General features: G+C 40.5%; 4 protein-coding genes across 5 annotated transcripts; 1 reads left to right on the plus strand and 3 right to left on the minus strand.

Moving 5' to 3' along the window:
* The first annotated feature begins 18,763 nt into the window (after window positions 1-18,763).
* On the plus strand, window positions 18,764-56,605 carry NEURL1B (neuralized E3 ubiquitin protein ligase 1B). 2 transcript variants are annotated; one of them, XM_053464707.1, is made up of 5 exons: window positions 18,764-18,996; window positions 47,275-47,835; window positions 52,751-53,455; window positions 55,544-55,663; window positions 56,305-56,605. In XM_053464707.1, exons 1-5 carry the CDS (start codon window positions 18,966-18,968, stop codon window positions 56,547-56,549), a joined length of 1,662 nt encoding a protein of 553 aa, XP_053320682.1. In that variant the 5' UTR covers window positions 18,764-18,965; the 3' UTR covers window positions 56,550-56,605. The 2 variants fall into 2 exon arrangements, with proteins under 2 accessions (XP_053320682.1, XP_053320683.1); XM_053464708.1 differs by having other exon boundaries at window positions 52,751-52,972.
* A 9,126-nt stretch (window positions 56,606-65,731) lies between these two features.
* SH3PXD2B (SH3 and PX domains 2B) lies at window positions 65,732-132,406 on the minus strand. Its single transcript, XM_053464706.1, has 13 exons — window positions 132,121-132,406; window positions 113,147-113,227; window positions 101,628-101,703; window positions 93,313-93,389; window positions 84,842-84,933; window positions 75,950-75,975; window positions 71,046-71,180; window positions 70,788-70,892; window positions 69,768-69,885; window positions 69,174-69,400; window positions 68,885-68,934; window positions 68,595-68,720; window positions 65,732-67,366 (listed from the first exon to the last, which is right to left on the minus strand). Exons 1-13 carry the CDS (start codon window positions 132,190-132,192, stop codon window positions 65,837-65,839), a joined length of 2,715 nt encoding a protein of 904 aa, XP_053320681.1. The 5' UTR covers window positions 132,193-132,406; the 3' UTR covers window positions 65,732-65,836.
* A 4,036-nt stretch (window positions 132,407-136,442) lies between these two features.
* Window positions 136,443-183,567, minus strand: STK10 (serine/threonine kinase 10). Its single transcript, XM_053464705.1, has 19 exons — window positions 183,309-183,567; window positions 169,568-169,732; window positions 159,763-159,811; window positions 159,012-159,161; window positions 148,722-148,794; window positions 148,403-148,597; window positions 147,601-147,682; window positions 146,564-146,695; window positions 145,759-146,304; window positions 142,621-142,751; window positions 142,258-142,381; window positions 141,785-141,964; window positions 141,539-141,631; window positions 140,532-140,661; window positions 140,045-140,169; window positions 138,737-138,925; window positions 137,893-138,018; window positions 137,468-137,581; window positions 136,443-137,339 (listed from the first exon to the last, which is right to left on the minus strand). The coding sequence occupies exons 1-19, from the start codon at window positions 183,462-183,464 to the stop codon at window positions 137,202-137,204; spliced, it is 2,898 nt and encodes a 965-aa protein (XP_053320680.1). The 5' UTR covers window positions 183,465-183,567; the 3' UTR covers window positions 136,443-137,201.
* A 9,537-nt stretch (window positions 183,568-193,104) lies between these two features.
* On the minus strand, window positions 193,105-230,806 carry UBTD2 (ubiquitin domain containing 2). The gene is made up of 3 exons (XM_053464709.1): window positions 230,516-230,806; window positions 202,819-203,055; window positions 193,105-193,647 (listed from the first exon to the last, which is right to left on the minus strand). The coding sequence occupies exons 1-3, from the start codon at window positions 230,583-230,585 to the stop codon at window positions 193,250-193,252; spliced, it is 705 nt and encodes a 234-aa protein (XP_053320684.1). The 5' UTR covers window positions 230,586-230,806; the 3' UTR covers window positions 193,105-193,249.
* Between the last annotated feature and the right edge of the window lie 57,552 nt (window positions 230,807-288,358).

Below are 288,358 nucleotides of genomic sequence, written 5' to 3' on the forward strand. Positions count from 1 at the left end.
AAATTACGACACCAGGGATTTAACCTATGGTGGCTGTTTAATAAATGCATAAAATGTAAACTCCACTATGTGATGGTTTGGGATTGTGACATATTCACTCTTATATAGGATTATTTCTATAAAACAAAAAAACCTTTCTTGACCTCTTGGATATTGACGTGGGATTTTGGCACTGCCTATTAATGTGGACTATCAAAAACAGCACATTTTGTTTTAAATTGTTGTTTTAGTGATATATTCAATGAAATAAGGACGTTGTGACCTAGTCTGGACAATATGTGAGGAAAGAAATTTTACTAATTTAGTCTAAAAGTGATAGTGGCTAAGACAAAATGTATAAAGACAGAATTCTTGTCTCAATTCACGCTTCCTGTTCTCATCTACAAGTCCTTGGGAACTCTTGGTCCAGTGTTTTCTTAAGAGATAGAAATCAGCATTAACATATTTTTATTTCCTTTTTTTTCAAGTGTGTTTTTTTTTTTGTCCAAAACGATTTGAATTGATTTTTTTTTTTTTTATTTGTGCTTAAGGTTCCTCTTTCATTACTGATAATCCCCCGATTGTTATTTTAGTGTGTCTCTCATTTCCCTAGCTCTTCAGTCATGTATCATTTAGCTATTTAAAATAGCTATCCAGCATGGAGGCAGATAATGTTAAAGCTGTTTTAATGTATCAATAAAGTATGGTAACAATTCTGACAACTCTATGAATAAGGGAACTATGAACTGTGCATAATTCATACAACTGATACACCTAGTTATAAAGAACTTAAATGGGCATTATGATTCAAAAAAGTTGATTGGATTCATTGCAAGGTGTTGTGTGTTTGTATGCACCCAAAGATTGAGATTGTTAGTTTTATGGTAAAAATAGGGGCAGTGACTTCTGGGATGCAATTTTCTCTTAAACTTGTACACAGTGGTTTAGGAACATTGTCAGTAGATGGCCATTTCAAGGATAATGTCTCGATAAGTATAACGATTTCCTCTTTTTACTAAAGGTGGGCTGTTTCGATAGTTATGTGAGCTTTGCAGGTGACTGCCCTAGACAGAGGCCCAGAAGGTAATTAAGTTAAGCATCAAGTACACCAAAGAATGTATCTTAAAAAATTATACCATAAGTAGCCCTGGTAACTATAATGCTCGGTTAGTCTTTGGCTGATTTTGATGGCAATATCATAGGAGGTATAGTCCCACAACAGCCAAGAGCTACATTTAGGCTACTGCGCATAAGGCCAGCGGAGTAAATACTTAGTTAGATGAGTAGCTTAGCCATGTGGACGATATAATGAAAGGGGCGGGGCCAATCTTCAGCGTAACTGCAGGGAGGGACTGTTAATCAGGGGCGGGGCTGATTGTCAGTGTGACTGCAGGGAGGGACTGGGAAGTAGTAACTGCAATCTACAACCACTGTATAGTTTTTAGACCCCAAATTTTTCTAAAAAAGGTGCGTCTTATACATGGGGAAATACGGTACTTGTTGTCGTCTGTATTTAGCTTTCCCTCTTGCAGCTAAACTACAATGACTTGTCCTGGGAATCACAGACAGACGTCAACCACAGCTTTCTAAGATTGTAACTATATGATGTAGGGCACTGACTGACACCTTTGTTTTCCATTAGGTTCTAATCAAGACTCATGCTGTACTCCACAGGTCCTTACGATGGGTAAGTGGTCTTATAAATTATTATAACAATGCAATTTTTCTACAGCCACAATAACTCCAGATCAGTACTGTAACCTCATAATTTGTATCTTTTCCTATAAATTGTGAGGCTTTATCATGGTAGAATGTTAGAGAAGTCAGTGGTTATACTATTCTCACCATAGATAATGACACCTCTCACTAACTTATTTAAATTTGAATTTTTACCATTTCCAAAAATTAGGCAGACTTCCAACTAAAAAGAATGCTGTTTGAATTCTGCCTTAATTTTATAGAAGGCTTGGGGAAACTGCCAGTTATTTGCATGGAAGGATTTAGTTGGGCAGAAATCTATGTATAATAACAACAAAAATGACATGTTATATACAGTGCTGTGAAAAAGTATGTCCCCCCCCCAACATTCTCCTTTTGGGATTTTTTGGTCGAGGGAAGTTGCCCAGGCCTTAAATAGCAAAGCAGCCAAAGGTTATCATACTACCACCATCGTGTTTGACTGTAGGTATGATGTTTTTTTTTGTGTAATGCAGGATTAGCTTTACTCCAGATGTAATGGGACCCATGTGTTCCAAAAAGTTACACTTTTGACTCATCAGTCCGCATAATATTATCCCAAAAGTTATGAGGGTGAATTAAATGTTTTTGGCAAATGTGAGAGAAGCCTTTTTTTGGTCAGCAGTGGTTTTCGCCTTGGATGCCATTTTGCACACTTTCTTACTGTGAATTGTGAAAACTGACCATAAGTGAGGCCTGCGGTTCTTTACATGTTAGTCTGGGTTTTTTTGTGACCTCCTCGATGAGTCGTTTATGCGTTCTTGGAGGGATTCTGGTAGGCTGGCCACTCTCGGGAAGGTTAACCACTGTTCCAAGTTTTCTCCATTTGTAGATAATGGCTCTCTCTCATAGTTTGCTAGAGACCCAGAGCCTTAGAAAAGTCCCAGAGCCTTCCCAGGCTGATAGTCAATGGCTTTGTTTCTCATCTGTTCTTGAATTTCTTTAGATGCCGGCATCATGTGCTGCTTTTTGAGATCTTTTAGCCTACTTCCCTTTGTAAGACAGGTTCTATTTAATTGAGGTTTAGATTCACCAGGGCTGTAATCTTGCCTAGGTGTGTCTAGTGAAATTGAACCCAATTATATTAGATTAATTGGTTGATTTAGTAACTATGGGGGAATTACTTTTTCACATAGTGCCAGGAAGGGTTGGAGAGCTTTTCTCCTTCTATACAAGCAATCATCCATTTAAAATCTGCCTTTCGTGTTTACCCGAGTTTCCTTTGTCTTTAAAATTGGTTTAAAATTCTGAAACATTTAAGTGTAACAAAAAATGCAAAAATAGAAGGGAACCAAATGGACATTTTTTCACAGCACTGTACATAAAGCAAGTCTTGCAATGTACTCTGTGTGTGAAACTACTGAATAAATGGAAATGTTCAGAGATCACAATAAAAGATAATTGAAGACGCGTATGTAAAATCATACGTAATTGTGTGGGAGTTTGCTAAGAGACTGTTTATATCAAGAAATGATGACTGCATATCTTTAAACCATCTATTGATTAATATTGCATTAAATACGAGGGGTACAGCAGCTTTTGGTTAACTGAAAGTCAATATCTGCCGGTGCCCACACTCACTCTCATTTACATGTGTAAGAAATTATGACTCTCTTACAGGGTTATTCTTTTAGGGAATGTGTGACGAATAAAGCACAAATACAAGCGTATAGAAAAAAGTATATTAATATTGGATTAGGTCACTGTTACAGGTTGTAAAACATAACATATACAAAACATTTGTTAAAAACATAAAACAAAAGAGATACTTAAGCACATTCTTGGGAAACCTCTCTCAGCTCACAGGCTTCTCCCAGATGCCATCTAGCGCAACTACGATCTGAGTTTTTTTTTATGTTATTTCTTATTTATCTCTATGGATTTACCTCTTTCTGACTATCAAACTGGCTCCCAGATTTGTCTTTCTGGCTCTGAACGTGCATACAAAGTTGTCCAGCATTGTCATTCAAATGTTATATAGTAACACAGTAAGGCTGAAAAAGACATAGGCCCATTCAGTTCAACATTTCTAAGATATCCTTAATTGCATTAAGCCAGATTTACTCAAAACCCCTATTTAACGCACCAACCAATTTTATCCAGAGAGGGGCGGGGAAAAAACATTTTGGATTCACCAACTATGCACAAATGATTATCTTTAATTAGGTGAATTAATAGACTTTTTTTCATAATTATTCCTGGCAGTGTACATCTGGTTCCAAGAAGACCATTATTGACAACACACGTGTCCATATCCTGGAATTAAAGTCATTAGTGCTGCTATCTGAATTGTACTTTGTCCAAGAATTTTTTGTTGTTGTCTCTATGAGTGGAAATGGTTCAATCAGGGATGGAACATGCCATGTCTTAAAGTCGTTGGCAACTGACTGTCCTTTAAGCCATACACAAACATGTTCTCTGGGCCAAATGACACTAAGAGGGATGAATAAGGAAACAGCTTGGATTCCTTACCAGTCAAGGCCAGTTCAGCAGCCTCCTCTAAAGGAGCACACTCCATCAGCATCTGAAGATCCTGCTTCCTCTTACACTAAAGCGTTTGTTTCTTTCCTGACCTCAGACCCAGGCATCCTGTGCTTGTCAAAAGGAGTGGAGCATTTGCACTTGCTGCATTTCACAATAAAGAAAAACTTGTGGGTGGCAAGTTTGCTAAGAAAATTGTCACGTACAAAGAACATTTAACCTGCTGCCTGCCAAACAAACATAGAACCTGATAGCCAAAGAAAACAGCTTCCCACAAAGATTTCAATTAGTGTCCAAAGAATGGATCTTGAGTTATTACAGCATATGGGAACAAAAGACCGCCAAAGACAGCTAGATCATAGCAACAAATATTACAGTAAGGGAGTTTAAACACGCTTACTGATTAAGTCTTTATATCACGGAAAACAGGACCGGTTAAGGCTTGAGTCTTTGTATCATAGACAGACTAGGTGGGCAAATGGTTCTTATCTGCTTTGAAATTCTGTGTTTCTATACTTTATGGCATTATCAATAATTTGAACAGCCATCAGATTGAATAAATTAAAATTAAAGTTTTACCCTGATGAAGACCCCTTTTTGCATGTTGACCTTGAAACAATGCATTTATAATCATTCTGTGTTTAATTTCAATATTGCACTTAACATTATTGCAGAAAAATATCCATAATAAACACTGGACAATAAAATGCTTGGTCTGCCGAGCAATTGTAATTCATCAGAGCTGACTTTGGAAAACTAATATTTTTTTCTATATATCTTAGACATTACACTGGACAATTAGGTTCACAACATTTTGTGTGTGTTTTTTTTTTTAAATAATAATTTATCAGGGAAGAAGCATTTGGAGAGGTCTGTATACAGACCTACGCAGACTATGGTCTCTGTTGAGGGGGCCCAAGTGGCCTCATGTTAAGGATGGCCCTGCCTCCTACTTTATATCAGAGTGGAAGGGAAAGACGAAGACAGATATAACTATCATACCTGGGAACTCTCCGAGTTTGACCCGGATATCTCCGGGTGAAGCACCGGTTCTCCGTGTCAACACCCGAATCCTACGGGTCATGGGGAGTGGGATCTTGACACACCCCACTCCCTACCCATTTCCCCTTTAAATGGGGGGTGTTTCCAGTGATGTCTCAGGGACGCCCACCGAAACCAGAGTGAACGCCCCCTGGGAAGGCTCCGGTTATCCAAGAAGTATCTGTTACACAGGAGATCCTTGGTTCAAACATCTCAACCCTCTCCAGTAGTAGCCTGAGATCAAATAATTTATGGAGGGTCTGTAAAATAAAGCAACTGAAATTGACTCAACTTTTTAAAACAGATGTCTAAACTACATAATAGTAATTCACAATACATTCCTTCTGTATTTGGAAGCATTTTAAAATTGTATATCGTGTTGTAATTGTTATTACAAATTGGCTGTTTGCCAATCTATTCTCTGCCGGCATAGCCCATTCACAGGCAGTCTGTCCGCCAAATGGATTGTGCTACCCGAGGCTAGATTGCAAACACTCGATGCACGGTAAAAACATACAATACCCTGACAGCTACTTGTTTCCATAGTAATGATTTCTAGATTCAATTTGCTTACTATGTACAGAAATAACATCAAAAGATTACAGATGACGACGCTGTACTGTGCAATGCGTATATCATAAACTACCAAATTAGAAACCACGCTGTCATGCAGAGTTAACCTATTCCATGGAACATGAAGGGTTATATTTGAAACATCTCAGTAAGGATAGATTGTGACATGAGGTCCATGGAATTCATGAGGTCCATGGAATTCTGGCCATACCCTGTCATAAACTCAGTAGCCCACTGTAGTAGTGTGGCTTCAAAGGGTACCAGATATGCTGCCATTAAGAGACTGAAAAAGTGTACAGGAAGCAGGCACTGATGACACAAAGTGCAAAGCATGTTCATAGTAATAATATCAGTAATATGCTGAGGGACTAACGCTGGAGAAATAACATGAACATGTTCTCTGAGTTGACAATGTGCTCTTCCCAAAAATAGTAAAGATGATAGGAAATGGTTCAATAGCATCTCAATGGGAAGGTGTGACACTTCAAACAATGGATGTGTAGCACTTATCCAATGCTAATAACATGTGGGATTTGATAAAGCAAAGTCTGGGTAATAGAAAAATGACAAGTTATTAAGTGTGTTGTAAACCGTCTTGGCTCCTCATCCATCTAATATGACTAGAACTGAAGGTGGAATGTTCTGAGACACTACTTGTCGATTATACTAAGAGCATAATGTCTAACATATACATGTGGTCACTATAAAAAAAAAAAAAAAAAAAAAAAAAACCCTGTAAACTTTATTACAGTGTGTAACCAGCTAGGTTTTCCTTTTAATCCTGTAAATAGAAATGTACAATTCAGACAGAAATAACAATATTGTGACACATGTCACACAGGTTGCTGTTATTTCTCACCACACCTCTCTTGATATCTTGCCTTTGCTATTTTAAAATATCAACATAGCCTAATTTAATTACGTTTAAATTAAATTACATTTTATTTATAGACAGCCGTCACATTCTGTAGTGCTAGTATAATGAAAGCGAATACAAAATCACAATAACATTAAAACTGACAATAATGACTAAATTAGCAATAACACATACACACAGATGCTGGTACAGAAGGAGAAGAATGCCATGCTCCTATGCTTTCAGTGCATGAGGAGATTGAGGAGGGAATGAGACAGAAGGTGATGGGCTGCTTGGGTGACCATAATTTGATTGTAGAATAGGTCACCAGAGAAGTCAGCAGCATGAGGATCTCAACAGTGGGGAACAGATGGTTTCTATATGAATGCAGGTTGTGGGTATTATGAGGATATATTGTATGATTCTCTGATTAGGTGGGTTTTAATACACACTTAAAATTAGAATAAGTAGGGGAGAGTCTGGAAGAATGAGGTAGGGATTTCTAGATGATAGCAGGAGCATGGCTAAAGTCCCGGAGATGTAAAAGGGGAAAACATGACAATAGTTGAGAAGAGAAGAAAGTCCTAGCGTGAATAGGGTGGTTAGACATATATTTAGGGGTGAGAGCAGAGATATGGGGGATACAGTGTTAGGGGTTCAGTAGGTAAGCATTAGAAGTTTCTTTGTAGTCTGGCAGATGTGTTCCAAATTGGATTGGAGAAATACAGGAGAGTGGAGGACAGATAGCAGGAGATTGCAATAACCCAGTCACGATATCACAAGGGAATGAATTAGTATTTTATGGTGCATTGTGTGAGGAAATGAATAAGATTTCACAGTTGAAGGCAGCAATATTTTCTGAGTGACTGGATGTCAGTTGTGACGGAGAGAGCAAATTCAAGACTTACACCAAGGCAGCAAACTTGGAATGTTGGGTAGATTGTTTAATTCTCAACTGTAATGGAGATATTGGTAACTTGGAATACAGAACATGGAATAATAACACTTGAATGATGAGAATGATATTTTAACTGTGTAGCTCTTCTGTCCATCACTCTTGATGGCTGTCTATACCTTCTGATATAAACGGCACTTTTCAAAAGGTGCTTAGCTTTTGTAGGAGTGAAAAGCAAAACAAGACTTGTTCCTCATAGTTGGCACCGAGTCTATAATTATAAAAAGGAATCCTGAAAGTTTTTTTATATTTGGTCATAGTCTATTTAACTCTATTAAAGTTGGCTGAAGCAATACGCCAACCGCAGATAAGACAAGTGCTTAACCATAACCCATATACTATGTATATACAATCAATGCTACTGCTGCCAAAACCTTCATATTACAACAGAAGAGGTATAATTAGCTCTTTCCAAATAACTCAACAGCAAGCTGCAACCAAACGGTGGGACCAACACCCTACAAAATAAACAAATACGGGTACCCATGAGGGGAAATGCCAGGTTTTGTAATAACACTAAAGGTGTTTTACAGGAAAGACATAAGTGTGTTACTGATATAACTCCAAACTAAGAGCTCGCTTCCATCAATGCTACCACAAGAAAGAAGTCTATTTATAACCTGCAATGCTACTATTTCTGCTATTTGTTAGAAAAGGAAATGGTCTCTTACGTAGGGTGACCTGATATTCACTTTTTGGGAATAGTCCTCACAATGAGACTTATTTCTTTGGTTACTATTTGTTTTTGAAATTGCTTACTAAAGCCTTTTACCCATAAAGCCTAATTATTTTTAAAAGTAACTTGATTTTTACTTTAAATATGCACCTACTATAATCCATTTTATTACGAAAACCCTTAACAGGGTTTGCTGGAAAGCTTTGATGAGGTACTACCACCCTTCCCATCCCATAATTAGAAAAAAACGCATATACAGTCGACTCTGGATAAATATGTCCACAGTGTAGTCAGCCTTGTATTCCAGAACCATGACACAAACAGCAATGCCACTCTACTGCCATAAGTTAAACATGTGATCAAAATGTGGTTCAAATGTTTATAAACCATAACACTGCAAATTGTCATTTTAAGCCAACACATTGAATTGTTTGTAAACAAGCACCAACATTAACTTACCACTTGTTTATCCATTTATTTTCCGAGCTATCTGGTGTAGGCATAAAACTGTATTGCAACCGCTGCATCCCATGCACAGCAGTCTTCTTCATCACCAGATTCAAGATTCATAAGGGCACATGCCTTGCAGGATTAGAGTTGGCATCATGCCATCAAACATTCATGACCACACAAAAAAGTCTGCACTGCCCAAAATTGCTGAAAATTGGACTTCATATTGGCAATCAGAACCCTGATGGGAACCTGCCACAAATTGTTCCCCCCTACATAATGTAGTAGTACCCTAACATGACAAGACCCTCCCTGGACATCCTATCCCATCTCACACTTTGAAAACCAAGCCACCTTATCATCGCCTTAGAAGGATTGGAAACTCAACCAGACAAAATGTTCTAAGAAGGTAAGACTGCATATACACCCAGAACCTAGTAGATACCCACCTCCCAATCTTCATAATAATATCTTAATAAAGCCCCCACCTAGCGGCCTCCGTAGTTGTCCCAATTCTGAAGGAATGTGTACCATATTCCCATATGGACAGCCCCAAACCCATCAAGTAGCAGTGGAAAATTGCTGTAAACTTGTACCTGGATAAGGAGGACCCATCTGCATGCACCAGCAGTAAGCCCCTATCTTTGGCTGGACCCTCAAAAAACAAACGAAATGCAGACTCAATATTGGTTTTGTCCATTAACTAAACCTTCCCCAAAAATGGGCCACCCTTTCAAAAGAGGTATAAAGCACTGTTCACAATCCTGTCATTAACTGACCGGTCTTTTTGAAATAATATATGAAATGGAATTTGGCACTACCCAAGCAGAGATATCCGCAACCCTGGCAGCTGTGACACCTGAAAGTACCCACCATACCACTCAAATGTACCTCCTTTTTCAAGCTTCTCAGAAACAACACTCGGATTAGCTAAAACTGATTTTAAATTACGAGAACAAACCAGATTACCCCCTTCACGGAAGGGAATACAGTAACCCTCGCGAAACCCATCCAATAATAGCAGTGCCGCCTCCTGATCCGGATACCTAGTCAGCCAGGGCAGCATCATCCCCAGCCTCTTCCCTTTTTGTAGCCTTTTCTCCCTTTTGGCACTTGGACAAAGGGTGGGACCTGTTGCATCCAAGCCGGTGTGCCAGAGACTGCAGAAGTGCTGGGTGCTCCCAAAACGGTCTGTGAAGGAGGCATAACCCACAATCAGGGGAGAGGACGTCGCCATAAGTGCTGCCATATTGTCCTGAGTTCAAGTTAGGGCAAAATGACGGGGTTTTTGGTGACGTCTCTCCCCCATTTGGAGGATCAGGGAGTTATCTAACCACATTTCTAATGTGTGTTTATCTAAACATTTTTCTATGTGTCGAACTGTACAGTTTGGGATTATTTCTGCTTTAACCACTTTTTTTAGTGAGGGTATTTTGTATCCAAAAACCTAGGGCTTTTTTGTATTTTAAAAAAATACAACAGCATACAAATAAGTTTTAAGGAGTTAATGTCAACAGCATGCAGAATAATTACTTAAATATCAAAAATAACTTTATTAATAACCATTCGAATAATACAATGCAAAAGTGTGCAATACATTTATCATTTCAGACAAGCAGAAAAAGAGAGGAATTAGGCTTCAAATGCTAAAGGATATCCCTTTCTAAAGAGTTGCTAGAGGCATTGAAACATTCAACTTCCTGTCCATTGTGTAGATAGCAGAGGATGTATTCAAATGATTGTCAGAGTAACATGTAATATGGATATATTGCAAATATTATACAATAAAGACATTTGTCTTATAAAAGTAAATCCTAAATAGTAGTTAACCTTTCTCTTCCTGGCTTTGGTCCTTGTCTGAAGACTTTTTACTAAACTGCCTATAGCATAATATTAGATGTTTACTTTAAGATGGTAGCATTCTAGGAAGTCAGGAAGCCTACAGCCTTAGATATAACTATGAAATCTATCAGAGACTGTCTGCTTTTTTGATTGCCAGAGCTTTCATCATTAATGCAAACGGAGACCAGACCACAAGAAGTATGATCTGAGGAAGGGTTACCATGGAGACCTAAGGCTGACTCTCAGAATTAACCAGGGATGAAGTTTATTTATATCATTTTTTGTACCTGTGGTTGTATAGATTAAACTTGTGCATTTCTATTCTAATAACGAAATGAAGCTGAAAGCTCTGAACTTTTATTTGAATTTCTTTTTCCACACTCACTCTCTGTCACCCTCTGTTATGCGCTCTCATGCTCTTTGTCGCACTCTACCTTCTCCTTTTATTTAGCTTTCGGGTGCACCCCCAACACATTGCAACTGATATCTTGGGTTCAGTGACCTTTCCGGGCCTAGGCCTACTAGACCTAGGGTGCCAAGTCTAGGGAGGCATTAGTCCCCCTGCTACAAAACCGGGGGGTTGATCTCCCTCTTGGGCGATCAAGCCCCCTGATGTACTGCTGCACAATGAACCTTAAAGTCATGGCAGGCTGGGATATAAAGTCATCTCCTGGTCTGCTATGTAATAAAAGCGTAACCAGCTGCCAGCTGGGGGGAGCGGCTCAAGTTGCCCTCAAGGCCTAGGGCAGCACTCACGTTAAATACACCTTTTACTGCAGACCGACAAGACCGTAAAGCTTGTCTACATCAGTTCCCAGAACTCCCACATTCCTCCAAAAATTAGTATTAATCGAGAAAAAGAGATTTTAATAGTGGGAGATTTCAATTACCCAGGCAATTACTCGTAATACTGAAGCAAGTAGTTCATCTAAGGAGATGATCTAAGTTTTTATTTTCAAATTTCAGGTTCATGGCTCAGTTAGTGACCCCAACTATAAAAGACACCTGTCTGGATCTGATAATAACGATCAATGTAGAAAACTCACAAAATTTAACTAGTAGAGGCTCCACCAAAAACACCAATTTAGGAAGGCCAACTTCACCAGGATTACGGCATCCATGGAGCTCACTGATAGGGATAATTGTTCTCAGGAAAAAATACAGAAGATAAGTGGAATATATTCAAACCAACAAAAACAAAATATACTTATATGCATATTTACAAGAAGCAAACTCACAAATCAACATTATAATTTATTAAGTAGAAATATGCTAATATAAATTACATAACTGATGTTCCATAAAAGGTCAGGTAAAGGCAACAGTTTAAATACTACAAATGTTTTTATATATATATATATATATATATATATATATATATATATATATATATATATATATATATATATATATATATATATATATATATATATATATTAAATGAGGCACTTGGAATGGACAAGCCAGAAAAGGTTTACAAATGAATGGTACATTTATTGCAGCAAACATGTGACTGGCTGACACAAGACAAAGTGATGAAACTGCTAAATAAAGTTAAAATAGATAAACCCCCAGGGCCAGATTGTAAACATCCTCAAGTACTTGGGAAACTTAGCCAAGAAATAGCTAAACTGTTGCTTTTGATCTTCAATCATTCTCTCTTACCTGGCATGGTGCCAAAATATTGGGGAAGTGGTACCAATATTCAAAAAAGAATCAAGATCTTAGCCAGGTAATTATAGACCCGTAAGCTTGACATATCTGGTGGAGAAATTAAAAGAGAAAGTTTGTTAAGGCATAATATCAATTATTATATGTTCTCCAGCAATATTATACATTAGTATGACTCAGCGCTGTTTTATGTTGGACAGATCATAGAAAGAGCTTGTTCATAGACACTTAAAGAATTTTAGCTTAGAACTGCAAAAGGTGTTTCTTTGCACTTAGAATAGTGCAAGACTTTTAGGTGTAAAAAAAATAAATCTGTAATGTAAGAATGCTTTCAAAAATAGACATGTTAATAGTTTATTTTTATCATTTAACAAAGTGAGTGAACAGAAGGAAAATCTAAAGCAATATTTGGTGTGACCACCCTTTGCCTTCAAAACAGCTTCAATTCTTCTAGGTACACATGCAGGGATTTTGTAGGTGTATGATTAAACAAATATACCTAACAAGTGCTAAGGATCATTAATTTAATATGTAGCTTGAAACACAATCATTTACTGAAACAGCTACGTAGGAAGAATAAAACTGGGTGAAGAACAGCCAAACTCAATAAAAAGGCGAGATTGCTGAAGAGAGTTTAATGTCAAAACTCATACACCATGGCAAGATTGAGCACAGCAACAAGACACAAAGTAGTTATACTGCATCAGCAAGGTCTCTACCCAGCAGAAATTCCAAGGCAGTCAGGGTTTTCTAGATGTTCTGTCCAAGCTCTTTTCAAGAAGCACAAAACTGGCAATAGATGAAGTGGTCACCTAAGGAAACTTAGTACAGAAGATGAAGGACACATCATGTTAAGTGCCTTCTCAATCGGAAGATGGCTGGCATTGCCATCAGCTCAGCACTGGCAGAAAACAGTGGGACCCTGGTGTACTTATCTACTGTCTGGTCAGAAGTGGTCTATATGGAAGACTTGTGGCAAAAAAAACATACCTCCGTCATGGAAACAAGACCAGTTGACTCAATTATTCAAGAATACACAGGAACCGGGGTGCAGCAGGTGCTCTGGACTGATAAGTCAAAAATTGAAATATTTTGCTGTACAAGGGGCAGTTTGATTGCTGAAGGGCTGAAGAGTGGTACAAGAATGAGTGTTTGCAGGCAACAATGAAGCATGGTGGAGGTTCCTTGCAAGTTTTGGAATACATTTCTGCAAATGGAGTTGAGGATGTGGCCAGAATGGTCTCCTCAATGCTGAGAAGTACAGGAATATATTTATCAATCATGCAATACAATCATGGAAGCATCCGACTGGCCGCAAATTTATTCTGCAGCATGGAAGCGACCTCAAACATACTGCCAAAGTATGGAGTAAGAAGAACAGTGTGTAGTTCTCTAAAATGTTTGGAACAACCTACCTGCCGAGTTCTTTAAAATACTTTGTGCAACTGTACATAGAAGAATTGATACTGTTTTGAAGGCAAAGGGTGGCCACACCAAATTTGATTTTATTTAGATTTCCCTTCTGTTTACTCACTTAGCATTTTGTTAAATGAAACAGTAAACTATTAACATGTCTATTTTTCCCATAGCTGCCTAAAACCTTTGTACAGTACTGTATGTAAAGTGCACTACCTACAGAGGTATATTATAGAATATAATTGCCTTTAAATGTAGACTGGATATATTTTTCCAAAGAAGAATAAGGTTGATAAGAACATGATCAGTTATAGCTTGAAGAAAGAAATTAAATTACATTTTGGGGTCAAGAAGGATTTTTTTCCCCTTTTTGAGGTACAATAGCTTCAATGAGGGGTTTTGTCTTTTTGTGCAATAGCAGGTTGAACTTTACCGACTTTTTCCAACCTAAATTACTCTGCAGTTTTGACCTCACGTTTGATCTCAATTAGGAGATGGCAAATCAGTTTAAGCCTTAGAAGAAAAACTGGTAGAAAGGATTCCAGGTAAGTAAATGTTTATAAGAGTAAAGTCATATTTTTAAAGCTCTCTGGGCTTTTTTCCATCTGTCATCAGAAAGGAGAGAAGAAAATGCACAGGCCATGGCTGGTTCTCCCACTAGCATAATATATTTTCCTTGTCACTTCTATTTTATTGGAAGAGGTGTGGATAGCTCCCACAGGTGACAGACAACAGAGCCACAAGTGAAATCTCCTGTGCTTGTCATCTTCTATTTCATGCGGAAAGCATGTCCTAGATAGTGTGTGAAGGGCTGCCAACTTTATGATTTCTAGGAGAATATGTCAACAAAGAATAGATGACAGAGAATAAATATAAGCCAGGCAATAAACATGTGTGCCTTACCTGTTACAGGCTATTAATGGCCGTGTGCTAAACCTGTTTAAAGGGAAACAATTGGACTGTCTTATTCAAGCAAGTTAATTGTAGTTTTATTTGACAGAGGACTCTGCTTCTGACTGGATAATGTTCTGCACCCACAATAATGTTGTGGGACAAGGGGGAAACTAAGTATTTATCTCACGGGGAGTAATACCACATTGGTTATACTGTATTAAGCTAAAAATTGTGTTTTGGTTTTAACGGTTAATATTACTTATTAGTATGTTCTTTATAATTAAAACAGAGTGTGGCATTTGCAATCATTCTTGGTTCCTTTATTAATGATGGTGGGCTTAAAGTACTACATTGTAGATTTGGTGTTACAAAAAAAGACTATAGAAAGAATAACTGAACTATTTGAACTGGTGGCTTTTTATCCCTTCCCAGTGACTGTCAACTGATATCATTTCATATACTCCTGGTTACTATTATAATTTATTGTTTTATATCGTGCTGTTATATTTCACAGCGCTGTACGCATGACCTCTAGCAGATGCAATTAATGTTAAATAATGACATGGTCCTTTAACTGCTTCCTTTTCAAAAGGGACACTCTAGCCATCATAACTACATTAATGCATATGACAGCTCAGTGTGCCATTTAACTTGCAAATGCATGATGGAATTGACCAGAATAAAGAATATTTGGTCCACACCATTAGAGGTGGACTACCTGGCCCTGGATGTCTTAAGCACTGCATCACATACATTGTTTAAGAGGGGGAGTTTTACCCAGCTGGGCTCTGTCTCACAATTTTCCCAAACCTAGCTGAACCATGGCTAACCCCACACACTGGCTAACCCCAATATAAATGCTGTATGGATATACACACCATGATGATTGGCCCATTTGGATAGCCTGCTGTCTCAAGTGCCAGGCATCATTGATAGGGGGAGCACTGGGATATCATTTTATTTCCTTGTATTCACCCGTATGGTACAAGCCTCTGGTCTTGCTTACTAAGCACAAACATCTGAATTCTAACCATCCACAAGCAAATACATCTGCCACCTTTAGACATTAAGTGTCTTTCACAAACCGGTACTAACCACCCACATCATAACCACATATACCACAACAATTATACATATGATTTCATAATGCAGCATGAATCGCACATGAATTGTATTGTTGTAATGCATTTGTAGAGCTTTTTGGTGTGGTTTTATTTGTGGGTAATGATGGGACTTGCTGTCATTTAGTTCAGTTGTGCCTCATCATCACCATAAGTAAAGACCTATATGATACCCATGTATATGTGTTGGAACCAAGGTGGCACAGGCAGGCTGTTTGGGGGCAAAGATGGCACAGAACGGCTGTTTTGGGACAAACATGGGACAGGCAGGCTGTTTGGGGCAAAGGTGGAACAAGCAGGTTGTTTGGGCAGAGATGGTACATTAAGGCTGTTTGGGAGACAATGATAGCATAGACAAGCTGCTTTAGGACAAACATAGCACAGACATGCTGTATGGGGAAGAAGGTGGCAAGTCCTATGTATCCAATATGGATGCTGGGTAGGTCCTATGGATGCAGTCTGGGTGCTGGGGCAAGTCCTATTAGTGCAATCTGGGTTTCAGGGCAAGTTCTATGTGCGCACTCTGTGTGCCAGGGCTGGCTTTTAGGGCGTGTGACCTGTGATCTATGTCTGCAATTTAGGGGTTTCCATGCTTTATTTATTTGATCTATTCCTTTAGTTTACATGTGATTTTTCAGTTACTCTATACCTGGCGTCAGGACTTGTTTATCCAAATTGGGAGTGTTGGCTACTATTCTTTAAGGTGCTGCCTATTGACATTACATATGCTAACACATTTGAATAGATACTGACTGGGTAACCAATCTGGTCTTTACAATGAAAGAACAGGAAAGTCTTGTCTAGCTGGTTTAGGAAAAAGAGAAATAAATTCTGCAGTTCTAGAAGCAGCTAGAATAACTTTTCTCACGGTATTTAAATTACATTAATTTGACTCCCACTTGTTTTCAATATGTGGCATGTTAATACTGTGAGTAGGGTACCTAGCAATGTGTGCTAAGAACAGGAAAACGTATATACAGTTTTTCATAGGTAGGTGTTGCTTGTCTGCTGTTCCCAACGTGCACGATAGCTGCATGGGCAGGATGGGATACTGCGGGGTACTAGCCTGAGCTGACGTCAGAAGGGCCGTGCACACAGCCATGGTATTGTTGCGGACGTAGGCACATTTTACTTTTTTTGCGACGGTACATGGCTGACGTAAGGAAGCGTGAAGCCATTCGCGGTATATACACCACCGTTCAAAAGTTTGGGGTCACTTAGCTGTTTTCATGGAAAACAAGGACATTTCTAGCTGTAACATAGTCACAAAAGGGCTTCCTAATGATCAATTAGTCATTTAAACTTACATTTGGATTAGCGAGCACAACGTGCCAGTGGAGCACAGGAGTGATGGGAGTGATAAAGGGTCACTGTGCGCTTCTGAAGACATTCCATTAAAAATCAGCCGTTTCCTTACAAACATTGACAATAACAAAAGGATATAAAAGTAACGGGAAATAACTGGAAATGGATGTAGTCATAAAATGTTTTGACAGCTTTCTTAATGAAAATGTCTAAATCGGTGGTTGGAAAAAACAGTATATATTTTATAATAGCGGAGAAGCATAAATAAAAATTGTCTTACATTATCAACCAATCTCCAAATTATAGTTTAATGAAAAAGAGAAGTTGTGTTTGTTTATTCCTATTCTCTCAAGTTGTTTGTTCACGCACTACAGATAACATCAGGGGTATGGTAGCCTAGAACACTGAGATCTCAAAAAGAACAACTTTTTAATATGTCTGTAAATGTTTCCCCATGGATTATCTGTAAACCTCGGATCCCTCACACAGGTTTGGTGAGTAGTCAACCCATACCAGGTACGCTATTCACCTACTAGACTTGTGTTGTCGCGTTAGGAACGATTAGTATGATCTAACGTGTGACGTCAGGTGCAGATGTCACCACAAGCGTGACAGGCGCCAGGTCACTGTTTCCAAAGCAAAATAGTCAGGGTTGACATGGCCTGTTTGGTGATTTCTGGACTTTGTCTTCCAGATGAGCCTCAAATGAGTCCTAAACTTGAATAGTATTACAGGAGTCAGATGTTGGTGAAAAGTTAGCAGGTACACCAGATGGCTGCGGGGCCAGGTTAGGACTAAAAGCATTAGCTCGTATTTCTACTGCAGTCCTGGTTTGGATACGGAGTGTCAGAATAATGACATGGGCACGTTCACCCTCTACCCGTCCGGTGTGTGAGCAGAGTCACTTGGTCTGGATGCAGAAGATGCAGTTATTGATGCTCTTCTTAGCTTCTTTACAAGAAATGGACCCCATCGCCACTTTCCTAAACGTCGATGGGAATCAAATGGGCCCCAGCCCATCCATGCCATTTACTGTTTGTTACCAAATGCAAACCGATTGATTCTGGTTGCAATTTTGATCAATTGGAAGCCCTTCTTACTGCATAGGACAGTGCAGCATCGGCTACATGCCCATCCAGGGCAACACATAACCAGGGGCAACAAAGCGCCCGCACCTGTACTCCATTGTCCATGACAAGGATAATGGAGGTAAATATTGCTGGTGGGGCATTTATTTAAATGTCCTTCATAAAGAATGTTGGTGTTTACCCTGGCCCATAACACTTTCAACCTAAGACTTGGGTCATCTATCTATCTATCTATCTATCTATCTATATATATTATAGATGGTGGATCTAGTTTCATGCACCTTATGTGTGATTCGTACATGGAAATAAGTTGGATTTAGCCGTGGAGACTTGTGAAAATTGCATAATTCAATGCTGCGTGAAATCTGATGTACTCTGTGTCCTGAGATATAGCAATCAGGGGCAGTACACTCAATATACCCCACGGCGAGTCCCGCACGCATGCATTCCCAGCACCAGTATTTCTGGCTGACACACATTCAGTCCACCCCCGAAAAGCTCATTAACGCTGGGCTGACAAGGGCTGGGCTGCTGCTGCCGCAGGCTAGCTAATGGGCGTGTTCTGTCTGAAGAAGGGGCGTGCACAGCCAGTTGAGGGCGTGTTTTGCCAACGAATGGGCGTGCCTCTGGTAGATGTCCCCGCCCCTCTGTGTTGGAGCGGCGGTGGCCGTACTCGCAGTCATTCGGTCAGGCGTTTGTGCTGCACAGAAGCAGGGAGCTGTGAAACCGGGCTAACCGGGGGATCCGCGCACCGCAGCACAACCCAACGGAGCACCGTGCAGCACCCAGCTTAACCCACAGTGGGAATACAAGGGTTAAATGGACCTTCAGTGCCCAAGGCAGGGCTGTGTCACACCTTCCTGCTTCTGCAACCTCTGTCATGGGGAACACGGCGCACAAAACCCTGCCAGGTGAGGCTCAGGTCTGAAGGGCATCTCCGGGCAGTGCCAGCTCTGGGGTGTGATGGGCACTGGCACGGCCAATCACATGAAGGATATATCCAGGCAACAGGAGATCACTCTCAGCGATGGCATGGCTGTTGGACGGGCTCTGGGCTGCATGTGGTACCGTTCAGTGCAGGGTGATGCCCATACCCGTGCCAAGGCAGGAATACACGACAGTGAGCACATTCAGATGTGCCCATGCTTGCAATAAATCACCTTAGGAATGTACATGCCATTTGATTTGGGAACTGGGTTACTTGACCGGTTTTAACCTTTCCCCAAATGCCAGGGGCTTTTGTACTGTAGTGCATTGAGGCACTTAAGTGGTTAACCATCTGTGTGCCAGATATAGCTTCTGTGTGCCAGATATGGCTTCTGTATGCCACTGTGCCCACCAGTTCACATTGGCAGAGGGGCAATGCGAATTATATAGGAAGTGGCCATGGTGGAGGGGGGCATGATGAGGGGCTCATGCTCAGCATTGAGGGTATTACCCCCCCCCCAGGGGCATATAGACCCAATGTCACACTGTCTACACCCAATATTTGTTGCAAACTAATTATAGGTATTGATTTTGTTTTGAGCGCAGGGATAAAAAACAAAATATTGACCAGAGATCGATACTCTTCGTTGCTTTTAACGAAACAAAATGACAGTATCATAGATGTGTCACCTTTCTTTCCAAGCACACAAGTATAAATAACGAAACAATCAAATGCTACAATGTGACTATGATCCAAAGCATGCGGGGGGGCGGCTCGTGTTCCTTAAAATTCTACCCGTTGGGATTTCATGCCGCTTAATTATCGGTAGGGAGAAACCGGGCTGTGTCCGTGAATTTCATTTAACATTTTAATGCATGCAGCTGATCGGTAGGAGGGACGTTATTTAAATTTTTGTTTTTGTTTTTTTTTAAACGGTCGCTGACGAGTAGACGTTCAACCGTTGTTTTGATAACCTACATGCGATTAACCCCATGCAACCTGTTTTACCTATCTAGACAGGGAATCGTTCTTCATCCTAAAACTTGAGAATTGTCAATTGCCACTGTTTTCCTTTAAATCTTAGGTGGCGTTGAACCCACATGTGCTATGGTTGTGTGATGAGTAATATATATATATATATGATGCTTTGAAATAATTAGATAATATGATGTGCAACACACCTAGGCCATTGTACGGTATGTTCTTTTCGGTGTGTAAAGTAAAGGTGCGATGATTATTTCTTTTCAATTCATTAGTCCTGAGTTTGTATTTCCGAGCCGCTGTTCAGCCTTGAGATTGTTGCTGGGAAACTTGCTGTACTCCAGATAATGCCGGTTTCTGAGCCTTAGCCATGTGGACTAGTAGTTGAGGGCGATGAGAGTTGCACTCCAACAGTACAGGTTGCCAAACCCACTTTTTGTGTTTTTTTTTTTATTGCCGCAGCACTGGGGAACACCTATGGGATCGGCAAAAAAATTTAAATTTGATTTGAAATTTGGCAGCTTATCTCTGTAACTTATTATGATGACCTCATCTGAATCGAATGTGCAATTTGCTTATATGTTCTATATAGATTGGTTCATGGTTGCACACGTATGTGCTGGGGCGACTGTTAATTGCAAGCTCTTAAGACTATGGCATGCTGTCTGTGTTCCTTCATTTGTAATGTGTATTTAAATGCTTAATCTCTATGAATATCTGCCCTTCTACTGCTGCCCCCTTCTTTAAATTCATTTTAATGTTTAAATGGTTTATTTAAAAAATCATAATTGATGTGATCGAAGTATAATTTGCATTGTTACCATTAATTGTGCTCAGTAAAATGAAATTATCATATACAGCTTCCACTTGGATACCCCTTAAGCTAAAAGGCTCTATGCTCTTACATCATTTCTTCTGATTTGTATTTAAAATCTATTACTTGACTCTTGACATATTTTTGGTCTGTTTTATTTATTTACTTTACTTTATTTCGTAATGTTATAATTATGTCCTTACTTTGGTTTGTGGGAAAGATCTACTTGTCTTGATTTTATTTATTTCTATTATATTACATTGTGTGGTTGTAAAGTTGTGGTCTCTCCCCTGCTGCAATATGCGATATTTCATTTGGGGTTTACGTGTATCTGGAGATTACGAAAAGATTAGCGGTTTCAAATAACAGGATTATTTTTGTATATTTGGAAGTCTTTGCCAGTCGTTTTCTTAACCCTTTTGGTGCCAGCCTGTTGTGAAAAATCTGTCAACTGGGGTGCAGAAAGTATTAAATTAAGAATCTAAAGTTCTGATAATGGACTCAATCTATTGTAGAGGCAGATGAAGAATGCTGTATGCCTTTTTATATTTAAATGTCTGAATACAACTAGTTGGGTTTTGGGAGAGATGATTAAGTGTTTGGCCCATCCAGTTTGAGTAATAAAAATGTAACTCTCGGTAGGATGTCTCCTATTATCAAATACATTTATTCCATGAACACTTGGTGTTTGAACATTCATTGTCTTCCTAAGACCCATGGGCAGTTTGTCTTTTTCTGAGAAGTCTTTGTGAGATCGCTGCATATTTGCTTGTTTGAGTATAATAATGACTGGCGATGTCCATGATGTGCCTTTAAAAGGGAAAGAATTCATGGGTGGTAAGTCTTTGGGGTGTAAGAAATTAAATATATTAAAAAAAAACACTTTGCTATATTCAGCCCTTTCCAAAATAAGCGCAAACATCTGCTGTATGTCTAGCATTGGCTGAGATTGGTCATGCCCCTGTGGGACTCGAGAGGGGACAAATGCTGTTAAAACTGTGCGTCTTTGTTCCACGCTCGGTACATAAGTGTACAAAGGAGACAGCTGAGATGTCTAAACCGGAGCAGGGCTGTTGCTCCAGGTTTTCAAGCACAGTACATGTTACCAATCTAATTACAGTTCAAGCATATGATAAGACTTTGTTAGAATAATTCCCCTAGCAGCAGTCACCACCTACCCATTCATCTGTTCCGTTTGGTTACCTTAGAGATAGTCCATAGGATCTTGCATTTAAAGAGATTTTTTTTATATATGTATATATATATGCTTGCTTGAAATGCTTAGAAGAAATCATTTCAGTCGTTTCATGGTAGACACGATCCCCAGATGGTAAAGATATTAGAGGCACTAATGGTACAAGTGATAAAATAAGGCTGAAAAAACTATTTTCTGAAAAAATACAAGTATCGGCTTTTGAAATAATACATGCAGAACTGCATTTGATAGGTTACGTTGATTAATAATGTGATTTTTACAGATAGAACCTCATTTTCAGCTGCAGAGAAGGTTCCATGGAAGATTTGGAGCTTTCTCTGAATATTGTGAAATGAGCTGGATAGGCGGCACTTCTATCATGCGTTTTGATGGTGTAGGATGTGTGTTTTTACATGAAATAAAGAGGCAGACGGCAGCTGAGAAGAGCTTAGTTTCTTAGCACAATAGATGTCCCTGGCAGATGGTCCGTGTTCATGGAGACTGTGCTGTCAGCTGGCCCTTCAGCTGAGCCTCAGACATGCTCTTTAACTCTTCTGCTTTGTGATGTGCAAAATGTGTTTTACCTTGAATAGATATCCAGTCTTAGTAGTAGTACACAGCCGAGAGATTCAAAAAAGCTTTTGTGATTTAAAAAGTCCTAAACTAGGTAAGCCCGTTGGGTTCTTTTCTTCCGTCACTATCTGTGTTGACCTCAGAGGAAGGTATGTCATTCTGCATGCCAATGCAGTTGAAAAGAAAGGTGTATTCATGTTCGGCGTCATTGTTTTAAATGTCTCCTGAGAGCCGTATGACAAGTTAAAGTGCCTCAAGGTAGACAGTATGAGCTTGCACGTGTGTAAATGTTTCGTTGACGGTGTAGCGTTTTTTGGTCTTCGCTGATTAGGCCTAAATCTACAGTGGTATGACTTTTGATGGCTGCAGCATGGTAATATTTGGATATTAAATCTATTCCTAGACACCTTGTTGCCTATTACCCCCCTATTTAAATGTATTTATTACAATTAAAACCTTTAAATATTATTGGTATTATGGTATTACAATTTACACAGCACTTAATACAATACATATATTTAAGGGGTATGACAAGACGAGAATTGACAGACTAAGACAAACCGATACATTAGGTGGAGAGGCTCGGCTCACAAGCTTACAATCTTGAAGGAATGGGGTGACAAACATAAGACACAGAGAAAGGGTGAGAGGTAGTGTGGGGCACAGAGATGTTACACCTTTAAAAGTGTTGAATTATCTCTTTTGTATTTTTAACTGTCTGGCATGTCATGCGTTTTCATTGGTTTATTAAACAAATTTCAATTTGTAGCAATAAACGGAAAGGTAATATTTAGTCTTGGAACATCCAGTACAGTTATATGACCTAGCATCATTTATGGGCCATTACGTATTTGCAGATTGAAAATCAGCAACATGTTTTTCTCCTTATTCATACCTAATGGAAAAAAGAATTGCACTATATATATATATATATATATATATATATTTATTATTATTATATATATATATATATATATATATATATTATTATATATATATTATTATGAAAAATAATGGATACAATATTTTGGTTAACATTTTTAAAAACATTCTTCAGTTTAATTGTTGATTGAATCACAATTCAAATTGGGTGTTTTAAGTACATTTTTCCAGTTTTGATTAGCATTTTATGGTTGTTTATTATATACATATGTACATTAATCTATCCAAATTCATTCCATGATAACACAGCTCTGTGTCAATATATATATATATATATATATATATATATATATATATATATATATATATATATATATATATAATCTGTATGTAGAGATATTTAGCAATATATTTTTTGTGTTTCTGCAATAAAATAGTTTCAGAAATAAAACCTTTTTTGTGGCATTATCAAAGGGTCTGGTATGGAATTAAACTGCGAGCAGAATCATTATTTTGCTTGCTGAGTGTAATGCCTTTAAACCCCAGCATGTTTTCTATACATTTTTTCAGAGTACTTGCAAAACCTGCTTAGATTTATTCAAGCCCTTAGTGTCTCTTCTAACCGTTGTTTGGTTGGGAGATTGCTTTTAATATTTAATCTTCAGTAGCTACATAAAGGCATTTGTCTCCAACTCTGAAGTAATGACATTCCAGCTCCAGGAGATCATTCTCCAACCATTTTGTGCCGAAAATAGGTTACTAGGGAGGGCTCAAACAATGGTCAATATGAAGTCCAAAAGTTCAATACCCCCCTGTTTAGCGTACTTTCATTTAATAATACACTTTAATAACACAGAGGAACAGTGTACCTATTGGAAATTCCCCGGATTCTTTGTCGCCCTCTCCAAAGAATTAAAAGGGAACAAAATTCCAAAAAATATTCATGCAAGTACCTACTATAAAATAAATTGAAATTCCTCTGGTACTTGTGTGGTGCGTGTCAATGTTTCACGTCTGTGTCTGGCTTTTGAAGGTAGTAAGATCTATAACTTCTGCCTCTGAATAATGTAATCTCACAACTGAACATCTACGATCTGGTGGAGATCCAGTCTGACTTGTGTTGTTTACAAATGATTAGGCAATGGGTGTTGTGGTCCAGGAACATCTTACAGAGTTCTTTAGACTCCTTGTTTCATCAGAAATTCCACACGTTGAAGAAGCTTGCAATAATTCGTGGAATGGGTATTCCATGCTTTACCTCATGGCTACTTTGCTCTATTACAATGCCACAAAATCACCAGTTTATATAACTCACACGGTGGCCCGTCGAGGGACCATGGCCTAGCAGGTTTTAAAGCATTCCTAGTTTCACTTGACTCTTGATCCATCATTTTAATATACACCTGAATTCATTAAAAGAAGATTTGTTTGCCTTTGCTTAACAATGGTGGGAAAACTTTGATAAGGGTAGGACTGCCATTTAATTTGTTTTAATTATTGACAAAATATTTAGCAGCAAAACAAAGTAGTTGTTCATAGTCACTTTGGTTTCAAGGGATTGAGGTGAATTCAGCATGAATATTTACTATTTTGAATTACCTTGGTAAGAACATGTATCACCTATCTCCCTAAACCTCTTCGAGTGTCTCCGCGTAACAAATATTTGGAGTGCCATAATAAATGCGGAGCATGCCTAGCCCTCTCTGTTACATCCTGATTGTGGCTCTGAGGAAAAAAATCACAGAAATATCCTTTTGGACTACCATACCATTACAATATTATAAATGAGAATCTACATTTTAGCTAATTAATGTTACTATCAAATATTGACTACACAACCTATAGATTTTTTATGGTTATCCTCTGAATTTTGAAGGGTTTTCATCCAAGAGGCGACATAAATCCAATCAAGTTGTAACTGCTTCTACTTGACGTTATTCCGAGAACGCCTCATTTTTTCGATTGTTCTACTTTCTTAGTAATAAGAAACAACATTAGTTAGTAAAGACATATTTTTTTCTCCTTTTTTGGCCTGCCGTTTAATATAGTTACACGCAATGTACTTTCTTCTTAATCAGAAGCTTGAAGAAAAAGCAGACAAACAATGAGGTTAATTATGAAACGATGCCAGCACAACCATCATAAAATATCAGCGTTGAAGTATTTCTTTGTAAACAGTCTAAACTTAATTAGCAGAAATCCTCATCTCTTCTCAAGACGAAGAGATAACAGGAATCATTTGACTGCCAAAGAACAAATCAATTTCAGGCAAGCAGTACATGTAATCACAGGGATGTAAGCAAACCTAGCGGTTACATACTGGGCAAGAGACGACCAATTAGTGCATTCAGACTAGGCCAAAAGCCATTTTGTGTAATCGCAACTTGATTGGCCACAGGCAGCGTAACGTTACCTTTCTAAACAGAGCTATAAGTACATATAGTATCTTCCCCTACTGTATCATATGGCGCACCATACCGTTTCCATATTTAATGGGGGATTTTCTAGTGAAAGCATTTCTAAGAGACGCATCCTTGTAAACTAGCCACTAGAGAAGAAGCATAAAACATGCCCTTTACTTCTGTTTGTACCATGAAACAAACCAAAGGCGGGTTAATAATCCTTTGTTGGAGGAAGCATTAAAAATGAAAGTACGTCTATGTTATATAAGGATGACACACCTTATAGGATTGGCACCATTGAGGATCATTCAGATGTGTAAAAACACGATTACCCAGCATTCTGCTTTGTTTTACCAAATGAATACACGGGGTTGTGTTTTCTCAAGAACCTGGTGCATGGTGTACATATATCTTCAGGATGCAACAATACATGGCACAATGTTTGGAAGCATTTAGACAGTTATATGATTTATTATTTTGTGTTTAAAGTACAGTATATCCAATGGTTTTGTTCCCAAACTCCATAAAAAATTGGTTGGTTTGTGCCCTATTACAGCGATAGTGGAAGAGGCAACAGCTGGCATGGACTTATTCATCAACCTGTGACTTGAAGGCTTACGATTAGTCTACTGTATTATGTGTAATTCTAGAATGCCACCGGAGATGTCAGCGTAGGATTCAGTCAGTAAGAAATTAGCACATACTGTAGGAGTTTAAGCTCAGCACACAATGTTCACAATTATTATAACTAGACAAATAATATGGAATATCTGTCTGTAAGCATTCACATATACGTTGTCCTTAAAGCCGCTGTTTCAAGTGCTCTGCTGAATTTCACCCCTTTATATCCAAAAACAAAATTCCTAGCAATGCTGAATGCCTGGACCTGTCTCAGAAATTGTTCTTTAACCATGTAAAAACTGCGCTTCATTTGTGTTTCATCTAAGTGGAACAGCATCTTTAATTAAGATAAAACGTGAATGGCATTTCAGTTGAAGCAAGAGGTATCAACCCGACGTGTCATAGATACGAGGCTTCCACTGCCAGCATTAGTCCGTTTCCCCTTTCCACATGTTGGCATGTGGCTTTTGGTCTATTGTAATTGAAAGATCATGTTCCCACTTGATAGAATAGACAAACCAACAGTTGGGATAAGTTTAACAGGCCCCTTGTGGATTACAATTTTAAAGAACTAGCGATGTTGTATGAAAAGTGTTTTATATTAATACAGGGCAGTAAAAAAGCAAAGGAATAAAAAAAAATGCTTTATGCAATCTATATAAACCATACTAGCATTCAAAATAAAAAAAAAAATCACAACTTAGAATATAAGCAAGTCCCACCAACAAATAATGCATATTAAAGTACTTTGAAAGTAGTTTAATACGCATTATTGAGCTGAAAAAAGCACGCATACCTTGAGGAGATGCTGCAGCTTCAGAGCTCACTGCCCATTCTGTGGTCTGATTTTCATGGCAGTTTTGGCTGCCAATCTTTGGCAAGAAAGTGCTTTCATTGAAATCTATTGGAGTATTTTCTGCACATGCCTTTGAAAGGCCTAGTTAGACAGACAGAGGAGGAAGGGAAATGTATAGGGAGCGATTTTGCTGAATCCCTCTGTGCATTTGCAGTGGGGTTTGTTAATTTTAAGGGAACACGGCTACAATATGCATTAATGGGCATGTGATGGCTGTGGACAATAGCTTTATTATTATTGATTAACTCTCTTTTTATATACCTTCTTTATCCAGAAAATAAAAACCCAAGGCCTAGATGTCTGTAAAAAAGGCACGATCCCTGGTACTTGTAATGTAATATTGCGCATATTCAGAAAGATGCCATTTGTCACATTGTCTTCGTGGCAGGATAAATTTAGAAATGTTAGGTGACAGCTGAAAATTCCGTTGGAAGTCTGTACCTAGTGGAAAACGGCGTGTGTCCTCCTAGTGCATCGCTTGAATTCTCAGCGTCATGTGCATTGACCGTGGCTCGTGTTTTCCAATAAGGACGTTTGCTAAGTGTGACAAAGTGTGACATGCTATCACACCCACTTTGTGGGGTTTCATTTGGCCAATGATTCAATCATTGGAGCTGTAAAAATTATTCTGGTGCAACATCATCTGATCACCACAGAAGCCAATAAAATATTGCAATCGGCAAGCGAGTCGTATTGGTTGCTATAGTGATTGGTCCACTATTCACCAGAATCACTTCCCATTCTTCCCATGCATAACACCCATTCTATCAGCTACAACGAGAGTTAGAACTGTGTATGACAGAAGATTGAGCAAGTAGTAGTGATTTTCCAGGAATAAGAACCATCGGGTGTGTATTCAAGTGCAGTGTGTATGGGTGAAGTAGCAGGACTACTACCCCTCTCCAGAGTGAGTCCACTTTACTTATCCTGATTAAAAACAGAACATTCGGCATGGATTGGAATAAATATTTATACAAAAAACATATATATATGCGACTTAAAAAGATCTTATTTTAGTTTCCCTTTACCTAGAGCTTGAGAACAGACTGACAGACCCTGCCACCATTTCCCTGGTTGTCAAAAGCTCGCTTCTTTGGCTCATTAGCATAAAGATCAAGTCAATGGCAATTTTAAAAATAAAAATCGGAAATAACATAATAAGTCTTTTGTTTGCCGCTGCAGGGGCAAGGCGTGTGCACCCGTGCTTTGTGTGGACACAGCAACAGCTTTGATCATTCTCTCTCTCAAATGCCAAGGTTCTTCTGCTTATAAATCAGTGTCATAAGGGATGACGCTTCCTGTTTTCAGACTTGGTGTAAAAAATACATTGCCCCATCTCAACAACGTTTTTGGAAGAGGAAGCTGTCAACATCCTGAACAGTTATTTCATAATTCCACATTGTGACCCATTGTTATCTGGATAGGTTTGAGATTTGGATCGAGAGGTTCTGACACTCTCCCATTTTCAACGTCTTACAGTTCAGCATTGGGGCTTGCCGATTAGAAAACAAGCAATGACAGGGACACCCCAGCCCAAGAAGTTCCGTTGGGCCCAATGCTTACCAGATTTCCCTGTTTTTTTTTGTTTTTTTTACTATTGATTATTTTTTATATTTGATTATCTATGATGGTGTTTTTATTTGGGTGCTTTTTATCTTTGTTGATTTAATGTTTTACATAAATATGTTAATGTAGTTCATTTGTGATGTCAAAGAGGCCTGATGTTGTTTCAGTGGATGTGGCTAGAGGCAGACCTTTGTGAGTATTGATAGATGTGTATGTAATTAAGACATTTAGAAGAAGAAGAATTCATTTTATTTTCACTTTTTTCTGCAGTTTCTTTATTGTGACTTTTAGGACTGTAGACCACTGTGACCAGGCCCGGACTGGGACAAAAAATAGGCCCGGGCATTTAAGCCTGAGCAGCCCATATTTATTTATTTATTTATTTATTATTAAAGCCCACCCTTCATGTACCACCTTTGCATTTAATCATTCACACAAATCATTAACACATTCATTAATGCAGTCTCACAAATCATTCAAGCAATTCATCCTCACATGAATTCATTGTCATACGCATTCACACAATTCATCCACACATTTATTCATTCATTCTCATACGCATTCACACTACCCCCTCTCTTCATCTTATCTGCCCCTTTTCACTATGTAACCCCCACTTCTCAATATGTAGCGCCTTTATCTATCCCCTCCCCCTTTCTCACTATCTAACCCCCCTCTGCCCCTTCTCACTGCACCCACCCCCCTCACCCTACTTACCTTGTTGCCGAAGCAAGCAGCAACTGCGACCGCGCCTGTGGCAGGGCAGGATTGACTTAGGGGCTAATGGAGCTGCAGCTCCAGGCCCCCACCTTAAAATAGGCCCACTCAGGACCGGACTGACTGGTACTATATGGCCGCATTAACGCAGAGCCCCTTAAGCCCGCCGCAACTACCCCCTCCTAACTATCTACCCTCTCCCTCTTTGAAGTTCACTTACCTTTCAGGAGTCCTGTGGTGGGGGTGCAAGGCCTCTGTCTCCCAGCTCTGCCACTGTATGGAACAGTATAGAGTGATGGGAGTTATGATGTACTTTTAGAGCATAATTAGATCATGAAAAAAGACATTGGAAATGGTACAGCATAACACCCATCACTCTCACGCATTTACCAATCCACACATATACCAATCCACACACATACCAATCCACACACATACCAATCCACACATATATACACCAATCCACACATATACACCAATCCACACATATATACACCAATCCACACATAAATCCCAATCCACACATATACACCAATCCACACATATATACCAATCCACACATATATACCAATCCACACATATATACCAATCCACACACATACCAATCCACACACATACCAATCCACACACATACACCAATCCACACATATATACCAATCCACACATATACACCAATCCTCACATATACACCAATCCACACACATATACCAATCCACACACACACTAATCCACACGTATATCAATCCACACATATATACCAATCCACACATATACACCAATCCTCACACACACTAATCCACACGTATATCAATCCACACATATATACCAATCCACACATATACACCAATCCTCACATATATACCAATCCACACATATATACCAATCCACACATATATACCAATCCACACACATATACCAATCCACACACATATACCAATCCACACACATATACCAATCCACACACATATACCAATCCACACACATATACCAATCCACACATATATACCAATCCACACACATATACCAATCCACACACATATACCAATCCACACACATATACCAATCCACACATATACACCAATCCTCACACACACTAATCCACACGTATATCAATCCACACATATATACACCAATCCTCACATATATACCAATCCACACATATATACCAATCCACACATATATACCAATCCACACATATATACCAATCCACACATATATACCAATCCACACACATATACCAATCCACACACATATACCAATCCACACATATATACCAATCCACACATATATACCAATCCACACACATATACCAATCCACACACATATACCAATCCACACACACATATACCAATCCACACACATATACCAATCCACACACATACACCAATCCACACATATATACCAATCCACACACATATACCAATCCACACACATATACCAATCCACACACATATACCAATCCACACACATATACCAATCCACACACATATACCAATCCACACATATATACCAATCCACACATATATACCAATCCACACACATATACCAATCCACACACATATACCAATCCACACACATATACCAATCCACACACATATACCAATCCACACACATATACCAAGCCACACATATATACCAATCCACACATATATACCAAGCCACACATATATACCAATCCACTCTCACTTAATGCTTTCCTACCTTTCCTTTCTTCTTTCAGCTTCTTCAGTTCCTTTCTTCTTTCAGCTTCTTCAGTTCTTCTGTCTTCTCTGTCTTCTTCCGGGTCAGAGGGCGCGGCTTCAGTGCTGTGCGCACAGCAGCTGTTGCCGCGCGGATCACAAGGGAGCGGTATCGGAGGTCTTTAACAGACCTCCGGCTCCCTTGAGTGATTTTAAGCCGGGTTGAACCCGGCTTAAAATCACTCAAGGGAACCGGAGGTCTCTCAAAGACCTCCGATACCGCTCCCTTGCGAGCCTGCTCCTCCAGCGGCGGACATTACTGTCCGTCTCTGGAGGGGTGCCGGGTGCCGCAGGTTGGCGGCACCCAGTGCGGACCGCCCCCCGCCGCCGCCCCCTGGAGGGTGGTCGCACACCCCAAAGGTCGGCCCTGCCCTAAGGGGCCGGGAAGACCCCACCAGGGCCGGCCTTAGGGGTCTGCGGCCGTACAGGGTTTAAATTAAACCATCGGGGCTTTTTTTTTCAACTTAAAAAAACTTTATTTAACATGGAGGATGTTAAATAAAGTTAAAAAAAAACCCCGATGTTTTAATTTAAACCCTGTGCGGTCGCAGACCCGTAAGGCCGGCCTTGGTGGGGACTTCCCGGCCCCTTAGAGTGGCGGACCCGGTCGCAGTTGCGGCGGGCTTAAGGGGCAGGTGCCCCTTATGCCCTGCGTTAATGCGGCCGTAGGTAGGGTAGGGGCCTGGAGCTGCAGCTCCATCAGCCCCTAAGTCAGTGCGGCCCTGCCGTGGCCCGGCCCACCGGGCAAATGCCCGGTGTGCCCGATGGCCAGTCCGGGCCTGACTGTGACTATACATGGGAACTCTCTGAGGTTGACCCAGACTCACCGAGTGCAGCCCTGCTTCCCCTGGTCTCCGGATTAAGTTCATTCTTTCTCTAAGCAAGATACAGGCGTTTGACCGTGCCCACTCCTTGCCCGCTTCCAACTTACACAGTTAATAAAAGCTGACTGAGGCCAGCCCAAATTCATATAGCCGCTACCCAAGAAGAGGTAGAGTTCTTGGTAGCCCACCCTTGGAAGCTTTTAGGTATGCAATACTCATACCCAACAAAAGGCTGCATTTGCTTATAATGGCATCATATGGTTGAAACGTGTTTTGAATGATAATTACTCTTCTGAGAATAAATTCTGTTTTTACAAATATTTGTTGTTTGCACAATCCATTTTTTTTAGTGTTTCTGTCACTAGGAATGCATACGGATTAACCAAATTTAAGTCCTTACTGACAAGCGTATTACATCTCCATTCAGGAATTTGGTGTTAGTAAATATTTGATGCTGCTTTGTGTTTATATGATGTCACAGACAAAGTCGTTGCAAGCTAGTAAAGACTGTAAGTGAGTTCACAAATGCAACGTAACAAATTCTGCTGGCTGTAGCAGTCCGTAACACACGGCGTTAGCCATTATGTGATATTAGTGCTGGTTTATAGGATGTATTGTAAGATTTGGTATTTAATTAAACATTCACATTTTTCTATCTTTGATAAAACACACTCTGTGCCCAGTGAATCTGACAGTACTGATTTCCAGCAGTCAGGTGTAGAACCAGTTTTCTTTTAGCTACTGGCGGCCACATTTTATCCTTGGCATCCACACACATCACCTTTATCATCCCTGTGTACATTGAGCTAGTTATATGCATTGTCTGATGTGAGGAGCGGTTACAGAAGATGTACTCACATGGCATGTTGTCTCCAGAAAGCATGTCCCAGTGTTTAAGATGACCGAATATACTTTTAAGCAGCTATAATGGCAACGCAAAATTACATTGAGGCAACTCCGTGAACTATGTATTTTGAGTTTCCTTAACAAATTTTATTTAAGCAAGCAAATTTGGCACATGTTTACTGCAGAGTGATTTAAGGTTATTCCAGAGAAGCATGAAAATACCTTCCTATACACAACATTCAGAGCTCCTAGGAAATAAGGACGCGGAAAATGGAATGATTATGGTCCAGAGGACAAGTGAGTTGTATCAGTTATAGCTAGAAAATGAAAATCTAGCATTTCATTCAAAATCTCCTGTTTGTGTGTTAAGTTCTGTACCATGATCTCATCCACCTTTGCTTGCCTGCATTGTGTAAATAAACTTTTAACATAGTACCGGAGTAGTCGGCATTCTGGTTGATGTTGAACTGCAGCCCCCCAAGCAGCCCAACCGCTTTCGTGAACTGTTAAAATGCTTTAGGGTAATTCACCTTTTATGCCAGTGACACACATCAGGGGTTGTATCTCTCGGCAGAGCACTGAAGTCGTGATCTAGTAAAGGCTGCCTGCCTTTTTGTCATCTTGTCATGTGCCCTGGCAAGAAAATCAAGCTTGTGAACAGGTTTAAAACTGCAATAAGATTCCCAGAGTAAGGCGGACAAAGTAATTTAGAGTTTGGGAACAGTATCACATGGAAACATCTTATTTTCCCTTTTAGGTGTGCAGGTTGTTGTTGTTGCAGGCTTAGTTCCATGTTGTTTCTAGACCTCTATGATCATATAATATGCAGAAATGTGTTTACATTCAATTAAAGATACCTGCGTGTGGACAAATAATAATGCAGAAAAAACATATTTATCTAAATATAACAAGACATCTTAATACGTGAAAGACACACCTAAGCATGATTAACGATCCAGGCTACATAACAGTGTGGACAAACTCATATGTGGATGATCTAACGCTCTGAACAGGTAGATTGATGCATCAAATTATTATGTAATCCAAAGGAGTCATTCTTGCACGGTACTGTTTGGAGAACAAAATACATTAACCCTTTAAATATGATCTCGGGTTCATAGCGTGGCGCAGTTGGTGGGAGAACAAAAAATATTAGGGGCATGGAAGCAAACCTAGATATTGGTAGTGGAATTCTAGAGCAGTTGGCCTCTACAAGCACATAACACATTTTTATAGTGGTAATGCCTAAAATATGTCAGCTGTTACCAGTGCCGGTCTTTCTTAATGTTGTAAATCTGTTGAATTTGGGAAAATCAAGCATCAATTTGATTTCTGTTTCTGGCCAGTTTTTTTCTTTTACTTATGTTCCCGAGATAAGACTTGTCTTCCCAAGTGTTTATGGTGGAATGGTTATTAACTCCAAGAAACATTTTGTTTAAAGTTCTAGATGCTTTATTGTACGATGCAAATAGGCTTCCACTGATTGATCTCACTTATCCATGTTGAGTGTAGACAGGGACTCATTTATTATTGTATTGCAGATGGCTTAGCTGGATGACTTTCTGTTGACTTTCCAAGGAGTTTTTGGATGCTCATATTTTTAATGCCTTGCATATTGTACAACACGTTGCTGGTCTCTATAAATAAAGCATATTTTTCTTTTAAACCCTTGACATGGCATTGCTCCTGCATTCAGCACTTCACTCCCGCCGCGGTCTGATTGTTTGCTTGGACCTTGCTACTGTCTGCCTGCCGCATGAATAAGCCAGGGGAGTAAAGAATGAAGAATTTGACGGATGCAGAAGGGCAGGACACTGGTAGATGATAGAAAGGCCACCCTGGAAGAGTGTTCTACACAGGGAAGCTTGTGCCAGAATGCTTTTTGTTCAGCGTTGTTTGGGCAAGGCTAGCCAGTAAATGTCTTTGGGATCCCTGCCATATGACTTTCTCTCCACAAGACAAGTTTGTTAGCATTTCATTCTTACGAACCTATTTATATCTACTAGTTTTCGGGACTTTTTCTGGCCCCTGATGGAATGGCATTGCAAAATTGTATGTAATTATACTGATGCTTGCAATAGAGGGTTTAATAGTGACCGGGAAAATAGGGCATGGTCGGTCCCTGTAACAGTAACAGGGTTAATATAAGGTCCCTGTAGCAATGTTACAGGTGCCTATGGCAGTGACAAGGTTAATAGGCCACTACAGGTCTCCGTAGCAATGAATGGATTAATAGAACATTATTGATCTATTTAGGGTTAATAGAACATTACTGATCACTGCAGAGACAGCGTCAAGTAGAAAAACATTATCAGTCCCTGTAGTGAAGAGAGGGTTAATATAACTTTAGAAAGCCGTGTTGTGGTGACAGGGAACATTGCTTGCCTTAGCAGCATAATTTTGGTTTTAGTGTCTGTCTTATATGTTTATCTTTTTTACTTTATACTTCCCCTTTATGTTTTGCTTTACTCAAGCTTAGTACATTTATGAAGTCTGACACTGATTAGTTTCTTTGACTTTATTTAGTTTCCTATATTTTTCCATCTCCTTTTTTTTTTTCGAGCTTTTACTTTTTTTCCTGTAAATGTTGGTTCACCTATTTAACTATAGGAATGTTAGAAGTAAATAGGCAATTATGTCTTTAAATGAACGGTGGTGCAGTATGGAGTTTCAGAAATTCTGAGTTTGTCTAGTTTATATGAATATTGAAGTAAGTATGTTTCTATTCTGATGTTTTTAATGAAACGCATCAACCAAATATATGTTATAAAAAGTATACCTTGGAGCATGCTTAACTAATTGGATCATAATTTTGTAATGTTACCTACATCCCTTAACACCATCACACTCAGGGCATGGGCAATGACTACAATATCACTTACTGTCCATTTTAGAATGAATAAGTAGCAAGAAAGTTAACTACAATACAACACTTCCTTCATCTTTGAGATGTTGGGAGTTCCTTTAACTGATTTGCACTAATTTGAAACCAATATGTAATATTTTAAGCTTTTTTAATCCATCAGGTATAAAAGTCTCTAAACAGAAGGGGCAACTATAAAAAGTAGGAGAATGTACCAGTGGCAAATCATGTTTTTGGGACTTCCTAACCTAGGAATGTTGACCAGATCCACCATGGCTGGTCCAATCATTATCTGTCCTGGCGTAGTAATAGAGATGTTAGGGTGGGGCAGGGAAAAGCATGAGTGACGGAACAATTATCAAATATGTCTTACACCCGGTTAGCTTAAAGGCCCGGGACATCTTTAAGTCAGACCTAGAATGGATCCGTTACTGTGGGACACTTGCCTGTTGTAAATTATTATTGCTTCTTTGTAAGTGTAATCAAACTTCATTGAAATACTTGGCAGCGGTATACTTCATTATATGAATCCATAATCAAGTGCTGCTTGGCACCTGTATATGCTACTGTACTCTGTATCCTGGTTACTATCGCAGGATCTTTTGTATATAAATCTCAATGGCTTGAATAGCTTCCACTGAACCCATTCACCCCCTGGTATTCCTTCAACGTACACAATGGAACATGGCAAGATTCAGAAATAAAATAAAAATTACACAGTACAAATCCTTCTCTAAATATATCCATCTATCTTTAGCCAGTCGTGCAAAAAAAATCCATAAGATGTATAAACACAGTAAAAACCTAATAATCTACATGCATTCAGTTCCATAGTTGCAATTAATTTGATAATGGCAATATGTGCAAGTTGCATAGATAAAACCCTGTACATATGTAAATATTAATGGTTCCAGGTGCCCTATAAGGGTCTATTGTTATAATATGTGACTTCTTATTGGTCTAACATTCCATTTTAAGGACGTTAAAGGAGTATTGCTGTTAACTTGACAAAGGGGGGTTAATACAGCTTGTCCTTAAAATGCAATGTTAGTCCGATAAAAAGATATATTGCAGTGATACATTCTTTTCCAGTTTATACTACTGGACTAACACGGCTAACCAAGATGCACTCTCATTCATTCTCATTCACTCGCTCTCCCTTACGTTCTCTAAATGTTTCCGTACCTTCCTCCCTTATATATATATATAATTTTATTGTTGGGGTCTTTAAAACTGTTAACGGCTACCATCATCTGTTTCTTATTCCTACAACGAGATGGGGTTTATGTATTGTAGGGCAAAATTTTAAAAGTGGTCTTGTCACCATGGCAACAGATGCAATGGTACAATAAACCTGAGGATTAGGTTGAGTTCTGTAGTGACAAAGCTTTGCACCAGAATCACTTTATAGACATTAAATCGACTCACCTTTTGTTTCCAACTGGCTGCTTGTCATTTAACTGGTACAGTTATTCTGCTGATTTTAACACTTTTGTGGAAAAATTCAACATTAGAAGAATAATTCCTAGTAATGTGAAATTATCAGAAATAATTATTTTATCATGTGTTTAATATTGCCTCATTCATAATTTTATTGTTAGGAAAACTTGTCGTGATACATAGGCAGGCACTCATGAGCTGTTGCCATAGAAACTGAAACAAGCTTCTTTTTTAAAAAAAATAAAAAATGTTTCCATGTTGGTTTTATGTGACTGAACCCTCGGACAAAAGAATAAAACAACAGACATGCTAAGGTTTTGTTTAGCATGAAAGTGGTGGAACAGCATCTTTAATATGATATTTTAGCCGTGCAGTTCAGATTTACACTTATTCTCTCGGGCATTGTGGATACGTGATTTGCTTCTCTCAAATTAGATTCCTTTTGTAAACTGTAGCAGGCAATCTAAGCTGGGCAGACAGTAAGCCGAGATGCATTATTAATCAGTTATTTATTACCTTAAAGGCTTTGCATACACTTTAATAATAGAAGCCGTTTTTTTTGGTTTTTTTTCTTTTCCTTTTCTTTTAAATTGTCAGATCCTCTTTGTCTGTCCAAGCGTGTTTTGCTGTGATCATTGTTTCTATACTTCCTTAAGGAGTGTTTTTTTTTTAATTGAGTTTGTGCCTAGACTTTGTATACTTTATGTTAATGAGGGAGTAGAGAGGGTAGGCGAATAATACAGGATCATGTGACCAAGCTGAAATTTATTGGCCATTGAGAACCACGAAAACAAAAACAGCATACTGGGCTGGGAGATTACAGCTTACAATGCCGTTTTGAAAAATGCACTTTTTTTTTTTATAGAATGCCCTCGGGAGCGTTTGCAGATGGCATTCTTTCTTTGAACTACCAGGACGCAGACTGGCAGTTGGGTAGAGACAGTCGCAAATGCTTTATGGTTTAAAGAAAGAGCATTTAAAAATAGAACGTATGAAGTATTCAATTTTGTATGGAGTGGAGCAGTATTTCCTAGCCTCTTACAAATGACTTCCTCCAGCTAGGCACCTCGGTGTTAAACTTATCTTCCAAAAGAACTTCCAATTTAGCTTTCTGCCAAATGCCGTTAAACTCTCAGCCGAGTCTTGTTGTATCCCATGCCTCCAAGGTGTACAAGTATCACAATTTCAGATGGGCTGCACGGAAGTTTTATGATTTATTTTATTTATTATTAATATCCTTATTATTTCTATTTTTACTCTTAAGAAAACCAGCAAACTTTACTTATATTAAAAGTAAAGTTTGCACAACCTTTCCCTTAAAGGTGTAAGAGAAAAAAGCCCCCATTTTTGCCTTCAATTCTTCTCCCTGCTCTTCTTGGTAGAAGCAACTATTGGCAAACGTACAGGAGCTCGCTGTGTCCAAAAGACGTTCTTGCATCCTGGCTGTTAAGGATAACAGTTAAAGGGTTTTTTGAGTTAGCACCTTACAAAAATATGTAATTTTCATGTATGGAAACATTTAATTTTGTGGGTGTAATCATATATAATGGGCTGGCCCAAGGAGCTTCCATGTATAAAGTGGATATAGAGGCAAAGGTGATTATTGTTAGCCTTATTTGCATGCGCCTACCCAGAATCCCCTGTGGTTGTGGCAGCACCATTTCTGAGGGAAAAACAAGCCTTTTGTCTTGTCTGGTGTCTGTAGATAAGTGTTTAATAATACTTCTACTACATATATATAATTATGTAAGAATATACATATATGTCTTTTGCATGTGGATTGAATCTGCCATTTTTTCTACTCAGGTTCATTAATGCGGGATGCTGCATGTCCTTAACAATTAGGGTCATTGCAAAAATACTAGTTGTCCCAATGGAGCGGCACCCCTGTTCACTGGCACAGGATTCACTTTATAGCAGCATGTTGAATGTTCATTCGGAGCAATCTTTTTGGCCAATAGAACTTGTATGTCATTCAGCGCATATACACTGATTGTTCTCATTAGCGAATGTTGCACAGATTCGCTGACAGAAGTAACAACGTAGCTACCAGATGGTACTGTTTCAGAGACAGATGAACATTGAGAACATGCATCTCTCCTACAAGAATTCAGAAGCTAGTTTGAAGCTAGGTTTTCTGTAAGTCTGTGATTGTCTTGCTCCCTTATTTATGATATTTAAAAACCTAGCTTGAACCTTCATCAGTTCTGAAGGCAAGAGGAGGTGAGCCTATAAGGTAGATATGCTTATTAATAGGAGTGATCTGGAAACATGTATATAATTAGGTATTATTGGCAAAGTGAACATGTACAAAGATAGTGTGAACAAAAATATCAAATGTAAAAAATGTAAATACTGTGATAATAATATTGTGGAGCACCCTAGGGCAAGGTATACCCCAAACACTCCGGAGAATAAGAGCTAGGACACAGGTTAGTGAGGATCACCTTCAGAGTGATTACCAGAAATGAGTTTATTTAATAAAAAAATAATAATAATTCTGTAGGAAAAAAAACAATATTTCAACCTACTTGGTTTTATGTATTCGTACCAACCTAGCAGAAAACTCAACTGACAATAATTCAAGATCATGCGACTAAACCAACCGTTGAGCTGCCGTTCCGCTTAGTAGAATTCTATTGAGTTGGACATTGCCTCATATCAAGTTGTTGTGGAGTTGCACTTGAGAACTGTTCAGTTGTGTCAGTAGTTGAGCTGTAGGTTCATGCGGTTGTCTAGTCTGTCAGACTTGTTTTCTTAATGGGGTTATGTGTCAGCTCGCCTCCTCCTCTCGAGATCTATAGTTGATTTTACAAATTGGCACTTGAAAAGTAGAGTTGACTTGGAGCTGAATTGCTCTATTTCAACCATCTGAGCAGTGCTAGAAAAGGAGATTCTACACAAGCCTAAGAAGATTCTACATAACTCAAACATTTTCTGAGTAGACCTACAAATTAGTATTTCTCTCTTTTACTTTTTATGTATTTTTCACTTTTGCACCTGAGCTGTCCTCATGTTCCTAGTAATATCCACAGCCCTCCATTAATCCATGAATTAATTTTTGCATTTTTTAATTGAAAAAAAGAGAAATAATTTGAAATGGATTAAATGAGACTCCGAGGAGATTTCTGAAGATATATGTAAACATTTTAAGATTTTTTTTTTATATAATCTTGAAGCCATACACATCAGTCTGTTATTGCGATTAAACTCTATACTTATGAGTAGATGGCTTGCTCCCAGTATGTAGCAGAAAACACTGGAAAATATTCATTAATTACCACATGACCCCTCAGAGGCAGACATTTTGTCAGATTTCTGAAGCTTACCATCTGTATGAACTCTATCACTTTGGAATCTGTAGTCAAATAGACTGTAATAATCCTGAGAGCATGGGCTCAGAGCTATACTTTGAAGAATCCCACATGAATTGAACTTTGTCTCCATCCAGCATCTGGCAGGATTGGAAGATTCTTGGAAGCTGCTTAAGATGTCCTCTACTATATCCTTTTCATTACGTTTGTGACCTTATGGACACATAATAAGTTAGCAGTAGGCTGGAAGTCAATGTCGTACAACATTTCAGGCCATACGCTGTAAATGGTGAGCCATTCATTTGATAAATTGTACAGTTCAATTTATTTAAGTCCTGACAATTTTAATAACCGGTTTTGTCCTTAATGGAAGCCACCAAATAACAAATCTTAAAAATCTAACTTTTAAGCATTAAAAATATTTTAATGGCCCCTACATGCCAATGGAGTAGCATTTCTCACCTCCTCTTTCTACGTTTCTCCATAATTTGGGTCCAAAAAGTGAGATCCTTGCTGCTCAGTATGGGCACTTGTAGATTTTCGCCGGTTTTTTAGACACGCATTGGAGTACCTGTCAGTGTCTTACACTTTCTAATTGACCTATACTCATAATCTGGAAATCCTGCACTGTTATTGGATTTTGCATATGAAACTAGCCTTACAAAATGAATAGTGTATCACGGCAGTCCTGTGTTGACACTATAACCCAGAGAGTGTGGGATTGTTTTATATATAACTTTGGTTTGCATCCAGCTTATATATCTTCTTACAAACAATACTCCACTTTGTCTCCCTGTGTCTTTAGGGGCTTTTGGCTGATTAGCTGGGATTGACCACAAATATTCACTTACTCATTTCTTCCTCGTTCCCATAGCTTTCCTCTTAACAAGGGGAGGACCCTCTACCAGAAAGATGTTGATTGTCTCCAGTTTAATATGAAAAAGGTGATAACTCATAAGCACATTTTATTTGCAGCCACAATGGCTTACTCAAGTGTGAAAACCGTTACAATTGTATTAACCAACCCGATAAATACAAACATATGCTACGTTAATAACGTAATTTTGTATTGTGGCATTGTGAAGTCAATTCCGCAGATGTTTTTATACTTAAGAGTTGAAGCCTGGAAATATTTTTGTGCCTGCTTGAATACATTTGCATAAAAAAAAATCAGTCTGTTAATTGCTCCAAACGAGAACATGGAGACTATTAAACCAGCTATTGTTTTTCGATTATATGTGAATATTTGATCATATTTTAACTTGGTGAGTGTATTTATTTATTAATTGTGTTGGATTTATATTTTTTCCAAATAAAGACAGTATATATTGCCACTTTCCCTTTAATGCCCAATAGTTACAAGAAGAAATTGGGGTCTTGCTTTTTATTAAACTGTATTTCTATATTTTTAGGTACGGATGACCTTCATTTTAATGTATTTCCTTAAGAAGGAGTACATTTCACATTGCGTAATGTTGGGCTGAGCACATTGCTATCTCCCATACAGTTAAAATGCAGATGGTGTCCCAGAATGACAAAGTACAGCCAGATTTGGGTTTTTCCTGCATCCGGAGTAAGCATGTTGGCGGCAAAATGGCCTTTGATATGAGAGAGGTTTCCTTGCAGCTCTGGTAATAGAGATAAGTGAAGGTATAGCTGAATGGAACTCATTCTCAGTCACACACCTGAGGAGAACACCAGATGCTCCATATCCAGACTATAAAAAAGGATGATCGTTCCGCAAGGAATCATACATTTTGCTAAAAGGTGTATCTTGCATGTTTGTTCAAGGATAGATTAAAATATTACAACAAGTATAAACTGTCATACAGGAGTGAATGTTTGACATTAGCTGAATAGCATATTAAGCAAATTAACCATTTTATAATTTCCTCTGAAGATTTAATCACTTAGAGGCAACATGGAGCCTTTTCTGTTCATATGTCAACAACCTATCAGTACCTAACTGAGCATTCCCTGAAAATTTATATTAGGTGGAACAACAACTTTATGAAGGAGCGTAGAATCCTCAGATTCTATCGCCTTGCGGCTCTTTTTTTTTTTTTTTTTTTGAGTAGTGGGTACGCCAAACAACAAAGGATCTAAAAAAGGGCTTCTTCTAGAAAGGAATTCCATGCTGCCGTGGTGGTCATGAATCATTTGGTTGTAATATAACATTTTGGTGGTGTTTCTAGCCATGCCGTGGATATTGTCTACTCTGCCTCTGATATGACTTAGCTTAAAGAACATTTCTCCTTTGATCTGTTCTTCCTCTTTGGGTTTACTTGGGCTACCTGCTGTAATATCTTAAACCTTACTTGGTCTTTCTTTCTATTGTGACAGCCATATATGTATCTGATGCATAACTATGTTCCTTTACTGTATTAACCTCCAACTCTTCTACTGCAGTGCTATGCATTTTACTATATGACTGTTACATGCTGTGAAGGTTATGATTTTCCATTCGTTTTTATGGGATAACGTGCTATTCATTGTACTATATGATTATGTTAAATACTGGGAAGGTTACAATTTTCCATTCGATTTTATGGGATGACATTGATATATTTTAATGTAAGATACAGGCCTGGGCTGGCCGTCTGGCACACCAGCCAAATGCCCGGTGAGCTGCTGGCTGCCCATGCCACCACTCACCTGGCAGCACCACACACTTTAGCTGTTGGCAACACTTATTCAGATAGATGCTGGCTTTCATGTACCAAGGCAGCCCTGTCATCACCAGCATGGCTTCAGTTTTGGTTTAAGATCTTTCCTTCCTCGATATTTCTCTTTTTTTTAGGAGTTTTCTGGGTATGAGTGTATCAGAGTGTTTCACAGCCCAAAAAATTACAATAATGTGTTCAGAAATTAATCTGAGTAAATAAAATGTTATTTTCCTTCTAAATACCTTAATTGGTCACAAATTTACTGCCATAGCCACACACCCTGAAACATATTTGGCCCTTTGGAATAATGGCATGTACCACAATTATGCATGGACGGTTTGTGCACTCAGATGAGGATAATGTATTTGTTAATCACTTTATTGCATTCACAGCACTATAATGTATTACCATTCCCGTACATTCACACAGTCCCTACTGTATTTGTCAGTTTGGGTAGGGAGTGCCGCAAACACCTGCCGTCCCTTATCTTATCAGCTCGGTAATATAAATTCCCTAAGCACATGACAGAGAATGGGAACAAGCGCAGAACGCATTCTCATTAAGTGATTGCTGGGAAATCAAAAGCATGCGATATTTATTTTTTATTCAGGTTGGTGTAATTAATGTCATTTCCTGTTATTTATACTGTTAATTAAAGAATGGTTGTTCAGATTTTACAGAGCACAGGGTTCCTCATAGGTCAAATTAGGTCAACCAGTAGCTGTTTTTGTACTATAGTATGACCGTTGCAGTCGATTCAATAATGTATGATAACTTGTCTATATAGACAGTTATTATAGTGTGTTATATATTAACTACTCTTTACTGGTTTCATTATATTATTTATTATTTTCACTTGACTCCTATGGAGAGACATTTGAAGGACACGGCGTTTTGAATCCCCGGCTTTACCCAGTGACGGTGAAAACCATTTTCTGTTCTTTCACAGCCTTATCACGGAATGCAGAAGAAAGTCATGTCTATAGATGAAGAAAATAAGCTAATCCAGTTCTTCATTGTTTCTCTTATCACTTGTAGCCCAACCTGCCAGGCATTTCGGTGGATAAAGACTTACCTCCGTAAACGTGTTGACATTTCACTTTCTCTCTGTTTCACCGTACTTTACACAAATATAATGCCTTTGCGCTTAAATAGAAGACTTTTTAAAGGTTTGGAGTCAAGAACCATACATTAAACAGATTTAATATATTAGGACCACCCGTCTCCAATAAGTGCTATTCCGTTTGCCCAATAAATCCATAAAACATTAAACCTTAATTATAATTTAATAAAAAACTTTTGTGCTGCTATGGAACCAGGCTTTTCTTCCACTTTACTTACATGACTAGAGTAAAAAAAAAAGTAATTAATTATTTTGAGACACATGGAATTAAAAGCAATTGTGTTCTTTATTGAATTCTATTTATGAATAATCATCCCTTCCTTTGCCTAGGCATTCTATCCAAATTCCAGGCTTGGGCAAAATATTAATAGAAGGGAAAACTAAAACACTTCTCTAATCTCCAGATTGTAAACTTGCTGTCAGTTCTAGTTTTATCATACCCTTTGAATGTATTATTATTATTTATTGTGTTATATAGCGCCATCATATTCCATAGTGCTGTACAATGGCTATATTATAAGAAGCGCTGCGTAAATTGTTGGCGCTATATAATTAAAAGTCGATAATAGTAATAACACCGCACATAAAGAGCATGTACAAATCAATGAGAATTTTTAAGTCACCTTACCGTTTCAACTGTACATTATACAGGGCCATCTCAGGGACGGCACTTTATAGCGCATAGTAGATTAAAGGAGTCGAAACCCCTCAAGCTTCCCATGAACTCCCACTTTAATGAATAGACCCTTCAGATCATGCCAATATCTAGCCAAACCTTTGTTGTAGTGGAAAATGTCTTTTTTTTTTTTGATCTTTCTAAAAGGCCAGTGAACAAAAAGCAGTCCAGACCTGAATGCCAGCGCGTTACTTGTACATTACTCACATAACCTCATATTGTAGCATTTATTTATTTTTTCTTATCGGCGATAGCACGCTGTGAGATAACGTGAATAACTCACTGTTACATATATCAGCCTGTTCGTTTATTAAATCCTTTATGTGACCGAATAGATGAAATGTGTTTTATGTTTTGTTTTCCTGTAACTTGAAGTAATTTTATCTCTGATTTCTTCTTTTCTTCTTGACCTTATATGAGAGTTCTGCTTAAGCTCTAGCTGAATGGTACTGAGCTTTGCAGCGTACATTCCGAAATAGTCCAGTGGTCCCCCAGCCCCCTCCCTGCCCGTCTCCAGCCGCTTTTAGATGTGTGCCGAGCTAAATATACCAAGTCCACCAACTGTCCATAAGAAGCTGCGTCTGTCTGCACTTTGAGTAACTGTGCACTATCCGGGTGCCCCAAAATTAGAGTGCTTGTGACAGCAGACAATAACTCTTCCTGTTGGTCGTGCCATTTAGCAACAGACACCAGATACATGAGAATACTTTAACATGTCACCCGTTAGTGTCTTCCCTGTCAATGAAGGAATACATATCTTGACGGTCCTTAAAGGTGAGGGTATAGAAATGCTATTATATGAATACTTGTAATCTAGTGGTTGTTCTGTAGAACTTGATGGACTATGACTCTCATGAGCCGTAGCCTGTTGTTGTCCAGATTGGTGGACTCCCAGAAACATGTCAGGTGTACATTTAAATTGCAGCATTACATCCTATATGAAATTGTAAAAAACTAAATTTTTTAACTTTATTTTCTTGGGTTGGATGATAGTTTTGAATCAAATGGAAATATGCATTGGTTGTTTTTCCCTTATGGGGGAAACGGCTTAGTTTCTTTAGAGTTAATGACGTATTGTTTGGCATCTTGAACATCCCTTACCACCCCTTTAGCTCCACCGAGCTAGCGTAGTTTGGCTTATAACCTTGTATCTTCTATCCTCCTGGGTCCAGATGCGATAAGAAAAGTCTTTCCATCTGGAGAAAAGCCGCCGGAAACTTCAGTTCCTGTGTTATTTTAGGAACTCTATGCACAAAGATACTTCCACCTTAAAAAAAAACAAAAGTGAGTTCTCCCTCCAAAGATTTCTCTTACATACTGTAAGTAAATCTGGAATCTAGAGATGCTCACCGGTAAGTTGGTATAGGCCACCATTCTAAGAATTGGACATTGGAGTCATTTTGTGTTGAAATGACCTTTCAGTGGACATTATCATGTGTTTTCCTCATGTTGAATGAAACAAGGGGCTCGTAGCCCTATACAGATATTCAGGTTATCCTTTGTTAAATCAACATTTTTTTTTTAAAAGGAGAGAAAACCAGACAAAGTTTTTGGATGGTTGACATTTTTCATTGGATTTGGAAATGCTTTTTTCCATTCAGATCATCACAACTGCCTACTGTATGAACGATGCTTTTCTGTGTAGAGCTTCCGAGGCTATTGTCATGGTACCTTTTCATGTGCTAATTTCATAGTGATGTAAGAGGTTAAAGGGTTAACATTTTCCAGCACTGCGGAAAAGGAAGGAAGTTAAAGCGCTGATGAACGGCACGTAACTTCCAATTTGGTTGATTTACACTACCTGTCGCCTTTTACATTTCAGCCAAACATACCGTCCTGTGATTGAAAACAAATTCATAATGTATTGTAGGAAATGCTCCACACATACTTCTACTCAGAAAATAACAGTTTAGATCGTCCGGAGGAAAATAAATCGGAAAGTAAACCCCAAACTACCTTTAACCACTAAACTACCTGTGGGGTTTTTCCTGGGAAAGGGAGTGATCAATGCATTGTGTCCTAGGACACCAGCTGTTTTTTAAAGAGTTAAATGACTTTGTATTTCCAAGCTTGTGTGCTTTTGCAGCTTCTGTTATTATTATTACATGTATCTTGTATTGTAATTGTATGCATGCAATAAACCCCTCTGTTTTCTTTGTGCAGACACAAACCATCACAGTCGCCCTGTGGCCAGTAGACCTTGCTACACATTTCTTCACTGTGGCCAGGAGCGGAGACTTGTCCTGTCCCGTACCGAGTCTCCACGATTTCATAGCCAAGCCAAGGGTAAAAATATCCGACTTGACACCCATGGGAGAAAAGCCATACGGCGCAACAGCTTTTGCAATGGAATCACTTTTACCAGTCGACCCATCCATCTCTACGAAAAAGTACGGCTAAAGCTTGTGTCAGTGCACCATGGCTGGAGCGGGGCATTACGTTTTGGATTCACCATACATGACCCATCACAGATGAAGGCAGAAGACATACCCAAATATGCATGCCCAGATTTAGTTACCCGACCTGGGTATTGGGCCAAAGCTTTGCCGGAGAGGTTTGCGCAGAGGGACAATATCTTAGCATTTTGGGTAGATCGACATGGAAGGGTCTTTTACAGTATCAACGATGAGGAACCCATATTGTTTCATTGCGGTGTTAAAGTCTCTAGCCCCCTGTGGGCCCTCATTGATGTGTATGGCATTACCCAGGAAGTGCAAATACTAGGTAAGGCTTTATTTTATGCCAGTACCATCTATCTAGTGTATGTGCATGTTGTGTTTTCTTTATGTTGTTTGTGCTCATTGATTTCAAGCAATGTTTACTTGTAGCAAGAAAAAAGAGCGGGAGAGAGAGCAGGGAAGAGGGAAAGAGAGGAGAACGGGGAGGAGAGAGGTAAAGGGAAAGAACAAAGAAAAGGAGAGCGAGAGGATAGAGAAAGACAGGAAATAAAGAGAAGAAAGGGAGAGAGAGAGAAAAGGGTGCATCATTTATGTCAGCCATATACACTAGTAACGTCAATGCACAGAATAAAATAGGAACACGACCCTGCAACGTTAGACATAACCTTCTTGAAATGATCGTTTAAAATGCTGTGAATATTAAGCTTACAGACTGACCCCAAAACTATGCAATGTTGAACGTCAGTCTAGAGAAAACTCATGACAACTATAAAGGTCAGGCCGCCGTTGGCTTGCTGCCTATGCTTCACCATTTTCTGACTACCTGTGAATTCAGGCTTACAAGTGCAGTGTGAGAACGATCAGACACTGAATTAGTAATTTTAAGTATTAGTATATTGTGTATGTGCTAATGGTTTATTGATGAATTGTGTACCTATATGGCGAACTTACTGTAAGTGGAACATATTTGAATAACAGACTCAAGTGTCCTATTTGATGCATGTGGCAAGGGGCTTCTTTGACTTATTTAGTGTAATTGCCCTAGGGAACGAGTAAATACATCATTTTATTGCGGTTCTTTAGCTAGCCCCCCTCCACAGTTCCAGACATCATTTGTACTGCCTACTGTGTATCTCCTACAAGAGTCTCTTAAGGGCCTCTTGCATTGCATTCCTCTGTTATCCGACAGGGTTTTTAGAAAGTCCAGCAATTGACCCTCCAGAGAAACTCCAGCTTCCCCTCTTATCTGTAAATACAGGAGTGCTCTAATTCACTTTTAAAGATCTTGGAAACTTCCAGCCATTTGAAAAAACAGACCAACAAATTAGCTCATTTAGACAAGAGACTGGATCATGTGGGCTTTGATCTATACATGCTGCTGGCAGGGTCAGGTGTCTTGTAACTCCCATCCTAGTAAATGTCTTAGTTTAGGAAGTTGACTTTGCCGCCCTGAGCTGCTTCATGGGGCATTCAGGGTATTTTCCCTGTACTTGGTGCTCATGGCACCGAAAGGCTCTATAGATTGCTACATCTTGAATTGTATCTCAGTTGTTATACACTAACTATAAAACAAAATGTAGCTTTGACCCGATGTTTGGAATCGGCATTTTAGATATATCTTTATGTACTCTTCCATTGAGTCATAACAAAATTGTCATTATAAATCTCCCTTAACATTTAAAAAAAAACCTGCAAAGCAATTAACTTTATGGTAAATTTTGGTATGGCATATCTTGACATTTACAACTTGTTTTCTTTAAACATTTTATTCTAGGCAATGTATAGAAAGACTACAGTTTAAAATAAATGTCTTGGAAACCCTTTAAAGGCTCCAAGCGGCACGGTAACCTTTACGTACAATTTGTACAAAACAATGCGTACAAAAGGCTCACAGTAATTATTCTTGGGGGTTTTAACCGTATAGCATCCCTAGTCTACCCAGGGATTGCTTATAGAATACCCCATATATGCTAGTGTTGCTTAGAATAGATGACATGAAATACGCCAGAGGAGTTCACTACGACTCCAGTCCAATAGGTTGGTATGGGGATGTGAGTTTGGATACCACGCTGCGCGGAGGGCTATAAACACAAGTAGCTTTCTGTTATGGTGGATTATCTTGTCCCTTTTGAAGCCACTAATGTCATCTGAGACTCGCTGTCGGAGTAGTGTCACTGGCCCTAAATAGGAATAGTAAAATTGCTGATACTATATGTGTCTTCCCACTTGAGTATCACAAAGTCTTAAGAGGTCGGATGAAAACCCTTAATCCTGCACCCAATATTACGTGTTATGTTTATCATGTCTCAAGGCTATGCCGTCATTCAGATTACAGGTACTTTGAAAAATTCTCTGCAGCCATTGTCATCCACTTTTTTTTTTGACAAATACATTAGCTCATCGCATTGCCTGTTATGGAAAAGTCCCAACATGAAACTAGTGTGTGCGTGTGTATTTATGTATAAAGGGTGGGGAAAACTATTTGCGTGCCCCTATATCTGTCGTATATCAGAAGCGTTCAGAGGTTAGAATGATTTTGTCCTAGAGGGCCTCCTATAAATGAACGAGACATAGGCATATTTCTTATACATGCATTACTCATCAGACTGAAATCGCATTTCTCCACAACTCATTCACAAAAAAGCAGCAGGGGCCACATTACTCCAGGGATAAGAGTGATGGACTGCGTAGGGCAGGTTGTGGCACTGTACACTTTTTCTATATTTAGGTTGTTGGGAAGTGAAGTTTTTTGGGTTTCAATTGGGTACAATGTGTTTGTTTTTTTACTTTTTTCACATTTTTGACTTTTTTGTTTATTTCCCAACTATTTTTTAATTTTGTATTATTCATCATTGATCATCTCTCTTTTGAATATCGAGTGGTTTTATTGAACGTAATAAAATGTTCGGTTTAGTAGGAGGAGAGGAAAAGGGAAAGGAGAGGGAGATGAGACAAGGGATAAAGGATAGGAGAGAGAAGGAAGAGGCACATGAGGAAAGATAAAAGACATGGAAGAAAAGAGAGAGGAGAGAAAAAAGGGGAGAAGATAGAAAGGAAATGAAAGAGAGAAAAGTGAAAGAACACAGTAAAGAGAGAAAAGAAGAGAGATAAGAGAAAGGAGCTGAGGCAAGAGCAGATGCGGAGATAAGAGCAAAAAGGGAGGAAAGAAGAGAAAGGTGCATCCTTAACTAGCATATACCTACGTCAGAAAAATAACAAATATACCTGCACAACCTGTTTTAGCGCTGACAGTGTCAGTTCCTCTTGGATCTGTACTGACTCAGCCATTGTTCATCTCCTCAGTCTAAAAATCCCTCCCCACAGGTACACTTCAACATTCCTCTCGCTCTTGCACAGCACATCACCTCTCCCACACACACCCTCTCTTCTTGTCCTTATTATTGTTTATTGTTTTATATAGCGCCATCATATTCCTTCCTTCACATGCTTTTCCTGGACATAACAAGGTAAATCTTGAACAGGGGCACCCCCTTTAATTCCGGGACAAGTGGTAATCAGAGTGGACACGGCAGGAAGACAATACATGGACTTACGTTTGGGCACTCAGGCACTGTCTGTGCAATGGTGCTAATACAGCAATTGGTTTGGACTCCTGCTGAGAGGAGACCAAGATGGACTACTCCTTCAGCGGCTCTGAGCACCACCGTCAGTCAGATGCAGTCTGCACAGTGCATGCCAATGACATGTAAACCAGGCTTCTTGCAGTTAGATGCTTTAGCCACTGGAGGGCAGTGTTATTGCATCACTGCTACTAATTGCACTTAGCCATGCAACATCAAAACATGATGTTCTTTGCTGTAATTATACCCCTCCGTGGCATAAATGGTCACAGAAACATGTATCGTAGAAGCTGTAACTGTCTCTTTAAAAAGGGAGAGTAAAAAATGCTTATTAAATGACAAAAAAGCACAGAATATTTGTACAAAGGCTTTGAAATAGAACAGAGCTAATGGTATGAAATTTCCCAGGATTCGAACCATCGTTTATAGAACACAAACCATGCGTGACAGAAATTGTGACGTCCCAAATTCAAATAATACTTTCTTGATGCAATCTTATAACGAATCCGTCTTTTAGATGTATGTTTTCACGTTGGCTGTATATTTATTTTGCGGTTATTGTGACATTATTGCTGTGGCGTTTGTTTATGAAGTAGCGTGATATTTTAAGTTCAGTTTTTCTCTGCTAGTACTGTTTACACAAGTCCACTGTCCTTTTATAAATCAGCGCAAACGCCTGGCCATAAAAGGCTGTTTGAAAAAAAGGTGGGTCTGAAAGAGCATACTTACACTATCTCCATAGATAGGCCTGGGTTTGCTATGTGATTACTGAGTATTCCAATGTGCCCCCCACCATCTTTGCATAGGGGAAAAAGAAGGAAAAATCCACTTATCATTTTTAGTACTATTATTTATTATTAATATTGTATTTTACTTATATAGCGCCAACAATTCATGCAGCGCTTCTTACAGTCCATACATTCAAGGGGTATGACGAAACTAGAATTGACAGACCAAGACAAACCATACATTGGGTAAAGAGGGCCCTGCCTGAAAGCTTACAAAGAAATACTGATACTGTGTCCTGAAGATCACTTCTCTAAGACACCACACCGTCCTCTTATTTGTTTTATGTATGTCATACGTCTGTCACTGGCTATCACCATACATGATGCTTTGACGCATCGTTTTGCTGGCGCCTTGTTCCCGTACTATTATTATTTGCATCCCTTTTAGTAATCTCGATTTATTGTCTTTCTGTTACAAAAAAAACCCTATTTTATCTGCCAGCCCAAAGAAAAAGATTTCTAATCAAGGCATCTTGTCCTTTTGTTTGCTGTTCTATTTTCTTCACGGACAACAAAAAAGGATATTAATATTCTAAATGCAGAGACAATCTAGTTGGTGTCGGGTTTGGAACCAGAGGATTTCGGTCAACTTATGATGTGGAAATCTCTCTATCCCTCTTTCCTTTCCTGATGTCCTTTTTCCTGGAAGGTCAAAATGTTTGATGTTCATCATATCTAAATGTCACAAAATGTGTATATAAACACCATACTATGTGTTCATAAATGAAATGCTTAATTCTTGATATTTGGGTGCACAGCCACGTTTGTTATCCGCATGTTTAATAATGTCCGATTGCACCTGTTCTGATATACTGCTAGAAACTGAGGTTCAAAATCATCATGTGTGTTTTTTTTTCAAAATTTCTTACAGATAGCATGTTTGCTGAGACCATGCTGCCTGGCCGCCTCACCAGTCCTCGCCTGAGCACATGCTTACCCCAAACCAGCCATGATTCTGCCAACTTCAACAACAATGAACTGGAGAATAACCAGGTGGTAGCCAAAATCGCCAACTTGAACTTGGGTCGCCGGTCATCTCAGACAGATAACCACACCATCCCTTGTTGCCCAAACAGACGGCAGCGTGCACAGGGTATGCCCACATTACTAGACATGGAAATGCATTTTCATACCACTAGAGGCTCAGACATCACCCTGTCCCCAGACCGATCAGTGGCATATACCAACTGGCAAGAGAGCAACAGGACTATAGTGTTCACAGAAAGACCAGTGCACATTGGCGAGACTTTGTTTCTGGAGACAGGCCAATTGCCACTCCCTTACTACGGCTCCCTGTCTTTTGGCATAACCTCTTGTGATCCAGGTACATTACGGACCTATGAACTCCCGTCCAACCCCGAGTACCTTTTGGACAGAAAGGAGTATTGGGTGGTTCAACAGGGTTTGCTTACCCTTAGTTATGGAGATATCCATAGCTTTTCATTTCTGCCTAATGGTGAGATTCATCACGGCATCAATGGTAACAGCAGGGGGATGCTAATGTGTGTGGACTCGTCCCAGCCACTTTGGGTGTTTTTCACCATCCACGGGATTGTCAATCAACTGAGACTTATGGGTAGGTTGAATTTAATCTTATTCATACAATTAAATTACTGTAATAGGTAAAATTATATATATATATATATATATTTTAATTTGTACATTCATACGCCACCAATAGAGACCAAGAACATATTAGTGGCCTTCAACTATACAGTACTTATAGGGTTATAGATGGTTGTGGGCTCCAACTATGGCTGTCAAATTTTTAGATGGACAAACCAAGTGCTTGTTGGAGACTCACATTCACTATGTTTCTGCTGATGATTTAGGAAGTTTAGGTAATTTAAATTGTTTCTGATGCTTACCGGAGAAAACTCAAAAGGTAACATTACTTGGGTGTGCGCTCTGCCGTGATCCATTTGGTACCTATTAATTACTTGGACAGAACCCCATTGTACTAAATTATGCAATGAAGGCATTAGTTCATGCACTCTATAAATGCAGTATATATTGTCAAAGTCCTGCAAACCCCTTGTTTCTTTCTTGCCCATTCTTAAACGAATTGCTTTACATTATTATTTGATAGAGAGAAATTACTTCAGGGATAACCTTTACATGGTGAAAAACACTAAAGTTCAGCAAAAGATCATGAGGAATTATTTGTCTAGCGTTTTAATGGATTTGTAAAAAAAAATCTACAGTATGCTATCTGCCACCAGGCATGCATTTGGAAAGCCCTGAAATATAGGTTATTTAGAACAGATTTCTTTTTTCAACCATGTTTTCTGTGTGTTTAGTGTTTTGATGAGAAAATTCTTCCCGCCATATACATTAATGTTAAATCTAAAAAGTATAAATCAGCTTTAATTAGATCACATATGTTACCGTGCTTTCCTGTGAGAAGCATGTTGTCATTGAATAGGAACGGCAATTGTGGTTTTTAGCTTTTGTTCCTGTGAAAAATGTCTGGAGTCCAAATGTGTTTCCCAAGACCTTCACATAGATTATGTGCCCTGCGTCTGTACGAGTGTCTCGAGTCTGGGGAAATCTTTGTCTGTGTGGGATGTGATCTGCTCCTGGCAGCCACTGGGCCGCGTGTGTGGGAACAAACACTGTTGCGGGTTGTGAAAATGCTAGTGTAGCCACTGCTTGTCTGTGAATGTCCATCAAGAATAGCTGCTGTGGGGTCATCTCCCACCACACACATCCTGTTAATGGGAATTGCTTTCCAACAGATGTTTCCCAAAATACTCAACAAATCGCAAGAGACAAGTAGCCATGGCTCCCCATGGGTGTACTTTCTGACTCCTAACAGTACCGGATTGTCTTGCAGATTTGTTTGTCTGTCTGGCTCCTAACTTCTACTCAACTCTGTCCCATCCAGCCCCGCTTTGGATAGGTAAACCCCAATCAGTTCGCTTTCTGGCTGCTGGGAGAACTACAACCTCCATTGTGGTTATAGTCAGCCATTGGCTAGATAAGCATTATGGAAGTAGAAGTTATAGTAGTGGAGTTACCTGTGAGCTTTTCCAAGTTAGACTTGATAAATAAATATGATGTACAGAAATGCTATGTTTTTACATAGTTTTTTTGTTATACATCCTGTTTAATTTGTATACAAAAAGGGCTTAAAACACTATATGTATTTGTCAGCTGCAGTATTGCCAATATCAAGACACAAAGCATCTGTATTGGTTCTGTAGTGTTCGAGCTAACATTGCCTGTAAGTTTTCATAGCTAATTATTTGTTATAATTGATAAAATAATGTCCCTCCTCCAAGAATAAGAAATTATTCTTCATTTGCCAGAACAGAACTGATATAAACCTAGGCGTTAACAGGGCCACAGGTATAATCATAGAAGCATAAAGGGCAACCTGTTCTTCTGTTCTGCATTTATATTTTCTTTTAACATAAAGTTATAATTTTACATAAATTTACTTACATAAATTATTTATTTATGCATATATTATTTGTTATACATAAAGGTGGTTTTTGATTGGGTAAATAGATAATTGGTCTAATGTTAACCCACTCAATATCCCTACATTCCTCAAAATAAAAGTAAGAAATAAAAGAATTATAATATTTGGACATTATGTGGCAGCTCCTTATTAACCCCTTGGGTTAATAACATGTTTCCCTTTTTTTTTCTCCCCCAGGCATCGTACAATCTAGTGTTCTTTCCCCGTCTGGTTCACCAAGTGGTTCCCAGTATGACAGTGATTCAGATATGGCCTTCAGTGTAAACCGATCATCTTCAGCCTCTGAGTCTTCCCTTGGTAAGTTAAAGGCACTGGAATTAACAAATACTGACAACAAATGACTGTTTATGCCGTGGATATAATAAGTTCAATAAGAAAGACATAATGAGGCTTAAATATTGCTTGCCTTCCAACATCTTTTGTCCATTCTAATCTATAAGCTTTATTTTGGTATATAGTTGTTATACAATTTCAAATTAGACTTCACTGTCCTTTTCAAGGACTTCTCTGCACAGGTGCTCTCCTATATAAAAAGTGATATGTCCTCGATTCTTGCTTCTTTTATCTACAGTGGCTGTCTAAAGCTGCACTTCCACTCAAAGTTTTAGTTGGGAGTCATTTTACCTTTGCATTGTGTGGCAAACGATGCATAGACCTTTAGTTCTCACTCATCATACTAAAGTTGCCACGATGTATCTACCTAAACAAAAGGGCAGTATTAAGTATTATCATAAATTGGAGGAATTAAGGTGAGATCCATTTTAGTTTTCATGTGGCTTAAGCATTAAGAAGAGACATCTCAGGTTGTGATCTTGAAGAACACCCTTGAGTAGCACCTCAACTCTTCATAAGCACGAATTATTAAAAATACTGAGCTTTACTTTATATGAAATATCAACTGTTTTGTTTAACTCTGGGTTTGTATTTTTTGTTTTTAGTGACGGCTCCCAGCTCCCCTATGAGTCCTCCCATGTCTCCATTGTTTGTTCCACCGGAACCCCAGGGAAACAAAGATGGAGAGTGCGCCGTGTGTTTCGACAATGAAGTGGAAACAGTGATTTATACCTGTGGACACATGTGCCTCTGCAGCAGCTGCGGGATGAAGCTAAAAAGGCAGGTCAATGCCTGCTGTCCTATTTGCCGGAGGGTCATAAAAGATGTCATTAAAACCTACCGTCCTTAAACATGGAAATTCGGGTTCACGGGGATATTTTTATGCTGACTTCTACTTAAAGAAAATGTTTTAAATCAGGGATTTTCCCTTCATCCGTGCTTTATATTTCCGCTTTGGAATAAGCCTAAGGATATGACAGACACGGCACCGTATACGTATCCCTATGTCTTCGCACTAGCGCAGTGTGCTTCATCAGTCAATGGCCAGTTGAAAAAGAACTAAAAAATGTCTGCGGTTCAGGCTCACAAGGTGTATTTGCTGAATTCAACAGCTGACCAACAAAACCGTTTCAGAGGTGCCTTTACTCAGGGGTACAATTAGATCAAAATAATTAACCATACTCCATTTAAGAAAATCTTTTGATGCCAGTACAAGCCAAATCAAAATATAGTAGTGCCTTTGCGTTTTATAGAACAGGCACACCGTATTTAGTATCATGCATACTCAAAACAGCCCTAACCCCATGTAACCGATTATTTGTAGATCAGAGTAACCTAACTCCAACTAGTTACTTTCTAAGATTTACGCATGAAAGCCTGCCTTTGTAATCCATATTATATATTATATTAAATTAAAGCACACAATTCTGAACCCCAAATACAAAATTTACTTTAAAATAGCAGGTTAAAGAAGTGAAATAATAGAAAGTCATGGTCATGCATTTAATTCTCTCTACCTATAGCATTCTAGTATTTGGGATCCATGTGAATAAAGAGTATTTTTGTAAAGGTGCTCGATGCTTAAAATGGGTATGGCAGTAACATCAAATGCTCTGGATAAAACAAAAAGAATTGTTTGAACAGAAGAATGGCTCTACTTGCAACTTCCTACTCTAGGAAAAGCATATTTGGATGTTTGGATCCATCTGGTCATTTCTGTAACTGTTTCAAAATCATTATGTTTGTCCTAAGTGTGTAAAGGAAGTTGAAAGGATTGCCATTCCAATTTTGGTCTTACCCTATACATCTGAATTCTACTCGACCTGATCTTGCATATATCCTGTGGTGCCTTGTTTTGGTCAACTGGAAACGAGAATAAATGGCGAGCATGGACTGGGTATCTGCTGGACATCAGTTTTGCTGCTCATTGACCTTCATTGCGCTGATTCAGTTCAAGATAATGGAGAGTATCTAATCAGTTCTCCATAGTTACTAGCCAATACTGAATAAGGTTATTTTGTACATTATACTTTATGTCTTTGTTGTGCTACTTACAGTGTACTGAGAACATTGAACTTTTATATGTCCACTGCTTCTTGTCATCCCACCGAGCACAATGGTTATCATCCTAAACCATCGACAACACCAACTGTTACTCTGTATCTTGAGTATTTTTTTGTGCTTTTTAAGTGTTATTTAGAAATCAGTGGATATTTATAATAGTGTTGCTCACTTAGTTAATTATCTTGTGCCTACTTTCTGCCTTGGGGTCCAGTTAGACCATTATATGATAACTAGGATGGGTATGAATTGTGGTGATATTTCTGGCTCATTCTCACACATACTCACTGCACACTATACAAATGACACCTTATTATCTAGCCTAATGGATCCTCTGCCATGCCACCGACCGGTTATTATCTTGCAGCCGTGGGAGTCATAGAATCGTAGATTTATCTTAAGAGAATGCTAGTCCAGGAATGGAATGGACTGCACTTCATACGCTGTATTACCATCTCTGTTTCTACAACAATAAAACTCAAGATGAAATGCAGGAGTCAGAAAACCTAGGTTACAAGTTAAACAAAAGAAACAGAACCGGATGCCTGCATGCTTCTCACGGATCCATGAGACTAAACCTATAAGTAGATCCACCTTTGCCCTTTGGTAAGGCTGAAACTAGTGCCTCTAAATGTAAGCACATAGCTTTGTGGATAATGTATATTATATTACCCACAGATATAGCACACCTTATATTACCATTGTTTCTGAGCAAACAACTTGATTGTTTGACATGGTCATCGAAGAAGGCTGTCACAAAATGTACTTCCTTTGGTTTTGGGCCCCTCTTTTTTCCAGTGTAATATTTTGTTTTAGCAGCTTACTGATAAAAAACAGTTACCTAGTGATATAATAGAAAAAGTATCAGAAAACCTTTTTTCAGTAAAAGTAGTGGAGTATGTGGTACAAGTAGCGTGTAAGACACACGTGTTCATTTTATTGAACGAGCGTGCGCTGTGGTAGATAATCAGTGGTTTGTTCTTGACTGTATTAGGTGTGTTGTATTGTGGTTTCCTTTTTCTGTTTTAAGGTCACATTGTGATTAGTTTGTAAAAACTGCATTTTCAGAATGGATGTTCATTCCAGTCCTAGGTGAAGCAAGCGGGCGCATAGATCTGGAGTAATTCTACTCTTCTATAAGAGACCTGCTTGTTTCACAGATGGTGCGGTAAGTGTAGGTAGAAAGAATTGGAGATTATGTAAGTGACTTGGAAAGGCCCATGTCTTAAAAGAGATCAATTTCAGAGGCTCAGTTATCTACTAATGTTGCTGCAATGATAGTCTTCAATTACTAACAGACACATTCTATCTCCATGAACATTTAATTCTTCATTATTCCTTTGATAAATAAAAACATAACCAAGAGTCAAGATCATTTCGTCAGGTGCTTTAAAAACCCCAACTACCAACTTGAATCAACTCTACTTTTTGTAAACACGTTTCCGTGCGTTACTTAGTCCACTTCATTTGAGTGCTAGTCTAATCAGCCTTCTCTGTAATCTATATGGCCAGTGAGTTTACTTTAGTTGATGGGTTGCTAATTTTAAAACAACTCAGTTGAGTAACAACTCCAAATTTAGACAATATAGACTATAGTATCCCATCTTATCCTAACATGCTTAAACACAATATGGGGAGACAATCTACGATATTTTAAAGCACCTTACAACCCATCTAAATGAATGGGTACAACTTGTCTTCCAATACTTGCAAAGTCAGCAGGGCCTTCCTTGAATGTTCTGATACCATAACATTGATTTCCGATAAAGCCACATATCCACTGTTAATTGTCCATTTCTGAGACACACCGTTATTGTTGGCGTTCCATCCCATCATCAGATAGAAGTAATGACCTAACGGAAAGCAATCACCAGAAGATAATTCCCTTAATTTATTTTTTCCTCCCGAGTGTGTTAGCTTCCTGGGAAAATTACAGATGAACGTGTCAAAATGTTTTGGAAACTGAATTTTGGCTAGTAGGTTCCTACTGAATTTTAATCCTAAAGTCCTATGTATATAGTCGGAATCATTACGGCCTGAAAATATGTTACATTTCTATTTTTCACGAACTTTAGAGGAAAAAAGAAAATATTAAACGCTTAAAACGTATTTCTTGACTTTTCCAAGTCCACTCACCACAAAAACATTGACATTTGCGAAACCAAAATTTCATCCCACAGAGTGCCCCGGCTGTTGCACTAAGTGAACAAACTCCTGCACTGGCGCTCAAACCGTGTATGACATGAATCATCTGTTTATTATATCTCCCCTTTTCACAGCTACATCGTATTTGTGCATATTACACTGGTATTTTACATTCTTACTACACATTCATAAATCTGGATAAAAAAGGTTTATTATATTAGCTCTTGTGCATAGGATATCTCCAGGCATTCTAGAAGGCCCACCATGTGCTCATGGTTAGAGATCCTGGAGACATTATAGTTAATAACATCCAGCAAATGAGTCCTCATAATGTTAACAATCAAATCCAAAAAAAAACCAGGTACTATATTTTTACTCAATGTTTTATACTCCTTTCAAGGGTAGTCCAAATGCAGTTCCTCAAGGTCGTGCCTCTGATTTTGTGGTTATATTAAAACAATACCGTCCAAATCTTTAGCAGTAATCAATCTGTTCTTGAACTGTACCCCACCCTCCAGAAGACAATCATTGTACAATTACCGTGTATTTTTTTGTAACTTTGAAACTTTTAATGGAAATATAAATATTTTGCATAGAAATTGTCTGTGCCTTAATAAGGGTGTTGTGCACTTTTTTTTATATTCAAATGCAAAAAAATTATAAAAAAAAAAATTCACATTCATGTTAGTTTTTAAAAAAAATTACCACAGGTAATTGCTTTCTTTGTTATATCTGAGTGAGAATTGCGTATTTCACTGTATTATTTTTCCAAACCATTATCTTCCCTTGATTTGTTTTGGAAAATATATATATATATATACTGTTGAATTATGGTTTATGACTGTGATGCCTGTAATACAACTGTAAGCTTATATATATATAGTATGTATAAAAGAATTATATTGATTGTTTGTTTTGCACCTCCCAGTTTGTGTTTTTCATTGTACATTTTTATCTGTTATGCATCCATAGCATTATTTCTGTTCGAAAATAAAAACGTCCTGATTCAAAAAGCCACTGTTTTTTGTATTATATTGCATTTCATACACATTAACTGGTCAAATATTTAGGTAATTGTAAAAATGTTACCTATGCAGATCTCCACCTGCTTTTATAGCCGTAATGATATTCCCTCACCTTCTAAAGCAGCAAGGACATCCTAGGTTGGATCACAGGAGATGAATAATTGATGGGGATGAATAATTGTTAAAAATAAGGTCAAGATGGATGCAAGAACACGCAGAGAGAGGCTTATTTTTCCAGCGGAAGCAGCAAGAATTGTCAGAGAAAGGTGTGAGGATACAAAGTAACAGGGTGGCTACCCTGCGCTTGCAAAACACTGTAAAGAGGCAACATTATATAAAGAAGAATTGTTAGGAAACTGCGTTTCTCTCACCCCTACCACTGCCCCGTACATATCACGTTACCAGCACTGGCCTGAGGTATACCCACGCCTTACCAACCCCAAACCCAACTACCCCTATTCCAGGGGTGTCCAAGTTTTTTCTGCAGTGGGCCACTTCATCAGAATTGTATACGCGCGCGGGCTGCACTCATTTTTCACTGTGAGAAAATACGGCCTTTAATAAGATATGCAGATTAAAATAAAGTAAATGACACAAATCCTTTACTTTTTCTCTCAGTGATTTCTGGGCCTAGAAAGTAAAAATGAAATAGTTCTATTTAATCTAGGGATGCACCAAAATGAAAATTCTGGACCAAAATCGAAAATTCAGGGTTCACTTATCGAAATCAAAAATGACCACCCCACCTTTAAAAATAATAAAAAAATCCCACACTTTTAATAAAAGCAAGTAACACACCAAAATTGTACAAAGTTTTTTTAACAATGTTATATATATTATGATTGTTAACAGCAATCTCACACATACCCAGATTCCAGCATGTACTGGTTGGCTGGGCATGATAGGTGATTGCTGTCAACAATCATATATAAATTAATTGTTATTGTATTTTTTGTCCAATTTTGGTGTGCTAACCACACTTTTATTAAAAGTAAGTAACACACAATTGGACAAAAAAACAATGACTTGGCATGGTAGGAGTGTGATTGCTAACAGCAATCACACTCCTGTCATACCCAGGCAACCAGTAAATGCTGGAACCTAGGCTGTTAGCAATCACACTCCTCATTCCAAGTCAGCCAGTACATGCTGAAACCCGGCTAGCTGCCCCCCTTGTGTATTGATGCAGTATGGGGTCTGCACATCACTTACAGCCACCCTGTACCATGCCCCCCCACCTACACATTCATGCTATCACACACACACACACTCATTCATTCCCTCAATCACGCATACTCATTCAAACAGTCTTCCCCACCCCCTTACCTGCACTGCAGCTCACTCGATGCCACTCACAGACTCCAGCGGGGGGCGCGGCCTCCCTTTGCATTCTCTTGTACTGCACAGAGGAAGCAGGACTGAGCAGAGTCATGTGATGTCCTTTAAGGCCTGCATTATTAGAAAATGCCGCAAGCCTTATATATGCTTATAGATTATTGAACAACTTAAGTTCTTATTCAATTTAAGAATAAGAAAAGACTACAAGCAATTTGAGGATTTTTAAAGTAAATATTAGATATACTGTAGCTAGATAGATGATAGTAGTATGCAGTTGGTACCCCCTTTGCTACAACAGCTTCCACTCTTCTGGATGGCTTTGGGTTTTGTTTTTGTCATACAGATGACAGGAAAAAATTAATGAGTGAAGAGAGAAAGAAGGAACTTGCACTGATGCATGTGGGAATTTGTGCCCATTAATCGAGTAGACCATTTGTGAGGTCTGACAGTGATGTTGGATGAGAAGGCCTGGCTCACAATCTCTGTTCCAGTTCATCCCAAAAGGGTTCGATGGGGTCAGGGCTCTATGCGGGCTAGTGAAGTTCTTCCACACCAAACTCATCCAACCATTTTAAAAAAAGAAGGCCCTGTCTAGTTGTCCACGGAGAAGTAAACAAAGAAAGAGGACTCTTTGGAGCAGCGGACAAAGAAAGAAGACAGAAGAACGAGAAGATACAAGACAAGGTAATGAGATGGACGCAGAAGCTGAAAGTGGATGATATCAGTGAGACGTCTTTAAAGTTCTGATTGAACTATAAAGTATGCAGGGCTCCTCAGCCCTTTTCACAGATAAATATGCCAGGGATAGCTCTTTATAATGCATAGCAAATTCAGGAAGTTGAAACTATTCATTCCAGTAATATAAACAAAAGTGATGCCGATGTAAAAAAAATTTTGTATACCAGAAATACTTCATTTGCTCAGTACATGTCCAAGACTAGACTGCCACCTACTGGTAACAAACCGAATAAATCCGTAGCTTTTGCATACATAGACAGACATGTAGGTCTACATATGTGAATTGTCACCAATGTTCCTATGAATTAGCTGTAACATGTCAATAAACCAGAGACTTGAACTTAGAAAAAAAAAACATTTTATTAACTTGGAAAAGAGTTTTGTCAGGTTACATTAGACAGAACACTATGGAAGCATCTTGAAACTGAATCATTTACAACTTTGATATTTTTAAGTTTTTGCAAACGCAACATTATTGACATTGGTATTGTCAATCACTGTGGAAAACCATGATGGCTTATCTTCATTACCATCTTCAAGAGATGATGTTATAGTGTGAGAAGGCACAATGATGGATATGAAAAAACTGAGAGACCAGCCAATTCCAAACAAATTGAGTTCAGGAAAAGAAAAGGGTTTCAAAAAAGGCACCTTCATCAATAATTACTATCAGGAAGACTAATATGGCTTGTAGGCCAACTTCATCACTATTATCTATCTGGAATTACAGGTAGAACCACATCGCCCTGGCCTGCTTTCATAATTCCTCACCGAGAGCAGACATGTGGAATACCGTAGGTGAATATGGAGGTGGTATTGCCATTCGCAGGCTATCTTTATCATTAAAAGAAGTCTACTTTTTTTATTATATGTTTTTACAGTATTTGGGACACAGAGAAAGCAACTGGTAGCATGCAACAGCAGGGCACATGGCCTTCGTGATAAGCGACACAATAGACTATATAATACTGCAGAATACCATAGAGTACACTGGAAAAGGTGTAATGTGCGTGTGTTTTGCTTTGTTGATGTTTAAATTAAACATCTGTCCAAATTACTCGAACAACAAGAGAAGGAATTGAAACGTGGATATGACTGGCCCCCTAAAGCACAAAAAATACCTGCATTTGCAGAGCACTGCTCCATTGATACATGCATTAAATACTTTGGTGAGGAATATTTTCTTTTTAAAATATATTCTTCCCACTATATAGCATATATAACCAAAAACATCACATTATATAGCACATCAGAAGCAAATGTCAAGTGCATATTGACCAGGTAACACAACCATATCTGTTCGCCTTTGTTGAACTTACATGCAGACGTAGCATCAATACAACAGCCTGGTTTGTGGTTGGACTACAGATCTTGCAATACTCAACAAGTTATTGGTAAGGTTTCCAAAAATAAAATGCCTTCAAGTAACAAAAAAAACAACCAAAAAACATATATTTAGCTGCTAAGTTATTTAAGTATACTAAGTTGTTGCAATTTGAGAGTGAATGGGAGTTTGACTAATAGTAGGTCATCTCACCTCCTCCTGAAAGCATGCCTAAAATCTAGTTCAATTGTTGTTGACTTGGCTGTTTAACCCACCTCATATGGCTTGGCTTCAGCAACTTGACCTTTTTTATCTGGAGAGGAGGTTTATTTATATGCATTTTCTATTCACTTTACCCGGTTTGTCAATATTAAAGAATACATAAACATCTTAGTAGGACCTGCCCGTTGCTAACCATAGTAATGGTTTCTGATTTGTGGTAATGCAGTTTTTTTACTCACCTAAATTGTGCTAGTTACATTATTGTCGGTTAACTCAATAAATATCCCAGTTTAAAGTTGCTTTAGGCATTTCAGATAGCATTTCATGGGCTAAGTGGTACTAAAGAGGCAAATGCTTTAGATTTGTTTCCCTCAACTTCGGCTTCAGTGTATGGACAAGTCTGAAGCAGCATTTACATGGGAATTACTGCTGGGACAATAACCTTACAGAGCCATCATATTGTCATCGGTTCGGTAAGTTGTACCCGATCAGGGCTAGAACGCAGTTGCCTAATGGAAAAAGTTACATAGTTCCTTAGAAAATGTAATCAAGTGTAATTTTGTTTCATTTCTCTTTAAACAAAAACCCACTATTGTAACGCTTAAAGGTTTTCAAAAATCCAGTCTGTAGTGTCAAGCAAGTAGGTAGGGACACTGAAATAGTCATCCACGTAGAACTGATGTACACCCTATAAAACAGCAACATTATACTTTCACTTTGTCTGACCGTTCTTTAACATTGGAATACATCTTTCATTTTTAGTCGAAATTATATTTAAACCCCATGAGAACAAAAACATATGTACACAATCACTCAAATATTGCAAAAGCAACATTTATCAAAGGTACAACAAAAGTCTGAATGATGACCAGCGTCTCCACATTTGGACTGAGATGGATCTCAGGCCACAGACTCTCTTGAAGTTCTAGAGAACCAGCTCACATTTAAAAAAAGGTTTTCGCGTAAACATTTCTAAAGAAATAAAATTGCAATTTTCTGAAAAAGAAAAAGACTCTAGTTCTAAGTGTAAGACTATTTTATATAACCTCAAATTCTATGCATTAGGAAGTGCAACCTATTTGCTTTGTAGTGCAGGTCCTGTCCACTTACAAATCCTTCTCTTGTTATTCTAAAAATGAAAGAAAAAAAACAAACTGCTAAAATAAAAGTAAAAAAATGGAATGTATAAAAGCAGACTTTATGTAAAACTATAAATAAAACTGCCATTTAAATACACAAGAAAATAGGAGACTATTGATTTTTGTAAACTAAAAAAAGGAACCATTATGGCTTTTTTGTTAGATAATTGGAAGGTATCCAGCCCTCCCAAATTGGACCACCGCTGAGGACCTTACAGAACCACCATCCACTTGAACTCTTTTCTTGCACCTCAAACACTGTCCCTTCCTTGAAGCTGTTGGCATCCTCATCACCATCATAATCAGCCACGGCAATGTAATGGGTTTCTTTGAGAATATCAGATGGGGGCATGTAAGGAGCAGATCTCTCTTTATGTTCTGCTTTGTCCATCAGTCTCGGTGCTTGGGTCTTTGGAACAAAGCTATTTTTTACTTTGGTGTCCTCAATGCTTGATGAAGGAAGGAACGGTTTAGCTTTTGGTGGGAACAGTATTGGCCTGTTGGCCATTGGTGCAGCTGCAAAATCAGAAGGTTGTTTCCCCTCGCACTGGTCACCTGATGCAGAGACTTTTTTAGGAGGAGGGGGCCTTCTTGGAGGGACAACAGGCCTCTGTAGGGGCTCTCTTGCAGGTGCTGTAACATGCTTTGATTCAGTACCTGCAGTCCTTACAGGTACTGGCAGTGCTTTGGAAGGAGGCTCCCTAAAATAATCATTTTCTTGTTTCAGTGGAGGCTTGATGTCTGGTCTGTCCTGGGGTCTGCCAGCAGACCCTGTATTAGGTGCAGTGTACAGTGCATTATCGCTGATCCCACTACCTGCAACCGAATCCTGCTCAGTTGATTTATCTACAGACTTTGCAGCTGGCTTAAGTCTGCTTCTTAGATTAGAAATATCAACTTTATCTTCTGCTGGTGGTTCAGTCTTTGCAGCAGGCATTGGTTTGGGCCTCACTTGCGGCTTGGCCTTCAGGAAAGGGTTTGGAGCTGTCAGTTCTGGCTTTTCTGCAGGAAGCTCAGTTCTTGGTTTGTTGGCGACAGGCTTGAGCATAGGTTTCTTGAGCTCTTTAGAAGACACTTTATGACCACATTCAAGGCCCATTTCATTTTTCAGCTGGAACATTTTGCTTTTATCATTTCTAAGTTCAGGTTTCTTAGACTCCTTAGGTGGAATTGGTTTCTGAAGACTAGGAGGCATCATGGCACCAGGTGGTTTTGGGGGAGGAGCCCTTAGCTGTGGAATACTTGGCCTCTCAGAAGTATCTTCTGTTTTCAGCATGGATTCTCTTCTTGGTGGTAGACTTGGCTTCTCCTCCTCATCAGCATGAGCTGCTTCATCATACACATTATTCACACTTTGTTCTCGTGCATCTGTTATAGTACTTTTACCCCCTTGATCTTTGCTCTTCCAGTCCTTGGACCACTTGGCCCCAGAATCCATTCCATTTTGAGGGGGTTCTGGCAGAGGCCTACAGGGACCAGAGGCTTCTTCAAAAGAGCTGTTGTCACTTGCATCTCCCAAGCATAACTGGGCTATTTCACTAGGTAAAGGAGCCAAAAAGTTTGGCCTTGAAGCATTGCTTGTTTTTTTATATTTGTCAATAAAGGTGGCAGGGGCCCAGCCCTCTTTATCATCAATCTGAATATACCACCATCCGCTATGGTTCTTCTCAATCACCTAGTATAGAAAAACAAAGTAAATATACATTTTTCATAAGTAGTTTATGGTATAGAGGGGACAGAGAACACCTAGTTTGAAATGGGACATGTATCCAATACATTGATATCTTCTAAAAATAAACGGTAATGACAATATTTGCTGAGAATAGACATGCAGGACTAACTGTACTTATAAGTACTCTACCTTTGATATGCTTAAAAGCATACCCATCAGGGACAGTTTTTATTATCAGTAGTTAAATTATAGTATTAGAAATAGTAACCAGGGAAGAGGAATGTGTTTATATACTAGGGCTGCAACAACTAATCGATAAAATCGATAATAATCGATAATGAAAATCATTGCCAACAAATTTCATTATCGATTAGTTGATTCAATTTTATCGAATATAATATGAGGATTCTGAAATGCTCTGAAAAATACCCTTCATCTTATAATCCGACCTTAAATAGAGGTTGGATAATAACACTAAGATCCAGATCCCCCGCAGCACTGCAGGGGCCCCGGATGCTCCTCTCTGGCAGCCGGTGGGCATCTGTGCGATGCGTGCAGACAACCTCCGCTACTGCCGACACTTCCACTGGGGCTTCTATGATGGAGCACCTGCGTCACATGACCTTCCGGTGCTCATTTATAGAAGCTCCAGCGAAAGTGCCGGCCAGCAGCAGAGGTTTATCTACGCGCATCGCGCAGGCTTTCACCGGCTGCCTCTACTAGACACCAAGGAGTATGGAGCATGGGGGGTAAATCTGGGGGGGGGGCAGAGTGGCATATCAGGGGCACAGTGGCATATAGGTGGTAGAAAGCATATTTGGGGGTGCAGAGTGGCATATTTGGGGGTGCATAGGAATATCTGGGGTATAAGGCATATCAGAGAGCACTATGGCATATAGGGGGTACAAGGAATATAGGGGATATAAGCCATATCTGGGAGGCAGTGTGGCAAGCCTGGGCTCAGCTGTCTATAACTGGGGGGGCAGGTTGTGAAATAAAACCAAGAAATGCATTTTTCTCAAAGTTTTTTTATTCTGCTGTTTGTTTTAAACATCCAGTTATTTTAAATAAATGAAAATTTTACATTTTTTTTTTTATATGATTAATCGAAAATAATAGTTAGTTGCAGCCCTATTATATACACCGTGTTGAGTTCAACACAGACAACTGCAAAGCAAGACATTCATTTCTACAACAGATCGACAACAGGGCTCACAGAAAGACTTCTCACCTCAACTTTAAGTCCAGCTTGGAAGCTGATACCATCAGGGATGATTGTCTGGAAATCTGCAATAGTATAGTATTCTTCTTCAACATGTGGGGGAGTGGGTGGTTTTGGGAGATTCACACCTCGGGGCTGAAATGTGAGAAAGAATAAGGCATAAATCAGTAAAATGAAAAGGTTAATGTTAATGAAGATTAAACAAGAAGAACAGACCATGCTCCATAACAAAGGAAGGAAGCATGTCAGCGTCTACAAAGCAAGGGAGTAATGGATCAGGCTCACCACATAATACGTACTATAGTAAGATCTCGGCGAGGTGGAGGTCTCTGTCTCATTGTAGGAGATTCTGGGAATTATAAACAAACAATAAATGTACAACAAAGCTCAACACAGATTAGTACACAATCCTTCGGTGTCAGACTAAGCTGTAACATCAAATCATTTGTTTTCAGAGCACCAAAAAAAGGGAATTACATCTCTGTGTACCGGAAATTATGCTAATAAATGTGTTTTTGAAAACAAATGGTAAGGACTACTGTGAATAAGTGAAATTAAATGAATCTGAAAAATATACAGGAACCTCACTTCGTTTAATGTCAGCAAAAGGGGAAGGCCGTGCATCAAATCTGCCATCTCTTGAAGGACCAGAGATCTCCCTTTCACGCCCAGCATAGCATTGCTGCCTGGAGAAGCCATCTAGGTCCAGGGCACTGGAGTTGGCACTGGAACCCGCAGCCATCTTTTGAGCCAACAGTTCTCCACTGATCTTCTTTAAATAGGATGCAGGAGCCCAGCCCTCGGCACCTTTGTATCTGTGAAAGCAAAAATTATTCTCTAATGATTGTAAGCTCGTTTTAGCAAGGCCCTTCTCGCCTGTTGTTCAGTAAGTCAAATTGTTATGTTATATACTGCTTGTTATGTCCTGTCTACCCATTGTACAGTGCTATGAAATATGATGGTGCTATAAAAAACAATAAATAATAACTTAAGCAAGTTTCTTGTTACACTAAAAATTTGTGTAACACAATGAATGCAATTGCAAAGGAGACAAGAAGCTTTTTTAAATCTTGCACACATCTAGGCTAAAGGCATTGTTAATGAGATTTACCGTCCTCTTCCCACGGGTGCCACTGACCAGTATATCTACTGAACACACTTGGGAAAAGATGTACTTCATACCTTATTTTCCACCAGCCCTCTAAATTCTTCTGAATGACCTCCACCACGGCTCCTCTGTCCAGAGTGATTTCATCTTGATCCCTTGCAGTATAGGGGTAGATTACACTATACTTCTCCTCTGTTAGTAGAGAAAACAAAAAGAAAAAATATTTGCATCTTTAGGATAAAGATTTAAATGGGTCACGTATATGTGTTAGAAGCAGTCATGGCCGTTTCAACCAATAAATCATAGCTCCAGTAAACTACATGTGATCTGTACTTCTTCATACGGAACTATAACAATCTAATTGGTAAACCAAGAATAGAAAAATAGCTGTAGGTTATACATTTAATATATTCATTTTATATATAATTTTTTTCTCATTGATACATATAAACACATGCCTTAGGCAAGCACAGAAACAGTTGTATTGTTTGATTTCTAGAAAGAAAAATCCCATGCAAAACATGCAAACACAAATAGTTGCAGGACATGCAAACTATGCCAGGCAGATAGTAAAACAGGGACTATTAAACAGGCCTCTCTGCACCTGGACCCCATCCACTGGTGTATAAGTCCCCAAGTGTCCGTCGGCGGCCGACATGCCTAGGCAAGGACCAGTATCTCCAAGGGGCTGGGAGCATGTTGGAAAGTAGGAAGTGACAAAACAAGAAGTGAGGAGCCGGTATGATTCTCCAAAAAAAAAAAAACCCTTTCATGAAAGGTTTTTTTTGTTTTGTTGTTTTTAAGGACACCAGGTTATATATTTGGTGCCTAAAGCGACAATTTCTTTTAGCGGCAATCTGTTGACGAGTGGAGAAATACACATTGATGCAGAGTTATAGTGAATGTTACATGAAGTGTAGTACAATACGTTCAGACACATAGACATAACACATAAAGCTATGAATGTGGAAAGTTTGTTTTTAGTCCTTAATTCATTTAAAGTAATTAACAGTGACAAACAGTTGACATATATTTGTTGTCAGAAACATGCATCTTGAAAGTATGGCACTTCAATCTGTAATCTGGAATCTTACCTTCTTCAGGCTGAATTGTAAAGTCATCTTGTACCCCATCTTGAGCTTCTAAACAGGTAGCAGGTACCCAACCTTGCTCATCAGCAGTACTCACAAACCACCAGCCTAGAAATAAGAACTTTTTTTATTGTTTTTTTTTTATTATTATTTCAAAGGGTGTGAAAGAAACTAATCTTCAATTTCGCCCAAGTATTAACTCTCCATATATATTCCGACATGTCACTGTTAGATATAGTTGACCTTTTAACTTGTTCTTACCAGACTCATTTTTCTCAATGATATCCACGACTTGGCCTACTCGAAGACTGATCTCTGAACACTCCTGCTTCTCGTAGGCGGCCGCAACCACGTACTGATCAAGGACTAAGGCATCTGATGACGCAGAGTCTCCACCTGTCCAAAAGGGCATCAAAACTTAATAGTGAATAGTATGGATAGTAAGATAAATACATATGCTGCCAGACCAAAGCTATGAAAGATGAAGATTAGTTTTACTACCATGGAGATTAATTGGGACAAAAATCTAGATGCCAATGTTTTATCTTAATTTCACCTTCACAACTACCTTTATTGAAATGTTTTCCAGATAAAGATTTATTTCAATTTGGCTTTGGTCACTCTGGAGGTCTAGGATCAAGTATCCTTGAGATAAAGTACTTGCGATAAATTAACTATTCTTCCATATTGCTGGAAATCATGGCTTGGTCACCGCAGCTATAGTTAGACTTTAATGTAGACAGCAGAATCATTGTCTGAAGCAGCTGTTGATTGGGTGAGTACCGTAAATTTTGCAAAACAAAGCCATTCTGTGATTGTGTTGAAGCACAGCTAGAGGGCAGTACCGCATTACACACGACGGACATGGACCGCAGTACCCTACTGGAGGAGTCCAACAATGAGTGTCCAAAGTGTTCAGTATGTTATTCTTTTACTTATGTATATGTTGTTTAATGTCTTAATAAAGAATTAAGCAAATTCATTTTCGCATGAAAATCCTGCACAGCATATTAGCAAACCTCCAAATACTATCTTATAACTAATACTTATAATTACTGTCAGGGGTCCCCATTGATCTAAGGGGCACCATAGAGTGTGAGGAGAGGCCTGTACATGTCCTACACAGGTTTCAGATAAACAGATATTCTTTTTTATTACTTTTGGGAAACATGGGTCCTCAGCAAGTTGTTTGTTTAGGGTTCTCAATATGCTTGAGCCCCTAATTACTGTACAATTATCCCATGACCCTCCAAGAACTCTATTTGGTTTAATGATTTAGATTTTTTACAAGGTTCCTATGCAGTGCTGAAGGGTTGGTAACAAAAGTTTGTTTCTCCGCTTTTCTTTCTTTCCTTTCTTGACTTTTATTTGTGTTGGTGGTTGTTTATTGTGGTCACTATTGTAAAAGATTGCTTGACTTTTGGGTTTTTTGTATTACTGGATGTGATTGTTTTTTGCCTTTTGTGGAACCAATACAATTCTTAACCGAAAAATATTGCATTTGTGGTTTTGTTGCACACTAAATATTGTTCCTGTACTCAGATTACTCAGCTTTTCACACGTTTAGGACACAATGGGTTCCGGTAAGTGGGTTCTACCTTTGTAGAATTAGCAAGGGATGTCACAGAGCAGTCTCTGAGTTCTTTGGGCAAGAAACAGTAGTTTAACTGAGGATGTTTTTAGTTACAATACAGACGCCTTATGAAAATTAACAAAACAAATGAGTATCAAGGAGTGCATCCCGACACTGATGACGTTCAAAAGTAAGTCATACAGCTGTCTGCGAGTAGGTGTGCTAGCCAAGGACTTGTGCTGCTCATACCCATTCACATACTGATCTGCTTTCCCCAACTGGTAAGATCTTTGGAAACTATACTTTCAAAGTTTACAAAGGGTGTACAAATTAGGTTCACAATGATAAGTAACGTAACTTAATATCAACTGTGTTTCATGATAGATAGTATACATAGAAACCGCTCGCCATTCTGAGAAAAAAAACACTGTGCATCCACCTTGATGAAGGCTATGCCCTTTATTGATCTTCCTCTAATGTGTTTTTGGACCTACCAGCATTACTACTCCTAGGAACCGTGGAGTTTTCCTCTAATATGTCATGGTGTATTTGGGATACTACAGTATAGTGACCTGCATTTTACCTGCTAGTGTTTTACTTCCTAGTGAGCAAAGTGGATTTAATTAAATGAAATGTTTTTTTAATGAATGAGTAATCATAAAACGGTGCTTAAACTGCAGATGTTATCTTGCTAATTAAAATAAAAACTTTAACCTCAAATCACTGAAGGCTATACAAGGATTTGCATTTTCTGATTGCAATATCCACAGATCTGCAAACGGGGGACATCTTTTAGCACCTTCAGTCATGGTTTGAGTATTATACACTATTGATTATTGTAAAGAAATCTAAGATGCATCAAGAACCCCATAGGACTATACTCAATAAACCTATCTAAAGCAATCTGCAAATCTTTCTTAAAAGTCACATGAAACAAGTGTTCCATGTAACCGGAATGGAATGTCCCTATGAGACTGTGATGGGACCCTCCATCACTGGGACCACTGGAGAGGCCTAACTGCCAGCCTCCTCCCTATTGACTATGGGCCCTGGGTTTGTAAAGACTTCTGTGGCTACCCCCAGCAGTATCATCTCATCACTGGCTGAGGGGATTATCTCCAGCAGACAGCCAGGATCTGCCACCAGGGAGTGACCACCATTGTTTTAATTTAATATCAGACCCCTCCACCCCATGGTGCATTATTATGTTGTATAAATCAGTCCCCCCCCCTATGAATTGTTAATCCCATTACTGCCCCTGTTGTCTCTGGGAGGCAGATTAAGGGAGTGGTTTGTGTCCCAATATCTTATTTTATGTTAATGCGTGTTTTGCTGGATATATCCAGCTCTGTGTGTCCAAAATAAATCAGTCTTCGTTTGGTTTTACCCTACACTCGGCTAGTGACTGGGGAACCGGGGAAAGTGTGTTGTCCCAGCCTAAGGGAGCACAAGACAGCAGAGGTAGTCGGACTAACCAGCTCTGTGACAGAGACATTTTTTAAAAAAAGATTTATATTTTAATTAGAACTGTGGCTAGGCCCCCCCAAAAAATGTGATTAAAAACAAGTAAAATCCTCTAAACACTGGTAGCCACAGAATTTATACATTCAAGGTCCTCTGCATCCTTCCCAATTATCCAGGCAAGTACAAACTCAATGAAAACATTCTAAAACTGTTCAACGATTAGTGAATTTATGTACTAGTCACACCTCAGCTGAAATGGACCAAACCAAAAGAGAACACCGGGTGCCTATATTTTAGGAATCATCCCTCCTATGACTGATGGTGACGTGCATGCTCACTGGAATTCAACACAGAAGCATGGAATTTGATGGAACATAAGAACTGTTCTGCCCATCTAGTCTACCCATGTGAGGTCTAAACTGAGACCTTGATAAGTCCTTGGTCTTCAGTATAGCCATGTACTTGTTTAAATCCCCCTACTGTATTACTGTTCCATTTATGAAAGAAAATGAGGGGAGGAATATGAACATTGTTACAGGGCAAGATCATCAAAAAGGTAGACATGGGCACCATAGTCATAGTCATGTTTTCCTCTTCATTGACACTTGCCACTGAAACATGTAGATGTAGATGTTGTAGTTCATTGCTAACAAAATCCCTACTACCCCCAGACAGCTGAGGTGCACCCACCACACATGACAGTGACACACAAAAGTAACGTGAGGCTAGTCTGATCACCACATACATGCTCGATCACCAGCGTGGGGGGGGGGGGTATTAAAAAAAAAAAAAAGACACCAAACATAATGTAAGGAGATGTGGTTTAGACAGAAAGTGGAGGGGGGTCTAAGTCATTAGAAAGACTACCTGTTCTAAGGAAAGGTGATGCTTTCGTCAATAAGCCTAACAAAAAAGGGAAAAGAATGCTGTGTGAATCTCAACCAATTTAAGCTAAAAAAATAAATAACATAAAAGGTGTTTGGTAACTGAAACACACCACAAATATCAGTCTAAACACAACCCACTTAAAGTTGCATTGATTTTCATTTGGATGATTTAGCCAAAGAAAATGATTTAAGTAAAGTCAATACAACATTTGATTTCTTAACCTAATTCCACAACGTATCAATCAAGTACAAAACATTAATGAGAAATTAGAAGTCCACAAATAAATCAAACAAAATTAGTCTTCATTACATTTAACACAATGTACCATTTACTGCAACATGTTTGTGGCTGTCTGTAAATGCAGTAGTACTAAGGTTTCTATTGAAAAAGACATACTGTCAGGGGTGGGCAGGCCCAGGGGCCAGTCATAAAGAGCTTGTCTGACCTGGACTGACCCGGTCCGCATCACAACAGCTCTTTTTGAAGAGTTTTGGCTAGGAGAGATCGTGTAACGTGATGTCACATGACCGAGGGGTAAAAGACTGGCTGCTCACACAGTGTGTGCAAGTGCCAGAAAAGAAGCTGCAGGCGAAGTAAGGAGGTGAGGGAGGGAGTGAGTAAGAGAGTATGTATGAATATACAGTATGTATGCTAGAATTAGAGTATACGTATGTGTGTGTGAGCATGAATGTGTTTGTGTAAGTTTGTGAGCATGGATGTGTGCGTGTGAGCATGAATGTGTAAGTGTGTGGGAGAGGGAGTGTGTGTTAGCATCAGTGTGTAAGTGTGAGAGTGTGAGCGTACATTTGTGGGGCAAGTGGCAGATGGGACCACTTTCCACCAGTGTAAGCAGTTAAATCTTTCAAACAGTCCTTAAGAAAAATCCACCTGGGCTCTAATTAAAATGCAAGACATTTGAGAGTCTGCTGGGAAGCCTTAATGACAAGATCAAATCATTTTGCCTTAATTATACTAGTGCTACAAAATCACCTGGAACACAAACCAAAAAAGTAATAAAATAATTCTTAGGCAGAGCAGTGAAAAAATATGGAGCAGATATATGAAAATATGAAACAATAGATTAAAAATTAGGATGTTACCTAATTCCATCGATATGAATAGTTGCTAATATGTTTATGCCAGAGAAATTATTAGTGGTCAACATTCACATTTTGAATTGGACATTTTGCAAGTTACATGCATCACCATATAAAATACTGCAGTAAGGAGGCACACTTACCCAGTCTTTTCTTTCCAATAGGTTCCCTAAAAGAGTAGGAAAAACAAATATTTAGCACCATAGATGGCAGAAAAACTACAACACATGCCTAATGCCACAGCCACATAATTAGTAAACTAACAAGTTATAACATCAGTATTTACGGTATGTAAAATTATTTTTGGTTTCTGGTTGTTTTGTCCACTCTGTCTGCGTATATGATATTTGAATCAGTATGTTGTTTTATTATATTTTAAGGTGCATTTGTCCTCCTTTCTGTCACTTTGTATGGACGTGTATGTTGTGGCTTTTATATGGTGATTACGGATAAATTGTTTCTTCTGATCAACACAATAGGACCGTTTTACTCTGCTTCATAACATGGACAAGTTAGATGCCTTCACTGGAGTTCTTATGCCAGTTGATGTCAGTCTGGACTGGATTTTCTGTACATTAACTCCGTATGGGATTCCTTCTTCATTTTTGATGACCTGGGAACCATGAGCATGGGACTGTTGTGGTACGGAGTGTAATATTGATGTGATTTACACTATGTTATGTTATTTTTATTCATAGCTAATCATGTTTGTATACTATTCCAATTAATTTTGTGTATTGATATTCTTTTGTTAATTTTTAACTGTTTATTTTAACTATATTTCAGGCACATGCGTAATCCCTCACAGACATGCAGAATGGAGTTCAGGGAGGCCCCCGAGCTGAATTAATTCTGGTATTATTATGGCCTTTATTAAACTTAAGGGCCAAACCGGCAATCACAAGGTAGCCCTAACACCTTTAGGCCAGCGGCCTCCTGATGACGGATGTCGCACGTTACTTTTGGATGTTCGCCTAGCGTGTGGCCAGGTCTATCTACAGGTGGGAGCGTGAGATTGGGAGAGTATGTGATGGCAAAGGCAAGCAGCCTGTTAACCCTTGCAAATGTGTACCAATTGCTGTGCTTGTGTGGTATCTCTGAAATACTTATTCTTTATAATAGATTTTGAATGCAACAGTGGTGTGCTGACCTTTCTTTATCATTTGAGTTGTTGTTTAGGTTGGATTGTGGAGAGACAGCCTTATATAGGTTACGGCACCGTATTGTAGGGTATCCTTCTTTTCTTGTGTGCTCTTCTGCAACTTTTATTGAATTTTTGTTACTTTTCTACAACATCTGAATCACAACCATGTGCAAGACTGATTCAGCTTTCGCATTTGGCTACATGTTTCTAATAAGGAATTTGTTCATGAGCAAGCAGTTTATCATAAACAAAACATGGTGAACGTACACTGATGCTTCATTTTAGCCCATTAACCATGTGTTATTCTCTACTCTGGCACAGAAACTGTAAAGTAAAAAAAAAAAAAAAAAAAGGCTTATCGCATATCCGACTAAATTAACCAAGACTTGGTAAAACTTATGAGTTTTATGCTAAACCGCTGCAAAGTTATTTGGGACACATGTGGTTAAATGTCCTGTTCTAACTAAATACAGTAAGCATTTCATCATTCCTAGTACTACAAAAGTCCCAAAAATAATTATTTTTTGAGACCGATTTGTAAATTTTCCTGTCAATGCATAATTGTCATGTGGCACCAAAACAGGCAGTGATGAGTTGTTGCCATGAAAACTATAAACACTTCAATGTGTGTTTTTAATGCATGTTGAGCCCGTACATGTACGGGCTTTGTCATTAAGGGGTTAATATGATTAGTTATTTAGGAGAAAGCATACAATGACTGATCTGCTAAGGATTATTAGGTCAACATAATAATGTTTTGACTAAGTGGAACCGCACCTTTAATACCACCCTATCTTCCAACTTTTTTCTTTCAGAATGTTTTTTGCAGTTTGCAGAGACAGCTTTTATTGGCAATTATATAATATACCTCAAAAAATTTGAAGAGTTTCTTCAAAATCAAGCTTTTTGAAACCTTTACTTACTAGAACCTATTACCTACTTAAAGTTAAGATAAATATACTAAACTGGCTCACCTGAACCAAAGCATTTATCCAAACCTCTGGCATACTAATAAAAAAAAAAGCACCGACAAGGTGGCCCAACATCAAATTGGGAAATATTGACCTCCTAAAATGTCTATAACCTGCAAGTCTTGGAAAGTATAGTCATTACCAAAGTGTTCCTAGCTTAAGAAGTTACACTGACAGGAGCTCCATTTTAATATACTATTTTCAAGAATAATTTATTGTGGGGAAGATGATACACAGCGCAGGGGGAATGTTGTAACCAGATGCCACGTTGGGCTCTTTGACAAAAATTCCATATCATTTAAGTCTTTTCAAGGGGTTATAAGAAAGACTTTTGGACACCACTAAAGTAGAAGCAGATGTCACACTCTCATCTCAAGCACGGGTTGTCGAACCTTTTATCATGGGACCAATCTAGGAAGCACTTGGAAACCAATTTTCAATTGTAAAAAATGTGGCCAGATATAAGAAGAGCTATAATTCCTGTGTCTCCTCCAATGCTTCTACACTCTTGGTGCCGGATGCAGTTTTGTGATGGAGGGATGGATGGAAGCCTGGACAATGTCTTTGTCTTTTATAATATGTAGTGCTAAGATATGGTCAGGCTTAGCTGTTCTTTTGATCTCCATTACTGTCACATCACTAAACTTTTGGGGTAAAAATAGTGTAAATAAGGCAGTTTTGTTTTTGTACACATTGACCTAATCCTTAAAGTGATGAATGGAGCCAATCTTCCAGATTTCACATTGGAGAATTCCTACATTCAATCTATTCAATATAACATGCTCTCTACAAAGTGCTAATTACACCAATAAATCTTTTGGCCTGTATACAACTGTCTGATCATGCAACTGACTATTGTTATGATGCATATACTAATTCTTTCAGTTGTTGACATATCATGTCCATATTTCTTGCAACCGTATCCATTTACGGTAATAAAATGTACTGAAAAAAGGGAACAAAGCAGAAAGTCTACTGCTAGCCACAAGTGCATTATCCAAGCCGTGTGTAGGACACCGTCAAAGGGATATCAGGCGTTTCTAGCAGTTTACTGGTTTTTGTGTATTTAATATGAAAATACACACAGCCACATTACATGTAGACATTGAAGCCTATATTTTGCTGCAGGCATCTTTTCTTGATGCATCACAGGGATACTTTTCATTCACCCATAATAAGGTCCCATCTACTAAGGCAGCTAGATGTTTCTCCAGAACTTTACAAACAATGACCAAATATTTAACAGTTTCGCTCAAGTTCCTGAACAATGTACACTACGTTAATGGATCCAAATTTGCTTTGGCACGCAACATGTTAAGAGCTCCTTCTGAGTCCCTCATACTCCTGGAATGAAGACAGATGCAAATGGTTTCAAGCGGCACTTTGCCAAAGGAGAAACTCAAGGTTGTTTTATGAATGAGAATATTGCACTGAAGATATATGCTCATTCAGGCTGTCGATGAATGATGACAGGGACCACAGAGCACTCAGGGTCATGCGCAGTGAAACGTGAATTGACTTTTAAAGAAAAGACCACTGCAGTAATAAAATGGGCCAACCCTCATGGTGTAAGTGATCCACTTATGTTGATAAAAGATAAATCAGATTCCAGTTTTCACTTTCCATAAGTATCAAAAGGCAAAGAGGGGTTGAAACGCAGGCAACGAGTCTGCTGGCACAAAAGTAGTCAAAGTAAAATGGAGTAGAGTGTACAAAAACGGGCAAACTAGATGAGTTGATAGGATTGGAAAGCAGAACCAATGTTTCTAAGTGAAGTGTGGCATATGTAGGAGTGAAAAAAATGTACATCAAAATACACAAACCCAGACTTTTAGCAGTCATTAAGGCACAGTCCAGATTGAAGTGACTTGGAAACTTTCAGGGGTTACTAAAAATATTTAGAGGTGTGTCTCGTTAGCAACCATAAAGTTACCAGGCGTATTCACATGAAAAAAAAACTATTACATTAATATCTATTACTAAGACCAGTATAAAAATAATGAGATTGTGTTTAGTATAAAAACCAGAAAGCTTTCCCATTCATACATCTATCCTAACATCTACTACAAAGCTATTGCTACGAATGATGTCAAATTCTACACGTAGGTAGAGTACATAAAATCCAACACAAGGCTTGGTCCCACAAACCATAAACAGAAACACGCATACGTTAAAAGAAAATACAAACTCTTTAAATTGTCTGCAGCAATAATGTGACTTAAATATTAACGGACTAAATAAGGGTCATGCCCCATTGGCAAATGCCCAAAAAGACTTGCTTTATCATCAGACATAACATGTCACATTCGGGTTTAGTCAGCATTCCTGATTCCATTTTGTTATAAGATGTGAAATGTTAACATCGATGTGAAATTTTCAACATGTGCCAAGAATTCATGTTATGGTAGGGTTATGGCAAGAAGTCTTTATATTATGACTACCAGAGAAGTAAAAACAAACCCACTAAATCATGGATATGAGCTGGGAGATCAGCGAGGGCAACATCACAGTATGAGAGGAGGGTATAAGACATGGCTACACCTCTCATGAATACCGATTGCTGTGTAAGCAATGTCTCAGTCAATGATGAAAGCTTTGAAAGGTGGAAGGTCAGCTCCTGTTCAACGGAGATACACAGAGAAACTCTGACTGATAGAATCAATATTCCAGACAGCCTTATAATAGCTGAGTTCATTACCTAAGTGCACTCAGGATAATGAAACAAAGACAGGAAGATAGGCATGGCATGCTTCTACTGCTTTGCAGGACATGATAATGCATTTAAGCAGTACTGCCCAAAGGTAAGACATTCGTCAAGGTCACCAGCCTCGGATTGTGGTGCCCAGTGTGTGCTAGCATGCCTGAAACCTTTACAAACATAGTACAATCCTTCTATTAGCTCTTAAGAGCAGGTTCTTCCTCAGCATTTGTTTTCTGAAGTCCAAATTGTTATGTGACGCACTAAGTGTGATGTCCTGGAGATAGTGATTATGATGTCACTATATACATCAAAAAATCATTAATAATCATGAGATATTTAGAAAATCTGTCAGTGTGTATTGCGATGCAAATAATTTTGCACGTTAGAATTGGAATTGAAATTATGGCCAACAGAACTGCAGAGGTCCAAAAGTCCCTCAATGGATGGTGAGCTCTGTGGCTGTGTGTGACACAACTAGCATTACTCCTGTCCTAGGATTCTCATCCTCCCTTACAAAGGCTGTCTCAACAACAATCACAAAATTAACAGTAGGGGAGAGGATCAATTGACAAAGCATAATCATGTAGATCCTGACAAAATGAGAACAGATGCTCCCATCATACACAATATTTAAGTTTCTAGTATACGGTCTATATGATACTTTGAAATTTAAATTTGTAAACGCAATTACAAAGGTTTATTTTGTTCGTAGAACTGCAAGATCCCACTGTCCCGGGTAGCTTTTATGGACTCTGTTTTGGACACCTGAAATGGGGGGGGGGGTATGATTTAGGATTTGGGATACAAGACAGATCCTCTTAAGTTCAGCAGTGCACCTTTAGAATATGCACTTATTAAAAAGAATAATCACAGATTATGCTTTCTCATATCGTGGCGAATGCTGAACTGTTGCAAAATTCACGGTTTATAACACCCAGTCTTGTGATAACCCCATATGAGTACAAAACACATCAGTGGAAACAACAACTTAATGTGGGCCAAAATAGATCTTAAACAGTGAATGCCGTCTACTTGGGTGGAAGCCAGGATGTATGACTCCAGTGATTGGGAAATAACCCTTTCGAACTGTGTAGTCTGTGCCAGTATATCTGAGGACTGGTGTTGTTTATGTGACTACACAGGAAGTCATTTTGTCAAATAGTGACCATCTGTGTTATTATGAAAACAAGGACAAACACTGAATGATATACTGTAGCCTTAATTTAGTGGTTGTAGGAAAACAGATCTGTTCTCTACCACGTGGTGATGAGCTCGCCAAAACAAGCTACCATCGGAGCAGCTGCTTACTTGCTTATACCCTTAATCATATGACAAAACCAGCATCCAAGCCAAGCTGACTTTGCCTTAACAAACACTGGTCACTGAGCGTCAAGAAGGATAAGGTCAGATTGCGAGGTTCTGCTTTGAGACTCAAACTTATAGAAAGAATATTTGTGAAATGCAGGGAGATTCCTTGAAAGTCATCACCATGCCATAAAACTCTAATGGTGTAACACAGATTCTTTGAGGTAAGACACTGCTTCCTTGGGTCTCTGGGTCACGTTCCTCTTTCTCCAGGCTGGGGAATGCTGTTCAGCCAAGCCTACTCTCTGCCCATTCCCACTCATATTCTACCCTGCCAGCTTGTCCCACCCCACATAGAGCTACTCTTGCCTACACCGTTAGTTAGCTGCACACCCTTGCGAAGGTTCCCCTCCCAAAGAGAACACACCTGATAACCTAGCCTGGGTCCTACAGTGTCCTCCACTGGTCCACCAGCAGCGGAACACCAGGGACCTGCTCACCAAAGAGTTGTATTAAAAAAATAAACCTTATTTATTGGGAATTTAAGATACTATTTAACTTTAAACAGACTTCATTGTAAAATTGACTTTTCCCAGTGTGCTTGTTAGACTTATTATTAAAAACTTTTATGTATAAATGCATTCTTTTCCATCTAATAAAGTCATTCAGGTTGTGAAATAGCTCCCAGATTTCAAATGTAATATATAGAGCCAACCCTACTGAGTTTCTTCTGAAATAATGAGTTAACCGTATAGCTTAATCGGTGAGACAACCATACCTACTGTAGGAAAAGAATATTGAAATGTTTACACGGTTATTCTGGAGTAGGGTTTGGACATCTAAAACCTAGAGAGGGGAGAGTGGTATGCATCCGGAAATCCTCAAATAGCACATCCCTTCACAATAATATTGCCTGATAATCATACTAATGATTATTTTTGAAACTATTTGTCGTTTGGTGTATGGTGAATCTTTAAAACTGAAAAGCAGTTTGAGTAGATTTTTAGGGACATTTGACTCACAGGATTGTACCAGTGATGCAGACTTGAGTCTTCACCACATTGGAACGTCCTCCGCACAGTGTCTAAATATAACTATTCAACCTTCTTCCGTATGAATAAGTATTTGTAATATGAAAACGTCAAGGCATAACGACACCTAATCCAAATATTCCTAAACAGTTATCGCTTCTGGGGTATTAAAAATATTTAGAAAAGAAGGACAAGCTTCAAAGAGCCAGTGTAGCTAAAAGGGACATTTGCAGAATTTGGAAAAGGCAGATGAAACCACAAACCAGATGAGGCCGTTACAGACAATCCAGGTCTGCCACGGCCTGTGAGGTGGGGATTAAAATGCTGACCAATGTATACATAATATATAGAAATATTAAAATATATAGTCAGCTATTAAACCAACAGTAATTCACACTCGTCTTCTGTATGATAAGGGAATGGAGGTAGCCACATCTACTGTGTCCCACCATAAAAGACCACAGAAAGGGGAGATAGAAGGTGTTTGCTGGGGAGGAAACCTAGATATCCGTGGTCAGGCCGATATCAAATTCCCCTGTAAATACATCACTGATAATCCAGTTAGATCAATATTCAAATTTGTAACTTGGACACAAACCAGGACTAGATATAACATGCAGCGAGGCTGTTAATCATCTCGTGTGCTTTATAATTGTCACTTGATTACCAGCAACCACATCTAATAGTTAAATGAATTTCCCTTCTTCTGGTGTGTTGAATACCACATCACTGAAACATGCAATTCTGCATTTTCTAGCACCAAAATAACACACACGAATATTACACTATAATGTTTTCACAGCTGCACTGTGGATTTATGCATTTAGTTACATTACAAGTATGGGGCAGGGATAGGATGCTGACGCCAATAAATGAGTGCCTAAGGCAGAAGATAAAAACCTAAGCTTCAAGTGAAACAAGCCTTTTTCCGACCGAAATCCTCAGGCCTCCACCTGTATCAATGTTTTACTAGAGTTCAAATTATAAATGCACAGTTGTTTATACGTCTCAGTATTTACACAGTCCGTCCCTACCTCAAGACCTGGCAAAATACATTAAGAGCATCTTCCACAGTTTTGTATAAAAGTGGGCTTGTAAGTATCTCTATGGTATGGCTCCATGGCAAGGTCACTGCGCCTTCTGTGTGGACCCACTCTAGGAGGAATAACTGTTGAACTGAAGAACTTTGTTGCATTGCGGCAATGGGGTATCAGTGGGGTTTGTGTAATGGACCATCAAGTTCAAATCTGTTGTATTGCACTGATCCATATGGTGGCAAAAAAACCCTTTTTAAACACATTTTGCTCATAAGGAAGGAAAAAATCCTTTAAGATTCAATAGGAAGAATAATTAATCAATGCCTTTTAAATTACTATGTATACCACTCCTTGCCAAAACGCCTCTGCAGTGCTCATGGTCATCATCACCATGTTCAGCTCTGACCTTGAAGACCATCCTTGCTTAAAATGAACCATGGCTTCACTAACTGCAGTAAGTGGAACCTCCCGTCAACTGCCATAGGGGGCAAATTTCACCCTGCAGGGGTCTCATATGAACACATTGTAATACAATCACATGTATTCCAAAGTAAATAAATCCAGTTTCATTACTGGAATCCTTTCACTCTTAATAATGTTTTTCTAATCCAATCATATCACCCTCGTGAACTTGTACACAAAAATGAATTGCATATTCTAAATGCAGATGTGTAATTGCATTCGCTGCTTTTTTTTAATGGATGCTACTTATTTGTTAGCCTTGGCAGCTGCTACCTGATATTGCATCCGTTTACTGGAGTCTGGCGTAAACCCCAAATATTTTTCAAGTGATGATTTCCCAAGTCTTATCCCATTTAGGCTTTACTTTTATGCAGGCCTACTTACTCCTTCGGCGGGTTAAAGTCTTCAAATCTGGCCTCAAAAAACTGCAGAACATCATCACACTGTGAGATGTACGGAGGCAGGCGGATGAGAGCCTAGACATAAAAAAAGAAAAGACACGATTAATAAGAATAAGACCACGTATTGAGAAATAAACTACCGTCTAACAGCATAAGGATCCCTGCAGCACTGGGATATTCCCTGTAAGATCAGAGTGAACAAGGTGAAATATTTAAAACGGAAATCAGGGATGTCTTTTTAATTGTCTAAATCCGGTAAAGTTTTTACGCTCGTTGAGAGTCCAAGAGACTTACAGTTTTGGCTTCATACATCCACAACCTGGAAAACTCATAAGGCAATCCATGTGTTCTATTGGCATTCAGTAAAGCTTAGCAGATATTGCTCTAAATCGCAGTAATACAACACGATTGCATGGACTTGCAGACCCCCCAGCACTGATAAGCAACTTCCAAGGAACTGGAATAAAAATACATGAAAGCAGAGTTTTTCTACTTGTTCTATTACAGGAATGCACATGTGGCTTTCCATTCGATCCCTTTAGCAAACACTGGCTGGAAAGGAAATGTGTAGGTGTATAATATATATATATATCCGACCTTGCTGCTTTCCCAGTTGGACTAATTAACAATTCTAACTGGCCGGTGTTAATTTGCTGGATGTGGGCTACTTTATCTCATGAAGTTGTAAAAAAAAAAAAGAAATAACCCCACTTACAATGAGGTCCTTTGTATGTCCCTACGAGAAGTGTAACAGGAGTATTAGGAAGCGTTGCAGACAGAATACTCAAATCCAAATTAGAATCTTATGATTTTAGTTTTCTGCATTATATTTAAAACCAGCTACAGCGACTTAGAAAAGCAGGGACCCCTATGGGTTTATTCATTAAGGACCGAGTTGGCTCAGGATAAAAACCAGACTTTTTACTGTAAACCACCATCTCACGGTACCTTCTAGCCTCTGACTACCTTTGATTTCAGAAGGTTTAATACATATTTAATGAACATACTTTACTCCATCAACCTAAGTTTAATACGGCACCATTTTCAAGGGTTTTATTTTTTTGCCTCCTGAAGAGTAAGCGGCTGCTCGCTGTTCTTTTACATTTCGCTTTGTACAAATAACAGGTATTGATCGTGAGAAGGAATGATTGGAATTTCAGTAATCTGTACCCAATCACGATGAACATAATTAATTAGTTAATCTTACAGCCCGTGTCGTCAGGACATCATTGGCTTATCTTTCATGGCAAAATAACCCGTGAAATAAAACATAGTTTGAAAATACGATTTATCGTACAGCATATTACGCAGGCATGTGAGATGAGACTTTTTATACTTTGATGATGCCCTTAAACATGTCATCTTACTGATACTATGTATTTGTGTGATTGACAAAAAGGCTGAAATATGAACAGGAAACATTTCAAAATAGAGAAAAGTCTTTGCTTATAAAATGCAATTTTGAACAGTATATAGTCTACTAAAAGTAACAAGAATTGCAATAGGCTCAATTGTCAGAAATTATTTTTCTTTTTCCAAAGAATCCATGCTACATAAATATATCGGTTTACTGAAGATCTGCTACTAGACACGGTCACATTATTTATTACGAAGGACCAACTCTGGAGAGTTTCTCCCAAGCAAGAATGCATGGCAAGGGTCAGATTGGTCCTGCATAAGGCCATGACACGAAATGAAAGAACTCCAAGGGTTTACTCTGACCTTCATAATGAATGATTTTAGCATCACACCTTTATTTTTTGAATGGTTTTTCCCCGAGAGCAGGTCGAAGGGATAGCAAATTCTTAACAGTTACTTTTCCCTTCATTTCAAAATTCCACAAAATCCCGTTATTGGACTGTCTTTGAGAGTGTTTAGGTTTCCACCGCTGTTAGTGGAGATCTGCATTCTGCTTACTGATCCACTGGATTCTACCAACCTTCATAGTTAAATATTTCCCAGATACTAGTAACAACTAATAACTAGACTTGTGCATTCGTCTTCGGGCGAACATGGAAACGAACACGAAGAGTGCGTTTTCGTGTTCGTTCCGAAGACACGCCGAAGAGAAGACGGCGGCGGTAAAACGTAGGCGAAGACGAAGACACACACCACGAAGATCTTCGTGATTGTCTTCGTCTTCGTCTACCATTCCCCCCCCTTCATCTTACCTTGTCTTGGCTTCGCGGCTTCGCGGCAGTTCCCGGAAGTGGAAATCCGCAGGTTCGCCGTCGCGGGTTACAGGGCAGTGCGAATGAGCCTATTGGTCGCCTACAGGGACCTCCTCTGGCATCAACCAATTGGTTGATGCCAGAGAAAGACCCTGCAGGTGACCAATAGGCTCACTCGCACGGTCTTTGTAGCCCCTGACAGCGAACCTATGGATTTCCGCTCCCGTTAACCCCTTCGATGCTGCGTTATCTAACGCAGCATCGAAGGGGTTAACGGGAGCGGAAATCCATAGGTTAAAGGGCCGTGCAAGCGACCAATAGGCTCACTTGCACGGCCCCTTAACCCTTTAAAAAAGTTAACCCCTAACTAATTGAACAGGGAGGGAGACCAGTGGCATCGGCAGTGCCGATGCCACTGGTCTCCCTCCCTGTTCAATTAGTTAAATGTCCGTACGAGCGACTTTATTGGTCGCTCGTACGGACATTTAACCCGACACGGACTAACTAATTGAACAGGGAGGGAGACCAGTGGCATCGGTCTCCCTCCCTGTTCAATTAGTTAAAGACCAGTGGCATCGGCAGGGCAAGTTGCAGCTGCAACTTACCCTGCCGATGCCACTGGTCTCCCTCCCTGTACAGAGTTAAATGTCCGTACGAGCGACTTTATTGGTCGCTCGTACGGACATTTAACCCCGCACGGACTAACTAATTGAACAGGGAGGGAGACCAGTGACATCGGTCTCCCTCCCTGTTCAATTAGTTAAAGACCAGTGGCATCGGCAGGGCAAGTTGCAGCTGCAACTTACCCTGCCGATGCCACTGGTCTCCCTCCCTGTACAGAGTTAAATGTCCGTACGAGCGACTTTATTGGTCGCTCGTACGGACATTTAACCCCGCACGGACTAACTAATTGAACAGGGAGGGAGACCAGTGACATCGGTCTCCCTCCCTGTTCAATTAGTTAAAGACCAGTGGCATCGGCAGGGCAAGTTGCAGCATTGGGGTTTTAAAACCTCAATGCTGCAACTTACCCTGCCGATGCCACTGGTCTCCCTCCCTGTTCAGATAGTTAAATGTCCGTACGAGCGACTTTATTGGTCGCTCGTACGGACATTTAATTAATTGAACAGGGAGGGAGACCAGTGGGATGTGCCGGGTAAATTGTAGCATTGGGGTTTTAAAAGTCTGCACGAGCGACCAACAGAGTCGCTCGTGCAGACTTTTAAAATCCCAATGCTGCAACTTACCCAGCAGATCCCGCTGGTCTCCCTGTTCTATCAGTTAATAAATGATAGAACAGGGAGACCAGCGGGATCTGCCGAACAATTACGGCACCAGGAGTATAACAGTCTGTACGAGCGACCCTATTGGTCGCCAGCAGGGGGCTCGTCTGCCATCAACCAATGGCAGACGAGCCCCCTGCTGACGACCAATAGAGTTGCTCATACGGACATTTAAACTCCTGGCGCCAGAGCGGCTTTAACTCCGTTTTAACCCCTTAACCGGGGAAAACGAAGAAAACCCGAGCACGAAGAATGTCCGCGAATATTCGCCCGAAGAGAAGACAGGACCAGGCGAATATTCGCGGAATACGAAGTTTTTTTTTTGCCGAAGACGAGCACGAAGACGAACACGAAGAGCCCCCTGGTGCCCAAGTCTACTAATAACGTGATGGCATAACACTTCCCATTTCATTTTATGTCATCATTTATAAACTTCCTATTTCATTTTATATCATCATTTGCAATTTGTCTAACACGATGGCAGAGGGCTTCTTCCTGCTGCTTTTCATTTTTGGCAGAGTATATGTTCCCAATGCATTTCATTTTTAGTGACTTTTCTAACCATTTCGTTTGACTCTTTAATAAGACTATTCGCATTCAAAAACACTGCATAGTTTGTATAACTTTCCTGGCCCTTTACCGTGTGACTGGCAGACTCAGATCACAGAGCCATTTCCTGTACTACTCCACTCATGCTCATATTATTATATTGGCCTGCCCAACACCAACGATAATAAACCACACATGGCAAACCCTGTGAACATACAATATACCTACTTCCTGCAGACAGGCTACTATATCGTATGGTTTCCATGACTACTGTATGTCATCTTTCTTTCCAAAAACCAAGATCTCCACTATCTCCTTCTCAAGTCTTGTTGTGGAACACACTATCTCTTAAATAAAATATAATCCCGAAGCCACCGGTAAGGTTCTTATTTGGTGCCTGTGGGCCTTGTTTCATATTATTCTCACTGCTGTCAATATTGAAACTACAAAGGCTTTTACTAAACGAAATGTGATGTAGAAAAAGAATATATATTTACTGAATGAAGAGTTTTCTGTGCTGCCAACAACACCACTGACTGGGATCTCTATAAAGAAATGTCCTGTTTCCTCAATTTAGGAAGGAATCTTCACACAGCATCTACGTTAATGGTTGCCAGAGACAACCTATTTAGGGACGGTATTGTTAAAACAAACCAAACTTCTTTGTTGGTTCCTGTGTTACTAAGCTACTCGATCAAAGAATGCATACTATGGGTCTGAACTGAAAACCGCAGCAGGAATGAATAATCTTGACCCGTTCTGTTGCTGCGGGTTATGATGTGAAACATTTTAAAAAGGTAGTTGCTCACAGCAGCTGAAATGTCACACCAGCCCCGTACAACAATACCCTCCTTGATCCAAAGACTTTTCACACCGCAGCAAGCTGGTTTATCTTTCCTCTACAGACCTATTGACCAAGCATTAAAGCTTACAGCGGATTTATTTTTTTATTTCCATTTTCAGACTCACTAGTAAGGGGAGCACTGAATGTGAAGATTTTATCAACGCGCAGGGTCCTCTCATACTAGGCATGTTTTACACTATGCCGAGACAGGGTTACCAACACTGTAAGCAATTATTCCACCATCACCCTCTTGTCAAAATGCTGCTACCCATTTGGTGTAAATTGCAGCCTTTGTGCACCTCACACTGTGTCTTGAACGTTCCAAGTGTCCATGGGTTCAAACTGAGTCAATCGTGAGTCAACTGTGTGAAAAGGTAAGTGTGTATTGTACAAATGATTTGTGTGAAACTTTTAATCAGCCTTTAAAATGCACAATTTCTTCTGACAAAGACCAGGAAAGGCCCTGGTTAGCCATCTCTTGATATTACATCACTATCCAGAAGTTCCAATGAGCACCTTGAAATGACACTTTCAGGAGGAGGCACGTTTCTCTTAACTTTTGGTTATGAGGTGCAGTGGATTACCAGCTTCCTCAGCATTGGAAGGGACAATTCGCCAGTCACAGATATAAATACTTTCCTCTATTCTCAAGTAACTATTACAATTCTCTGGGGTGGGTTTGGAGGATGTCGAGTAGGAAGTGTTCACAGCAAAATAGGCTTCAGATGACAGACATGAGATGAGTCGGATAGAGAAAGTGTTGGTGGTAAATGGAATAACATCTGTGTTTCTCTTGTAAAAAGAGGGATTTACTGCATGCAACATTGAATAAAGTAGATTTACAGAACAGAATGTGAATATATAGTTTTTCATCAAAAGTCAGAGAACCTCAACCCATATCTATGAACAGACTGTGTCTGGTGATAGAGTGGGGGCATATGTCACTGCCCACCTTGCAGCAGCACAAGATGCTGCAGAGACTCGAACCCCTGGGTACTTTTATACACTTACAAGTGGCACCACTTTGATATGATGAGGCCAAAATCATGCAAGCAAGTTCAAAGGTATAAAGCGACTAGGGAATATTTATTATGCTTTTATTTTAGCTAGCTACCGTATTTGCTCGATTATAAGACGAGGTTTTTTTCAGAGCAAATGCTCTGAAAAATACCCCTCGTCTTATAATCGGGGTCGTCTTCTAATCAGACCTCAAATAGAGGTCTGATTAGGAGACTAAGATCCAGATCCCCCGCACCGCTGCAGGGGACCTGGATCCTCCTATCGTCGCCCCCCCCCCCCCGCACGCACGCACTTACCGGTGCTTCCGGAGGTGAAGTTGGCAGCGGGGGTTTGTATGCGTCCGTCGCAAATACCTTCCCCGACTGTCAGAGATCAGAGTTCCAGAGTTCCTGATCGCTGACAGCCGGGGAAGGTATTTGCGACGGACGCATACAAACCCCCGCTGCCAACTCCACCTCCTCCCGGCTGCCGCGGAATGAGACGTCAACCCGCTGCCCCGGCAATACAGCAGGAAATTGGAAGCACCGGTAAGTAAGTGTGTGTGTGTGTGTGTGTGTGTGTGTGTGTGTGTGTGTGTGTGTGTGTGTAGGGCATTTCTGGAATGCCTTACACCCCTATATGCCACTCTGGCACTTAGGGGGTTAAAAGGCATATTATGGGGCAGAGTGGCATATAGGGAGGTATAAGGCATTTCAGGAGGCAGAGTGGCGTTAAGGGGGCATTTAATAGAGCACTCTGCCTCCTGAAATGCCTTATACCTCCCTATATGCCACTCTGCCCCATAATATGCCTTTTAACCCCCTAAATGCCAGAGTGGCATATAGGGGTATAAGGCATTTCTGGAGGCAGAGTGCTCTATATAATGCCTTTTAACTCCCTTAATGCCACTCTGCCTCCTGGAATGCCTTATACCTCCCTATATGCCACTCTGCCCCATAATATGCATTTTAACCCCCTAAATGCCAGAATGGGATATAGGGGTATAAGGCATTTCTGGAGGCAGAGTGGCACATAGGGGGTCAAAAGGCATACCATGGGGCACAGTGGCATATAGAGGGTTAAAAGGCATATCATGGGCCACAGTGCCATATTGGTGTGGCAAGCCTGGGGGCAGATGTGCGTAACTGGGGGCAGGTTGGAAAATACAAGGAAATAAAAACAAAAAAAATATTTTTCTCAATCATAGCTTTTATTAAAAAAAATAGTTTACATGAATTAACATTTACTGGTAAACTTTTTTCCTTTAGGGTCGTCTTATATTCAGGCTTTTTCTTTTTTTCCTAAGTTAATATTCAGATTTTGGGGGGTCGTCTTATAATCAGGGTCGTCTTATAATCGAGCAAATACGGTATTACCACATAGATATACAGTATACAGCAAGGATTTGCAGAAAACGTAGGTAAAAATGTTGACGTGCTACATAAAACACAGCACATGATTTCTTTTGTGTTTTACCCCAGATCTTTTTGGAACCTTGCAAACCCTATTTTGGCATCATAAGAAAACCCTGAGCTCTCATGTCCTCAACCTCTCTCACATGGCAGTTGATTAGGGGGGGGGTTGTCTCCCTTGGCTTGGTTACAGAAAGAGCATTAACACCCTGGGTGGAGCATTTCCATACTAATTCAATGCATTGCTTGTTGAGAAATATTTTACTCAGCATTGCATTGTGAGCACTGCGAGCTCTCTGCCAAATCTGTTTTGCGCCACTGTAATATTGAGTCTGGGGTTCGCTGGGCTTGCAGAAGATCTCAGGCTTTGGTCCAAATTGGGCTTTATTAAAAGATATTACACACCACAAAAGCATATGCTTTAAACTAGTGCATAAGGCCCAATTAACCAAATCTGAGCTTTCCCTTAGAGATGTTGAGCACCTCTGTTCATCGGTTTATAGTCTGAGCACACAATGTTCAAATTGAATAACTTGATATAAATCAGTCATAAAATACCTGCTACTTAGATTCCTGGAAGAGTGGTCTTAAGAGGAAATCTGCAAAGATTTATTGCTATCCCGTACATGGCAATTTACAACACAGACTGGATATACTAAAAGAAAACAAACAAGGAATGCTAGACTAGAAAGAAAACTGCATAGAATGCAAACTATGTATTCTTTGGCAGGGTCACCTCAAACCCATTCACTATACGACTTCACATAATATTAAAGGCCATGGCTGAAAATGTAATTAAGGTTTACAGGCCCATTCCAAATATTCTTCATACATACAAATCGTACAAAAAGATCATTTTTTTTTTTAAATACAAAAGGTCACCCCCATATTTTTCTAAATGTTATTGTAAATACTACCGATAGTAATACTGTGAGTATCCTACCGTCAGCCTTACTCATGTAGTTAATCTACTATTCTAATGAAACACATGGGTTAGCTGACATAAGGGCTCAGGTCATGAGAGTTACAGGAGAACTAGACTAAAATCATGAAAAATCATTTTATTAAAAAACAACAGAGGCACGAGACAAAATGCCAGAAGATACATACTTTTTATATAAAATAGCAGATAAACTTTCTTCAGTAATAAAACTTTGAACACAAAAGGTACCCAGGGGGCTTAAGGACTTACTCACCTTACAGTACTCATCAATAGGAATCAGGCGCCTCACTGCTACATCGCGTATGTGACTCCGCCGAAAAAGGATTTTTCCTAAAAGACAGAAGAGGAAAACATTAATATTCCTTGTGTACTTTGTATGACCTTCCATTTTAACAACATAACCATATGGTCAAATGATGTCTATCCAAAAGAAAGGTCAATACAGTACCTCCTATTCTGAAAATATATTTAACTCTTTGCAATGTTATGTTATGCCCTCTGGCACATTTATCATTTATTATACAGGGGGTGCTTTTGGTTTAGTGAAGTCCTGTTTGTGCGGTCAGTCTTACTAACTTTATGCTTCCACCATCATTAGCTCTCTCATAGTGAAAGCTCCAAAGAGAATTGCTCAGTGTTGTTTGTGTTTCTTCTGTGTTATGTTTAGTTTGTATCTCTCCCTCATTTTAATGTAATTATTTGTTTTAGAAACAAAAGAGTTATTGAAACACATTTTGTTCTGTATGTTAACAGGTTTAATGTTTAACATATGTGTGTCTTCATGCACCCACAGCAAATACACAAGATTTTGAAGCAGAGAGGCTCAACCCGGCCAACTGATTGCCGTTACGTTTTGACTGTAGATTGTTAATGGGGTTTTTTTGTGTGTGGTGGTGGTTTTTAGTTGAGAGAAAAGTAGTCTTCTATATCCTAGAATAGAAATGAATTCATAACAGTTGCGGAATGCAGTAATCTGATTGAAACGGGGGTTCATCCATATCTTTGATTCCAACTTCAGTCTGCAATGAAAAAAGGACATTTCCAATGCATCCTCTGTGTTCTAGCGAGAAGTTGAAAAATTCCTTGAGCAGGGTCAAATTGAACAGCCTGACAGCAATGTCCCTTCAGTATATGGTATACTGTATATGAGATGTGGGCTCCATATTCATTTTTTGTTTAGCAACCTTGAGTATAAAAAGTTACAGAAAACACTTCTCAACATCCTCAGTACACGTAAAAAATAAAAATATTTAAAACCAATTCCTAGAAAGAGAGAAAATGGAAAGGGAAAAAAGAAAAGATGTATTGGTATACAGATTCCAACCATATATAATGTAAGCCACATTGATGGACTTCCTCATTTAAAGTCTCAGACCTGAGTCAGATCCTATAAGAATTCCTTCCTGTCTGGGGTTTGTTTTTACTGTACATTAAAGGAATTCTTTTAGGAACCATTTCTGGGATATTCACTTCATCATTGTATACACTCATTCTTAGCTCAGGTCATATGAAAGAAGTGGTTTTAGACAAAGGTGATGTCTTTCATTTGGCCAACATAGAAAAAGAGTCAGAGCCATTAAAGACATCAGAGGTTTCTTCAGCAGATATGAAGAAGAGACATCTGAGGTTCTAGGAGTTTATATTACTAAAACTATGTTTTATTGGGGGTACGGGCAATACAAAAATACAAGAGCCACGTATCTGCATGTAGCCACTGATAATTCAACACTGTTTTTAACAAAGTTGGGTTTTGTCCATTACCCAACTCACGTCCTCCATACGTCATCCGGCAAAAACCCAGCTTAAGTAGCTAGTACATCTGTCATTTCGTTCCACAACAATTGTCCAACCATGTGTCACAACAACAACGATATGTGGAGGAACAAGCAATAAATCCTCAGTTTTTCAATGTTGGTATTTCTCTAGATTTTATAGAGTTTCAGAGGTCTGGTTGTATTCCGAACAGTATTCCGAACAGTGATCCCTTGAAACCTTCTCGATGGGTGTGTATAACGGAATCTGCTTATGTGCCATCTGCAGCCACCAACATTTCTACTGTAACCATGTCACATGGAGCAACAGTAAACATTAGAACCACAAACAACATCACTACATTTTTAAAATCTTTTTTTTTTCTTAAAAACTTATTTACAATCAAAAGTCAGATCAGTATGATTAAATGATGTGTGGATAATGGTGACCATATCAGCCATATTTTTTTAGGATACAAATGATTGTCAGGGTCCATCCAGGCTGCGGAGCTGCATATCTCTGTTTTTCCCTGCCTCAGTTCCCATGTTTTGCTGTGATCCATTCCTGGATTTCCCTATGCTCTGTCCTGTACCTCTGATTCCTTGATTCCAGTCTGCTCTTTGCTTCAGTTCTGTTTCCTTTATAAGGAGTGTCCCACCAGTTTGTTCTGTTTGTCTCAGTCTGCAGTCTAAAGGTTTGTCCTTCTCGGTTCTGTGTTTGGAGTACTTTGTCGTAGTGGTGGGCTAAGCATTCTATGGACATACGATGTGACGGAATCTCCAATTGTTATCACGTAGTCCTAGGGTAGTTCCTGTATTCATGTTTGTCTGTCTCTTATGTACCTTTGCCCTCCTTCCCTGAATCATCTGAGGATTTTGGTTCCTCTCTCCTCTCCCTATGTCCCAGTTAAGATGTCCTATCCTTGCTTAAAGGAGAAGCGTCCGAGGATTCTGGCTCCTCATTCCTTCCCCTGTGTTCCTTGCCTTGTTCCCTGTCCTTTGTTGTGCCCTGTATCATGTATGTCTTGTATGGTTATGTTCCTTGCTCGGTCTCCCTGTTCCTTGCTCTGTCCTCCTTGCTATGTTTCCATTATATACTCTGCTTAGCTTCCATACTCCCAGGCTGCAGCATCCTGCACATGATTCTAGTGCTATGTCTCATGCCTGCTCCAGGGTGCCTGCAGGATATCTTCAAGTTTTGTTTGTTTTGTCAGATCCAAGTTTTGTTCGGATTTCCACATCCAGCCAAGTTTAGTTCTGCTTTGTTCTAGACTACATCCGCTGCTATGTCAGGGTGCTGGTATGTAGCTGCTCAACCCTAGATGCCCACCTGGGAGAATGCAGTCGCCCTGCATCAGGCCCTGTCCAACTCCACTACTGCGCAATACCTCCTGAACTCCATCATTGGGCGCTCTGGGTCTTTACAGTCGTCTGTATGGACCCGGTTCCTGACAATGATTTTCACACAGGTAAAGTGATCGCCTGCAGTATGTTCCTACCTGGGAACTCTCTCCTGCTACCCGTAACACCCCTAGTGGGAAGGAGGTCCTCCTGACGTTGGTGGACAGTCACGCTGACATCGCAGGACAGGACACACACAATTTTAGAGGGGAAGTGGGCAAGGAGTGGCACAATGCTGGCTTGACAACCCAGAGTTTCCCCGCAGCGACGCATCGAAGCTGCAATTCACTGTAAGGGTCCAGGAAAGAGTTCCCATGTACGAGTATGTTGGATGCATAAACTCATGGAGACAAGGAGATAACTCTCCTTATAACTCAGTTATACGTCCAACATAGTGCAGGGCAGCACTTTACATGTGCCGGTCAGCATGAAAGAAAATATACCGGTATATGTGCCCATGAAAAAATGAGTGATGTACTTAGTTGCAACAGTGAACTGCAGACATCAAACTTTGTGCTCTGTGATTTATACGCACAGGAACTCAGATTTTTCATTTGGGAAAAAAAAAATACTTCCTTAAATAGTTACAGCTACTGGCAAATTATTATTTATATTTGGAGACTCAGACCTCCACTCCAATCTCATGTCATGACAATTTAGATTGACTTTGGTCTAACAGCCTTTGGCACTCTGGCTATGACTAGGTCACAATTAACAACCCCTTAACGTTGCCTCTGGCTGAGAGTGATGAGAGCAGTAATACAACAAAAGCTGAAGTGCCTTTGTAAAGTAAAGAGTCGTTTTATCAGCCCTCAGTTTCAGTGCAGAGCTTAACAAAGGAATATATAAAACGGCTGACTTGTATAAAAAGAGACAGAAAAAATTGGGGGATGTAGAAATAAGATTCTTGATTTATTTGGTTTCCTGGGGGGCGGGGGAGCTTGCATGACAGGAACATTTAGGTCAGTCTGTGGGTGCATTTCTATAGCACGCAGATGTTTTCCATACATTTCTACAGATCAGGAGACAAGCCCTGAAAATGGAAACTGTGTCCTAATTTCACCTTCCCTCCTGCAACAAAGGCAAATTATTCCATATCGCTTTGTTAGTTTGGTTAACACCCTTGTTTAAACGAAAATTTGGAATAGATATGTTTTCTGGGAAAGGCAAAAAGATGATGTCATCAAATAATGGATTATTGTATCAGTATATTGTTCATATGGAAGGATCATACGTCTTTTGGTTATAACCCTATATTTTTCAACTTTATGCAGATCGCAGCCAAATGGTGGCAGGGGATATAACTTTAGCAGATCAACCTTTTAAAACCCTTCTGTCAACAGATGCCACATTTGCCTACATAAAGTCATTCAGAGCCACTGTGTCAGAGATTGAGACTGGACCCATAGATAGAAGTCTGATAATTACATAATGCCTGAAATGCTTTACTCCTTTGTTACTTGCGGAGCTGGGAACTTACTAGGTTTCATCTTAAGGCTATAGATAAGATCCTGCTTAACCAGGGCCTTGAGTTGGCATCTTCAGTCTTAGGACAGGGGAACAAAAGTTGGTCAAACCCACTCCCACTAATGTTCTGCCCACTCCCCACCCAAATCCCAGACCTTTAAATTCCATTTGGGGCTATCTATGCACTATACATGGTTATGCCTGCTCATTTCCCATGGCTGCACCCCTTTCTGACTCCTGTAAGGAGCTGGGGAGGGGGAACTCGGAGTGGCCAACCATGGGACATCCCCTGATACGATTATACGTGTAATATATACAGGGAACTTCCAGCAATGTTAGGCTCATCCGTGTGACATGGGGTTACACAGCATTGAGCATGTGCGTAAGGGTAATCAGGTTTTAATTTAAGAAAGACAACAGGTTTAGTAAGGCTTTCATTCCCTTTGTAGATCTCAACGAGCAGACTTGCCAAGTCCTGTCGGCTTCAACTGAACCGCGAGCCTGCAAATAGTAACAGCACTCTCAAGTACGTTAAGCAAATAAACATTTTATTCTTTCCTCTAAGGGCTTAATCACATAAAAACAACAACTTTTAAAAAGTTTTTGTGCCTGTTTTGGGTCACATGACAAAACTTCTTGAAAAAGTTATAAATAAAACAAAATAAAAACATGATTAAATAATTATTTAAGATGCCTCGCAGAAATAATTAATTATTTAATTATTTCTAATGCTACATTTATTTCCAAAAGTGTTACATTTAGCAGAGTGGGTGGAACAGCACTTTTAAAAGGTCACAGCAAACTGTTATGATTCCTTGCAAAGGTAACAAAATAAAGGTCTCAATGTTTTTTTGGGGGTTTATTACATATTTTATTTAATTTTACTGTTGTTCCAATTTACCTATTTAAAGGCGAGCGATTAATGTGTTGTTTAAATACTAGAGGGTTATGGAGTGCGTTGGTAAAGTGGTAAATCCGTCATGGAGTCATGGAGTCATGCACAGCCCCAGCTTTCCCAGCAGAGCGAAAGCGCGTCTTTTTTTGCTTTTGCCTGTCAAATCTATATGGTGTGTGCACAATTCTATTTAAAGATCTTTGACCTGTTACATAGAGCACAGATTTGAGATAAACCAGCGTTTGTGTGTCTGTACAAAAGGCTGTGTGTTCCAGACCATTCAACTTCCTTGGCAACAGACATGCATTGCTGTTCTCGTCAGTGTCCTCTGCCCCAAAGCTGCGTGCTAGACTTTCCTTCTGAATACCAGGCTTTATTAACAATAATACAGAAACTTTCTCGGACAAAAAAAAGAAAGGTCAAACAGAGATATACGGCAAATCATTTCTACAGAACGTGGAAATTTGTAGTCATAATCTCTGCTAATCATAGAACTCTAGTAAGGTTTCCTTTAGTTTAGCCTCTGATCTCAAAAGGTGCTCTAAGGACGTGGGAATGAGAAATAAGAGGAAGGCCATTCCAGTCATCTTTTAAACCCAACGCCTCCCAACTTGGCAGAGTGGTAGTGCCAGTGAAGGGCAATGAAATGATTTCTCATACTGCTAGTAACAAAATGTGACAAGTGCTTTGGATGTCTAAAAAAATGTAATAAACCAAGAGCTTCTGCAGGGTTACTGGTAATGGAGAACAATTGAAAGCAATAGTAAATAAGTCTATTGCTTTTAGATATGGAAACATACCATTCAGGGCCTCACAGCACACACCATATCACGAATATCCATGCCTCGGTTGGATGACTGGTCTTAGAAGTTCAACAAATCTTTGACAGCTTTGTGTAGAAGGCAAGCTAGAAAATGACCTCACGTGCACACTGTCAAACCTTCATCATGTCAGATTTGGTTAGCTACACCAGTCACTTCGTAGAAAACAAGGTCTTCAGGGGCACCGAAAAAGCATTGACTTGCATGTAAGTAGTCTTCAGACAGACTCCCCAAAATACACTTACTTTTTACTTCTTTTTAACCTGCTGGGTTAAAAATGTTTTCTACCAAAAAGGCAGAAATAAATATATAAGGTTATTTAAATATATCACCTTAGAGTGTGCAGAGCCAGTGCATATTTCCCCTTTGGCAGACCAGGCCAATTTGTTTAGTATTCATATAATTAGATATAGAGGAAAACCTACATATTTCCATAGATACCTAGTTTACGTTATAGTCAGACAGTGCTAAGAATAAATGCCAAGCAGAAAAAGGAACTAAAACCAAATAACTTTATGAAAAGCCCCCACCCACTAAATGTTTCCAATATGTTTGGTTGTACATGCATGTATATTTCACAGGAACACCATGATGATGACAGCACACAACATGTAGCAGCATAGACAAGGCAAGGGATTAATTCTGCCAACGAAATACTCAAAATAGACACGTTTCATCATATAATATTTAGGATCTGGGTTTTTATCACCAGATAACAGATCAGCTGGCAGCATATCATCACCTTAACTCTTTCACAAATGCTACCATGGTAGCAGGCTGACATATTAGGCTGTGCGATCCATGGACTAATTCCTGCCTAGAGGCAGGGATCAGATATTTTTTTGTTGTTGGAGAAGCTTCAAACTTATCTGTGACCAATCGGCGGCATCATTCTCTTCACTGTAGACATTGCCTTTGTCTGGGAGTGGTGAAACATGGTGACTTGTCATAAAGGACACAACAGGAAAGGATTTGCAGGAGTTATTAAAATCGAACCTAAAGTGTCATGTGATTGGTAGGCATCCCATTTTGCTGACTGTCCACCACATAACTAGTTGGTACTGATGGGGTTAAGACCATCTAAATCTCTTTCTAGGCACCATGTAACAAGGGATAATTTTTGATCTAGTGTCTCTCTTATCTCAACATTCATCCTGTGCATTACACTGGCAGGACTGAGCAACCAAAAAGCCCAACGTAGCCTGTAATTTCTATTGCTTTAAAAAATTACACAAATATTTTACATTTGGTTCACTTCACCAACACTCTACATTTCACCCAATAAATAAGATGAACGGGACCATCCACAAACTGAACTGTCTACTACTAGTATACTACTATAGCATACTGAAGTCATTACCTACAAACAGCCTCAAAAACGAACAAATATTCCTTTGAAAAGGTAGTACAGTTGGAAAGCAAGTTTTGGAATAGCTGAAAAGCGGGTTTCTGCAATGGATGTTATGTTTATGTGCAAAAGGGCTTAGCTCACAGAAAAAAAGAACAGAACAAACCCAGATGCATTAGTGCGGAGACCAATGTTTTGGCTGTAAAGTCTGAGCGCTGCGGACTGCTGATTCATATTGTACAGAACTCAAAGTTGCTGACATAGACCCACAGCCCTTAATGACTTCCAGAACTAGCAGGCAGTTAGACAAATACTGGAAGGAATACTTTCAGGGAGTGTAAGCAAATTAAATTCATACCAGTTACCCATCACATATACAGTAGAAAAAAAAAACAGAACATAATTTAACAACATCACAGGTAAAAGCAGTAAGATGAATATCTTGGAATAGGACACTTTTTGGTTGGGCATTACGATCGTTGCCACAGCTGCAGTTGTTGAAGACTATGAGCTCCAATCTGCAGCAGGCATATTTCAAATCCCAACCATGCTAAATGTTAACAAAAATAATAGTAATATAATAAAAATTTGATCTATACATATAAGAATTTGCCCAGGCTCCAATAGTACCTGGACCATCATTCCGTGTCATAGGGCAGAAACAGCAGTGGAATATGATGCTACACTGTGAGGGAGGACCTGAATGAGATGTGTGCAGGGTCAAGCAGAGATCTCCATTCTTTCACCCTCCCCATGAAAATGGTACAGGAGAAGGGGCACCATTCATAGCAGAATGGCTGTGGACCACAGGTCTTACCCCCTGGTCCACCCAAAGTTTACAACTAAGGAGCGGTATTCTGCCAAGGGTCTCTATGCTATACATACCTGGTAAGAAAGGGATAATTCTTTGTTTTGGGTCCTTCTGACCACCTTCCACTGGAAATTTGTCCAACAGTTGCATCTGTAAAACACATTAAATGGAATATAAATGCCCAGGCAAATAGAAGCAGGTGATTCACACTGATCAGTATTCAGTATTGGCAATCCATCTGTACAAAACACAAATTTTGTTACACCATTAAATCTACCATTTGTTCATGGATCACTTACCATTGTTCTAGTCATTCGACACACAAAAAGGAGATTTTTATTCTATTAGTAACTTTATGGGAAATTAATATTTTTGGCCAAGGTTCCCCATAAAGAAAGCCAGGCACTTAATTTGCTAGTAATTCAACCCAACTTTGTCCATACACCATCTGTGATATGCTAAATTCTCCTTTTTGGAGGCTCAGTGTGACAGATTAGTATAAACTATACAGTAATAAAAGAAAGCATGCTGGTTATTGTTCCACTAAGCAGACTTTTTTCCCTCAGCCACATCAAAGAACAGTTCCCACGTAATAAGCAGATCTACACTCAATTTCTTTCAATAAAGAATAAAAAATGGCTATAAATTAAGTGGGAAGTGTGAACAATTAGGGATTTAAAGCATGCAAATTAAAACATTTTGTTTCTTAAGTGAAATCTCTTTGGGGTTTATTAATTAAAGGGAAAATTGATAGGAAAGATTGCAAGAGAGCTGTGTTTCAGATCCTTGACTTTACTATACTTTACGAATTCCAGTGTGCTTCTATACCAGGCACAGGTACCAGGTAGCCAAGGCAGCTGTCTGTGGAGCTTTGATCAGGGGGTGCCCCAAGGTTGTTTATACAGACATCAGCTTCAATGCTCCCTCGATTGATGCAGAGCGCCAAGATATGATGTCATATCCCGGTACCCAGCACTGAAGCCACAAGCACAGCGAGGGAGCACAGAAACAGAGTTCTGAACGAACATACCTCATGCTCCTGCCATGGAACCACCATCTTAAGAAAAGAAAGAAAAGGGAGAGATGATAGTAGGAAAGGGAAGAGATTAGGAGATAATGAGAAATAAAATAAGGAAGGGGAGGGATAATGAAAAATAAAAGAGATATGGAGAGATAGGAGGAGGATAGATAAGGAGAAAGAAGAAAGATGAAGAAAGAGTGGTGAATTATCTATTGATACCAGACTGCATAACTGGAGATATCTGTTGCAGACACTTAACATTTGTTCCTCCATATTACATAAATCACCCATGGCTTGAAGGCCATTGGGGTTTTTCCACTAAAGGGAGAGTTGAAAGGAGAGTGGACAAAGTTTGCAGTAGAGTTGCAGACTCAACTACCTCAGTTCACTATTTATTGTGAAGGGCCATCCGTAGCAAAAGTTTCAAGCAAGAAGGGCTGATCTGCCTCTGTATAATGCATAATCCATTGGACAAGTAGGCTTTGAAGAACTCTCATATATTTAACTATACATTATAAGTTTTCAGTCAAGCTCTTCCTGCAGCAGAAGCGCAATAGGATTGACTCTTCATAATGTAGATTATAGTCAATGCGTTGGAACACAACTCTTCGGGAATCTCTCATTGTCAACTCTCTCTCTTATGTTTGTACCACTGATTGACATGTTGAAGCTTTGTCAACTACTCGTTAATATGAGATTAAAATGTTTTGTGTACAATGTTATAAAGAGCAGAATCGGGCATGACAATGTCTTTCTGAGAGGCCAAAGGGGACCAAGGCTGAGAACTGAGATGATATGCTTCCTTTTGCTATTTTAGTATGATGCTCTTACTTATGATATCATGGAAACGGGTTAAACCCCTTTGATGTTGTTGCTATAAACCATGGAAATAACAGAACGTTTTAAGGAACCAAATATTCATCAGGCTTCACACCTCTAAAACACAGCAAGAGGTAGAACGCATAAAGAAATGATTCCCCCAAACTGCATGGGAAAAGGCAAAACACACTTAGCTAAATCCAGGAGTAGAAAGATACATGTAAAATATTGGTAATTTTATTAAATTTTATTTTATGTACTTCCCAATATTTTAAAAGGCAAAATAGGAAAGTGATTTTAAGGAGTGGTCAGTCATTGAAAAGAAAAAAAAAGTAATTTGTGTAATATATTAAACACTTAAAAAAACCAATGGGTGAGGGGATACTAGCTAAAAGATAGTTTCTCGCATTTCCCTAGTAACAAGACATAAAAAAATGCTGGCCTCAGTTTTTCCATACATGAACAACTGAAAGCCCTGGATTTAGCCACGTCAATTGGTTTATACTAGAATAAGGCCAACCACATTTTGGAAGATGCAAAAACAAATCCTTTCTTTGAGAGGATAACAGCTGTTGTGCTGATGGCGGTCCAACATGGATAACCACTGTGAATTAAGCCAAGAGGAATAAAGGCAAGAAAAGTCGATGAAAAAAGTTCAAGGTCGGCTTACAATTATTTACAGTACTCCGGAGGGAAGAGAAACTGACCTGTCAAGAGAATTCTCAATTCACCTATCCTAGAAATCATGTATAATTTAAATGGCTTTAAAAAAAAAACGCCCAGTCAGCAGCCTCTGGCTTCCCGAAAATATTTAGATTTTCAGTCTGCTGGGTTTTCCTGTACTAATACATCCCAACATATTTCATCCTCCTTCGTGGTGCAAAGGAGCCAGACTTAGCAACCGCAGAGAGGGTCTTGAACTCTCAAATTATAAGACTGTTGTGACATCTGGTGTAAAGATGGATGTTCTTTCAAGTTTTTTTAAGACATAAAATAGTCTAGCTATGCAAAGTAAAAAATGAAATACCTTCTGTGGAACAAAGAACTGAAAAAGCATAACTTAAGGATCTTTTAAATTTAGTACCCAAATTAAAAATTCCCCAGTGTATTCTACGACCGTAGGAAGGCGCATCAAATAACTTTTCTGCCTTTGATCACAGTTATTCTAAATAGAAGTGTGTTAGTGATAATAAGGTTTAGATCATAATAAATTATTTTTTTCCCCATAACTATTCAGGGTCCAAAATAATCAACACAAATGTAAAAGTAAAAAAAAAAAAAAAAAAAAAAAAAAGTATTTATTTAAAATATAGCCAATAAATGCATCCATTCATAAAATTGTACATAAGACATAACAAATAAAATTGTTAATAAGTATTTCAATTTGTTCAAGAGAGATGATTTACAGAAGAAGACAATGGGGATCTTGAAAAAGAAAGCATAAAAAATAAGCTATAACTATAAACAGCAAGAACCAGGATTTCAAAAGAAATATCACAAAACACGTGGTTCATGATCGAGCTATTTAAGTTATAAAAAATCTAATAAAATGCACTGCACTGAAATATTCGGAGGCGAGGTCCCATAAAGCATTATTTAACATGTGGGGTTTAAAATGATTTCTAAATTAAGAAAAAAAATATAAATGATTTTATAATGGTCCAATCAAAGCTAATAAATTGATGCGCACCTCTTCTCTGACCCAAAAGCAAATCATCCAATTTTTCATTGGATCTCACTCGATTCCCTCTGCAGTCAATAGATATTTTTGTGGCATTAGTGACCAGACATCAGAAATCATGGAAGACTGAAGGCTTTTTTTCATACATTCGGTATATCCTTGAAAACATTAGGGTGATTTCCTGACTAATCTTATTATACCACTGTTCAGCCCCCCGGTTTCGTCTGGTGGGATGACTAAGATGCTAGTTGGCTATAAAGAACTAACACTTGGAATGTTCTGACAAAGTACATACAGATAATACAGATAATTGCGGGTTTGATGTTCTATCTTTTCTCAGAGGAATTCAAATTATAATATTTTTACAATAACCAACAAGACAAATGTATAGGTTTTTAGAGTTCCTTATACAGGCTGTGCATAATGCATTCAAGTTCCCGAAATATAAAGTCTAAAACGCAAAAAGGAAGAGCACACAAAATAATTGTACATCAATAATAAATGAGGTGCAGGCAGATGAGGTTTGGCCTGTAAAACCACATTTTGGTAATGAAAATGTAATCACTCTTTAAAAATATATAATGATAATGAATTTTAATTTATTTCTAAAGAGTTTGACAGCTGAGTGGTTCTTATCTGCCGTCAATTCCGACTTTATAAAAAATTTTAAATAGAAAGTGCAACAGAAAAATATGTAGTGGCAAGTATTTCTTAAAATAGAAATGGTCTTTTACACTTAAAAAAAAAACTGTTGCCATGACCATTGTATCATTAGGCTGCCTGCTCTACGCACCAATATCCGTCACATGGATCTAATTGATTATTATTCTCCTGCGTTTAGAAAGTATGGTGACCACATCTGCCATATTCTCCAGGACACATATTTTTTACATATTGCTGACCAGCCCAGATAAAATACTGTCCTGCTGGGGATGTATATCTGACTAATTGGTTCCCTTCCATGAGTCCCACATACCGCAGGGCAGCACCTTATCTGAGCACGTCAGCAATACGTAAAAGTTATAGGTGTCCTGGAAAACATGGCCGGTGGGGTCACCCTATTTAGAAGCTGCCATACTGTCACCTTTCCAGGTCATTGCCTCCACTTTAAAGTGTAAATGAGAGTCTTTTGTCTGTAATGTGATATTTTGTCTGATTCCATGTGTAGCTTGAAACCCAACGGTTAAGAAAGGCAAACTGTGAACACGATCTGTAGCATTCAATCCAAGTAACATCATGAACAGATTCAAACCTATTTCTCCATTTGCTAGCATGTAAGAACAAGTTGGTAAGGTAAGACAAATTGCCCAAAGCAACAGAAGTTGTGTAAGAACCTACTCCACATACAACCCAATGGGGAAAAACAAAATATTTTTTAAGCATATTTAGGACCATGTTATGAAGTACTGTTCTACATTTATTTAAACCCAGCTTTCTGAACACCTCGAAACAACATGCCAGAGTAGAAAAGAACAGAGGGGTTTGGGTCTCAGAAAGGGATTCTTTGGAACTGTCTTTCATAAACCAATGTCTAATACCTCATTACAGTAACACTTTAATCAATTTCAGAAAGCATGCGACAAAAGCAAAAATGTATAATTTACAAAAGTACAAGATACTGGATGGTAGCCAGATCTTAACATCTGGTTAGTTAGCAACCTCTTATGACCCAAGAATACAATAATTCAAGAAAAAGAACACAAGCTTCTCTCTACCAAGTCAGCAGAGGTCTGTTTAATTTTTGTCATTTTAAAGACCCTGTCAAACCACTCTCAAGAAGCTTTCTACAGCAAAACATCCAGGGACAGACAAGACACGGATTTGTTAGAAGAAAGACCATCGTGTCACAACATACCTGCCAATATAATTAAGGGACTACAGACTTTTTCAATGATAAACCATCTTTTTTATAATTAAAATGCATACCATACACAGGAAATAGTTTTGTGGTCATGTAAAACTCATGTATGAGCAATGATCCAAAGCTAGCAGTCATCTGCGAAGAGACGTATAAGCTGAAGCTCAGCATAAATAGAGGAAATTAGGTTCTGGACCTACTGACCTGTAACAAAGCCAACCATTGCCTTTGATCAGTCAGTGGAGAATCTTCTGTAATTAATAAGCAATTACTGTAGGTCTCCCTTTCATTTGGTAACAAAAGACTGGTTTTGCTATCAGGGCAAATAGGCAGCTGGAAAATCTAGACTGATGTATGGCGGAGACGGGGAAAAATAAGGCAGACCTCATGTAACTGGATGACAGACTCACTGTATTATTATTATTACTCATTGTTCTATATAGCATCATTATATTCAGCAGCGCAGTACAGTGGGATTTATAAACATGTCAGACTAACTGCCCCACCAGAAATATTCCACAGTTAACCGCAATTTTGGACAACGAATGCAAGCATGGAGAGGTCACAAAGGCTACTGTACATTAATAGTTACAGAAACGTTCATTTGTGTGCTTTTATTTTCCTTTGACGTTCTGGATATGATCAAGAGGAGCAGAATAAGAAAAAGCCAGCCTTGAGGCAGTGCTTCATCTCTCACTTGATCTGTGTAGCCAACATCATTTCACAAATGCTGCCATTGTCACAGACCAAACAGCCTGAACTGACCTCCGTGGGGTCTCAGACTGCCCCTAATAGCGCAGCATACTGATTGTACCCTAAGTGCCGACGCAGGGACAAATTCGGCCCTGCATTGAGTCGCTGTTTGCTGAATACAAAAAGTCGCACACTGCAAGTGTATAAGAACGTAAATATATCCAGCAGCAATGTGTATGTAAATTAATGGGCGCTGCCCTAAAGATTGCAGGGCTGCATTTCATCGCCAGTCTGGACCTGCTGCTTGTGTCTAAGGAACATCAATGCATTTTGTCAACTTAAGGTAAAACATATAGCACAGCAGCAAGCGGATCCAAGCATTCATAGCACTGTGCTCCCATAAAAATTGCAGTAATGGATGCGGCCACCTGTCAGAATGAGAGGCAAAAGTTGGGCAAATTTCCACTGCATAACAACCCCAGATGTGCAACCCAGTCATCAAGGGCCTTATTTTAAGCTGCATTTATTACCCTTCTAGGCACAAATAAGCAAGGAAGGCAACATCTGGACTCACATTTACCCTTGAGGTCGGTACCCTGGGTGTACTAATTTTAGTTGTTCAAATTAAAAACTCCTTATATTCACCCTTTAAGGATTTCTTGTGATCCACCCCAAGTGTAAAGGTCATTCCCGACATGGACTTCTTTGCTCTTTTTTGTCTAGAGGCATACCAACTGCATCCTAGTGACAAGGCCCATGATGGTTGAGATGTATGTCTGAGGTTCTTGGTTACCTCATGCAGAAGCAATTTTAAAAAGTATATAAACGGCTTAACAGTAATATGTAGCGAAACTGATTTAGCAATTAGAAGTGCAAGAGGTATTGGTTGCTTCAGGCAGATAACAGCATATTTTAAGATAACGACATATTTTTGTGGTTCAGTGTTAAGCACGTTAGTAGTTTCCATAAACACAATAGATTTTAGCGAATTTTCTTTTGATAATAAGACTATATATGGGTATTTACACAGATTTTCATAAACCTCATAATAGGGCATGGGCGTCCAACGTGCAGCCCACAGGCCAAATGCGGCCTGCCGGAACTTGAGGTGTGGCCCGTGTGAGATCTGCAGCCAGGGCAACTGACAGGTTCTACTCGGACGTGGGCAAATTTGTAAGGGAACACCAACTGGAGGGAGTTAAACCAGACCTGTGGTTACCCCGTGTGATCCACAAGTTCATCAGAGCCAAAGACACTATCGAGAACATCCCAGGGCTCCCCGACGCCACAGCCAAGACTGTCTGGGCTAACGTGTCGTCGAGCAGGCTAACCAACAGACATAAAGACATGGCATGGATGGCCATTCAGGGAGGCCTCCCCCTAAGGACATTTATGCATGCCAGGGGGCTGTGCAGATATAGACACTGCCCACAGTGCATTGTGGAGGAGGAGACTTCCCTCCACTTGTTCTGGCAGTGCCCGTTTGCACAGGCCTTGTTCAGAGCCCTGGAGCTGGATCTCAAGGACTCTATCGAGAGAAAATACCTGTCCTACCATTCGGTACTTTACGGACTTTTCCCAGGGACACACACGGAGAGCGCCATTGAGGATGCTTGGCGCCTCATGTGCTGCGTAAAGGACGCTTTATGGTTTGCCAGGAACCGCCTGGTGCTGAGGAGGGAGCAGGTCACAGTCCGTGACTGCCGCAGGCTTATCCACAGCCTGCTGAGAGACTACTCTCTCAAGGACAGTCTAGAGGCTGAAGACTAGCCCCGTTCTCCTCAGCCCCCTTTCCCCCCCCCATTTCCCCAGGTTATGTTCCACTAAGTGCTAACCATATGCGCCACGTCTGGGAATGTAATTGTACACTGCTTCTACTGAGCTTTCCGTAAACTGAAGTCGTACTGTAACGTGTATTGCCCTGCGCTGCGTCGCAGTACTGCTTATCGTCTATCTGTGCTAATATTACTGTCCTATGTATTCCTGCTAAAACAGATTGATGTCTGTTTTACCATAAGCAGTTTTGTATAATAAACTTAAATACAAAAAAACTGACAGGATTGCAAGAGCCCCGCTGCTTACCTGTGGGTCTTTCGCACGGTAGTGTCTTTCGTACCGCACAGGGGAAGCGGAACCCAGCAGAGTCACATGGATTTACGTCCCATCACATGACTCCGCTCCATTTCTGCTTCCGGTGTGCGGTACAAGAGAAGCTGCTCGCGAGCAACTCAGAGGGAAGCAGCAGCCCCTGCGCAAGTCTGCAAGTGAGATCTGCAGTGCAGGTAAGGGGGTGGGGGTGGGGTAGTGTGTGTAATTGAGGGAATTAATCTGTGAATGAATGAGTATATGAATGAGTGTACGTGTGACAGCATGGAAGTGGGGGGGGGCACAAGGAGGCTGTAAGTGACCCCATTCTGCTGGCAGCATCAGTACACAAGGGGGCAGCTAATCAGGTTTCAGCATGTATTGGCTGACTTGGAATGATAGGAGTATGATTGCTACGGCAATCACAGTCCTATCATGCCCAGGTTCCTGCATTTACTGGTTGCCTGGGCATGACAGGAGTGTGATTGCTGTTAACAATCACCCCTATCATGACAAATCAGCCAGCACATGCTGGAACCTTGGTATGCCCGGGCATGATAAGAGTGTGATTGCTAACAGCAATCAGACTCCTATTATGCCCAGGTTCCTGCATTTACTGGTTGCCTGGGCATGAAAGATTAGCCCCTGAGCATATGCATTTCTGATGAAGTGGCCCGCTGCAGAAAAAACTTGGACACCCCTGTCCAAGGGGGTAAACCTTGCACTTACATTTTTTATTTCTCTAAGATCAGCTTAAACATTGACTGTCGGCATTATAAGTGAACTACTTGCATTAGGGGGAATGAAAATCACCTGAAGACACACACCTGCCCATATAATATAGTATAGAATCTTATGTGATGGGATTGGGAGTACATCAGTACGCTTAAAAAAGTAATCATACACGGGATGCCACAATTTAGCGCCACTAATCCTTTTCAGTAAAATATGCAGTTTGTAAATAGAGTAAATAACACAAAACCTTTACTTTTCCTCTCAATGATACTGCAGGGCATTTTTAGTCAGCAATTTGTAAAAATTGTGTGTCCTGGAAGACATGGCTGATGTAGACACCATAATGCCCACACCCTTGTGTATTGCCCCCAGCCAGCCCCACATTGTATATTTCTCCCCCACCCAGCCCCCCTTTAGTATTGATGTGATGCCCCCAGCAAGCACCCCCGTTGTGAATTAATGCCTCCACACTCTTGCATATTGCCCCCCCCTTTAGTATCATGTCAGCCTAGGCAACCCAGATTGCATCCACAGGACCTGCCCAACACCCAGATTGGAAGCATATGACTTGCCATCTTTGCCCAAAACAGCCTGCTTTTGGCATCCTAGCCTCAAACAGTCTCCATATGGCATCCTAGCCTTAAACAGTCTCCCTGTGCCATGCTTGCACCCCCCCCCCTTACACATCCATGCTCACACACACATCCGGCCCTGGTAGTACTCATATTTAGATTGAATAAATAAGTGTTAAAGATATCCTATTACCTAAACAGGTTAATAGCAAAGAAGTCAATTTCCTCCCTCGGACAAAGATTGGACTTCCTCCAGCACACAGTCATTGACAGAATTTTATTTTTTATGGTTACTGACTTCCTATGTTAATGCTGTAGGAAATATACATCCGTACCCATTAATATTTCATATAATCATGGGAAAAGAATCATTATAAAGTTAAAAAAACATGCATCTCCACAGATGTTCTATACCACACTTTTTCTTCATATGCACTTTCTACACCATTATACCATGTCTGTATTTTGATAATGCCAGTGTGGGTTTGGTAGTTCTTGTTTGTTTCATCATGCCAATGGTCATCCCATTAACGTATACAACAGAGCAGCCATATGAACCATTTAAAATTCACACATGCCTAAAATATATATAATGGATCTTTAAGTGGAATGAAAAAGGGTTATATAGATAGTCATAATGTATTTACCTGCATTACTGAATACATAATAGATTTTTAGGAACAAAACCATTTTCTGAAACTGCCCTTGGAGTAGAAAGACAAAAAAGGAAAACCACAGCCAGGTCACTTCACATAAACAAAACGTTTAATTGTAGAGAAGAGAACAGTATCAACCTCCACAGCCCACACTCCAAATGAGATCTTGTACCTATGCAACGGATATGGTGGTTACATGACGAGAGAGAAAGAAATCTAATTATAGCAGGAAGCCTGGAATTATTTCTCCAAAAGACTCAATTGATGTAGGCATTTTGTGTCACAGTCTGGAAAGTCTATGGGTGGGGGAAACATATTATAGAAATGTGCTTTAGCAAAGGGTGTTTTTGTCTCTAACAGACAGATAATATGTGTAACACTCCAAATGGTTTTGCAATCATGTTTAGAACGATGGTCACACGAAAGGATTCACAATTGCAGTGCAATGTTTAGATTACTGCATTAAGTGAACATTTACTACAATGATTTTGCACACTTAACCGCATACTGATTTGTCCCTTTCCACATGCCAGCTAAATACTATTATAGATGTGTTTGGTTGAACACATCTCCTGCACATGATCTACTCACCTCCTGTCAGCTCCGGTTCAGGGAAAGCTGGGGACAGGGGTCTGTACTGCCCCATGAACATGTGTGAAAAGACTTTCTCGTCACTGATTGACTGATTCAAGCTGCCAATCAGTGGTGAGAAATGTCAGACCATGGAAGAGGAGGACAGCTGTTGCAGCAGGACTGCAACTTCTAGGTCGGGTAACTGTTTTGTTTTTGTTTTGGAAGAATGCATAATAAAGCACTTACAGGAAATTTAATATACACATACCTAGGAACTATCCCCGTTTGACACGGAGAACTCCGGGTGAAGCGCCACTTCTCTGTTTCTCCGGGTCAACACCTGAATCGTCAGTTTTAAGACCCCTCTCCCCGCCCATTACAACTTTAAATGGGGGGGGGGGTTTCCCGCAATGTCAGCAGGAACCGAGTTCCCAGGTATGAATATAGATTCTTCTAAAGTGAGGTGTCGGGGACACTAGACTGTCTTTTTAAAGTGGAACCCCTGTCATTTTCTTTTAGCACTATCATAACAGGAGGACTTCATTAGCATGATCAGAAATAAAATCATCTCAAGATGGCGTTTGAGGAAAGGAAAGTCATCAAAAATATCACATGACTAACAAAAATGAAAATCCTAAAATGCATCATGTTATGCATCACTGTATTTTATACATTCTTTAAGACATAATCTCAATCAAGTTTCACATATCAGGGCATAGACATACTAATGAACATCTATGGTTGAAAGAAAACTAAAAGAAAACTCTTAGATAATGTGACGTAGGGTATCAGATGATACATTGACATAACAGGAAGCAAAAGATTTTCTTTTTTCTATAGCTTAAATTTTAATTCCAGACCTTTCATGTCAATAATTTAACTTTCCACTTTTCTTCTTACCTGCAGGTCAAAGAATTTGCTATATCTTCGGTAGATGACCTCTGTGGTGCCATTCGACCATGTGACCTTAATAATGTACACCTGTGTGGATAGAAAACAAAGGATAAAGATTAACTTCTAGTTCCCAATAAGGTACATTTTACAGATTGCCCAATTGTAAGATTTGCAGAGATGCTCGTAGCAGAAAAAGAGAAATAACAGCTTTGTTAAAAAATGTAGATTATGTTCTTCATCGTGAAACCACTGGAAGGTATCTCTTACCTCAAGTCATAGAATTATACAAAATATTAATGTACTCCCTGGAAATAGTATAAGGGAAGCTCAACTATAGCGTACAGGCCACGTGAGGACATGAGTCTTACTGTATGCCAACTTCTAGGACATTACGTCATTAGGGAAGGCCCATCATACAGGATCTGAATTTACAATATCAGTCAAAGCCTTGGCACAGGGAGAAATAAAATGTCCTGCTACCGACTGGCCCACAACAATGTGCAGACCCTCCAAATATTTGAATACAATCTGGAAGTCCTTTCTCTGTTGCCAGATGACATCACGCAATTAAGCAGTTTTGTTCCGCTTAAAGCCCCAAAGTATTTTGCACCATTACATCATTACTGGCCATCACCCTAAAGAAATTGAGCTCAAGCACTCATTTGATTGATAGCGGATACCGTTTTGTTTAAATTTCCAAAGCATTAAGTCATATTTCAGGGTGATATTTAAACCTTAGTATAGCTCTAGTCATATAAGGTTTTTCCGAGAAAAAAAAGCCTTGAAGTGATTTCTTAAATTAGAATGCTGTGACCCGCTTCAGCAACTAGAATTCCAACCCATAGCAGCCACTTCACAATGTAGGGTCTGTGAACGGATTAATCATATAACTTTAAATACACACTAGAACCTTATTATTATTAATTTGCTTTGAGGTCGCTGCATTGTCCCTAAATCAGACTCTGTTTCAAGAAAACACCCCTCTGACCACATGACCGATTATATGACACCATCCCCAAGAATCGGGTCCCATCTTTGATGTGCCAATAAGTTATGGTGGGGTAAGGGTGATGGAAACCCCCCCACTTAAAATAGGAATGGAATTCCTATAACTAAGGATCCTTATCAGTTAGGCCATGAATCACCACAGGGGTCCTTTGGGAAGATGACACCTCTAGCCAGAACAGATACAGAGGGCATTCACAAAGAAACACATTAAATCAACCTCAGATTAACTCATTGAATGCTTAAACAAATAAACTAACCACCTCTGCTGGGTTACCCTTCCATGCATCCACTACATTATATGAGTTAATCATGACACAAGGGACAGAGGTCAAAGAACGATGTGGGCATGTGTCACTTATACTGGTTGGCGCCAGCCCCGGGAGTAGGCACAGCCACTTGCCCACCTTACCTGAGGAACCTACTTGGAGCCCTCAGCTATAGAGCATCCAGAGGAGGCCTCATGGGAGCTACAGTGGAGGTCTGTGCAGCAACAAAACGCAGTGGGGGAGCTACCTGAGGCAGTGGCAAAAGGTACGCAACTCTTCTCCATCCGGAAACAAACAAACTATTACCGTATTTAATTTGAAGAAGAGACCTCTTAAGGTCCCAAAATGTTATATGACTATCTTTTTCTGTGTTGGCACAATGAAGGATATTCACCAATCATCATTTTTTTCCTTTATAGGGATACGTGAAGCAAGCACTGTTTGGCACATTGGGGCCCCACCTTCATGTACAAGAGCCTAGAGGCAGGTTCCACCAGAACTCTGCTGGCTTCCATACATACCAACGGCACTCTAGTCTGCTTAATAGGTTGAAGTATTAGCAAACTGGAATGATCGGCGCCAAGTAGCTCTGCACAATAAAGGGTGTTAGATTAAATACAAATGAACATAAATAAGTGCATGATTGCCAAGCCCTGTCATGAGCCTTGTTCCCAGTAGATAACTTTATCCACCTTTTCCATTAATAAATTATGTTGAAGAGTATTACAGTTTTATCACATTGTCTTCTACCATCTCTAATACAAACATGAACAGCTGTTAACAGGCTGGGATGGTTTTAAGGTCCGTGTAAAGGAACGTGTGTGGGAGGACGCCTTTATGCTGTACCAAAGTTTCACAAATTCAGTTACAGCACCGACAAAAACGTTGGAAAAAAAGGCAGCTGCGGCCATCATACTGTTTTTAGATTACGAGTCCCATGATCCTTTGCCAGTAACTAACTGAGGATCATGGGAATTGTAACCCAAAACAGCTGGAAGGTCTGAGCAGTCCAACTTTACACATACCGTCAGGCTTCCCCCTCTAGCACCAGATTAATCCTTTTCATGGAGAGTGTTGACAGAGGTTGCAGGAAGCAGCACATCAAGCAAAGAAAATCATGTCCCCAGAAGGCTCGGAGAGTATTATACAGAGCGAGGGGGGAAATAGCCACAAAAATTAAGCAACATGATTACAATATTTACACAAATGATTATATGTGTCATTTATTGACCTGTACTGCACTAAATGCTCATATGCACTAACCATTCTGAGCTAGGACACTCTGTTAGGAAAGAGGAGCAGTAGGAGGCATATGTCAAGTATGGGCCTTACACTACTTAAGCAACGTAACTAAAATTAGCTTTTCATTTGTTTTCTTAATGTTTGCTTACCTCTGTCTAACCTCCTTCCCCTTCTCATGCGTCATATATATTGCATGAAAAGTAAGATGGGTGGCCTCTAGTAGCTTTATACATCCATGCAGCTTCAGCAACATGAAGATGTGTTTTTTTTTATATTTATAAAGTAACACTTTGGCTTAATTTCCCTTTTCTACGGCATTAGTTTAAGGATTCTTCAAAGAAAGCTTTCAAAAAGAAGTAATAGGTACAATTATAAAATGAAAACCTAAGTAAACACTAATTAGCAGACTTTAAGAACGAATTTATTGGTCGCCGGCAGGAGCCTCCTCTAGCATCAACCAATTGGTTGATGCCAAAGGAGGCCCCCGCAGGTGACCAATAGAGTTGCTTGCACGGCCCTTTAACTCCCGACGGCGAACCTATGGATTTTCGCTCCCGTTAACCCCTCCGATGCTGCGTAGATAGGGAAGGGACCAGGGAGATTAGTAGACGAAGATTCTTCGTGTTGTGTGTCTTCGTATACGTTGCCGCCACCATGTTCGTATGTTCGGTATTCGGGCAGAACAACGAAAACGTACCCTTGGTGTTTTTATGTTCGCCCGAATACGAATGTACAAGTCTACTAATTAGCACCCCAGTCTGGCGACACCATTGGGCCAACTGGTTAAATGTCCACATATCTTTATTGCTAGTCGTGCTACAGACCTGTCTTTTAGCTTGAGGTCGCTTGCTGGGTGCACAGTGGCTGCATATATCCAGAAAGCCACCGCACATACATTGATTTATTGACTGCTGGCGTTAAAGTACCAAAACCCATTTGATATACAATGTCCCAGGGTGGGTCATTAAAAAGCTAGTAAGGATGGAGTTATGAGAACATAAAAAAGTTGAGTTCTGATTTTGCAAAAGAGAAAACTGTAGGAGTTCTTTTTTGCTGACACAGATAGTATTTAAATGTTGTATTGCATTTCATAGGTATTAAAGTGTTCAAGGTCTGATACGTTTCAGCTTTTACAGCAGCCTTTAAATTAAATTAATACTATTTTCCTTTTGGGGGGGGGGTTGTTACCAAAACCTGCACAGATTTTTTACTTCTTCAATGCTTACAGATGACCTTGGCAAGTGTTACTTTTAGAACCTACTCTGACACAATAAAATGTCTATATTTTTTAAGAGCCGAACTTAATGTATATTCACATAGAACACTTTGTCATCAGCCAGGCTGATGTACATCAGGATGTTTTATAAACATCCATGGGTCCTGTTTTCCACAGGACAGTCCTGATGTTCATGGTATTGTCCCACTGAGTAGCCCCACTGTCCTGTTTTTAAGGGCAGTGGGGATCATGGGCCTATTGGGGATCTTCTGACGTCCCCTGACTGCCCCCAGGAACTGGAAAATAAATGGCTTTATAGCCCCATATGGATTTTTCATAACACTTTGTAGTTGACCACAGCAAGGTGGCTGCTTGGTTAATATGGGTGGTAGCCTGCCGCACCTCCAGCCACATCTCTCAACAGAAGCGTCCTGATTTGGAACCTGAAATGCACTAAGCAGTGATGTAGAGGTTCTCGACCTGTGGGCTTTATGCATAATGTCAATTCCACAGGTTCTAAGCGCAAGCCCACTAATGTTGCTACCTATGGATGTTACTTGGCATAGCGGGCATAGGCAGACTAGGCAGCTGAATCAATAGGAGGAGCAGCCATGATGATTAGCAAGCAGAAGGGGGTGCTGGAAACATAGCTCACCTAATGTACAATAATCCCTTGGGCTAGTCCTGTGGAATCCCCCCCTATGCATTTGCCACTTTTCCTGCCCTCCACCTCCTAGGCTTGAATGAGCTGAACACATCCAGTGCATGCACGCTATACAGCCAAATGCATAGTAAACTATGTTAAAGGGACACTCCATTGTCCCAGACAGGGTTTAGCAAAAATGCATATTAAGGTATGTTCATTAAAGCATTTAACTAAAGCTAATAAATACATCCCTTATAGAGTTAATAATTAGGGTGCTCTCTAGCAGTTGCTGGCAGGCAAGAGTAGATGCAAAGAAGGGTTACATGTAAAATGGAAAAATCATAGGGGGAAAAAAGGAGCAGCGATGGAGATGCCAGGAAACAAAAGAGATTTTGCCTCTTGGCCGGGATAACTGCTGGCTCGTGTCCACAAACTCACGAGCACTCGTCCAGATCCCACATTAGGAGTCCAAGGCTGCATAGGAAAACACAAACTCTGCTTCCCCAAATACAGATCAGCCCGATCCAACTGGGACAAGAGTAACAGGCCTCATAAGGTAAAAGTCGGCAGTCTCCTTCTTCACCAACATGAGATCTCATCCTAAGTAATATATGCAGGATCAAAAGGTGTGTTTGTCATGATTAACTCATATAATGTAGTGGATGCATGGAAGGGTAACCCAGCAGAGGTGGTTAGTTTCTTTGTTTCAGCACTCAATGAGTTAATCTGAGGTTGATTTTAATGTGTTTCTTTGTGAATGCCCTCTGTATCTGTTCTGGCTAGAGGTGTCATCTTCCCAAAGGACCCCTGTGGTGATTCATGGCCTAACTGATAAGGATCCTTAGTTATAGGAATTCCATTCCTATCTTAAGTGGAGGGGTTTCCATCACCTTTACCCCACCATAACTTATTGGCACATCAAAGATGGGACCCGATTCTTGGGGATGGTGTCATATAATCGGTCATGTGGTCAGAGGGGGGTTTCTTGAAACAGAGTGTGATTTAGGGACAATGCAGCGACCGAAAAGCAGAACTCCATGATATACTCTGATCGGAACAACATCGTAAGAACCATCTGGACTTAAGGAGTTCCCACAGGCCTGCTTATTGGAGAAACTCGTGAGTGAGGGTCCTGTGTTTAAGTCCCATTGTTTTTAAGAACTGTTTGCTGTTTTATTTTTCGTTTGTATGTCTTGTTTTTTGTAATTCTGGCACTGTGTAATCTTTTGTATTTTTGTTATTAAAATATTCATAATTCAAGTCTGTCTTTGGGCTCTAGTATCGATATCCACGAACCCTAAGAGAGGATAACACGTTACCATATTGTTATTAAGTTTTACAGGATATATATATATATGTTGGTTGCCCGGGGTGGGTTGATATATATATATAGAGATAAAGGTTCTAATTCGGATTTCTCACGAATCCGGTATCAAAATCGTGAGTGGTGGCAGACTACCTGGGGGGATACAGGCAGGATTTGGGGGTTAATTTGGTGTAACTTATGCCTTGTTAAGGGGTCAAGTTAGTAAATCCAGAGGCCTGGTGCTATTAACCCCTTCATGCCCACACCCTCCACACAGTCACGGCTTGGCAAGTAGTCCTGACCGTGACAAACTTGGCGGCAGCTAGGTGGGATATCTAGAGTTTTTTAGTGCTATTTGTATTGCCCGGTTTGGTGATTTTAGTACTAGAAGAAATTACATGGGTTTTGTGTAATTTCCCAAAGACATTACTCAGTGCCTAATTACAGACATACAGTGCAAAACAGTTCGTTCCTCTCCTTTTTATTTTTCTCTACCATACTGCATTATGGAGGCATATCGACGACAGCCAAAAGAATCTCTGGAGCTGGTTTGTCAAGAAAGGAATATACAAATTTTTGGCAAAAGTAAAGAGCAGCTGATTTTGGATCTCCTGGAACATGATAAACTCTGTGCAGAGCAGGCCATCGGAGCAAATGTGATTTTGGAAGAGCCTGTGGATCAAGGATGTTTTCCTGATAAAGTTAACGCCTTGAGTGTAATGGACTCTGAGTTACAAGTGTTACTAAAGGATCTGGGGAGCGTGGATCCTCAGCTAAAGTTCAACCTGATTCTGCAGTACAAGGAGAGAGAGAGGGAGGCTGCGGAAAGAGAGAAAGAGAGAGAGATGGAGGCTGCTGAGAGAGCTGCGGAGCGGGCTGAACGAGAAGCTGAGCGGAGGTATCAGCTGGAACTTCTACGGTTAAAGCAATATAGTCCGTCTCCCCAAAGCATTGTTAACGGGGATGGATATGCTAACCGACCTCGCCTGGAACACTTTCCAATGCTGGAAAAGGACACTGACTTGGATGTGTTTTTGAGAGGATTTGAGAAAGTGTGCCGGCAGTACCAGCTGCCCAAGGAAGAGTGGGGAAAGTATTTAACCCCACGTCTGAAGGGGAAAGCACTGGATGTGTTTGCTTCCTTACCAATGGAAGTTGATCAGGACTATGAGGCCATAAAATCTGCCTTGTTAAAAAGTTTTAACCTCACCCCTGAATTCTACAGAAAAAAGTTTCGAGAGATGCAGCAAGCTACATCGGACAGTTGCACCGAATATGCGGGACAGCTTCGGACTATTTTCCGGCAATGGACTGGAGGCCTACAAGTTACTACATATGAGGCCCTGGAGGATCTGATGATTTTGGAGCAGTTCCTGAGGACACGAAGTCCGGAGGCCCGAGAGTGGATTCTGGACAGAAAACCTAAGACCACGGCAGAGGCGGCAGATCTGGCTAACGATTATGCCAACAACCGTACTCCAACAACAAAGCGGGTACAAGCATCGCAAGGACCATCCACCTGGAAAGGAGCAGCCTACCAGCCACCAACTCCTAAGCCAGCCGGGAGATTATCACCAACACCTTTCCTAGCCAACAGAGCAGGGGCCACATCGGGCCAGGGGGATACCCGCCGGTGTTATCGGTGTAACCAGACTGGGCACTTGAGTGCCACCTGCCCTTCTAAGAGACCATCTCCACAGACAAATGGAAATGGAGGTACAGCTGGGGGAGCTGCACCTGTTTTGTTTGTGGCTAGACCAAAGGAGGCACCAGGAGACAATTTGCAATGTGTATCAGTTGAGGAACACCCAGCTGTCTTGTTTGTTTCCAGGGTTCAGGGGAATGAAGATGAAAACCTACAAAGAGTGACTGTAGGTGACCGTGTGACTATGGGACTCAGGGATACGGGGGCTGCTTGCACTCTGGTGCGGCCTGAGATGGTAAAATTGGAGGATCATATCCCTGGGAAGACCATGTCCATCCATGGAATTGGCGGGGTGCGCCCTGCAGTGCCAGTGGCACGTGTGTACCTTGATTGGGGTGTGGGCAAGGGTTTGCGGGAGGTGGGGATATCCGAGGATATTCCTGTTAATGTTTTGCTGGGCAAGGATCTGGGTCGACTTGTTTGCCAGTATGCACCAGTTGAGGAAACCTGCAAACCTGGAGGGCTGGTAGAGGGCCCTGTCCAACCTAAGGTACTGTCTGAAACTTTGGGAGTAGTGGGTAGCTGGGAGGGAGCCCAGAATGCAGAGGTATGCCTGTCTGAACCAGCACCTAGGATCCTGTCTCCTGAAGAGATGAAGGGGGATGTGCACCAAGGGACCAGACCTAGCGAGCAAGCTCTAGGGGAAAATTATGGTTTGACCTTTGGAGGGGCAGAGGTTCAGGAACAGGGAATCAGTAGTGGCTCTTCTGGTTCAATGCCCCCTGATACTGAAAAGCATAGTGTGACTATGGGTGATCAGGTAGCCAAGGGATTCAGGGATGCTGGGGATACTTCTGTAAAAGTGCCTTTAGAAGTTGTATGCCCTGAAGGTATTATCCCTGGAAAACTAAAGGGGACTGGGGATGTGTGCCCAACTGTGCCTACAGCACCTGAGTACTTAAATCTGGGGACAGGAGAAAGTATACATGATATAGGGGTGTCTGAGGATATTCCTGTTAATCAATTTTCTCAAAGGGAAAACAAGGGATATATGGAATGTGATGTTTCTGTGTGTCAGCCAAACCCCTGCTTTCATGCTTCAGATGAAATGCTTAATGTAACTCCTAAAGTGCTGGAGGTTAAGAAGCAGGAAGGGGATAGTTTCTCAACTGTGCTTAAGACCCCTAAAGCTGTAAAGTCTGGAGATAAGGAGGAGGGGGAGGAAAAATCACACCTTGTTATACCTTTTGTGTTTTCACTGAGTGGGCAATGTGAGGGGCAGAATATTTCCCCTGTAGCTGTAGTGGCATACCAGCAAGATGCTGGGGCAACAGCTACAGAGGATAATATAGTACGGGTTGATGAAAAGACAGCTGCATTGACCAGTCAGCAAGAAACCCCTCGCCCTGTGAGTGTAGGTGAAGCCAAGAGCCTGGGATCCACACCGGATGCCCAGGACAATGGACACCCGTTTGCTGTCTTGCTTGGGAATGGGCAGCGTGTAGCTATCCTAAGCAGGGCAGAGAAACAAATGGATGAGGCCTTAAAACATCTGAGTAACTTATCGCCAAAGGAAGAGGTTTATTCAAGGGTTGGCAAAGAGTGCTTAGCTATGGTGTGTGCTTTGCAGGAGTTACAGCCATGCTTGTATGGTTGTGACTTCACTGTTATAATCTATCACAACCCTTCTCTTCAGGCGGATAGAGTAGATGGGAAGCTTAGCAAAATGCTCAGATGGAGTCTGGTGCTACAGCAGTATTGTTCTACTGGCTGGTGTGACAAGTCAGCTTCTATGGGAACGCTGACTGTTTGTCTTGTCAGGGGGAGACTAGGATTTAGGCAGACATAGTAGATCAGCGTGTGCTGACCTCCTCTGTCCACCATCTTAAAGGGGGAGGTGTCATGATTAACTCATATAATGTAGTGGATGCATGGAAGGGTAACCCAGCAGAGGTGGTTAGTTTCTTTGTTTCAGCACTCAATGAGTTAATCTGAGGTTGATTTTAATGTGTTTCTTTGTGAATGCCCTCTGTATCTGTTCTGGCTAGAGGTGTCATCTTCCCAAAGGACCCCTGTGGTGATTCATGGCCTAACTGATAAGGATCCTTAGTTATAGGAATTCCATTCCTATCTTAAGTGGAGGGGTTTCCATCACCTTTACCCCACCATAACTTATTGGCACATCAAAGATGGGACCCGATTCTTGGGGATGGTGTCATATAATCGGTCATGTGGTCAGAGGGGGGTTTCTTGAAACAGAGTGTGATTTAGGGACAATGCAGCGACCGAAAAGCAGAACTCCATGATATACTCTGATCGGAACAACATCGTAAGAACCATCTGGACTTAAGGAGTTCCCACAGGCCTGCTTATTGGAGAAACTCGTGAGTGAGGGTCCTGTGTTTAAGTCCCATTGTTTTTAAGAACTGTTTGCTGTTTTATTTTTCGTTTGTATGTCTTGTTTTTTGTAATTCTGGCACTGTGTAATCTTTTGTATTTTTGTTATTAAAATATTCATAATTCAAGTCTGTCTTTGGGCTCTAGTATCGATATCCACGAACCCTAAGAGAGGATAACACGTTACCATATTGTTATTAAGTTTTACAGGATATATATATATATGTTGGTTGCCCGGGGTGGGTTGATATATATATATAGAGATAAAGGTTCTAATTCGGATTTCTCACGAATCCGGTATCAAAATCGTGAGTGGTGGCAGACTACCTGGGGGGATACAGGCAGGATTTGGGGGTTAATTTGGTGTAACTTATGCCTTGTTAAGGGGTCAAGTTAGTAAATCCAGAGGCCTGGTGCTATTAACCCCTTCATGCCCACACCCTCCACACAGTCACGGCTTGGCAAGTAGTCCTGACCGTGACAGTGTTTACCTAAACATCTGTTATATACATACACTTCCTGAGGATAGAATGCTCACACAATACATTTTGCAAAGCATCAAGAATGCTCTACATCAAAAAGCAGGGGAACCGAGTGCCACCTCTATGATGTCAAAAGTTCTTGGAAATAAGTAGGTATCTTAGGTTAATAAAAAATACCTGTAATATTACAGAAGCAGTAATTTAGCTATTATTTTTTTTTAAAGGGCACATCTATAGCTATAATAGATGAAGTCAGAGTAGGTATCTTAGGCTGATAAAAATACCAGTACCATTATGGTAGCAATAATTTAGCTATTAGTTTTAAAAAAATATAATAAAAAGCACATCTTTGACATATAGGAGATTTAAATCAGCAACTCACCGTACGCAATACACCCTCTTCACATAATGACACTGACACCAAAGAATATTAGGGAAGGGGCAAAAATGCTAGCCGATTAATTTGATTTGAGTTTATTACTGCCACATTTAAACATTGATTAACCCCACCCCATTAATGGGTGGGAAACCCCACAGCAACAAAAGAAACTGGCCAAGGAAAACAAAAATAGCACGAATCATCTTTATTCACTTAGTAATACCTCAGGCAACAAAAGGAGTTGACAGCATAAAAACATCCAGCATGTTAAGACGTGCCTTAATAGGCTACACGCCAAGAAGAGATCAGCTCATGTGTGGGATAAGGCGACACTAGTGACTTCCTGACCCTTCTATCAAAACAGATATTTCAAACGGACACTCCCTTACGGTCATGAGTCTGATGGTCTTGGTGTCTTTCACAAGCCATTTTGTAAATTGTAAAAAGTCTGCATAGGCCAATGGGAAACTAACTTTTTCTAGAAAAACATCACAAATAAAGATGACAAAATAGCTAACATTACCAAGGGTAACAGAGGACGTTACTTAAAGAAATGTAAGGATTTTCTACATATTAATACCAGATTAACGTGTACACTGAGGAGGCATTTATTTCCTCAAAAAAGATTAAGAACAACTCAGCTAAGAACAGACAGACACTTCATAGCCTGCCCTAGACTGCATCCTTGCTTGGAAGCACTGGGGTAACAACTGGGTGCGACCCCTTCTTCCTGTCTCCCCGCGCTGGTTCAAAATTGTTTAGAAAGGGCCCTTCCGACCTGGATCGGGGCTATCAAGGTCAGAAGGGCCCTTTCTAAACTAGTTTGAACCAGCGCGGGGAGACAGGAGTGTATCGGGGGGTCAGGAGACCCGCGGTGAAAATGAGGCTGGTGAGAGGTAAGGGGGAGGGAGGTGGGATGTATGTATATGTGTTTGTAAAAGTGAGTACACTCCTCACATTTTTGTAAATATTTTATTATATCTTTTCATGTGATAACACTGAAGAAATGACGCTCTGCTACAACATAAAGTAGTGAGCGTACAGCCTGTATAACAGTGTAAATCTGCTGTCCCCTCAAAATAACTCAACACACAGCCATTAATGTCTAAACCTTGTCACTCCTACCGATGTCACAGGACCACCCGCTGACGTCAGTGGGCAGTCCAGGCCGCGTCCCGCAAGGGAAGCCCAGAAGTTCCCGGGTATGCTGATGAGGTCTATGAAGGAAAAAACAAATATCTGGAGTTGTTGGCTCCCTTGTTCAGAGTAAACTGGCCTTGCCTTTTTATTCTGAGCGTGGATCAGAAAGATATGTTGATGCAGATTTTCTGTGATAGCACAAGTGAGCTAAACCTTGAGGCAGTCCTAAGTGAGAATGCCACACAGAACAGGCTATAAAGGGGCTTTCTGTTATCAGTTGAGATGCTGTCAAACTTTTTTTGTATATAATATCAACAGTTTCCATGTGAATCTTGAATGCTTTATGTCGGGAAAAAATTGCTTGGCAATGGAGATTGATCCAAAATATATTACCATCAATATGCCACACTATATGGACAAATGTATTGGGTCATCTGATCATTAAACCAACAGAGATTTTAAATATATAGACATTAATATCAAGTCCCCTCCTCTGCAGCTATAACAGCTTACACTCTTCTGGGAAGGCTTTCCACATGGAGTTTGAAGTATTTTTGTGGGAATTTTTGCCCATTCACCCAGTAGAGCATTTGTCAGGCACTGATCAAAGGGGAGGACCAACTAAATTTTATACTCAAAGCTCAGTCCTCTGCACATATGCCCAATGCCATCTATTGTACCACTTACCACCCTCCCTGTCTGTGGTTGGAGTACACTGCACTTTGAGGGGCCTTACAAACGCATGGCTCAGATGGATCGGTTATATGAGGATGTTTTGATGGACCATCAGTCTAGTCAAAGGCCCAGTGAACAGTGTACTTTGTCCTTTCTCTGTCTATGGCTATTATTCATCCAGCTTCCAATTATAATAACCGGCAATCAACATATCATAAGAGCGATATACCAGTATATCTGAAATAAGAATAACAGACACACAAATAGATACAAGTTACATTTTAACAAAAGTTAACTTTCTGACTTTTAGGCTTAGATGTTTTCAATGGTTGAGCTAAACTAACACAGCATCGTTGAGAAACTTAGGCTAATTCCAAATTCTCAGTCTGGTGATTTGACATGTATTATCCGAAACAGCCTATGGCTTGTATTTGTGGTTCAGATGAGCTGTTTTGCTCTTATTGCTGTCCTACTAAAGTTTATTTCTCCTTTTGAGGTGTTTTGAGCTATAGCTTACTCAGTTCTCTGTTTTTGCTTAATATATGTGGTTTTCAATGTGATGCAGAAATAAAATTGAATTTAAGGGAAACAAATTACTATTTCCTGTAAATACGACTACAGCTGCAAAAAAAGTTAACATAAAAAATGTGCACTAATATACTAACTCAAATATTAATGACTAGTGCTTGATAAACAATTAATGGGGAAATGGGGTTTGCTCACAGGTGCACTTGAAACCCTTTTATCACATAGCTCTCTTTTGCTGATGACTGACAGATTGACACGGTTCAGCTTTAATACATTGCAAGGTGGCTGGATGTATAGGATCATGCCGCAAACCCCTATTCTAACCATGACCTCCAAAGCTTTCCCGAAGAGAAAAACAAATTGACCGCTGTCAACCTAGTTTGTGGAGGGAAACAAGACTAATTTTTGGGAGTTTATTTAAACTCTGATTTGCAGAAAATTCTGCTAAACTCCAATAATACCATATATTCTATTTTACAAACAGATTAACATACAGCGAACATTACACAGAAATGGCAAAAAATGTCTCATAATTCTCTAACAAATGAGTACCTCAACGATTTAACTTTGTTATGTTGGACTAACTTTTTTTGGATGATTTAAATGGTAATTTGTAATGTATAGTGTTCCTAGATAGAATGTGTCACATAAATCACAAGTTACCTGAAACACATTGTTTAGTGAGTCATTACTTAAACGATCAAATATGGAATTAATGTTTTGAGGACTTCTGTACAAACTAAAAGATTCCAGATTTTAACTGACGTCACCGTGTTGATTTCCATTCATCAGTAAAAAGGGAAGCAACAAAAAATCTGATATTGGGCAATACTTTGTTTTTTTGCTAAAGTATGTCTTTTATCATGTTAAGCAATAATATCTTGGTTTTGATTATATGCACTAATATTGGAGACCTAGTGCACACATAGCGTAAGTGCTGTTTTATTGATTCACGTGGATGGCTTTTCTGCCATTTACAGATATCCCATTTTTAATGCACTTGGCAGCACTCCAGCACTAATAAATATTCAGTGTTCTCTGTTCTAGAAGTAATTTTATGCCATAATGTCTGCTCATCATTCACTGAGCTCTCATTGGTAAACGTATAAGGGACTCACTGGGAAATGGGTTTAAATAATTAGATTTTTGAAATCATAAATGGCTCTAGTATGAAGCTCAAGATAAAACTAAAATCGAAAATCATCAACAGCAGAGATGCCTGCTGAACAGGGCCAGCTTGTAACAACAGCTCCGTATTCTGCGGTACACAAAACTGAGATTATAAGAAGGTAGGCATTTATAAATCCATAGTTTGTGCTGGGTGGACAAACCACTAGCAGTAATGCTATGTTCTTCTCTGGCTAGAATTATCTGCTGTGTCCTTCCAATCGGGGGTCCCTTTTAGCAGTTAGGGACTCTGCTTGGCTCATGTTCTCACTCAATGATCATGGTTTTGCTAAACCACAAGAGTCAAATTCTCTTATGGATCCTTAAATCATGGTGTAGAAAACCCTATTGTGGTTTTGAGCCGCTCAGTATTTCTCAGTACTACACTTCATAATCTGCCCATTTTTTTACAGCTCCCATTATTCTCTGCCACCTTAAAAAAAGTCATCTTTTTATAGACCATACAATAATGTATTTTTATAATTCTTCTTAAACTTCTGCTTTAGCACCACACGCGAACATTTCACAATCATTGATTCAAAAGCCCCATTTGACGAAATCCCAGTTGGAATAAGTGCAGTTTCTGACCTATGATCAAATTCAGCTGTGCCCATAGAGGAATGTTCCTTACTATTGTTTATGAAGAGTACTGTAATAGAGTTCAGAAACTCTATTAATCAAACACAGAAGAGTACATCTAGAATTGAATCAACAAGAATTGCATTATATTTTTTTTTTATAGAGTACCAGCTGATGGAGACAATAACATTAAGACCGTAATAACATTAATAAATGTTAAGACACACGGGCTCATAAGGAGAAGAGGTCTGCGCTCTTATGAGCTTAATATCTATAATTATTAATGAACAAAATGCAGGGGTCTGCACTAAAGGCTGGGCTGCAGAGTTTACAATGTCAAGGTGTCTACTTTTACACCGACTGGTATGCAAGTTCTAGACGTAAGCAGATGGAATTTAGGATCTCAGGATATTTCATGAACTACAGGTATAATATTAAGCTATTGCTTATTCTCTGCAATGGTCCCTCGAAACTAAAAGGTACAAAGACAGCCTTCTGCTCCCTCTTTCACTGATATAAATGCACTTTTAATGTGTGAGTCTCCTTGATCTGGATGCATAGAGATTGGTGTCCCACATGTTTTACTAAAGAGACAGTTAGGATCAGGAAAGGGAGGGGGGGAGGAAATGAATAAAAATGGAGAATGGGGGAGGGAGAAAGGATGAAAAGGCTAGCAGACATTTAAGTGGCCATACACTTGTAAAACTTCTCTTTGCTGGGAACAGCATGCCTGATGCCTCCTAGGATGCCTAAAATCACAACTGCCTTCCTTATCAGAGCTCAGTGTGATAAGCGGTTCCAAATATTCAGCACTGAAGGGTTAAATGCTACACCGGCACCTTCAGTGTAAATCTGTGATAAATACTTTAAAGGGGCAGTTGTGTAATGTGGTAGACCACCTGTGGAATGCAAGGGGTTAATCATTGTGTTAGAACGAAATATTGCTTCAAGGAATGGGGTTTTTTTTTTAGACTGGCCATCCAAGGCACTTAGCCTTTCCAGACCACATGTTACTCCTTAATGCAGCTCTGTCATGGGGGGGAAGGAAAAATGACATCATACTAATGACCTCCGGCTACTGTCTAGCACTAAAATGATAATTACAGCTCTGTACTTGTGCCTTCTCATCACACACAAACACACACTGCTAATCACACATACACACGAAGAAGCAAAACGGGACACAACGTGGTCACCAGGACTAAATATATGGCTTTACCTCTTTCTTTGTCTTAAATAAGACCAGGTTAGCGCCTAGATTTGTCTGCCTGGCTTGTAACTTTTAATTTGCCCAGCCCTGAGCTATGTGGGTTTAAAATTGGTATATTATTTGCACAGGACATTAATAAATACCCCAGATAGGAGTATGTAATCTGAAACATCCCATTACTGCCTCTCCTACAGTTACAACAATGATGATCAGTATATACATTTGGCTAATCTGGGTTTGCCTTTTGATCCCAGAATTCCAAGCATGCACCATCTGCTTGCACATGATTACTATACAACGCAACACAAACTCAACCTCATTTAATGGTTAGAAATGAGCGAGTCTCCAGAAAACCCATCGATAAACCACTCCCTACTCCATCACCGCAGACAGAGGCCACCTTCACCAATTCCACATTTGGTTTAAAAGCTGCATTTGCTTCTAGGCATCAACGTTGGCTTTATTATTACACTCCGTACACTGGACAGCGTTAATCCGGCAGATCTAAGAGCATCGTGGAAGGGGATGAGTGGAAAATTTAGGAAACAGGAAAAGGGAGATGGGAAGTGAGAAAAGAAACAAAGATCATACTATCATCCTACCAAAGGAAGCAGTAACTCTATTAATATTTTAGCTACCCCCTCAAATACAGGTTCCACCCCTGGCATCTATTGTCTATAAAGAGCCAGAGGCCTTTACCATAGAGTCGCTTACAAGCGGCCTGCTCTAGTACCCTTATATCAGATCTAGAATACAAGCCTTCACTATAGGTATAATTATATATATATATATATATATATATATATATATATATATATATATATATATATATATATATATATATATATATACACATCATGGTGTCATCACCATATCATGGTGAGCCATGCGTGTTTGTGTAACTGATACAGTTCAAAGTGGAGTGTATTGATTACTTACGCTCTCTCTCAAAGGACATTAATGCATTTCTAAGAAAGTATAATGCAATGTCGGAAATGTTGCTCTTAAGGCCAGTCAGTCCATTGAGTAAAACTAGTTGGTTGGCAAGCCATGCCAAATAAAAGGGAAGGAGGAAGTAGACAAAGAACAACACAATGTCAACACAATTTTCTAATTCTGTATCTGTTACATGAAATATTTTTGTAGATGTTACAATGTTGTGAATGATACTAAATACCCTTTTATAAAGAAAAAAAATGTAAATGATTTCAGCTATAACTACAGCGACTGAATATACAACATCCAACCAATGAAGTGGTTGTGAGCCAACCATTCTATGTACTGCAAAGCAGATGATAACGCTCAATGATGGTTATGCATAAGTCATAGGGGTATGAAGTTAGAAAAGTAGTCTTATCACTATAGAAACCTATAGAATGTTCCTGATTACATGACTGTTCTATTGGTTGCTATGGTAATAAGGCCACTTTTTAAACTTGGTCCTACAACCACTTTATTTAAAGTACATTACGTAAAACAATATTAAATGGACCTTCCGGGGATTTTGCATTTAGTACTGCAGCAAGCTCATGTTTTGCACGTGGTTGCTTAATGAGGGTCAAGAAGTGACCTGCCATGAAATAAGTGCAAGATAAAAATAACACTATAAGTAATTATACTCTTCACTGAAAAGGTTGATAGCCCTCAAACCCCTAAAGAACCCTTTCTGCTGATGCGTCCTCAAACTGAGGGCCCTCAACAAGGACCAGCACAATTTGTACATGAGACAGGTGGTACAGGTAAGAAGTAACTGGGACCACTGGAGCACGCTTCAGTTAACCCCACCAAGGCACTGATGGTTGACTATCCTCAGAATTATGCAGAGGAGACAAAGGAGAAAAGGGTGTGAATGTATTTAACTTTTAAAACCCAAAATTCATTACACACAAGCCCTTCTGTACATGTAAATAGTTAATCTAAAAATTAAAACAATTTCCTTTATGTACATATGATGTATAAATTGACCAATCAGGACATGATGACATCATTTCACTGTATATGGGAATTTGCAGATGTGGGTGACTAATGCTGCCACATGCGCACTAAATCACTACTTAAAAAGCCATACATACATTTCCACTGGATACTGAATCCGAGAATTATTTATGATGAAGGAACCGGTCAATTTCATATTGGTTTTATACTCAAGGAGAAAGTCGTCCAACAGCTCTACTTTGAAAACAATGAAGCCCCTGTGTTAAGCCGAAGCCCCACCTAGAATGGTGTAGGACAGACATTGATCCCTCATTAGAAACGGTGGCAGACTACATTTATAGTATTGCAATAGATTGTCAGCTTGCGAGCAAGGCCCTCTTTACCTAATGTAAGGGTTCATCTTGGTATAGGAATTCTGAATATGCGTATTGGGAAAAATGCAGCGCAAACTGTTGAAGAATATAAATAATAATAAAAACATTCTTTGTCCTAAGCGACCTCTCCAATTGAAGACCAGCACAGTACCAGTAATTTTACCTCCGCACATTTCTGCCCAATCTGGACAAAAGCTACACTGTCAGCTCTGCTGGGAAAACCATTTGCCAAGTCAGAGCCAGTCCCAGGCTGCAATTAGGATGATTGCTTCTTTTAAGCATTGGCAAGCAGTGCTTGGATTAACCCCATACCAAGCCCTCTCTGTATCAAACCAAACCCAGCATATGTAGCAACAGCCCTTAAAGGAAACTTTGTTTTTATCTTTGGCAAACTATGTACAGTATATGCAGTATTATGAGCACAATGGCTTTTTTCACTTCAGTGTTAGTGTGAATCGCAGTGTTAAATGCAGAGGTACACCTAGTATTAAGAAATACCAGCAGGGGTGAAATAAATGCAGTGATTTCCAAGCCACACCAGGAAATGATTGTGGCTCCCTGGCTCATCCTCACTGCTCGGATGGTCTATTAGGAGGGCACCGATCACCGAATTCCCGGCTCCTCCACACCGGATCTCCCTGCCTCCTGCACGACCCTCATTCCGACACATGGCTTGTTACTGCAGGGATGGGCGCTGCAAATGCAACAAGGAGGGGGATGAACTTGCCCCCCACCCTGGAAGGCACATTGAGGCCACCCACGGAGCATCTGCCCCACTAACTCACATAATGCTTGTTGGGGCTGCGTCTCTTCTGCACGTCCTGCACACACACTTCTACAATGCTTCTCCTGGGCATGGCTCTTGTCTCCGGCTTCACACAAAAGGCAGATCGGAGGCTCGGGCTTTCTTTCTGGGTGGTCGAGACCCTTCCAACATCCAGCTGGGTGATAAGATATGGTAGCCAGTCCTATGTGTTGGCAAATGGCTATAAGAAGCAGGAGCCACCGAAGAGCCGAAGCTGCACAGGGTCCAGGTTCTCTGGGGCTACTTTCATAGCTTAAGGTCTCTGCTCTCTCTCAGTTTGAGGAGGGCTCATTACTTAATCCCAGCCCTACAGGGGCGGATCGGTGGAGAGAAGGAGGCAAGGGAGAGAGAGTGAATGTCTGACAGTGAATACGTTTGTGTGTATGTATATATGTATGTGTATATCTCTATCTATCGATCTATCTATCTATCTATCTATCTATTTTTATAACTATATATATATATATATAACTATATATATATATATGTGTGTGTGTGTACATATATATATATATATATATGTATGTATATATATGTATGTATATATAAATATATTCTATTATATTAATGTATTTTATATATATATAGATATAGATATATATATATATATATATCTATATATATATATATATATTATATTCAGCCTATAGCCTGTTGCGTGTCCCCCTGGTGGCTGTAAGTGGAATAGCAAATGAGATCCACAATAAAGCGTCAATCATATGTTTACAATATATCAAATCCATAGCCATATACATTTTAACACTTATTTTTAATTTGTAATGTTTTATCAAACGTTATGATAGACAGGGTACATATAAGTGTGTATATTGTACAAATGTGCAATATATATATATTCATATATATACATATTATATACATATTGTACGTTTGTCAGAATAATTTCATTTTTTCTTTTTGTTTTTTTTATCTAGAAATTTATTAATTTGTCCAAACACAACATTACAACATTATCTAATGACAATCGGAAATTATCCAATGAAGAGATTCATGCATGTATTTTATGGGAATACGTGTCAAGATATCACAGTCTGTTCATAGCGTAAGATCTCCAGGACAGTTCTAAGATATCGTTACACTCCACTTTTTATTCCTATGGATGGCCTGATAGTTGCAAACTGACACAAATCTTCCCGTGAGATAAGTGTTCCATTGTATAGAACTATTGCAAGGTTATAGGATGATCTTTAAGATAGGGTGGTTGCTTTATTTTCCACCTGCAATGGGCTATTTTATCAGGAAATACAATATAATTAGCACATTTTCACTAGGGGTGAGGTGTGTTCTTCAGAAACAGCCTTAAAATGGCCATTCTTGCTGCAAAAGTTTCATTTATTTGTCTGCTTAATAATATCATAAATTTGGGGATATGCAAGCTCCCCGCATTCACCTGGCCTGCCGCTCCAGCCATAATGTGTGGCCGCCAGCTACGCGAGCATAAAGAGATAATGTTCGACCTTGCGTATGCAGCTGATGGACTCATTTACGTCATCAGAAGGCCGCTGGTCTTAAAATTCTTGAGAAAGTCTCATTGAGACCCGAAACGTTGGACCTTCACCAAGTCAATAAATTTTATAAAAAGAAGACCCGCTCAGTGCATCAACTTTATTTTCTATATATATAAATAATAAATAATTAGTACACTAAAAAAAGATATACTTACCTCAGAAAGGATGAGGGAGTGGAAAGGCTGCCCGCGGGCTGCAGCAGGAAGAGGGAGGAGCAATCAGAGAAAAACTTTATTCAGCTCCCACTTTGCGGTCGGGGAGTAATACTAAAGTACATGCCGGACCGGAGGCTGCCTGATGGCCCTGATTGTTGCGGCCGCGGTCCTGACAGCCTGCGGCTCGCGGATTGCCGCTAGAATGTGTAAGGCAGCCCCAGGAAAGTGAAATTTTCCCGGTATGCCTCCAGCCCGGCCCTGACCCTCTGCGACCCACCGAAGACAGGGCCGCGACCCATGAGTTGAGAACCACTGGTCTAGAGGGAGTTTAAACTAAAATAAACTTTATTGAGGGTTTATATTATGGCTTAAGCCTTTCTAGTCCCATTTCATCTGTGTTGTACAGTCCCTTTCAGAGGAGGTATTTTTTCTCTGTTCTCTGAGGGAGATCAATAAAAAGGTATTTGATCCATGCATGCACAAGAGACAGGTTATCTTGAAACAGGTCAAATCCAATCTGGATTAAAAATGTGAATTTAAATCAGATCTTCAATCAAATCTACCCATCACATTTTAATAACATATCGCTGGTATGCCCACCATAATTTTAGTGCATCTGTTGCATACACGCATCAAGCGAACTTAGTAGTACAACAAGATTCCACACTGATAAACTCAGACCTATTAACATATAGACTTTGCATGGATGGTGATTCAGGACATGTATTCATGTAAAGGTGCTATGCAGATATAAGCATTGTCCACAGTGCATGGTGGAGGGGAAGACACCCCTTCAATTGTTCTGGCTTTGTATGTTTGCATAGGCCTTGTTGGGACCACTTAGTCAAAAGAAAGTACCTACACAAAGGGTGCATTTGAAGATGCTTGGTACCTAATATGTTATGAGTTATTGAAGATGTTTGGAATGGAATGTGTTGTGTAAAAGGTTGTTCTCCAAGAACCACTGGTGAGGGAGAACAGGATTTGGTACATCCACAACCTGCTAAGGGACAATCCTTTTTTTTATGGATAGTCTAGAAGAGGACTAGTCTCACGCCCCCTCTTCCACCCTGTGTATACCCCCAGTCCAGACCCCCTCATACGCCACTCCATGGATTTTACGGATACTAAAATAAGTTTCCAGTTAAACCCCTCCTCTAGAGAAGAGGGTCACTGATCCTCTGATTAAGTCTGGGTTGCTTGCTTCCTCCCAAGGACTTGCTTGTACTCACAGTGAACCAGCAGAGATGGCTTCTTATGGTGTGCAAACATTAATGCATACGTGTAGAGCGTGTGAGTATATATTTAATGCATGTGTAGCACCAAAACAGGGCTCTGACCAACCTTAGTTTATGAACAGTGTATATTTGCAAATGACTGGTCATCTCAAGTGACATGTAAGTTGCATGATTATAGGCCCTGTTGGTCACAAGCAAGCGTACTTAAGTATGCTACATGCACAGACTGCAGTATGAATTTCTAAAATTAGGAATTGGATTTAACTAAATGTCTCCAAAACAATTAAACTAACAGAAAATATGCCACCTATAGTTAGATGTAATAAATTAATCCCATTATACTTAAAACAGTGGGGCAAAAGTCACACCGTAAATCAGTGCATTAAATGTAAAAGAGCTTTAAAATGTACTAGAGCACACTCTACTGGTCACAAATACAATAAAAAAAATACATTGCACATTTAACGAGCTTTTTCTGTAAAATACTGGTGACGTTAAAGGTAAAATCGAGAAGCACAAACAAACTACGGCAAAAATATTACAAATTAATCAAAATTATTATTATATTAATGATGTGAAGTAATCTGCAGTAGAAATCTTACATAAATATTCATAAGGACATCTTAGCATTTAGGGAAATAAAATAAAAGGTTCTCAAAGGAACACAGAGAAAATTAAGTAGGGGAAGGTAGAGAGCGCCAACTTATGACATGGTAGAAACGTACACTGACAGGAAGAAAAAATACAACAGCCTTATTTCACAAGTTACTTTATTTGAATCGTATTTACATTATACCGTGTTTTAACCCAAACGCAACCCTTATCAAATAATAGACTCTCTGTACACAATGTGGCGCAAACCATCTTTTATCAAAATATCATTGTCATAAAGACATCATATTTCACAAATATACTCTAGATTTTTTTTTCTAGTTTACAGCGCTGTTAACACTTTGGGTCAATAAAAAAGGAAAGAAGATAGAAAGTACATAGTGCACCTTGGTGAAGCTACAGTGATTACAAGGTTAAACCTTGTTTTAAAGATAAATGTGATGTTATAATTTAATGTTTACAAATAAAAATCTATGACTATATATATATATATATATATATATATATATATATATATATATCTATATCTATATATATATATCTATATATATATATATATATATCTATATATATCTATATATATATATATAGATATATATATAGATATATATAGATATATACACACTACAGTGTATGTTTACAACTGCAGTAAAATGCCTTTCCAATGTCCTCATTGTACCTTGGGGGTGTCAAAAATTAAAAAAAAGGAAAAATGTACTTTCCATGGCGATGTCTAATAATATCAGTTAACACCAAGAAAAAAAAAATTCAAAGAAAGCAATCAATGAGAATGAAATTATGACACAGGATTATCATTGAAGGCACAAGTAAATGTTATACCGTAGAATGCATATCAATACTGCGCAGGGCGGCTCACGCCAAGTTAACCAAGATGTTATAGTATTGTCCAGCCTTGGTTGGTTAAGCTTCCTACAGCAAAAATGTAATGAACGTGGCCCTTGAAATACAGACTGGCCAGCAGTCCACTCACATTAAATTGTTAGGCAAAAGTGCTCTTATTTATGTCATAAAATAAAATAATGTTACATCTTAATATTAGACGTGCTCTGCATTAGAATGTCATATTAAAAAAAAAGGTCTATATATTGCTTGGTCCCTTCTAATGTTTTTTTTATTATTTTTACAATTGTTTCTTTATACCAAGGCAAATAACGACAAGTCAGAATTGAAACAATGTACCAACCATTCACTCCGTACTTAGATGTTTCTAGTGAGGGGTTTCTGGATGGGGGGAGCATGGTGTATGGGGCTTGGGAAACATGTGTGTGCATTTTAATATGAAATGGCCCAATTGTGTGTTTCCAGTGTTCCTTTAGCGTGCCAAGGATATAACGCCTCCAAAGGGACCTAGAATGAAGACACGCAGTCTTATTTCGTTTATAACGCTAACAAAATAGAATATTGTTAAATCATATCGTTATTTTATAACTGATTTTCACATTTTAGAATTTACAGAAATAACAGAATTCTGTTAAACAACGTTTGGTTTGTTCACTGGTCGGCCAAAGCCTACGACGCCTCAGCAGAAGTGTAAGGATAGAATTTGGCAGGCTTGTGAGGAGACGCTGTTTGTGCTCCTGCTTCTTCACTCATTCGGAAGAACATCTCCTGTTCCTGCTTCTTTTGTTCTAGATCCTCCTCTAAAGCCTGTAGGAAACATAAAACATATTTTTATCATACACAAAACACTTGTAGTAAAAGCCTTTACCAAAAGATAAGTAAAGACTTAATCTATTTATTAGAATGGCACTTTATAATCAGCCTACTTTGCATACCTTCTTGCGGGGCCTAAGCTTCTCCCGCCAGTCTCTCAGCATCTGACCATGGCTTTCATCCAAGGCCTTCAGCTTCTGGGTCTCATGTTCTACTAAGAGGTGACACTTCTCGTTCTATGAACAAATAAACAAGTTGTAAAGACAACAGAGCTTTAAAATGATATTCAGGTTTTTAGTATAGCTGAGAAATATTAAATGCGATTGATTTTTTCGTTATTTCATACAATAGACAGGAGGCCTGTAGACAGAGAAACCAACTGTATGACACAGATGTACAATTATAAGGAGCTGTAAGCCGAGACTGCCAAGGAACATGGTACTCCAAAATAATAAAGCAGGGTTAAAAGCCTAGCTAGCATGAGCATTGTATCTCTAGAGGCAATCCCACCATAAACCCCCATCATCCTTCACCATGACCAAGTCACCTGAAGCTGCTGCAGTTCTCTGGCGTTGCTCTCGCACTCCGCCTGCATTTCCATCATCTGTTGCTCATGCTTCTGCTGCTGCAGCTGCCTCTCTGCTCTCTGACGCTTTTCCTCTTGCTGAGAAAACTAAAATAGAGGTGACACGGCTCCTCAAGCAGGTGAAGAATATCTATGGTTATTAAGTGCCCATTCACAGAGTCGTAGCTAGCTCCTTTCACACCCGAGGCAAGAATGGAAAATTGTGCCAGCTAGTTTTTTTGTTTGTTTTGTTTTTTTTTACAGAGGTTGCTTTATTTACACTGCCCTTACACACTACCTTTACACACACCTGTCTATAAACCCACATACACGCTGGCTTTACACATACCTGCCCATTAACACGCATATACACACGACTGCCCTTACACACACATATACACATACACTGCCCTTACACACACCTGCCCATTAATACGCATATACACATACGTTGGCCTTATACACGGGTTTAGACTTCACACATCAGCTTACAAACATACAAATACCTACACTGCCCATAGACACACATATACACACAAACACTGCCCTTACACACTCCTGTCCATTAACACGTATATACACATACACTGCAGTATCTCACAAAAGTGAGTACACCCCTCACATTTTTGTAAATATTTTATTATATCTTTTCATGTGACAACACTGAAGAAATTACACTCTGCTACAAGTAGTGAGTGTACAGCCTGTAAAACACTGAGTTGGAGTTGCTATTCTCCACTCATGTATCTTACTGGAGATAAGAGTAATAAAAGATACAAGATGGGAGGTGGCATTGCATTATCAATAGCTCAATCACAGCAGTCACCTGTTTTATCTTCTCTCTCTGTTCAGCAGCATTGCCACTTGAACTGATATGAAGACTCTTCTTGTAAATGGTCATTCGCGTCTTCCCTTCGCTCCTCTGTATCTTAGGGAGCCTGGCCTTCTCTTGTTGCTGCCGTAGCCGGAGCTGCTCCAGCATGCGCTGGTTATACCGCTGCATCTGTTCTTGCTCCTGGAAATTCAATACACATCACATTTTCTCTGAATTTATATTAACACAAAGTAACAGCTATCAGCATTTGTGACCTTTGTATATTAAGGCCAATACGAATCTTTTGAAAGATATTTTTTTCATCCTTTCCAGACATAGTTTGACATCTATAAGCCCTCTGCCACTCATACAGTTTAATAAAGCCTTGGTCAGAGATTTCTATTTCCATGTTTACACAACTCGCGGCACCTTCATTTATGTTTGGGGGAGCGCTCATAAGAAAAAGAACTTACTCATGTGTTTGAAGTTATATCTAATTATGGATCCCTAGGTGGCTCTTGACAACAAACCCATACAATGTCTCTCTAAGCACTGATTGTCAAGTTATGCATTGCTAAGGGATGGAAGACAAGAGTACCAGTTACAGAGAAGGTTCCCAACAAATCTGACTTTCAAACAGCAGCTCAGACTTATGACATTCACTAAACCTTTTGAAGTTATGGTCACCCCAGAATGTTTGGGATGGGAAGGGTATCACTTATTTATTTTCTAATCCCTTCTTTTTTGTACATTTGATTGCTGGAAAGCAGTGGTTGGTGCACAGAAAGATCTATAGCCTTAAAGGGATTTGGGAGGTGGAGCTCATATTTACCTACAGCGATGGGGACAATACAACAATCGGGAGGGTGGGGAGTTCTATGACTTTGAACTGTTTCTAGCACGGCAATTTTCTGATGATGACAAAGTACTCAGGATTGAGACATCTCTTGTAAATTGTTGCTTGGCCTCTACAGTATTTCTAACCAGCCATTAGAACTCACCAAAAAGCAGTTTACAAAACAAAAATGCTAAATGGTCATTTCTGATCGAGTGGCCTTTCAACCTTTACTCTACAAAAGACTCTGTAAACCCACAGAAGTACTTGGGAAGTTCTTGGAAATTATATACTTTGGTTAGTAGCAGTGGGCAACACACTGCAGGAGTTCCAAAGGTTTTATTGTGTAGAAAAATAGCATCAGAATACATTCTTCTAATTCCTTGAGAAAAGCTCCATACATAGTGACAATTGATAATACTTAAGCTAAAAAATTTGGAAGAATTACTAAGCCCAACAAAGGGGAATTTGCACTTTCACTGTACCTTGTCGTGCTTTCGCAGGAGTTCATGACGTTGTAGGAAGTACTGATCCTTCAGCTGCTGCTTTATCAGCTGGTGTTTTTCATGTAGGTGACGCTCTTCCAAATCCCAGATGAAGGCTTCTCTATCTGTGTGAAACACGGCAGCGATCAAGTGCCAGATTCGGTTCACGACATTGCAATTTAACTTGTAGAACTTGTAAATGTGGGCACTTTATAGGTAAAAACATATAGAACACACAAAGCAGGAACGTTTAAAGTCAACCCGTCATATTGCACAAATCCTGCACGTCACAGCATATATACATTTCATTAACACATCAGCCTAATCTTTACGGATACATCTTATCTCTAAGCCAGTGAAAGCAGGCACCTCTCCAGAGATACAACAACCTCATAAAAGCATTAAACAGCTATAAAACATGACACATTAACTTCAAATAATTCTAAAACAGTGGGGGGGACAATATGTCTGCTTCCCTTAACTTTACCTCTCAGAAGCTGCTGCTTCTTATTCAGAAACTCCCGCTCTTTGTTATATATCTCTGTCTTATTCTCCACAGTTATTGCCTTCATGGCCATGGTCAAATCCTCTTTCTGTTTGCGTAAAAACTGCTGTTCCTGCAATCAGAGAAACAAAATATCAAAACCATTTAGGTGATTAATCTATGCGACAAAAGAACCCAAGGCATCCAAGAAAATTGCCCACAACAACACTATTTTCCTCAAATTGCATCATAGAAAGTGTTAAGACAGCTAGACTGGGCATTGACCAAGCCCAATTGTACCAGATTGCAAGGGAGAAGGAGCCCTGTGCATGGTATAAACCCATCCACTAAAACTGCCTATGTCACAGTCTGCGTACCACCTGTATATGATGTCATATCCCGGCAATCTGCAGCAGCAGGTGATGCTGAGGACACAAGAGTGGATGTGCAAGTGGAAGGATCAACACTTTTCACATTGTGCCAACACAAGTGAATCAAACAAGCTGATCAATGGGCATCCAAGGCCTAAGTTTTGTTGGGTTTTTTTGCTTTATTTTTTTATGGAATAGCTGCAGTATTTATGCACGACAATACAACATCCCTGATCAGACACTTTCTAAAGAACACTTTCATTAAAACAAAAGGTTTATAAAAAGGATACTGAGGCTGAAATCAAGTAATCTTACTGTCTCTCTCATTCTACTGCTGGTGGTACTAGACTCAACACTATCTTCTACCACCTATCACATGTCTATAAATTGCAGCTATTCTACAAAAGAAGGTTTACCAGAAACAATTCAGCTTTCTGAGAAATGAACAAAGGAAGGAAATGTATGAGCCCCTTTGACTTAGCGGTTTTAATAAGAGCAATTAAAAAAAGATCAGAAAGGACCAGGTTATGTATTGTTTGCACAGGCCAAATGGAACAATAGCTGTACTGCCATTTTATTTTATATATATTTTTAACTGAATCGAGACAGGTGGGGCGGGACATTCTGTACAAGACTCACCTCTGTCTGCTTTTTCTGAGCAAATTCTTCCATTTTCAGCTTCATGCTTTCCCTACGTTGCTGCCTGGGCAGCTTCTCTACGGCCATCTTCACCTATAAAATGCATCAGACAAAGGGTTAATGCAAGCTTGCATGTGGACTGGGTTGTTACATTTCTGTCAGAAAAAAAACCCAGAATGAATTATATACTCTGACCAAATACGGTGGACCTTTTAGTGCATGTGAGACACAAAGGGCACCAGTTACCTCCTTCTTTATGAGCTTGAGATGATCTTGGAACTTGGCATACTCCCGCTCTTGATCAGTTCGGATACGCTTGGCTTCATCCCGTCTCCGTATGGTGTGCTCTTGCTCCATTTTTTCAATCTGCTGCTTCTGTTGTCTCTCAAGGATTTCCAACTCTGTGTCATAGAACTTCTTCTTGGCCTGTACATGGGAGAACAGAAGACACATATGGTAAACACACACGCACGCACTAACTCACAATTTAATAAAAGCTGCCAGGCTTAAGGCAAGAGATGTATAGGCCAAAGACAGTCTTCAAAATTTTGCTTTCTCTGAATTAAATAACTGAACTTTGTTCATTGTAAGTTTGTCAGGGAGCAATTATTTCTAAACCTATAGTAACTAAATTTGTCAAGTTCACTTTTATAAAAAGAAAAATATTTGAGATTCTCTATGACTTCACACAACGGCGAGTGTTACTGCCTCCAACATACGTTCATTTCTTGTTCAAAGCGGCGAATCATGTGCTCCAGCTGCAAATGGTGTTTGGCGGTCAGCTGAGCTTGGTTCCTGTGCGCCTCTTTCTGCAGCAGCCGCAACTCGCGCAGTTCCTGTCTCCTACAAGATACCAAATAACCAGACACGGAAACATGAGCGGATGGAGCCCAGTCCCGTACAGAAACACATCTCATCGGGAATCCTATGACACATTCTTACACCACTCTCTATAACCCATAAGAACAATCTGTCTGAAATGTGCTTATGAATGAATCTGACTGGTCAGTCACACAAATAATTCTGTTCCGTCTTACTGAATGACTCTCTGATTAAAACAAATTCTGTTAGTAACATCATACCTCAAGAATCGCATTTCTTCATCCTTTTTCTCGTCTTCACTTATGATTTTTGAGGTAGTAACGCTAACTTCCACTCCGTCCACGACAAACTTCCTTGTACGTTTCAAGGTTTTGTTTTGAAGTCGGGATTCCTGAGGCGAGGAGAAAGGACAATATATTATTACCTGCTGTTTGTTCTCCATCTCTTTCTAGTCAGTACAGCTTCTGAAAAACCACCAACCACCATTAGAGGGCGATCTTTATCAACAACTGAAATCAATTAGATGACTTCCACGTTGACCAGCCATCAGCGCTTTCTAAATAACACCTTATAAAATAAGGAAATACTGGAAATCAGGAAAATTGACCATTCAAGCCTTTGTAAACAAAAGACCCATAAGTTTGAGCTTTAAGCTTAAGAAATGCTTTTCCATCACCACAGTTTGAGCTCAGCAGCAAAACTGCTGTTGTTCGAGTTCAGTTGAACACCGCAACCATTCATAAGTTCACTGATGGGCCCATGAGCTACAATTACCTTCTCAGATATAGCCGCATTAGTCCAAAAGGTGCTCTCAGATTTGATATTTTTCCCACGTTGGCCTAATAAACTGTGTAGGAGTCGTCACATAAGCTTTTGGGACCCCCATGTCGCTTCTTCTTCACTCTGAAGAAGAGAGCTCTGAGGTCCAGAAAGCTTGTATGACTACATCTTTCTCTATGCTGACTGAATAAAAGTTATCCACTTCAACTAAGAACACCAACTTCTAAGGGCACTGAACATGCTCTGTATACTTAACTAATTCTCATGCCTTTTATATCACATTTCTTAACCCCTTGATGACAATTGACGGTCCGGGCATGTCACACGAAAACAAACGGTTTACAACAATTGATGTGCCAGGAACGTCATGACTTTAAACGGGTACAGAAAGTGATCTGGCCCCTCCCTCCGGACGCCATTTAAAAAAAGTTTATGATGCTATCAAAATAATGACATCTAAAAAAAGCCCTTCTTGTCCTGAAAAAAAAAAAAATAACCTGTGTGGGTACAATAAACAGAGGGTACAAAAAATATAATCAGCCATTGTCACGAAGGGGTTAACCTGAGGAAGAAATACCCCTTTTGTAGTTTATGCAACTATTACATATAGAAAATGTCATTTCACCCTATTAGGCTGAAATAAAAAAAATTTCCGCATGTTGTTGGCCTGTACATAATTCCTGGACCACGAGTCGCTATGGAGAAGGGTGCAGGGTATTGCAGTTGCTGGGACAACTTGAGAGACTATTATTATATTAATAGAAAAGGTCCCAATTATGTCCTGGCATGGAAAAGATAAGCAATAATCATGAATGATCATAACGTTTTAGTAAATAGGATAGAAGAATCAGGAAGATGTAATATTGTGGAGAACGATGCCAGCACGCAAAAATCAATCATTAACAGATGTAAACAGGACAAAAACTAACTAATGGCAAGACACCAAGGTATGTAGAACTAAACATTAAACATATTGAATATTTGCCCTCATGACTAGTACACCGGGAATCATTCCGCACCCCCTACGCAAACAGAGTCAGGCTTCCCTCTCAAGATAAATAAATATAATAGGAAACAAGTGGTTTCGCAATATTTAAGCGCTTTCTAAACATTACAGGTTTCTGCGTACAGCTGCGGCACGTTTGCAGGAAATCCTGTCGTGTCTCAGCTGCTGGTGAAACAGGTAGTTTAAGAGGCTATAAGATTCAGCAGCACCAGAACAAGTGGAAAAGGGCAGGCGGAAACGAACTGTTTATGTTTGGAGGAAACCGACACTTCTTGAGAAGTCCGTGGAACTTAACATTCACTTGAGATCTGTGGCAACAGTGCCCTATCAACTAGTCACCTGCCCTGGAGGCCTCTATTTTCTTCTCAATGGAAGCTGTCGCTAAAGGGAACAGGGAGGAATAACAATGCAGAACCCTTTCCCCATGGTATACATATGACATGGGTTTTTAAACATATTTACTATAAACAAACAGTATTACATAGTTATGTTTTGTGCACTCAACTGTGAAACGTAGAGTTGAGGACCAAATTCAGTTGCTTATCAGATTTTACTAGATGGTACTTCTCTCCAAGCATTATACATACAATTGTCTTCTTAAACCTGTTAGGTTAGCAGACCTCATGATGACAAACACTGACATGGCAACAGAAGGTTGATCAAACCATCCAGCACCAAGAACAGCCTGTGCGTTTCATAGGTAGCTTCCCATTGTGTAGTGACAGGTCATGATGCAATAGCATGGACAGCTCACTACAATCCTTCAATCTTTTTGATAGCCGGTAGTTCCTATTTAGCATCCTGAACCTCTTTACAAGCGTTTTCCTCTATCTGCAAACCATTGTCCACGCTGTGAATATGCCACCCCTCGCCCTCGATCTATACCAGGCACTCCAGGCTGCAGAAGAGCTGTTGGTATTTTGTATTAAACATTAAAAGGAATCCGAATCTAAAAGGCTGCCCAGAAACACCCCATGTCCAATAAAAATAATTGCCGTGATCACGCACAGGACTAAAGCACAGAGCTGATGTTTGCCAAATGGAAGGAATCCAGAACAGACCAAAGGGTAAGTGAAGAGGTTAAAGGGACTGTTGACTTAACCACGGGTGTTTAAGGACATTCTATCAGAAGCAAAGTGACCCCTCTGCAGAATATGTAACATTATAACGGGGGTCTGGGATACTATAAAAATATGAGCATAGATAACAACAAAATGACCCAAGCACAGCATGGAGATACAGGAGGTTCATAAGGCCAAGAAAGTAATTAGTACACAGCTTCTAAAACAGCATCAAGTGAAGATTCTTCAAATATTAAAAAATATATTTAAAATATATCCTATTCTGAGTAAATGGCAAATCGTTAATCGAGTTGTACTGACCAAACATTTGCTATTGATTCACGCCGCAAAAGGTGTTACCAGCATTTCCTATGTGAAACTTAAACAAAACATCACGAGAAGAACATATATAGTTTAAGAAAAAAAATGTAGATTTTTTTTGTGGAAGAAAAAAAAATCCAACATTTTGTGATTATAGCCATTATGCACAAAAGTGTAAGGAACTAAAATCACTGATTTGCGATGAAATCAGCAACAGAAAACCTCCTTACCCTGACAGATAGAGAGCCGGTTTCTTTGTTGATAGAGAAATCAGCAGACAAATTCATGGTGAGGTCCATACTGTCGGAGGCAGAGTTACTGCCTGAATCTGAATCCCTCTTGGATCGTGTACTAAAAGAACGTCCAGTTGCGTCAAAGCTTCCATTGGGAACTAGTTCCACAGAGAGACGGTCAGAGAAGCTGCTCTTTGGCCTGTGTCCTGTGACCGATGTGAGATCCTGACTGTATGGCCTGTTCTGGCTGGACTTCTCTGCCATGGAGTCCCTCTTGTGGTCCAAGTTGTTAACAAGTGGGTTGACAATGATGATGTCAGGCTTATCATCAACAGGGGGTAGATTCTGTACACGGTCCTCCAGAGAGCTTTTTTCTATTTTATCTGATCCGCTGCTTGAACCTCGCTCATTCTGCTTCTCTGTGCTTGACACCTCTAAGTCTGTATGAGGTTTTATGCCATTCCTCACAGGTTCCTCAGGAACGTCCTTGGCTTTGTCGACCTCAAATGAGTATTTGCTATCATCCTTCTTATTTCTAGGTGGCTACAATATAAGGCAAAAATACATTGTTACATACACACAAAACACATTCATAAATAAAACACTAAACTAAAAAAATAAGCCCTGATTCCATGCACTCATTTCAATATGGCCATGTCTAAAGATGACCCTGCTCAAAAAACCTACATTGCCACATTTTCACAAATTACAGGAAATAGGGAAACTCTGTAACAAAATATTCCTGTGTTACCAGGTATGTTATATTTTATTTTTCATAAAACAACTCCATGCATCAACTTACAGAAAGTGGATCTGGTGAGACCTCCTCTTCTACTTCCCCATTATCCTGGATTTCATCCAAAACATCTGCCTTGGCTTCTGCCACTAGATCCCGCAGTGGTTTGTTACTGGTGACTTTATTCACAAATGGATGCTGCAAACACAGACAGGAATGAATGAGATTTACAATCAGCCAGAGTTTTGGGTGTCTAAACACACATTAGCTGAGCAAGATCACAAGAGTGATAACGTATGTGTGTTTGTGAGTGTGTGTATACACACACACACATACATACAAACAAACAAACAGAGGCATTATAGCAACAGGCTTCTCATATAGATGTGTTGTATTTTAATGTGGTTTTACAAACAGAATACTTGGTTGTTTATGTCTCTACTACTGCAAAATCGTAGTTAACTACCGCAACCGATTAAGTATTAATTTTGGCTGAAAAAGTATAGGTGATAACAAAATGCTTAGACGTATTTCATACTCCAGGTGGCCAAATACTGCGCTAGGAAGGCCAGTCACTCTATACACTACTATGAAGTATGTTAGGGACCATAGAACTTTAGGTTGGCAGGGAATCTTCTCGATCTAAACAAACCATACAGTGGATATAGATGATCGGTCTCATTATCATAAGCATTATACAGTAATGTTTAAAGGGTGCAGTCCCAGAAATTTAAACTATCCATGGAAGTACCTACTGGGAGAGGCAAATGCTTGTGTGGCCATAGGACAGTATGCTCATTGGTACTGCTGGAAACAAACAGCTGAAGCCATTGTGACTTTTGATTAGCCAGAGCTTCAGAGTTCTTATAAAAAGGGAGGGAGAGACTGCTCATCTTGCAAGTATTTCTGAGGTCAATGTATCATGTATTTCTGAAGCATTCTTTCTTGGACTCAACGAGGCAAAGATAAATGTTCCCTCTGGGTCAGGCACAGAACATTGAACGTTGAACGTTTATAATGACTGTACAATCTGTATGGTAATTTAAAAAATAAACCCCCATCACTAATTGTTGCAAGTTGTGGGTCCAAGAACATTTGCTCACCTCCAGAAGCTGCACAGAACTAGGCCTGGTCTCTGGATTCTTGTCGAGCGCTTTCTTTAGGAAGTCTTTGAACTCTGGGGACCTATCAAGAACAAAACATGACAATAGAGATGAAGCCTTGTCCTTCACCTAATTGTTTGCCTAACATAAATGGCCATATTAAAATCCGCACCAAAATGTTGGGTCTCTACTTTTTTTATGCAGTACTTCTACAGTACTTTTTGTTTTTGTCTATTATTACCACTATAAGGTCTTATAAGCTTACTGATGTACAGGTCTTTTTATTTATGTATTATTCAGGCATATTAAAATAGAAACATTAAAGGTCAAGTTCTAGTTAAATAAGAGGGCATGAATGATACCTTCTGTTTTCCAAAATCATGAAGAAATAATTCTTAAAGGCAAAATATTATTTCTCTACTTGCCTTCATTTAGACCTTTTCCCAGCTTATCTACAACAGCCTAATGATGGTTGACAGTACAGCAGGCCTGACCTGTTTTGTCTCTATAAGGGTTCCATTGTTTGTTGAACACGTTATATTTTAGTTTCCTTGTGTGAACCCGTGTTATTTTACGATACATATTTTTTTCTAAAGATATGGTGATAAGTATACAGGTTTTTATGATGACAGAGCAGTAACAAAAAATAAACAGAAGAGCAGCCCATGTTTGGCCATTTTCTAGAGGATCTACGGTACATACAAAGGATAAGAATGAGAAATGGAAAATTTAGGTTTTTCATTATGGGTTTTTTCAAAGTGAGAAACAGGACTAACACGAAAACACTAATTAAACTCCTTACCACTTTGAAGGGGCAACAAGGGTTGGTGGCTCAGACTTGGCAATCTTGAGTAGAACACGCATGGGGTTTAGCTCATGGTGAGGTGGTTCTTTTTCAGCCATTTCAATAAGAGTTATTCCCAGAGACCAGATGTCTGCTTTATAGTCGTATGGAGCATCCTTCATGGTCTCGCACATTACCACTTCAGGGGCCATCCTGTTAACAGAAAACACATTCTACAGCATTTACATTTTTAATATAAAGACTGTACAAACTAATGGGATTAGACAGCATACTTCATGCCAAGGAACATATTTTAGGAAGGAGGTTGCACTTTTACCAGTAGGGAGTCCCGATGAAAGAGCTTCTTTTCTGCACCGTCCTCACATTTTTTGCAGAAACCCCAAAATCAGCTGAAAGAATAAAATAAATATGTTGATAAGACGGTGCCCTTGGCAGAATACCTCATTCTGAAAAGCAGCCGCTTGCCTACAGCGACGTGTAGTCACAGAGGAGGGTTCTCCTGCGGATGGCTTTGTTCCATACATTGGGGATTATTTACTAAAGGGAGGGTTGAAAGGATGGATCTTATAATAACTAAAGGATGTTCCATTAAACTCCAGACACAAAAGTGAAAATTGCATATGAAATCAGAATAATACATTTAGCAGAGCAGATCCCCACCAATTTACTTAATCCCACATCCTGGAATTTACCTATCTTGCTGTTCTGTAATCCAAGGGGGGCCCTCGATGAAGATGAACACAGAGGACAAAACTTTGAGGGCTACTAATTCTGCAAAAACACCCCATCCCTAAAGAGAAGAATTCAACACCACACATGGCTCACTTAGCACAGTCCTGTGAGACTGGTAGGTCTAGAAGCTGCAGCCCAGGTGCTCTGCATTCTTCCTAAACCAATATCAAACAGTGTAACGGTTGTTTAAAGCCTTTACTGTTAGATTACAACTAATTCCCCAAATGCTCTTGTAACAAGAAGCTCTTTTATGAACCTGCTCTCTTCCCTATAAAATGTCTTATGGAGTGCTTTTTTTTTTCTTTACAAGAGCCAGGCATTTATGATTCTTAGTGGTTTTCTGACATTTTACGCTCTCCGCAAAAGAGTATGCCCGACGTGACTGATAAAAGGTATGTTCCTGTCTGAATAGAGCCTTCTTTTAGACAGCAAATTGTCCAGCTCAGGAAGCAAAGGCTGATTATAGATTTATAGCTAAAACTGCCTTTTTCTAGTACCTCTGTTGATGCAAGAAAATCAGAATTAAATAATATGCTCCATAGGAGCACACAGATTTTAACCATAGACATTGGGCAGGCCATGGATAGCTAACATGTAGCTGCCCAACATAACCCCATGACGCCCATTGGTATGCTCCTTTTTTTTGATAAGGTTCTACCAGAGTTCTACAACAGCTCTAGAACAAATTGTTGGCTACCTTGATAACTGAATACAATACAACTGGGATACTACGATGCTGTACCACTGACAGTCATTTCAGTAGAACTCAAAATAGTTTCTCATGCAACAAAGATGGGCTACATAATGCATAGATCGTCAATATCAATTGAGCCTACTAGATGAAACAGTGCTATTTTTCTAGAAGCTGTGATAGCTTATATAGCACAATGTGTGTGATCAGAGCGCACGTACTGCATAGTCTGTTATATAGCGCAGTGTTTTTTTATACCGAGAGAGACAGCTTTATGATGTTTCTTTAAGGCCTAAGAATGTTCACCAGGAAAGAGGCACAGCTCCATAAAATATCCTGCTTGCAGTATGCAGAAGCATTTGACACGCTCCCATTTTAGGCAAACCCTTAGCACGCTTCCATAAATTTAGATTATGGAAGGTTCCGTCCGTGATGAACGAACAGTATCTGTACAATGTATATCCTCTTCCAATCCATCACTTAACGTACAGATTTGATTATAGGAAGGAGGTCACACAGGCTCCAGAAACTAAGAATGTGTGCTGTAGCGTAAAAACGTTCAAGCCAAATTCATACCAAGTCAAGGTCATGGTCAGAAAGTCAGGAACATTTTCAGATAAAGAAAAACAGAGAAACAGAGAATGTCACCCAACTTGTTCTGTAAATACAGTGTTGACAGACGTGCTGCTTGCTCGTAATCCAGAAAAAGAAAACACATAGAACTTGCTCTAAAATGTTTCCTTAAGTATGAGTAAACAGGTACAGGAACATACCACCAACGCAGCGTGAAAATACAATGACAGCTCCGTGAGAATAACCCAACGGGTAATAATCAAACAAGACAATTACTTTCAGTAATTAACCCATTGTACAGCGCTGCTGAATATGATGCCGCTATATAAACACCTTACGCAAACCTCCTCCACATTACGTTTTACGGCAATAATCTGAAAGACTGTTCGTAAATTAAAGAAAAATTTTAGGAAAATATTATTTTTTTCTCTCTCAATATAAAAGCTGTAATATTTCAGCTGCATTCTAGGCAGCAGAGTGCAGGCCAACTAAAATTCACAGGGTTAAAACTATTTAATAAAAAAAACAAACATATGTTTAGAATTCAGGTTGGCAGATATCGGTTTCAATTTCCATGGCATTTAAAAAAAAAAATGAAATATTTAACATTCCCTAGCTCTAGATTTTGTGTTAAATTCCTCCATATAAAAGTTTACTGCTGATTGCTTTACTTAAAACACAATTAATTACTAACCGAAGAACGTCTGGTGGCAGTTTGCCACAGTTTTGGGGTAAATCAATATTTATTGAGATTTTCGAAGGAATCAGGGGTACAGAAAGGAAAAATCAGGGGAAGGGAAAGGAAAACAAGGGAACACAGGCAGCAATACAATACGCCAGAGGTTGCAGTAGGTAGCATACATGCGCACAATAACCCAAGACGCCCACAAGTGTGGGAAATACATTGGAGACATACCAAAAAAGCATATACATGCGGGCGCAACCCATACAGGCGGCAGGTAATATCAATACAGTAAGGGAGAAGTCCCAAACCCATACCCAGACCGCACAGCCCTGGGGCAGACCACTCAGAATGGTACGGCATATATTGTACAAAAAGAAGGACATACGGTTGCAAAAATGGGGCATAACCGGGAGGTGCGTGGTTCCCAGAAGGAGGGGGGGGGAGGGAAAAGAGGGAGGAGGGGGAAGGGAAAAGAGGGAGGAGGGGGAAGGGAAAAGAGAGAGGATGGGTAGGGAAAAGAGGGAGAGAGAGAAAGAAGAGAAAAAAAAAAAAAAAAAAAAAAAAAAAAAAAAAAAAGGGGGCCCAGTAAGGAGCTAGTGAGTTCACACGGGGGGAGTGTCAAATAAGGAGTTGACCGGGGAGTCAGAAAGGAGCCGCATCCAATAGAACCAAGTGCGCAGGTGTTTATCTACCGCATCCGAGGCGGAGCACATCAGCTCATCGAGGATTCGCATCCTCTCAACACGCTGAAACCACTCCCGTATCGTAGGGGGGGCAGAATCTCCCCAGTGCAAGGGGATCAGGGCCTTCGCCGCAGTCACCAAGTGGCGGATCACAGAGGCTTTATACCAAGAAATCGGGTAGGACATGTGATGAAGGAGCAAAAACTCCGGGGTAAAAGGAATCGTGTCGTCCGATAGGGTTTGCAAGTACGAGTGCACAGTCGTCCAGAAAGGGCGTAGGACAGGGCAGTCCCACCAGAGGTGGAGGATGGAACAAGGCGAAAAGCCACACCGCCAACATGCGTCCGACATAGCAGGATTGTAGCGTGCAGTAGAAGCAGGAGATCGATACCACTGAGCAAGCAGTTTGTAGCACATTTCCTGGTCCCTATTACTGATGGAGCAGCGGTGCGTAAGAATACACATCTTCTCCCACTGACCTTCCGAGAAGACAACGTGCAAAGACGACTCCCACCTGCCCATAAAGGGGGGAGGAGTGGGATGCAAGACCGTCAGGAGGAGACCGTAGAGAAGGGATACACCATGTGCCGGGAGCGAGGCGGCAATGCAGAGACGCTCAAACGTGGTAAGGTCCCTGAGGACATGATGGGGCCGACTCAAGGACCGAAAGAAGTGAAGAAGCTGTGAATAACGGAACCGGGCTAAGAGGGTCGGAGGACCAGGGGCCACCAGGTCCCCCAGAGGCGCAAGACCAGTACGAGACAGATAGGCACGGATACCAGAGCCCCGTGCCGCAATGGCCGCGGGAAAAAGGTCAACACCCATTCCAGGCGGGAAATCCGGATTATCCCGCACTGGGGTGAGCGGCGAAGGGATGGTAGACAGCGTAGTGCCTCGCAGCAAGGAGTGCCAGACACGAAGCGTCGCCCTGAGAAACGGATGACGTGAAGCCCGTCCGGTAGCCGTGTGAAGCGCCAGCCAGGGCAGGGACCGGGCGGGGAAGCCCAAAAGAGCACCCTCCACTCCAATCCACAACTTCTGAGGCGGGTGATGTACCCACTCCAAGACTCGAAGGAGGTGGCAGGCTCTGTAGTAAGTGCGAGGGCAGGGGAGCGCGAGGCCCCCTCTCGACTTGGGGAGGATCAACGTACTAAAGCGAACGCGAGGGGAACGGCGGCCCCACACGAATCCAAGAAAAGCAGAGCGGACGGCAGCAAAGAACGAAAGAGGGATATGTATGGGGAGGGTTTGAAACAAGTATAGGAGTCGGGGCATAACAGTCATTTTCAAGGTATTGACGCGCCCAAGCCAAGAGATCGCAAGCCCAGACCACCGTCGCAGATCAGATCGCAGAGACGCCAGCAGGGGTAGGAAATTGAGAGCATAAAGCTGAGTGAGGTCAGCAGACAACCAGATTCCCAGGTAGCGCAACTTTGAGGCACACCACTTGAAGGGAAAAACAGCACTCAAAGCACTACAATCCCGTGGAGGTAAGTTGACATTAAGGATCTCCGACTTGGACATGTTTATCTTAAAGTGGGAGAGTGCGCCATATAACTGAAGTTCCCGTAATATAGAAGGAAGAGAAATCCGAGGCTGAGAAACCGTAAAAAGAAGGTCGTCCGCGTATCCCAACAACTTATGAGAGGTATGACCTACCTGAAGGCCCTTAATATCAGGGTTCAACCGTATCGCTTGCAGCAGAGGCTCCAGGGAGAGCACAAATAACATCGGCGAGAGGGGGCAGCCCTGGCGGGTCCCATTGCGGATAGGAAAGGCGTCAGAAAGAGAACCGTTGATTCGGAGACGCGCGGAGGGGAACGTGTAGAGGGAGCCGACCCAAGCGAGGAACCCCGGACCAAAACCCATACGGCGGAGAGTAGCCAGCAGAAATGACCAGTCAACTCTATCAAAAGCCTTCTCCGCATCAGTCGAGAGAAAGACCGTAGGCGTAGAGGTGACTCGAGCATAGTGCAACAAATTAAGAGCACGAATGGTGCTGTCCCGGGCCTCCCGGCCCGGCACGAAACCAGTCTGGTCCGGATGGACCAGAGTGGGCAGCAACGGTTTCAGGCGCGTAGCGAGGATCTTCGCAAACAGCTTCAGATCGGAGTTGAGGAGCGAAATGGGGCGGTAGCTGCCACACTGCTCAGGATCTTTACCCTCCTTAGGGATAAGGGAGATGGATGCCGACAAAGTATGCGCGTGAATCTGGCCTCCCTCCAGGATGGAGTTGAAGGCCGAAACAAAAAAGGGGCCAAGTGTGTCCCGAAATCGAGAATAATACCGCAAAGGCAATCCATCGGGCCCCGGGCACTTCCCCGTTTTAGAGGATTTCACAGCGTGGACAAACTCAGGCAAAGAGATAGGAGCATCCAGCGCCTCCGCAGCGGCCGCGGGGATGCCCGTTTGGATGGTACGGTCCAAATAGTCCGCCAACCCCGATCGGCCACCGGACGGGGAGGGGTCGCCATCCGAAGACGGGAGATTATAAAGGCCCGTGTAGTAATCGAGGAAACTCCTCGAGATATCAGAGTGTAGGAGGTGGAGACGGCCAGTAGTCGAACGAACTCTAGGGATATAGGTGAGGCGGCGGGAGCCACGGAGGGCACGAGCTAAATACTTGCCAGGCTTGTCCCCGTGTTCGCGGAACAGCGCCTTGTTCCGTAAGTAAGAGCAGTGGTGTTTATCGTTAAGGATCGTGGCCAGCTTCCCACGAAGAAGCGTGAGTTGCTGCAAGACGTCCCCGGACAGAGAGGCCTTATGGGCCTGTTCTAGCACCGCGATGCGCGCACATAAGGAGCTGATCTCCCTCCCCGCCGCCCTCTTTCGCTGGGAGCAGAGCCGTATGTAATGACCCCTGATCACACTTTTATGGGCTTCCCAGACTGTAAGCGCTGGGACCTCGGGGGACGCATTTTCATCAAAGTAAAGGGATAAAGCTTGAGCGGTCTCAGCGCCCACCCCCTCATCGGAAAGGATTGCGTCGTTCAGACGCCAGGAGCGCTCCACAGGGCGAGGCAGAGGCGAGGACAGGGATAACATCACAGGGGCATGGTCGGACCACGTCGTCAGGCCAATATCAGCCCGGCGGAGAAGGGCAGCATGGTGATAGGGGACGAAGAAGTAGTCGATGCGGGAATAGGAGTTGTGGGGGGTGGAGAAGAAAGTGTAGTCCCTATCAGAAGGGTGAAGAGCCCTCCAACAGTCAACAAGGCGGTGCGTGGAAAGCTGAGAGAGGAGGGAGCGCAGGACGCGGCGAGGGACACAGGAGTGGCCAGAGGAGGTGTCCACAGAGGGGTGTAGAGCCACATTAAAGTCACCGCCCAACACCAGCACCCCCTCCGCGAAGTCCTGCAGCCTAGCTAGGATCAGTTTCAGAGCCATATGTTGACTCCGGTTAGGGAGGTAAAGGTTGGCGAAAGTATATGTTTGTGACGCCACAGTCCCCTTGACAAACAGATAACGCCCGCCCGGATCAGCACAAACACCCAATTCCTGAAAAGGGAGAGATTTAGAGAGAAGGATAGCGACTCCTTTCGACCTCGCGGCAGGGTTAGAGCTAAAGAAACCAGTAGGGTAGAACCGGTCAGAAAGCTTAGGGGCTCGACTTTCGTAGAAATGCGTTTCCTGAATAAAGGCTACATCCACCTTTTCCCTACGTAAATCGCGTAGCAGGTGGGAACGCTTCTCCGGGATATTAAGACCCCGAGCGTTAATAGAGAGAAGTGTGAGAGCCTGCATCGCAGCAGTGGGGACTGTATACTGGGAAGGGGGAAAAAATAAAAAAAAAAAAAAAAAAAAAAAAAAAAAAAAAAAAAAAAAAAAGGGGGGGGGATGAGCAGAGAGAGAGGAAGGAGAGGAAAGGGAGGGAGGAGAAAAAAAAGGGGGGGGAGATGGAAGGACCAGGAGCCCCGGGTAGGGGACTGAAACACACCCAACGCCTGCCGAGACGGCAAAAAAAGGACCACCCCCAATAGAGGGAAGGTGGGGCCGAGTCGGCAAAAAAAAGGCGATACGTGCGGGGAGGTGAACAACCAAACGAGGAAGAAAGACCCTTCCCGCCGCCACACGCGAACATATGCGTGCGGAAAGGAAACCTGAGCGGAACAGAACACAAAATAACCTGAGAATACAGAGCAGCATAGGCATAAGTGAAAAAACATCCATGGGTACAGGCACAATGTACAGAAAACAAGTCACCGAGTGGTGTAACAGCACACAGTAGCCCCCATGAGGCAGTGAGAGACGCGCGAGTGCATCAAGCAGAGCACCGTGAGAGAGGGCGCAAGCAGGTACCGCAAGGCGCCAGGGCCGCAATATGCGAACAGAAGCAAATGTGTGTGTGCGTGAGAGCAGGCAGCCCCGTGAAGGAACGGGCCACATATTAGGCGCATGGCAACCCACGCCGAGGAGCATGCGCGGGAAAGAGAGTATATGTATATAAAAAAAAAAAAAAAAAAAAAAAAAAAAAAAAAAAAAGAAGAGAAAACCCGTGTGTGTACAGACAAGTGTGTGTGCAAGGGAGCTGGCAGCCAGACTGCGCCACGGCGAACATCCGTCTTTCCTTTTGAGCTAAAAAACCACATACATTGAAACCACCTCTATATAATCAAACCCAACAAGATGGAGGTACCATCAAACCAATCTTGAGCGGAACATAACACAAAATAACCTGAGAATACAGAGCAGCAGAGGCATAAGTGAAAAAACAACCATGGGTACAGGCACAACGTACATAAAACAAGTCACCGGGTGGTGTAACAGCACACAGTAGCCCCCATGAGGCAGTGAGAGACGCGCGAGAGCATCAAGCAGAGCACCGTGAGAGAGGGCGCAAGTAGGTGCCGCAAGGCGCCAGGGCCTCAATATGTGAACAGAAACAAGTGTGTGTGTGCGTGAGAGCAGGCAGCTCCGTGAAGGAACGGGCCACACATTAAGCGCATGGCAACCTGCGCCGAGGAGCATGCGCGGGAAAGAGAGTATACATATATATATAAAAAAAAAAAAAAAAAAAAAAAAAAAAAAAAAAAAACACCCCCGTGTGCGGACAGACAAGTGTGTGTGCATGTATGTGTGTGCTCTCGTTAAGAGCATAGTTGTTACCCCATGTCTAGTGTGACTCAAATAAACCCAATAAAGGGGACAGGTTCAGAGTGTCATAGGGGGTGTGGCACAGAGCGCAAAAAAAAAAAAAAAAAAAAAAAAACATCGGCATTGCACAACTCTACGAAACCAAGAAGGTAAGATTGTTCCCAAATAAAAGTACATGCCATAAGTATATGTAGCGACAATGCAACCAAATTATATGTTCTGCTATTGCAACAACAGTGTCCTATACCCAGCATGGGAGCAGCATAAGAGGCAGGAACGTACATGATTATTCCTCAGCAGACCGGGCCCGCGAGGAAGGCAATGCTCCCGGGATCGCAGCTGAGTCCAGCGGGGCTCCCCTAGAACGAGGGCGTGAGGTCCCACGCGGGCGGGAGGATAGCGAAGGCCGCGAGGACCCACCATCAGGCTCGAGGCCCAGGAAAGTCCAGTCGGGGACGTTCAGGGTAGACAGTCCAAGCGCGTGCAGAACATCAGGGAGCTCATGATAATACCGGAGCGCAAGGGAGGTGTTGGCATGACGGATCACCAGGGCAAAGGGGTGCCCCCACCGGTAGGGGATACGCATACGCTGCAGCTCAGACGTCAATGGCCGCAGGGCCCGCCGCACCTGGAGGGTGAGGTCGGAGACATCATGGTAGAACGTGATCGGATGCCCCTGCCAAGGCCACGAGCCCACCTCTCTAGCACGCGCCATGACAGATTCCTTAAGGGCATAGTCCATGAAGTGGCAGACTATGTCCCTCGGAGGGCCGGACGGGTTACCTCTAGGCCGCAGGGCCCGATGAACACGATCCAGAGCCCTAGCAGCATCAAACGGGCGCCCCAAAAGGCCGGAGATTAGGGATGACAGCAGCACAGGCAGGTCCTCAGAGGCATCAGACTCAGGAACACCCCGGATCCGCAGGTTATGACGGCGACCCCTGTTATCCAGATCCTCGACCCGACGACGAAGAGTGCCCAGGTATCGGAGAAACTGGTGAGTATCTTGCTGAGCCCGGCGGGTAGTCTCGCGTTGAATCGATGAGGCGTCTTCCAGAGCAACCACCCTGTTCTCCAGGGAGGCTAAGTCCGTCCGTAGCGCGGAAACCTCGTCCCTCACCACCTGCTTAAGTTCGAGAATCAGCGTCGAAAAGTCCGTACGCCATGGAGCGGAGGAGAACAGTTGACGGACCTCCGGCGTAACAGGTTGAGGAGGAGGGGGTGGTGCAGTGGCGCCATCCTCAAAGGAAGATGAGCTGGCCGGAGACCGGGCCTCGTGGTCCCCAGAGGCCTGCGTAGCCAGGTCGGCCGGAGTGCGGAAAAACTCCCGCAGGGAAGCTGAAGTCGAGCGGGAGCGGGCACCCGGGGTAGAAGGATCCGCGGGCTGCTTCCTATTGCGTCCCATGGTGAGAGCAGAAACGATTAAAGGCAGGTTTCGGGCTGAAAAAGGGCGAGTAGCGGCGGAGCTGGGAGATTATGCGGCCATCTTCCTCGGCGGCTAGACACGCCCCCAGTTTGCCACAGTTTTAATGGAATCGCACTATTATGCTTTAGGTGGAAAAAAAAATAAGTTTCCATTTACCACACAATTGGCTTTTTTTTGTAATGGTATTATGTCAGCGGCAGCACAAAGGGCATTGCGGCAGTTAATGCGGGCTTTGATCTGCATGGGGACATGGGAAACGACTGGAAAACGTGTTTTGTGGAGACCGTAAATATTAAAAGGCACAGCTAAGTCAGTCCACGCTACCACAGGGCAGTATGTTGTAGACAATATTTATTAATAGTGACTTCATGCTAACTTTCTACATACAAATGCATTATGTTCACGAGTACATTGGCATATAACTTCACAGCAGGACATCAGTAGACCAAATGTCTAGAAACACTCCTGACTACTCCCTTCACACAAAGACTACGACAAACAGGAATACTAGATATACATTACAGATATGTAGGTCCTGATGGACATTAATAACTTTCCTCAGGGAAACCATGGTACCCTTTCACAGGGAGAGAGCACACCACCACACAACAGCCTTGATGGACACAAGATGCTTGATGAAGACATCCGCATTACACCAGCGTAATATAGTTTCTACCGATTGTCCCTACAGGAAGGATGAACCTTAGAAGAAAAATCTTCACCTAGCTTGATGTTCCCATCCTGTGTCAGCAGCACATTCCCAGCTTTCAAGTCACGGTGGATGATCTTCATGCTGTGGAGATAGGCACAGGCTTCCAACATCTGTTTGCAGATGGTCTGAATCTGAGGTTCTGTGAGTGCACGATCCAGTTCTGTCACCAAAAGAAATCATAAGACTAGCAAAATAACCTAACCAAATAAGAGCTATGTCACATCCCTGGGTTTTATTGGGTTTTTGGACACAGCTTTTGGTGGTTCTAATTTATATAAACAGCTCAAAGTGTGGCTCGAAGACCCTCATTGGCTACCTCAGAGGATATGGGGGGAGGAAGATACATAAAAAAGTATTGTGTTGCTTATTTTATGTAAAATTGTTATTTTCATCACTCGCAAGCAGGTTAGTCTAATATTCTGGTTCAGGGCCCCTAAAAGCATACAGTTTCCCCTGCTAGGTAGGCTTTGGGATTGACCAGTGTCACAGTGGGGTCACGGGCCAATTGGGGAAGAAGTGCTATGCAGGATTTCTCATTAAGTCGTTGAATATGTCAAGATGAAAATATATTATGGATTTTGCAGGCTTGTCATACTTGTAACCTTTCAGCATGAGTATTTATGAGATAAGGCGATTGTTAAAACAAACTGTGCTTATATTGTGGAACAATTAAAACTGAGTGGAATGCCGCTCATCAAATGTGCCAACTGCACTTACACAAAAAGACAAAGACTGTTTACATAATATTATGTGTCACATACCGATCATTACCGCGTCCACTGCACCTCCTTGACAAAACTCTATCATAATCTGAAAGAAAAGAAAATGAAAACAAGCAACGTTAGATCTCTTCTTATAAAGTACTAAGCTTTTGTTGTTAAACCATTCAGCAATTGGTGCACAATATATCAAGGTTTATTTCTGTAAGGACAGAAAGAAGAAAGCCAAAATTCTGTCACAATGCCACTTAGCAGAAAGTGTGGTAGCCTGTACTTTCTACATGATGAACAGGATATATAAAACCACTGCAGAGGTCACTGGGTAGGACTTTCATCGAGTGTGAAGAACACTAAATGAGGTTGCCATGAAGAATAACAGGATAAGTCACTAAAATGTCAAAAACACACATATGTGTGTGTAATATATATATGACACACATACACACACCAGTATAATAGCAGATATACACTCATACATACACACATATATATACACATATAACAGTATATTTGGATTTCTGCCAAGAACTGGCTATTTTACACAATACACATGAATGTTGACCTGTCATACAGACAATTCCTAACAGATCTATACATAGTGTGAACATAGAAAGAAACAAAGAAATTCTAAGGCTGAGAAAGTCAGACAGGCAAAAGAAAAGGCGGTGAGGGGGGCTTAGAGTGAAATATGTTGTATTAATTACTAGCATTGTAAGTACAATGAACACATCAAAATAAGAATCTTTCCTAACATTTAAGACTGTACATTTTACCCCCTCGTGCAGCACAGGATGTCTACGTATGCAGCGTATGCTCACTGCCTGCTTTCATGCTGCATCGCCTGCTACCATTGGGATGGCGTTGAGGGATGCAAGTGCTTCCTCAAGATAACTGTTTGGGTTCTTGAGAGGAAGTTACTTAATTTAACACCCACTCTGAAAGAATGAAAAACAAAATTGTCTTTGACCCATGCTGTACTTCCTATAACTTCTGAACTATACAGGAGATCTGGGGAAACTATTAAAGGCACTAAAATTTGCACTGCACACCTCGACCTTGTAAAGCCAGGCTTATCTGCCCTGATAATTACCTGCTTGCTGACAAGAGACCAATTTTTTCAAGAGGTTGATGAAGTGGCACTTATGCCTTTGCCAGTATTCGCTGTGCTGTGTTAAACAGTTATGTTGGAACTGGTGCCATAAAGTTAGAATCATACAACCGTCTAAAACGCCTTTGTATGTTGCAGAATTATCATTACACTTCACTGGAACTAAGGGACCCAAACCCCAAAAAACAGCCCCAGACCTCCTCCACCAAACTTTACACAAGGCACTTTGCATTATGGTTAGTATTGTTCTCCTGAGATCCTCCAAACCGAAACTCACTTCACTCCCAAATGAATTGGGCTCTCACCCAGCTGTGCGTTCAGCCAAACATACCTCCATGCACACGATATACTTACCTCCAGACCAACGCTGGTTCAGCGATCTCTGCCAATGAGGGTATATTCAGACCTATATTTACGTGCATGGGATTTGCTTGCATTAAAATCCATGGGAGAGCTTTCCTTAAACCGACTGGCATTTTCTAAAGAATGCTCACAGAATACTTTAATGTGCATCTCTCTTAATGGGCATTCAGCCCATGTTTTTGGACGCCCACAGGTTACACAGATTAAAGAAATTGCCTTCACAAAGAATGACTTACTCTACAAATTATTCCACCTCTCAGTAGGATAATGACCCCCGAGGACAAGGTCAAAGTAACAGTCACTCAAGAAAAGGGAATGTGTAAGAATGACCTAGTAAAAGTCCTGACCTCCGTTTTCCATTGACAATCTCTGGCACTATTTGAATAATTGAAATAGACATCTGACCGGGCTAAACCTGGATCAAATCTGACAAGAATGGGCCAAAATCACTCAAACATTGCTTGCAAAGCTGGTACATATTTGCCCTAAAATACTAAAGGCAGTCAAAGACTGTACGACCAAATATTGATGTGTGTGGGTAGAATGCTTATGAAAGAGGGAATTAGTAAGGCGTCTGAACACTTTTGGAAGACGCCAGTGTCTGTATGGCATGTAGAAAAATGACTCAATATTTTTCGTACAGAAGAGGAGGTGCGACTATCTTTTCATTCTCAAATTTCAATGTTATTATTACAAAGACTCTACTTGTCCACAGATATAACACTTAAGGCACAGTAACGGTTATGCCCACGCATTTCTTGATAATAAGTTCACTAAGTAGAGTTCTTGAAAGCGGTCATCTAGCAGAAGCACTTTTAAAATGAATAGGGGACTTTCAGGAGAAGGACACAAGTACTTTTAAGCAGTGCCTGTTAAGCAGTCTGAAGAGCCACCAAAATGGAAGGCGGTGGGCGCTGAGATATCCTACGAGCATCCACTGCACTTTCACACAATCCTCACAGATTGGCAGGACACAGATAATGCGTTTCACTGTATTCTAAAGGGATGGACCTTTGGCAGTTCGAACAGAGAAGTGATGTATCATTAAAATAACCATTTGATATATGGTTATTACTTTGATACTATGTCTCATCTGCCAAAGCCTAACTACAAGTGTCTCAAAAAGACACAGAAGACTCCATATCATAATTTTTATGTAGATTATGGTACTTCAGCTCTTCGGTTGCTGTTGGACTACAGTTTCTGTAGCCTTTGGCAAGCTCCTGACAAGAAGGCTTTCAAGAGTTAACCCGGGAGCTACTTGTGGCTTCCTCTGTCTCAGGCTGAGCAATGTCTGCGTTAGTTACTGGTACAGGATAGCAAAGTAGGATAATGTACTTATTCATCAGGTAGCCCTGCACGAAATATTTGTGTCATTTACAAAGTAAACACAGTGAAGGTAGGCACATGCACGCGGTACAAAGTTTTTATGCACAAGAACCGGAAACTTACTTTTACTTACTTGCATGCAGAGGCATCTAACTAAAACATAAAGGCACAACGCTGCGGATTTCATATAAGAAGGTTATGTAATGGTAGCAAAAGTTGCACCCATAATCCATCCCCAACTAGCCAGCAGTTATATAACAGATCAGAGCCTAACTTCATAAGGACTGGCTTTGCACTTGTCCAGGCATCCATGCTATCACTAACATACACACACGCCTCACAAGCTGCCACATACATCCATGACTGGGAGCAGGCACAGGTAAACTGCTACCACTGCCCCTCAGATGGCAAATTACATTTATGCGCTTAATGCGGAGATTGACAAAGCCCATGAGCCAGGTCACCATGGCAACTACAAACCACTTCTTGGTGCCCAGGATTTTGCATGGCTATCATCATGGATCCGGTGCTCCAACCTTTTCTGCGGGGGTGTGGTGCAGCCGGTGCCATGAGGCCAGAGTCAGTATAATTTTCTATATGTATACTGTTAGCCAGTGTGTGTGTGTGTGTGTGTGTGTGTGTGTGTGTGTGTGTGTGTGTGTGTGTGTGTGTGTGTGTGTGTGTGTGTGTAAGTGCATGGTGCTACCGTGTATGGTGTTGCTTATGTTATAGTAAGGCATTAGCATGAGTGTGTATGTGAGCATATAGTGTTAGAGTGCGCATTAGTGTATGGTGTTGGCATGTGTGTACATGAGCGTAGAATGTTAGCATGTTACTGTAAAGTTTCTTTGTGAGCATAAAATGTTAGCGTGTGTCTGTTTGGTGTTAAAGCGTGTTAATGTATGGCAAGGCTCGACAAACCCTAGGAAAATAAGAACATGATTGCGGAAGAAAAAAAAGCTGGCTCCTAACTTTTTTGTCTTGCTCTTAGATCCAAATCAAATTTGTCAACCCCTGGCCTAATGCCATTTGTTGTTTTGCCCACCTCCCTTTGTTTTTGCCAGCATCAGCAAGTATGTAAGAATAAGAGGATATAGCCTTACATAACACAGGATTTTCACAGAACATTAAGAAAATTAGTACTATTCATAGAAACGTCACCTTCAGTTAACGTGTTCCGAAAATGCAATCAGTGCACGTGGAAAAACACGGGAGAACATTACATTTTTCTTGCTCATGGCTCATTCATCTGTCTTTCCTCTTATGAGACACTATGGGTCATACTTCACTGGCATTCAGAGGACAGCAACATTTAATCACCTGATTAACACACGGAGTGTGCCATTAATCCTCAGGACACATAACCTAGTGAAACCCTAGTGAACCTTCTCAATTGACAACACAGCTTTTGTGTGTATATTTGTCCCAAATATCCTGGTTTTACCACAGCCTCTGGTGTCCATGGGTTGATTACACGAGGCACCAAAGATCAGATCTTATGCCAGCTGTAAAATGTGTCCACCACATGTAAAGTTGGCTGAGCAATAAGGCTTAATGGTACATTTTGTTGGGCAAATAGCATCCAGCTTAAGTACTACTCCAGCATGTTTTGCTTTCAGAAAACAAATAGTTGTAAAGCATATGTGCGTAGGTGTCATGCTGGACCTAGCAGGCAACAGAAACTCATTCTCAACCTATGGAGAGAATGTCTGCATATTGTTGAAGAATGTACTTTAATGTGTATTCACCTGCTTGAAGCTATGAACCAATGGAAGGTAGGTGTTTCTGTTAGATCCCCTTAAAACTGCTGGAGGAGTATAGAGGGCATCGGCTGCAAATAAAATCTGATATAGTATACACCCTGTGCTTCTCAGGTGTAATTATTACTCTCAACAGCAGTAAAGCTGGACATCTCGTAAAGCTGTCGGGCAGACTAGATGGGCTGAATGTTTCTTACCTGCCACCTATGTTTCTATATCCACTAATGCAGTTTACATATTTGTTTTTCTCTAGCATCAGGACCAGCAAATTGATTGCCAGGCTCATTTTCAAACTCTCAAGTGAGTACCCAAAAGGTTACACATATACTTTCAGCGGGACTGGTCCTTTCAGTAAATAGCCAAGCAGACAACTTCATCAAGAGTCTACCAAGTGAAAATAAACATCATTCACAACTGTTATCACCCAGCATCCATATACTTTCAGTTACTCCCGCAAGCTCCAAGCAAAGTAGTGTACACACCCTGCTTGCTTTCAGGGAATTTTTGTGATTCCAGTGTAAGATGCGGTCACGCTAATAGGATGGAAGCCCAGCATTCCACAAGCGTACTTATTCCATAACCCTCTGTAGCAGCACAGCAGATCTGCATTCCACCGGGCACACAAAGACCTTCAGGTTGGCAAAATGGGGTCTGGTTAGGGGGAAGATACTGGAGTGGGGGAATAAAACCCTATACTCTCTGGTAGAAGATGAATTGGGCAGGCAGCCTGTGGAGAGGCAAGATAAGAGAAGACCTCAGAGGCAAAAGGGTACATCTCTGCTACGGTGAAACGTAGAAACAGAGTTCGACAGTAGATCAGAACAATCCGGCCCATTTAGTCTGCCCATTTTACCCGATTGAGCTCCCTTAGCCCATCATGATATATTTAGATCCTACAATTATAGTCCATCTCCAAAACTATTCCACTGAAACTCAGGTAGTGAAGATAGGGCAAATTTCATGAGAACACATCAAACCATGGTATGGCTTGATGGTTGTATACTGAGCTAGATAAACAGAGGTTGCAGTCTGAATCCAGTGAAATAAGGAGAGAAAACCAGAAGTAAATGGCATTTGTTGGAGAAAGACGATACGAAAGGATCAATCCCAAGCAAACAGTGTTGGCAAGCAAAATGCGAATTATGCCAACATACAGAGGAAATTTCATGTAATGCTTTATGTCTGCACATTAAGCTACAAATCTAAAAAGACAGGGGCGATTAAAAGGAGTTAATACTACTCAGACTTCAACCATTGACCTTTTGTCACAGTTTATGTTACAGAATGCTGAGTATTTCATAACTGGCAGGAAAGACTGTCCAAAGCAAGCAAAGTGTGAGAACCGACTGTTACTGTGAAAGCAGGAGAGATCTCAACCAGCTCCAAACCAGAGGACTGCATCGGGATGTCAAAAACCTGCGGGTGCCGGCGGTATTCTGTGTGTTTTGGGCGGGCTCTTAATGCATTGCCATTAATGGGTTTAAGGACAACCTGTTGTCCTTAAGAGGTTAAATGTGACAAATAAGTAAAAATAGTAGAAATCAGAAAGGGAGCAAATACCTTTTGTACAAAAATAAATTTAAAATAAAAAAAATTAAAATTACTTTCCAAAAAAATACTGATGAGAATCTTTCAGTTTTTTATAACCCATTTTCAGCTGCAGAAATTTACATTTTCAAAAGTTCTTGACAAATTCTATTTTTGTGACATTAGAATACTTCTTAAATAAAAATGGCATTGACTATAATGTTCTCATCCAGCTAATACCATATTGTATATTTGTTGACATGTCCACAATGTCGAACCCTAGTGGTCTGCGACCGACATCTAATTAAAAAAAAAACTGTACTTTGATGTCGGAGATGAGCATGATCACATGCTTGATGCAGGACACTCAAAGGAGGAAGTTGACAGCCTGAGTGCCCTTCTTCAGTCTGCAGAGAGGGAACAGACTAAGTGGAAAAACATTGCAGGCTCACTGGAAGTGGCAATGTAAAAACTAACACCATAGAGGAGTTACAGCAGCAGCTTGGTGACTTGGCGGCCATGTGTTCAAGCCTAGAACACCGGCAGTCACACACCAAAGCTGCCATGGATGAACAGCAGAGGCTCTTTTATCAGGAGCAGATTGAAACCAAAGCCAAAGAGGATGCTGATATGTTGCGCAAAAAGGTGAAAATGATGGAGAACACAGAAAAGCTGCTACAGTCTCAGGCCCAAGAGGTTGAGATGGTTATGAGGCAAATAGGGAACCAGCCGGACGCTTTGGAGGAACTGGCAGCATACGGAGTCATAATTACAAAAGGAGTATAACACGTTGAAGGAGGCCCAGAAAGAATCTTTGAATGTGACTGGGAAGTTAAAAATCACAAATGGGCTTAGCTAACAATTGGGCTCAGGAAGCTGAAATGAAATTTCATAATTCACAAGAGGAGCTCAATGCCATCAAGATGTCTCTCAGTGACATCCAAAAAGAGCTCACTATCAAAGAAAAGGAATTAAAGAATGCAAATTCCAACATTGTGAGCCTGAAGTGCAAAATGGATACTTGGCAGAAAAGCTGTAGCTTACAACCAGCAGCCAAGAATGCCATCAGTCTTCCTGAGTCTGAAACAGCTAACACAGGACTCCAGTCACCAAAGGCTTGCCCCCCCCGTAACTCCAAGTTCCACCAAAAACTCTAAGAAAAGTACCAGTACTCTGGCTGCTGAGAAGCCTGCGTGCAATGGACACCAGCGTCAGAAACAGAGAACACGGCCAGCACCAAAAGATGTCACCAGCCGTCATGAGTCCAAAGCACCAGCTCCCACAGGACTCCAGGGGTCAAAAGATTCCCTCCCCACATCTCAAAATTCATCCAAAAACCCCGAGAAAGTTAACAGTCCTCCAGAAGCTGAGATGCCTACTTGCACTGGAGCTCAGCGACCACGCTGTACCCGTCAGAGATGGTATATTCCTTAATATCACCTGCAGTATTGAAAATTATAACTATATGATCTGCAGTGTTGAAATACTGAACTATTTGACATTTGGCATAGAAATACCTGAACTATTTACTGGCTTCAGATAACTAGAGGCCAAATCATTAATATAAGTGTGTGCTATAGAAAAAGTATATATATGGTCAGACACCGGATCTACAGGTGTAGATATCAGGAGAGGGGAATACCCCCAAAAAGTTATCAAGAATACGCAGTGAATATAACCTCTCTCTTCAATGTATCCTCTCGTAATCCTGCAACCAGGGCCCTTCTTCCCCAGTGTATAAATTTGTCTTAGTCGGTTTTGTCATTCTTCTTAAATATGCTCAGCATAAATTTTTGGCGCTATATAAATAAAAGATGTTAATAATAATATCCATAATATGATCCTGGGGGCATATTTACAATGCTGAAAGATCTCGGACACACGAGCAACCATTGATAAGAGGTATGCGCACAAAAAGAGGCCTCACAGCATTGTGGGAGCAGGTCGAGCTATTGCTAATCCTGTCCCTTTTGTCTGGTTTATTTAGTTTGGTCTTTATACACAGCTGACAACAAGTGCACCTAGTGTTACAAAGATTTAACAGGTATACACCGCTTAATAATGGATAATGGAAATTTGCTATTGAATTTCTATGCCAAACTCTTTTGGCTACCATGTTCATAATATCTATTTATTCTCCTCACTCTCTTTCCTCATTATGGTCATTAAATCACCCCTGAGGACACACTACTCGACTCCCCTTCTATCTGTAGATACATCCAAACGTGCGTCATTGGGAAGAAGCAGTAAAACACGAGGAATAACCAACAACTTTAACAATCTCTAAAGGAGAGATTACACAGCACTGATCTTTCTCACTTGGGAAAGCATGAATAATGAAAGAATAGCCGCGACTGCACAAAATGTTTTCCCAGCTCCCGCCTGACAATATCACATCGGACCATCCAGCTGATAGCTCTTTGTGCTCCTGCGACCGGGTACAAGTACGCTGTAGGTGGGAAGAGAAGAATAAGGTTTTTGTGCACTGCTCAAAATACCAGGACCAGGGAACTTACAATGTCCTTATTCACGCACGGTCTTATCTGCCCACTTTCTACAGTAGATTCATACATATGAATAGGTAAAGCGTCCTAGGGTGGCATTAATTCAGCAAACAAAAATGTCAAAACCCATTCCCTGCCAGGAGGACCACAGGCACACTAGATAATACACTGGCATAGCCTTTGGCAAATCAAGATATGACAAAACTTTAGTACTTCATGTAATTTTTTTATTCGGTTTGAGTGTTTTTGTATTTACAAAGCACTCAAGAAAACATTCAAATATCATGTATAGATTGAACACATACCCTTTTTACACAGGTGACGTTGCTCTAAGTAAAAAGTCTGAGCATTAAAAAGGGAGACAAGTGCCCTGCCTCAGTTACCACTATTTCTGAATGATGAAGCCCATTCACACCACCACAAGGGCCAATCAAAACAAAATCCCAGAAAGAGAGAACCTAGGTGAAGTCAAATACTGTTCAAAAAGGTGGAGCACACAGCAGACAGTGCAGAATATGCAAGTCCAGAGGTCCATGGATAAGGGAAGGTACTGATGATGGTGGTCAAGAGGAAACGGACAACTGGGGACCAACTGGATGGTGTTGCAAAAGTTTATAGGTTTTTAAGGCCATGACATATGCCCAATTCAAAGCCTTGTTGCCTGTACACCACAATATGCAGTTTTGTTAATTGAATATATATTGCATAGATACTAATCTGACCTGAGGTTTCCTAAAGCAAAGTACTTTACAGAAGCTCTGACACTTTGAAAGGCCACCGCTTGACCGCCTTACAGAAACAAACACAGCACAGTACTACACACGTCAAAAAGTAGCAGCTCTAATAATTGACTATTGAAAGAAAATAATAATAATTGGCTGCCACAATTATGTAAACAGATACCGGATAAAGCAGAGACAATAAGTCAACGAGTCACCACACAACACCCCTATGCAATTAAGAGGATTAACACAGTCATTGCTAACTAGCCTAAGGCATCCCTGAGATGCCGTGAACCAGAAGAGAGAAATGCTACACATGCCAAACATGCTGCAAGCTCATGCACCACTTTACTGCGATCAGTACTTCTGACGTCTGTCTCAGATCTCAGAAACCAACAAGATCAAGATGCAATCCTACACTTCCGTATCACCAGAGCATTTATATATAAAATTCAGGTAAACCCTTATGTTCCCAAAACACATCTATAGGGTTAAAGACAAATACTCCATTTTGAAGAAAGTCTTGTTTCTTACCCATAGATTGTTCTCGAAGTAGAAGGCACCAAGCAGCTTGACAATGTTGGGGTGGTTGCAGCTGGCCAGGATGTCTATTTCAACCATGTAGTCCTCCAACTCATCCTCACTTGTGGTTTTAATAACCTTAGCAGCTGCCAAAACACCAGTTTCCCTGTTCTTGGCCTGGGAAGAAAAAGATGAAATAAGTACACATATTATAAATAAAATGGGTTTTTATTTTTACTGCAATAGGCAAGCTACAGACGGAGCATATTTATTATTATTAATTATCTCGTACTTGTATAGCTCCAACAATTTACGTGGCACTTCTTACAATACATACCGTACATTCAATGGCTATGACAAAACTAGAACTGACAGACTAAGACAAACCGATACATTAGGTACAGAGGGCCCTGCTTGCAAGCTTACAATCTAAAGGATCAAAGTAAGCAGTTCCTGTCATATGTTTAATGCAGGCAATAGGAAAAAACCTGCTTCTCTTCTTTAGCCAAAATTTAATACATACATTTTGAGCCCACCGAAATGGATTTATTCACCAGGCTGAAATTATTATTCGCCTTTCAGGTTTGTCGGTATGAAACAGTTAAGTGATCCAACTATAATGTTGTACATGATGGTAACAGGGCTGTAAATGAGGCGGACATGTTATCCTGAGAAGCAGAATTTGCTTACAGGACATGGTAAATTTATACACATTTGTGTGATAACTATCCACAGTGCAAGCTACACATTACACTTTCAGTGACATGGTTCTGTGTGTAAGCGCGTGTACGTGTTTTTTCTTTAATTTCTGAATTAAGACAGAACTTTATGAGAGGACGTCTCAACTTAACCACCGCAATGTTTACATGTCACCAGTAACACCTTTCATTAAATTGATGGTTTGGAAATAGTTGAACACCTCCTATTTAAACATCCTTTTTTTGGTTCCAAACAAATAAACATAATTCAAGAATCAAGGACGCTTAAATGATTAGATAGTTATCATTCCACTCGGAAACAAAAAGGGCACAGTATAAGTGTGATGACTGAGGACAGGGGAAAGAATAACCCCAAACCCACTTAAAGCCAACTTTCTATTCTTGATTGCTCAGCGTCTAATGGGTTTAACGTCCACTAAATATTATTCCTTAAAATAAGTCCCATGGGATGTAACCTTCTTATTAAAACAAAGTGTGGGAACAGAAGGAAGAAATAAAAATAGTTTTCAAATGACAGTGAAACTATAGTAAAAACCCAAACTGGGAAATACACAGAAAACCACAATACCATCCATATAACAAGCAGCTGTCACACACATAGGAGAGCGCAGACTATAACCGACCAGCACGCTGGAGCATTAGAAATACAATAATACAAATCCAATGCGTAAAAGAAATGAAGCAAACTGATTAGCCGGGGACCATCATCCGGCAGACTGGAAAAAACGTGCTGATCTAAGCTAATCTTTTTTGACATGGAGACAAGACAAATTAGACAGCAAGAAGCAGACACAAAACAGAACAATGGGGGCCGCCTACACAAACAGATCTTACACGTTCGGGGAACGAGGCTATCCTCTGCAGACAATAATGTGGCTTTTCTTGGGCTGCGAGTATCAGGTCCGTTATCAGCATTCCTACACACAGAGCTCTTTGCATGCAGCACATGGCACCAGATCGCTGTGCACTTGATATAACCAGACTGAAACTTCCTTTACACAAGAATCGTGTGTGTAGATTATGATTTTATGCTGTGTGTATATGCATACACACACACAGATAACGTTGTTTATGCAGGGTCACGTACAATCAGGTAGGCAGTGTCCCCATTGTATCAGTTTATAACATACCTGTAAGTGAATCTCTAGATGACCTCACAGCAATGCATGCAATGAAGTCATAAAGAACACCATTAAAGTTACTTTCACATTTACTGGAGTTTTGCAGCACTGGAGTTCTTAATAAACTCATGCAACATCTAGAAAAGTCATAATCTGCGGCACATCAGGACTCCCAAAGACAGAACGCTCCTCAATAAGAGAGGCACTTGTGGCGGTGCGGGCTACGAATATTCCACTAGTCTTAGAAACGGATTTTGCCAAACTGGCAGTAGAGAGAAGTACAAAGAAGTTAGTGACACATTTTAGTGGACCATCAAAGCAGTTAAGATGGAGTTACAAGCTTCCGAGACCCAACGAGTACCTTATTCAAACACATATATTCAATCGATTATTGCTTTGTTTCCGAGTGTGTCAAACCGTACATACTATGTAAAGCTGTGCAACAAATGGCCTTGAAGTCATAAATCATAACATTAACATAATTACAAAATGGCTGTTTCCTTTTAGAACCTCCAGCAGCACATTTAACACATACAAAAATGTTCTGCGGAAGATAAAATGATCAAAGCGGTTTCAACTAAAGTTAAGCATAAACAGTTAAGCCAAAAAGGACCTGACATTTTTCCATGGATCCTAGTCACCCTAATTGACCTTCTAGTTATTACTTCCTTTTCAGAAATATACCACATTGTCCTGACCACTGGCTGCACCCTTTGATCTGGAAGCCCTGGGAAATCCAGGTCCGATTTAAGGTAAATTTGGTTGAGCTCCAACTACAAGCTACGCATATTGCCACCTAATTATGCATAGCTACTGAACGCATCAGTGCTTCATAGAGAGCTTGGAAATGTGTATCTGTTTGACTGAGGTCTACACAGTACTAATCACAAAGGAGGAATATACACTCACTGGTCACTTTATTAGGTACACCTTGCTAGTACTGGGTTTTTCCTTCAGAACTGCCTTCATTCTTCGCGGCATACTTTCTACAAGGTGCTGGAAACATTCCTCAGAGATGGACATGATGCCATCACGCGGTTCCTGCAGATTTGTCGGCCGCACATCCATGTTGCGAATCTCCCGTTTCACCACATCCCAAAGGTGCTTTATTGAATTGGAATCTGGTGACTGTGGAGGCCTTGGTGTACAGTGAACTCATTGTCATGTTCAAGAAACCAGTTTGAGATGATGTGAGCTTTGTGATATGGTGCATTATCCTGCTGGAAGTAAGAAGATGAGTACACTGTGGTCATAACTGGATGGACGTGGTCAGCAACAATAAACATTTAAACAATGTTCAATTGGTACTAAGGGGTCCAAAGTGTGCCAAGAAAATGACTCCCACACCATTACACCATCACCACCAGCCTGAACCGTTGATACAAGGCTTGATGGATCCATGTTTTCATGTTGTTTATGCCAAAGTCTGACCCTGCCATCTGAATGTTGCAGCTGGAATCGAGACTCTTCAGACCAGGCAATGTTCTTCCAGTCTTCCATTGTCCAATTTTGGTAAGCCTGTACAAATTGCGGCCTCAGTTTTCTGCTCTTAGCTGACAGGAGTGGCACCTGGTGTGGTCTTCTGCTGCTGTAGCCCATCTGCTTCAAGGTTTGACGTGTTGTGTGTTCAGAGATGGTATTCTGCATACCTTGGTTGTAATCTCGAACCAGTCTGCCCGTTCTCCTCTGACATCAACAAGGCATTTTCGTCCACACAACTGCCTCTCACTGGATATTTTCTCTTCTTTGGACCATTCTCTGTAAACCCTAGAGATGGTTGTGTGTGGAAATCCCAGTAGATCAGCAGTTTTTGAAATACTCAGACCAGCCTGTCTGGCACCAACAACCATGCCACGTTCGAAGTCACTTAAATCCTCTTTCTTCCCCATTCTGATGCTCGGTTTGAACTTCAGCAAGTTGTCTTGACCCCATCTACATGCCACATCTAAATGCATTGAGTTGCTGCCATGTGATTGGCTGATTAGCTATTTGTGTTAATAAGCAATTGAGCAGGTGTACCTAATAAAGTGGCCAGTGAGTATGTATGCATCTATGTATATATGTATATATAACTATGCCATGCTTTACCTCCAGGTATCGAGAGAAATACATAATTTCCTGGAAAAGTCCAGGAGTTAATACTGTCAGGAATGACTAGAAGGATTGTACGATATTGAAAAATAAAGCATGTGTCTGTGCAAGAGGCTTACACTAAGTCTTTACATGCAGGGACATAGCTCCACACAGGGAATGGGGGGGCAGGTTCAAAGTACAGTTATAATCACAATTCTTTACATTAAGGCATCTACTCTGAAAATGACAGACACCAAGTATTCCCAAAAGGAGGGGCGGTGTCTCTTTGGGAACCAAATCCGTCTTTTCATCTCCTTACGTTTCTGTTTTCTATGAGCTATTTGCTGGATATGAGTGCATGGCAATGCTGTACATTCTAAATGTCTTGGTAAAAAGACATTCATGTCTCTATCCACATAGTGTAAAACAATGATATCCCACTTTGGCCATTTAAAATGCTTGGAGGTTTGGGGAAATAATTTTGTTATACACCCTCAGGCTGTGTACATAAATAACACACCAACAGTCGGGTAGACCAACGTAAGCCTAATAAGAATGAAATCTGCATTCACCGGCTGAATTTCCTAGGACGCTGGCCGGTAGGGAGTTAAAGAATGACAAAGGGAAATCCCAAATGGCATGGCTCTTTCCCTCAAGGGATTACAGAGAGGCTGGAGCGGCCTGGTGTGCGCCGGCCATCAGTCATCATGTTAATCAAGTCTGAAATACTGCACAAAAAGCCCTGAATTAGTGTCAACAAATGCCTGTGTTTACATTGTGCTTATTATATAGTTAGATTTGCCCAATACATCTAAAAATGGAAACCTCTCAGGGCCAGTAGTCCCTTGAGTCGTATGTACATAAACGGTTTGTAAACTTTCATTGTGTCTTTTGTGTTCAATACGAGGACAGAGGGTACTGGCTGAGAGAGTGCCTTTATTTATACATCTCTCCATTCCCAAATACTTTGTTTCCGACGCCATACAATGGATGCGGTTGTACTCAGTTTCCATAGTATCTCTTTTATGGTTTTAGGCGAAACTGCATTTGCACTGTCCAAGCAAAATGTTTTTCGTTACCCCATTTAGTAAATTTAGTAATATTAAATGGCAAGGGGCAATGTAACCACTGTTGCGTATCTTGAATGGCCCAAAAAAAATAGTTGGCATTAGGGAGTTATTAGAAGTGTGTAGGAAACATCAATTTCTTAACGCAACATAACACGTAACAGTGCTCTAAATTAACAAGCCTAGAACAGCTCTCCAATTGTTCATACAAGGCCATCAGACACATTCTGCCTACACACGGCTGGGCACCCAAGGGCCTATTCATGTGATAATATCCTCCTCCACTCTGACATTTCACACATCTGTTTCTTACAGGACTTCTCATTCTGGAGCCTTAATGGATTTACTGCTTAAAAGGCCAAAGGCACAAGTTCACAACAGAAAATACATGTTGGCCTCAAACAGGGATAGGCAAAGTGTCCATGGCAAGGCTTGTGAAGGTCCACAGAACATTAAATTGCCCACCACAGACCCCAGTAAATGTCCACCATGAGCAATGTTGGTGCCTACCGCCGACCTCAGATTTTCCTAAAAAATTTCATCACCAGGCATTTGATTTCGCCAGGTCAAACGAATCACAAAGTGTTAGAACAGACCGACCTAGTCCTTAAGTAGCTTAATTTTATTGTGGTAGCCAAAAAGCCATTAAATTCAGTCTGCAATTTTGACAATACGCTTGGGGTAACAAACGTTTGGACTACACGCAAAGTTTATTAGTGACATACAACTGAAGGCTGAGTACAAGTTTTTATATCAATTTTAGTGCACATTCACATTTATGAATGCATACTATACCCAAGTGTTTATTATACTCACTATAGTACAGAAATCCTCCCAATGTCAACTGGCGTGCAACACACCGCAAGAAGTAAATGAAAGGCCCACTGTAAAGTAATAGTCTGAATAGTATCAGTCCCGACGCGTGCAAAGGTTATTTCTGATAGTTTACAACACCGGATTAAAAGTTGACCGTGACATTTTAAGGAGGTCATATGAACAGAAGTGGCCAAATGAAACAGAAAATTATTACATGAGTATTTAATATGATCTATGAAAGGCCATCAGAACCAACTACTTTTGTGGCACTAAAATATGTTCAAATCTTCTACCAAGACCCTGTTTAGTTAATAAACCCCCACCTGATTCGGAGGAGAGGCTGAGCTAAAATCAACAAGGAAAGGTTTACAGCTGTCCTGAAATCTCCAGAATAGACCCCAAAGAAACGGTAGCAGAAAGGGGGGGGCTCTGCTGGGTGTGTGCTTTGTGTGCTTTGCTTGGTTGCGCAGGAACAAGGTACTAGACACGATACTGTGCTTATCAATAAGAGCAGCCCTGCCCCATGCATGGTGATAAGGTTAAAGGAGGGTGTGCACAGGATTTCAGTTTCAGTTCACACAGTGAGAGATCTCTGTGTCGCCAAACACAAACAAGTTCATTGGTTTAAGGAAAATGGGGGGGTTATTTACATAAAGAGTAGTTTTAAACAGTGAATTTTGGAGAATTTGGACACTGAGGTGTTACTGAAAGATTAACTCAAGAGAGTCCTTTCCTTGGTCAAACAACGATCGGGCAACACATTTAAGTAGTCAACATACAGAATGTTACTTTGCCCCCATAAGGATTGGGTCAGCATAACGATGTTTCAACGGATATTACGGTAATAACTGTCCTATGGACGGTCAGCATGTTTTCTGGAGCAGGTAGAATATTACTTGTTACTACAATGCATTCTAGAATCTTGACCTGTGGGCTAATATAAAGTACACAAATTGCCTGCTCTGTAAACCACATTAATCGGTGCATATTATATATATATATATATATATATATATATATATATATATATATATTATTTTTTAACTCAGAACACATAAAAAAGTTCACCCAGCAACATAAACACGAATTACAGCATTAACCTGGCACAGGGAGAACTACTTATCAGCATAAATCCTGGAAGGGCCGGGTGTTTACCAACAGTACAACAATGTACAACCTTTTAACCCGAAACACCTACGCTGCAGGGCAGGGCTAGAAATGCCCGGTAATCTGTGACAAGCAAAAAACTAAACACATTAGGACCTGTAACATATGATTAAGCGATGCCGATTTTTCTAGATCACTAGTAAATGTTTCCCTGATGAAAATGAAACCATGGCTTTTCAGTCAAACTGCATGGACATCACGGGGTTCTAGGCCAGTCCCACCAAGACATTTTACTTTGGAACACATCCAACCCATGGCAGAACAAGGTGTATTCCAACCCAAGGGGCATGCAAATATGGTTACGGGGCTCAGGTTTTATCAAAATTATTAAAGCTTTTAGCTTGTTTTAGATGCTCTCATGTTTACAAAGGCATTGTTTTAAAGTATAGATTTTTGGGTGCTAAAAATAAAGCCGAAATCCACCATTGTGTGTCCTCCACCAGCTGTGCTTATGATAACACACATGGCATTTCTTATCAGAACTCTTAAATGGCAAGTTATTGTATTTTGCACATTTGTTTAAAAGGTCTTCATAGCAATGAAATAGACCCTTTAAAGGCCAGATATTAGACGCAGAGCTCAGCTGGCACTCCTAGACAAGGAGAGCTTAATGGACAGCATGGGATCATCTATTGTGTGAACTATATCACGCTCAAACAAACAGAGGGGTACAATGTCAATCCTGAAACAGTAAAAGGTTTCTAGAAATCAGATGAATGTATGCCGGAATTAGGATTTGGTCTCCTATCTGTAACTAAATGCTATTTAAACAATCACTAAAAATGTACTCTTGTACAGTTTGGTGGCTTGTGTGACCTCATCAACTACAGTAAGACTTCCTAGGTTACATGGCAGGCAGGATTACCGGTAATTGGTATTGTCAAAATATCTTAACTGCTTAAGTACTAGAGACATATTCAATACAACATATTTAGTCAGCTGTGTAGCCTCAATGCAATTCTGCAAAATACCCTTCACATCACCATGTGGTGTGATTCTGTGACACTTTATGTTTTCAGATTATTGCTGGTTCTCCGCAACCCGTTTCTACTGCAACCAGCAGCAGGAGGTAAAACGGATACTAATCAAGCAACAAATTATAAATAGCCATAGAGGAAGTTCACACACCAAATGTCTAATCTATAGAGCAGGAGATCAAAACGTGGTCTTCGTAAGCAGGAATTCAATGAGCGTTGGGTGTGCCTGCTTTTATCTCTTAATGACTGGGGTGTCTTACGTTAGAATACAAATCCCATGGGCACAAATATTGTGCCGTCGCATATTTTATTCTACATACATGTTCTGCACTTAAATGGAATATAGTTTGATGAGTTTTTAATTTCCCCAACTTAATCTATCTTGTAGTGCCAGATGGCTCTCACAGTCTCAAAAAAATGCCCACACCCAACTTTCACACTATTTGTGGTGGCACACCTCTTATAAATCGTTTTAGAACTTCAGCCAACTCTGGTGGCATCTCAATGAAGCCTTGCCTTTAATCTGCCGATCATTCGTGTTATGTGTAACGCCACAGACAATAATTAATACTGAAAAGAAAGTCACTATGTAAAGGCACTCGCAGTATGGAAGCCATCATGACACTTGCTTTAAATCTGCTCTCATTGTATATCACACCTACACTATCCCATATAATTATTATCTTTTATTTACATAGCGCCAAGAATTTAGGCGTAGCTTCTTACAATACATATATATTCAAAGAGTGCGGCACATCTACAACTGACAAACCAAGACAAACCGCTGAGGTGATGGGGTGTAGAAATAAACAAGGTATAGAGAAAGAAGGAGAGTGCCATAGATGACTGTGGAAGTTGTATTTGTGGCAGTTAAGATATGAAGGGTTTTATAATTTTTATTCTTCTTCTTTCAAACAGACAGAAATATGTGAGGATAAGAAGAGATGTCCCCAGAAGAAGATATTAGTAAGAACAGGTTTGCTTGACCGCTTGAAGGTTTTTCGCTGTGGTATTGGGTAGAAACAGGAAGGGTCAGGAGACCAGAGATTTGGAGAAGTTCAAATGAGCATGGCTGGGAGTGAAAGGTTACAGGGTAGACAGTTATGTTGGTGCCATCTATAGGTTAATGGCCTGGAGTGGAATTAGGTCAGGTGATCAGGTGTCTACATAAAGAGCACAGGGGTAGGTTGGTTGTATGCTTTATGAGGGATAAAGGAGGCAGTGTTACGAATACTGTTAGAGTGGACAGGGCAGCAAATGGAGCAGAAAAAAGAGAAAAAAGAAATGTACTGTTGTTACAGTTATTCATGCCTTCAAAATGTGCTCTGCATATTATTCTGCCTCTAGAAGGGTTATACAGGTCTGATTTCTAAAAGATCTATACTCAATATACATATTCTGCTGTACTTACCTTATCCTAGTTCCTGAGAACATGGAATTTGTGCAGAAGACATCATAATGCACGTTTCCTGTGACTTAATTAGTCATTTTTCTTTTTAAAAGAAAGTAGGTTTGTGTTCTATTCACATGACTTTAATAGAACACTTTGGGTACTACGGTATATATATATATATTAAAAGCAAATCGGGTGAAAAGACTAAAGAGTAGTCTTCACCACAGTCATTGTCGAAATGAGAATTCTCTTCTCTACCGGATATGACATAATAGCTTTAACTTCTCAGAGCTACAAATGCAAACAGTTTTCTCCAGCTTTTTTTCAGTTTCACTAATTTCTTCTCTCTGGTCCACCAATTTGCCACTACTAGTATGACGGCCAAACTGAGTCTGTCTTATCACTTGCCACTCAATGATGAGAAGAGCCCTCGATTTGTCTAAGTCTATCCATTCTAGTCTCCTCATTCCCCTGAAGTGTTATATAAATAAAAGATGATAATTACAATTCACACATGAACAAACTGACATGGTGGCATCTGCGGTTTGCTTGACCGCTTGAAGGTTTTTCGCTGTGGTATTGGGTAGAAACAGGAAGGGTCAGGAGACCAGAGATTTGGAGAAGTTCAAATGAGCATGGCTGGGAGTGAAAGGTTACAGGGTAGACAGTTATGTTGGTGCCATCTATAGGTTAATGGCCTGGAGTGGAATTAGGTCAGGTGATCAGGTGTCTACATAAAGAGCACAGGGGTAGGTTGGTTGTATGCTTTATGAGGGATAAAGGAGGCAGTGTTACGAATACTGTTAGAGTGGACAGGGCAGCAAATGGAGCAGAAAAAAGAGAAAAAAGAAATGTACTGTTGTTACAGTTATTCATGCCTTCAAAATGTGCTCTGCATATTATTCTGCCTCTAGAAGGGTTATACAGGTCTGATTTCTAAAAGATCTATACTCAATATACATATTCTGCTGTACTTACCTTATCCTAGTTCCTGAGAACATGGAATTTGTGCAGAAGACATCATAATGCACGTTTCCTGTGACTTAATTAGTCATTTTTCTTTTTAAAAGAAAGTAGGTTTGTGTTCTATTCACATGACTTTAATAGAACACTTTGGGTACTACGGTATATATATATATATTAAAAGCAAATCGGGTGAAAAGACTAAAGAGTAGTCTTCACCACAGTCATTGTCGAAATGAGAATTCTCTTCTCTACCGGATATGACATAATAGCTTTAACTTCTCAGAGCTACAAATGCAAACAGTTTTCTCCAGCTTTTTTTCAGTTTCACTAATTTCTTCTCTCTGGTCCACCAATTTGCCACTACTAGTATGACGGCCAAACTGAGTCTGTCTTATCACTTGCCACTCAATGATGAGAAGAGCCCTCGATTTGTCTAAGTCTATCCATTCTAGTCTCCTCATTCCCCTGAAGTGTTATATAAATAAAAGATGATAATTACAATTCACACATGAACAAACTGACATGGTGGCATCTGCATCCTGAATCACAGCATGGCTGGTATATTACAGTTACACAAACCATGATGTGGTTGGATGACTGCACCGGTTTAATATACGTAAATACGTCCCCACTTGAGATCCAGCAATTTTAGATCCAAATTTGCAGGAACGATCAGGAGCCCTTAGGTCCATCACATCATGATACATTTTATGAATTTTTGTTCCCTCTTTTGGCCTCCTCGGTCTCTTCTCTTTGCTATATATTCCACTTCTTCCCTTTCTCCACTTTGACTCTCCCCATTCACTCCCCCTTTTCAGCTAGCTGTAGAAGCTGTCAGCGGGATACGCGTGGAGAAGTGAACGCTACATACTGCCACTATGTGAGCAAACAAACTGCTTATGGTCAGTAAGAACCTTATGGGGAAAAACACATTCAGTATATTATATATATATATATATATATATATATATATATATATACACATATATATATATATATATATATATATATATATATTACAGGGGAAAACCTGAACTATACAGATACCCATGGTGGCATCCATTATATATAGTATACCACGGTGGTATAGACATGTACTGAATTTACATACCATTCCAAGAAAGCCCAGATGCTTACCAAAGTAGCAGCAAATTGGCTACTTACACACACCGCTTGAAAGCCTTGCTTATTTTTATGTCATCTACCTATAGGATCAGCGGTAGGGGCATTACTCTCGCCATAATGGTCAAACGGGGTATCATTAGTTTACAGCCAGCTGCCCCAGAGGGGCCAAAGCACCATCCCACAGAGATACGACCATCATCACATCTCTCATAATTAAAAAACAAACATTTGAATGTTAGAACCGGTCACACTGCAGTGAGATCACGGATCATTTTGAGAGAGAATATGCCTGTATAACCTGTACAGCAAAGCTAAACAGAGGCGCACTGTGATCACACACTATGCTACAATACAGTTACTATATCAGCTCCCATAACAAGCTCGCGGCTTGACACAGGTCTTACGCATGCATACAGAGGGCAGCTTACGTGAAAGCTCTACTGAAGCAGAATTAAAGGGACAGCGATCATCATAGAGAAATGTGACCACCGCATTCCACGGGTGAACATTAACGTGCCAGGAAATGAGATACCGCAATTAGCGCTCCCGCTATTTACCAACCTTTTTATATTATTTTACATGACTTTATAACACCAATAACTCTTGTCTTTATACAAGGCTGAATATTGAGCAGCGGCAACAAGCCACACTTTATTTAAATATTATTTATTATTTAAATGCAATATGCTTAAAGGGACAATTATGCCAAGATTTATTTTGTAATCACAGGTCTGTGAAGCTTGTGGGCTGAGATCAGATAGAGTAATTCAACGTGACTACTGCTTTAACTATACCTTTAAAAACTAGCATGTCGTACAGAAGGCCACGGCAATTAAAACCGCGTAGCGGTGGTGTTGGGGGGGTATCTGGCTTGTGTCTATTAAATTCACAGATACTAAGTCAGGTGGAACTTCTTAAAGGTCAGACCCTACGCATTATGTGGCCCAACCCTCGGAATAACGGATAATATAAGGAAAAAGCCATCTTTAATCCCACCACTGTAATTAAACTCCTTTCACACACACTATCAAAAGAAGAGGAGCGATTCTAGTGAAACCGTGAAAACTGTGCGAATGACTGTGAAAGCATGGGAGGGGTGATCTTTTAGACACACAAGAAGTAATTGTGACATACCCCCACACACCCCACCCCAGGAAACGACAGCGTTTACTACATCAGGGCATTTCTGTTCCCAGAAAAAAAACTTTCTTAAGTACTGGAAAATCTAGCTATACATTAATTTCAGTAACTGGGCGTGAGAAAAGGGGAAGGGAAACTAGGTTATGTATAAACAGCAATTATGGCAAAAAGCGGTATCGTTAGGGACTTGCATTTCAGCTTTCCTCCAGTCGCTATGGCAACTGCATCATGCTTGACCTACTCTTGTTTTATCATTAACCGAGCATTTGGCAGGTGTTTCTAGAAAGGCACGGGTTAACACGTTCCAGGTCTCTGTCACTGTAATGATTAAGAGGCTCAGGTCTCAGCACCATGAGGGTTGCTTAACTAGACACACATTGGAAGAGCCCGTCATTCATTGCTCATGCGCTCAGTGCAGGGCACATTGGGGGATCTCCTGGGCAAAGGTGGAGCTGTCACTGTGACTCACCTCATTCATGCACCTGCGCTGGTTTCATGGAATTCCGGCAGTGTAGGCTGAGGACCTGGGGCTGGAGTTTACATCGGATTAACCCTTTCATATAGACATGTACCATGTTAGCCAGAGAGGCAAAACGGGGACATTTTTCTTTGGAGACTATCTAGGTGCCTTCAACAAGCATATTATAGCTATCAAGTATATAATATGGCATATAGAATGTATAATATGCCTGAAGAAGAGACCTAGATAGAGTTGTTGATTAAAGCAATAAAAGTACGACTTTACCAGATTCGCTCTTCTGCTGACATCACTCTGTACTCAGAGGCATGGCTCCGGTCCCATTGGAACGGGTCTCAGCTCCGGTTCAATGACAGCAATACCGTAGATAAGCCGTTTACTGGGAATAGTTCGCAGCACATGTTCATAATCGCCACTGGATATTCCTAACTCAGTAACAGTAATGAGCAGCCCCCAGTATGTACCTCCACTCTGAATCCCCCGGTAAAATCAGCCCGGAACCGTGACCCCACCGGCTGTCACTACCTCTGGATCCCCCGGTAAAATCAGCCCGTAACCGTGACCCCACCGGCTGTCACTACCTCTGGATCCCCCGGTAAAATCAGCCCGGAACCGTGTCCCACACCGGCTGTCACTACCTCTGGATCCCTTTGCACGCACTTATTCTCTCCGGGTAAGCATGCCCACAGACCCCATCACACACAGCCTTACCTTATACACTTTTCCGAAGGCTCCGTCCCCGAGCTCCCCGATGATCTCCCACACCTGATTGGGGTCCACATCCCTCCGGACGTGTTCGTACTCTCTCAGCCTCCGCTTCTCAAACGTGGAAAGCCGCAAAATGCGGCGGAAATTGGCGAAAGCCATAACCGGCCGCGGCTCTCAAACTTTCTACCGACTTGACAGGAGAGAGCTGGAGCGGCCCCCCACCCCACAGCCGGAGGAGGGTTTCACCAAACAAACTACGAGCGGCCGCTGGGGAACGAATGAACGGCTCACCGCTAGGCGGACCTGGAACCGCCGGGACCACGCCCCAAAGGCGTGGCCTAGTAGAACCGTCTTACCAGATAGCTTACTAGATACCGGAGTTAACCCGATGAGCGTCTCCGAGAGAAACTAAAGCTAGATGTGAGTATAGGTCAACCGAAAGACTCCATTTGATCCTGGCTTTGGCATTGTATGCCTTTGCAAATATCCCATGAACATTGATTTGGCGTTGGGGGTCCGTGTAGCACCGGCTGAGGAGGTGCCATCCTCTCATTGTAGGATGTGAAGGTGTCAGCTCCAGACGGGGCGACCCTGACAGTCCCTTCCTACCCTTTACTTTTATTAATGCATCTTTTCCGCTTTGCCTGTCCTTGTTTCTTTCCAAACCTGCCACCCGTCCAATAAATGAACTAGAAAACCATTCTTATCTGAAAGTGAAACCGTCAATTCATACTCCATATTTTGCCCAAGACACGTGTTTTTGTTCGTTTCTGGCCCATTCTTTTTTGGGCAACAAATAACATTCCCTACCCAATCGGTTTGGACATCAGCGAAAACTACACTATTTGGGAGGAAGTTCACCTTAGGGCTAAATCGTGTCGCTTTCAGTGATGTCCTCTCCCCTGATTCCCTCTCTACTATATACATTATATTTAATAATTTTATTCTATCGCAATGTTTGATTTTTCTCTTTTGTGCACTTCTTGTATAAAACCACATTCATTTTGCCATATTCAAGACCACAATCTTAATCTGAGATTAGAAAACCAACACGTTCAGCAATCTTTTCATTTGATGCACTGGCATGTTTGTTCGTGAATATGCTAAGCCACACGGACAACTGCATGTGACTGATCTTCTGCATATTCCACTGAGGAGAGCAATCAAGAGTTTATGAGTCTATTGTAAGCATCTAAGATTTCAGACTGTTAGGAGCCAACTCTAATGATGCTCAGTCAGTCAAAGGCACAAACCTCTAAAGATTTTAACAAATTCTGGGAATTACTTGTTAGCTGCCTCTGTCATAAAATCACAATGCAGTATTCTAGTTCCTCGCGTTGATTTGACAAAAACTTAAAAAAGTATAGCGTATGATGGCGCTATATTAAACAAATAAAAAGAAAATGCATAGAATCGGGTGACTTTGCTGCTGTTCATGCAGAGACATCCGTACTCACTTAACCAATACATTGTACAGTTTTGGAAAAGGTCTTGCTTTCAAATGAATTATAAGGGGATCCTCTGCAGGAAGAACTGAGAATTACAAGCAGCTGTGCGTATTCTCAGCTTGATACCTTATTTCCCTTATTTCTCAGTCTTGTACCATATGGCTGGATGTTTCTGTCTATCAGTACACTGCATTGTAATATTGGCATTTACGTTTGTACACAAATCACAGATATGGTCAGGGGCGTCCGCAGGATTTTTCCCGATGGGGGCCAAAATATCATCCCCCCTTTGCCCATTGCCTCCTTACTCATTGCCTTGTTGGCTCAGAAGAACGGTTGGAGGCAAATGTTAGTTACCCAAAAACAGGAAAAATGATTTGACCGCAGTAGTAGTAACTACAGACCAGCATGTACCTGCGCAGCATGCGGGTTTTAAAGATTAGCCACAACTTCCCCAGTCTAGATTGTAAGCATCCAAGAGCAGCCTGCAACTGTGTCTCTGTCCAAGTGGGGACTCTGCCTTTATGAAGAAGCAGCTACCAGAGCAAAGGAGAGCGACAAGAGATGAACATACCTGAGAACTTGCGCCCCTTGCGGGACGCAGCCAAGACTGCGACGCCGGTGGGCCTCCCCTCTGATGTCGGTGAGTGTTCCCTCCAATGTCGGTGGGTCTCCCCTCTTAGGTCGATGGGTGTTCCCGCTGGTGTCAGTGGGCGTTCCCGCTGACATCACAGGAAATACCCCCATTTAAAGGGAAAATGGGCAGGGAGCGGGGCATGTCAAACCAGGAGATTTCCCACGTATGGAGATGAACTGTACAGACCAAACCACTCAGCAGAGGGGTGTACAGAATTAAATAAATGCTTTTTTGTCTGCTCTTCCCATCCGGATGCCCATGGATACAGTCATACCTTGGAACTCTCCAGTTTTGTTCAGAGACTCTGGGTGAAGTGCCGCTTCTCCGGGTCACTATGGGTCGTGGGAGAGGCCCTGCTGCCGGCCCCACTCCTTGCCCTCTTCCCCATTGTAAATACTGTGTGCCCAGCGACGTCAGCGGGACCATCCACAGCTTCAGCTCCCAGGTATGGATACAGTGTATTCTATTATCTTGTTCTATAAAAAACCCCAAACTTTATTTGAAAAATATTTTATACCTTCCACCAAATGTGAAACAAATCACAAAGTAAGCAGCGCATTCTTTCCTTTTGTAAATGTGAATAAACTTAGTTCCAGCTGTGAACGGAATGGAAATAATCCATGTTAGAATGGCTCATACTGTTTAAACTGTACACATGCTAGGTTTCTCACAGTTTATACTATTTGACACCCATAACAAGATGAAAGTGAACATACACTCATTTCTGCAGAAAATTGAAATCGCTTTGTTTAATGTATGTAGGAAATGCCAATGTGTTAATGGAGTAATTTCAGCTGCTTAATGTTCACCAAAAGAGCACACAGAAACCCAAGACAAGTCTCACTCAGAAAATGATTTTGCTGTGTTTTTAAGTACATGTAGAACTCGCCACATTGATGTCCCCAATTAATCTTGCTGCTCCTTCCATACTTCCCTTGCAAGCCCTTACGATTCCATATCTTTCTACTATCCATCCCACTTCCTATCCTTCGCTATGTAATGTCCTGTCCTGCCCAGTCCTTGTGCTTTTAGATTAGATTGGCAATCATCACTACCTGGCTTTATCTCTTTTGCACCATACCCTGTCCTTTGTATGCGCATTGGCAAACATCATTCTTAGAAAAAAGTAAACTTGTGTATTCGAATACCGAACATACGAACATGGCGGCGGCAAAACATATATGAAGACGAAGACACGCAACACGAAGAATCTTCGTGTTCGTCTTCGTTTACTAAGTCCAGGGCCGGCCCTACAATGGAGCCGACTGGGGCAATTGCCCCAGGCGGCACTTTAGAAGGGGCGGCACTTTGCCGCCCCAAGCGCTTTTTTTTTTTTTTTTTTGAAGCGGAGAAGAGAGAGAGAGGGGCACCGAGTGGTTTTCGCTTACCCGCTCGGCGCCCCCCTCTCTCTGCTCTGCGGCGAGTCTCCCTGTTCGGTCTCGGTGCCGGCTTGTAATGCAGAGCGCCGGAAGTGACGTCAATTTCCGGCGCTCAGCATTACAAGCCGGCACCGTGGCAGAGCAGGGGGACTCGCCGCAGGACTGTTTAAAGGTAAGTACCGGGGGGGTTGATTATGGCGCCGGCGAAGTTTAAAATGCCGCCCCCCGGCCCCAGGCGGCGTTAAGTCTTCGGCCGGCCCTGACTAAGTCCCTTGGTTCCTTCTCCATCTAGCCTACCTTATCTACGCAGCATCGCAGGGGTTATTGTTATTGTATCCCGAACAATTCTTCTTGTAGCTTGATATCAAGAGATCCTTGAATTTTGAACAGTAATTGAACAGTACCGACTGGCATTTTTAAGGCTTTGGATATCTTTTTTATATCCTTTTCCATCTTTATAAACTTCCATTACCTTGTTACAAAGGTCTTCTTTTCTGCTCCCCATGGTATCTAGCCAGCTAACAAACGGACTATTTAAACACAGACAATAATTGCAATTTGAAAAGCCACAGGTGTGGGGAAATTAACCTTTAATTGCAACATAATTAACTTATGTGTGTTACCTTGTGTGTTTGTAACAAGGCCTGGTTATGCAACTTTTGATCACAGCCATTTGGGTGATATCTGTTACTATGATTTAAAAAAAGAGCCAAAGAACCATGTGATAATAAATGGCTTCATATGATCACTAGCCTCAAGTAAAAGACTCATATTTTCAAAATCAATGCCAACATTTCACAATTTCTGCCAGGGAATGCAAACTTGAGAACAACTGTATTATAGCTGATAATAATAAGCTGGAGGCCCCATGGTCTCATCACCATAACTCACGCTCTTCTTGCATTTCCCAAGTGTAGATGCAATCTTTTGTGGTCTAACAGGCAGATGTGCGTCTCTGTCAACACATATCTCTTCTACGTGCTCACACAGTCCATAGGGATACAGCCGCAGCTCAGCTTATAACTGCACACCCTACAAACAACCATTGTTATGTTACTGCAATGAGTACACAATAGACAATGTCCATGGACCAGGATATTTTTACTTAATTGGAATTTTAACTGTTTAAGACTTTCAATTCTATAGTTTCTTAAAGGAGAAATCACAAATAAAAATGGGATTTTAAAAAGTGTGTGTAATTGTATAGGGTTAGAGTTTTGAGCATATGGTGTTACCTGTAGCATGGTCCGAGCCGCATCACAAGCAGGGGATCTGAGCGGCTGCAGTCATGCCTAGTCCCCTGCTATTCCTGCACACAGACGCTCCATCCTGCACTATTTCTGCAGGACGGATTTATATCTGTCTCTGCCAGCGGGCTACAGTGTTAGCATGTATGTCAGAGTATGCGCATGTTACTGGTGTTAGCATGTACAGCAATGTATGCAAACTAAATCAGTAACCTCGGATTCGTGTCCGTTTAAAATATGAACAAAAAAAGTACAAAGAAATTTGGTAAAGCTGCGTAGTGTTTCTTCAAAAGGAAAATTGTTTGGCCTTTGTAACTTCGCCATTGGGAAAGCTACTATCAATGATTATCAGGAATCTGTTTTAGTTGGTTAAACAGATTAAGCTACAAAAGAGACAAATGTGTGGTCTTATTTAGGGTCTTCCACAAGGTGGCAGCATAGAGCGAATTGTATTGCTGGACAAGAAAAGGCAGAGTTATTCTTATTTATAGATTGAGTAGTTAGTGGTTCATTCTTATTGAAGGACATTTGTGGCCATATTAGAAAGGGAAGCTTTTGTCTTTATACAAAATGAAATCTATTAAAGCTAGTTAAAGACTATGCAAACATCTAACTCAAACAGATGTCACAGTTTACCGACTAAAGAGCAAGACTTTCTGCTGCATTTCGCTCGCAATTCAGGTTACGTATTAGCTAGGATCTAGTCGGCCCCGTTACATTAAAAAAGAAGACAGTCCCACGTGCCATGAATCACAAAAATGTACTGAATGCATGTGCATATAATTTTAAAGTTGAACTCCTGATTTCTTGGGGTTCATCCCAAATGAAAAGGTGAGTCTGGACATGGACCTCTTTGCTCACTTGTACCTATTGAGATACCAAACACACAGAGGCCCAGACTGCTTCCGTGATAAGCTCTTGCAGCAAGGCAACCCTAGTCCCTCGAAAGCCTAGACAAATAATTAGGAAACTTTCAGATATATAACTGAAACAAAGTTTAGGCTTCTGGCCTAAATTATTTTTTATGTTTACATCTCTGCATTTTCCATTAATATGAGGAGTGTAAGGACTAGATCTAGAAGACATAACCTTTGATGCATCTCACTCAGCTGTGGTCTGTACATTGCAGGAGGGTTTTATACCTTAGAAGTTACTGCTGCAGAGACAGGAGATTGTCGAGGAACCATGCATGGTCTATGCAGATAATGTATCTGAGTAGGCCCATTTCCCCATTATAGCTTAGTGGTTAAAGTGCTCTGTGGCCAAGCTTCAATGTATGGGCACAAGATGGTGGTAGAACGCTCACTACATCATTATATTTTGTCTCTAGAAATTGTAGATTACTGGGCCGTTGAGAAAAAGTAGGGGCATGGTGAGAACAAGTGATGGTCGGCGGGGTGGAAACAAATGCTAGAAAAGTGACTGAGCATAGGTTACGATAAATAAGGATCTTGGCGTATCAGTCATTTTGAGTGGAGATAGTAGAAATGAATTTAGAGGCCACAGGGCTCATTAAGGTGTTAACAGGGATGTTGAATTCACCAAGGATCAGAGGAGAGGAAGTAGGAAAGGCATGGTGAGAAATGATAATAATAATAAAAAAAGGTTAGACGGACAAGGGAGGTGGTATATGATAACAATATGTTGAGAAGGAACTGAATAATCTGATAACACGAGTGTCACAAGTGGATAAAGAGAGTGAAGGAGCAGGGGGGATATGCTGAAATGTGCAAATTGGGGTGCACTTAGTAGGAATCCAACACCACATTTTTGATCACCACGTCCTAGTTGCGCCAGTCCCTCGCAGTAAAATCACAGACACCTTTGTGTGCAGAATAGATGACGTTTCTGAAAAAAATAACTTATGTTCAGCAACATTCCCCAAGTACAGTAATACCCACATAGATTTGTTCATCCTATTTTACACACACACACACACATATATATATATATATATATATATATATATATATATATATATATATATATCTTATATATTTTGGGTTGGGAACAGCAAGAATGTACCTGCCAAGCCAGAAACCGCACAAAACGGGTTATTGGCATATACAGGCTGTAGGTTATGACACAATTAAAGGAACAGTATAATACGCCGATTGCCTCACCAAAATACAACGCATTTTAAAGTATGTTTAACAAAGTACTTCCCATAGAAGGAAGCGGCAGCTTGAGAGCTGCAGCTCCCCTCCTCCTCTGTGGTCCAATGATTCCCTTGAAGCAGCCAAACATGATGTTTGCTGTGCCAATGCTGGAGCTGTTGTAAGCATGATATGTTAGCTGGGAGGGGTTGAATGTGCAAATGCGTTAATTTGCAGAACCCCCCATGCTTTTTTAAGGGGACACCATGGTCATTTAAATGGATCTCTCAGCTACCAAATGTGTTAAAGTGCATTAGAAGGCCTGGAGTGTAACAGTACTGTCATGGGGGCATGGAACCATCCAATGAACAACGAGGAAACTCGATTCTGTTACTGGGTCTTATTCCTTTTGGATCTGTTGCTGTCATAAACACATACCTCTATTTGCAGTATTGCTTTACCAAACCAAACTCAGCTGGGTATTTATACCATCACACAGAGTCACACTCTCTCCAATTCAAAAGGAGATACTAAAATACAAAAAAAATTAAAAATGCATTTTGATGAATTTGAACACATTAATAGGACAAGGAACTTAACTAACATTTTTGTTAGCATATTCCCTTTTCTAATTAAGTGTTAAAGGTTCACCAGAAACATCTGTAGGCAATTTAGAAATTACTTTCCTTAAATAATCTAATTATGCTAAATGAAATAATTTAAATAACTGTCTTCCAGCTAAATTCATTTTAAAACTCATTTCTATTTTTAGTAATAAACTGGGGACTATTTGTCACTGATTGCAACAAATTTAAAGGCTCCTGACATAGTAAAAGATCGGTACACAACAGAGATGATGTGGATTATACACAAATACACCAAATGCGTTAACCTAATACCATACCAGAATGCATAATAAAGTACTTTATGAAAACTTTAATATGGATTCATTTAGTGTTCTCAGAGCTGACTGGAGGAGAGTATATTACATGCCTGGATATGTGTTTGGCCAACCACATCTCCTGCAGGGCATGTGGGGATCCTGCACACAAAAAGTTAAAGAAACCACATATGATGACTGGAGTGCCTTCAATTATGACCTCACTTTTAATATATTACTGTGATCTCAATAGTGCAGCGGTCATAAGTCAATTTGGGGTATACATGTTATGTTCCTTTTAAATCTGGTTGGCGGGTACAGCAATATTATCCAAGGCTTCTGGCAGGATTTGGTGTGTGTGTGAGCAAAAAACAATAAAATCAGCAATGATCAGGAATAAGATTTCAAAAACAAATGTAGTAAGCAACATACATGGTGTTGGTCCAAGAGGAAAGAAATCTTGAGTCCTGAAAGTTTATGGGACTCTACATCTTCACCTATGTTGGTCCAGCAGAGGGTATCTCCTTCAAGTGAAAACTACTTCTAAGTTAAGAGGTTCACTTTAAGGACCAATGACTTAAGATGGAGAAAGCGGATGCTGATTACATATATACTACTATCCCTGGCGTGATAGCTGAAATGTATCTGCAGGTTCATAGGTAGAATACTTTATTTGACTCTTAAATTGTTTGTAATATTATATTCCTCAATAGTAGCACAGCTATGTTTTCTACCTCTTACAAATCTTATCATGAATAAAACATTGCATTAGCAATTTTGCAAATGAAACACTGGCAAGGGACACATACAATTAAACAAAAAAAAGAAATTTGCCTCTGATTTATTGCTGTTAGGGTGAAGAAACCAAACACCAATGGGCAACTTCATTGTTGTAAGAACACACCCTACCCCATGTGGCCTAGGTTGCCACATTGCAAAGACTGTCAGAAGGGTCGTCAATACCTTTGGAGTAAAATCGAAAGGCGGCTGCCCATGGTTTGATTATCTTGAACCGCTTGTGTTACTTGGCCATTGAAATGATATGGCCTTTATCGATACAAAAATGTAGACATTGCCTCGATCACAGAAAACAAAATGACAACGGGACTTTATAGCCCTGTGTACCATGGACATCGTTTTGTGCTGTGTTGGTAAAAAGCCCTTAATGTAATGTAAGGAAAAATACATCAGAGCCTGCATTTTATTGCTCTTATTTCTTTGGAAAAGCAGTGCAAATGCTCCCATAATCCTCCCATCTGTGGAATGTTTTATTGTAAGACTGATAGATGAACATGGAGATGACCTGCTCATAAGAGGGACACGTTAGCGAAAAACAGGGATCTGCAGACTCTGGTCCATAGTAGCTGCAGCATCACTCCAGACAACACCATTTTTGCCAGAGGTTACTTATCCCTACGTGTTCAGAACAGTATGATCTCCTATTCATTTTAGGGTCATTCCAATTTTGTGAGCATTAATGATTCTTTACCAAAATCAACTGGACCATTCAATGTTTGGTCAATTTGTTCCCTCAGAAAGTCTACTAATACGAAGCACAATTTAGCTAGGGCATATGGTACGCCTGTTGTAATATTAATCTCATAAAAGACACAGTACATTTCCAGCTGAACCCCCCAAAAAAGGTAACAAAGGTAAAATGATGGAGATCTGGCATACAGTTCCATAACACTAACCCACTGATATAGAATTACGGTTATAAGGTTGCCAACTTCTAGGCAACAAAGAAGGAGTCAAGGATTCAGTGCAATCAGTAATTAAGCAGCTTAGAGAAATCATTTCTTTTTTCCCCGTGTAAGAAAAAGCTGTTTTAGGTGGTGGTTTCATTAAAAGTAACAAGAATTTGGTATTCAGGGTTTCATTTTTTTTTTTAAAAGTGCAATCTAGATACTCCATGTACAGTTCAAACCTTTATAGAACAGTTAAAAAAAGATCCTTTTATGCTGATGTTATAAAAAGTCTCTTGATGCAATGTTAAGAAACATGGTCCGCCCCCCCAACCTCACAGGAAGGCCCGTCTTTTCCTTCTGCGATCTCAAGTACATTATTGAATCTCTATTAAATCTTCTGCTGTCAAAGGGGCCTCAATGCTCTGACAGGCTCAGATTTAAATACAAGTGGGAATTAAAAAGAAACAAAAAGAAAAAAAAAAGTAAGGTTACAGGCTGCATACAAACATAGCAAGGAGTGATTTGAGTCGAGAGAAAGAGGACGGTTGTGTGTCTTCTTTTGGAGATGATCAGTTTTCTACTGGTGTGGGATGTGGGACAGGCTGGCTCACTATTACTTGTACCACATAGTCTCTGGGGATCTTTAGTTCTTCCAGTCTCATTTTGTCTGTCAGCGGCCGGCCGGAAAAGAACCAACGCTGGCTAGCAGGCTCCACAGCTTCCGCTGTGTGGAGGCGCCGCTTCATGTGATATACCGTGTCCGTGCTGCGCACCATTAGTCTAAGGTCTTTGCCGGTGGAGAGGCGCAAGCGTAGATGGCATTCATGGCCAGAGTTTGGTGGGGGCTCGGGAATGTCCAGAGTCTCTGTGTCGCTCTTTTCCTCAATCATATTTATTGGAGGGGCAAGGCAGTAAACAGGAAGCTGGTAGCGGTTTCCCAGTTCGTCGTAACACTCCGTAAGGGCACCTTTAAGAGAAAAGAACATAGTATTTAAATTGGTATAAAACAAATAAGTTAGATGTTACAGAACTGTAGTGCAGATCCAGTATGCAATCTTTTAGATGTATTCATCTTTCAGGTAAACTATTATATTAGTACTTTAAGTAATCTTGAAATGTTTTATTGGTGCCAACAAATAACAAGCTATCCAATTTCATGAAAAAGTGTTTTGTTTTTTTTGTAGAAAGGGGGGGGGAGGAAGGAGAGGGTGTTAGGGTTACAATGCTTAAAACCACTCACAATGAAAACATTTATTTATTATTATTATATTATTTATTTAAACAAAGAGAACACCCCCCCTGCTTCTTATCTCTGGTAATTGTATGTCCTGTGTATAATTAATCTGATAATGGTAAAGAAAGCACCATAAATGTTGAGATAAGGATCTGGTATTTGTAAACAGCTCTGCAACAATGATTATCACATTATCTGGACAACACTTAAATCACTGTTTTATAGGCATTAAGTTCTGAAAGATTTTTTTGTTGTTGTTGAATACCATGGCCAACAGAGATATAGCACGGGACAGGTCCAGTTTCCCCTTCAGGTAATTTGAGCTTTAACATGGGGTCCAAGTTGAACTAAATTCAATTTCTTGTAAACCACTATAGCCTGGTATAGGGTTAATGGATGAGAACAACCTTAAATGACCCGAATGTTTGCCAGAAACCAGATAGGATGATACAAAACAACAACAAAGACAAACCGCAAGTGCTGCCCTTTACTCTAAAGCATCAGTGTAGCGTTAATGCATAGTCAGTAGGTTCACAGTAAATATGTGGAAATCAATGGACCTGAAAAACATTACGGGATGACATTTTAAAAGGTGTGGCATTCCTTAAAGCCCAAATAAAGTAGCCAACCATTCTCCATCAGTTAACAAATAGTTAATATTTTAAAATAGTGGCTATCCTATGCTTGTTCAATGGAATTACGCAGTGCATTTTAACTACTTATTAGTATTTTACGCTCAATCGCCTTTGATAACCCAGTAGGTGCGATACACAGTCTTGCCTGTAGATGGCACACTAAGACTTAGAATATAGTCTTTTTGTACTGAAGTGATGGGCCAAACTCTTAAACACAAGCATTTTTCAGAGCGATTTCACGGTTATTCCACATGTTTCTCAGCTGGTCCACATAAAAAATTTAAAAGTATTTTTCCTTTTTAATGGCTTCAGCTGCCACTGTTTGATGGTATCCAAGCATAACATGCAGATAGGTCCGTGATTGGTATGCAGTTATACCTTCTGTTCATGTCCAACCACCTAATTTTACAACAGTAATTAAAGCTAAGTAGGAATATTTTTTGTAATCTCTTCCCCAAGCACCAAGACATAGAAACCTTCTACAGACGGCTATTAAGACTGTAGTGTACTTTACTTAACGTTATTAAGCCCTTCACAGAGATGGGAAAATCACTCCGAGCTAAACTTAAATATTACTAGCGGTCATTAAATGTTCAGCAACCTACAAACTCTCTATAGCTCAGAACAATATAAATCTTGTGGATCAGGGATGAAAATAATTTCTTCATGGTGTCTCTCTTTGGCAGGATGGTTTTACAAAGCAAACCAATGGTGTTCCAAAGCAATGTTTCAAGAGTAGCTTTTTCCTAAAAGTGATTCACCAGCAGACTCTGGTCCTTGTAATGCTTGCACTTAAATACAAATTAGCTGTTGTACCTCACTGGTACCAATGACAAACTGTGTCATGGACACATCTGTAGCCCTACACAATGTATTCACTACTAAAGGGAAAGGAGAGTAGTGGTTTCCAGTTGTTAAAGGGCAAGCCCCAGTGCTCCAGGAATATAGGGGTAGCTCTTGAAGGAGAAACGTGCCAGTGCTGAGCCCTTTATAACGAATAGTGATATGAGGGAGTTGTAACCAGACTTTTGCATTCAGATTTGTATGAACTTTATTTTTAACAATTTTTGCCAATTCTGTAAGTTCGTATGGATTTCTGATAAATAGGAGGGCCGTCAACAAAACAAATGGTAAAACCTCTGGAATTTAGTCAATTTGCCATGGAGTCATCTCTCCCTGTCCGTCTCACACATTTTTCTGGGACAGTTTCGTATTCATTAAAAGATGTTACTTTTGTTTGGGTCTGACAGTCTTAAAGATGTGATTGGTATTTTTGCAGTGTTCCCAGAAAAGTGGTTAAGGTTCGGCAAAGCCTTCATAAAGAACAGGTGCTGCTTATTAAGCATTAGCAAATGCAACTTTCCCCAGGAAACCATCAAGGTCAGGATGCAAGAGGTTACATACAACAAAAAGAAAAAAAGGCTATTGTTACCATTGCAATGCCAAAGATATCTATACTGAAAAAATCCTTAACTTTTAATAATACCTTAAAAAACTACAACACCAAAGTTTAATAGAGGAGGAAAGAGGGGGAAAAGAAGCTCAGGGGTTTTACAGGCCACAAAAAACCTCTGATGAGTGGCTGTACTCACCACCCTCTCAGTCTTGCCTCGGGCTCAGCTGCAAGGGGACGCACAGCTGCCCGATCAGCAGCTGCAAGGGGACGCACAGCTGCCCGATCAGCAGCTGCAAGGGGGCGCACAGCTGCCCAATCAGCAGCTGCAAGGGGGCACACAGCTGCCCAATCAGCAGCTGCAGCCTGCAGGACTGGTTGGGGAGATCACAATCTCCCTCTAACCGGCCCAACATTAGGGATCGCGAGGTCTGTCACTTCAGACCTTGGCTTCTGTGCTCCCTAATCACTACGTGCCGGCAATAGATGCCGAGCGCCGGGATATGACATCATCCCCTCGCTCTACATCAATAGCCGGTGCATAGTGATGAGGGAGCAGTAAAGCAGAGTCCTGGAGTGACAGACCTTGCGCTTCCAAAATTGGATGGAGGATGGAAGGTGTAGGATGGAAGATGAGAAAGGTAAAGGATGAGGAGAAAGGAGTATAAGGGCAGTGTATGTGTATATATGTGTGTGTTTGTAAGCTTGTGTGTGTAAGAGCAGTATAGGTATTTATGTGTTGGTAAGCTGGTGTGTATATGTGTATGTGCATGTGTGTGTGTGTATGGGCAGTCGTGTGTAAGGGCAGTATATGTGTGTTTATGGGCAGGTATGTATAAAGCCAGTGTATGTGTATATGCTTGTTAATTGGCAGGTGTGTGTAAAGGCAGCATGTATGGGCAGGTGTGTGTAAAGGCAGTCGTGTGTAAGGGCAGTGTATGTGTATGTGTGTGTTTATGGGCAGATATGTGTAAAGGTAGTACAGGGCAGTCGTGTGTAAGGGCAGTGTATGTGTATATGCATGTTTATGGACAGGTGTGTGTAAAGGCAGAGGTGTGTGAGGGCAGTGTATGTGTATATGCATGCTTATGGGCAGGTATGTGTGTTTAGGCAGGGGTTTGTAGGGCAGTGTATGTGTATATGTGTGTTTATGGACAGGTGTGTGTAAAGGCAGTGTGTAAGGGTAGTGTAAATATAAAAACATTTCCATTCTTGCCTCGGACGCAAAAGGCGCTATCTACAGCTCTGCTCCCAGTAAAGTAAATCTCCCTTCCTTTTAAAACTTTAAAATGAATGAGCCAAAAATGAAATGCCAAAATACATCCCAAATTCTTCATTGCAAAAACATTCTATTTCACCTTTGATCTGTTTTCATCACCTCCTGTATATCGTGTTAAATGCCTATTAACTGGAAAGGATCATTTAAATCTCCATGGGATACAAGGCTACAATAAGTCACTTTGTGGGCCTCAATACTCATTTAATCTAGATAGAAAAAGTGCCTTCAAATGTGTAGTTCACAGTCCCCCCCCCCCACCAAAAACCTGTCTGCCTGTGTTAGTGTTTCCTTTCTTCTAGTGAACCCATAGGGTGGATAACAAAGCAACGGTGAGATGTATTTTCTCTAACAGGCTCCAAATATGCCATTTTCCGAAATATCAATAAGGAAAACCACCTGCCTGCACTCCTAGTGCATGTGCCTCTTATAACTAGGTTCAGGCCTGACCATGATTGTGTTCACATAACCAGAATGGTAAGACACAATATACACATACAACATTTAAAAAGCGTTTCTCATATAAAATGTATTCTGTGTCTATTCCTTGTAACCTGCTCCGAAAACTCATCCGATCTTCCGCTTCATCCTTCTACCATTTCATCACACTGTCAGACCATCATAAGCATTTCAACCCCATCACAAGTCAGTCAATCACATTTATCATTACCTGTATAGAGTAAAGCTCTTAAAAATCCTTTGCACCCACTATGACCTATAACATGTTTTTTTCCCTGCCATCTTTATAGTGCATTGTATAGCACAGCTGAATATGTTGTTATAAATAATGTAAAACTCGAATTAACCTAATTGTGGAACATCTGTTTTGTAACAGACTTTTTACATTATTTATGATGAAGTACCATGGAAAAAGACAGTGCCCCGCACAGATGCCACCTTGTTTTCTTGTCTTGGACCACAGTTAAGGCTACAACATCAAGTATCATCAAGACTTAAATTCCAGGCTAATTAAACATTTGCCACGAGGATTCTTCTGCATTGTGATTCTACAGAAGCATTTCTTAAGCCCAGACCATTTTTACTGCTGGACGGTTTCTTTGCAGATAAGGTGAAGATAAATGTGGTTTAAATAAAGTCTTGGCCCATGGGGATGCCAAATCTATTTCATCGGCTTCCTTCTTTTATTCTCTAAGAACCTCATGAACAAGCTGTCGGCTCCAGACCAGTCTCTTACTTTCTTTGATACTAGTCTGACACCTCTAACTACACATTTTAGAATCTGATAATGGTATGAGAAATGACTACTCCATTGATTTAACAGCTTTGTACACAGGCTACTACAAATCCCCATCCTGTAACAACTGTCACAACACTGTGCCGGAATCAGCACAGCCACCACAAACACTGCTAATGTCACCATTTTATGTGATCGATCTATTCAATACTTCAATCTTGTAATGTTTGGTTCGTAAAACTACATGCCTGATGGAAAAAAAAATATCACAGTTTATTAAGATTTATAATCTGTTTAATGATAAATGTATTTTTTTCTAACTGCATTTTACATTTTTCTTTTTCCTAGCCTGAAATTAATCAGTTGACTGTTTTGGCAATTCATCACATTACTTACCTATTCCTTCATAGAGGTATACAGTAAATTCATTCTTAATAGGTCTTCATAAGTGAAATGGTCCAGCTGAAGACTAAGACCTTGTGTTTTCTTTGGTTATCACAACACATCATGTTCTAAGTAGTTATAGAAGTGGATGTTTGTTAACTAAGGGCACGTCAGTCCAAAATGACCCAGGTTGAAGCGTTCCAACTCAGGCTAATTAAATGTAGCGAGGGGCCCCAGTGAGTTGCAGAGTATTATATGAGCATTGGGAAAGATTCAGCACTTTGGGAATTAACCTCTTAAATTGAAGTCCCTGTTCACTTGCCACATGCAGTAAGGTACACATGGATGCCAAGGAGAAGAAACTACATCGTGCTAGTTTACATGTTTGGCAGATGATGGAAAATGCAGTTTTTTTATAATAATATAAATATGGCATCAACCATTTAGCGTGTTACATGATAAACATGGTATAAAAACCTTAAATGGCCAATTAAGAATCAACACATAAGGTGAAGGAGACCCATACATTTAAAATACAGAAGGAGTGGGTACTATTAACAAAAATGGGATATATAATAAAGTGCTGCCATATTTCATGCCCGTTTAGATCAAATACTTATGTTGTTGCCTACCACCAAGTAATCTTATTGAAAAACGGACTGCAGTGAAAAGCGCTTAGAAGAGAATAAAATATCCGTAGAGGATAAAATTTGTTGGATATTGCATTTATCACACTTTCATTCTCTCAAATGGCAGAAGCAATTTCCTTCAAATCTCGTTGACTTCCCACTTTTCCAATTTGTGTCAAAGTGTGTCATGTGCAACTGTTTGGTGATATAATTTGTGATCTAATGATGAGGTACAAGACAGGCGGGAGCTGCAGATCAGGCCTCATTCTATTTAACAGTATGCACTGAATTCTGTCATAAATTCTGTTTACATTTCTGTTTAATCTTACCAAGCTGATTTAAAGCCAAAAGCCATTCATCTCTACGCAAGCACAGATGTCAAAAAAAGTGAAATAGAAACAAAACCTCCCAAGTGACAAAGTGGGATGTTTGCAAACAAGACTTAAGGTCAAGTACCACAGGTCAAGGCTCTCTGCAGCTAAGTGATTATCCTCCGCAGAATAGTAAAGGCAAATAAATCATCCTCCTACAGATCGTCATTATTTGGTGTTTACAGAGGAGTTAACACTGATTTCAACAGAGGAGCGTAAGCAGCCCATACTTTCACTTTTACTACTACTACGAAGTGGCTGGCTAAGAGATATATGGCCAGCTGGGGTGACGGAATCCCAATATTTATTGCTCAGATAGGTGCTTTAAAATACTATTTGCTGGGTGTGTGCCGATTTCCTGGTTTGTTGTATGTACATATCGGTCATTTCCACAGCACCTCTGAATCTGAATGTGTATGCGTTTTAGGGTGCGCTTCCCTTTCTGTGTTTTTTTGGTGTATATTTGCAGGTACTGACCAAACATTATGGTTAAGCAGCCCTCCTGCCACACAGTTGCCTTGCCAATGGTGTCCAGAGAGGGCTTTAAATTCATTGAGAGTCTCAGTGGGTTAAAATATAAAGTAATAAAGCCGATAGATAGGACTCGCCAAACTTGGGGTACTTTGACGTAGTGGCGGACTTAACAATATATGGACATATAGTGTGATGGAATCCCCAATATTAATGCCTTAGAAGGTGTTTTTGAATGGTTGATGGGTATGCGCAGATTTTCTTTTGTGTACATATTGGTAATTATAATTCTAGCAGCAACCAGCGAATCTGGATGTACATGCCTTTTTATGCTCCTCAGGGTGTACTCACACAGTGCCTCATCAACGATGTCCAGAGAGGGCCTGAGAGTTTCACTTGGATTAAATTGCACTGCAGTCCCACTAAATCAAATTCGTGATAAACAATATAGCCATGAAAAATTACAAAGTACTTGCCAAAACTTGGGTTACTTTGACATGTTTTTTGAATGGTATTCCCTGGGAGTACACTGTAGAATTACTAGCATGAACGATGCCAGTAGAACGTTACCTGTCTGACTGCATTGTGCCAACTGTATAAGTTTCGTGGAGGAGGGATAACGATATGGGGATGTTTTTCAGGGATTGGCCTAGGCCCCTTACTTCCAGTGAAGGGAAATCTTAATGCTTCAGCTTACCAAGACATTTTGGACAATAGAATCCTTACTACACGATATATTGGAGGTTATGCATAAACGTGTTCCTGGCACAGTTAGAAATATGGCCCTATCATTATAGAAACCAAAGGAATGTTCCTGCTCACTGGGCCATTCCATTAGTTGCTAAGGTTATAAAACGCTAATTAAAAAAACAGAATTACTTTTTATACATGAACAAGATCTACTATGATAATAATAAAAAACATAATTAATGATCATAGGCAAATTGCCATACCAAGGAGGGCATTTTTAACTGTAAGGGTGACAAAGCCTTTTCCAACCTGCCTCAACGTATAAATACTGTCTGAACCACTCCTACATTATTGTAGGAGTCAGCTGGGTAGCAGTAACTATGTGACTGATGTTGGAGAATGGGTTCCAGCACTGACTGGCCAAGATAAAATTCACAACCCCAAATCAGCAGGAGAGTACCCAACCCCACAAAATGCACTTCTGAATGATCCTATTTCTATCCTATCCTAACAAATAGCTTCTCCTTCCACAAGGCTAAGACAGACACAAGCCTATAAAAGTAATTAAAAAAAAAAAGTTAACCTTCAACCTAGAAAACATCAAATTGTTGAATTGGTGAAAAGGCCGGATTTTCCTTCAGCACACAGTTCTGACAATTCTTCAAACACGTGCATTTATGAGACTTATCTGCCATATCTGTATATACCGTATTGGCTCGGATATAGGCCGCCCCCGTATATAGGCCGCACCCTAAAAGTTTGGTGCTTTTTTAAAGAAAAAGTTTTTTTCTTTAAAAAAAGCACCAAAAAACATGCTGCCACTCTGTCCTCTCCCCCCCCCGGGATATGCTGCCACTCTGTCTCTCCCCCCCTCGAGATATGCTGCCACTCTGTCCTCTCCCCCCGAGATATGCTGCCACTCTGTCCTCTCCCCCCCCGAGATATGCTGCCACTCTGTCCTCCCCCCCGAGATATGCTGCCACTCTGTCCTCCCCCCCCGAGATATGCTGCCACTCTGTCCTCCCCCCCCCGAGATATGCTGCCACTCTGTCCCCCCCCCGACTTACCAGAGCAGATTCCCGGGTGTCTTACGGGGCCGGAGGGGGACATCTATGCACATCGTGTATACAACTCCCGGTGCCGGCACTCAGCGGAAGAGCCGGCACCGGAAGTTGTATACGCGTATTGCGTAGATGTCTTCCGCCGGCCCTGCAAGACACCCGGGAGTCTGCCCTGGTAAATCGGGGGGTTAAAATGCATCGTGCGGACGTTCACCGGCAACGGCACATCGCCGCTGCCGGTGAACGTCCGTGCGATGCGCTTAGACAACCTCCCGTGCCGCTACTCCCCCCGTGGAAAGTGCCGGCAGGGGAGGCTGTCTGAGCGTATCAGACAGTAGGATGCAGGTCCCCTGCACCGCTGCGGGGGATCTGTATCCTAACCCCGCTGCCTGCCCGGCGCCCGGGACTGCATGTCCCGGGCATCAGACCCCGAATATAGGCCGCACCCCCACTTTAAAGACTTAAAGTGGGGGAAAAAAGTGCGGCCTATATTCGGGCCAATACGGTATATACAGGAGCTCTCTCCTAGTGATATCCATCTCATCTTCTCTCGTTGGTTGGTGGCAAAATACAAGGCATTTGTTGGTTATTTACTTATTACAACGTAGTAGCAGACACAGAAAATATGGATTTGCATTCACTCAATCCTTGGCATGTTAACTTGTATAACAGCAAAATGCTCCCTGCTACAACTGGTGCCTGAGACTGAAGAGTTACAGTAGCGGGTTTACAGGCACTCCAAACTCTCATTACATTTCCACAGCAGAACCTGTCTCACTCATATGCATAAGGAACCTACCGTGTGGTAATGTTATACTTGCACCATCTATGATTGCCTGCGCCAGCTCGTGATCATTACTCTCAAAGGCGTGTGCTGCTGCTTTCAGTGCGTCCCAAATCTCTTTACGTCCTTCAAAGGCAGGTGCTGTATCCCAGAACTCATCCCTTTTGCTGCGCAACTGTCCATCAGTCATGGGGTAGTCACTTTTCCATTTGGGTTTGTCTTTTTTCAATGGTTGGTTACGACCTAAGGCCACTGAAAAACAAACCAAAAAGATGCTCACACAGGTACAATTAATTCCAACGTACAAAAGATTGCCATAAGTCATTAATAGGCAATTGACTCTGTTTAAACATGTGATTACACAATATTAATATGATGAATTTTCTTTAAAGAGCGCCAGAATACTTATCGGTGAAAAGGGGACACTCCAATAAAGTGCTTAACCATTCTAACAGTGAATATTATAACAATGAGTAATGCAGCTTCAACTGTACTGTGATGTTGAAAACATACAGCTTCTCTGAAATACATGTGACAAAGAGGATGTGGACAAAGAGTGGAGAAACAGGGGGTGATGAAGCAATTTGACAACACATTTTCTGTATGTTATCTGGAGACAATTTCTCTCTTGTGCTGCCACAACTTTGTATTGAGAAAAAAAGTCACGACCATAATAATAAATTGCTATAAGTTTTAGGAATAATCCTTTTTAAGAATATCTCTTTACATGTCACAGTTACATTAAATCTACCAGCCTGGGACCATACATTTTATTCAAAATTTCGAGGAAGAAATACGGGACAGGCAGGACCCAACTGGCCAGACGGCAAATGCGGCAGACAACATCCTTTAGCGTGAGGACACTAGGTAAATACAAAGGGCTACACACTTTTTTCAAGTGTAAGGGCATAGCTTGTGGCCACGTGTATCTGGCAATACACAGGTCATTTTATTGGCCCATGGACTTAAAGTAACAGGGTTGAATTTAATCCCAGATCTGACCATGTCCACAGAATATGACATTGTGACATGTCACTAATGGGGAAGTGCTGCCATGAGAGCCTTTGGGACTAGTAGTCATGTTTGGAAGCTGCCAAGACCCTGTGCTTTTGATTTGTGAATCAGTGTAATTTTTTGGAGACATTTAGTATGAACTTTCACCTAATGAAAGCCAAGATTTTCTGTTCTGAGGTTTCCTTCACCTCACCTACCCTTATAAAGACCATCTGAAACAGTCAACAAATTAATCAATGAGAGGATGAGAAAGTACTTACCATAAAAGATCATGCAAAATGTTGGATGAAATAGCTGTTCCCATGATATACACAGAGGATGTTTTTTTTTTATCCTGTGAACACGGTTACTGTGAAATGCAGTATTGGGGAAAAGGTCCGCCATAACTAGACAAACAATAGGGTTTGTTTCAAACAGCAGTCTTGTTCGCTTACCCGTGCCAGACTGGCAAACGATAAACACAGCTATAACAGAACCTGTGCTGCAACTTTACTACATCGAAGACCTGAGCCAGGCTGAATGGAAGCTTTCACGGGAAGGTGGCTTGACTGGCACACCAAATCTTATGAAACATGCTGGCACTAATAAGAGATCTCAATCCAGGCACCTGCCAAATTACCAATGAAGTTAACAAAAATGAGTTTCCTCCTTGGCTCTATATTAACACGGGTCACATTCTTTTAATAGGTAGCAGTTAAAATACGTATATAAAAGCCATTTTAAAATTTTATTAAACAGTCTATATAATTCACATATGCTGTTTTTAGTTGTCATACAGAACCACAAATGTAATACTGTGGTTTATTCCTTAAAGGAGGAGTTGTGTTTCAGCCTCTTGAGTTCAGTATACATAACAAACCCCGTTAAGTTTTTTCTGCAGGAAGAGTTGGCTGTCCAAGTATAATGTATACTTAAATCAGAGGAATTTCTTCAAAGTTTCACAACACATTTAATTATCCATTATACATGGCCAGCTGCAGAAACAATCTTGAGTTGGCCCTTCATAATATATAGCAACGAGGGAGTGGAAACCACAAATCTCTAACAGTTTCTCCCTTTAAAAAATAATTTCACTTTGTTCTGTCTCATTGAACCCAGGTGAAGTTTATGGAGATCACAAAGTACCACCAGATGGTACAGTTGAGGCATCCAAAGAAATCAGCATTAGATATCACAAAATATTAGGTGCTATGGCTACCTAGAATCGCCCAGTTAGAATTTCACCACACAGAGGTTTATGGTTTAGCTGAGGCACATTTGTGCGCTAGAGGTTCTCACTTTAAGACACATATTAACGGATTAATGCTAATGTACTAGAAGTCTGGAGTGGTTACAATAAACAAACCACGAAGCTGCCTGGCCGGGCACAAATGTTTCTGCCTGCCTATCAGCTCAATACCATTGGAGAATGGCTTTTCAAACCGGACGGATTTAGCAGTAATTGGAAACGTGACTCTCTAACATACTGATGTCACTGAATCGAGTTTGGAACATATGGTTTAAATCACTGGAAATGCCAGCTGGACTGGCAGTCCTGACCAACCAGAAAAAAAGGAAAGGCTCATTTGGCCCATAGACATTGACAATCCCATGAAAATCTGACATGAATGATGATGACATACATGTCACACCAATCGTCAGGAATACATATGGGGAGCTGGAACAAGCTAACTTGCAGGGCTGTCAGCAGAAGAACACACGTTGGCCAAATCAGAGAAAATTAACAGCTTCCACATTATTATATGACCCTAGTTGGTTCTGATAACTAATATACTTATATTATACTTCATCATTTTATACCTATAGATATATAACATGAATAAAAGAACAGCAGAAATCGGGCTAATTTTGAAATCGTTCAGTTCCCTAGTAGCCAAAATGATGGTTAATTAGTCAGCATGATCTGCTTTACACACTAATTTAAGTAATAATTAAAAACACATTTGTACATCAAATATTTTCAATAAAGTCACTGTTTCCCCATAATTAGTTGGCTAAGAAAAACAATTACTGAGCATTTCACATTATTGACCACTGAAAGGGACATAGCACGAAGCTTAAACTGTCATACTAGAACAAAGAAAACAAGCAGGCAGATGCAGTAAAGAAACAGTCACAGGGTACTGAGGTGCGTTGTCACATTAGTGACAAGACATATGAGTTTAGGACGTGGAAACAAACAGCGCTAGTGGACGTCTTATTTTCATACACTTAAAGTTCATTAACTTATTATAAGGCTTTATGGGCAAACAGAACATAAATAATCACAGAAACATGCAATAAAATAACATAATAACCAAGTAATAAAAACAAACTATAAAATGTGCTATCAAAACAAAACACTATATGCAAAACAGAGTGTGGAGGGAATGATGGCAGATCCTGCCATTACCAGACACATTTTTGTGATGTCAATGTCTTATCCTCTACAGGGAAAACCGAATATTATTTCACGCATACAGATCTACCATGTGATTTTGTTCACTGGTACTAAGAAAATTGCAAAAAATAAAAAGTATATATAATGTATAAACACACACACACATACTAATATTTATATATATATATATATATATATATATAAATATATATACACACATATATATACATATATATACACACACACCGATCAGCCATAACATTATGACCACTAACAGGTGAAGGGAATAACACTAATAATCTTATCATGGTACCTGTCAGTGGGTAGGACACATCAGGCAGCAACTGAACATTTTGTCCTCAAAGTTGATGTGTTAGAAGCAGAAGTGGTCCAAAGAAGGAAAAGCGGTGAACTGGCCACAGGTTCATGGGCGGCCAAGGCTTATTGATGCATGTGTGGTCAAATCCAACAGACGAGCTACTGTATATTGTAAAAAAATTGCTGAAAAAGTTAATTCTGGTTCTGATAGAAAGGTGTCAGAACACACAACGCATCACAATTTGTTGTGTATGGGGCTGCGTAGCCGCAGACCAGTCAGGGTGCCCATGCTGACCCCTGTCCACTGGTGAAAGTGTCTACAATGGGCACATGAAAATGTGGATGGCCGGGCGCGTGTGTTGCTTACCTAGAGAACACACGGCACCAGGATGCATCCATGGCGGCCCCACCTCGCAACTGGGATAGATACCACAGCACACCTTCAGAGGTCTAGTGGAGTCCATGCCTTAAAAGGTCAGGGCTTTTGTGACAGCAAAAGGAAGACCTACACAATATAAGGCAGGTGGTCATAATGTTATGACTGATCAGTGTATGTATATATGTGTGTGTGTGTATATATTATATTATATATATATATACACATGCCCATATAACATTACTGCTAAACTGGTCTAAACATGTAACGTTTTCTCCGCTATGTTCATGCCAAGAGCAGTATCTCAACCCATGTCATTAAAGCTTTGCACCAGTACTATCATATTCTTGCTGTCAGTCTGTTGCTCATTTTCCAGCTTTTGACACAAAGCTCTGAGTCACTTCCTCCTTCACAAGATGCCTCTGCTGACCCTGGATGACGTACTATTTTCAATGTTTTCAGAGTTAAAACATAAATAATCATATCTTCTATAAACTACTAGGATGCAGTAAGCTGAATATAGAAATCAGTCAAATTAGAGGCTATACAACTGAGAGCTTTTCACAGTGTCTTTGTAAGTAAAGTGTGTCCACTGCTGGTACAGATAAACAGAAAATCTAAAACAACAAATTCAACTTAGCATACAAGATTTTGGAAGTAAACAAGCTAATTGACCACCACTGGCTACTGGATCCAGTTGTGTTGTAAACAGGGCCAGCCTTTGGGGTGTGCGAGCTGTGCGGCCACCCCATTACCAGGGCCAGGGCCACGTCGAGGCGGGTGCGCGGGGTGCCCAGCACCCAGGCGGCAGGGAGAGGGGGAGAGAGAGGGGGGCGCTGAGTCGTCGCACATGAAAAAGTTTTCAGCAACCGATCGGCCCCATTTGTCTCCTCTGCTCCCCTGACTGCGGTGGTGGGAGCTCGAAGCCTTGGTCGCGGTGCGGCGCTTCACGATGAGTCAGGAATACAACGTCATATCCCTCGGTGGTGAAGCTGCGTGCGCCACAGCAGGGCAGCGAGACTAAGGCCTCGCCCTCCCACCACAGGACTTCACCAGGGTAAATTAACTGAAAGGGGAGGTTAGATAGTAAGAAGGGGGGAGAGGGGGTAGATAGTGAGAAGGGGCAAAGGGGTAGATAGTGAGTAGGGGGAGGAGAGGAGGTAGATAGTGAGTAGGGGAGAGAGGAAGTAGATAGTGAGAAAGATAGTAGAGGGGGTAGACAGTGAGTAGACGAGGTAGATAGTGAGTAGGGGGAAGAGATCGAGAGAAAAGGAGGTAGTAAGAATCTTGAAATAAATAAAGAGTGAGAATGAGTAAGAATGAATGAAGTAATGTGTGGATGAATTGTGTGAATGCGCGATAATAAATGAATTGGTGTGTGGATGAATTGCATGAATGCGTGAGATAATGAATTAATGTGTGGATGAATTGCGTGAATGCATGCGATAATAAATGAATAGTCTGTATGAATTGTGTGAATGAGAGGGATAATTAATGAATTAATGTGTGGATAAATTGTGTGAGAAAGACTTAATGTGTGGATGAATTGTGTGAAGGAATTGAGAGAATGCATTAGTGAATATCTGTAAATGATTTGTGTGAATACGTTAAAGAATGAATAAGCGAATGAGAGTAATTGTATAAGTGTTTAGTGTGTATCATAGATGTATAAGTGATTTGGGGAAAGGCAAAGATGGTACAGGCAGGATGTTTATGGGACAAAGATTGCACAAGCAGGGTGTTTATGGGACAAAGATGTCTCACGCTGGGCTGTTTGGGGACACAAATGGCTCAGGCTGGGCTGTAATTTGTGTGTGTAATCTGGGTGCTGGTCAAGTTCTACGTGGACACCAGGGCTGGCTTTTGGGGTGTGCAACCTGTTATCTATGCCTGTAATTTAGGTTGCTGCTATGCTATGTTTCCATACATTATTTATGTATACCTGCTGATACAGGGTTTGTAGATCTTATTTATTTGATCTATACCTTCATTGCTGAGTTTACATGTGATCCCCAATTGATCTATACCCGCATAGCTGGGTTTGTGTGTTATTCTGTTGGACTATACCTTCAATGCTATATCTGAACTACAGGGAGTAAGTAAAAGAGAGGTGTGGTTTGGGAATGAGGGGACAAAAGGGACATTGGGAAAGAGTGGAGGGGGTGCAAAGGAAATAATTGCCTAGGGGCAAATTTTTTTCTTACAAAGATTGCGCTGTTAGCTGTTTTTTTCCTATATTTAATGTATTTAAGGTGCATTATTGTTACCAGTGTTTCCAGTTATATTTTATTGTACTTGTTTGCACGTGCACTTAAATAATCTCTAATTAAAACTAGTTGTTTGTTTCAAGATTTTTTCTCTTTCTTTCTTTTTTTTTTCCAAGGGGGCGCCAGAGAAGTAGTCTGCATAGGGCACCTAAACACCTAAGGCCGGCCCTGGTCATAAACATAGCGCCTCTTACAATATATAATGGGGATGTAAACAAAACATGAAACTGGGCCAGCAGGGACCCCCACTCAAAAAGGGTTACTTAAATAGCCTGGACCTGCAGCAAGAGAAATGTTGTCCGTACTTCACCTGTAAACCATCTGCCCTGTATATATATTTATTTAAAGGGCACATATGCATTAGTCATTACAAATCACTTCTTAACCAAGGGTATGTTGCAACCTAAGGACAAGGTATTTCTGCACTCACACAAATAGGTTTTAAGGACAAAGGGCACCTTGACCAAAGCACTCATAGGGTTCCCCAGAATATCTGCACCTTGATACCAGGGACACCTTAAAATTACAGTATCTGACATAAACTGCACCTTTGCATGAGTTGTCATGCTTGCCTCGTTAAATACCGTATTTGCTCGATTATAAGACGAGGTTTTTTCTAGAGCAAATGCTCTGAAAAATACCCCTCGTCTTATAACCGAGGTCGTCTTCTAATCAGACCTCATTCTGCTGGGGCCGTGCTGCTTACCGGGCTTTGATCGCGAGCAGCGTCTCTGCTATTAGCAGCAGGAGAACAGGAAGATAGCACATAACTCCTCACATAATCTACCTCCCCCCTCCTTCCTCTGGGGGCGGGGCCAGAGAAGTTGCTCGCACAGCCGGGCCCCTGCAGAAGTCTGCGAGTGGGAGATCTGCAGTTCAGGTAAGGGGGTGGGGGGTTTGAGCGTGTGTGTATGTCTGATTAATGGAATGAATGAGTATTTAAATGTTTGTGAATGAGTGTGTGTGTGATAGCATGGATGTGTAAGGGGGGTGGGGTGGTAGCATGGCATAGGGAGGCTGTAATCACACTTCTATCATCCCCAGGTTCCAGCATGTACTGGCTCCCTTGGCTTGATAGGAGTGTGATTGCTGTTAGCAGTATATATATATATATATATATATATATATATATATATATATATATATATATATATATATATATATATATATATATATATATATATATATATATATATATATATATAATCCAGAAATGCATTTTAACCCCCTATATGCCACTCAGCCCCATGATATGCCTTCTAACCCCCTATATGCCAGAGTGGCATATAGGGGTATAAGGCATATCATGGGGCAGAGGGGCATATAGGGGGTTAAAAGGCATATCATGGGGCACAGTGGCATATAGGAGGGTATAAGACATTTCTGGAGGCAGAGTGGCATATAGAGGGTTAAAAGGCACATCATGGGGCAGAGTGGCAAATAGGGGGGTATAAGGCATTTCTGGGGGCAGAGTGGCAAGCCTGGGGGCAAATTGGCAAATAAAAGGAAATAAAAAATACATTTTTCTCAATCATAGCTTTTACTATGAAAATTAGTTTACATTAATTAATATTTACTAGTAAAACTTTTTTCCTATAGGGTAGTCTTATATTCAGGCTTTTTGGTTTTTTCCTAAATTAATATTTTGATTTTGGGGGGTCGTCTTATAATCGAGCAAATACGGTATTAGCTTAGATGATAAAACAGCAAACACAACCCTACTAAATGAGAAAAGGGTCACTTATATTAAAGGGCTGCTCACAAGCCTAAATGTGACTGTTCACTTACTTTACAACAAGTAGTAACAAAAATATACAAAAAAAACAATGTTAAGATGTTGTAATAACACTATTGTGACCCAGCATGCAATTACTTATTCTAAACGGTAGCTGCAGTATACGTGTGTTTTGGGCTATCAAACATAAGCTATTTTCTTGTTCAGAATGTGTGGATATGTAATTTTCTTTGTTTTATTTCAATATGATACATAGACACGGTATTTCTTTAAAATGGTATGAATATGCTAAATACTGGGAAACGCAAGAATGATTTCAAGGACTGATAGAATGAAGTTAATATCCTACAATATATTTAGATTTCCTCTTAACTTTCGACAAATAACTCCATTATTAATAATGCCATGCTCGTGGGATGTTTAATGGATTATTTCGTTTTGAGCCCTGAGACTACAACCTGAGGGCAGTGTCGGCAACAGTACTGAATCAGCATGTCTCTTGTAAAGCACTAGCCGTGTATTCCCCACGGAAAGCAAATAACAGTATGAGAATTTACTTGCACGCTTTTCTCAATGCAATAAATTCTTAAAGTTGAAGTACCACTGACTTTCCTCCTTCAGCATAAAATACAGTAGTGTAGGCTAGCATGGACAAAAACCTGGTTTTATCTAATTCTGAGCTGACTGCTGACTGCTTATCACAATGCCAATTGATTGCAATACTAATAAAGTCTGCTCTTCCATATATATTCACGAGTCAGAGTGTCCAGCTGAGTGATTAAGACTAAGCCATTCTATTGTTTATCACATGCAGTGTAAGAACCTAGTAAACTAGGTTACGGTAACAGAGCCAGAACACACACAAACTGCTAATACACAGCTGCCTGAAAACATTATGCAAAAAAAACCTCTTATTTTTAATATTTTTGCCTTTAAGAGTTTTTAGGCGCTCTCTATGAATTACACACCAACTGTGTTGTCTTCACCTAGACCTGGAATGGATTCCTTCACTCCTGTGTGTATTAAACTTTTTTTTTTTGTACTATAAACATGGGGAAAATATATGCGCTTCCACAAGCTCTCATACTGCTACAAAAAGGCCTTCTGTTTTACCAACAGAATAAAAAGGTCTTGTTCTTGTAATAACCATAAAGAACAAACAGAGTGTACTAGTCAAAATCCTAAAAAAAAGGAGAAAAACATGTAATCCAGTATGTCATATGATTAAAAAAATTCAGACAGCAATGTGATATCTAGATATCATATATATATATATATATTTTTTACATACATACATACACACACACAAATAAACCTAGGAGGCACCACTTCTCTGGGTCAACACCCGAATCTTACTGGTCGTGGGGTCGTGCCATACCCCTTTCCCCACCCTTTTCCCCTTTAAATGGGGGTTTTTCCTGTGATGTCAGCAGGAACGCCCACTGACGTCATTGAGTCCTCCCACTACAAGGGAAGGCCCGGGTAGTTGGAGCTCAGAAGTTCCTAGGTATGCATGTTCACACATATATTATATATCAATAATAATCGATAAATGGCTACAAACTGCAACAGGAACGCTTGTGTAACGATACAGCCTTCAGTACGGTCTGCATACCTTCAAAACCCTACAAGAAGCATTTTGTAAACAGGGGAATCAGCTTTGCTACAATGAACAGTCTGCTGCCATGTCAAATTACAATATGTTTACATACGTCTTTTTTAAAAACATAAATGCTTATTTAGGTACGCTGTGGTAACAACAATTATCTTTAAATAGAGCTTTCTGATCTTCAAGGAAGATCCCTGCCATCTATATGTAAATATTCGTTTCAAGTGACTGACTGTAGTTGGAAGAGGATTACCCCTAAGCTTTCTGATTTCTGTGTGTTCTCGGAAAACTTGAAAAGTTCCCAAACTCAATGTGAACTGTACACAGATTAAGTGCTTTCTTCAGATCTTATGATTATGCACATGGATTTGAATGACTCAACCAACAAAAAGGACAAGGAGCTCAATAGAAAATTCTCTTTAAACCCCAATACGTCCCAGAACAGAATGGTCATTAACTGATCGTTTTTCTGTGACGTGCCTGGATGTCATTGGTCATTAGGGGGTTAAGCTTAACCAGCTGAGTGACAATTATGAAGGGGAAATGTCAAAAAAAAAATTTTTTTTTCACCATTTTAGCATATCATTCATACTAAAAATACAATTGGTCATGATTCAGATTTGAATGGTCGGATTGGCGTCAATTTTGTTAATTCATACAAACCTCCAAAAAACAAAGGGGAACTCCAACAAAACAAACTAATTGTTTGTATTTTGTCGCTTTTTTTTTTTTTTTACACTCTCGCTGTTTCTCAATGACAACCTACCTTCGCCGTCTTCCCAGAGCACTTCTGCAAAAGGGCGGAGCCTCTGTGCACACCCTCTCCTATGATTGGAGGAACTGGGAGAGGCTGTCCCGTGGTTACATCCTTTTACGGAAGCACTCCAAGAAGCCAGAATAATGCAGATGGAAAGAGAGGTCCAGAAACACGTATCTGTCTTCGTGTATCAGTCTACAATATACTGGCCTCTTGGAGTATGTCCGCAAAAGGTCAGAGCCATGGCGCTCACCACACGGAGAGCCTCTCTCTCGTTCCTCCAATCAGGGGACAGAGTGTGTGTGTGAAAATCCTTTGTGAAGGTGCTCCGGGAGGCCTTAATGGAACCGATGAGACAAACCAAAACAGAAGCAAGCAAGGAAACGGAGCTGCGGAGAAGGAGACAGGGACGGCGGAGAGGGTAGACAGACATTGAGAGGCAGTGTGAAAGATTAAGAAGGTGAGAGAGCACAAGATGAGGCGAGTGAGGGACAACCAATTTAGTTTCCAAATGGAAAAAGCCCTCCTAATGATGTCCGAACCGAGAGACAAAATTCTTTGTTTTAAGATTAATAGGCCAAAAAGGAAACCAAAAAATTGTCTGAATAGTTTAGTCCAGTTGCACAAGTCTAATCAAATTTAATTAATTATTATTAACATTACTCAATTTAAACTTGGTTACTTAAAGTGTCAGTTTACAAAACCTGAAACCTTACTACAGTAGAAACCATAAAGTACTCTGAGTGGTTTAACACACATTCTTCAAAAAAAATAAATAAATAAATTATTTACCTGAGGTAGAAGATGCAGCTGCCCACTTATCCTGTGGCCTGACCATTCTCTGTCAGGCAGCCAGATTATCAGTGGCAGGAAAGCACTCCAATTGAACTCAGTTGAACCGAAAAGGCCACCACCTGCAGCATTTTCAAAGCCAGCAGTGGTATTGGCCACTTGAAAGATAGCTGGGAGAGGGCAAACTAAATATGGGGTATTCTGCAGAATAACTCATGCATTTGGAAAATGGATACAAATGTAAAGGGACCACACAGCTCTCATATCTGCTTACATACAAGGCTAGAGTGTCCCTTTAAAATGGATATAGAGGACATTGCAAGCAGATCTGCTTAATTAATAAACAGCTGAGTTCCCAACATAAACACTTGTCATTCAGGAAGAAAACACTCTACAAGTTTAGTGTATTACCAATGGACTTGAACATAAACATATCCCCAATAATCTGGAAAACACAATTGAGGCTCTTTGCCAAAATAGTTTCCTTGGTAAACATAAATTGAGTTTGCAAGTCCTCAGAGCATTGTTCCGCGACAGTCTGCACATCAGACCTCCCAGCGCAACCCAAAGGAACGTGTGAGGTCTTTCCACTGAAATGGGGGCATGCGTTTTGCCTTCACCAGCTAATAACAAAAAGGAGGAAGAGCATTGTTTGTAATGAATGATAAAGGCTATACTTACCTTCATCTTGTACATCTTACAGTCAGTGATGTATTTCCGAAAGTTAAGACTAATTCCCTGCTTTAGCCACCTGGGGTTCATCTTCATGACTGCTGTCCCTAAGTGTTACGATATGACAACATGCTTGGGCACTTAGCCTCAATTAAATCAATGAATGTATAAAAAAAACTGTTCTGCTTCATGAGAGTGAATTTAAGGGGGGGGTGTCCTGCTGTTAAATGTGAAGGAAGAACTGCAATAACTAAAGATCTGCACCTAGTTACGAGCATGAAAAAATGAACTTCAATAGGCATGTACCAAGAAAACAGTGCTGGGGAACTCCTCTACTGCGGTCATATGAATTTTCCTATTAATGGGTAACTAACATTTGTCTTCCACCAGGAAACCATTTTTCTGGGCCAACAAATGAGGATGAGGTAAGGAGGTATTCGAGTGGGAGAAGGGGAAGGTGGGGAAGATATTGTGTCCTCCTCCTAGATACATGATATATAATCATGTATAAATGAACAAGTTCTCACAAGATAAACACAAGTATAAAAGATAACACTTTTCACCAAAACAAAAAATGGTAGTTTCCATCTGTAATAAAACCACCATAAATTTAAAAACAAAATAAACAGGCTAATGTTAATTTCTATGGTTTCTTGTAGAAAAGCACATCAAATAATCTTTGCTATTTTTCACTCTACTATGCTAAGCAAATATAACTCACCAGGACTGTAATTTTATTTTTCCCTCTTATGATTTGATCGCATAAAAAGAAAATCAAAAGATCGTTTTGGAAGCATTTTTGGTTTCTATGACAACACCCTATCAATGCCTGCTTTTTGTGTCACACAATGTGCTCCCAACGTATATTATGAATGCTTTTACAGGAATAAATAATTATTTCCTGAAAATGTTTCAGTATTCAGCACATTCTAAAAATCTTAAGTAAGCCCAGCTCCTTAACCAAAAATATTTTTAAGACACACCCCAAAGAATGTTGGCTCAAAAGCTTAAGCAATTTTCCCCTATGTCACATGAGACTGGTTTAAAGTTGTTCTTGATATGTAAGCAATGAGAAAGGCCAAGCATTTGGGATGGTGAAATAATCACAGCTAATCAGTCCCATTTGCAGTATAAACACAACCAAGTAATTGCTGGTTTGCTCAGAGAGTTCAACTCCTGGCTAAGAGGGGTCATTGTGTCTACGTAATAGCAAGACCCAAAAATCATTAGGGAATGAATGCTGCCTGATATACATGTAGAAGAGGGCAGAGGGAGGAGGAAGAAGCGAGGGAAGAGGAGAGCTAAAAGGAGTAAAAGTTAAGAGAAAGAGTTTAGTTGTATGAGGGTGATGACAACTGGGCCCCCAGCAACTTCATCAGAAAATTAGTAAATTTAATCATTACATCTTAAATGTAAAACCTGCTCACAGTTAACGTGCTGCAGACGGTGTTCGTCACTCTCTTCTTTCCACAGTATCTGCAGGCAAAACCCAGTCCACAGCCTACAAATGTCCAGCACTGATAATGTAACTTACCCGTCCTTCTGCTCATTAGCTCGCGTATGCACTGACCATCCACTCTCTCTCCATTACATTCCATTACGTTCCAGAGCCCTACTAAGTGTGGCAATCATCCAACTTCACTTGCTCAAAGGCATCCCACACGGCCACTGGTGTGGGACATTAAAATTGAAATCCTGAAGGCAGGACGTTACCTTCCTGGACTGCCCAGGTAAGACTAAGAAAGGTGGAAACCCTACACTGCATAGACCAAATACCAGGTTTAAGAAAAATAAAGATTTGGTGCTTAAGCATCCAAACAAGAGATAGACCACTGACTCACAGTACTGGCAGCTTCAAACTGCTCATAGTGCCGTCAGCAGTCACTACATACGCCACAAAAGATAGAAGCCTTCTAAGAAGCACAAGCTTTCAAAAGAGGATATCATTACAATTGGTAGCCTGTCCCTTAGTAGTAGTCCTTTATAACTTAAGCTTTTTAAAATCTATTTAAAATTATTGGTGTGTGATTGTGTGTTCAATTCTACATGGCTTGGGGATTTCATAAAATAAAATTGTTTAAAAAAAAAAAAAGTGACAGATCCTGCTTGAAGGTTAAATCTGAAACCATCCTAAGAGATGCTGCCATATTTAAGTTCTTGCTGCTGTTAGGGTCAACTGGTACGAATCGTAATGTCCACTATCTGCACATGGTTAGAAATATGTAAAATCTGGCGTATGAATAAGTAGAAAGGGAGATAGACAGAAAATGAAAAGAGCTGCAGTCTTCTTCCTCAGGCTTCCTCAAAAAAGATCTTGTGTAAGCATTCTTAGAACAGGGCAACACCCTGGAATTCACTGTTCCAAAGAATAATACACATGACAAAAAGGAGGAAGAGCATTGTTTGTAATGAATAATAATGGCTACACTTAACCTCATCTTGTACACCCTACAGTCAGTGATGTATTTACCAAGGTCAAGACTAAGTCCCTGCCCCAGCCACCCAGGGTTCATCTTCATGACTGCTGTCCCTAATTCTAAGTGTTACAATACGACATGTGAAGATCGATTTACCAGTATAAGAGAAGTACAACAAAACCAGACAAAAGAAGGAGGGGTCCTATGTCAAGACAAATAGAACTCTCTATAAGCCTACACTCAACCAACTACTTCAAAGCCAAGACCCAGATGGCAAGGACTGGCTGGGGCATCTACCACTTCACGCAGCAACATTAATATGTATTATATTAAGTTGGTGTTTAATTTTTCTACAATATGGGTAACAAAAAGAATTTAATCTTACAAACACACTGAGATATAAGCATACGGAGGTGACTACCAGAGTGCTGGCACAGTGAAAATGTAGTGCTGCCGACTATCAGTCAAACAGACCTAATTAGTTCTGCAAGGCCCTTCTTTCCCAGACTTCTGGTGCCATGTAAGGGTAGCACGTAAACATACAGATTTAGAAGGACCTGAATGAAAAAGGGCAACGTTTTTTTTATATATTTTCTCCCCTCAAAGATTTCAGTTTGTTTTGCAGTTGCATTGTTCACATTATAGGTCACATTAAAGGTGAAAAAAGTTCTGACATGATTTATCTTTGTCTCATTCTTTAACATCACAAGAACCTGGCATTTTAACAGGGGTTTATAGACTTTATGTCCACTGTATGTAAATTATAACAATGTTTATCTAAATGTTGCAACAAAAATATAAAAAAATGAAAATGGGTCATGTTTCCAGGGCCTGGTAATAATAGCATTTCCAACTGATTCTGAATTCATTTCCATGAATTAGATTTAGCATATTTGTTCCTCATGTTTGGCAGCTTTACTTGACCAAGGCTTCGGCCTTAATAAGTTACAGTAGATCGTTGGTCCACCACGTTTCAAATGTGTATGCGCTAATAGGAGGAAGGCTTATTAAAATATGGACTTGGCAAATGTTTGGAGCCAATCCCAATAAAAGTCTGGTTCCACGATGCCGCTTTCTCTCATATTATTAGCAGCCAAGCACAGGGAAATTATTTTGTCATGGTTTTTTCTTCTCTTTTTTACTTTTTAATTATTACCACCAAGCTAAGTGTCCTGACACAGTACGACCGGCATATAACACATTAAATTATTTTCCGGTGATCTCTAAGGATACTGGCATTTCAGCCTCGATGCTAAAACATATTTAGCTGGCTCACAGGTTCATTGGAAATGTGCCACTCTGGCACTGCGGATTACTTTAAAATAAAGGTGCTGTTTTCACAAAACAAACAGTGACTCCTAGCATGTTAACCCAATAAACCTTAACAGATCTGTCATTTCATTCTTTCCTCTGAAGGTTTAATCACAGAAGCTTTTTAAGAAGCTTTCTTGGTTTCTATGGCGACAACCTGGCAGCGCCTGCTCTATGTCAGAGCCATTAAGTTTTTCCAGCAAAAAGTATAAATACGGTAAAACTTTACATGATTAAATAATTAGTACTAGTTTGGGGGGAGGTACTAGAAGGAAGTTCTTATAGGTGGAACAGTACCTTTAAAAATGGCTGCGCAATTAAAAACAGAAGAGGATTCTGACTCTGTAGCTGGGAGAGCTGTGTAATGCTGCAAATGCTATATAACTACCACAGTCTGCGACCCGGAGGGATTTCATTCTGTCTCAGACCTAGCTGATAACACAGACATAGTCTAACATACTCATTTCAAGGAGGTCACAATGATCTGCTAAAAATGAATGGAGTAGTTACATATGCTTGTGAAGAATCAAATAATTATGGAGAAGGCCCTCTTAAAAGAAAAGCTCTAAATCCCCTAATAATGTGAAGTTCCAACGAAGATCCCTACAAAGAAACAGATAAACTAGTTTGTGTGGATCCTATAACATTAATTTGTGTGACATTCACAGACAATATATAGAAACAGCTAAGCCCAATTTGAAATGACATAGCTGGATTTTAGTATGCTTCAATACAGAATGTGTAACTTATACTGGATATTATCACAGGTTATAAATAAACCCATTTTACATGTTATAACATATGGCAGATTATAAAATAGCCTGTGTCCAAGCAGCAGTGACAACAGTCGACCATGCAATCCTGGTGATATCAACGATAGGCCAGTTAATACTAAGATCTCCTAGAGGGAAGGGTATGAAAAATCCACAGTGTCAGCTGATTAGCAAAATACACCTCCATACGTTACAAATGGGTCTATTCCCCAAACGGAGTGCCCAACGGGAGAGTTTGCAGGAAAGTTATCAGACATCATGAAGGGCCATCCAACACTAGAAAACTAAAAGGCATAGATACCCAGACTTATGGTTCCCAGATATGTCAACATGGCTCTGCTCAACACCTCCTTGTTTATGAACAGCCAGTAAAGCTATATATAGCTAATTTCCATGTATGTCATACACCAGTGTACTTGGGAAGCAAATAAATACTAAATAATACATTTCAGTAAAAATGATAACGTACCAGTCCAGCTCACTCACTGTTAAGGTTACCAGACTCGGCCATTAAAATTAATTGGGTTTCAGCCTGTGTCCAATTAAAGTAAGAAGGCTATAGATATTAGGTTCCAACCACAAGGGCTCAATTACCTTAGAATTCACACAGCACACCGAGGAATATGAGAGCTTCTACATGGACCAGCAAACGGAAGACACACGTCCAAAGCATTCATGAAATATCAAAAGCATCTTATTTATTAGAACGCATTAAACCACGTGCCAATACAATGTAAACAGACCACAGTATAACTATACATGTTACAATGCATATTGTCCCTTCCCCCCAGACGCTGGCTTATTACGATTAGTACACAAGGAGCAAAAAGTCAGACTCTCCTATAAAATCCCAGCTGTATCCAATAATTACTAAAAAAATTCCATACCAAATTTAATTGATAATTGGGTTTAATTTCACTGGACACATCCAGGCATGTTCACTGCCAGCCCAGTTGAATCTAAACATCAATTAAATAGAACCTGTCTTGCAATGTAAAGTAGGCTAAAAAGGTATCAAAAAGCAGCCATTATCCCACATCTAAAGAAATTTAAGAACAGATGAGAAACAAGTCATTGACATCTATCAGTCTGGAAAGGGTTACAAAGCCATTTCTAAAGCTCTGGAACACGAGCAAACCACGATGAGAGCCATTATCTACAAAACGGAGAAAACTTGGAACAGTGGTGAACCTTCCCAGGAGTGGCTGGCCTACCAAAATTCCTCCAAGAGTGCATCCTCATCCAGCAAAGCACTGCAGTTAAGGTCAATGCTCACAACTCCACAGTAAGAGTGTGCAAAAATGGCATCCATTGGTTGTGAGGCGAAAAACCAAAGATTTCATGAGTGTCCTGAATGTGGCCCAGTTTGTCTTAGAAATAAGCCAAATAGAACCCACATTGTCGACTCATATCTGCCAAAAAACATCCCTCCTTAAGACTTTTGGAATAATATTCCGTGGACTGATAAGTCAAAAGTAGAGCTTTCTGGAAGACATGGGTCCCATTACATCTGCCATAAATCTAGCACAACGTTCTACAACAAAAACATCATACAAACCGTCACGGTGGTGGTAGTGTGATGGTCTAGGGCTGCTTCAGAACCTGAGTGACTTGCCATAATTAATGAAATTAATTCTGCTCTCCATCATAAAATCCTGGAGGAGAATGTCTGGCTCCACTTACTAACGTTACATGGATGCCTTTCACATAGTCAGCTGTGAAATAAATCTAGCTCCAAGTCACAGCATCAGGGTATGAAATCTGTAGAGCCTGCATCTTCCACCGGCAAACTACTTTGTCGGTTCTTGGATTGCACGTAAATCAGTGAGATGAAATGTTACCATTTAGTGATTAAACACGATATCTAAAGTTCTCAGTCCCAAGAAAACGTCAATTTCCAATTGCCACACAATGCCAAGCTAACGGATTTTCTTGCTGGATATGCATGTGGACTGGAAGCTACAAGAAGTGAGCACCATCCAAGATAAATATTTTAGTCATGTTAACACCCTGCATATTTTTATTGCTTCAAGCGCAATCTGTTTGAAGTTTAAACAATTTTAAATAATACTAGAGTGCCAGGGTACACTTCAGAGATAAAACACGTTGCTGATATGCTTTAAACTCCCAACTAAATGGGATAATAAAACATACTGTTTGGGGCTATTCAACGCTGAATATCCGAGGAATCTCTAAATCTTTTAATGCTGGCATCTAAATACTCTTACTATTTTATGTCATTCTCAGCGTCTTCCTGGTGTATTGTTTTTTCTGACTCTAAAAAGACGAAGAAAAAAACATGATCCACTCCATATTTCTACATTGGGGTTAATGTGTCAACCCAGCTCACTGACCTCTGTTAAAAACCTCCCACAAAACAAAAATGCACCAGTGTCTAGCAAAACGGAAGCAGGCAAAGGTCAGTTAGATGGCAATTACAAAAGTTAGATGATGATGATGATGATGATGATGTCTTGGCTCGGAAGCCTAGTCATCTTTTCGAGATGCATACATTCTGAATCACATGGTCTATTATGGTAACTTTATGTGGCAACGTGGTCTTTGCAAAGACAAAAACGTCTTGCATACGCTAATCACAGACACTAACAAAAATAAGACTTTATGACTCAGGAATGATCCCCTAACTTACATAGTCTACAATCTCTAACAGGTGTTTTATTATTATATACCCCTACTAACCCACTATGAAATTTGACAGTCGTTTTGAAACAGATAACTACTGACCAATTCTGAACCAAAGAAGGTAAGGCGGTTAAGTATCAGGTTAACATGCACTCAAAACCAAAAGAAAAAACTTTAAACTATGTCATGGCCATTCCGTTTGGAAATTGAGGTCGATTCACTCATTTTAACGCTTAAATACTACAGTAACCAAGATAAAGTTGCTGTAAGGTTTGCCGTTTGTAAGTGAAGCTGGTGATAAAGTTTTGGGTCAACCTGTCTGCTCTTTAGGAGTCAAGCTGATTTTTTAACTCACTTTTTCTGAGAATACGCGTTTCAGTAGAATTAACCAAAAGCTGGCAGCTGAGAGGACTGATGGTAGAATCGACCGAGCAACTGTGCAAAGTTTTGTGAACAGATCTAGTATTTGATGTTAAGCTTTAAACAAATGGTAGACATTTTAATTGATTTATATATACATACACATAGTGTGTGTATATACATATTTATTATTATTATTATTTTTTTTTTTCTTGCCGTTGCAACCAGGAACTATAGATCTAGTTTCATCTTGTGTTTACCACTTAGGCCTCTGACCTAGATAAAGTTTACACAACTGTATTAGAAACCATAATCAATGGGGTCACATTGCCTAGCATATTGTAACCTTCTGTCACTATGTTGAAAATAAGCAATACTGGCATTCTTTGTGACACCACACACCCTCATTCTTTAAAAATGTTAGGCAACAGATTAATAAGAATAAGTACAAGTTTAGATTATCATTTGCACACTAGCATCTGTTAATGTTTACATAGAAAGTCTTTTTTGGATCCATATACCAAAGATCCAGTTAAGCAAAGAATATGTTTTCAAAAGCATTGTGTAGTTTTCTTTTTTTAAGTTCTAGTTTTTGCATAATACAGTGTTGTCGGGCAGCTGAATATTAGCAGTTTTTGTGTTCTCTGGCTGTTATCTTAACCCAGTTTACTAGAGAGCAACCCCACTGCTTGTTCCAAATAATAAAATGGCTCAGCCTTACTTAACCCCATCATTCCCAGGGGTTTTTGGTACCTCAAGTCCCAGAGCAATTTTGCCATTTTTGTGGTATGTCGGTTTATCGATTATTCTCCTTTCCTGCAAATACCCACGTAAACTATATATTGTTTTTACAAGGAGAGATAGAGCTTTCTTTTGATGCCATAGTTAGATAATTAGCTGAAAATTTAGGATGAGAAATTTAGCAAAAAGAACCTAATTTTTTATATATTTTCTTCTCTGAATCCTCACAAAATTAGGTAAAGTGAGAGAAAATCCCCTCCAAGTTTATCAATTCAGGTGTCCTGATTTCAGAAATACCTCATTTATATAGAATTTCCATACTTTCCCAGCACTTATAGGAAACATACTACAAGGTGTACATTATTCTTTACAAACCCGTAGAATTTTTACATTAGGTATGATGGGAATGCAACTCTAATTTTAAACAAATAAACCAAAAATACCCACAAAAGTATATATTTCTGTAAAGCAGACAGCCCAGACTATCGTATCAGGGGTATTTGGGCATTCTTCATGCAGCTATTTGGCCACCAATCACTGTCAAAGGTGGCCGCAGAAATTATTTCCTGCACTTTTTTTCACCAACACTTCTGTGTGATTTTTTTGCACAGGGTATGTGTTACGGCAGAGAAACCCAGCCAAAATTGTTTAGCTGCATCTCCTGATTACGGAAATACCCCACATCCTAGACAGACCCTGCAGGCAATATCCTATCCTCCGATGACCTTGCAGGTGACGTCAGAACTGACGTCCGCGACCCGGAAGGGAAAGCCCAATCGCGCGAACGTTCGCACTGGCAGCTGTTACAGGAGATCGCTGGCTTCTGCTGACCGGGGAAATCCGGGCTGTCAAGAAGGTCAGGACGTATCGGTACGTCCATAGGTGACTGAAGGGGTTATCCAGCTGGACATTCTGACTAACGAAAGTCTATAGAGGAACATTAGTATACGATCAATAAAGGCTTTAATGGCGGGCTCCTCAACTGCCCCACAGCTTGGCAGACATTGAGGGTGTCTTGGAGGTTATGCGATGTGATGTATATGTCTGGAAGAGGAGGTGACTGCATCCTGGTGTGCAAAGGTTGTTTTTTTAGATTATTTTTTTCAGCATAAAATTAAGTTTTAAAGGGCCCAATACATTTACATTCCCATTTAGCAATGTTTTACTAACAATTTACCTCTGGGTGTTCTGTTGTGAAAACAGAGGAGCCCTACATTAATGTTTGGGAAGCGATGTAATTTGTTTTGGATAAAATAAAAAAATATATTCCCCTCTAGCAAATTATGTTCTGGATTTAAAGGAAATCTGAAGACTCCTCATGCCGTGAAATGATTGCTTAATTATCTGAACTTGAAAATGATGTGTTATTTGAACAGATTTTGTTGCAAATTCTAGCAACATATTTATTATGGAATACCCTGCTACCAGCAGGTCGCAAGAGAGATGTCATAATTTTCACATTACCGGAAAGCATAATCCCCCATGGGCGTTCTAGCTTAATGACTACTAGAATGAGTTTCTTGGAAACTGTCTGTAATAGGGTTAACTTACATTTGCAAAGTGCATACATGTAATAAACACACTGCAGGGACACTAAAACCAAGCAATCCAAACTGGGTCATGTTACACAATGACTCTTGTTCAGAAATTAATTTTCAACCTTTTTTACCCCACTTAACAGCGTCATTTTTATAAAAATAGGCGATTGTGCGGCTAATTAGATGCAGGGGGTATAAATATCTTAAGTACAAGTGTTTCTGTAGTTTTGCCTTGATAAGTATATATATTTAAATATGGCCTACAATTATGAAGTTTAATACACGTCATATGGTTTGGCTGAAATGATCTATTTGGCTCTGTTGCTTTAGATATATTAATTAAGATAAGGGAGCGATTTCAGGACTATGAAGCAATTAGTTATGCAGAATTTGTGACCAAATAGCACAAACGCCAGCTTCAACCTTCTTATAACAGAATCTATTGAACAGCCAAATAGGCAAGAAGAATTTCAAAGCCAACTGACAATGGAGTAAGTGGTGGAGCTTTGATCTGTCAAGAGATACCTCCTCATTTAGAGTGTTTTTACATACCGTATTGTCCTGATTATAGATTGCACTTTTCCCCCCTAATTGAAATCTTTAATAGGGGTGCAGCCTTTAATCGGGGTTTAGATAGTCAGGGCAGCAAGAGTTTTCTCTCCTGTAGAGATTAAGCGGGGAGAAATGGAGCACGTGCGGCAACATGGTCCATTGGTAACGCAAGCTGATGGAATTGGTTCCACCATGTTCTGTTCATTCTCTGCAAGCTCTAACCACTAAACGCTTGCCTTTCTATCTGGTCTATTGAAGCCCTTGTAAGCTCTCCACATAAATTCATAATGGCTCCCTAGCTGGTGTATCACGAATTAAGGGTGGACCTTAAAGACTACAAAGGATTGCATTATAGCCCAATACTTTATAGCCTTTGTGTATTTTATCTTACAAAAAAAAACTATTTACTTAAATGTATAAAGTTGGTCTCAGTACACATCATCTAGAGAAAAGGGGCTACAGCATGAATTTAACTCACCAACAGTGGTGGGAGATATAGTTAGAGGCTGAATGGTTACAACGTACCCACAATAGCTAAGTAGCCTTCTTATTGGCTCAAAAAATATCCAGTTTTTAAGCATATATTCAACATGAATGTGCAGCTATAAAAACATAGACATGTTTCCACCTGAAGAGGAGACCACTTGGGTCCCAAAGGCTTATGTTGGTCAAAAGCTTCACCAAGAGACCAAAGAGAGATACATGATCACCTAAACGTTATATTACGGCTTCCACATAGCAAAAGTTTTCATGAAGATTGTCAGATTTTTTTTTAATATAGCAACAGAAACGTACACAGTGCATGTTACAATACTTATTCAAAGGGTATGACCAAACTAGAATTGACAGGCTAAGATTAACCGATATATTAAGTAATGATGGCCCTGCTTACAAGCTTATGATCTAGAAGTATTTTGTCCCTCCTTTACTATTAAAAATGAATTTAGAGCACACAATGTTGTATGTATGCATTCATATATTCATTGCTACAATCTAACACTACTGATCAGTCTATCCATAGCATTCGTCACTCACCTAAAAGTGATCTAAAGGCAGGTTTTAAAATGAGAGATGAAAAGAGACAAACATCAAGCAAGGCAGAGGACTCCTAATAACCTAATGATAATTCCATTTTATAGACAATTTCGATATGGTGAACCTGAGCTATTTCCCAGTCTTCTGAAAATCATCTTAAAACTCATCTGGCCTACAGTAGTTTGCAATAACCCCGTTTCAATTTACGCCTTAATGTTTTAATGCAGAATTTCTGGATGGCTTCAGAGAAACGAACTGTAATGTTGATATCTGCAAACAGTATATATTTGGCCATGCAAATTTAATTGGCTTCTCTCCTATTTCCAACACTCCCAAGAACTCACCTAGTATGCAAACCAATCTCTCAACAGATCTATTTGTATTATTATTTTTTGTACATGGGTCGGAAATAAGTCAATATTTTATCACATTAACAGGTCCAGCAGCCTTACAAAAGTATGATGTCATAGGGATTTAGGAACCAGGGGACAGATATCACTCGGGAATGTTATCGGAAATCACAATATATACCACTGCTATACTACAGTAAGTCTTTATTTAAAATTTACTTGAAATAGAATAAGTACCGTATATTGTCATTTATTTGAAATACCGATTAGGGCAGAGATGTTAGGGGTGACTAAGAGGGCTGGAGCCCAGACACACAGAGAAACTTGCTATGTCTATAGTGGATATGTTGATACAACATGGAATGGTTACGTGTTTGTGAGCAGAGTCTTTGTGTATGTGTGTAGGAGTTGTTTAATTCTGAGAATTTAGTATAGGCTCAAACCACATCTGTTGCATGAGCAATAGTGATGCCCCTGGCAAGGGTGACCAGATGGGTTTTGATTTTAATATATATTTTCTCCACACTCCCCACTTAAAAAAGGAAATCAGGTCATTGTAGTATGAGAAAAACTTACTTTTCCTTTTCTTTTTTTCTTTAGTGTACATTGCCTGTGCATTATACTATGGATAGTGCTGTCGCCAATTAAACTGGTAGCAGTGATCCCTGGCATCACTGCCTTCTCAAGCAAATATCCAAACATCAAGCAAGTTGCTTCTGTAACACCGGACTTCTAGGCTAAAATGGATAGATACATGCAGGTTTTATTTATTTATATAAAAATGTATAGCTAGTGCCAGATGGGTTCATTTAATTTGCACATTAGCCGTGGAGTAACAGCTAATCTGCCTGAATTTCTGAACATACCCAAACCTCCAAGCCAGCATTAATATTTAATGCTCAGTACCAAATGAAAGGACCTACTGTCGGGCCTTTCTAGCAGAGACGCCAGGAGGTTCGCTCTACAGCACTCCAATAGACTTTATAGAGTATGTCTCTCCAATGAAACGTAGACGCAGCTGGATCCTTCCGTGCAGCTCTAGTATAAATAATAAAATGCACCAAAGAAAGGTGAATCCCAGCCTGTTTGCAGGTCTGTTTTGCACTCTTTTACTGCCTTCACTAACAACTTGTGAGCCTGAGGGCACAGAAATGTGCCTTTCCACATCATTCTGGCACTCAAAGGGTAAAGAGTATGGAGCTTGCTAACTGTACAGAGAATAAAAAAGGTCCGTCTACTGGAATGTTTATTGCTGTTTCAAAGGTTTAAAGACCAGAGTGTTGTTTCGATCCATAACTAATCTAGTTATGTAATAATAACAGCAGAGTCGTCCAGAGGTTGTGTTGGTAGACGCTTTCTTCTACCTCTCTCCGGATCAGGTCTATACTAGACACGGAAAATAATTCAGAATTCTCCGAAGAACTAATCATAAAAATTCAATGTTCTATTACTTCACAAGAAGGATAATGATTATTATTATAGTCAGAAGGTTAGGTCTTTATAACACCATATGGCTGACATTTTGATCATTGAAACAACGATACACAAGTGATATGACATTAGCTCTTTTTTGGTGGCAGAAAGAATAATCATTCGTGATGGTAGATACGTGAATACTGAATATGGCAATATCATTTGCTTTAATTGCATTTCTATCATAACATTACCTGACAGGTATAGTTACTGTCCAACGTACATATGACAAACTAAAAGTTCCTATATAAACATGATAACAAAATGAGCAGACACTACAGGACTGGTAGGAGTGATCAGTGTTTGGCACTGATTGTGGGATGCTGAATAGAGTTCTTCTACGCTTCATGTATAATTACAGCCGTGTTTCCCCATCACCGGCCAGAAACACCAATTTCCAATGAAACGTCAACGAAAACATACATAAGAAACGACAGGCCTTTGTTGGTCAGGGCAAGAAAACGTTTGAACTACATTTCCCATGATTCCCAATCACACTTTGGCATGGTAGAAGACATTTCAAAAACAGCTGTAGTTCTACTTTTGGGCAGCAGAAAGTATGGATGTCAGGGTGCGGCACCTTATAATACAAACCAATAGAACTAATAATAAAAATATTAAAGGCCTTGGACCCATGTGTTTATTCTTTATATGACTGCCGGTAATACCTTTGGAATGGTCAGCAGCAAGTTTCCTTTGATACAATAATATAGCAACACCTAGTCCAAACCAAAAAACTTTCAGGCAGGTCTACGGATTTGAGTCTGGATACACAAAATATGAGGAACAAATACAAAAGGAAATAGCAGGAGTCATAACGATTTCTGTGCAGAATGTACAAGCTAACAATCCATGATCGATCTTCCCAAAGAACACTACAAAACCTATTAGAAAAATATGTCCTGTTGGCATAAAGAGCCCACATTCACGCTAGCTTGCCTTTTAAAAGGGTAAATCAATTTCTTAATGTATTGTTTGGGCACCATGGCCTATTTAATTTGGTGGAAAAAGTCATAAAAAAAAAAAAAAAAGCGTCACGTCCCCATTTTGCAATGTTGCTAGCTTAAAGGCAGATCCACGGGAATACGCCTAGCCTCATCGGCCTCTAATGACAGAGGACAGGTAGGTGTGTGACAATGTCTCTTCCAGGAATGAAAGCGACAAATCATGCGCGTGGCCTGGTGGGGATACGAGAAATGTACAGAAGACAAAGACCAGATGCAGGAGGACAGGAGGTGGAGGTGGTGGTAGAGCAGAAATCAGCAGGAGGTAGACACAGCTGTCAGACATGGAAATGTCTAGTTACCAAGTTCATGGGGAATCTGCCCTGCGGCAGGTCAGTTTCCCTATGTCTATTTTAACATCTGTGTCAAAACAAATTAAGTCATGAATTAAAGAAGAAGGAGATATGTGAGGTCAGCAGCCCTGAATGCTTTTATACAGAAAAAACAAGGAAGTAACCAAAGTAAACTACTAACAATGCATCGGAGAGCATTCAGACATAAAACTAACATATACAATCATTTATATTATTTTCTACTCACTTTAAGATCACTTTATGGGTGCGCTTACGCTCCACTCCCATTAATAAAAAGTACTTATAGATACAAGAGTCCTGGACCGCATCCTGAAATCTTCCAATGTAAATATGGCATTTATTGTTTTCTTTGATGTGCATTAATATCATTTATAGGTGTACCTTAAATGCTCTCCGACATCCATATAATCAACCCCTATTCCTGTATCGTACGGTAAAATAATTACATTATCAAATGCAACAAAAAAAGATGAAAGCAAATATTTAAATAAGTTGGCCTCCAAAATCTATTACAACCTAAAATTTAATCGCAAAAAACGTTCTAGTCAAAATAAACAACAGTAATGTTTCGACAAAATAGAAAAACTACGAATATATATACTTTTGGCTGAAATACACTTTTTTTAAAAATTTAAAGAACCTGCTAAATTTGTGAAAGATGGAAAGAATTGGAAGAGGATTGTGTTTGGTGGAGTAAGCGTGTATTACTAGTTGTATCTATCCTTCAATACATAGAAACAAATACGAACGCCCGTCAGTGAAAAGCATTCGCAGGCACTCCAGGAGTTCTGTTACTTACACATCCAATTTGAAAAACATATTGGTCTAAAATGTATTTTTGGACACTAAGAGTATTTTCTTCCAGTGCCGGTTTATCGCTACATGTGTCCCAATGCCCAGGGTGACCGTGAGGAGGAAGGGTTTAACTTCACAACTCCAGTATTCTTTTGCCGGGTTGGCATTAACTTTCCAATCCTCTGTGCCAGTTAGTGCCCCATATGCCCACCAGCTGCCCACTATGTGGTGTTTTACATCAAAGATTACGTTAAGTTGCCCTCACCCTAAGGGCAATGAGCACTCGGTCACCGACCTCCCAATGGAGGGTATAAGCAGGGTCCCAAAGGGACATTACTGCCCCTAGAAGGGGTACAATGCTTACCGGGCCACTGTCAGACAAAAGAGCAGCGGATCCCTTTCTATTTCCCCTCCTCCTCCTCCCCCTTATGTCCTTTTCCCCTCCCCACCATCCTTTTAGCTCTTTCCCCATCCCTCCTTTCTCACCTCCGGTACCATCCGAGTTCTCGTTCAGGCTGCCCGAGGAGTCATGGTGAGTGCCCACACACCCTCCCATGGGTGCCGGCGGGGGCAGCCTCGGCCGTTACCACTCTTTTTGCCTTCACACGGGCAAGCGCGCTCACGCTGCGCGACCCCAAACACGGGGACTACAAGGAGGCGAGAGGACAGGGCCAGAGACGCGCATGATACGTCACAGAACTCCCCCCTCTCTCGGTCCCCTCGCTGTAACAGCCTATCCGCGCCGTGCATGTGACGTCACCAAAGGGGTCGGGCTTTCTGATGCTGAAAGAAGATTGTCTTCTATCGGTTTGCCTGTCACCTCTTGTGCTCAGTGTTTATAACAGACTATATTTAATATGACGTCAGGCAACTCGCCCCATCCTGGCAGCAGTTTTTTTCTACGGTATTTTGTTTCACTTTTATCAACCTCTTCCCTACACAGATGTTTTATGATTACAATAACATGTTTTATGAGTGTCACTACGATTTGCACTGACTGTAAAGGAAGTTAACTGAATACCACTTTGAACAGACAGGGTCCTTTACAACAGGGACAGAATGTCAGCTCCTGTGTCTAGGGTTACAGACCACTAGGACAGATGCCATGGCTACTGCACCAGTGTTTTGGGCTCAGAGATTTAACAGGTTGGCATACACCAGGAATTATTTGGTGTCGTGACTTTACACGCGTCAGGGGACTGTGGCTTGCGTCAAGATTTTGTTAAGCCAGAAAACAAAAGTATTGAACCCTATAAGATAAGACTCTGGAAACGCTTTACAGCATCTTCCATTTGAGGCCTTCCTAGGTGACCACATGTGCATCTCCTCAGTGGTCCTTTTGTGCCATTTTCCACAGGTTTTCAATCTATGACATTCACACGTCACATTTGACGTAGATGACAATAAGTGAAGTGATTTGCGACCTGTCTATCCAGTCACCTTAGTCTACCTAGTCACCCTGTACCCCCCATAAACTATTACTTTTGCATCCTTACTGGTGTGTCCTGTTGTATGGGTTGGTTGAGGAGACTTTTCCCCAAAGGAGCAGGCATAAGACAGGAGAGGCTACCACAAGGAATGCGGCAGAAACGGACAGGGATCCCGTGGTCAACACCTATTCCCGCCATACTCTTCATGGGCTTAACAATTTTAAAGAGTAAACTCGGGCCTTCTCATCAAGGAAGTTTGCTGGGGTCCCTCATTACCGCGTATCAAAGTGACTCCAGATGAACCAAACATTTCTTGGAAGATTTGAAACTCATTTTTGCTTTTCAACTCTAGCTTTAAACGTTAAATGGGATGTACAGTGGGGCAAAAAAGTATTTAGTCAGCCACCAATTGTGCAAGTTCTCCCTCTTAAAAATATGAGAGAGGCCTGTAATTTTCACCATAGGTACACTTCAACTATGAGAGACAGAATGGGGGGAAAGAATACAGGAAATCACATTGTAGGATTTCTAATGAATTCATTGGTAAATTCCTCGGTAAAATAAGTATTTGGTCACCTACAAACAAGCAAGATATCTGGCTCTCACAGACCTGTAACATCTTTAAGAGTCTCTTCTGTCCTCCACTCGTTACCTGTATTAATGGCACCTGTTTGAACTTGTTATCAGTATAAAGAACACCTGTCCACAACCTCAGTCACACTCCAAACCCCACTATGGCCAAGACCAAAGAGCTGTCGAAGGACACCAGAAGCAAAAGAACACCAAAGAACACCATACCTACAGTGAAGCATGGGGGTGGAAACATCATGCTTTGGGGCTGTTTTTCTGCAAAGGGACCAGGACAACTGATCCGTGTAAAGGAAAGAATGAATGGGGCCATGTATCGTGAGATTTTGAGTGAAAACCTCCTTCCATCAGCAAGGGCATTGAAGATGAAACGTGGCTGGGTCTTTCAGCATGACAATGATCCCAAACACACCGCCCGGGCAACGAAGGAGTGGCTTCGTAAGAAGCATTTCAAGGTCCTGGAGTGGCCTAGCCAGTCTCCAGATCTCAACCCCATAGAAAACCTTTGGAGGCAGTTGAAAGTCCGTGTTGTCCAGTGATAGCCCCAAAACATCACTGCTCTAGAGGAGATCTGCATGGAGGAATGCACCAAAATACCAGCAACAGTGTGTGAAAACCTTGTGAAGAACTACAGAAAACGTTTGACCTCTGTCATTGCAAACAAAGGGTATATAACAAAGTATTGATATGAACTTTTGTTATTGACCAAATAATTATTTTCCACCATAATTTGCAAATACATTCTTTAAAAATCAGACAATGTGATTTATGGACTTTGTTGTCTCATTCTGTCTCTCATAGTTGAAGTGTACCTATGGTGAAAATTACAGGCCTCTCTCATCTTTGCAAGTGGGAGAACTTGCACAATTGGTGGCTGACTAAATACTTTTTTACCCCACTGTAGCTTGTGGGAAGCTGGGATCTGAATAACAGCTATCATAAAAGTCAGTTTTTTTGTGTTCACCCAGATATTAGCATAAAATCACGGTTTGTTGCATAAACTCCTGTGCCTGTAAACATATAAACTAAATGGCAACCTCCCACAATGGTTGCAGTTGTATGAAAATGTAGGTACTAATGCTTTGTCTTTAACCTCTTAAGGACAATGGGTTGTGAGCCCGTACATGTACAGGCTTTGTCATGAATGGGTTAAATGGCTAGTGCGATAAACATTTTATACATGATCGTTTATATTTTTATTAAGTATTTAAGTCCTCATAACCATCTGTGTGCTCTATATAGTGTTTGTGTGAAACTCTGTGTAAAGACACTTGACTCCACACAGTTCCAAGCTTTCTGTTGCCGTATGCAGTTTCTCAGGCCCTGTTTACCTAATGTACAGCGCAGCGGAATATGATGCCACTATGTAAACAATAATCATTATTTCTAAGTGAGGCACTAAAAAGCTGCCATTTAAAAAAAAAATCATATCTAAAAAAAAATACATTTAAACACAATTGATCGGATGCCCTTAGGTGTTCAGACGCCCTGTGCGGACTAGTTCTCTAGTGCTCCCCTCGACAAAAAAGAAAGGGAATAAATCTAGTTTTAATTAGAGATTATTTATGTGCAAGTACAAACAAGCACAATAATATATAACTGGAAACACTGGTAACAATAATGTACCTTAAATACATTAAATATAGGAAAAAAGACAGCTAACGGTACAATCTTTGTAACAAAAACATTTCCCATTAAATATTGAAAAAAATTGGACCCTAGGCAATTATTTTCTTTGTACCCCCTCCACGCACCCTAACATGCAATCACTCCCTCAGCTCCCACACCAAAAAAATTTTTTTGCACACTGACTGCAGATTAGGGGAAGACTGTGAGAGTCAGTGCAGTCTTCCCTCCTGACTCTAGTGTGACTTTGAAAGGTCCTCTCTCCCGTACTTTTCCCCTTTTGTCCTTTTGTCCCCTCATTCACTAAGCCACACCTCTCTTTTCCTTCCTCCCCGTAGTTTAGGTATAGATCAAATAAACAACACATGTAAACAACACTTGCGTGTATAGCATTGCAGGTATATTCCATCAGATTAAGACACAAACCCAGCTTTGCAGGTATAGATCAACTGGGGATCACATGCAAACTCAGCACTGAAGGTATAGATCAAATAAACAACACATGGAAAGAGCACTGCAGGTATTCATCCACACATTAATTAATTCATTATCTTCCTCATTAACACAATTCATACAGACATTAATTCATTTATTATCTCACACTTTCACACAATTCATCCACACATCAATTCATTTATTCTCTCACACATTCACAAAATTCATCCACATACCAATTCATTCATCCTCACGCATTCACATAATTCAGCCACACATTAATTCCCTTACTCATTCTCACTCTTTCTTTCAAGATTCTTACAACCTGCCTTTCTCACAATCTCCTCCCCTTCTCACTATCTACTATCTTACTATCTACCCCTCTTCCCTTTCTTACTATCTACTCCCTCTCCCCCTTCTTACTATCTACCCCTCTCCCCCTTCTTACTATCTACCCCCTTCCCCCTTCTTACTATCTACCCCCTCCCTCCCCTTGCAGTTCACTTACCCTGCTGAAGTCCTGTGATGGGAATGCGAGGCCTGTCTCTATGTTCTGCCGCGGCTCGCGCAGCTTCACTGCTGAGCTTCGGAATATGAGATCAGGGCAGCGGTAGGGAGCTGAGGAGGGAAAGGCAGCTGAGGAGGGAAAGGGGGCCGAGCGGTTGCTAAAAACTTTTTCATGTGCGACCTCTCAGTGCCCCTCTCTCTCCTCCTCTCCCTGCTCGGCATTGGTGATGGGACTGTTACCTTTCGCCGGCGGGTCTGTCCAGGGAGCTCCTCTGCTGCCGTCCTCGGTGCTATGGAGGTGCACACACTGTCATGGCGGCCAGGAATCCTTACCCAGCAACTGCATACATCACGCTAGGGGGCGGGTCCTCCCGCTTTTTATCTGATTGGCTGATTATTGCCTGCAGCTGTTTGGCACCAAATTTAAACCCACTGCTCACTCTAATCTGAGCCCTTGTGTGGTACAAACGTTATCACTGTCTCAGTGTGCTATATTCTGATTTACTGGTTTCCTGACTCCTGCTTTGTTCCTGACTACTCTTTGATCGCCGCCTGGATTGACTTTGGATTGCTTTTTGGACTTTGCCTGTTTCCTGCCTGCCTCGACCTTGGACTGTAACCTGTTTATGCTATTGGAACTTTCCTGCTGTTGTCCCACTATTGCTCCTGCTACTACCCGTCCTGATATCCTACCATTCTGCAAACGGGACCCGTCTCTCATCGAATTGTTACAGTACACAAGGGCCATTTAATGGATCCCGCAGAAATGGATCAGCTGTTCCGGTCACAGGAGGCAAGAATGCAAGGACTGGATCATCGTATGGATCAATTGGCGCAAGCCCTGCAAACTCTCCTCACACGCACTGATCCGCTGGCAAGTACCGCTACTCCTCCTGTTAACCCACAAGTCACCACACTGCCCGCTGCGGCTATACCATTGCGCCTACCACCTCCACCTCGTTATGGAGGGGATCCCAACACCTGTAGAGGTTTTCTTAATCAGTGTGCGATCCAGTTTGAGCTAATGCCTTCTATGTTTTCATCTGACCGAGCCCGCGTCGGCTATATTATTTCACTCCTGACAGACCGAGCCCTAGCCTGGGCTTCGCCTCTTTGGCAAAAGGAGTCGCCTTTAATCAATGACTACCGTGACTTTGTGGCTACCATGCAAAGAATCTTCGATTTGCCAGGTCGTGAGGCCACAGCTTCTGCATCGCTCATGTCTCTCCAACAAGGCTCCCGTTCCTTAACAGACTACGCCATAGAATTCAGAACGGTAGCCGCTGAACTGGGTTGGAACAATGAAGCCCTAGTTGCTGCATTCATGCATGGCCTATCTGAGAAGTTAAAAGACGAATTAGCAGCCAGAGATGTGCCTGAGGACCTGGAGGATCTAATAACATTTGTATCCCGCATAGATCTCCGCCTCAGAGAGCGACAATCACAAAAGGAGAAACAAAGGAAACCTCTTATACGGCTAGCTCCCCGTTTCTCTAATTCCACACCCCAGAGACTAGACCCGGAGGAACCTATGCAATTGGGTGCTACCTCCTTAACTGAGCAAGAAAAGACTCATCGTCGCACTGAAGGCCTCTGTCTTTACTGCGGAGGTAGGGGACATTTCGCTAGATATTGCCCGAACAAGCCGGGAAACGCCCGCACCTAGGTAGGATCAGGGGACCTACTCTGGGTGTTCTTTGTATCTCCCCTGAGCAGCAGATGAAACGCATGACGGTTCCAGCCTCATTATCTTGGGAAAACACCAGGGTAAACGTAGAGGTACTCATCGATTCTGGTGCTGCCGGTAATTTCATCGACTCCACGTTTGTTACCCGGTCAAGAGACATACACCACTGACATTGGAGGCAATTGATGGTAGACCTCTAAGCCCTTCCACTGTTACCCATGAGACAGAGGCCATCTTCTTTCATGTAGGAGCACTGCATCAAGAGGTTATGAACTTCAATGTGATTACATCTCCTTCCTGTCCTGTGGTGATTGGATTTCCTTGGCTCCAGAAACACAATCCGACGATAGACTGGAGAACTTCTCAAATCGTGTCTTGGGGTGAGGACTGTCAAAAACGCTGTCTTTGTAAAATCTCACCCGTACACAGTGTCACTATCTCTCCTCTCTCCACCAGAATTCCGAAACCGTATCAAGCATTTGCGGATGTTTTCAGTAAGAAGGAAGCGGATCGCCTACCACCCCATCGTCCCTATGACTGCCCAATCGATTTGTTACCTGGAACCACACCTCCTAGGGGCAGGGTATATCCTCTTTCGAAACCAGAGAACGAGGCTATGGAAGCCTACATCAAGGAGAATTTGGAGAAAGGCTTCCCCGGCAGGAGCGGGATTCTTCTTTGTGAAAAAGAAAGAGGGGGATTTAAGACCATGTATTGATTACCGTGGTTTGAACCAGATAACAATAAAAAACAAATATCCCATACCTCTGATTCCTGAATTATTTGACCGTTTAAAGGGTGCTACTATCTTCACAAAACTTGATCTCAGAGGGGCCTACAACCTTGTACGGATACGTGAAGGACATGAATGGAAGACCGCCTTCAATACCAGGTCAGGTCACTATGAATACCTGGTCATGCCATTCGGGCTCTGCAATGCCCCAGCAGTGTTCCAAGACTTTTTTAATGATTGCCTCAGAGACTATCTCTCCCAATTTATTTTAGTATATCTTGACGATATCCTAATATATTCACCAGATCTCCAGACGCATCGCCGGCACACTACCCTTGTTCTTCAAAGATTAAGGGAGAACGGACTCTATGCTAAACTTGAAAAGTGTCAGTTTGAGGTTTCCAAAGTTGCTTTTCTTGGTTACATCATCAGTTTGTCCGGTTTTGAAATGGATCCTACCAAATTGAATGCCATCCTTCACTGGCCTAAACCAGAAGGCTTAAAACCTCTTCAGCGATTCTTGGGCTTTGCGAATTATTATAGGCGTTTTATCCGGAATTTCTCACGGGTCGCAGCTCCTCTCACAGCCCTTACTAAGAAGGGGGCCGACGTACACAACTGGCCTAAAGAAGCATACCAAGCTTTTCAGAAGCCAAAAAGGCATTTACCTCTGCTCCGGTCCTGGTTCACCCTGACCCGTCTCTTCCTTTCACCCTTGAGGTCGATGCCTCAGAGAGCGGAGCGGGAGCTGTACTATCCCAGAGGAAATCTTACTGTAGTCCGCTACACCCATGTGGCTTCTTCTCTAAGAAATTCAGTTCATCCGAAAGGAATTATGATGTGGGAAACTGGGAACTCCTAGCCATCATACTTGCCTTGGAGGAGTGGAGACACCTCTTGGAAGGCACCACCATCCCGATAACCATCATTACAGATCACAAGAATCTATCCTATCTGAGCACAGCTAAACGCTTAAATCCACGACAGGCCCGGTGGGCACTCTTTTTGTCACGCTTTCAATACATCATTACTTACAGACCCGGCTCCAAGAATACCAAGGCTGATGCGTTATCCCGTCAACACGCTACTATCATGGAGGAGGAAGAGATCGAAAAAGAACCCATTATTCCAAGGAACAGGATACTGGCCATGGTTAAAACAACACTTGAGTCTCCTCTGATAACCAGACTCAAGGCTATGCAACACCATCTTCCTACCAACCTACCACAGGGAAAATTGTTTGTGCCCATGCGGGAAAGAATCCCTCTCATGTCTATTCATCATAATACTTTACCTACTGGACATCCAGGTGTTTCTCGAACCATTTCCTTGATCAAAAGATCATACTACCATGAATAAGGACATCAAGGAATATGTGTTAGCCTGCCAAGCCTGCGCCAGGGTGAAGACACCTCGCTCACTACCTTCTGGTCTGTTACAACCACTTCCTCTACCCGAACAACCTTGGACCCATCTATCGATGGATTTTATTGTGGACCTGCCGCCTTCCAATAGATATACTACTATTTTGGTTGTGGTCGATAGATACTCGAAAATGGCTCATTTCGTTCCACTTCTTGCTTTACCTACAGCGGCAGCACTTTCTTCTATCTTCATAAGAGAGATCTTCCGATTGCATGGACTACCTAAAGAAATTGTCTCAGACAGAGGGAGCCAATTCGTGTCAAGATTCTGGAGAACGTTCTGCTCTGAGATGGGAATCAAGTTATCGTTTTCGTCTGCCTACCATCCCCAATCCAATGGGGCAGCAGAGAGGACCAACCAATCACTGGAACAGTACCTACGCCTTTTTATTTCAGACCATCAGGACAATTGGTCCGATCTTCTTCCCTGGGCCGAATTTGCCTTCAACAATGCCACTCATGAGTCCACTAGGGCTGCAACAACTAATCGATAAAATCGATAATAATCGATAATGAAATTCGTTGGCAACGAATTTCATTATCGATTAGTTGAATCGATTATTATCGATTATAAAATGAGGGTTTTTTCAGAGCAAACGCTCTGAAAAATCCCCCTCATTATATAATCCGTTTAGTCTGACTCACCGTCTCACAGCAGCAGCTCCTACTTACTCCCCCTCCCTGTAATCACTGTGACAACTGGCCCCGCCCCTTCCTTCTCCAGGCCAGAACCACATGGCTGTGACACTCATCTAACTGTAAGTATATATATATATATATATATATATATATATATATATATATATGTATGTGTGTATATATATATATATATATATTTGGGCTACTGAAAGTTAGGGGAGGTGGGGGTTAATTTAAGGGCAGTTATGGTTAGTGGGGTGTTTAGGGTTAATTTAGGGGCAGTTATGGTTAATTGGGTGTTTAGGGTTAATTTAGGGGCAGTTATGTTAATAGGGTGTTTAGGGTTAATTTAGGAGCAGCTGTGGTTAATGGGGTGTTTGGGGTTAATTTGAGGCAGTTGTGGTTAATGGTGTGTTTAGGGTTAATTTAGGGGATGCTGTGGTTGATGGGGTCTTTAGGGTTAATTTAGGGGATGCTGTGGTTAAGGCGGTGTTAAGGGTTAATTTAGGGGCAGTTATGGTTAATGGGGAGTTTAGGGTTAATTTAGGGGAATCTAAATCCTGGGGGCAGTGAAGTGACATATCTGGGGGTATAAGGCATATACAGTATATAAGGCATATGTGGGGAGGGCAGTGTGGCATGTCTGGGGAGGACGGAGTGGTGTATCAGGTTGTATAAGGCATATCTGGGGGTAGAGTGGCATATCTGGGGGTAGAGAAGTGGCATGTCTGGGAGGCAGGGTGGCATGTCTGGGGAGGATGGAGTGGGGTATCAGGGGATATAAGGCGTATCAGGCACAGTGGCAGATGTGGGAGGCAGAGTGGAGTGGCAGATGTGGGAGGCAGCGTGGCATATGTGGGAGGCAGCATGGCATATGTGGGAGGCAGCATGGCGTGGCATATGTGGGGAGGGCAGGGCATATGTGGGGAGTGGCATGTCTGGGGAGGATGGAGTGGTGTTTCAGGGGGTATAAGGCGTATCAGGCACAGTGGCATGTGGGGGGTAGAGTGGAGTGGCAGATGTGGGAGGCAGCGTGGCGTGGCAGATGTGGGAGGCAGCGTGGCGTGGCAGATGTGGGAGGCAGCGTGGCGTGGCAGATGTGGGAGGCAGCGTGGCAGATGTGGGAGGCAGCGTGGCGTGGCAGATGTGGGAGGCAGCGTGGCGTGGCAGATGTGGGAGGCAGCGTGGCGTGGCAGATGTGGGAGGCAGCGTGGCGTGGCAGATGTGGGAGGCAGCGTGGAGTGGCAGATGTGGGAGGCAGCGTGGAGTGGTATATGTGGGAGGCAGCGTGCAGTGCTGTGGTAGGCAGCGTGGCATATGTGGGGGGGCAGCATGGCATGTCTGGGAGGCAGCGTAGCAAGCCTGGGCTCAAATGTGCATATATTGGGGGGCTGGTTGGGAAATAAAGACAAGAAATGTATTATCAAAGTTTTTTTATTCTGCTGTTTGTATTTAACATCATTTGTTTAGTAAATTATTTTAAATAAATGAAAAATTTACATTCATTTTTTTTATCCGATTAATCGATTAATCGAAAAAATAATCGGCCAACTAATCGATTATTAAAATAATCGTTAGTTGCAGCCCTAGAGTCCACTAAAACATCTCCGTTCTTCTGTTGTTCCGGTGTACATCCACGTTTCCTACCTGACTCCTTCCAAATGAGTAACATTCCTACTCTGGATGACAGATTAGCGGATTTAAGAAGGACCTGGAATACAGTTCGGAAATCGCTACAGCGGGCTACCGAGAAACAAAAGAAACACGCAGACAAAAGAAGAGGTGGAACACCCTCATATCTCCCGGGTGACTGTGTATGGCTATCCACTAAGAACATTAGGTTGCGTGTCCCTTCATCCAAACTTGCCCCTAGATACATCGGCCCTTACAAGATCCTCAGACGCATCAACCCAGTGGCTTACGAGTTCCAACTGCCTCCAACTCTTAGGATACCCTGGGTATTTCATGTGTCCCTCCTGAAACCCCTTCACTGTAACCGGTACACCACTCTGGATCCTGTTCCGGATAAGGTCCAGGTTGATGGTCACGAAGAGTATGAGGTGCGTTCTATACTGGACTCCCGTTTCCACAGGGGCTCTTTACAGTATTTGGTCCATTGGAAGGGTTATGGACCCTAAGAACGTTCCTGGGTGTCGGCCAAGGATCTTCATGCCCCACATCTGGTGAAAGGTTACCATCGCCGCTTTCCTTCCCGTCCTGGTTGTGCCCGTCCGGAGTCCGGCCCTTTGCGGAGGGGGTTCTGTGACCTTTAGCCGGCGGGTCTGTCCAGGGAGCTCCTCTGCTGCCATCCTCGGTGCTATGGAGGTGCACACACGTGCACGCTGTCATGGCGGCCAGGAATCCTTACCCAGCAACTGCGTACGTCACGCTAGGGGGCGGGTCCTCCCGCTTTTTATCTGATTGGCTGATTATTGCCTGCAGCTGTTTGGCACCAAATTTAAACCCACTGCTCACTCTAATCTGAGCCTTTGTGTGGTACAAACGTTATCACTGTCTCAGTGTGCTATATTCTGATTTACTGGTTTCCTGACTCCTGCTTTGTTCCTGACTACTCTTTGATTGCCGCCTGAATTGACTTTGGATTGCTTTTTGGACTTTGCCTGTTTGCTGCCTGCCTCGACCTTGGACTGTGACCTGTTTATGCTATTGGAACTTTCCTGCTGTTGTCCCACTATTCCTCCTGCTACTACCCGTCCTGATATCTTACCATTCTGCAAACGGGACCTGTCTCTCGTCGAATTGTTACAGGGACGGCCGCACAGCGCCCCTGCTGCCGTGGTGCCCTGTGCGGCCGCACATCTCGCACACCCCTAAGGCTGGCCCTGCCCATGAAAAGGTTTTCGGGTATGAACGACACCCCAGTACGTGAGGCACCCAGCAGGGTCACATAATGCGTCTAATGGCAGTGTGTGATCTGCAGTGAAGGCAGGGAGATGGGGAAGGGGAGTGTGTGCACTGGTGTTAGAGTGAGTGTGTAAGTGTATGGTGGTGTGACCTCACACTAAATAACTTAGAAGGGTCACAGCCCACCACCCTCCGCTAAAAAAAACTTAGTCTTCACACACGCACGTTTTTATTTTTCCATTCACTAGCTATCCATCCATATTACTTAATTTCTTTGTTGTCAGCCACATAAAACATTGAATCATATCTTGCACCCACCCATCTATATTATGAAATTTGAACAATAAAATTTTGTTGCCAGCAAGGTAAATCATTGCATTAGATCCTGCGTTTATTCATTGATTCCAAGTAACCCATCTTTAATAGATCAGCTTTTACTGCATCAAGGTTAGAAGAGCTGGCATCTAAATGAGTCATACCTAAAGCTCATTGTCCTCTTAACTCTTGAAGTTCCATATAGTGTGACCTCATTTTACAGTGCACACCCTTGTTAAAATGCCAGGTTCTTGTGATGTTAAAGAATGAGACAAAGATAAATCATGTTAGAAATTTTCCCACCTTTAATGTGACCTACAACGTGAACAATTCAATTGCAAAACAAGCTGAAATCTTGGGGGGGGGGGGGGGGTTACAATAACCTTTGCATAAGTGTGCACACCCTCTTATCACCAATCACATTCAAACTCATGTTAAGTAGAAGTCATTACACACCTCCCATCATTTGAAGTGACTATTTAATCACAAATAAAGTTCAGCTGTTTTAGTAGGATTTACCTGATATTTGCTTAGTTTCGTGTCAGAGGAAAAGCCATGGTCCACGGAGAGCTTCCAAAGCATCAGAGGGATCTCATTGTTGAAAGATATCAGTAAGGAGAAGGGTACAAAAGAATTTCCAAAGCATTAGATATACCGTGGAACACAGTGAAGACAGTCATTATCAAGTGGAGAAAATGTGGCACAACAGAGACATCACCAAGAACTGGACGTCCCTCCAAAATTGATGAAAAGACGAGAAGGAAACTGGTCAGAGAGGCTTACAAGGGGCCCACTGCAACATTAAAGGAACTACAGGACTTTCTGGCAAGTACTGGCTGTGTGCTACATGTAACAACAATCTCCCGTATTCTTCATATGCATCCAAGCCCAGCTGAAGTTTGCAAAAACAAACATCAAGTCCCCCCAACAGCACGTGGGACAATGTGTTATGGTATGATGAAACCAAGGTTAACCTTTTTGGCCATAATTCCATAAGGTATGTTTGGCGCACAAACATCACTGTACATCACCCAAAGAACACCATACCCACAGTGAAGCATGGTGGTGACAGCATCATGCTTTGGGGCTGTTTTTCTTCAGCTGGAACCGGGGCCTTAGGGTGGAGGGAATTATGAACAGTGCAATTTTGGCACAAAACCTTCAGGCGTCCGTTAGGAAGATGAATAGGAAGTTCACCTTTCAGCACGAAAACGACCCAAAGCACACATCCAAATCCACAAAAGCATGGCTTCTCCAGAAGAAGATTGATGTTTTAGAATAGCCCAGCCAGAGCCCAGACCTGAATCCAATCGAACATCTGTGGGGTGATCTGAAGAGGGCTGTGCACAGGAGATGTCCTTGCAATGTGACAGATTTGGTGTGCTTTTGCAAAGAAGAGTGGGCAAATATTGCCAGGTCACGATGTGCCATGCTAATAGACTCATTGCTGTAATAAAATCAAAAGATACTTCAACAAAGTATTAGTTTAAGGGTGTGCACATTTATGCAACCAGGGTATTGTGAGGGTTTTTCTTTCCCCTCAAAAATTTCAGTTTGTTTTGCAATTTCATTGTTCACGTTATAGGTCGCATTAAAGGTGGAAAAAGTTCTGACATGATTTATCTTTGTCTCATTCTTTTACATCACAAGAACCAGGCATTTTAACAGGGGTGTGTAGACTTTTTATATCCACTGTAGAATTGTGATTCAGGGTGAATGGGTGTGGCATCAGAAGGCAGATGTCATGGAGCCATATTGCCCATAGATCTACCCATAATGTGCTTTATCTTTCATCCTTCCCATCGCTATCATGTGTTGGCCTTGTATCCCATTGTATTTCGTTACCATTTTATAAATACAAATCTAAAATTTAATGACATGAAAATAATAAGTGGTGGACCTCCGTAATTGTTATGCACACACACCAATTTGTTACACATGGTACTTGAAGCCTTCAGCAGCACATTAGGTTGTTCAAGCTGATTTAACATACTCTCTGAAGAGACATCATGTGTACAGGCAGCTAGAGGGATATAAAGGCAACTCATGCATTCCAGGGAGGCAGGTGCCTTGAGGTCCTTCCCACTGTCTTGGAGTTCTGGTTGCCCTTAGTGAAATATTTATGGTAGGCAGTAACTCTACCTTGCCCTCTCCTGAACTGATTGCAGACAGATGATAGGTGCAAAGAGCAGCCTGCACTGTGTTTATTTTATTCTGAGACATTGGCAAGCTTCTTTGTTTAAGGGACAGCCCCGGCTGCCCTAATGTCATGGAAAACGGCAATACTGCATTGCTATTCATTGCATTCTCCTCTGGCACTCCACGGGTTAATTTTACTCAAGCTGTCTGTTCTGCTTGATGCACTGTGTTCTGTTTGTGAGCTGGTGCGGCTGCGAAATGTATTTTCTCTTGATGATTCATCACTAAGTGGGAGAACACTTGACAATTATGGGTGAAAAAAATGAACTAATGCACCCACTTCTGCAACAGATTCGAAATTATTGCTGATGCCATCAGGATTCACGCTGTGGCCTCATTCACTAAACCATAGTAACAGTTCATCAAACAGAGCAGTGTCGCAACACACTAACAAGGCCCTGAGAGAGGAGACAATAGACCATTAATACAACTTAGCTTTAAAACTGTGTGGGAAGAACAGGGCTCTAGCAACCACACTGTAACTTTGTAGGAATTAATCAAACGTTTATGTGGATTGCATCTCAAGGGGATTTCGGCTGGTGACAGTTTCTTATTTAAAGAATGAGTAAGCTCACAGAGCTGATAACTTAAAAAACAAAAAGATGGTTGTGAATCTGCTATGCTAAGAGTGCAGGCTGCTTGGTGTATATGACTTGTATATGAAAGCAACAATAATATGCCTAACTCAGTTACATAAGTAGCTGTGAATGGTTTTAATGCAGCTGGGCAGAATACATTTTCTGTAAGCTTCCCAAATTAAAGGTGCCATCTGGTCACCCGAACTTAGTGAGAAAATGTATTGTCCAAGCTAAGCCTCTGGCCTAGATACTCTAAACTCAATGTAGAAGATTTATTATGTGGGAGTGCAGAGCGAGTCCCACTTCCTAGCTAACTTTTTTCCTGTAAGTTTTATTTTTCTATTTCATGGAAAAACATACAGTTACATGTAGTGAGGCATTCAGCAACACCAAAAAGTTGCAGGGGCCACCAAACATACAATTTTCTGTGTTTTCTTTTTGAGAACATTTCAGTGGGGCCTCTTATGACATCGCAGAAATGAGTTCTACCTTTAAGGTCTTCGGGTTAAAGGGACCTCATTCCCTCACACCTAGCACACATTACTCCCATCACACAAAGCATCCCACCTATCATACATCACTCCTATCACATCTAACACGAAAAAACACATTGCTCCCATCATGCATAACACACATCATAAACAGGGATAGGCACAGACATGGTTCATGACAGGCATGTTCACAGTTGCTGGACTCAGTGAAGGACATTATAATTTGATTTACAACTAGGGCTGAAACAACTAATCGATAAAATCGATAATAATCGATAATGAAAATCGTTGTCAACGATTTTCATTATCGATTAATCGGATCGATTTTTATCGATTTATAAAAAGAGGTTTTTTTCAGAGCAAATGCTCTGAAAAACTCCTCTCCTTATATAATCCGACCTCAAACAGAGATTGGATTATAACACCGGAATCCAGATCCCCCGCTACGCTGCAGGGGACCTGGATTCCCCTCACTGTCGGCCGGTCTCTCACTTCCGTCTCTCTCCCCCTCCCCCTCCCATCTGCCTCCTCCCCCCTCCCATACATCACTCTGCCTCTCTACCCGGCACCGTTACTGACAGGCACTTTCCCTGCAGCTTCATAGAAGCCTCAGTGTAAGTGAAGGTGAGTAACGGAGTCTGTCTGTGCGATGCAGACCCCCACCGGCTGACAGAGAATCATCCTCTCTGTCAGCCGGTGAGGGTCTGCATCGCACAGACAGACTCCGTTACTGCCCTTCACTTACACTGTGGCTTCTATGAAGCTGCAGTGAAAGTGCAAGTGGGAGGGGAGGAGGCAGAGTGGTATATGGGAGGGGGAGGAGGCAAAGTGATGTATGGGAGGGGAGGAGCCAAAGTGATGTATGGGCGGGGGAGGAGGCAGAGTGGTGTATGGGAGGGGGGAGGAGGCAGAGTGGAGTATGAGAGGGGGAGGAGCCAGAGTGGTGTATGGGAGGGGGAGGAGCCAGAGTGGTGTATGGGAGGGGGAGGAGCCAGAGTGGTGTATGGGTGAGTTATAGTGGTGTATGGGGGGTAATATGAATTTTTAGGGCATATAGGGGTATAAGGCATATGGATATTAGGCATATCAGGAGGGCATAAACATATCTGGGGGTAAAAGGTATATCAGGGGGCTCAGTGGCATATAGGGGGTATAAGACATATCGATATTAGGCATGTCAGGGGGGGCATAAAACAAATATGGGGGTAAAAGGTATATCAGGGGGCTCAGTTGCATATCACTGGCATATAAGGAGTATAAGGCATATCAGGGGGCACAGTGGAATCTGGCATATAAGAGGTATAAGGCATATATGGGGGCAGAGTGGCAAGCTGGGGGTCAGATGTGCATAACTGGGCCAGTTTGGTAAACAAAAAAATTTAAACAAGGCTTTTTTTCTCAGTTTTTATTAAATATGAAAAATAGTTAACATATGAATTAATATTTACTAATAACTTTGTATTAAAACCTAGTTTGAGAAACACCGTGTTTGGGTTCTTGTAGCTTTTATTATTATGTCAGTAAAATAAGAAGGTGAATAGAGAGAGGCCATTGCAATAAAGAGATGAAAGTGTAAATTGTACGTTTTTTATTGCAATTCTTCTTCAATTTAAAATAATGTATTTTTTTATCCGATTAATCGACAAAATAATCGGCCAACTAATCGATTATTAAAATAATCGTTAGTTGCAGCCCTATTTACAACAATACTAAATAGTCCTCCTGGGGTAAAATGTGCCCAAAACAGTAGTAATAGAAATATTATAAAAACATATACACTACAATGCCTGCCCATACACACACACATTTATGCTCTTACACACAAACACATAATTGTCCTTAAACACACTTGCCCTAACATGCAAACACTTTCATACTCTCTCTCCTTTCTAATTATCTTCCCCCTTACTCTCCATCACTCCCCTTTCTCATAATTTCTATCTCTTATCTCCCCCCCTTTCTCATAATTCCAGCTTTCTCTCACTGTTTTTATGATTTCCCCCCTTACTCCCACATATCTCCTGCTTCTCTTTATCTCTCTTCTTTCTCTGTATCCTCCTCTTTTTCTGTATCTCTTCTTTCTTAATATATCTCCCCTTTATCCTAATCTCTGATAATGTCCCTCCTTTATCATTTGGCTTTGTTCCTGTGATCTTCTGGTGTTGACCCGGCGTCCCTGAGTTCCTTTGCCTGCCGTGAGTCTAGTGCCCTACCGTGAGTCAAGTGCCCTGTCTGTGGGCTTCCAGCCATGTACCTTGTCCAAGGAGTTCCAGCCTCGTGCCTTGCCAGAGGACCCAGTTTGCTCCAAGGTCCGCTATTTGAAGTCTGCTCTGTGGTCCCCTATCTGAAGTTTCCTTGAGGTCCCCTATCCAAAGTCTGTCTCCTGTTGTGGTGCATCTGCCTTTGTGCCTTTATCACACTTATCACCTCTCTTATTTTCCATTCTCTCTCCTCTTTCTTTTTACCTTTCCCTATTCTTATTATCTCCATCTCTCTTCCTCATGATCTCTCCCCTTCCTCCTCATCTCTGATTGTATCTCTCCTTTCTCATTATGTCTCTTCTTTCTCATTATCCTTTGTATATCTCCCCTTTTCTCCTAATCTCTCATTATATCTTCTTTGATCTTTATCTCCCTCTGTCTCTTTTCTTTATCTGTACTCTTTTTCATTATTTCTCCTTTCTCTTTATCTACTCTTCCAAATAGGGCCCACATCCATATAGGGAAAAATATTTTGGACAGAAAATAGTGTGACTCCGTATGGAATAGAGGCTTAGCAGTAATGCACTTACATTTCCAAGGACATAAAATGACTTGTCATAAAAAAGTCTTTAATTCTTCATAACTAGAAAAAAAATACAGCAACAATAGCACAGTATCACTTCAGCCTTTTGGATGGAGTGACTCCACTACCCATTAACATACCCTCTCCATCCTAACTGAAGAGCTGGCGCCCATCACTCAGCTTCAGAAGCATGTAGGAGCTGCATGGACTATTGCAGCAAAGATATCTATTGTTTTTAGAGCTCCCTAGGTCGGTCAGCATAACTGGGAACTCTCTAGGTTTCCTCTGGGTTACTCTGCTCTGTCTCCGGGTTGAGGGATCACCTCTAACCACACAAAAAGCATTTCTGTTTGGCCATTTGCAAGATTGAGAGGTATGAATTATAAAGTTAAAATGTATAAACTTTAACTTTAAATGTACAAACTTAATTTTTAGGCATACATGTTCCAATATGTATTATGCAACATTGTAGTATTATGTGGTTACTCTTTTCAATAAAGCAAAAATAATTTTGGACAGTGATCTCACTTCTTATTCACCAAACTTCTGTTCCTAACCGCACATCACATAAATCCAGACTACATAAATGGACTATTCATGTTGGGGAACTCCATCATTTTATTATAACTAGTATCTGATTAGAAATAATTTTTTCAAAAATATTGTACTGTTTTCTTTTTTCAAATAATTCTAGTTTTTAATAATATAATTTTTAAGGCAGCTGCATATTAGCCATTTCTATGGGGTCTAGCTCTATCTCAGCCCAGTCTACTAGACAAACACCATATCATACTGCCTGTTGCAAACAATAGACTTAATAAACACTCTTAATCACCCAGACAGACACTCTGACTAAGTCTATAGAGGAACTGACTTCATTAGTATTACTATAAAAAGCCTGCTTAGTGTGGTGTTTGAGCAGGGAAAGTCAATCAAAATATTGCATGACTGACAACAATGGCAGCTCCCAGGTCTCCAGGTGGATGTTTATATCAATACAATTAGACACATCCAGGTTTTGCTTTGTGCCAACCTTACAGTATACATGAATGTATTTCATGATTAAGGAGAAACAGATATATTGTTTTCCATGGGTATTCCCATCAACCCCTTTGTGACAATTGATGTGCCAGGCACACCATGCTTATAACTTGATCAATGATCGATTTCTTTGGCCAGCCCGTGTTTCTGCAATGCTTGATATTGAGGCATTTTGCAACACCATAAAAATATGCAAGGGTGCTGTGTGATCGTTCTCTGGACTGATGGTGGCACCCTGCTGCTGAAATGATGATGCAGGCACTCAACAACACTAAAAAAATATGCCTGGGCGTTGTATGATGACTCTCTGGAGCATTCATATTCACCATATTGATTCACACAGATTTAACCTAGTAGTTAGGTGCTGCTAACTCATAATGCTAATGGGCGAGCACCCGTCCCATCTGTAGTACCCCTATTTATGCCCAGTCTGTGACTAGGCAAAAGTATGATCCTTTGTTTCATGCATTTTACTGACAACAGCCTGTGACCCCCTAGGGAGAACCCCCAGTTTGATAGGCTGAATAAAATCTGACCCCTTATACCCACCTCGTTCCCGGGTGTTTACACCAGGAAGGAATATCTAAGTGGATGAATCCCTGATGAAGTATTAGGAAAGGTTGAGGTTCAAGGAGTATGTTCCTTCCAAGTGCTTCAGGTATGGAGAAGGTGTATAAGAGACTAGGTGTACTCAGGCCTTCCAGGTATACAAGGGAAAGAATAGCCACCTTGACCCACCAAGTTGGCAAGAACATCTGGGAACCAGTGGCAATTTTGTTTGTGACCTAAAATTCCCTTTCACCACTTGTATGTAGATAACTTCTACACAGGTGTCCCTTTGTTCAAGTTATCGTGTTGTTTTTATACAGTGACTTGCGCTACTATACGTCCGAACCACATTGGTTTCCCACAATATCTGTTGCGAACCCAGCTACAAAGGAGGGAGACCTCAGCTCTGTGCCAGGAAGTGGGGATGCTGAGCACCATCAGCAATGAGTGGACTGTGGAGGCTTTTGTCCATGGCAGAACTGGGGTCTCAAGAATGCCAGTGTGCATCATTGCCTATAACAGGAATATGGGTAGGGTTGTCTTCTCAGATAAGCTGCTATAGCTTTACCTCATTATGAGTAAGGTAAAGGCCTGGAACAAGAAGGTTGCAATTTATCTGATGTAAAGTTCAGCCTACAATGCTTTTTTTGTACATAAAATGCAAACCCCCGGAATTTCAGTTTAAGTTTCAGCTCCAGGTCAAATTTTAGCCTACAATGCTTTTTTTATACAAAAAATGCAAACCCCTGGAATTTCAGTTTCAGCTCCGGGTCAATTTGAGGATCCTGTACCAGGTTGCACCTGGTCCCCGGTCGGTGATGGGGGAAATTGGAATTTGGGCTACCCATTTTATTTTTAAAATCATCCCTACTGAGAAGAAGAACCCCCCAAAAAGATGAAGAGTATTCAGGGGGCAAAGAACAGGCACCTCTTCCCTGGAAAGTACCTGCTTCAAGCTGTACCACACAGTTGCACTTTTTTACTGTCCCTGCTCCATCCTTTTAAATATTTTATCTCACTGCTTCAGAATTTTATTGCTTGATTTTTATGAGCAAGTGCTAAAATTGGCGCTGTATCTTGGTGAACCTATGCATAGGGGCATAAGTATAGTCAGTAACTCTGTTTTCTTGCATTGGCGGTATAACTGTACTCAGAAGATGTTGCTGAACACATATCAGGTGTTGTTTGGCAGTGACAAATTCATACCTGTAGTATAATGTGTGCGAAAAAACCCACCAAAGGCTGGTGGTAGAATTAGTGCATTGAAGGAGTTAAAATACCAGCATTTGAAATACACTGTCTTCAAAAATATATGGTTTGAGGGGAGTAAATTGAATTGGACAGCTTCAACGATGTCCTAAATAGGACATGGGTGCATGATGAGCAGATTTGGAAAACAAATAGTTGTGAAATAACAATATGCTACTTGTACTTATTGCCCTAAAACTTGCAATAAAACATAAAAAGATTGGGTATTTCTAAATTCTATTCACCAGGTTTTTTATTTAGCTTTTGTAGATGGCTAAACGATTTTTCAAATAAAAGTCAGAAAAACATTATTTTCCACCATTTTATGATATGATCAAATTATCTATAGAACATCATTCTTGTCCTGAAAAAACAATATATAATTTGTGTGGTTATAGTAAATCAGTAAAAAGAAAATTGCTGCTAAACACAAACACTGGAGAAATGTTAAAACAGCCATTGTCGCAAAGGGTACACATTTTCAAAAACAGTCAGGTCACAAAGAGGTTAAAAAAATATGACCTCTTATATTTTTTATAATAGGAAAGTTCTCATGCAGTCTGATATAGTGAGAGAGTGTGCAATATTCTACAGTTGAAAAGTTCAGGTAGGCCCTTAACCTTAATACTGAGTAGCCCAAGATAAAATTTTTCTCATTTGGTTGTAATCACAGATAAAATTGACCATATATCATAAAGACTCCTTGGTGATCTGATTATGGATATATGTATGCTTGCAGCTAACTAATATTTGGCATTGCAAATATTTTGTAGTGATGCCCATTGTATGATACAAATATGACTTATTCTGTCATAGTACTTTGTTTTACCTAACTAATGGCGGTGTACTCTGAACAAAAATGCCGGTGTACCAAATGTTAGCAAAGTATTGTGTGTTTTATTACCGTATTTGCTCTGAAAAATATCCCTCGTCTTATATTCAAGGTCGTCTTATAAGCAGACCTCAAATAGAGGTCTAACTATAAAACTAAGATCTAGATCCCCCGCAGAGCTGCAGGGGACCTGGATCCTCTTTTCTGGAAGCCAGTAGAGGTCTGTGCGATATGCAAAGACAACCTCTGCTTCTGCCGGCACTTCCTCTGGGGCTTCTATGACGGGGGACCGACATCACATGCCCTTCCAGTGCTCAGTCATAGAAGCCACGGCAGAAGTGCCAGCAGCAGCGCATCCCACAGACCTCCACCGTCTGCCCCACTAGACACCAGGGAGTCTGAAGCATGGGGGACAAGTCTAGGGATGCACTGGTAAATCGGTAGGGATTAAGAGTGGCATGAGGGGTATAACGTTTTTCTGGAGACAGAGTGGCATATAGGGGGTTACAAGGCATATCAGGGAGGTAGAGTGGCATATAGGGGTTTATAAGGGATATCTGGGGGGCAGAGTTGCAAATAGAGGGTTAACGGGCATGTCAAGGAGGCAGAGTGGCAAATAGGGGTGTATAAGGCATACCTGTGGGCAGAGTGGCAAATAGGGGGTTAAAAGTCATATCTGGGAGGCAGAGTGGCATATAGGGGGTATAAGGTATATCTGGGGGCAGATTTGCATAACTGGGTTCAGAGTGGCAAAGAAAAGGAAATACAAACAAAAAATCATTTTTCTCATAGTTTTTATTAAATATGAAAAAGAAAGTGAATTAATATTTACTAGTAAAACTTTTTTTTCCCTATAGGGTAGTCTTATATTCAGGCTTTTTATTTAATTCCCAAATTAATATTCAAATTTTGGGGGGGTCGTCTTATAATCAGGGTCGTCTTTTGATTGAGCAAACATGGTATATTTGGCATTTCTGTCTTACAATCTCACACAATAACTTTTTAAGAAGTCCAACGCACATCACTGAGAAAGGTCACTACCTTTTAGATCCTTTGGTCACACTTAAGAACACACTGCTAGAGAACCGGAAGGAGTACATCTTGCAGAATCAAACATGATCACCCATTTCCTTCCTTTGTTTGCAAGGCCAGCTGTGAAACACAACAAAATATAATGTGAGAGGTAATAACACTGACTGGTTTAAAAAAAAACAAATACACAAGAGGGGTGATGCTATATTTATAAATTTCCAGGCTATAGTGGTATGCTTTGAATTAATTAAAGTGATCTATATGTTAACAAAGTTGGTATATTTGTAACTCAAAAAATATTTACCGCTGAAGTTTTAAAGTAACACTCAACCCCTTTTTTTAAAAAAAATTGTTTAGTTTATGTAAAAAATATTGTCCATCTGTCCCCTATACTTTGCATAGTGTTCTATGAGGGTTGGTTAGCACTTTCCCTTTGCTGATCCTGGCACCATAGCTTGTCTAGTACATTCTTGTCATGTTAAGGAGGAATTAAACAACTTTTTACTCCCGAAAGAAAAAGTAAGGAAAAGTTACCGTATTGGCTCGGATATAGGCCGCCCCCGTATATAGGCCGCACCCTAAAAGTTTGGTGCTTTTTTAAAGAAAAAGTTTTTTTCTTTAAAAAACCACCAAAAAAACATGCTGCCACTCTGTCTCCCCCCCCGAGATATGCTGCCACTGTCCTCCCTCCCCGAGATATGCTACCACTGTCCTCCCCCCCCGAGATATCCTGCCACTGTCCTCCTCCCCCCCGAGATATGCTGCCACTGTCCTCCTCCTCCCCCCCGAGATATTCTGCCACTGTCCAACCCCCCCCCGAGATATTGTGCCACTGTCCTCCTCTGCCCCCCCCCCCGACTTACCGGAGCAGACTCCCGGGTGTCTTGCGGGGCCGGCGGGGGACATCTACGCAATACGCCGGCACATCAAGTTGTATACGCGTATTGCGTAGATGTCCCCCGCCGGCCCCGCAAGACACCCGGGAGTCTGCTCCGGTAAGTCGGGGGGGGGCAGAGGTAAAATGCATCGTGGGAAGTGCTGGCAGGGGAGGCTGTCTGAGTAGGATGCAGGTCCCCTGCACCACTGTGGGGGATCTGTATCCTAACCCCGCTGCCTGCCCGGCGCCCGGGACTGCATGTCCCTGGCGTTGGGCGCTAGACCCCGAATATAGGCCGCACCCCCACTTTAAAGACTTAAAGTGGGGGGAAAAGTGCGGCCTATATTCGAGCCAATATGGTAATTATATTGAAAGAATACTTTCTTAAGACTATAGCTGTTTACTAACCTTTAGGTGCCCACTTCCTCCTGCCATCTGGTCACTAGTACTAACTGTACAGAAGGTCTCCGACACTAAAGGCGCAGGCTGTGTCCTAAAAAAAGGGTCCCCAGCTCCTCACTTAAATAGTAACATAAGGATTACTTAATTTTTTTTGTTAGTAAAAAAGGAGGCACTGAACTCCCACTTATTCCTTCCTTTATGTTGTGATTTATATATTCTCAGAAGGGACATAATACTTGTTGTTTGGTTATGCGCCGGGCCAGATGGGGCTCACTTCGTAAATGGGACAGATTTCGTAAACAGACAGGTTTCTGGGGCAAGCTCAGTGATGGCAGAGGCAGCTTCTCACTTTCTGTGACAGGATCAGCCAGTTAGATAATTTTGTAGGCATACAGTATATTGTATGGCTTACTTCTTGTAAGGTACATGCAAGGCCCAAGGGTGGCATCAGGACCAAGCCAAGGGTCACTGACTCCTGGGTGCAACATTTTGCACTAAATGTGTCAGTGACATCCAGCGCTGTGACTTTAATCTACGGGACTTGCTCAGCACCCAGATCCCCCTCATAGGACTTTCTGCAGCACCCAGATTGCATCCACAGGACTTGCTCAGCACCCAAATTGCATCCAAACCACTTGCTCAGCACCCAAGTTGCATCCACAGGACTAGCTCAACACCCACGTTGCATCCAAACCACTTGCTCAGCATACAAGTTGCACACACAGGACTTGCCCAGAACCCAGGTTGCAAACATAGGACTTACCCTAACACCCATATTGTACACATGCTTTAGGTGCTGGCACAATCTGATATTGCGAGGCTCTAAACTTGTATTTACCTAGATTAGCTAAAAGACACATTTAACGATTTGATCAATATATTTTTAAGTAATTTATCAACAATGCCACACATTTACTCGATGGCTAGCCTCCAGCACATTCCAATAGTGGCAAGTGCACTTGCCACTAAATGTTTGTTGAATGTGCTTTGTGTTACGAAAAAGTTGCCTCTCTATGTAGCTATGTACTTTGGACATATAATCATATAATCTGGCACTGATCACTGTTGAATTTTAATCTCTCAGGTTGCACTTCACATTCCATTTGATGGTTCCCCTCCTCCTCCCTCAAGTTCAGTAATACTAAGTACTCTGTTACTGGGTATGACCTGAAAGGTGAATGCCGAGCACTGACCGAGAATATAAATTTTGAGGTATCGAGTAGCACTTATCATTTGCTTTTTTGTACCTTGAGGTGAATGCTGACACATTGTCACACAAAAAAGAATGAAAACCGTCATTTGAATTATTATTGAACATAAGTATTCGACACAGCCATTTATCAGAAACTACACAAACAATGCACCTTTACTGATGTCGTTTCTCGGCTGCTTGGCAATACAATAATGAAAACCCTGTTGTCACACAGCTTTTGCATCTGTTTGCATCCAAGAACTCAGGACTATTATGTAATGGGCACAAGGTAGACAAGTTTCTGCTTCTCCATGGATGTTAAAATAGCTTGGAAGCTATCAAACAAATGTTTTTATTTGTAAGACTTTTGTTGTATAACACATACCCTCACTGGCCACTTTATAAGGTACACCTGTTCATTTGCTTGTTAACACACATAGCTAATCAGCCAATCACATGGCAGCAACTCAATGCATTTAGGCATGTAGACGTGGTCAAAACAACTCGCTGAAGTTCAAACTGAGCATCAGAATGGAGAGGAAAGGTGATTTAAGTGACTTTGAACATGGCATGGTTGTTGGTGCCAGATGGGCTGGTCTGGGTATTACAGAAACTGCTGATAAACTGGGATTTTCACGCACATCCATCTCTAGGGTTTACAGAGAATGGTCCGAAAAAGAGAAAATATCCAGTGAGCGGCAGTTGTGTGGACGTCAGAAGTCAGAGGAGAATGGCCAGACTGGTTCAAGATGACAGAAAGACAACAGTAACTCAAATAACCACTTCTTACAACCAAGGTATGCTGAATACCATCTCTGAATGCACAACACAAAAGCATGGATCCATCCTGTCTTGTATCAACGGTTCAGGCTGGTGGTGGTGTAATGGTATGGGGGACATTTTCTTTGCACACTTTGAACCCCTTAATACCAATTGACCAACAGCCTACCTGAGTATTGTTGCTGACCATGTCCATCCCTTTGTGACCACAGTGTACTCATCTTCTGATGGATACTTCCAGCAGGATAATGCACCATGTCATCATCTCAAACTAGTTTCTTGAACACGACAATGAGTTCACTGTACTCCAGTTGCCTCCACAGTCACCAGATCTCAATCCATTAGAGTACCTTTGGGATGTGGTGGAACGGGAGATTCACATCATGGATGTGCAGCTGACAAATCTGCAACAACTGCTCGTATAATGCCTGATAAGGTTGGCAAGGGATCTGAAACCATTCCTCCATACAGAACTTCTCCAGATCCTTAAAATTTTGAGGTCGACACTGGTGGACTCTCCTCTTATGTTCACCCCACAGGTTTTCTATGGGGTTCAAGTCAGGGGACTGGGATTGCCTAATAGGATCTTGATTTTGTGTTGGGTAAACCATTTTTGTCTTGATTTTGATGTAAGTTTTGGATCATTCTCCTGCTGGACAATCCAACCACGGCCCTTTTTAAGCTTTCTGGCAGAGGCAGTCAGGTGCTCATTTAATATTGGCCATTATGATATCTATTATGAGTCTATGATGTCCAGATTCTCTAGCAGAAACACAGCCCCAAAACATTAAAAAGCCACCACTATATTGAACTGTGGTGTCGGGCTCCATCCAGGCTGCGGAGCTCCTTCCTTTTAGTTACCCCATCTCGCTATAGTTTCCCCCTGTCTCGCTAGAGTTCCCCCCTTTGCTGTAATCCATTCCTGGATTTCCAGGAACAGATTACTCTGTTGTGTGCTTCTGATTCCTTGATTCCAGTTCTGCTATTTGCTTCAGCTCTGTTTGCTTTATAAGGTGAGCACCACCCATTTGTTATGTTTGTCTCAGTCAACAGTCTACAGGTATGTCCTTCTTGGTTTTGTGTTTAGATTCAGTGTTTAGTTTCAGTTTATTAATAATTCAGTAGGCAGGGTTTAGTGTTAGGACCCACCGTATATTGGAGTACTTTGACGTAGTGGGGGCTAAGCATACTATGGCGATATGATGTAACGGAATCTCCAATTGTTATCACATAGTCCTAGGCTAGTTCCTGTATTCATGTTTGTCTGTCTCGTATGTACCTTTGCCCTCTATTTCCCTGAATCATCTGAGGATCTCGGTTCCTCTCTCCTCTCCCCATGTCCCCGTTGAGATTTCCTATCCTTTCTTAAAGGAGAAGCGTCTGAGGATCTTGGCTCCTTACTCCATCCCCTGTGTTCCCTGTTCCCTGTCCTTTGTTGTGTCCTGTTCCATGTATGTATTGTCTGGTTTGTTTCTTGCTTGATCACCCTGTCCCTTGCTCGATCTGTCCCCCTTGCTTGCTATATTTCAGCTGTTACTCTGCTTAGCTTCCATACTCCCAGCCTGCAGCATCCTGCACATGATTCTAGTGCTATGTCTCATGCCTACTCCAGGGTGCTTGCAGGATATCACCAAGTTCTGCTTTGTTCTGGACAACATCAGCTGTTATGTCCGGGCCCTGGTATGTGGCTGCACAACCCTAGATGCCCACCCAGGAGAGTGCAGTTACTGCTGCTACTGCGCAATAACTCCTGAACATAATCTTTGGGCGGTCTAGGTCATTAGACAGTCGTCTGTATGGACCCAGTTCCTGAAAAAAGACCACTAGGGGGCGCTCATGTATACCGGTTGAAATAGGGTAAATAAAAAAGAAGAAAAGAAATAATAGTGTAGTAGTACGTACAGATGATCTTACAGTATGTCTATTGTATGCACTCACAATGTGTACATGTATATTCAAGCCTCATGTGAATCAAATCCTCCGGGTCGGTATGTGGAGTATATATAGGAAGAAGCAAAAACACATAGGAACACAATGGTGTAGTATCAAAGTATGCTGGAACACGCCAGGGTGGAAATACACTTACAGTTCATGCAGGTATATAGTGCCTGTGTATATTGGTCGCTTCTCCTCTGTTCTCCTCCGGATTCCCAGGATACTTCCCGACCTTTAGCCGGTGTGGATGTGCACCAAACAGGTGAGTAGAAAATAATCCAAAAAAGGATTGTATAAAACCCAGTTCCTGACATGCGGGCCTGAGGTACTTTTCCATATTGCTACCTCTCTGTGTGCACCAAACCCAGCTCTCTTTTGGTTTCATTTGACCATAGAACCTGATCCCATTTTAAGTCGGTTGAGTTTGTTTTTGGATGAGAGTAGGGTTTTTTTTCTTGAAACCCTTCAAATAACTTGTGGTGATGTAGGTCAGATTGTAGTTTTGGAGGCTTTCTAAGCCCAAGAGCGAGAGAGCACTTGTTATAGACAAGCCCAGCCTTAGGTGTTCAGGCTCCCATCACCACACTCTGATTCCCTTTGTCCCTTTTCATTGTGCCATATTTCTCTTTTCCTCCCACATGTAGTTCAGGTATAGATTAAATAACACAAGGGGAAACAGCATTGTAGGCATAGACCAACTCAACAAGACATACAAATCCTGCAGGTTTAGAGTAAATAAATAAAACATGGCAACCTGTTTTTTTGCAGGTAAAGAGCAAATGAATAACAAATAGCCTAGCCAAAAGCTGCTGGTGAGGTAACTAGGTATGGGGGGAGGTCAGTATGTATGTTCGTATGTAAACATTGGTGTCTATGTATAAGTGTAGGTGGGCATGAATGTCTATGAATAAGTGTATGTAAGCATGCATGTCTATGTATAGATGTATGTGAGCATGGATGTCCATGTTTAAGTGTAAGTGATTATGAATTTGTATGTATAAGTGTGTGAGATCATGGGGTGTGTGAGCATAGATGTGTAAGTGTTTGTGAGAATGTATGTGTGTGTTAGCATGTGTAAATTGGGTACGTGTGTTTGCATATGTGTGCCAGCATGTATTTTGGAGGGGGAAGGGGGCTATGATGTCACAGACAAATTGTTTGGGGATAAAGATGGAACAGATAATTTTAATGTGGGTTAGAATGTCTCTGATAAGCTGTTTGGATGTTTACTTAGTGAAGTTGGGGGGCCCAGAGCAATTTTTGAACCAAAGCTTTGTGGTTTCATCACTACTGTTTCTCGTTATATCTGCCGTTTCTGCCATCTTCCCCCTTTCTCATTCCTCCTTTTACCTTTCCCTTTTTTTTCCATTATCTCTCCCAATCTCTTTGAACCTACTCTCTCATTATATCTTCCATTATCTTCCCATGACAGAGAATCTATATACATGGTCCTACCCAACCTGCAGACACTTTAAAATACACAACCATTTGGCAAATAATGGATTAACAATTTTTATTAATTTTGTTTTTTAAGTGTTGAACATCTATGAATATTCTTTTTTCGGAAAGCCCAGTGAAATTAAATCAAGTGTGGGGTAACAACTGTACTTTGTTCCTTTGATGATATGGTATGATAAATGAGATAAGTGCAGGAAAGACTACTTACTATAAAAACTAACTATAACTAGAATATTGTCATTGAAAATTAATAAATAAAATTGTTTTCTACAATGAAATCTAATTTATTCCAAAAATCAAAAACTGATATGTGAAACAGTAAAGGGTGTGAGATGTCATTGAATGATTTTCTTTTCATAATTCAATTTATAAACACATTTATGTTGTTTCTATATACATTATTGTGGCTTTTAGAACTGCAGAACATTGTGATACACTCACACGTAAGTGGTTTTTAACAGGGACTGTCCTGCCTAAAGAGGGAGACTTGGGAGGTATGTATTGTTGGATCATGTCCACAACTACCGTGAAAGGTACAGATCCATTTTTTTTCAGGTCCACAAATTCAGGAACTGAAATAAAAAGTGATGTTTGTGGAACGTCTGGGTTTAAACCTTTCTCTTATTAGGAAATTCTCTCTCAGCATTCATTGGGATTGGTGGATATCCACAAGTAGTGAAAAGACCCCGCTATTTTTTTACCATATACATTTAAACATCTAGCAGCCTTGAGAGTGAATTTGTTTGTTTTTGACTTGCTACACAAATTCTTGTTCCTTCATGTTTGTGAATGAATCTTTGAAGTAGAAGTACACATGCACACATCTTTTCAGTGGACAGTCTATAATTTTATAACAGCCATTTTCCTAACCAGTGTTGACCACAAGAGGGGAGTATAGGCTAACTAACTATTTATAGGGAACCATATAACTTAACATATTTGTGCAATTAGAATTAGAATGTGGTTAGCAATATATATTGAATGTTGTGTTTAGATTTTGCCCTGTTACAAGGAAGGACTAGATTTAATTTGCATGTCTTAACATGGGGTCTCTAAAACAAGGTCAACGTATGGTTTCTAGCAGCCTAGGGTTTCTTGCAACCCCTTCCTGCATGTACTTGCTTGCCAATGTAAGCAATGAACCTCACAATGGCACCCTCTCACATGGTATAAGCCTAGACAGCCACCTAGATAGCCCATACAGTAACACTAAGCCCTAATCTAAAAGGGCTTAGTGTTTACCTTATTTTATTATGTATTAATATGATATTCATCTTAAATAAGCGTATTCCCTTTTAAAACACAAACACATGCTTTTTTTAAAAAAAATTTAATTTTTTTTTTTATTTCTATACTTTTTTATGGAGATCTTTAAAGGGATCTGTTTTGGAACGGGAAGGAACCACTAATGAAGTCATGGTGTCTGTTTAATTATAATTTTTTAATTTTTGTTAATGTTTTCTATTTAAAATATTTTAAATTATTTTAAAAATATATCTTTTTGAAGATGGAGAAACACTGCTTATCCCGCTTAGACTCTTTTGCCTTGCATTGCTGATCGCAGTACCTGTGATCAGCCTGCAGGGGAGCTCATCAGAGTTTCAGGAAGGAACCATTTAACATTTAATATTGCTGTTGGTGTCAGGGCTGGATCAATCCATTTAATAATTTTGCATGTAGTAAAATGTACTGGAGTTTATACAAAATGTTTAAATGAATTCAAGATACATTGATGTATTTTTGTGGAGATTCTAGATGAATGCAAAGTCTGTAAATGCTCACTGGGTCTGACTAAGATGTTTTGAAAGAATGAAAAAACACTTTAAACACTTGGAACCATATCTTTTTCCATACAACCAGATTGTAATGCCTTGATCATGTGTGTATGAATAATGTGGTGCATTCAATAGTGTTAACATAAAAAAAATAGATATTGCAACACCCAAATCAGACAATGACAGCTTCAGTCTTCACGCATGGGCTCACATGAATCTGTAGAGTATGCACCTGCTACTGTCTCTAGACTCTCTAAATTAAACAACCTCAGGCCCCATAAACTAAGTGGACCCTGATGTCATTTAACACACCAAACACTATGTTTCTTCTAAGCAATGTGGAAACAATATGTAAATAGCACAGCAATGAATAAGGACCCATAGCCGTTTGTTAATAATCCCCTTGGAATAAGATAAGACCCAATCAATGTTAGCAATTATTTTATCTTGTGAATTAGCAGAGTTAGCAGAGTGGGATGGTTAAACAATTCACTAGTACAATAAATCATTAGTTTATCCAAAGTTAGCCCAAATTCACTGCAGTTATTCATATATCCAAAAGGTGGCAACACTTCTCTATCATTCAGACAACTCCCTACAATAAAGAAAAAGGTTATAAGTTTTTTATAAGCATCATAAGCACAAATAATCCTATCAGGTATGTGACAATATTACACTATTGTATTTGGATCTGTAACGCCATATTTCTTAACTTTATGTTAATGTGTCATTTCTTAGGCCTCGTCTTGCCTATCTGCCTTTTTGTAATCCAGCAGAGGTTTTAAGCAGGTACGGGTCAGTTCATGGGGCTCCAGATCACATTCTTTAACATTTCTCACTCAGTTAAATTACCTGGCCTATGTTACTAAACCTTTACAAATATTCTAAAATCAATATGCAAAATGTCACAGTTATTAGAAGATCATATTACAGAAACATTTTCTCTCTACTAGACATAAATAGCAAAGTATACACATAGGTAAAATACTCTTTTGGTGAAATATGACAAAAATAATAATTACAAAAGTACGATTTTTACATTTTAGACTTTTTTTTGCATTTGTATCAGATATCAATATGCAAACATTTTCACATTTTAGACTTTTCTTTGCATTTGTATCCGATATCAATATTTTTTACTTTAGTTTTTCGGTCAGAATGTTTTACAGCTTTTTACTGACGTCTTAGTAAGAAACAAGCAATCTTAGATCCGCTAAGACGGAGTTACAAAAGTCAAGGCAGGAGATAATGAGGGCATGGACAAGAGCTTTAGTGGCAACTTGTGTTAGGAAGGGACGATTGAGGCCAATGTTTTTAAGATGGAGATAGGCTTTTTTGGAGTTTTTTGAGACTGAATGTAGGCAGCGAATGAGAGGTCAGATAAAGGGGGTATAAAGGGGTAACCAGTATGTATATAAATAGATATGCATATCAATATTGTTCTATTAAATAGAATAACTGAAAAATGAGGATGCCGTCCCTGATCCTGCTGTCCGAAAGGCACGGTATTTAGTAACCACATAAAAAAGAGAAACAGGAGACTTTCATCAGGAATTGTCTTATAGCGCTGTCCTTTGGGGGCACCGAGAAAAGGAGCACATGCCTTGAAATTTTTGAGCTGCGTTTCATTAAAGGTCTCGGGCGAGACTAGTGAACACCTTTGGTACTGTGAGCACATGGGCTTTTCCCTTTTAATGGGACTTCTAGGAAAGGAAAACATAGGGAATAGCATTAAGTGACCTCAAAGTATATAGAAAAGTCTTCGGTTGCAAAAGAAAAACACTCAAACAGCAGCAACTCATTTTAAATATGTTGGGTAAGTACCAATAATGAATAGCTGTAGGTACATTGTATGGTTACCGCAAGCCCTAGTCACACAGGAAAGCATACATTTGTAACACGTCTGTCTGACGCAGTGTATGATTAATGGCTGCCTTCTTCTACAAAAAGACCTGTCCTGTTCCTACAATAAAGCTTCATATTGTGTGTAGCACATACTTCAGGCACACGCTAAAAACATGATTGATATCCTTAGAGACGGATGAGTGGAGGGTGAAATTGCATGTACTTTCCAAATCTGATAATAAAATGGCATAGTGTTTTTATGTTGTTTTCTTAACTAATAAAGCCCTCGTGTTTCGTAGTGCATAGTGTTGCAGCAAATTCCTGTGGCTTGATGGCATTCATTTTTTTTTTGCTTCATTTGTGCTGTTTTCAAGTGAGAAACACAAAGTGGAAACATTGACACCAGAGGATATGTTTCATTAAATGATAGAAGTCCGATAGCAAGACGTTGTGGCAATAGGTAACCCCTAATGTCACTTGACCATTGTACTTGCTTTCTTGGCAGGGAGTCCAGGGACATTACATTTTATGGTGCTCTGTACTCATAGATCACACCTTTAATGCACCCTAAGACATTGTAAAAGAACATAAAGAGGAATTATAGTGAAACTAGAGACCTCTGTTGTAGCATAAGGGATGATGCTTTCTAGGCTGAACATGGACAAAATCAAAGAGAAAAGCCAAGGGTGGATTTGCTTTTCTTAGCGGCAAGGATCTGATTTCTCGGCATGGATACAGCCTCCTCCTGTGCAGTTGGAGACCGGCTTCTGCAGAGATGACCACAGACAAAGCAGCAGGTGGAAGTGGGCATTGGCAAATAAATCGGAACTTTCCTAAGAAATAACAATATAAAATGCCTTTTTTATATTAATTATTATTTTAAGCTTAAAAACAGCGTGGAATAAATATTAAATTGTTTGTTATAATTGTGTTTTAAGGGGTTTGATATAATCTCTCTACATGATTAGCCAATCCCTGTATTATCTGTCATTACCCAGATATAGGAAAGAAAAACCTACCTAAAAATGCTATTACCGGTAACTCAAAGTGTTTATGAAGATTAATGGAAGAAATTATGTTGTAAGGGGAAAAAAAGCATATTAAACCCACAAATTACAAAAATAAAACCTGACACGTGCTTCGCCAGCAACATGACAACTTTGTCAGGGGAAACAAACAAGTGTCTCTTTAAGACAAAAAAAACTTTCATAGAATTAGGATTATGATATTTTGCATTTCCAAACAAATGAAATAGAAGGAGAAACCTGGAGGTTACTTGTTATTAAAACCTTACATCATTTATTTCTGATTTTATTGTTGTATTTAAATGTGACAGGGTCATTCAGAACTTTTAGTTTCTTTGTACTAATCCACCCAGGAGATCAAGTGCTTATCCATAGCTCTCTGTCAGAACATCTAAACAGTGTGGACTTCTTAGTACAAATATCGGATTGGCAAAAGTACAATCAAAACTCATAGACGTCTGACTTGCACTCGCTTAAGGGAGACTATTGATACCCTTTTTCTTTAATTATTAGAAAATACATAAATACGAGAATTTATGCTTTCAAAGCCATTTTGGGTGATTTCCCGGGGCAAGTAAAGGTATTTTCTTGTATTTCAAAGCACCCACAATTAGTTTAAACTTGTTGGAAATAATCTACTTCTCTCAAAATGAATAATGTGTTCCTTCTCGCCAAAGTGTTTATCTCAGCCATTGATCTCTCTCCCAAGCATTGGCATGCTGCATCGGTAACAATCTCTCTACAAGACGAGCTGGCCATGTGGAACCCTTTTATGGAAAGCATTGGTCAAACACCCACATTGCCTGTTGTAAAAGGCAACTGTGATCTATCGTATAGGGCTCATTTATGTTATTGATGAAGAGCTGCAGTGTATGTCCTTTTGTGCCAAGTAAAGCCGGCGCAATGTCCTCTGCACTGGACACAACAATAACATGCATAACAATTTGGAACTTAATAATACTAGTAATTGCTGTGTTTTGTTGTGGTTCTCTGCTTTCAGATAGATGTAGGATGTAATGATTACAATGCAGTCACTTGATATCATTTCCCCTGTGTGCAGCAATCAGTAGATCCATTCTGCAAAGTTTGGTGTGCTCTGCTGAACTAAGCAACTTACACTATTAGACACTTAAGAAATCATCCAAAATGAAGGTGTGCACAAATGATCACAAACAATGAGTAGACACTATAATTGGATCCGCAATCACCCCCACCAGGGTTTAAACAGTGTTTATCGTAGCAGCACATATAGCCTACCAGCTGGATTGCACGTAATTAGCTGGGTATAAGACTGGCATTTATCTATGATTTCCCCATTAAAGGGAAATTAAAGGGAATTAACACAGTTTTATATAAGCATATTTATATTGAAATATGACCACCAGTGGCATCTGTTTGCAAATAATATCCTTGAATTTGGGGCTTGAAAACACACACTTACTCATCCACCGACCCATAACATACATAATGATGGGGTAGGAGAACCAGTGTTTGACACAAATTACTAATAATATGATTGTTTCTGTAAATTTGACAGAAGTCTTAATATGTTCAAAAATACCATATCATGTTCTTTAATATCTCTTTTTGGGGGTTGGAGTGGTACATGTGCCTATATTCTTTCCAACCACAACAAGTCAGGCTTATGGGTCTAAGCATTATTTGTCACATAGTCAAAATATATTCAAGTAGAGAAGTCTTTAAAGACTAAGTCTTTATGTGATCTTGGTTTATGAGACGCTTGCCACCAACACGATTTCAGTTTGTCAGCAAGGGGCAGATATGAACATATTTGGTTGTGTTGCATTATGGGTAATAAACATCTTCAATTGAATTTGTATGGTCTGAGTAGATATCGGTGAAGGGCCAAGATTATCAGTTGCGAGACTCCAGCTCAGCTATTTGTGACTAACCTTTTGTAACAGCTTGTTATGTCAGAGAGTGCAAGCAGACTATTTACAGACTCAACTTGTCTGCTAAATCTTTGCGAAACAGTGCTGTTTGGGTGCTGAATTAAGAGATAACACATTAAAATAGATGACAAGTATTGCTCATTAGAACATTGGGTCAGTTAATTTTGTAATAAAACATCCTCAGAGTTTACGGTGTCAGCTTTAGACGTAGTGCTAACTATAATCATCTATGCTCATAGCACTGATGTCAACACAGGTCCTTGTAATATATCACAATGCCAAGAACAGATTCTTTATTCGGATGCAGATTTACCTACAGAAAGAATTCATAGTATTAAACAGATCAATGAAAAACAAACAAAGAAATCCAGAGATGGTGATAGCCCCTCAGGGTCATCATAGACATTTGAGATGTAGGGAAAAAGACTGGATTTCTGGAATTCTTTTGTGTGCTTTCTTGTTAGAAGCTAAGAAATAACCATGTTTATTCAGTCTATACAAATGGTTTTCCATTCCATATCCAGCACTTTACCCTCCTATATTTGAATATACATACATTTTTCTTTGATTTTTCTTTTTTTTTTTTAATTCTGAAGATGAATTAAACATAAAGAACCTTAGAAAAGAAGTTAAAAAAACAATATGTATAGAAAGAAATCAACATATACTCAAGAAAGGGTTGTGCTGGCAGGGGAGGTTGAAGGGTCATTTGCCTTCTGGGATGGCCTGATTTAAAAATTGTGCCCCACTGCCTGAAGCTTTGAATGTTTTATAATGATTCTAGATATATGTTTCGAAAGTATAGCAGGGAACTGTGCTGAAGATAACTCATAATGTCCTGTCCCTTCCATTCACCACCAATGTAATGCAGCCAGAGCCTGTAAGAAAAAGTGAGTAACGCCTTATGGTCAGGTAAAAATAAATACATTTTTAAACCTGTGTCTTGGGACCAAGGAAAATCTGTTTTTTTATTGTCACCTCTGTCTCTCCAGCTCACAATCACAGAAGAAAAGTCAGAAGAAGAGGGCAGAGACAAAGGCACTGCTTTTGTTATCTGACTTTATCTGTGCATGTGATGTAACGATCATATGCATGAAAATGCAGGGGTTCTGCTGTAGACTGACCACTCTGGGCACAGAGTGGTCAGCAACAGCGGTGACCCAGTGATCAATGTGCTTGTGGTGATGTGGGACCATTTTTAACCCATGACTTACCAGGTATGTCATTGGTCTCCTAGGGACATCTTCTCATGACGTACCTAGTAGGTTATTGGTCATGAAGGGGTTAAAGGAGAACATTAGCTGGCATGGGTATCACTGCATTAGAATGACTTTAGACAGTTGTTGGGGACCCCACAGTTTACCATGGCCATTATCAGGGGAATATATACTATGAACACATACAAAAATCATTTACACATTAAAATCATTTAAACTATTCTGTATTTAGGAGTTCGTATGGCCTATGATCCATCTTTTTAGCATACATCACTTTTTTTTTCAGTGATCATTGTTTTACAATCTTTTCATAATGTATTATACAATACAAAATATGCAAAACCAAAATGTGTTGTGCAATGAAAAGAATTCTCTATGTGTAAATACAGGCCAGGTGTGATGTATCAAACAATTCAGTGGAATTTTAATATACATGGAAAACACTTCCTAGCTTATGCTGTCACACAAGACTTTTGAAGGGGTTTAACCTACACTGTATGTTTTATCCATCACATCTGGCAGTGCTTATTTTTCCATAGAGAGTTTGACTCTTATTTCAACAATGTGACATTTAATACAGCACACTTTTTCTCTTTGTTTCAACTTTTCAAATACAATAATTAGGAAAGATGTTCCATGAGGAAAAAAAGTAAAATGGTCTTAGCGCTAAATTCATTGGAAGCTCCAACATGTATATCTGTATGTATATATGTGTGTGTAAGAGTGAGGGTGTGTGTAAGTGTGTGTGTTGTATGAATGTGTATTAGTATGTGTGTGTTAGTGTCAGGCCCCATCCAGCATGTCTTTAGTTTTCTTGTCTTGCTACAGTTTCCCTAGTCCTTGCTATAGTTCTCCCTTTGCAGTAATCCATTCCTGGATTTCCCTATGCTCTGTCCTGTACCTCTGATTCCTTGATTCCAGTCTTGCTCTTTGCTTTAGCCCTGTTTCCTTTATAAGGTGTGCCCCACGTGCATGTTCTGTTTGTCTCAGTCTGCAGTCTACAGGTATGTCTCTCTGATATGTGTTTGGGTTTCATGTTTAGTACCTCTTTAGGCAGGCTTTAGTGTTAGGACCCACTGTCATTGGAGTACTTTGGCGTAGTGGTGGGCTAAGCATAATATGGCCATAAGATGTGATGGAATCTCCAATTGTTATCACATAGTCCTAGGCTAGTTCCTGTATTCATGTTTGTCTGTCTCTTATGTACCTTGCCCTCTTTTCCCTGAAGCATCTGAGGAGTTTGGTTCCTCTCTCCTCTCCCCATGTCACAGTTAATATGTCCTATCTTTGCTTAAAGGAGTAGTGTCTGAGGATTCCGGCTCCTCACTCCATCCCCTGTGTTCCTTTCCTTGTTCCCTGTCCTGTGTTGTGCCCTGTATCATGTATGTCTTGTCTGGTTATGTTTCTTGCTGTGTCCCCCTTGCTCTGTGCTCCTTGCTCTGTCCCCCTTGCTTGCTATGTTTCTCCTGTACTCTGCTCAGCTTCCCTACTCCCAGCCTGCAGCATCCTGCCCATTTTTATGTTCTATTATGTCTCATACCTGTTCCAGGGTGCCTGCAGGTTATTACTTTGTTTTGAACTGGACAACATCTGCTGCTATGTCAGGGTGCTGGTATGTGGATGCACAACCCTGGGTGCTCGGCGCCCTGGAGGGTACGGTCGCCCTGCGTCAGGCCCTGACCACTACGATGCTGCACAATAACTCCTGAACACCATCTTTGGGCGCTCTGGGTCACGGTAGCCGTCTGACGACGGACCCTGGACCTTACAGTTAGCATGGGTTTGTATGCCTGTGTTAGTGTGCACGTTTGTGTGTAAATGTGTGTCAGTATATATTGTTGGAGACTGTGGGTTTTAATATATCTTAGTTCTTGCAGTTTTTGTTGGAGTTGTGTCTTTTCATCAATTCTACATTAGATGTTGTGAAATGTAACACTAAAATCTGCCACCACATTAAGGTTTTTACTTCATCACTTCAAGTTTTCTTGTCCAAGAAAGGTTGACCTGGCCCTGTATAATGCATAATTCAACAGGTGATTTAACTATGCATTATATAGGGCTTGTCAAGCTTTCCTGTAGAATCTCCTTTTAGAAAATGGACCCCAAAGTGTCACATGTAAGCAAACAAACGGAACTAGGAACACGACTTCCAGTGAAGGTAGATAGCAGCATGAAATCAGGTGCCTCCATTATAGTTACCTTTACATTGCATTATACAGTGCTGTGGAATATGATGGCCATATATAAATCTGTAATTAATAAATCAAAAGTAATATTTATTTATATTGGGCCTATGCTGTGTTCCTGATATATTTCACAACTTTGTAGGTAAAACAGTGTCCCTTTTGTAGCTGGAATATGGATCATGTAGACACATTCTAACTCTTCATTACTTCCTTGTGCATAACATCTAAATCATAAATCATGACATCTACATGACCGGTGCTTCCAGTAGGATTTTACCGACAGCTGACAACTTTAACCATCAGAACAACTTTGAAAACCATTGCTGGCGAGTGTTTGGAGTTGCTTCTGTTGGATTGTCTTTGCCTGCTCACACTTGCATATAATTTCTCTGAAGTTATTCCTCTTTGATGCCTCTGATGGGATGTTTTTGCTAAGGATGATACATGTCTTTTTCCATGAACACTGTTATTCTATTTTCCACATAGCAGTCGTGCAAGAAAGCTGTTCCACAAGTAATTAAATGTATCCCTCTTCTGTGTGTAGACTGGCAGACCCTTATTGCTCGCGACTGTCTCCTTTGCTCTGTCCTAGATACAAGCAATAAACATTTCCCACTATATTTGCCAAAAGTATCAAGCAAATTCCTGCGGCAGTTAAAACTTGGTCAAGCAACATTTTGCAATATTGAAACCCTTCTCCCTACTTGGATATGATCGGTTACAGAACCATTCAGTTATGTTTGAGTAGTTTTAGCTTTACTGGGTAAGAAAATTACAGCAAGAATAGTGGAGATTAGACGGTGGAGAATAACGGAGACATTTTCTCTGTCACCATGTTTGAGTTTTTTTCCTCAAATATGATAAAACGGTGATTTTGCATTGTAAACACATTACATTTTCTCGTGTTCCTGCTTTAAAGCATTCTATACATATTTACAGTGGCCCACAGCAGAAATGTGGGTCTCCGTGAATACCTCATAACAGTTTTATACACAAAGGTGGAATCTATTCTAATCTATTAGAACACAGCATTGTCCAGTACTCTGTCACTATATTTCAGATTTAATCATATTTTAAATAATAGCACATCCGTGTTCTGTAATTTTAAAGAACTTTTTTAAAAACAATTATTCTAACCTTGCTTATATTAAAAGTTAGGTTTGCACAATTTTTCCGATATTAGTTTCAGAAAAACTTGCAGATGTTCTCCTTCACCTGCTGCTTTCTTCAGCTCTTCTCTGTAGAAGCTGGTCACAGAAAACACAGGAGCTGACTGTGTCAATACAGCGCAATCCGGTCCTAATGGTTAACTTACTGTTTTGTTCCGACAAGGCTAATTCTGTTTCAAAGTGTTTCTAAAAGATGCACTAAGTTCATTTGGGCAAATGCAGCAGATGGCCATGAGTCTGTTAAAATGGCATGTTGCATGTATGAATACATTGTATGTATAGCTCTTTATATATCTGTCCACATGATAGAACCTTGAACCTGATATAGCCCTTACTCTATTTATGTGGTTGCAGATATCCATTAAAAGATGCCTGTTATTTTACCAAATCATTTTTAAACAATAAAGATGGTCTAGGCTTAAACTGGAGAAACATTGAAACATAGTATTCGTAACATAATATTTTAATCATGGAATAAATTTAGAGAAATGTCACAAATTTAACTAATGTGAAGGGCCAACAAGGCCTTTCTTGCTGGAGAAACTCGCTTGGCCAGACCCTTCGTAGTGCACAATGGAGTTGGTAATTTCACATAAAGTTGCATTTACACTGACCAGTAGGCATTTGGGGTTAGTCAAAAAACTGACACTAGTACAAAGCTTAAAAAGTGTCCTTAACACTATAGCAACCAAGAAAATGTTCATACTGATTGGACTATCGTATTAGTCGCTCTGACGATTTTACATTATACTTTATAGAGTGCCAGCAGATCCCAGTAGCGCTACCCTTTCGCACCAAAGTCACCTTTAATATGTAACCTCTTTGCTTTATTTATAGTCTTGTCCAATATATTGTGGACCATGACTGTGTCCGCGGTGGAAAATGCACCTATTAGACAGTTATCTGCGGTTTAGTAGAAATGGTCTTCCATATGATGAGATGCCTGATTATCTGGTTTCACTCCCTGGCAGGACCTTTTGTCCACACATGCAATAGACAACAACTGCAGGCTGTTGACAGCTGATTAAATATACTGCAGGTCTGGGCTGTTGACAGATTATCGCAGCTCAATCTAATAATACTAGTTAGTGATGGTGGGAGTTGACACCAATATTTTTTTGCTATGACAAATGTGTCACCTATCAATATGTTCTGCTGCTTTTTTCTAAAGCATGGGGGTGTTTTTTTTTAAATTAAGCCTTTTATGACGATCAACGACCCCCCTTTTAACCAGCCCTTTGTTTGGCAGGACACTGGGGGGCTTGATTGCCTGAGAGGGTCTTCTGCTTCCTGTTTTGTACAACAGGGCCCTCTGGACCTGCTGCCCTAGGCCTGGACCTTGTTGGCCTAGGCCTGTACTCTGTTGGCCTAGGCCATGATACACCACTGCTTAGACATGTGTTAGACCAAACACTTCTGCAGACACATGGTTTATTTACCACCAGTCAGCACCAACACAAGCTTAAAGCAGCTAATCAGTGGCAAAACTTGTCAGACAATGGGAGTCAGGGGGCTTCTCCTTAAGTGTTTTTTATTTATTTGTTTAACTTTTTAAAACATGCATATTAAATTACTAATAAAATACTTTAATATGCATTCTTCTTTGGTTTCCATAGTATCTAGGGTATTAAAGTATCTGTTCAATACTGATGGGCTAAAATTATGTGACCTGGTTCACTTTTTGTTTTAGGGACACGCCACCAGGAGCAATCTCTTTAACATAATAAGATGATTGTGAAGCAGCTTTCCCTGCCACCTCTAATAGTTTATAGCATGTTTTCTTTGGGAGGACAAGGGCACAGTTCATCCTGTGCACAAAATGTATTCTGTTCTAGCTCAGCGCTGTCCTGACATTTAATAAGATTATGATTTTTGGCAATAATGATTATCTGGGGGCTAAATCAAGCTTGAATTTGCTTTCAAATTCTACAAACCAAATAAACTATTTATGCAACAACCGTTGAAGTAAAACATTACTCTGTATCCCTAGTGATGATCTTCAATGTATGGGCTAAATTTAATAAAAATATGCAATCACTCAAATTTATTGCAGACCCAAATTCAAAGTTTGAGAGCGACAATGACAGCTCTTTGTGCCTTTATTAAAATTCACCATTTTTGGGCACCTACTCTTGTTGCTGTTCTAGAACAGTCACGTCAAACGATTTAATAAGGGATGCGCTTATCAGTCTACATCCCAGGCGGGTGGACAAGGGCCTGTTACATTACTGATGTCATATAATGCATGTCATGGATTATTCAGCAATTACTTAAATGAACCGTTATACATAGGGTGCCTCTTAGAATATCCCCAAAATAAGTAGAGAGAAGTAAAAGAAAGATTTGTTTTGCTCTGTAATGCTCCCTGTCTCTTAAAAACTGTGTTTATTCAAATAGAACAGTTGCCTAGCAACAAAGTCCTGTCATTACGCCAAAGCCCTCAGCCGCGTAGTAATTAGAAGTAACTACTACCCAGCTGAGGGGCTTTTGCTTTCTGTCCTGTGTCACCTGGTGTTATATATCTTTGATTTTTAATTTAAATATTATTTAAAGTTATTTTTTATATTTACAAATGGACCAGCTAACGGCCTCTTTTTGTACATCAGGTAAAGTGACTTTCATGACTGTTTGGGATTTCCTTTGCAATTTGATGGCTTAAGACTTAACACTTACTACCATGAAGTTGCTGCACTTTAACTTTGAAAACACTTTGAGGAAGGAATAAAATTCACCTTTTTGTGTATCGTTTCTATGTCCGGAACATTTTCTTTATCTGCTCTAGTGTTGCCTGCAATTGTTCCCCTGAGAAGTCATGCACCCAGACTATACTTCTGCTTACCGTCCATTGGAGTTAATAAGTAAATATAGTCTTGATGAATTTGGTTGCTACCCTTCCAAGGAATGGTCCACTAGAGGAGTAGTAGAGCCATCAAGGTTGATTTCGCTAATCTTATGATGTAAATCCCTCACCTGGAAATCAATGATTGCCAGTTGAATCCCCTCAGTCCAAACCTAGCCATCAAGGTCTGAAGGTCCAGTAGCTACCCTCTTTCCTACAAATCCGCAATTCTATAAAGGACTTGTTTTCGCATGTATGCCAAGGCATAGAAAGTCTTTGCACTGCATCTCTCAGAGGGGCTGGAACCACCAGATAGTAAACTGAACATTGACACAAACGAGTCCCACGGAGCAAAAGTATGCTGACAGATACGATCTGTGTCCCATGTCACTTGTCCCCTACATTTAGTTATCCAAAGTGCCACCTGTCTGAACAAAGGTTGAAGAGAATATTTTTTACTAGGCAGGTTGTTTTAGGGGCAGCTGTGGAACGGAGAGGATGTTTTAGGGGCAGCGATGGCACAGACAGGCTGTTTTAGTTGCAGCAGAGGCATGGGACAGAGGCCTGCCACGTCAAAGTCTGGCTTGCTGTATAGTGATATGGGTTATGCTGCACTACTGTCAATGTCTGGCTCAGTATATAGTAATGGGAGTTATGCTGTATCATATATGTTCAGTAAATGTTATTTATTTAAACTCGGTAATAATTAATTTTTTCAGATTTCTAGTTTTTTCCAGTTGACATACAAATTTGTGAAATTAATATTGCCAACAATAATTTTTTTGTGTTGGAGGGATGCCGCAAACAGGATCTCCCTGCGTGCCAAATACTCTAGGTACGTCCCTGATGCCTCTTACTTTAACATGTTGGTGAATCCTTAGTGCGATTGGTTCAGTTACCAAGGCAAAGAGAAGAGGCAACAAAGGATATCCCTGTTTTATGCCATTTAGTATATTCCAAGGCTGGGGGATTGACACCTTGCCACACAGACATATATCAGGAAGAATAAAGTCACATCATATAATACATTAAATATTAAAATAAGATTGACACTATACTAAAGAAGGTAAACAAAATAATTTAATTAAATACATGCAAACACTATAATATCCAGACAAACACACAAACTAACATACCCAAACACATGTCAACACTAACATACCAAAATGCATTACCATACCTAGGCACACTCAATTACATATCCAGACACACATGCACACACACAATCACATACCCACATACATACCCATGAAACACACTGCTGTGACTTTAATAATAGTGTTTTGTCAATTTAAAGTCTCAAGCAAAAGAATAAGAGTCAACAAAACTATCCTGGCCTACCTTGGGAGCACGGGTAACCGGTCTTAAGAGTGGAATGAGCATCAGATAAAGCGAGGGGGAATTTGGGCCTATCTCAGCAATTGTAATTGGAGGACTTGTCTATTGCCCTCGGTATGATCACGGGCACCAAGAAAAAAAAACTGAAGACTCCCCTCCACAATGCTTCCCCCGGCCCCCAGAGGTCTGCTGGCCTAGTACAGGTTGTTTCTACCTGGGAGGATGTTAATTAAATAAAAAATTAAATGAAAAACAAAAGTGTCTGAGAACATGGGGAGACAATGATGTGCCAAATTATCCTTTTCCCCAGTGGGGACCTGTATGAGGTAAGCTCTCAACACGTGACCTGTAAGAAATACACAGATCATCTTCTAGACCCACACTAGGGACAAGACCACAGGGCGAGCAGAACATCTGGGCCTTCTGCATCTTGGGGTACAGTCACAACTGGACCATTATAGGCATTGCTCTGCTTTACAGTTGATGCCTACTTGTTTACAAACAATACACAAAATAAAACAAAAGAAACCCATGGATATCTTGTAAATGTTAATACGGTAATAGGGATTTAATAGCTCAATTAAATAACTCCTCTTACACATATGAAGATGCAAAATTAGAGAGGAAGCAGCTTTAAGCCGCAATGGGTTATGCAGAAAAATATGTGCCAAACGAAGAACAGAAAAAAACAAATAAATAGATTTTGCCAAGTTGAAAATTACAGAGCTTGATATTTGTTTCCCAATTGCAAATGCAGGTCAAGAAACAGTGGCAGATTTATAAAACAAAATTATGTTGCTTCCCTTTGGGATATTATTATTTGAGAATTATACTGCTATTTCATGCAGCTGGGAGAATTTAAGCGTTTACCCTGGAGGGCAAACACAGCCTAGGACAGCCTGTTGTGTTATATATATAGAAAAGCAAAGAATTGCCAGGGTCAAATGACAATTTAATTAATGAACTGCAGATTAATTGCAACATTAACTGTTGTGTGTTCTCGTTGTTGTAAAAGATAATAGATTTAGTAGCTTTGTAGTGACTTTGCAAAAAAATAAAAATGGAATAGGCAAGCGGTCGATGGAAAGGAGCCTTTAGCATTGTCATGCCCAAAAGGTTAATAGTACGTTGAAGGGTGGGTGTTGGCACATAAAGGTTGAACTTATTATATGTTATTTCCGTTTGGGCCGCTGGAGTAGGCTTTTAGTTTAAATTAATTGATAATTCCTTATATGACATAATTTCTGTCTGTGCGAAGGTAGTCTAGTGCTGACACCCTCCCTCACAATTTTTTTAATTTTGTTGCTGCAATTATTTATCATCACCAGGCTGGTTGGTTTTGGGGTTATTTGTACATAGGTAATCTTCCTTTAGGGCTATGGCAGTAAATGGTTTCCATTAATCACTGATGTTTACCAACTTGTAGGGGTTAAACCGAAACTAGAAAGGTGCAAAAAAAGTTGCTCATACAAATAAGGATAATGAATACTTATTTATTTGAAGAGATAAGAAAAATAATTTAAAAAAAAAGAATAAAAGATACATAGATTGAACAATTTGTTTATGTTACAGGATGATAAATCCACCAAATATAACCGTATATGCAGGGCCACCATCAGAAATGGACAAATGATCTGCCTCCCCATACACCACAAGGATTATGTTCTCTACTGTTCTCTGCTGTTTGGGAGCAAAGCGAGCAGAGACAATTTGAGGAAAATGTTGCACTGACAAGCTGTTTGGGGACAAGGATGACACAGGCAAGCAGTTTGGGGGCACTGGCAAGCTGTTTGGGGACAAAGATGACACAAGCAAGCTATTTGGGAGTAAATATGGCATAGGCAAGCTGTTTCAGGACAAAGATAGCACAGGCAAGCGGTTTGGGGAAATATGGACCTGGAAAGCTGTTTGGAGACACAAACAAGCTGCTTAGGAGCATATATAGCACAGGCAAGCTGTTTGGGGCAACCATGGCATACCCAAGCTGTTTGGTGGGCAAAGATGGCAGAGGCAAGCTGTTTGGTGGGCAAAGAGGGGATGGGCAAGCTGTTTGGGGCACAAATGGCAGACCCAAGCTGTTTGGAGGGCATAGGTGGCACAGGCACACACAGGCATAGTCCTAGGCTAGTTCCTGTATTTATGTGTGTCAGTCTGATATGTAACCTGTGGGGTTGTACTGTCCTGTCGTGTATCCCCGGTAGAGGGGTGTCCTGTCGTGTATACCCGGTAGAGGGGTGTCCTGTCGTGTATCCCCGGTAGAGGGGTGTCCCGTCTTGTATCCCCGGTAGAGGGGTGTCCCGTCTTGTATCCCCGGTAGAGGGGTGTCCCGTCTTGTATCCCCGGCAGAGGGGTGTCCTGTCCTGTATCCCCGGTAGAGGGGTGTCCTGTCTTGTATCCCCAGTAGAGGGGTGTCCTGTCTTTTTCATGTCTGATCTTGAGTATTCCTTGTCTTGTTCCCTGTTGTGCCCTGTATCATGTATATCTTGTCTGTTATGTTTCTTGCCTGGTCTCCCTATCCCTTGCTTGCTAAGTTTCAGCTATTACTCTGCTTAGCTTCCACACTCCCAGCCTGCAGCATCCTGCACATGAGTCTTGTGCTATATCTCATGCCTGTTTCAGGGTGCCCGCAGGATTTATCTTTGCTTCATTCTGGGTCATTACAGTCGTCTGTATGAACCCAGTTCCTGACAGGATGTAAACAATTTGTCACAGTCCCGGGTTCCGGCAAGCACGGGCAGGCTAATGCCTGTGTATGACGGGTACCACGTGCTGTGTCTCGCGCCTCCGAGGTCGGCGATCGGGTGACCGTTCGCCGAGGTTGGAGAGGCGAGGGTTTCTCCAGGGGTCGGTCTACCCCGCGGCAGCAGGCTGCTCGCCAAGGTGGAGACCCCCAGAGACAAGTACTTACCCGATCTCGGCGCATCCATGGTTCCTGTGTAGAAGACGGGGGCGTGTCGTCACAGCTTAGCTGGAGGCTTGGTCTTGAGGGCCGGCTGAAGCTGCATCAGTGATGTCATCCAGTGGGCGGGGCTTAGGTCTGGTGCCGGATTAAAAAATCTGGAAATCCTCTTCCCAGTTACCCTGTTGTGGTTTTTGCTGTATGCACCGTGCTGGTTAGTCTCCTGAGTATTTTGTAGTACTTTGGGTAGAAAAACTTCCACGGTAAGTGCCAGTGTGGTGGTGGTCGTGACACAATTCCATTTAATTTCTGTCCCAGTTTTTCATAAAATCCTCACCTTGTCAACATTTTTGGTAATGTTATTTTTTTAGATAATTTTATGTCAGGACAACATGGGATATAAAAAACATCATTAAAATACAGGCATCTGACTAGTGATAAGTTGCGTTTTCCCGATTCTGCGGAAAGACAAAGATTCTGGACATTCTGATGGACAGTACAAGATTTGCCTTTTTCATAACATGTTGAATGCCTATGGATTTAATTGTTTGTGGGTCTCTATTGTGGTATTGGGAGAAATGTAACAGAACATTATATTTATCACAGTCTTGTTTTATACGAGGGAAGTTCGAAAAGCTTAAGCACCCACCTGGCACACACTTTATTGAACTTAAGGATGTCATGAATCAGGGCATAGGAAGATCCAACACTCACATTCAGTTTTCCTGCAACCTCTTTGACTGTTATTCGTCTATTCACACAATTCAGTTCCACGGTTCTTTCTTCACTCCTCGTGGTCTTGGCTGTAGCTGGGCGTCCGGAGAGCTCTGCATCCATCACACCAGTACGGCCATTTTCAAACTTTTCAATCCACTTTCTCAAGAGGGAAATTTATCCCCGTACCGTGCAAAGATGAATTTGTGCTCCGGGCACACCTTCTGCCCACAAAAAGCATATGACAGAACCTCTTTGGTGCAATTTATAAGTTTCACAGCCATCTTCAACCCAGGGTGAAAACTCTTTTATTAAACTACAAGGGCAGTTGGCTTGCCAGACAGAACTAGTCACATGACACGCTAAGACACGACCAATTACTTCTCCTCCCGCCTTCACCGTTTCTAACGAAAACATATAAGTGTGGAAACATTTTGAACGTCTCTTGTATATACTATTTATATACTATTCTCTTTATTTTTAAAAAAAGTGGGGGGGTTTATTTTGCTGTTAATCAAAATACTTTTTAGGTTTGGGCTCCCTGGAAGATAACTTTAGGGGTTTTAGAGTAATATATTGAGGCTTGAATCCTTCAGCACATCAGTGGATACCTGATGTCAGTGAACTATATCAATTAAACAAATGGTAACAGTTGCCTTGAGTTAGACACAACATTTTATTTCAATATTTCAGACTGTCAGGGGATTCATACTCAAAATCTGTCTCAGGCCAACTCATCAGCACATTCTGGCTGGGACTGAGTGGAGGAGCCGTCACTAGTAACGCGTGGGGCAAGAGCTATTCCGCAATAGATGTGAAAGGAGGTGGGTGCAGGCAGAACCTAGACAAGGAGAACACTGCTCCTTCCCCTCCCGAGATCAAACACCGCGCTGGAAGCCTGCTAATTACCTACGATTCCTGGACTCTTTGAGCTAAACCTGAAGATTTCCCCGATATGGTGGTTTGGATAATTCTCATGTAAATGATAGATACCTTGAATCCATTGAGAAGAGAATTGTAACTATGAGTAAAGGTCAGGAAAAATTAAACCTTAAAGCAAAACTGTCACCTATTGTTAAATTGGTTCAAACACCCTTTGGAAGGGTGGGAAAAGGTGAAAGAAGAGAACTTTAGGAAAAGAAGTTCATTAGATAATGATGGCTCTGCCACAGGCTGCGGCCTATATTGGATTCTATGATGTTAACATTTAAAATACATTTCAAATGATTACACAAACTGCCAAACATAAGGCATTTATTTCATACCTTTTTCTTGATACCAATCATCAGTAATGTTTTATTTTATTTCATGTGCACACTTCAATAAAAAAAAAGGTTTTACTAATTCATACTCTCATCATTTATTTATTCATCCATCATTTAGCCATCTATCCCTTCATGATTCATTCATTTTCCTTTCATTAATTTATTCTCGTATAATATGATTTATTTATGACATTATTTTAATATTTTTTAATTAATAATCATACTCCTATAGAGTTCCTTACTCTATATTCGCTGCATTTTTCTATAAATTTTGTACTGCCAATTCATTCTTCATCTTTTTCATTTAGGTTTTCTCGTTTTATTTTTTACTATTATCTTACATCTCTCTAAAAAACAGTATTTTATGAATATATTATGTTCTTCGATACTTGTCTATTTTTTTTTATCAATTATTACATACTGTATGTGCTCTGTTAGTCTTCATCATCTATTAATCCATGTTCTGTTTGGCATGCAACTGCAATTGCATGCTACTTAGTTTTGGAAAGTTTTATTTTAAAGTTTTCTGGTTTAATGTTATAGAATCTGGTAGATTGGTTTGAATAAGGAAAAGAATCTAAGTCTATTTTTTCATCCTTTAGAAATAGACATATTTTTAAACAAAACTACCAGCTTTTTGTTTAATTGTTGTTGTTTTTTTTGCAGTGTGTGTGGATTCTAACTACTAAAATTGTACCTATGCACACATATACACATTTTTTAAACAGGCCTGGACTGGCTGTTCTATTGAAGGAATTTAAAGGGCCACTTCTTTATCCCATGCAACCTAACCAATGAACAATGCATATTAATATACACTATATGGACAAACATATTGGGACACAAAATGGGGTTGTTCTGAAAAGGTCAGTGAATTCAAGCGTAGTACTGTGATAGGATGCCACCTTTGCAATAAGTCAGTACATGCAATCATCCCTGCTAGACATTCAACTGTCAACTGTAAGTGGTATTATTGGAACGTGGAAGCGTATAGGAATAGCAGCAACTCGGCCACAAAGCGGAAGACCATGAAAAGTAGCAGAGCGGAGTCCTTATGATTCCATAGCTAAAGAGTTCTAAAATTTCACTGGCATTAATATTGGCACAAAAATCGTGCAAAAGGCGCTACATGGAATGGGTTTCCATGGCCAGGCAGCTACGTGCAAGCCATCACATCACCAAGTACTAAACTTGGTTCTAAACTATTACTTGTATTTCTGTGTCATAACCATACCTGGGAACTTCTGGGCTCCAGCTACCCGGAGCCTTCCCTTGCGGGACATGGCCAGGACTGCCCACTGACGTCAGTGGGAGTTCCCCTGATGTCAGGGGGCGTTCCTGCTGATGGCAGTGGGAAAAGCCCCCATTTAAAGGGAAAATGAGGAGGGGGCAGGGCGTGTCAAGACCCCGCTCCCGCGACCCGGAGGATTCGGGTCATGACCCGGAGAACCAGAGAAGCGGTGCTTCACCTGGCAATCTCTGTGTCAAACACAGAGAGTTCCCAGGTATGGTCATAACCCTCTGAAGGGTTTCCAATTTATTTTTTATGAATATGTATGTTTATGTATGAATTCAAAAGTTAACTTATTTTTAGACATTCCTCTGCCAGTTTAGGTTCTTATAGCATATACACCACATCTATTACATTTTACAATTTCTTTTAATAGTTGTAGTTGGTGTTTAAAGCAACGTTCTACATATTCTTTTCTTTTTTTCTCTTTCTCTTTCCTTCTATCACTACTGGCGCAGGTCTATACCAAGTTTCTCAGAAAATATAGGCAGATCATATGTTATCCAGATAAGTATCTGATTTTGTGTTTTTTGTGGTAATGGCTACCATTTTGTATCACCTATTTCACGGTTAATATATATCTAACTGTATAATGGTATTATAGCTCGCAAACCAAAGTTAGCAAGAGAAGTTAAAAATCAAGGGCTCTGCTGACATTTCCCAGACTGTACAATTCGATATGGTGAAATATCGTTCAGGCCTTGAGATCAAATACACAACTTCTCATTATACCATTCTGTTTTTCACCCTGGGAAGATAGTTTAAAACAATTCAAAATATGTTACCCATAATGCATTTCTAAGATGTTCCTCTTAGTAAGTTTCCAACTGATGAAAGCTTTCTGTTTTTTTTCTTAACATTGTTAATTTAATAAGCTATGGCTGACAAGATTTTTTTTTTTTTACTCCTAAAGATATGAATGATTTTTTCAATGGTTCCTCTTGCCTTTTGATCTTTCCATATGGTTTAGCTCAATCCACTTAAGAAAGAAAAATAAAAAGGAGATAAGCCGTAAATATGAACATGAGGACTTATTGTTAAAGATGGGGTTATGTGTCTTTCTTGATTAACGTGTCACTTGATATTTTAGTCAGCCTTACACTGAACCAAGCAAGTGTGGAGGAGTGGACATTATCAGTCTACTAAAATATTAGTCTTGGACATATAAACATGTATAATACAAACTAATAATGGCCATTATTCACTTTTTTGTGAAGTTGTGCTTTACTCTGTAGATGGTCTTTTCATAAGACTGCGGGGAACATTCATTTGAGAATGAATAATCTCCCATCACCTACCGCCTAGCATTCCAAATGGCCTGAAAGAGACGCATTTATGTTAGGGGTAAAGCTAGAGGTATAGCTAGGGGACTTTACAAATACTTTTTATATGAATCTGTGATGCACTGGCAGTTCTTTATGAAATTCAGCGAGTTATTTAGAAGATTAATAAGTTTGCCATATTTCTTTACATAGAGGAGAAACTCATATTTTGAAATGCAATCAGGCTTTGTAAACAATCTATAAGCAATATATGTAAATATATTTGGAAACAAAACATATATACTGTCTTCTTGGTATGATTTGCTGTACCAGGTACTTCATTTGGATTCTATAAATATCACCACACAACTGAATTATTTTATATTAAAACACAAATTGCATCTTAAGGTTTTAAAGCTATAAATTCTAAAGTTGCTTTTGTCTTTTTTTGGAACGTAATTCAAACATACAGTTTAGCTTTTTGGGTTGCTTGGTATTTTTGTGCAGTCACATTAGCCATTTAATGCAAAAAAGGTTTGCAAAACTGAGCCTTATTTACAATGACTTTTCAGGGATCCTATACATTATTATTGTATATTCCTTTGTATAGCGCCCATGAAGTATATAGATTGCGCCATTAAGTGGTGTCAGTAGGATGCATAAGTGGAACTATATAATACATTGTGTAGGGGTATACTCACGACCAGATTCCCCAATGAGTTAGGCAAGACATGAACCTATACTGAAGCGGTTTTTCTTTAAAGCATGATTGACACAGCAGCCAAATCTGGTAGTGCTTTAAAACAGTTCAGTAACCCTACTGATGTTCTGTCTTTGAAAATTCACCACCTATTTTTAATATGCCACTTCTATCTACTTTCACACTGACAACAGTCTTTATGTCTATGGGTACATAGATAACATAATGCCCTGAACCAGGCTTTGGTGAGCCCCATAACACTCAATGGACCTGATGCTTAGAACCTGCTGAACCAATGTCAGAGGAAAGATAACATCACATCTGTATAAGATATGATATTGTAAGGAAACCTTGCCTCGCAGCTTTTGGCTTTGCTTCCTATAATGAAAGCACATTCATATAACATCACAATACAGTGAACCGATCGGCAGACATATGTTTGTTTTACAGTGGAAAACCCTCTTCCCCTTTAACAAATTTACCAGTACAGTCCATCTCTACCAACTTTTATTGCATCTCCAGATAAATTGTTCTATTATATGTGTTACTAATTTTGACTTTGTGCAGCTAATCTTTTTTTTCTCTGTTTTGACCTTCCTGAAAGAAGCGCACATTTCTTTGTTCTTTTATTCCTTCTTTTAGTCATTATTAACCCCAGTGAACATACACAGTAATTTGCTCTTTATTTAAAATACAAAGAAAAAATATAAATATATATAATATATATATATACTGTATATATGTATAAATGATCTAGATTTGCAAGGCATATGATACTACATTCAGATCCTTTTAAGTATTACCATATGTGTATACGTGGAGATAATTCTGAGCCTATATATCAGGAGGATGCACAACACACTACACTACAGTACACATGTGCATCTGGTATTACTTCCTTTCGGGAAGGTAAACAGAACCGTCATTTATTCCGCTGCATAAATTGAACTAGAAACCTGCGTCAAGTATGTGAATTAGCTCTTGGCTGATACATTGCAGAATAGAGAAAATTAACTTTGTTGCACTGCAGAGTTGACTGGGTAGCTATGCATCAAAGAAATATATTATATGCAGTCATGTGTGGGTCCGTCTATCATCATGCATCTGCTATCAGCATGGGGGGTGCTCTACCTGATAGTTGTAGTATAAATCTAAGAAAAAGGTGCTTTAGATTTCAAGACTCTGTTACCGCATTGTGCTGCATTTTTGCCCGTGATTTATCCTGGCCTAGACCTGGCTAGGGCAGTGGGTCTAGGGTGGCAGCAGTCCCCCGGTAGCAAAACTGTGAGGGGCAGATTATCCTCTTGGGTGATGAGTCCCCCAAGTATGCTGCTACATAATGAGCCAGTTACAGGGTAGACCTCTAAGTTAGCCTACATAGACAGCATTAAGGGGGATGCATGCATTTATGACATCATATCCCAGTGCCCTGTAGTGAAGATGGCAGCTGTGGAGGGTGCTGTCCTTGATCAGGCCTATTGCAGCACCATAGGTAATTAATACAGGCAAATAGAATGCACTTACAGGATAGCAGGTTTCAATTGGAGCGTTCAACTTAGAAACAATACTGTGATTTTTTTTTCTTCTTCTGTTTCTCAACGCAATTCGCCTTTAAAAGGGGCTTCCTCAGGAGAAATTTGAAAAGTAATCCGCAGTGGTAGCATGTGACATTATCGGAGAGAAACTTGTGAAGATTTCATCTTCCTTCTCCGGTCCAAGGACTTTTTAAGTTGAACGCTCCAATTGAAACCTGCTATCCTGTAAGTGCATTCTATTTGCCTGTATTCAACACAGGAAGATACTACACTATTTTGGTCATTTTATATATTTATCTATAGATTTTAATGAAGAAATAAAGGGCTTATTTTACCTTTGAAGAGCCTCTTATACCAGCACCGCTTGTGAGTGCATTTACAATTTCACACATTTTATATTAATCAGACAGTACTATACGATCATATATTTCTTTTTTTTCCCTATTTACACATGCGCCCCTATTTCTGCTGTATACATTTCTGAACACTGAGAGGAGTGTTTTGTTGGGCTGCGGCAGTGCAATATTAGGGAAGTATTTTTATTTATTTTTATTTTCACTTTCACCTTTACGGACACGTGATTGGGTGTTAATTTTTTGGGCATTTCGGTTTCTAATTTTACATGTGACAACATGAACTGTTTGTAAATTATAAATCCGCTCTCTTCTGTTACTTGTAAAGGCTTTAATAAAGCTAAGGCCATCTTAATTCAAAATGTGCCTGGTGTGTTATATTGTTGAAATGTGGAACAGGATGAGAAAACAAAAATGGCACAGCAGCCCATGAAACAGGGGTAGCACCCTATTCTTACATGAGCACCCAAAAGGTCACATATTCTGAGCATTTATCTAATGGAGGCACAAAACATATGCCCCCTTCTAGATCCTCAAGATGAATGGATTAAAGTGAGTACAGTGCAGCCCCCCAGAACTTGATGGGTCTGGTAACAGCTATACCATCTATGTCACTTATTGTTACACCACTAAATATACAATAGCTCTGTAGTGACCTTTCTGAGATGTCCATGCTAGACTGCTGCACTTAAACCATGGTTGACTAAGAATAGCTTTTTACTGGTGCATGCAAGACTGTGAGTGGCCAATATGTCCATTGTACCTTTGCTAATAGACTCACAGATGTCAGTTATTTCTCAGATTGCTGTTTTAAAGCCATATAAAGAAGGACTTAAGTCACCTTCTTGAAAATGAACACCTTTGTTCCATAATAGAATTTCCTGGGCGAGCCATAAATAGCACCTGGGATTATTAATTGATGTGGAATTTTGGCATTTTGCTGCCAAGTGACAACTCACCTGAGAAACTGGATGCTTGTTGGGGCTGCACAGACAAAGACGGAGCTTTGCTTCTATTATTTCTCTTCATTGGTTTGGAGACTGCTTAGGTCTGTTAATCCATCAATCTCATTTTTATCTAGTATCAGATTAACAGTTTACAAACATGCCAATAACCTTTAGCTTCATTTTTCTATAATGATCATAACATTTTGTGCTATAGGATTGCATTGCTGAGTATTTTTCTGAATTGCTTTCCATATATATATATATATATATATATATATATACACGTGTGTGTGTTTATATATATATATATATATATATATATATATATACGTGTGTGTGTGTTTATATATATATGTAGGTGTATGTATATATACCGTATTGGCTCGGATATAGGCCGCCCCCGTATATAGGCCGCACCCTAAAAGTTTGGTGCTTTTTTAAAGAAAAAGTTTTTTTCTTTAAAAAAGCACCAAAAAAACATGCTGCCACTCTGTCCCCCCCCGAGATATGCTGCCACTGTCCTCCCTCGCCGAGATATGCTGCCACTGTCCTCCTCCCCCCCCAAGATATGCTACCACTGTCCTCCCTCCCCGAGATATGCTACCACTGTCCTCCTCTGCACCCCCGATTTGCCGGCGCAGACTCCCGGGTGTCTTGCGGGGCCGGCGGGGGACATCTACGCAATTCACGTATTCAACTTCCGGTGCCGGCACCGGAAGTTGTATACGCGTATTGCATAGATGTCCCCCGCCGGCCCCGCAAGATACCCGGGAGTCTGCTCCGGTAAGTCGGGGGGGGCAGAGGTAAAACGTATCGTGCGGACGGTCCGCACGATGCGCTTCCACAACCTCCCGTGCCGGCACCCCCCCCCGTGGGAAGTGCTGGCAGGGGAGGCTGTCTGAGCGTATCGGGGAGTAGGATGCAGCGCTGCGGGGGATCTGTATCCTAACCCCGCTGCCTGCCCGGCGCCTGGGACTGCATATACTTTAAGACTTAAAGTGGGGGAAAAAAGTGCGGCCTATATTCGAGCCAATACGGTATATATATATATATATATATATATATATATATATATATATATATATATATATATATATATATATTTATATATATATATATATTTATATATATATATATATTTATATATTATATATATATATATATTTATATATTTATATATTATATATATATATATATATATATTTATATATAATATATAGCTTAAAAAACTCTGCAACTATGTCTAATTTATTATTTCATAGTACTTTTACTATGAGTACTCTAATTTATATATAATATGAGAGGGGTGTTTTTTGTTTAATAATTTTGAGAAATTCATGCAAAGACATGTGAGCAGGCATTGGACCTACATATGTATATATGTGTGTGTGTAAGGGCAGTGTAAGTGTATATGTGTGTAAGGGCAGTGTATGTGTATATGTGTGTTTATGGGCAGGTGTGTGTAAAGGCAGTGTGTGATGGTCCTGGGAGGGAGGCTAACATTAGCCTTTTTTAAATAAAAAAAAAATCTCTGCTGCTGTTAGCTACTGTTAACTGCACTTCCCATGATGCTCAGCCAGCATCATGAAAGTAGTATGCCTGGCGCTGAGCCTCATGGTTATTTTGAATATACACGACTGTGCTGACAAAAATGAAGCCTGTTTTAAGTGCCGCTGCAAATGCAACATTGTAAAGTGCAATTGCTGGTATTGGTGAGTTCCGCGAGAGAGATAAAAAAAAAAGTGTCCCTCTTTCACATTTTGAAATGTTGGGAGGTATGGTTAGGGGTAGAGACTTGTGGGAGGGTAAATGTGTAGTTTATAAGGCATTGTTGGCAGCGTGCAAAAATATTAACCATTAACAGGACTATTGTGAATGCCTGCAGCAGAGCTGCGACAAATGGCAAGCAAGAGTGTAATGGAAATAAACTGCAGAGTGTGTTCAAGGGCAGTAGTCAGCAGGAAGAAGGATCTCATGCGACTCAGTTCCTGATAGCAAGGTCAGGTTCAGTAGCGAGGTTTGGCGAAACTGCAGTGGGAAAAGACTTTTTCAGTCTATTCCTTGTTTGTAATACTTACAAAATTAACTTTTTTATTCCCATGAAGTTAATTATAACCAAAAATACAAATATTTATGTTTAATAAAAAAAAAGACTGATCTCCCAGAAGAAATCATTTGTATTATGTATATTGGAAATAGAATCATCTGTGTGATTTATAGAAAGGAATGTTATCAGTTGCATGAGTACAAAATAATTATGGGAAGCAGCGTTTATGGTGTTGTATGACACAAGCTGGTTTTTATATTAGAGGTTGGAATCCATGGTACATGTGTGTTACTGAAGCAAACTCTGTAAAGCAAACAAAATGCAGAGTGCAAGCTTTGAATACTGGGGGGGGGGTCTGTAGA

This window comes from Spea bombifrons, chromosome 4, assembly GCF_027358695.1.
Source record: "Spea bombifrons isolate aSpeBom1 chromosome 4, aSpeBom1.2.pri, whole genome shotgun sequence".
NCBI classification, from domain to species: Eukaryota; Metazoa; Chordata; class Amphibia; order Anura; family Pelobatidae; genus Spea; species Spea bombifrons.

Excerpts from the sequence above, each read along its gene's own strand:
- NEURL1B (XM_053464707.1), top strand. The coding sequence starts at position 18,966 with ATGGGGAACACGGCGCACAAAACCCTGCCAG. Across the intron at positions 47,836-52,750 it reads CCAGGAAGTGCAAATACTAG|ATAGCATGTTTGCTGAGACC; the intron begins GTAAGGCTTTAT and ends AATTTCTTACAG. Across the intron at positions 55,664-56,304 it reads AGCCTCTGAGTCTTCCCTTG|TGACGGCTCCCAGCTCCCCT; the intron begins GTAAGTTAAAGG and ends TTTTGTTTTTAG.
- SH3PXD2B (XM_053464706.1), bottom strand. The coding sequence starts at position 132,192 with ATGCCCAGGAGAAGCATTGTAGAAGTGTGTGTGCAGGACGTGCAGAAG. Across the intron at positions 84,934-93,312 it reads CTATTGATGAGTACTGTAAG|GCTCTCATCCGCCTGCCTCC; the intron begins GTGAGTAAGTCC and ends TTTTATGTCTAG. Across the intron at positions 69,401-69,767 it reads GAGGGCTGGTGGAAAATAAG|ATACAAAGGTGCCGAGGGCT; the intron begins GTATGAAGTACA and ends TTGCTTTCACAG.
- STK10 (XM_053464705.1), bottom strand. The coding sequence starts at position 183,464 with ATGGCTTTCGCCAATTTCCGCCGCATTTTGCGGCTTTCCACGTTTGAG. Across the intron at positions 148,795-159,011 it reads GGATGGGAACATCAAGCTAG|CTGATTTTGGGGTTTCTGCA; the intron begins GTGAAGATTTTT and ends TTATTCTTTCAG. Across the intron at positions 138,019-138,736 it reads AGAGAGAGAAGATAAAACAG|TTTTCTCAGCAAGAGGAAAA; the intron begins GTGACTGCTGTG and ends CCTCTATTTTAG.
- UBTD2 (XM_053464709.1), bottom strand. The coding sequence starts at position 230,585 with ATGGGAGGGTGTGTGGGCACTCACCATGACTCCTCGGGCAGCCTGAAC. Across the intron at positions 203,056-230,515 it reads GAACTCGGATGGTACCGGAG|TGGCCTTAGGTCGTAACCAA; the intron begins GTGAGAAAGGAG and ends TTTGTTTTTCAG. Across the intron at positions 193,648-202,818 it reads AAGTATAACATTACCACACG|GTGCCCTTACGGAGTGTTAC; the intron begins GTAGGTTCCTTA and ends TTTCTCTTAAAG.